General features: G+C 38.9%; 3 protein-coding genes and 1 long non-coding RNA gene across 9 annotated transcripts; 2 read left to right on the forward strand and 2 right to left on the reverse strand.

Moving 5' to 3' along the window:
• Nucleotides 1-6442: 6442 nt before the first annotated feature.
• Nucleotides 6443-57262, reverse strand: LOC131235473 (exocyst complex component EXO70A1-like). Its single transcript, XM_058232659.1, has 12 exons — nucleotides 56942-57262; nucleotides 56285-56380; nucleotides 51540-51742; nucleotides 49480-49740; nucleotides 38872-39010; nucleotides 38586-38798; nucleotides 37662-37867; nucleotides 17842-18042; nucleotides 17663-17762; nucleotides 17279-17376; nucleotides 17060-17206; nucleotides 6443-6969 (listed from the first exon to the last, which is right to left on the reverse strand). The coding sequence occupies exons 1-12, from the start codon at nucleotides 57086-57088 to the stop codon at nucleotides 6852-6854; spliced, it is 1929 nt and encodes a 642-aa protein (XP_058088642.1). The 5' UTR covers nucleotides 57089-57262; the 3' UTR covers nucleotides 6443-6851.
• Nucleotides 57263-58826: 1564 nt separating this feature from the next.
• On the forward strand, nucleotides 58827-143901 carry LOC131235547 (uncharacterized). Its single transcript, XR_009166203.1, has 3 exons — nucleotides 58827-58915; nucleotides 143531-143624; nucleotides 143861-143901. It is a non-coding gene; the product is annotated as an uncharacterized LOC131235547 (long non-coding RNA).
• A 7788-nt stretch (nucleotides 143902-151689) lies between these two features.
• LOC131234483 (two-component response regulator-like APRR3) lies at nucleotides 151690-202383 on the forward strand. 4 transcript variants are annotated; one of them, XM_058231397.1, is made up of 10 exons: nucleotides 151690-152019; nucleotides 170468-170629; nucleotides 186871-186948; nucleotides 192632-192762; nucleotides 192843-192998; nucleotides 196912-197086; nucleotides 197169-197613; nucleotides 200133-200994; nucleotides 201323-201466; nucleotides 201601-202383. In XM_058231397.1, the coding sequence occupies exons 1-9, from the start codon at nucleotides 151746-151748 to the stop codon at nucleotides 201434-201436; spliced, it is 2397 nt and encodes a 798-aa protein (XP_058087380.1). In that variant the 5' UTR covers nucleotides 151690-151745; the 3' UTR covers nucleotides 201437-201466; nucleotides 201601-202383. The 4 variants fall into 4 exon arrangements, 3 of the variants coding, with proteins under 3 accessions (XP_058087380.1, XP_058087379.1, XP_058087382.1); XR_009165723.1 differs by lacking the exon at nucleotides 201323-201466 and having other exon boundaries at nucleotides 151692-152019; nucleotides 201601-201774; nucleotides 201999-202383; XM_058231396.1 differs by lacking the exon at nucleotides 201323-201466 and having other exon boundaries at nucleotides 151692-152019.
• Nucleotides 202384-230734: 28351 nt separating this feature from the next.
• LOC131235403 (serine/threonine-protein kinase Nek5) lies at nucleotides 230735-257064 on the reverse strand. 3 transcript variants are annotated; one of them, XM_058232579.1, is made up of 15 exons: nucleotides 256305-257064; nucleotides 255868-256102; nucleotides 255700-255766; nucleotides 255558-255623; nucleotides 255439-255485; nucleotides 255275-255320; nucleotides 255109-255189; nucleotides 254975-255017; nucleotides 254838-254887; nucleotides 243627-243708; nucleotides 243482-243531; nucleotides 235887-235960; nucleotides 233768-233819; nucleotides 232979-233668; nucleotides 230735-232499 (listed from the first exon to the last, which is right to left on the reverse strand). In XM_058232579.1, the coding sequence occupies exons 2-15, from the start codon at nucleotides 255963-255965 to the stop codon at nucleotides 231030-231032; spliced, it is 2916 nt and encodes a 971-aa protein (XP_058088562.1). In that variant the 5' UTR covers nucleotides 255966-256102; nucleotides 256305-257064; the 3' UTR covers nucleotides 230735-231029. The 3 variants fall into 3 exon arrangements, with proteins under 3 accessions (XP_058088562.1, XP_058088563.1, XP_058088564.1); XM_058232580.1 differs by having other exon boundaries at nucleotides 255868-256186; XM_058232581.1 differs by lacking the exons at nucleotides 254838-254887; nucleotides 254975-255017; nucleotides 255109-255189; ... (4 more) ...; nucleotides 255868-256102; nucleotides 256305-257064 and adding an exon at nucleotides 244133-244198.
• Nucleotides 257065-288358: the final 31294 nt, after the last annotated feature.

A 288358-nucleotide genomic window follows, 5' to 3' on the forward strand; every position in this document is an offset into this window, starting at 1 on the left:
AATTTAGCTAAAGTATATTTCAATGGGTTATTACAACCATTTTGTTAAATTTCACATATGTACACTAATTTGGAATATTAAAACTGATTTGAGATATCACATATGTTCCTGTGAATATATTGAAAAATTCGAATGCATTCCAATTTCTCCTATTTTACTCCATTTAAACAGAATATTTAGATTTCAAATGCATTTCATTTAAAGCTCGTTTGACATATCTATTACAATCTAATAAAAGCTTTTCAAATAAGAGTTACTGTAATAAACTATTTTTATTATAGCTATCGTTTTAAAAAAGCTTATTTGATAAAATCAGGTAGTTTTAAATTTTTTTTTTTTTTTTTAAAAAAAAAAAAAAAAAAAGCTCTTATATGAAGTAAGCAAGTTTGGTGTTCAACTAAAAGTTTTTGCTAGGGGTAATTGATATCATGTTTAAATATTTCACCAACTTCACTATAAGATCAATTTAGACAATTGTTTTGGTGGATCTCATCATAGATTGACTGTGCCCCAATTGGTAAAAGAATGGATGGCTACAACCTTCATGTTTTAAGAAATTTAGGCCATCCATTATGTCAAATGTTGGATGCGGATCATCCATCATATGGAGCCCACCTTTAATGTAGATTATCCATCATATGAGCTAAACCTTCAATGTGGGTCATCTGTCATGCAAGGCTTGTCTTAAATGTGAACCATTCGTCATTAGGGGTTAACCTTTAACGTGGACCATCCATTATGTGGGGACCAGATGTAGTTCATCCATCACGTGGGGTCCACAATCAATGCTAATATCCTTGATGTGGGGCCCCTCAATGTCCACTACCCACCACGTGGATTCCATATTTGATGTGTCCAGGATGTGGGCCCCACCTTCAAAGTGGGTTGTCATCATGTGGGGCCCACTTTTGATGTCCACCATCCATCATTTGGGGCACCTTCTATGTGGATCATCCATCATGTTGGGCCACTTTATATATGGTTCATCCATCATGCAAGACCTTGGATGTGAACTGTCCATCATATGTGGCCCACACTGTCCATTATGTGGGCCACCTATATGTGGACTATTCATTATGTGGGGCTCCCCTTCAATACGGATGGTTCATCATATGGGCCCACCTTTGATGTCAATTATCCATCGTGTGGGCCCACCTTTGATGTGGACCATTCGTCAAGTGGGGCCCACTTAATGTGGATGGTCCATCATGCTAGGCCATACTTTAATGTGGGTCATCCATCATGGGGCCTACCTTTGATGTGATCCTTACATTATGTGGGCTCACCTTGATGTGGACCATTCATCATGTGGGGGGAACCTTCAATATGAGCCATTCATTATGCGGGCCCACCTTTGATATCCACCATCGATCATGTGGGTCCCACCTTTGCTATGGACCATCCATTATGTGGGTCCCACTTGATGTAGATAGTCCATCATGTGAGGCCACATTTTGATGTGGGCCATCTGTCATGTGGGACCCACCTTTGATATCAACCTTCTATCATGTGGTCCCACCTTCAATGTCCACCATCTATCATGTGGAGCCCAACCTTCAATATGAGTCGTTCATCACGTGGGCCCACCTTTTATGTCAACCTTCTATCATGTGATCCTGCATGCAAAGTCCAACATGCATTATGTGGTTCCCACCTTTAATGTGGGTCGTCCTTCATGTGGGGACACACTTTATTGTGGGCATCCATCAAGTGGGGCCCACCTTTGATGTGACCATGCATTATGTGAGCCCACTTTGATGTGGAGCATTCATCATGTGGAGCCTCACCTTCAATATGGGTTGCTCATGGTGTGGGTCCACCTTAGAGAGATTGTAAAGAGAAGAGATGAGGGTAAGATGAGAATTATTTAAAATGTTTAAGGACAAACTTATCAAAAAATTAACCAAAAATGTTTATCCGCTTAAGCCAAATAAACTCTAAAAGAAAAAGTGACCTCTCCATCACTTTTTTTTTAAAAGAATAAGTAAATAAGCTCTTTTTAATAAAGATGTCAAACGACTCTTTACCCTCATACTAACACAACTACATAAGGCATCTACTCTCAATACACCAGATCTGATAATAAGTGAACCGAGCGTACCTTTTAGGCAAGGGATCAAGATGATGGGGCCCACCTTATGGATGTCTTGGATCTGATGCCCATGTGCCACATTGTCATGTGGGGGAAGGAACTCAGATTTGATAGTGACCCCTCCGATGCGGGTGCGGATTGGACACTACTTCAAGGCGATCTTGTCAGGGGCTCTATGGGGCTCACCATGATATTTGTGTTTTATCCAAGCTGTTCATCCATTTTAAAAGATCATTTTAGGGCCTGAGCCTAAAAAGGAGGCATATATAAGGCTCGGGTGGACCACACCACAAGAAGCAGTGGTACAATAACCCCCATTGTTAAAACCTTCTTAGGGCCCACCTAAATGTTTATTTCCCATCCAACCTCACAAGGTCACATAGGCCTAGATGAAGGGAAAACATAAGCATCAGCTTGATCCAAAACTTCTGTGGCACTCGAGAGGTTTTCAACGGTAGGCATTCAATCCCCACAGTTTCCTGTGGTGTGGTCCACTTGAGCATTTAATCTGAATGGTTTTTAGGCTCACTATTTAAAATGATTTTTCAAAATAGATGGACGGCGTGGATAAAACACATACATCATGGTGGGTCCCACAGAGCCCTTGACTAGATCGCCCGTCTCTAAGTAGGTCATGGTGGGGTTAGTAGCCAATCCCCACCACTCCATGCTCGAAAAGTTCTATGGGCCCTACCATGATGTATGTGTTTTATCCACCAAGATGTATGTTTTATCCACGTCGTCTATCCATTTCGCTAGCTCATTTTTAGGGCATGAGCTTGAAAATGAGGTAGATCCAAATCTAAGGTTGACCATACCCATGGTGATTGAATGCCCACCATTAAAAAATTTGTGCGGATAACAAAAGTTTTGGATCAAGCCAATACTTGTGCTTTCCCTTCATCCATGTTTACATGACCTAATCAACAGGTTGGATGGAAAATAAGCATTATAGTAGGTTGTACAAAGTTTTTAATGTCGAGCATTCAATCACCATTGTTTCATGTGAGGTGGCCCACCTGATTTGAATCTACCTCATTTTTGGGCCAATGCCCTAAAATGAGCTGGAAAAATGGATGGATGGCATGGATAAAACACATATATAATTGTGGACCCATAAAGCTTTTCCAGCACTTAAGGGGTCACTATCAAATCCTGAGTCCCAGGGAGGGCTGCAAATGGTTGTTCAATACATACACTTGATTTTGAATCTGCCTCATTGTTTTGCTTGTGCCGTAAAATGAGATAGAAAAATGGATGGACAATGTAGATGATATATATATATATCATGGTGGGACCTATAGAGCTTTTCCAACACCGAAGGGGTCGTTATTGGACCTGAGTCTTGGGAGAGGCCTATAGAGGATTGTTCAGTACATACACGGGCCCAACATGTGTATAGGGCAACCCATGCATGTGTCAACTTGCTCAGGGTGTGGGTGTCCCACCTTGACTTAGGTGTGACCTTTTCCTTTTTCTTTTTCTTTATCTTATCTTCTCTGACTCAAGATGTGAGCAATTGTCCTTGGCTCGTGATGAAGGTTTCTTTTCTTTTCTTTTTTCTTTTTTCTTTTTCTTTTTTCTTTTTGGGGATTACCCTCAATTCTTTTTATATACGAAACATTTAGGCTAAAAGATTATGCTAACCTACTAATCAGATGGTTCACAATTTATGAAACAAATGAATGCATAATTTCACAAGTGATACATGTATCCGTTAGTTCCTTAGCCAAGAAATCATTAGTGTGCATTGTACACAATAACTGGCTTAAATGTTTACTTACATAAACTCTAGTACATGGCCATGATCTGTGGCCAAAAGCTTTCCATGTGGGAGGCCTTTGGGTGAAGGTCGATCCATGACTAAACTACAATCCATAAACTACAATTACTGAATCATCGTCTTACATGTGCAACCCAAATCCAAGCATGTGATGCTTATCCTTTAGCACATGTTAAGATGCTTTTGACATTTTTGCTCATTAGGTACAAATTCTTATTAATATATAACATAGCATATTTTTGGCATTTTTTGCACCTACAATTAGTTTTAACAGGTGGGAGATCTTTAGATATTCAAAGGATATGGGAAGACATTGTAATTAAAAGTTGTTATATTTTAGAACTAAAAAATGTAACTATTGTTGGCCGAAAGTTTAAATTTCACCCATAAAAAAAATATGCAACAGGTTAGCCAATTCTTTATAGAGAAGGTTTTAATGGGTTAGGCTTGGATCAGGCACAATGAAAACTTTGAATAGAGCTAGCCTGAACAATACAAAATCCACACCTAAGCTCAACCCCTTGGTAGCCTTACTCTCTCATCTTCTTTGTGTGTAGCATACCCCGATGGTACTGCTAAGTAACCATGTAATAAAGTATGTGTGGGGGCATCATGATAATTGTATGAAATTCACTATGTACATCTATCATGTCACCTTATGCTAAAATGTCAACCCCCAAACGAGGCAAATCTAAACTTGAGTAGGCTATGATATCGGAAAAAAAGTGTGATGTGATGCCTATCATTGAATTTGTAATGTGTACATGCACTCTTTTGTTTCATGTCTCTTTTCTTTCTCTCTCTCCATGTACATCATACATGTCTTACCCTTTAATTCCTATTAATGAATGTCATGGATTTGAATGCTTCAGATAATGATTTTTTAACTCGACGCTAGGGGCAACACATTTAATCTTAAGTTAAGCTACAACTTGCCTGAGTTAGGGGGCGACTCATCCAAGTGTCATTGTGGAGGGCATATTTTAAAGGGGTGACTTATATAGAAAATCGGATCGAATTTTGATGAGTCTGAGTCAATTCAAATGAGTCGACAATTTATGCTTTCGATGTGATAATTACTTATAATCCCCAAAATGTGAAGTGTCTTGACTCACTTATTCTTCATGAGTGGACTGCATAATTTATTATATAGATAGTGTATATTTCTACAACACTAGTGGTAGACAAGGAATGACTTAAAATTCCACCTTACAAGGAGATCCTAAATATCCCATGTTTAGCTTTTTTCTATGGGTTGTTGTATTCTTCACTTAGCATATATATTGTAATCAACCTACCCTGTAAATATATCTTAGGTGATATAAGGTTCTACTCAAAACGATTTTATAAATTTTCATGTTAAAGTCGAAAGTCTATCTTAGTGGTTAAGGTACTTTGGTTCATGTACTTCAAAACATTTCAAATTCAAGTTTTAACCACATTTTTAAAAAATAAATCTTAATTTTAACTCATTATTCAAATTTTCATTGAGCATGTTTTTATTAGTTAAATGTTAATAGAATCTTGGGTTGAAGCTAATAACTCAATGGTTGATAGGACATGTTTCAACATTGAGGTCATGAGTTCAAGCCCAAATTCCTAGCTACCTATCACTATTATAGTAACTATCCATCCCATGAATCGTATGCATGGAATCTAACATATAGTATATCATTTCATGACATTCAAAATATGCAATGATAGCACATGGCATACAACCATTTATTGAGAAGTTAGAACATGTAATAATAACACACATGACATGCAACCATTTGTTAAGAAGGCATAATGTTATATGTTAAAGGATCATGCACATAACACATCTAGTACGCATGCATAATACCATAGTTTGACATGCGTTTTAAGAAGAATGCATCTCATTCATCAAGAGGCGTAAACATAACATGTTTGCTTGTGATCCAATTCCACTCATGGTATCGAATCCACATCTTGCATTCAAGACATACAACTAGAATGCTTTTAAACAATGAACCCATATGCCCATGTATGTGATATGTTTTGGTACAACATAAAATCTATGTACACATTAAATGAAACATGTCACACATGTATGCATATGAGGTAGAGTGTTTTGATCATTAAAAACTTAAATAAGATTATTCGTGGCTAATTTAACTTCATGGGCGTGTTCGAGATGGTCTAAGGTCAAATTAAACTAAATCCATCTTAAGGTTTAAACCATAATTTACTAATTATATATATTTTAATAAATTCACATCAATGAAAATTAAAATGTCAAAGATATATTTGATCACACCAAATTTTATGAATTATCACTCAAATTTTATACTAAATTAGGCTCACGAATCATAAAATTGCATGATATTTAGTGCAACCAAATGTACCTCAAATTAAAAGATATATGAAAATAATCATGGATTTTTTAAAGATAGTAAACTCTTTTATTACCTTCTAAAGGGCACATGTTCCAAAAATTACAAAGGGGGACCTACCTCGAGCCAAGAAAAGAAGAAAAGAAGAGGAAAAAGAAAACCTATGTGCTAGGTCAGGGAGAAGCCCATACCCTGAGCCAAGGAAACAAACTATCCTCACCCTTGGTAAAGGAAGAGTAAATAATGATGATTTTTACATCAATAACTACTATTTTGATACTCAATCCCTATGCATATACATTATTAGTGGTAAAAAAAAAATCATTCATTTTATTGATAAGAATAAATGGCTGAAGAGGAAAACTCAGAAAGACTTGTGGGATTTCAAATTTCACTGAGAGTCTTACATAATCCAAGGCTCCATCATAGGAAACTTTTCGTGTTTTAAAAAGAATTCTCTAAAAAAATAGAAGAAAAATAAGGGAGAGATGCCTGCAAGTATTATAAGAAATGGGGATATAACAACACCTGCGTATTAGTCATCAATATAAATGAATTAGAAATGAGTAATTATTCCACATAGGTGTACTTACAAACTCAACACGATCGGTGAAACTTCCGCCTACCGCTTTGCTTCATTCCAGATCTTTCCCTCAAAGAACTCGCCCAACATTCTATCCAGATCCTCTGGAACGTATTTGATGTACTTCTGAGGATTCTTCCCATTCTCGATCATAGGCCTAAACCGAATGCAAGCCCTCATTTAGAATCATAATACAAAAGAGAAATTGGATAACAAAACATTTATGGCTAGTGATAAATGTTAGAAGCTACTGGGAACTTGGGATAAATTTACATGCATAGGTGAATCAAGTTATGAATATTCATATTAAAATCGACAAAAATGATCGAATTATTATACTATTTCTATTATTCATAACGAGGAAGTTCAATCGAGAAAAATAATAATCATTATAACGTTTCCTAGTATTTATAATGAGGAAGAAGTTCTACCATAATTAAATTCACTTCAAATCTAACTTAGCCCTCACTTTGAATTATTAGGGCTTATTTAATGGACACTTAAACATGAGTTTAGCTCATTTTAATTAATTATATTATGTATACAAGATCATACTTCTTTATGATAAGGATTAAAAATAATCTTAATACCAATAATCATGTTTTCTTTTAATTTTTTAGACAAATTAAAAGTTAATAAATCTTCTCTTAATCTATTGTGCTCTTCATGTTGTTTGTCTAAAAGTAAATGTTTTCCTTTTCCTCTAAATACTTATTGTACTTGTGCGCATTTTGAGATAGTGTATATTGATATTTGAGGGCCATCCCCTGTTTTATTCATGTCTGGCATGTAGTATTATATATTATTTATAGACGATTTCATGAGACATACTTAGATATATTTCATGTACTCCAAGTCTTAGGTCTTTTATTTTGTGAATAATTGTACACTATGGTAGCCATACAGTTCAAGAAAATTGATTAAGGTTCTTCGCTCAGATTCCAGAAAAGAATACATCTCTTTAGAATTTGAAGCTTATCTAAGGGATCATGGGATTATTCATCAAAACATATGTCTATATATTCCTCAGTAAAATGGTCTCACTGAATATAAAAATCAACATATTATCGAGACGAGCAACACTTTAATGGTGGACACCTTTGTCCTTATAACTTCTTAGTAGAGGTAATATTACACTTTATCTATCTCATAAATCGTATACTGACCAAAATTCTTGAAAATACTTGTCCTTGTTTTGTTCTCTTTAGTTCACTTCCTCCTCACTCATTATTCACATTTTTTCTGTGTTTGTTATGTTAATCTTACTTCACATAAACGAAATAAAATATCTCCAAGGTCTGTCCACTATATATATCTTGGTTTTGAAGATATCCAAAAAGGATATCGTTGTTATGAACTTAATGCTCATTATATTTATATTTCAAGAAATGTTGTCTTCTTAGAACATGTTCCATTTCATGCTCCACTCTCACCGGCTTCAATTAATAATTTTATTCATTCTGCAAGACTTAGTTTCCAAATTTACCCTCTACTTCACATGTGACTCCAGCTCCTTTGTAGATTTCTCAATGATGAGAGAGAGAGAGAGAGACCTTTCTCGCCTCATCACCCTTCCATTGCTCAGCTTATAGTCGGTCCTTCTATCCTCGAGGCACGTCATTCTACTCAAGCACCATACTTCTAAACCGAATCATTTGTCCCATATTTTTTGGTCGTGACAGCCTATTTCTATACCTACGTCATATTTTCAGGCTTCTACACAATAATATCGGAGGGACACAATGCAGATGAGTTATAGGCACTAATAAATAATCAGACATGGAATCTTGTTCCTCGCTCACCTATCCAATAGGTGATTGATAGTAAATGGGTGTATTACATCAAGCTCAAATAGAATAGATCTCTTAACCAGTATAAGGCTCGTCTTTTGGCCCAAGGCTATGAGTAGAAGTATGGTATTGACTACAAGGAGACCTTTTTCACGGTAGCTAAGATGAAGATTGTCTGTATGCTTCTTACAATTGTTATAACTCGTGGTTGGTGTAAGGCCCATGTCCTAGTCCGTACCATTCCGCCAACTCTTACGATTCTCTCCATCGAATTTCGACAATCCGCGACCTATAGTCGATATTTACACGCCACCCTAAGTCACATCCTGTAGATCTAAGTCGACTCGACCTGAAACTTGTACCATTGCGACCACACCATCGCCGTGGTTCCATTGCCGCGACGTGCGCATCGATGCGATATCTAGGTTAGGAGTTATGAGCCTACATTTATTTTGAAGAAACGCCGCGCATTGCGAATCCCTAGAGAATCTCTACCCAAACATCATATCAATCAATCAAGTGCAAATCAAGTACACATCCCATCACAATCCATACCCAACCCATCCCTCTCTTACACAAGCCTTCCCAAAGTCAGCTCTCTCTCTCTCTCTCTCTCTCTCTCTCTCTCTCTCTCTCCACCCATCCCTTTCTTACATCACCCATCCCTTTCTTACACCACACCATCCCTCTCTCCCATCAATCATTCCATCCCATCCCACTTCCCTACCCACTCTAAGCAATTCAAGGAGAGCAACCATCCAAGCATTTCCAAGAGGAGAGCCTAGTGTTTCTCACTTCCTACCCCCTAAACTCTCATCCTAGCCCTTCAATCTTCATCATCATCTATCAAAATTAAAGCCAAAGAGCTTAGCATCCCAAGGAACGAAGAAGAAGTGTAATCGATTGTTGATCTAGGATTTCTACCATGGACTTGAGGATCTGAGGGCCCACATTCGATGGGACCCATTTGATGTATGCATTGTAAGAAAGGGAGGGCCCATAGTAGCGGGGTCCCTCCCCTCCATCACGTTTCTCCCTCTCTCTTTCTCTCTCTTTCATTTTTATGGTGATGATGAGGTGTGTGGTCCACCTAATGTGTTCAGCAAAATCCAGGCTGTCCAGATTTTTTTCTGGGCATCCAGTTGGTGGAGCCCACCTTGCTGTCCATTACTGGACAGGTCTGAATGAAGGAAACCACAAATATTAGCTTTTTCCTAAAGCTGGTGGGTCCCACACGTGTGGACCCACCACATGCATGCATTCTATATCGGGGTCGTCCATCTGCTGGACGGCCAGCAGCTTGCTGCTGCAGTTGACGTCAACAAGTTCTGTGGGTTGATCACGATATATGTGTTATGTCCATACCGTCCATCCATTGGTAGATGTGTGGGGCCCACCCCACATGTGCTGCATGTATGAGATGGGACCCACCTTGATGTACATATTTTTTATCTGCACCGTCCATTTGATTGGGACGGTGCTGTGGGACACCACCATAATGCATGTGCTTTACAGCGACACCATCCACCTATTTTCTCTGGTGTGGGACCCACCCCACACATGTTACACGTGTGGGGGTGGGGCCCAACAGATGTATGCATTGTATATGCATCGTCCATTCCTGGACGGTGACAGGTGTAGGGCCAACCGTGATGTATGGGTCTTATCCACGCCATCCATTTGCTGGACAGGTGGGGCCCACCTTGAAGTATGCATTATTTATCCAATCATCCATTTGTTTGCTGGATGGGCGGGGCTCACCTTGTGATGTGTTGTATATTCACACCGTCCATCCACGTGGCCCCCATGTGATGTACGTGTTTGATCTAAGCTGTCCATCTGATGAGGCCCATTTGAAATGTGCAGGGCCCACCTCAATGTGATGTATATGTGACCCATTTGGTAAGGCCCGATGTGATGTATGAGGCCCATATGATGAGGCCTAATGTGTTGTATATGAGGCCCATATGATGAGGCCCGATGTGATGCATAAAAGGCCCATATGAAGAGACCCGATGTGTTGTATATGAGGCCCATATGATGAGGCCTGATGTGATGTATATATGGCCCATGTGATAAGGCCCATTACGAGGTATATGTAGCCCATGAGTGAGGCCCAATGTGATGTATATGTGGTCCATGAGTGAGGCCCATCATGATGTATATTAGGCCCTTTGTGTGAGATCCATTATATTATGTATGAGGCCCTTACGTGAGGCCATGGGCCCACTAAATGTTTGACTCTATGTGGGCCACTCCTTGGAAGCAATGATGGTTAAATGTCCACATTGTGACCTTCTCATAGGCCTTTGTTAGGCCCATTCTCATCCTTCTCTACGTGGGTTGACTCAAATCTTTGGGCTCCATTGATATGTGCATGACCCATCTATTCATATCGGGCTAACCCAAGATGTTGGACCCCCATTGGTTGCTTATTGGATTATTTCTTTTTAATCTTGGAGTCCATCTAGGACTCGTTTAGGCCCCTAAGGCATCTAGCGAGCCATATGATGGTATGGTGAAGGAAGCCCATTCCGGATCCTTAGGATCATAGGTAGGCCACCTAGGCCCAACCTTGATTTGAGAGAGTTCATCCTCACCGTAGACGAAGGGATCTGTGCTATCAGAATTGGTATATCCATAGTTGTGGACTGACCCTCATGTTACGGGTCTGCTGCCCGTCTATAGACCCTGCCTTGTATATATAGGCCGATTATCGATGCCGACTATATGTAGGTGATAGCATAGCATCATGATACATGCTCATATGCATCATCTGCATGCTTGTTACGAGGAGTGACTGATCATAGCATTATGCCATTGGGCAAGTTGTTTATGGGACTCCCTGATAGCTGGAGTTACCCTATATGAGCGCGCAGTATGCATAGGATTGCTGCATGACTGGATAGTATGATTCATGCATCTCACATTTGTGTGATATGATTTTTGTACATCCTAGCGACATCAGGGCTATAGCCTCCATAGGCTTATCATAAATGGTAGGATTAAACACTGAAAATACTGTACTAGCATCAGGGCGCCATAAATGTCCTTGAGTAAAAATTTCTAAACCCGATGGTACTAGAGGATGACTCCAACGTCAAGACCGAGTGCATACATAAGCACACGAGGTCCATATACCAATAGGTCAAGTCTCCTATTGTGTCGTAGTTGGTTGGAAGGGGGTGTGGCCTTCTCTGCCCGAGGGTAGGGGCATAACTAGGCTGAGTTTGACCAGCTCATAAATAGGTCCACTATCGACGTGGCGGATAAATATTGGTAGATGGATAGTGAGATCTCTTCCACTTGCATGGTTGCGCGTCCAGTGGGCGGCGATGTGGTGTAGAGTGTACTAAACCCCGATTATATATATATATATATATATATATATATATATATATATATTTCAAAGATTAGCTGTATTGATATAAGGATTCAGATGAGATTTGGTATGCTTGATTTGCACCTCGTATATGACATTGGCCCTGTAGGCCTTGCATCGCATAGCCTTGATATGGCCGATAGCATTCATGCCTTGCGTGGCTGTTAGCATTCATAGACTTGCCAGTATGTTTTCGCATTACTCTAATATTGTATCCTGAGCACTCTTATATTGCTCACACACTTATACCACCCTCTAAGCTTTCTATAAGCTTATATACGATTGATGCATGTAGGTGATGTTAGGCCGTAGTTGAGCAGGAGCAGGAGCGTGCTGCAGAGCTTCTGGAGTTTTGTTATTATTATCATTATATTTCCCTTTATGCGCATTGTACTTAAAGTTTTTTTTATCATAGTGATTTTGTGATGACGTTCTGGTTATTGTTCATGGGTTATGCTTGTGGTTATGCTGAAACAAATTTATATTAAAAATCTTCCTTGTATGATCCCAAGATCAGAACCTGGTATATGGGTACTAGGAGCCGAGAATGGGGTACTACGGAGGCTGTCGGCGCCAGATTCAATGATCGAGAATTTTGTGAGCTCGATTTTCGAGTTTGGGGTGTGACAGTTGGGCTATTCGCTAAATGGACGTCAAGAATGCTTTTCTTCATGGAGATTTATAAAAAACCAGTACATGGCTCTACCCCCTGGTTTCAAGATGGATTAGAAAATTTTGGTAACTTTGAAAAGCATTATATGGCCTAAAACATGTCCCTCGTGCCTGGTTTCAACAATTCCATGAGATTGTGTGTAGTGCAAGATTTTGGCAAAATGGTCATGATCCCTCATTCATACAATCTTCATTACGTGGTATTGTGTTCTTGTTTGTTTATATTGATGATTTACTTTTCAAGATAGTGACACAATTAAAATCACAGAGCTTCAACAAGTTTTTCAGCTATCCTTCCACATGAAAGATCTAGGCCATCTTACATAGTTCCTTAAATTGGAAGTTCCTCATACCAATCGAGGTATACTTGTTAGCCAATAAAAATAAACTCGAGATCTCTTCAACCTAGCATATCTTTTTGATCAACGAACCATCAAGACATCTTTTAGATCTCTTAAAGCAACGTACTTTATTCTGTCGACTTGTTGAAAGTCTTGTTTACTTGATGATGACCAGACCCAATATCACCTATGTTGTACAAGTTGTTAGTGTTAGTACCTTAGTTTGTCAATGACATTGCTAGTATGTCTTGAGTTGGTTAAGCCCCCATTGGAAGACATCAGAAGACCGAAGTCGTGAAGACATGTAACACCAAAGCCTGAAGATAGGTAAATTGAGCTGCCATAGTGAAACTAACCCTAGGCCTCTTTAGTTCCAAAATAACCTACCTCTAAATGATCTATTCTCCCATAGAAAAATCATTGTTTGATCATCACAAGCCTTAGTCTTAAAATGAACATATTTAGCTAAGCTTGTAGAGGTTCAGATCTTATGAGAATCAAAAATCACAATCAACAACAATTTTAAAACTATCAATCGAATTGACAGTTCATCAATTCGAGTCGATGGAATCAACAAGTCTTGTCAATTTGATCAACGGTCCAATCAAGAATGACCAAAAATGTCTAGTGAGCTAACTGCTTAATTATGGAATTTATCGATCAAATCAAAGATGTGCTCGATCGAATCAAAACTAGCCATTATAAATCCATTGGAGCTTTTTCTCTATAAAAATGCCATTAAGATCATTGCAAGATTAATGGTTTTTGGTGATTTAGAAGTCCTAGTGTATCTCACTCCTTCCCCTTACTCCTAGGCTATCACCTAAAGAGATTTTATGATATTCCTTGTGATTTATCACTCTAATGAGCCATTTCAAACTCCATTTGAAAATAAACATGGTATCTTACATTCTCTAGATATTAGACATCGATCCTATAGATAAATTCTCATGTTTATCGTCCTCCAAAATGTCCATCTAGGTGAATCCTCAATTGAAACTAACTATCCTATTAGTTGTATGAGATTCCACTACCATTCTATTACCTTGGCATCCTTATAGGAAGATCATTTCAAGGTAGCTGATCATTGGAGATAAAGAAGATCCACATCAAAGATTGGGGGAGCAAAAGAGAACGCGCATAAAGATTGATCGAGCACTTTAAGAATGCACTATCAACAAGGCTTATCCAAAATGTGTAAGGGGTCATTTTGATAGAAGTAAATGAAGGTAAATGGAGTGAATTGGGAGTAAATGGTATGTTAAGTGTGTTTGGATAAAAGTAAATGTATTTAAATGAAATGAAATGGAAGTGAATGGGCTTGTAAATGAAATCCTTCCTACGAGAGAGGATTTGGAAGTAAATGGGGTGAAATGCATTTTTGAGCTCCCTTAGAGAGTCAGCGCAACTAAATGAAGGTGGCATTATGTATATGTCCACCATACACATGACATGCTATTGATGCTCCAAAACTATTCAAATACCGGCTACATCACTAAAATTACACCATAAAAATGATCTAAACCGTCTAATGGTTTTCCATTTAAATGGACGTTTAAAAGCATTGACAAGTTGCTTGTTTGTGATCCTTATATTTAGCCCCATCCAAGGCTTATGATTTTTTTTGGCTAAATTATATATTTCAATGGGTTTATTACAATCAATCTATTAAATATCACATATGTACACTAATTAGAGATATTAAAGTTGATTTAGGATATCACATACATTACTGTAAATATATTAAAAAAATTTAATACATTCCAAATCCTCCCATTTAGTCCTATCCAAATAAAATATTTGGATTTTAAATGCACTTCATTTACTCCCATCCAAACACATGCTGAGTAAGCCATTTACTCTCAATTCATTTACCTCCAATTCCATTTTCCATTTATCTCCATTCACAAGTTCCCAAACAGGCCTTAAGGTTTTAATTAGAGTCCATCGAGTTTGAAACCTAAACTCAAATAGTAGGACCATCTTTGGCGAGAGTGTACGTAGATTACTTCTTGTGTAGGAATAATCGAAGGTTATTAGTGAGCCTATAGAACATGGATGTATATGTGTAGGTCATTGTGTAGGACCGCCACCAACATGGGTGTGTACATGTAAGTCCTTGTGTAGGGCTGCCTCCAGTGGGAGTGTACGTATGTCCTTGTGTAGGACTGCATTGGTTCTTGGTTAGCCTATAGAAAACCTTGTAAGTGAGTGTGTATGTGTGGGTTTATGGTGAACTTATTGAAAACCATTGTAAAGGTTAATGATGAACCTATAGAAAACCACTAAGATGGTAAAATCCAATACACTTGAGTTGAGTGCATCAGCCGAAAGTGGAGTAGGCATTTAGCCGAACCACTATACATCTTTGTGTTTCTGATTGTTTATATTGATGTAATTATATTTATGCTTGTGAATTATTTATTTATATGAATGTATGAAATAAATTGTATGTTAGGTATTTAGATTAGAGCACACATAATTGGTATTTTCCCATCTTTCATCATAGATTCTTTGTAAATTTAGTTGTATCTTTTATAGTCTATGTTCTAGGACTCATTTAATTGAATTAAATTGGTAAATCATTTTTAGTGGTTTTTATTCACCCCCTCTAGAACTTAGCCATACTTCTAATCTCCACAAGATTTTGTATATCATGGCATTGTGTTAGATAATTGCATGATTTTAGTTAGTCGGTTCATTGTTGAACCCCACACCTCGCATATGACTACTATCTTACAAATTATCTGTTACTTAAGAGGTACATTAAACCAATCCTTATTCTTCTTATCTACATCTTCCCTTGAGTTGGTTGCCGATGTAAATGCTGATTGGGTCGGTTATGCTGTCACCAGTTGATCTATCATTGGGTATTATATGTTTCTTGGTACTTCTCTTCTGTCTTTGAAGTATAAGTAATCCATAGTCTCCAAGTCTAGTATAGAGGCTAACTATCAAGCTAAGTCTTCCGCCTCTAGTGATATCATTTTGTTATAAGGCTTCCTTTCAAAATTTGAAATTTGTATTACTACTCTGACTTCGCTTCATGTAGACAATACTAATGTTATCCATATTGCTTCTAATCCTATCTTTCATGAACGGACAAAACATATTAAGGTTGGTTGTCACTTCATTTGAGAAAAGTTTTAGTATAGCATTATTTCTTTTCCTTACGTGGCTTCTTAGGATCAAATTGCACATATTTTCATGAAGAGTAATGGCTACCATACATTCTTTCCTCATTCATAAACTATTATTGGTTGATCGCCCACATCAATTTAAGGGGGGTGGTGATAGCTACAGATGGATTATTTTCATCTGTAAATGATCATCGATAAGTGTAGTCTTTATTATCTTACATGTATATCTATTATTTTCTTGTATATACATTTTATTCCTTTATTTAAACCCATTTTGAGGTAGGAAAAATCTCTGAATTGCCATGTTATCACAGATATGGGTTGTGGTGACCATAAAAACTACACGGATTGAGTGTGGATTATATCTTCCCACCACAATGGAAGACAGATTTGGGATAGTAATAGAGATTATAATGTAAAGAAAAATAGGTCTAATGATGGTAGAATAAGAGCAAGAAACTAGTTAGATGGTATGAATAGGCAATAAAGATAGACCCGATGATTAGAGAAGATGAGAGGCTTGATTAACAGTCTAATCAAACATAGGTTCTAATAGCATGTTGAGGTTTTAGGAACTTCAATTTTATAGAGAATTAGTGTGTATTATTTTGTTGAGAATAACTAAAAATATATAAAAGGGATATGAAATTTGTAAAGATCTACTTGTATCCACCCAAATCCATCATTATACTTACCTAAAGTGCATACAATAATACTTTAACAATAAGCAATAATTGTGTATACAATATATAATTTTACATACTTCATTAAATAAATGTATGTGCATTTATAAGCATCTCTTAACTATTGAGTCTCTAAGGATTCCCTGCTTGAAACCATGAATTCATGTGCAACCCTTAAATGCTTGATCTAATTTAAATAGGAATTAAAAATAAAATATTGTCGATTAGAAGTGACATACGCAAAACGTCTGATGAAAGATCTGTATGCAGGCAAGAGAACTTCAGCAACTGCCAGCCTTAAAGACTCTCTCAACTCAGTGTCAGGAACTGTCCATTGAGACTGTCTTTGATGGAGCTCTTCAAATTGTATGTTAAATGTCTTGAACCTGATGAAAAAATACCACTCAGTTTTTATCATAAAATAAAGAGAAAAATATCATAAATTTTATTCTTGTAACCTGTCTTTCACCATTGCTCTTGAAATTCCACTTGTATTTCCTGGATCGCCTCCACCACCAGATGAACCCATACCTTGAACAGAAAGACATTGTAGAATCTGCAGTTAAAATACCAATATATTAACATAGATAAGAAAATGTCCATTCTAATGAATGATAATTATTTAGCTTAATAGATCATTAGGTTTATCTGATAAAAGAGTACTAGCATTCCATGATGGGCCCCACAACGTCAACAGATTAGGTCACAAAATGTGGGTTGCCTATACCTCTATGGGTCATGAAAATAAATGTTGTCTCAATTAAGCATAATACATTAACTCACTAGTAATAGCATATTATCATGTGGTAAAGGCTATATCAAGTCTAGTTGATAGAATGAACCTTTGCCCAAGCAACCCTTTTATACTGATTTGCATGTTGTTGCACAATCCTTCGATGTCTCTGTACCCAGTCATCGCCTAATAAATCATTTGCTTCTGACCTGACGATAATATAGAGGAAAGTTAATGGTACAACTATCCCAACATATTCACATTCACCCATGCCTAATGCATACGTACTTGCGCACAGATCTGACCATATAGTGTATGTTATTCATGAGAAATAGTTGAGTCAGAGCAGCATCTTTGTATTGCTTAGATTTTCCATCCAGGTTAGTTTGAAGAGCTTGCATTATCCGTATGGTCAAAGTTGCCAATTGGGAATTTGGTTCTCCTTCACAATTGAACTCTTGTAAAAGTTGTTTCAATGTTGATTGGTAGCTGTACATATTTAATACATAACTATGTCAGATGAATATGTTTACATAATTCATGTCATACCAAAGGAATGTCTAGTGCCAATGAGCATATTTACATAAATCTGAATAAAGAAGTTAACTTTAATGGTGCACATGACAAATAAAATTTCAAGCTTAAAGAAATAACTGGAGGAAAGTGGGAAATTTTTGATAAATACATGTATACAAAATTTAAGGCCAAAATATACCAACTTGACTAATGGAATGTGAAAGTTGTAAATTTTAATAGTAACAAACATTATCCAAACATAACATGAAACAATACAAAATATCAACAAAAGAAAACTAATAAATTATCATTAACATCTTTCTTTACTTTCTCAAATATTAAAGAAAGCTTATGAAAATAGTAAGTATATTTTTATGATAAAGAGAATCCATTTTTAAAACTAAAATGCTGGTTTCTTGATTGTAACGTGCCTATATCTCACAACTAAAAGAGAGATCACTAGTTCTCAGTATCCACCTCTTTTTAGATGTCGATTTAAAAATCAAAACTCTAATCTTTAACAAAAATAAAAAATAAAAAATGGCACAAGTATAATTTCAAATTAGTAAAAAATTTACTTGCATTAATTAAATTATTTTATATTATTCAAAATTATGAATTGGTTTATTAGACTAGTTTGTAGTTCAATTCATATAATTAGATGGATAAATGATATATTAAAGAATCACTTAATGAACCAATTATATTTAACAAGTGAATTAATAAAATTAGAAATGATAAACCAATAGCTAAAATATTTGACTTGGTCAGAAAAAACAAGCCATCATAATCTCATTTAAGATAAACATGTTAGTAAATAAAATATAATTATATAATTTGTGACAAATTTGTAGATTTCAAATGACCTTTTGCCTTTAATTAATTTTGTCAATCCAAGCTTTGGTGTCTTTTGAAGGGTAATGGGAGAATTATTGGGAAACTTCATCTTCTCGAATCCTCTTAAAAGATGAGGTAAAATGTGAGAAGTTCTTTCCTTTTTCATTTTCCATTGAAAATATCTAGTTAACTTTAGAAATCAGGAAATATGAAAATTTTAAAGTCAGAATATTAAATCTCAAGTTGATGATTGTTAGTAAGAGTTAGACCTAGCAATAACAAAAATGGTATTCAGTCTATATGGAAAGAAGTGTTAGTTTATTAGAGTAACTGGTACTAAAACTTAAGAGTCAAAATGAAATGACGATGATCATATTGAAATGAGGAGTTCACCAATACTTAAATGTAATATAGACTCAATTTCTGGAGAACTATTGACCAATATGGAAAAAAAAAAAAAAAAACTGATATATTACGGTGTAAATTATTAATAATTGATCATCCACTCTATTTGCAAATAAAGTAAAATACTAAAAATATTAAAAAATAGGGTTTGTGCTCACAAATAAAGAAATCATCAACTAATAATACCCTGAGAATATAAATGATCAATTTGATGAGGCATTTAGGAAATATGGTGTATCTTTAATATTTTATTGTTACCATACCTTCATGAAATGGTAATTGTTAATGCAAAAATCTAGATCACCCTCCACCGAGCTCTGCGTGCTCGGAGCGAACCCTAGTCTTGTACAAATAAAAGACAAAGGAGACCCTGGCTAGAGTAGGGGACCCTCTGATGCTAAAGTTAAGCTAGGAAACGGGGTCTTAGTTGTGTAGAGTAAGGTGAGAGTACCAGATATTGCGTACATGTTCCTGTAGAAATGATTCATATTTATACATGAGGGTTGTCTTGAACGTGTCCGATAATCTCGGCACGGTAATTGTCATTACGTGAGAACTACGCACGTGCAGTCGTCGGAAGTTACCCAGAGATTGTGCACAGAGCATTACTCCTGTCGTGCATTATTGGGTTGTTTATTAATATTGCTGTCATTGACCAGGTTCCAGTCCGAGCCGACCTCATGGCTAGGATCTTGCTCGACCACCCAAGCCCACGGATAAGCAGATCGTTGACACGCTAAGTAGAGAGGTTCGGGTCAGAGGTAGGATGAACGGGTGCACAATGGTTACTATTCTTCGAGCTTTCGTGAGAGCTCTTGCAAAGGACAGATTGACTCGGACGTATTGTCACCGCTCCGAGGTTCTGCTCATAGAAGGTGTGAAGACTTCTTCCCAGTCTTAGGTCTGCGTCGTAGCTCTACAAGAGCCCTCGGGTCGGACGCTCACATCAGGTCTGAAGCTTATCAGTTTGAGGCCTTGCTCTTTGGTGCCAGAGTTAGCCTCGATGCGGCTCGGTTCGAATTTACTGATAACAGAAGCCCCCTACTCTCTAAGTCTGAGCTCGGACTCAAAGAGTAATAGACTTGGGGAAATGAACCTCCGCTCTCCATGTAATGATGGGCTAGGGTGAAGCGTTGCCATGATGATCTTCGAGACCCGTGCCCTGCACAAAGGTAGTCGTTTCCTCTACTCTGGCCACTAGGTATCGCACATGTGGCTAGAGATGTCGAGACGCTTCCGCTGAGTGAATTGGGTGATGCTACATGGATTTTGAAAAGTGAAGATGCGTCGACGCATTGAATGCTGACTACGCATAGGTCGGAGCGATGTTTAGTTGCACGTATCGCGAATGCCACGTTTACAATTGGGCTCGGATCCGAGCCACTTTAGCTTCAGAGACAGTTGTTTGTCATGATTATAGGCGGCAGCCTCCGGCTATAAAAATCTCGAGTTTCTTCTATTTGGCCCCTCCTGCATTCTAATTTTCCTGAGATTTCTTGATCTCTGCTTTCCTTCCCGAGACAACTTGCTGCCGGAAAAGGGTTTCCGACGGTCACGAAGAGAATTCTGCTTGGAGAAGTCTACCGAAAAGGAAGATTTTCACTGGAGGAAATTGCCCAGAGCCTTGTAAGTCTTCCACTACTTTACTACAATTTTTTCTTTCACCATGTTGAACAACTTGGACGAGGTTCGTGAGGTCAAAAATGAGTTTGAGCCAAAGAGCACAGACTCTGAGCGTAAGAGCTCGGAGGGTCCTCTCGAAGCCGTCATGCTCTACCCTTTGCCCAAGAAGAGCACTGGTGCAAAGTCCAAGGGCAAGCTAAGGGGTCGAGGAGGGTACCTAGAGATCCTATAGGGAGGGCATTGGCCAAGCCTTTGGGAGGCCTATCTGAAGCTGAAGTTTCGGGGGGCTCAATTCTGGTTGAGTCCCAGATGGCTAGTCTCCACACAGAGTTACAAATCCCAGACTTTATGCACATTAGGGCCCTCTCTACCCTTGATGCACCTGGAGACCCTTCTGATAGGGAAGTAACAATCTTCGACTGTGCCCTCCAACGCAGACTTCAGTTCTCAATCCATCCCTTTATGCACGTGTTGATGGCATGACTGAGGTTAGCTCCAAGTCAGCTCGTCCTGAACGCATGGCGCATCCTGGTACCATACTTCATTATTTTGCGAAAGTTGAAGAGCCAGGAGCTGTCGTCGGATGAGTTCCTAGCCATATACCAGGACAAGCACGACAAAGCCGAGTCATGCTGGTACTACTTCTCAGCCAGGGCCCAGTACACCTCGAGCCTCATCGCCAAGCTCCCTTCTTCGAACAAAGATTAAAAGGAGAAATGGTTCTAGGCTTCGGGAAAGTGGGAAGCCCTAACATCCGAGCTCGGCCTGCGGGTAAAGTACCCACCAAGTTTGCCACCCCAGGTAGACTTGTGTAGATTTGACCTTTCCTCTTATTTTCTTTGCTCTCTACTCATTTTTTTATTCTAACATCTATTCTTGCTTGTAGATTATCTAAGGGGCTCGCCAGAACTGTCCTCCCCCCTCCAAGCTCAAATAGCTAGGGTTCGACTGCTCAGCGAGGATCATCACACCTGGCATTACATCATCAGCCCGAATAACCTCATTTTGTCCGATTTCTGTAGATTTAGACCCCTCCCCATCGCCTTGGGTAAGCCTTGCAACTTCACATTTTGTGCTTAATTTTCCTGAGTAGACAACTGACTCATTTTTATTGATCAGGAATGGCTGAGGCGTCGGGTTCGAAGAGGAAAAGGGGGCCCTCCTCTTGACGTCATCATGGTGTCGGTGCCAGAGTCCCGGGTCAAGATTTTGGCCCAGAAGAAGAAGGCTGCTACTCCTGTGATTGAGTCCACCACAGCAGAGCTAACTGCGGCCGAGTCCACTACGCCCGAGGCCGAGGCTCAGGCCTTGGCTGCTAGTGGCATCGGCCGTGTTGTGAGCCCAGTCCCTTCTGCGAGACAGGAGCTCATAACTAGCCACCAGATGTCGTTGCTGAAGGGCTGGACGACCAAGCACGTGCCCGAGGTGATCGTCGTCCGAACCATGACCCGACTGCCTGAGTCGATAATAAATGACTTCACATCGTGTTGCTACATGGTAAGTCCTTTCGCTTCATTCACTTTACTTGTAACTTTCTAATTGTTAATCTAACTTCTTAGGCCTATGTTTTCAAGTGCTACTAACGCTCGTCCAAATATGAGAGACGACGATGACTCGGCTGGAGAGGGAGAAGGCCTAACTGGAGGAGAGCCTGAAGGCCTCTGCTGAGGAGGTCGAGAATCTGAAGGTCCGACTGGGAGAGGGCCACCTGAGGGAGCTGGGCTCCGGGGGGAGATCAATGAGCTGTAGGCTCGTGCTGACTTGGCTAAGTCTAACCTGGAAGCTCGAGGGTGGACAATGCTCGGTTGGTTACCGAGCTTGAGGCTGTTAGGTGCGAAGCTGCTGAAGGTCTCACCAAGTAGCGCTCGGAACTTAAGGCCTTGACTACTTCCCAGGTTGTCACGGCTGTGGAAGAATTCAAATCTTCCAAGGAGCGAGCCTATGAGCTAGAGAAGGTTTACAACTTTGCCTATAACACCGCTTACAAAGAGTGCTTAAACGACATCCGAGACACTTATCCTGAGTTGGACTTTGATGTCTTGGCAATGGATGAAGCTGAGGACTCTCCAAAGCCAGGGACGGAGGACCCCCTAGCAAAAACTGAAGCTGAGAAGGCCCCTGAAGCTGAGACCCCAGTTGATCTGACCTCGGGCTGACCTCTCTTATTCCCCCTCTATTTTTTGTAATGAAAAAGTTGTAATCACATTTCAATCTTAATGAAATTCATCTTTCATCTCAATGCGTGAATGTTTGCTTTTTTATGTTGTTGCTAATCGAATTTGTTGAGTGATGAGCTGACCTCTTCTCTAAGGGGTCGGTTCGTTGAAGGATTCCATTTCTGCACTTGAGAAATGACCCTTCGCAGCACGCTTGCTTGTTTAGTAGACCGTTGTCAAATGACGAGCTGACCCCTTCTTTAAGGGATCGGTTCGTCGAAGGAGTTCATCTCTGCACATGAGAGATGACCCTTCGTAGCATACTCAGATAGCGAGGTAACTATATAGTAGGCCGAGTAGAAGAGCAGGCGATCTTTTATTAGGATCCAAAATGGCTAGTAGATCTGATCCGTACATAGCTACATAGCTTTCCCCCTCAGGGATAGTAGATTTTTAAATGCTCAACATTCTAGGAGTGAGGCAACAGATGTCCCTCCAAGTCTTCTAGACGGTAGGACCCTGGCTTAGCCGAGCTGACTAGCCGATAGGGTCCCTCCCAATTCGGCCCAAGGGAACCTACTCCAGGCTCTGTAGTGTTCTGGAAGACGTAGCGAAGGACTAGATCTCCTCATTGAAACCGTCTAGTCTTGACTCTAGAGTTGTAGAACCGAGCAACCTGTTGATGCCGAGCCACGACTCAGAGTTTGACAGTGTCACGTACTTCTTCAAGTAGATCCGGGCTTGTCACAATCTGGTTGGCATTCTGCTCTTCTTAATAGATCCTTACTCGCACGGTGGGGAATCCTATCTCGATTGGGACGACAACCTCTGAGCCGTAAGATAATGAAAAAGGGGTTTCCCTCATGGATGACTAAGTCATGATCCTGTAGGACTAGAGAACGAATGGGAGCTTGTCGGCCCAGTTACCTTTAGCTTTCTCCAGCTTCGTCTTGAGGTGATGCTTGATGACCTTGTTCACAGCTTCTACCTGTCCATTGGACTGCAGATGACGAAGCGATGAGTATGATGGCAATGCCAAGCCCCCGGCACATGCCTCGGAACCTGTTGTTGTCGAACTGTCTCTCATTATCGGACACGATGGTGCGCAGGATTTTGAACTGACAAATGATATTCTTCCACACAAAATCTATCACCTTCTATTCGGTAATCTTCGCCACCGGCTCGGCCTCAGCCCATTTGGTGAAGTAGTCAACGACCACAATCACGAACTTGGTCTGCCCCTTTCTCGGAGGCAGAGGCCCGATGATGTCAACCCTCCACTGGGCAAACAGCCACAACCTGCTCATGGGGGTCAGCTCTTCTGCTGGCTGCCTTGGAACGGTAGTAAATCTTTGGCATTTGTCGCATCTCTGGACAAAGCTCTTGGAATCTTCTCGGATCGTTGGCCAGAAGTACCCTTAACGAAGTATCTGAGCTAAGGCACAGCTCCCGAAATGATTTCCTCAGATTCCTTCGGGGATTTCTTGGATCACATAATCTGCTTCGTCAGGTTGGAGACACCTGAGGTATGGCTAGGAGTCTGTACATCCAAGATCACATACCGTGCTACTCTGATCTTCAAACATCGAGCCTCCAATTTGTCTTGGGGGACTTCGCCGTTGGTAAGGTACTTGATGATCGAATCCATCTAGCTTGGAGTTGCCTGTACTGGGTTGATCATCTCATGGTCGGCTCAGTCGATGCTCGAATTATCTAAGAATTCTACTGGGACAATCCTCACGATCTTTCCCTTGGTAGTTGAGGCCAGCTTTGCAAGGGCATCGGCCCAAGAGTTTTCAGCTCTTGAGATCTGGCTGATGGCGCATTCTTTGAATCTTCCCGTCAGTTTCTAGGCCTCGGTCGAATAGGCTATCAACCTTGTTTCCTTGGTGTCATATTCTGTTGATATATGATTCACGACGAGCTGAGAGTCGCACCGCACGTCGAGGAGTTGAACTCCCAGACTAGCTGCTAATCTGAGTCCGGCCAATAGAGCTTCATACTCCGCCTCGTTGTTAGATGCCTTGAAACCGAGCCTGATTGTGTACTGGATAGTGGTCGAGTCAGTTGTGACCAGGACGATCCCCATCCCGGCTCGTTTCGAATTAGACGACCTGTCCACAAAGAGCGTCCATTTGCTACATCCCTCTTCTGTCTCTGCACTTTCGAGAAGTGTTGGGGGAGCAAGAGGGACTGTCTCGGGACAGGTCAAGATCTCTGGCCCTGTATCTCCGATCTCGCAACTCGGAGTTGTGAACTCTGCTATAAAGTCAGCGACCACTTGACCCTTGATCATAATCCTTAGTCAATAATGAATATTGAACTCTCCGAGTTCCACCGCCCACTTGGTTAGACACCTACATACTTCTGGCTTCTAGAGGACCTGTCAAAGAGGTGAATCCATGAGGATGATGATTGAATGCACCTGGAAGTACGGGCACAGCCTCCGAGCAGAGACGACTAGGCTTAGAGCCAATTTCTCCATGCTTGGGTATCTGGTCTCGGCCGGGACCATTGCCTTGTTATTGTAGTAAACAGGGTGCTGCTTGCCTTCCACCTCTTGAATGAGTGCTGAGCTGACTGCCAAGGTTGAAACCGCTAAGTAGTGAAACAGAGGCTCTCCCTCCTTGGGCTTGGACAGCAAAGGTGGTGACCTCAAGTACTGCTTCAACTATTGAAAAGCTTACTCACAGTCTGAGGTCCACTCCGGTTTCTTATGACCCTTCAACTGCTGGAAGAAGGGGAGACATCTATCAGTGACTCTGGATATGAACCGCCCGAGCGCAACAACTCTTCCGGTTAGGCACTGGATTTCTTTTATCGTCTGAGGCGAGCTCATGTCGAGCAAAGCTTTAATCTTGTTGGGGTTTGCCTCAATGCCCCTCTGACTGACCTGAAATCTAAGGAACTTTCTTAAGCCCACACCAAAGGCATACTTGGCGGGGTTCAGCTTCATGCGATATTCTCAGAGGATCGAGAACGTTTCTCCGAGGTCTGTGGTGTGGTCAGAGGCTTTGATACTCTTGACGAGCATGTCGTCAACATAGACCTCCATGGTCCAACTAATCTGTCAGGCGAACATCTAGTCCACTAACCTTTAATATGTTGCCCCAGCATTCTTCAGGCCAAAGGACATTACCCAGTAACAATAGAGTCCCTTGTCCATGACGAAAGTCATCTTCTGCTTGTTTGGGGGGTACATTACTATCTGGTTGTAACCAGAGTACACGTCCAGGAAGGTGAGGAGCTCCTACCCGGCCATGCTGTCGACTAGCTGGTCGATTCAAGGTAAAGGGAAGCTGTCCTTGGGACAAGCTTTGTTCAGATCCGAGTAGTCAACACGGACCTGCCACTTTTCATTAATTTTTCTCACGAGGACCACATTAGCAATCCAATCCGGGTAGTGGATTTCCTCAATGAAACTAACACTGAGGAACTTCGACAGCTCGTTGGCTATGGATGCGTATCTTTCGGGCTTGAAAGCCCTCCTCTTTTGCTTCACTGGTTTGTGCTCTGGGTCCACATTCAGCTTGTGAACCATGATCTCTGGAGGAATACCCGTCATGTCTTGGTGCGACCATGCAAAGATGTCCTTGTGCTGTCAAAGGAAGGTCAACATCTGAGCTTGCTGCTCGAAATTTAGCGACGACCCGAGCTGAACTGTTCTACTCAGATCGGCATCCTCGAGCAGGACAGTCATAAGATCTTCGATGGACGAGTCCTTTGTAGGATTATCTTCCGTGAGGTCAAGTACATTTATTGTGAGGGCCTGCTTTGCAGAGCCCTTTCTTACTGCTACCGAGTAGCACCTTTGTGCCTTGCGCTGGTCTCCTAGGATATATCTGATCCCTCCATCGGCAGGGAACTTCATCATCAGATGATAGGTAGATACAACCACCCTCATGGCGTTAAGGGATGGCCGGCCTATGATGACATTGTGTGTTGATGGTACATTCACCACTAGAAAGTCCACTAGCAGAGTCACCTGATTCTGCCCTTCTCCAGCTGTAACTGGGAGGGAAATAGCGCCCTTGGAGATCAACTTATCTCCAGTAAATCCATGCAACGGAGTCTTCACGGGTCGGAGGTGCGACCTATCTATCCCCATCTTGTCGAACACCTTGAAGTAAAGTATATCGGTCGAGCTTCCAGTGTCGACCAGGATGCGATAGACCTTCTGGTTAGCTATCGTCATTGCGATCACCAGTGCATCATCATGGGGATGCTAGATTCCCCATGTGTCGTCCTCCGTAAACGTAAGGCTATAAGGGTTTACTCGAAGCTCTTTCCTCGGCCTTTTGGCCAAGTAGATGTAGTGTTTGGGGTCGGTGCTCCTATAGTGGGCTTTATGAGCCCAATTTAAATCCCTACCATCGAATGTGTAAGGCTCATATCTTAGACCGTACCGTTCCTTAGACTTCCACAATCCTCCACGTTGAATTTCGGCAACCCGTGATCTATAATCAGAATTTGTGCGAGACCTTAAGTCGCATCCCGTAGATCTGAGTCGACTCAACCTGAGACTTATACCATTATGACCGCGTCGTCACCGTGGTTCCAATGCCGTGACTTGCGCACCGATGCGATACCCAGGCCAAGAGTTATGGGCCCGTGTACATTTTGAGGAAACGCCGCACGTTGTGAATTCCGAGAGAATCTCTACCCAATTCATCACATCAATCAATCAATCACAAGTCAAGTACAACTCATACCTAGCCCATCCCTCTCTTACCAACAAGGCATGACAACCATCCCTCTCTCACCCAAAAGTCAACCAAGCCCGTACCCTCCATGTCATTCTTCTTACACACCCATCCCTCTCTCCTTACATCTCCCATCCTTCACTCCATCTCATTCCATTCTCTATCATTTTTCCTAGCAACCAAGAGAGAGAATAAGGACAGAAAAGACAAAGAACCTAAGATCAAGGCCCACTTCCTACCACTAAATCTCACCATCCAACCCTTCAATCTTCATCATCCTCCATCAAAGAAGAAACCAAGGAGCTAAGTCATAGAACCAAGAAGAAGTGGAATCGGTGGGTGTTTTGTAGGAGTGGAATTATATTTTGATGATGGGCCAAGTGGGGCCTACCGATCGATGGTATGATCTCACTTTGGACCCCAGGTGTGGCCGATGGCCCCACCATGATTCATATGTTCATCCCATGATGGGGCCATTCTCCACGGACCCCATCATGATGTTTATTTTCCTAGTGTGAAAAGGTCATCTAGACCTTGCATTTTTTATGGAAAAGGGATCTCCACCATTGATTTTGATTGGTGGGCCCACATGTATTGGGACCCACTTGATGTATGTTTTAAATGAAAGGGAGGGCTCATAGTGGCGGAGCCCTCCATCGCACGTTTCTCTCTCTCTCTCTCTCTCTCTCTCTCTCTCTCTCTCTCCCTGGTTTGATGGCCCACCATTGATATTGCATGATGATCCACGCCATCCAACCAAGTGGGACGCACCCACTGTCCAACTGGGGCCCACTTTGTTATTCACCTTGCTGCTCGTTTGGGCATGCCCTGTTGGAAGGGAAAACACAAATAGCAGCTTGATCCAAACACGTGTGGCCCACCCACGTGAGACACCATGATGCATGTGATTTATCCACACTGTTCAGCCTCCTAGATAGTGTGACCCACCTCAATGTATGTATCTTACATCCATACCGTCCGTCTAGTGCACCTGGACATTGGAGAAGGATAGTAATATAATATATATATATATATATATATAGTGGGTGGGCCACACCACGTGGACCCACATGATATATGTATTACTTTCACCATCGTCCAGCAATGGACGGTGGGGCCACTGATGTATGTGTTTGTCCTCACCGTCCATCTGGACGGTGGGATACACCAGGATGTACGTGTTTCATCCGTGTCATCCAGTTAATGGACGTGGGACCCATCTCCCCTTATGTGTTGTATCTAAACCATATATGTGTGGGTCACACCAGCTACACAGCTGCTGTATTGACATTAACAAGTTCTGTGAGTCTATTCATGAGGTATGTTTTATATCCAAACTGTCCATCCTCAGGCCGTGGGACTACCTAATGATGTGTTGTATATCTAGGCCGTCCACCTTAGGCCGTGGGACCACCGTGATGCATGTGATTTATCTGCACCATCCAGCTTGTTGGATGGTGGAAAACCACCATGAAATATGTGTTGTATACACACTGTCCACCGTGATGTGTGTGTTGTACATCCATGTAGTCCATGTTCATTTGGTGGGGCCTATTTGGGATGTGCAGGCCCACCTGCTAGTTGTGCAGGGTCCACCTGTTGTGTGGCCCATATGACGTATATTAGGCCCATATGAGAGGCCCATTGTAATGTATATTTGGCCCGTGTGAGGGGCTCATTGTGATGTATATGCCGCCCATGTACGTGGCCCATTGTGACGTATATGCGGCCCATGTATGAGGCCCATTGTGATGTATATGTGGCCCATGTATGAGGCCCAATGTGATGCATGTGAGGCCCATTGTATGTGTGAGGCCCAATTGTGATGTGTGAGACTCACCATGATGTATGTGACACACACGCAACCCATCTGTCTTTCTAGATATTAGAGGGCTGAGGGCCCCACTGTGATTTCCGACTTCCAATCCCAAATGGACCGCACCTTAGACAATGGTGGTTAAATGTCCACTATTGTAATCTTTCCTAAGGCCCATTGTTAAGCCCATGTCCACCATTAACCTAGTGGGCTAACCCAAACCGTTGGGCCCCCACTTATGTTAGTGACACCCATTAGGCTAACCCAAACCTTGAGGCCCATCCTTTATTTAGTACATCATCACCCTTGCTGTAGTAGAAGAATATGTGGTATCATATTTGGTACATCCACTGTTGAAGCCTAACTCGAGTCGTGGGTTAGATCCACCGTCCTTGTAGGGGACCTCACCTTAGAATATATGATATGCTAGTACCTTGAATAGGTTATGATAGTCTAACATGGACCATTCCATAAAGACTTTTATATGTCTAGTGGGGCATAGTGTTCAGCCCCTACTCTTGTAAGTGACATAGCGGTTAAGGCCGATCCTCGCATGTTATATCTGATAATCATGCTAGTGTACTTAATCTAGTAGGACACACTGAGAACATGCTTAGTATAACATCATGATGCATGCCCATACGCATCATTTGTATACATGATATGAGGAATGATTGATCATAACATATGTTATGGGGTTGAGATGTTTATGGGACTCCCTGTGAGATGGAGTTGCCCCATTGATCGTGCGGTACGCGTAGGTTTAATGCATGACTAGATAATATGACTTATGCATCTCGCATCTCGTGTGACATGATCATTGTACACCCTAGCGACATCAGGGTCGTGGCCTCCACAGGCACATCATGAATGGTCGGATTTGGATACCGAAAATACTTAGTTCTAGCACTGTGTGCACATAAGATGTCCTTGGGTGAGAGTCCTAAAACCCTTTTGGTACCAAGAGATGCTCCAACGTCTAGACTGAGTGGATACATGAGCGCACGAGTGTCGAATACCAGTAGACCGCATCTCTCACTGTGTCATGGTTGGTTGGAAGGGGGTGTGGCCTTATCCTCCTGAGTGAGGAGGTTGTAAGATAGGCTGAGTTTAACCAGCTCACAAATGGGTCTGCTATTGACGAGCCGAGTAGATATTGGCAGACTACTAGTCAGGCCAATAGTGTGGTCTCTTCCACTCGTTGGGTTGTGCGGCTAGGGAGGCAGTAGTCAATGTGGAGTGTACTAGACCCTGGTGATATCCCAGAGGAAAACTATACTGATATATATACTTGATGAGGACTGGCATGTATGTTTTGCATCTTGCATATGACATTGGCCATGTAGGCCTTACATCGCATAGCCTTGGTATGACCGATAGCATTCGTGCCTTGCATCGCATAGCCTTAGTATAGCCGATAGCATTTATGCCTTGCATCGCATAGCCTTGGTATGGCTGATAACATTCATGGACTTGCCAGCATATTTTGCATTACTCTGATATCGTATACTTGGCATATACCTTGCGCACACACTTACACCACCCTCTAAGCTTTCTACAAGTTTATGCATGACCGTTGCATGCAAGTGACGCTAGGATGCAGCAGAAGCATTGAGGCAGAGCGTGCAGCTGAGATTTTGGAGTTCTGATATCTATATTTGTATTTCCCTTTTCGTATTGTACTTAAATGTTTCATTATAGTGGATATGTGGTAGTGTTGTTTTGTGACTTGGTTATGCTTGTGGTTATGCTCCATTACAAAAAAAAAAATCATATTGAAAATCCTCCTTTTAGGATCTTAGGATCGAAATTTAGCATATGGGTGCTAGGACCCGAGAATGGGGCATTACGGAGGCTGTTGGTGCTAGATTCGGCGATAAGGAATTCTGTGAGCTCGGTTTTCGAGTTTGGGGCGTGACAGAACGGGCCACCATAGATTGTTCGGATCTCCGTGGCCTCGTCTGCGGCTTTGCTGGGCTGGTCATCCTTCTAAATCTGCCTCACTTCTTTCACGTATTAACGTAGATGACCCTTGCGAATGAGGGTCTCGATCTCCTCCTTTAAGTCGACGCAGTCACTAGTGTTGTGGCCGTGGTCACGATGGAAGCGACAGTATTTGCATTTGTCTCACTCGCCTACCACTGTCTTCATGCAACTCGGCCAATGCAGTAACCTCTGATCCCAGATGTCCAGCAAGATCTACTTTGGAGACGTGTTTAAAGGAGTGTACGAGCTGAACTTGCTCTCTGACCTCCTACTTAGCCTCCTGTCCCAGGAGGCATTGTCATTTGACCTCCTTTTGTCTACATACTGCACCGTTTCATCCCTCAGCCTCTTCACTTTAGATGAGGACTCAGAGGTCTGGTTGCTCTTGCGTGAGCAGAAGAACTCGACATTAGTATATTTTTTTAGCGCGGCTGATAAGTTCACCAATGGTTAGCGGAGGATTTTTCCCTATCGAGAACAGGAATCTCCCTTCCTTGAGTCCGCTAATCATTACGGACAATGCCACCTTGTCGGAGTAGTCGTCTACTTGCAGAGCCTCTTCATTGAAATGGGAGATGTAGTCTTTCAACGATTCCCCGCTCCTCTGTTTGAGGGTAAGCAAGTGGGTCGACAGCTTCCGACTCTTCTTGCTAACGATAAACTGGGTCAGGAATGACCTACTGAGCTCGGCAAAGGTGCTGAACGACCTTGGCTTGAGTTGTCGGTATCAATTCCTTGTGGCCCCAGTTAGAGTTATTAAGAAGGCTCGACACATTATCGCTTCCGAGGCGGATTGAATCTGCATCCATGATTGGTAAGATTCCACGTGCTCTGTGGGGTCACCAGACCCCGACTACTGAGCGATGGGGGGCATCCTGAACTTCGGAGGTATTTCTACACTCATGACCTCGCTAGTGAAGGGAGGTTCAGTTTCTTCCATCATCGCTTCCACTGCGGTCAAAGCCGAATTCTGTCGGTTCCGTTGCAGAGTCTTAATCTGATTTCGGAGCTCATCCAACTGAGCTTCCCACGGGTTCCGATTTTCCACCGCAGTTTCCACTTCAACCTCAGGCGTTCTGCCCCTTCTTCTCCTCTCCAGCTCGTGGCGGAGGTCAGTCGGGGCTACCGCTGATCATTGATATGTAGGTCGGCTCTACATGTCGTGTAGGATCCGGGGCTCAAGCAGACAGGTTCTGGGATGCCTTGGCATGGGTGCTTATGAGCAGTGGCTCTTCTTCAGCTACCGGGGCCATCTCTTCTGGGTTGAGAGGCACCTGTTGTTCCTTCATTCGAATGACCTCGTCCCTCAGCATCTGCACTTCATTCTGTAAGGCCCTGTATTTACCTCATCGGCTTCGAGTTCGTTGAGACGGCCTAGTCAGAGCCGACTCGGTATGCAGTAGTGAAGACGAATGATGTTGCCCACTTGGCTCAGGCTCCGCGGCCATTATTGGGAGCATTTTCTTCTTTCCTCTTTCCATTTTTTATAAAACTTGTCCTTTTGTTCTCTTCCCATAGACGGCGCCAAAACATCAATGTAAAAATCTGGATCACCCTCCACCGAGCTCTACGTGCTTGGAGCAAACCCTAGTCCTACACAAATAGAAGACAAAGGAGACCCTGGCTAGAGTAGGGGAGCCTCCGATACCAAAGTCAAGCTAGGAAACGGGGTCTCAGTAGTGTAGAGTAAGGTGAGAGTACCAGATATTGCGTACCTGTTCCTCTAGAAATGATTCATACTTATACCTGAGGGTCATCTTGAACATGTCCGATAATCTCGGCACGGTAATTGCCACTACGCGAGAACTACACGCGTGCAGTCGTCGGTAGTTACCCGGAGATCGTGTCCAAAGCATTACTCATGTTGTGCGTTACTGGGCTGTCTATTAATGTTGTCGTCGATCAGGTTCCTGTCCGAGCCGACCTCGTGGCTGAGATCTTGCTCAAGCACCCGAGCCCATGGATAAGCTGATCATTGACACGCTAAGTAAAGAGGTTCGGGTTGGATGTAGGATGAACGAGTGCACGATGGCTACTATTATTCGAGCTTTCGTGAGAACTATTGCAAAGGACAGATAGGCGTGGACGTATTGTCACCGCTCCGAGGTTCTGCTCATAGAAGGTGCGAAGACTTCTTTCCAGTCCCAGGTCGGCGTCGTAGCTCTACACGAGCCCTCGGATGCTCACCTCAGGTCTGAAGCTTATCAGTCCGAGGCATTGCTCTTTGGTGCCAGAATTAGCCTCGATGCGGCTCGGTTCGGATTTACCCATAACAATAACCATAAAACAAATGATGACATGGAGATTTATAAAAGTATATCTTTTAAAAAGGCTTGAAAAGATTTTTGAACAATGAATAGTAAAAAATTGAAAAGAGATTTAAATGTTCTAAAAGATACTAAGCCAATATTTGAAATTTTTATAATTTAAGATGGGTGGACAAGTACTAAAATGAATGGATTGATAAAAATCATTATTATAAGAGTCAAGGTGTAATTTTTTTGTATGTTAAGAATTATGATGAAATGGAGAATATAGGAGTTTACTTTGCATATCTACTATTTAACTTAATTGAAAGTGGTTCCTTGCATAAAACTTCACCGATCGTTTTTACTTATTTATCCTTTTGGATCCTTGATAGGAAAATATAAGTAGATCACATAAAAGATTTATTTATTTCTTTGAAAGCTTAGACATACAAAATTTTATACTTGGGTCGATAATCATAGAGGAATGATTGTTAACCGTAATTGCTCCTTATGACATAATCAAGCACTAGAGTTTCTACACTTCATATTATATGCATGACTCTTCATTAAGAAGATCAAAGAATATGACATTCCTTGAGTTTGCTCTCCAGCTTCCTGTCCCAATGATCTCAAGGCCATGTCAGTGGAGTGGTCGAAAAGCTTTAGTAAAGGGAGATAAATGAAACTATTTAAGAAAAATGATGTCTCTAGCTTTACTCGTTGTGTAATATCTATGTCAAGGGCACATTTTGGGAGGCAGTTCATATGTTATATTTTGGAATCATTTGATATATTTAAAATATTGTTAGACATATTTTTAAATTAAGATGATGGTTGTGCCCTAATTATTTGTTTTTAACATTTATTGTATGTCTAGAGTGGTTGGTCATACCCAACTTAAAGCAAGATGTGATTTTACAAAGAGTATAAAAGAAGCGCCCTATAAGCCTATAAGACAGTGTTGAGGTTGAGGTTGAATTTTATTTATCTCTTCTGAAGCTTGACATCTTATTCAGGCTAGTATGCCTCCTCCATAGGGTGAAGGATTACTCAAACTTCTTGGTTGCATGATCATATCCGGCTCCTCTCGGGTAAAAGGTGCTGATTAAGTGAGTTGAGATCATTGGGCCAAGTAGGCTCCCCATTCACCATTTCCCTTCTTATAGATTCGTCGGCTTACTAGAGATGAGGAAAAAATGCCTGCTTCAGTCCAAGACCATACCAAGTAGACCCAACTTCAAGCAAGCTCCCCTTATAAAGCTATTCTTACTGAACTATATTCCCTGCTAGCTAGAGTGGCTTAGAAAGATAAAGGAGTACAAGGTTTGTTTGAAAATGAATGCATTACTGATTTTCTGGCAACTAGTAATACAACTACTCTTTAAAAATACTCAAACTGAACTAGTTGAAGCTAATGTCCTGCTTTCCTTACTGTCAAAGGAAAAAAGAAAAGGTGGTTATTGCTTCAGGTGGAGGGAAGGAAGGATTCAATCTAGCTAGAGGTTTCCTTACGGCTACATTGTGACCAACGAAAGCGCTAAAACAAAGCTACCCCAAAGCCCAATCCCTCTTCATGTTTCTAGAGGGGTGGGTTGGCTGTTCATGACGGGAGGCACCATCACTATTACCATTATCTGTCTTGAAGATTGAAGTTTGAAGGTCGGCTTGAGTTCATGAAGAAATTACAAATTCAAGGTTGAGATCTGTCACATATTAAAGGTAGAATGTTAAAGGTAGTTTCCCATAGTGTGGCTTGGAATGTTGTGTGTGGAGCACGAGTGTTACTTGTGTTTGTACTTATCTTCACGTCTTCTAATTCTAGGTATGAGGTGCTTGCAAAAGGCCATAAAAAGACTTTTTCAACCTACACACAAGCTTTGTTAATCTCTTCTTGACTCTTTTTTTTTTTGGTTAGCTTGTTTGTACACCACACTGTCAGCTCACACATCATTGTTAGCCACCCCCACTAGGTAATCATTACCAAGACCTCAGTGTTGAAACGAGGTATCTTTCACTCAGTCTACCACTTGACCTATGGATCAGGGTGTATCTCTTCTTGACTCCTTGGGATCGCTTTATGTAGAATTCTTCATTCAAATCACCATTGAGAAAAACACTCTTCACATCCATCTGATGCATTGGAAAATTCTTCTTTACAGCCACAACCATCATAGTCTTGATAGCGGTGAACCTAGCTACAAGAGTAAAAAAAAAAAAAAAATCTCATCATTTTCAATCCCTTTTCTTTGTGCGACTACCGACCTAGCCCTGCCAACTCACACTTTACCAAGATCTTCAGTTTCTATTCCAAAGCCAATAATGGGAAACCTTATACTAAATGAATTTGAGGAACTTTCTATTGAATGACAGATGGTTCTGCATAGATAAGGAAGAAGAAAGGAATTATGTACCATTTCTTTTCGATACTGATTGAAACTACGTTTGCTTCCTATCTTTTTGGAAGCTCTAGGTTCGGGATTTGAGTTTTTCTTTAAGTTTAGCTTAAGTTTATAGTTTCCTTCTCCACTTGCTGCTTCCTAGATCATCATACCTTGGATTCCCAAACCATGTTTGATTGCATCTAGATGGAATAGGTCCTGGCTAGGATTATTACTATATAATTTTGTAAGATATGATTTCATTAAAAATAACTATTAAACCTATTTTGTAGGACATGCAAACTCTGATAATGAATTAAAGCAATAAAAGAGTGAACGAAAGAAAAATGGACTAATAAAATCGAGCAATTAAGAGTGAACAAAAAATTAATGGAAGCCTACCTTAAGCAACTCAATTTATTTAAAAAATAAAAATTGTGACTCCTAAACTCCTAATTTAAAAACAAACTAAGTTAATTAGATAACTTTATATGTAAGACTTTATTGTCAAAAGAATTTCTTTGTCTGTTTGCGATGTTATCTTTTTCCTTATGAATATATTAGCTATCAAAGGGGAAAAATACTTTTTCAATGTTTAGAAAATACCAAGATTTAACATTTACAATATATAATGAGTATTATAGACTTATTACCAACTTTAATTATTGCCAATAAATAATTATTATAGTAGCGCCACTTCATTTAGTAACATATAAAAACTTCACAAGTTTAGTTACATATATTTAAATCATATCGTACAAAATAGTCACTATAATTATAAATAAAATATTAATGCATAAATACATTCTTTCAAAGTCATTTACACCTGCAAGGAAAAAAAAAAAAGAGAGACTATAAGCCACTTTCTACCAAATACTCTTATTCAGTTGCATATAGATCTTAATATCTCTACATGCCAATGCCTAGGAACATCTGAGCATCCATCAAGTGTACCACACCGTATAGCTTCTTAGAGCCATGTTTCTTATACATTTATTTGTTAAGTAAACTCCTAATGAGTGAAATGTCCCAATTCTTAAGCTAGGGCATCCAACATAGTAGGCGTGCTGCGAATGGCATGAATTTTGTAATTGTGCTATGTGGGCAAATGTGCTAACATTATTGTAAAAGGTCTGAGATTTAGAAGCATGTAAAGTTACCAAGCTTATATAGATTTTTGATTGGCTACATTAAGATATAAATAAGAGAGAAATAATAAAAGAAATACTCTTACACATGAGAATGATGACCAACCAAAATCAAATTATTCATCTTAATGTCACAACTATTTGTCGGGTGAGTGACAATATTAATTAGATTATAAGAAAGGTAAAACCAAAAGTAAAGAAAGAATATTGGAAAACTTGTAAAATAAGGTTGCAAACCACTATTTAAAAGAATTGCTAATTTTTTTAAAAAAAATGATGGCATTCACTTACTCAAACAAAAATTTCACATAGTTAATTACATAACTAGTGAGAGGATGAACGGTTCCATCTTGGACAGCAGTTTTAGTAGCATCTTTTTCAACCGCTTCTTCAAAATTGCCAAATGTTTCTTCTGCACTCTGGGCCAGTCGCTTTGACAAAAGCACTGCAGATTCTCTCATTTCGGTACAAACTCTGCCTTCAAAAATAGATTCTATCTGCTCGAAATATTAATTTAGGTGATAGATAAATTTGTCTATGGTCAATTAATGAGTAAAGCAATATATAGAAAATTCAACAAATAAGCATCATTTCTTGAAATAATGGATTAACATAAAAGCTTCATATATTATAATAGAAATTGACATTAATTAATAAAAGCCACATCCTATATCCCTGGTTCTCTAAATATAAGTTATCCTAAATACATCGCGCGAGATGACTCCTTATTTAAACTTGTAACCAGTGGAAGTACAAAATAGAGTAGAGCATATCCCACACTCTAAAAAAGAAATAACTTATGTTGAATGTTCAACAACTTGATTTAAAAGTCCACTTGAATGAGCCAAGTATATAACTTGGCCGAATTAAAAGTCAATTTCCATTATTTTACTAAAACATTATGAATATCGATGTATTTCAGAAAGAAAAGCTATCAAACGTAGTGTTTTAAGGTTACAAATACTTCTTATTGTTTGAAAATTGACTCTTTAACATTTTTATAGAAGTTGCACTCCAAATCAAACATCTAGTTTACTAGTGGAATCAAATTTTTATTTTTTAAGATTTATTGTAAATTTTTTTTATATTTATATTTTATGTTTCATTCATCCAAGTGCCCATTGCTTACAAGGCATTCTTCCAAAAGGATTAAAAATCATACAAATAGCTTTCCATGTTACCAAATTAATAGTATAAATGGAAATTTGATCATACCTCTGGCAGAAGTTCACGCATTATTTCATACATGTCTAAAAGTACAAATAACTTTTCTGGTGACCTCTTGCTTTTGGCAATAGCCTCTCCAAAACTAAGGAGCATAGCCATACTGTTTGAAGTTACTTCAGCAAAACATTGATCTTTGATAGTATTAATACCTTCAAAAATGTGATCACAAACTTTGCGTTCTGCCGCAAATAGCAATTTGACCTGTTTCAAGCATAATCAAACAATTGAAAAAAAAGAAATATATCTTGATAGTTGAGTTCATACAAATCCTTACAGCAATCCGCATGAAGTGAATCCAATTTCCAATTTTAGCTTCCAAAACTTCCCATGGCATCTTTTGCACATCATCTTTAGTAAGCTTTTCTACACCCAATTTTCGAAGGCTTTGTTCCAAAATAGAAGCACGGATGTCTCTAAGCAAAGAAAGAAGCTAATTATAAATTTTTTTTGGACAATAAGCATTTATGATTGCCACGAACATTTCTAAGCCATTTGAAGTGGAAAAATGGGTTTATAAAGCAATACAGATGCATGAAAGCACTAGTGCATAGTTAAATAACCTCACAATTACAAATGAACAAATAACTAGCATAAAAATGTTCTCTACCTACATAAATACAGACCATTAATGTTCTCTAAATAACAATTCTAGATAATGGCTTGAGTCATCAAAGTGATTACCAAGGCCAAGAGAATTGAAATTATTACTAAAAAGTTTTAAAAATATATATAGATATAATTTCTACATCTTATACAATAATTCAAGTGGAAAAATATTAATATGTTATATCATTTGACTCATGAAAATGAGGAGAGAATTCTAACATAGATCATATGATAGCGAATGATAATTTTGAGTCCTTACATCCATAGGTGACAATCCTAATAGAACTAATCAAGACTATTGAGGGAACAAGTCCGACGCCGAACCCATCAGACTCGTGATATGAGCTTATCCATTCCAACTCATCCATATCTTCCCGTTTCTGTATTCCAACTTATCTGTATCTTCTTCTTCTCCATGTTTTTATTTTTATTTCTCCTCCATTCTAGCATAAATATGGGCTATGTGTGGCTCAAAAGAAATATAATATATCTTTTCCAAATCGTGTCCTGTAATATGGTATCAAAGCGGGCTGTTCCCGAGGAGACGTGAGTTCCGCCGGTGCAGCACCACCATCTCTGTCAGCCACTGCATCACTACCACCTTCTTCTCCACCGCCGCATCACCATTGAAACCGGCAACCTAATCTTCACATACCAAATTCGGGCATCACAAGCAGATCCCTATCTTCTTCTCTATGCCTTTGAACAGGGCGACACCACCATGGCTTAAATGGCAAGATCTGAGCCTCAACTAGCAGCAATAACACAGGCCACTCGAACTGCTGTTGTTCTTAAGTATCTGGCAGCAGAGGTTTCAGAGCTCACTGGAAATGCTGCAAGAGACAACAAGAAGACTCGCTATTAGAAATGACAATGAGCTTGGGAAGTTGCTGGCTGGTGTGACTATTGCTCATGGTGGTGTTCTTCTCAACATCCATTCAGTTCTTCTTCGCAAGAAATTTGATAAAGCTAAGGATAGTACTAGAGCAACCAAATCCCCAAAGAAGGCTTGAATCAGATGATCTGAATCTATTACTCTTTTTTATTCGGCATATATTTGTCTTTATGAGATTCAAAAAAATGGTGGATTTTGCATTTTGAAAAAAAAAAAAGGAGAGAAAAGAAAAGAAAAGAAAAATATATATATTTTGGTTCTCCTCTACCTTGGTATTTCTCCATGGCATCGTTAAAGGACTCTGACGATATTTTGTCTTCTCATGATGTGGATCTCAGATAGTCTGAAAATCCAAGTCTAAAGATCACATCCTCTCGTCTCACAGGGCCCAATTTTCTCTAGTGGCAATAGCCTGTCTACATCTTTATTAGCGGCAAGCGGAAACTTGGCCACATCATTGGGACCCTTCCTTGTCCAGTCAATGGAGATTCCAAGAAAGCAGAGTGAGAATCTGATGATATGATTGTTATGTCATGGTTATGGAACTCCATGGCCGATAATGTCTGGAGTGGCCTTCTTTTCTTAAAGACGGCAAAAGAAATATGGGACACGGTCCATGAACTCTATAGCGATGCGCACAACATGTCATATATCTTTCAATTAGAGAAGGAGATTGCCTCTCTCTAACAGAATGACGAGAGCCTCACAGAGTACTATGCTAAACTCCAGAGTTTATGGGAGGAGCTTGCCTATCATGATGAGGAAGATACCTATTATTCTCGAGATGTAATTCTTATCAAGAAACGACATGAGCTACGCTGGATCTTCAAGTTCTTAGATGGCCTTAATAATGACTATGAGACACTTCGACAACAAATCATTCACAATGCTAAGACGATGACCTTGAATTAAGTTTATGCTCAACTTCCAAGAGAAGAAAAATGAAAGTAGGTTATGATTCAACCTGCCTCAATCATGCACAGGCTGATGGTCCTTTTTTTTTATGATCACGGCCGTGGTCGTGGAACTCGAGGCCATGGTCGTGGTTCTCTTTTTTGCACTCATTGCAAACATTCTAACCATATGGTGGACAATTACTGGATCAAACATGGTAGACATCCCATGCGGGGAGGCTTCACTTATGGACGTGGTCATTCGTCAGGTGGCTAACGGGCCAATTTGCCTGCTACTGAATCTGAAGAGACACCGTCTACTTCCTCCACTACTATGGTCTAGATTTCACAAGAAGAATATGAGAACCTGATCGCCCAGAAGGCTGGCCTCTCGGTCTCAAAATCCATGGCTACCTCCAGTTCCCTGAGGTTAGGTACATCCACTCCTGCCTCCTCCTCTTCCCAGCCCTTAGTCATAGACACCGGGGCCACAAATCATATGACTGGTATGTCTCACATTTTTTTATCTTTTCATTCCAATTCGATTTTAGGATCATTAAATGTTAACTAACGGAAACCTTACTCCCATTGCGGGGTGAGGAACTGTTCCTCTAACCTCTACTGTCTCCCTTCACAAGACCCTTCTTGTACCGGGTCTTGACTCCAATTTGCATTCCATTAGTACACTCACCAAACAATTTAACTGTACTGCCATTTTTCTTCCATCTCACTATATGTTTCAAGATCTCAGGATGCAGAAGATGATTGATGGTGGGCGTGAATGTGCTGGTCTTTACCGATTCGATGTTGATGTTCAACTTATAACTGCAGCCCATCTTCTCTCAGTCACTCAAGAGGATTTTTATCAATGTCACTGTTGATATAGTCATCCCGCCTTTTCCATTTTACACAATTTATTTCCTGTTTTAGCTTCCCACAAAGATGTTAAGACCTTTCATTGTGGTACTTGTGCTTTATCCAAGCAGAAACGTGTTTCATTTCCTTTAGTCTTGAATAAAGACTCTGGTTCTATGTTTTATGTCATTCAATCTGATGTTTGAGGACCTGCTCCTATTCCCTCCTCCATGAGATTTTGGTATTTTGTGTCTTTTATGGATTGTACTACCAAGGTGACATAGATTTATCTTCTTAAAAATAAAAGTGAAATATTTGAAACTTTTAGATCTTTTCATGTTTGGTTGATTAATCAGTTTAATACAAAAGTCAAGGTCCTTCATTGTGATAATGGTGGCGAATACATTTCCACTATTTTTCTTTCCTACCTTCGTCAGCACGGCATCAAGTCGAACACCACGTATGCTTCCACTCCTCAACGGAATGGGATGGCAGAAAGAAAAAACTAACAATTATTGAATATCACTCGTTGCCTCCTCACTGAGATGCATGTTCCCAAACGCTATTGGAGAGATGCAATTCTCACTGTATGCTACTTGGCTAATCGACTGCCTCATTCTACTTTGAACTTTCAGACTCCGATTTCATTGTTTAAGAAAGTTCACCATGTCACTGATATTCCTCTTCGCGTTTTCAGCTGCACTGCTTATGTGCATGACTTCTCTCCCTCTCGAACAAAGTTATCAGATAGATCCATCTCTTGCATGTTTGTTGGGTATTCACCTACCCAAAAAGGTTATAAATTTGTGGATCCTCATACTGGTCATCACTATATCACTCTAGATGCGACATTTTTTAAGTCTCTCAGTTTTTTTTCTCCGAAGAATTCATCTCCTCTTATCCCCACACGTTACTCCTATCCCTTTGCTAGACTCACTGACCCCTACCTCACCTCCTCCACCATCACCATAGAAAAGGGCGAGCCAACATATCATTGCCTCCACCATCATCAGGTGCTCCTAGGTCTACTCCTGACTCGGATCTTTATGCTTCTCTAGGGAAAGGTATTAGTCCTTGCACGTTTCATCCTATTCAGCATTTCATTTTTTATCAATCATTATATCCATCCTACAAAACTTTTCTTGCTAATGTTGATTCTATCTCTATTCCTACATAAGTGGATGTGGCATTGACACATCTTCACTGGAAGCATGCTATGCTTGAGGAGATGAATGCCTTACCAAAAATAAATAAATTCAAACATGGGAGCTTGTTGATTTACCGGCCGAAAAACATGTTATGGGTTGTAACTAAGTTTACACTGTCATAAACCTAATGGTACCATTGATTGGTATAAAGCACACTTTGTTGCAAAAGGCTTCACATAGACTTATGACATCGATTACATAGAGACTTTTGCCCCAATTACAAAAAATGAATTCTATTCGGGTTCTCTTATCTATGGCTGCAAATTTGGATTAACCACTGCATCAACTTGATGTCAAGAATGTTTTTTTACATGGTGACCTTCATGAAGAAGTGTATACATCCTTACCTCCTGGGTTTCGTCATAAGGGGGAAGAACATAAAGTTTGTAACCTTCACAAGTCCATCTATGGCCTCAAGCAGTCACCACGGGCATGGTTCAACAAATTCACTCATGCCATGCGGACTGCCCACTTTCACCAGTGTACCTCCAATCATTCCGTTTTTTGAAAGCGCACCACCAATGGACTCAGAGTGGTCTCAGTCTACGTTGATGACATCATTGTAATGGATAATGATTTTATTACTATATTTGACATTCAATCACATCTTGTTAGTACCTTTGAGGTAAAAGATTTGAGCTCCTTGCATTATTTTCTCGGCATTAAGATTGCTCATTCTCGTTATGGTATTTCCTTATGTCAGAGGAAATATACACTGGACTTACTCAATGAGACATGCATGCTGGGCTATAAACCTATTGCTACTCCTCTTGAGGTCAATCATCAGCTCACTTCTCTCCATGGTGAGTCTCTCTCTGATCCTGGTCCTCATCAATGACTCATTGGCCGACTTATTTACCTGACTATTACCAGACCCGATATCTCTCATCCTGTGAGTGTGCTTAATCAGTTTATGCACTTACCACGGGCTGCCCATTTGCATGCTGCCTATCGTGTTCTTTGTTATCTCAAAGGCTTTCCTGGTAAGAGCCTTCTTTATTCCAAACATGGACACTTGTCTATTTCCACTTTTCTAATGCAGATTGAGCCGGTGCCAAAGATGACCAGAAATCTACAACTGGTTACTGCTCGTTTGTGAGAGGAAATTTGGTTACTTGAAAAAGTAAGAAGCAACCAATTGTTGCTTGATCCAGTGCTGAGGCTGAATACAGGGCTATGGCCCATACTACTTGTGAGTTACTTTGGCTAAAGAAATTCCTGACCGAGCTTGGCTTCTCTCCATCTATACCTATGCAGATGATGCATGATAATCAGGCTGCCATTCACATTTCTACCAATCCGGTCTTCCATGAGCGCACAAAGAATATTAAGGTGAATTGTCATTTTATTAGAGAGAAAATTAAGTCTCATGAAATTGTAACTCCACATATTCGCACTGGAGACCAACTGGCAGATGTTTTCACTAAACCTCTTTCACATGACTAGCATGACGCAATCACTTCCAAGCTTGGCCTTTCGAATGTCTTCAGACCGAGCTTGAGGGGGAGTGTTGAGGGAATGAGTCCGACGCTAAACCCGTCGGACTCATGATATGAGCTTATACATTCCAGCTCATCTATATCTTCCCTTTTTTGTATTCTGGCTCATCCGTATCTTCCTGTTTCTGTATTTCAGCTCATTTGTATCTTATTCTTCTGCATGTTTTTATTTTTATTTCTCTTCCATTTTAGCATAAATATGGGTTGTGTGCGGCTCAAAAGAAATACAAAATATCTTTTCCAAATTGTGTCCAGTAACAAAGACATCATCCATATTGTTAATCAGGCTCGGGAGAAAGGGAGGGGGTGAAAATGCCATATAAATAGGTATTTGGGTTATAGAGTTAAATCCATTAGCATGTTTTTGTGATTTTATATGCTTTATGGTATGATTAAAGTTGATTTATAGTTTTTTCTCATGAAGCCAATCAATATATTAATAAAAGATTTAAGGAGTTTATTAAGCTAAGTTATTAAGAATTTTCTTTAAAAGCATGTTTTTTTTTTTTTTTTTTTATAAATGCAGTGTCATTGGTTTAATGCTTTATCATATTGGATAACTTAATGAGAAAACTCTATAATATGTGGATATTTTTCACTGTTATGTAAATTTTTATATGGGTGCAATATTTAAACCAAGGTTTAAAAGTATGGTACTCCTATGAACTAAAGACAACTATAATTGACATTATCAAAATTTACATCCAAGCAAAGAATTAGATTTAATGTTCTTTGGTTAATTCTTGTAGAAGAACCACTCTATACCTCCTTAATGCAATTATATAAACATTATATGCCTTCGAGTTGAAGGATCACTCCTACTAGTAAAACCTTCAATGTAGTTTTGAAGTCCATCTAACCCCTATTGCAACATGAAAGAGGCTTGATATTTTAAACTCAAACAATAACATGGACAAAGTGTTTTAAGAAGTTTGTAGTTAGCTTGAAGATATTACATTTAATGTTTTAAAGTTTCTTTAATTCCCAATCAATTTTTAAATTATCAATTATAGCAAATATATATATATATATATAATCTATAGGAAAATAAAATAAAAATAGAAAAAAACTAATGACCGAGTTGTTGTTAGGTGTGCATGCCTTAGAAAGCCAATAGATCTTATTTAATGGAATTGGTCATTAGTAACTCATTTCGATGAATAGAGTGAAGTCATTAATGACTTTATTAATTATGTATGGAAACTTGGACACATTATGTTTAGTTGGTTAATATAGATCCCTTTATAGAATCTATATAGTAAGTCTTTGGGGAAAAGAATTAAGTAGACACAACTATCATTATAACTAAGAAAGAGTTGTGTTAACAATCATTTTTAAGTACCCAAAATTTCATAACCACTCTATCCATTTCAGCTACCTAAGATTAGTTTCTGGCTATCTTATGTGAAGAAAACTAAATACGAGTTGGGATGAATTAATCTCTACCATAAAGCATCTAACTGCCTATGCCCTTCACTATAATCAAGTGCAATTTTTGTCTGCATCGGATGGATTGCATCATATTACGTATTAAGAGGCCCGTTATGCTTGGTATGATTAATTGATCATGCACTAGCTTGGGCTTATCCTTGCATTGAGGTTGCAGAGGACTTTGTGGTCTCATTATAATGTCTTTTGACATACTTTTTGATGCCACAAAATTAGTTGAAATGGGTATGATTGGATTCATGGATCGAGATTAAGTTGAAGCCCGATGCATTTCAACATGGGATCCACTAGTGGCTCAAGACTTGGTTTATTGTGTATTTTATCTATTAAATATTTCATTGGGCTACAAATAGTTGACCAAAATCTCATGTATTACCTTCAATTTCAATCATTAGATCTTTTGAATTTATTGTTAAAATGTTTTAATTAAATTCGATGGAAATCTAATTGTCATATCTTCTTATGGTTGACCTCTTCTTCTTGCATGGAACTTTGTAGTAAGGGCGGATGCTACTAATAGTGAAAGGATTTGTGTTCATTTGGGTATATGGGATAAGCATGATTATGGACTTTTGATGCTGTAGAGCAATTGAAGTTCATAAGAATTAGGAGTACTATAATATATTCATATTGTATTCCTTAATTTCCTGCTATATAGAATTATATCCCTATGGAGAATAGGTACAAGAGTCACATGCCCTCTTTTCTTTCCTCAACTTGGAAGTCCCATGCAGAAAGAAACAAGAGAAAATGGGACAAAAAGAAGAGAGAGAAGAGTGATCTCCTCCCTTTCATCTTGATAATCATTAGTGTAGTCCACCCTTTCGACAAATCTCAATTTCTATTCTTCTACCACAAGCCTATAGTGTGGTAAGATGAGGACTCTCTTTATCTGGTCATTAGAAATAGATCAAGGTGAGACTATCATTGAAGGAATAGCATCAAATCATCCAATTTTTGGAGAAGTAAAGATATGATCATAACCATTTGTTTCAATTCATTTCTATAAACTTGATAATATGTGAGCTAGGGGTTAAATTTTAGATTTTTAAAATTTACACTTTTGCATTTCAAAAATCCATCAATCATAGAGTAAATTTCGTATTATATACATCTGAATGTCATGTGAGCTAAAAATCATAGTGCTTTGTGACACTAGTATTCCTAACACCATCATTAACCCAACAAATCATGCATTTCTCTTTTTTCTTATCAAATGAATAAAAGAAAAAACACATTCACCACTAATTTTGTCATTGAATGGTACACTATAATTCAAGTTCAATTACAAAATCTTATAGAATGCATATTGAATTAGAAAAACTCTTATAAAGAAGCTAAATAAATTGTCCAAAGTCTATACTTCACCAAAAATTATGTCTAATGGAAATCAATGGATAAGAATTTCATCATAATCAATTGAGGGGATTCAAATTCTTAGCATCTTGCATACAAGGCCTAGTTCCCACTACTTGATGGCATATTCATGCAGCAATCCAGGCCACCTTTTGATTGTATTGAATATCCTGCATATTACAATTTAGAGGAATTTGACCATTTCTCATAGAAAAGAGACAAACTCTTTTATGGCATTGCTTATAAGCAAAGGAAATGGAAATTAGCCAGCTATGTGCACTCTCACTGGAGCATTTGGCTATACTTGCACATCACATATGCCAATGTCGCCTCTGTGTGTGAGATTTTAAGTCACTCAAGAGGTTGGTCCCACATGTAGATGACTTCGTTGAAAAAGTAGGCCAGTCTACTCATTAGGTGGGTCATCCATGTACAAAATAAATTAATAGGCAATGATGAATGAAAAGCTAATCTTGATGCTGCACACAATTTATTGAATATCACTATCGGTATCACGAACTTGGGATAACACTGGTAGTATATGAAATTGTAGGTAATGATGATATATCGCTAATATATTGCCAATGTATCGCTAATGTGGCACAATTTTTTTTTACTTTATAAATTCTAGATGTCGCTTATACCGGTGTATCAATATGGCTAGAAATTTATTAATTAAAATTTTTCATTTCAAAATTTTCTTTATGGGTGCATGGTTGTATGATGAAATGCATGTATGTGTGCACACACATGCACACATCATGGATAGATGGATGTATGCATGCATGCATGAATGGATAGATGGATGTGTGTATGCATGCATGCATGCATCCATGGATGGATCACGCATGTGTTTATATGTACATGTGTATATATGTATATAGGCATGTATGCAAGCATAGATGGTTAAATGGATGGATGGATGGATGGATGGATGGATCATGCAGGCGCATTTGTATGTATTTATATGCATGCATGGTTTGATGGATAGATGATCGATCCACCATTTTTTTTCATATTTCCCAATATTCTCTTTAGTCAACAATACATGCTTTTAGGTACCCATCAAAGGGAACTTATTATACATGCACCTTTTTTGCTATTATTTGATTCATAAATATGTAAACATGTGTATTTTAACATTTACTAAGGTATCATTGAAAATTTCTTCATGTTTTTCCAATATTTTCCTGAGTCACATTACATGCTTTTAAGCCCCTATTAAAGGAGAACTTGTTACCAACTATTTATTTTCAAATATACAAATGTGTATTTTAGCATCTCTTAATATTTCATTAAGAGTTTTCATCAATTTTCCCATAATACCTGATGTTTTCCTTAGTCAGTGATACATTTTCAAATATCAACAATAATATAAATACATGTTTCTATATCCTCGGCCAATGATACATGTAATGATACTGATACCATGAGCAAGGGTTGCACAACACATAAGAGGCTAGAAGTTATTCCTAGCATTGCACGCACAAGATGGGTTGGAAGCTATCCATTGAGTGCATGTCAACTTATTCTCCGACCGGTTGGATGTAAGGCAGGTAGCCCACCCAACTTGGCTTTGGGCCCAGCTTGGACCTCCTAACTTGGACCAGCTGATTTTTGGGTTGGGCTTGGGCTCAAGTCATTTTAGCCAGACCCATCCCAACCAAGTCTTGCCCAACAGATTATATATAGCCTATAAATATGCCATTCTGATCCATGATTAGACAACCCATCTATCTTGAATGTAGAAGGTTGGTCTCATTCCTTTAAAATGTCTATTTCTTTGTACATGCATGGCCCACTGGATCAATAGATGGATTGGAAATTTTCAAATGGGAAATAGGAATTTTATCATTTTTGGCCAGGTCAGGCCCATTCTGGGTTTGGGCCGGACTAACCTGGAGCAACACAAACACAGCCCATTGCCACCCTAGTTGAATGTGATCATCTCTCTTGACAAATGGTAAAAAAATCAATGTTTGTATATGTGTGGCCCACAAAAATAAGACCAGCTATAGATTCTTTGCTCAAGCCATCTGCATTGTGGATCCCACCTAATGAGTGGCTTGGATCTCTCAAAAGTGATCTAATTCAAGTATTCCCAATGCAAAAGTTGTTTACCTGTAATTTTTTAAACACTGATGTTGATGGCCAGCTTGAACCATTTGTTGGGCTAAATCATGTAGCATGGGTAGAATCCGAGGTGGAATGAGAGTTGGAGTAGTGTAAACAGCAGTTTCTAAACCTTTGCCATGATGCTCGGAATGAGTGGTGGAAGATGGATTCCGTCCACCTGACTCTCCTTGATGGCCCGGTGATCCCACCGACGGTCGTAGATTGTGGGGAAGGCAGTCGTAAAGGCGATCGGGCTCCACAGGTTTGCTAAAATCAAATAGAATCAGAGATTACTTCAATATTCATAATATTTTGGATCACTCATCTTCAACATGTTTCACCCCTTTGGGCCCACACATAGAGGGACGCGGTTTGGCTAGTGACTCTGCCACCAGCCACGTGGCTAGTGGTCGGTGCTATGTGGACCCTACCATGATGTATGTGTTTAATCCATGCCGTCCATCCATTTTGAAAGATAATTTTAGGGTTTTATCCCAAAAAAAAGAGGTGGATCTAAGTCTCAGGTGGACCGCACCATGGGAAAATAGTAGTGATTGAATGTAAACCATTAAAAACCTCCTAGGGCCCACTGTAATGGTTATCTGACATCTAAGCTGTTGATTAGGTCATACAGACTTAGATGAAAGGGAAAAAATATATCAGTTTGATCCAAAACTTTTGTGGCCCCAAGAATTTTTTAATGGTTGGCGTTCAATCAATACTGTGCGGTCCACTTGAGATTTGGATCAACCTCATTTTGGGGCTCATATCATGAAATGATATGGAAAAATGATTAGACGGCATGGATGAAACACATACATCATGGCGGGGCCCACAGAGAACCGACCACTAGCCATTGGCTAGTGGCAGGGTGAGGAGCCAATCCGTTTCCCACGTGGAGATGGTTTGATCATTGAAATAGTCAATCTTGTCGGTGCAATTGCAATCATGCTTTAAAAATTATCATGATCTTCTAATAATTAACTGTCAAATCGAGTTGGATCGAGTGTTTGAGCCAGATAGGCATAGATGGAAGCGGATTGGCTGGTGTACCACACAGCACCAATATGGCTGATGTGTTGACGTCACTAAGTTATATGGATCCCATCATGAGGTATGTGTTATATCCAAACCGTCCGTTCATTTTGCAGGCTAGTCTTAAGGCTTGAGCCAAAAAATACGACAGATCCAAATATCAAGTGGACCACACTACGAAACGTAGTGGGAGATTGAACGTCCATCATTGAAACTATTTTGGAGGTCACAGAAGTTTTGGATCAATACAATATTTGTTTTTCCTCTCCCCGTATATGAGTGACCTTATGAACAGATTGGATGGAAAATAAACGTTTTGATGGGCCCTACAAATGTTTTAATGGTGAGAATTATTGTCCCCACTGCTATTTGTGATGTGGTCTACTTGAGCTTTGGATATGACTCATTTCTAGGCTCCTGATCTAAAATAATCTCACCAAATGAGTTAACGGGGTGGATATAATAAATACATCATTGTGTGGCCCATGTAACTTCAATCTCCTTTGAACTGTTCGTTCCAAGATAGAAGAGTATCAGCGCTCCTCTTAGCACAACACATACCCACACCAGCCATATTGGTGGTGTGTGGTACACCAGCCAAAATGCTTCCGGCATAGGTTGAATAAGCTCTTGAGTTTTCAATCTATGATAGAGAGTAAATAACATGACGGTTCCCATATTGCTATGTGAGGAGGTGAATTGTATGCAAAAATTCCTCATGTGACCTAAGAAAAACCGTCTTATGCATTCGTCAGATGTGAGACCTATAGTTAAAAATAAAAAATAAAAAAAATCTCAATGTGTCAACGGTTTTTATCTTCTGCTCTCACATTTGACAAGTATACATGATAATTTTTCATGAGCCATGTAAGGTGGTTATAGGTAATTCGCACATCCGCTATTTAGGCCGAACAATGGATAGAACGGATGTCACGCAGAGATCATCTTTGTTTCATGATTTTATGTATGGATCAGATATATAATGGCTAATAAAGTGGGCCCCACAGAGCTTGAGATCCATGGAAACAAACCTGTAAGAGACTAATAAGTGCTTAAACTCGTCTTCTAGCTTGAGTATAGCCTTAGCAAGCAAACCATTGGCATGATTGAGGACTCCTTCATTGGTCTTAAAGCTTTTGGAGCCAAAGAAACGAACGTTATCTCTCAGCTGATCAACTGCCACTAGATAGCTTTCCAGGTCTTCATGCGGCCCTCTCAGTATCTTTTCTTCTGCCTACATGGTTCAGAGGGTATTCTTTACATTAGCTCATGCCTTCATTTGTTTTCTAGACCGTCTATTTTTCATGGTGGGGTCCACCTTATGCACATGTTAAACATCCTACACGCGCTACATTGTCATGCGTGCCATGGAAGTCCATGAGGCTATGAAAGGGGCTTCACCCCTACAATCAAGCTTTTAAATTGGTGTCTTATCGTAGACCGCTAACAAGGTTCCTATTGTGAGATACTAGTATGTATCTTTCATGTGTGATACTAGTATACATGTGCTCAATATGTACTTATCATATTTATAGGTAGGTAGAGAGAGAGAGAGGGGAGAGAAATGCACTCTTGGAAATTGGTTTTCATGAGAATTTTTTAAGAATTCATCATGACATGATGATGTGGGCATAAAATTCTTGAAACTCTAAGGCCCAAAAGTTATCCTGATCCTAAAATTTGATGGATCATAGCAAAGTGAGAAGGAATTCCCACCCTTGATTTTCATCAAGGCTTACTAAGTTACAAAACAATATGATTTTTTTTCCAATCTTTTATTTAAGTTAGATGAATAACCCAAATAGCCAATATTGCATATACACATCACATCACATCACGTGAGATGAGTTCTCAAAAGTTCTCCTAAGAACTTGTAAGAACCAGTTCTTAGGAGAGCATATCTCTCTCTAATATGGAAAAGGTACTACGAGGTGGACCTCATGAGAAGCTTTTCACGAGGCCAAAGCTCCGTGGGCCCACCATGATGTGTGATGGATATGCACCCTATTAATCAGATGCACCATTCCACTATAAGCCACGGGCCTAAAAATTGCCACACCATAGATAACAGTTGAGAGTGGATATCCACCCATTGAAATCTTCATAATTATTTATAGGCCCACTAAGATATGGTTTAGAAATCTAGCCCATCCATTTTGTGTGTCCCACTTGGAGGAGGGTCACACGAAAGTATCTAAAACTCAGGTAGGCCCCAACAAGTGCTTTTAGATGTTTCATTAATGATTTTTTAATGTTTCAAATGGTGCTTTTCACTTGAGTTCCGAATATAACTGATTCAGAGAGGACCCACTAAAACACCAAGCTCCCGGGGAGTGGACCTTATAGTATCATTTCTCATACACACAATAAGGAGCCCCTGTGCTTAATATCTGTAGATAGCTTTTTTTTCTTTTTCTTTCTTCCTTATTTTCGTGCAAAAAACCAAAAAGAAAAAAAGAGCCTGTGGTTGGCCCTGACGTACGGAGAACCGTTAATTTCTAGCCATTCATTCATTGTATATGCTGTGGCTCACCTGAGGTGTGAGATGGCAAGATTTCATGCCAAAAGATCAAAGTACGGCCAGACATTAGACAGGTGACTGCATTATGGATGTGTGGTTCCACAAGCATCTGGAATTAGCAAATATCATTCTTTAAATAGGAATAAAATCAGCATTTGACATGTTAACCTAGATAGGGTTTCTTGTTGTATAAAGGAGGGAGATTTTATTAAAAAATCTTTATAAAAATCAGGCCATGAAAATGAGACACCCAGTGAGAACGTGGAGTCCTTTGTGTGGTGGTTTGTGATTTTCCATAATGTGCACCCACTTAATGGTTGGATCAACTTGATTTTTGGATCATCTCATTTTAAAGATGGGACAATCTTGCTGAATGGGAGAGATGTCGTACAAGAACCATGTTGGCCCCACAAGCCAACAGAAGCCTGGCCCTACAAATGCAAGTTTGCCTGACTGCTTGTTCGCATAATCCAGAAGAAAACAATTTGTGATGGACGCGGATTGCGTTGGGACCCAACACCACGTAACTGCGTGGTGTCAGAATTTTGTGGGGTTTATTGCGGTGTATGCGTTTCATCCACACCGTCCATCCATTTTTCCAGCCCATTTTAGTACACGAAACCAAAATTGAAGAATATATAAAACTTAAGTCGACCACACCACGGGAAACAATGGGGATTGCAATCCTACCATTGAAAAGTTCTTGGGAGCCAAAGAAGTTTTGGATCTAGCTGATATTTATGTTTTCCCTTTATCCAGGGTCTGTGTGACCGCATGAACAGGTTGGATGACGAATAAACATCACTGTGGGCCCTAGGAAGGTTTCAATGGTGACAGTCATTATCCGAACTTTTTCTTGTAGTGTGGTCCATTTAAGCTTTGGGTATTCGTAAGTTATGGCCTCATGGCAAAAAAATGAGCTGCCAAACATATGGACGGCGTGGATAAAACCACCACAGGGTACTGCAACCACGCAGCTAGGTGTTGTTGGGTCTACAGAAATCAAATAATTGAGAAATGATCCCGTGCACTCAAGAGTACTGTTAAGTTATAGGGCTTCTAGTTGTATTAGGAGACATTGACAATCCAATTGAACAATCCGTACCGTCTATTAGTTGAGTCTACATTACATAATTCAAAGGTGAAATAACACGGATCGAGTGATCTGATCCATCGATTGGTTGGGCTTCTTCTCAGCATCAATCCATCTTCCAAGCCATGGATGGAAAGGTTACCATGTTCTAATAAAATTCTAATAAAAGTGATCTTTAGAACCGTCAGAAATCCATGATGGACCAGCATATAAATGTGTCAGATGACTCAGATTGTTGGCTACGCCATTCTTTTCATAAATGATCTTGACCCTTTAATTTTTCAATAGATGGTATTTTGAAATTGGTGTGATTTTTATATGGTAACCCGTGAAATGTAGCCTGGACGTAATGGACAGCCCAGATCGGTCGGACGCGGATTTCCTGCGAAAGACTTTCGCAGGAAGTTCCTGCGCTGGGAACCAAGGTGGGGCTCACTGTGATGTTTGTGAGAAATCCTACCCGTCCATCCATTTTTTGAGTTTATTTTAAGACATGATGCCAAAAATGAACTGTTTCCAGAGCTCAAGTGGACCGAAAACTTGATAATTAAATGTCCACAGTTGAAATATTCGTGGTTCACAGAAGTTTTGAACAATGTTAATATTTGTGATTTCGGTTCATCCCAGTAGGAATGAAGTTATTAACGGTATGGATAGCATGTAAACATCACTGTCGAACCCAGGTGGATTTCAACGGTAGGAATTTTCCTAACCACATTTTCCTTTAGCATGAACCACTTGAGATTTAGATATGGCTCATTTTTGGCATAATGTCCTGAATTGAGCTCACAAAACTAATGGAAGGGGAGGATTTCTCACAAACATCACAGTGGGCCCCATCTGAGACCCCAGCGCAGGAACTTCCTGCGAAAGGCTTTCGCAGGGAATCCGCGTCCAGATCGGTCAGCCGGACCATCCACGTGTACCCACATGCAACTAACAAGCAGCATTACTATGGAAGGGGATTTCCTGAGAAAGCCTTTCGCAGGAAGTTCCTGCGAAAGGATGCTAGGTGGGGCCCACCGAAATGTTTTTGAGAAATCCACTCCGTCCATCGGTTTTATGAGATCAGTTTATGATGTGCGACCAAAAATGAAGTGTATCCAACACTCACGTGGGCCATACAAGAGGAAAAAGTGGGCATTCAGTGAGCACCGTTGAAGCATTTTTATGGCCATAAAAGTTTTTATTAGGCTATAATTTTGGTGTTTTCCCTTCATCCCATTGGGAATGACCTTGTAAAAGGTCTGGATATCATATAAACATCAAGGTGGAGCCCAGTAAGGTTTTAACGGTAGAAATTTCTTTACCCAAATTTTCCTCTCGTGTGACCTACTTGAGTGTTGTATCCATCTCATTTTTAGTAAAACGTGCTAAAACGTGCTCGAAAAACGGATGGACGGAATGGATTTATAACGTACATTGCAGTGGGCCCCACCCAGCATCCTTGCGCAGGAAAGCCTTTCGCAGTAAATCCGCGTCCCGTTACTATGGAAGCGAACTGCCTGGCTACTCGGCCATCAGGATATGGCGGGATTTTATTGGATGTGGATTTGCAGGATCCGGGCCCATTTTGATATATGTTTTCATAGCCATGCCGTCCATATATTTTATGAGCTCATTTTAAGCTATGATTCCAAAATATGAAGCGGATCAAAATCTCAGGTGAACCACGCCACAGGAGGATAATGACACCCACGGTTGAAACCTTCCTATGGCCCACTGTGATGTTTATTTACCACCAAACCTATTTATAAGGTCAAACAGGCATGGACGAAGGGAAAGCAAATATCAGCTTGATTTAAAACTTTTGTGGCCTTACGAAGTTTTAATGGTAGGCATTCATTGGCCACTGTTTCCTGTAGTGTGGTCCACCTGATCTTTCTATCTCCTTCATTTTTGAGCTTATCTTCTAAAATACTCTAGAAAAACAGAGGGACGGCAGGGATATACAATATATGTACATCGAGGTGGATCCCACGGTCATGGCCTGACCCACCTGGGTGTCCGCAGACGAATACGCATTTTCGTATTAGAGTCAGGTTACCATGAATCAGAGTCAGGTTTGTTCCACTTTAAGGTTACAATTTCTGAGCGCAAGCGTATCAAGCGTCATAGGCTGCCAGAGTATCAAATAACTCCATGATGGAAAAATGACAAACCTCTCGTGAGACGTCGAAATGGCCCAAAATAACGCCAGCCGCCTTCAGCGTCTTATCGATATTCTCATGCGCTCTCCGAATGGAATGTGTTCTTACCTAAAATCAATACAAAAGATCGTTAAACAAGAGAGAGAGAGAGAGAGAGAGAGAGAGAGAGAGAGAGATAATAATAATAATAATAATAATAATAAACAATCTAAACCGTTGGATCAAGTGATCGGGCGTCCAGTAATAATTTCATGGAATCCAAGCCGTCCATTAGATGCGTCACCTCAACAAACCTCCAGCCTCCAAAATACAGCCGGATCCAAAACTCAAGTGAGCTAGCACATGGAACATGTTGATTAGGAACTCCGAGAGTGTGGCGCCTACCGTGCTGTGTGTATAGAATCCAGGCCGTTCATAACGTTCATCTAGGCCAGATGAAGGGTCATGCCAAAAATCTGGCTGTTTTACCACTCAGCTGTTACCCTGTGAAATTTAAGCTTGTTCCTTTTAATATGGCCCACTATAGTTTTAGATCCGGCCGAATTTTGGGTCGTAGTCTTTTGAGGTGATGCATCTGATGGACGGTTTGGATGGTGTGAATACTTCACATGGCCCCCACATATGGCACGCCATGTGAGCTGATTGTATGTATGTGATTGGGGTACAGACCTGGGTGGGCCGCATCACGGCTTCGAGGGCGGAGAGGCGATGATCAAAGGAGCCGAGGATGGTGACCATGCTGTCGGTGATGGTCTGGCTCTTCTGGAGGGACTCCCTCATGAAGGCCGCTCTCTCTGCTAGGGTTTGCACGCCCATTTTCCCTATTCTCTCAAGGGGTGCGCATTACGCCATTACTGATTTGCTGGTGGATTCTCAAGAGAAATGAGAGTCGAGAGGTCTTGGATAGATGGATTTTACAGGCATCGGTCCTGATCTCTCGGACGCGGATTATGCGGTGTGGTGATGTGTTGGGTGCTGTGGGACCCACCTTGATGTATATGTTTTATATCCACGCCGTCCATCCGATTTTTCAGATCATTTTAGGTCATGAACCGAAAAATGAAGCTGATAAAAATCTCAAGTGGACCACACCAAATGAAACAGTAGGGATAATGACATCCACCGTTGAAACCTTCCTAGGGCCGACCGTGATGTTTATTTTCTATCTAACCTGTTGATAAAGTCACGCAGTCCGGATGAATGGAAAGCACAAATATCAGCTTGATCCAAAACTTTTGTGGCCCCAAGAAGTTTTTAATGGTGTCCGTTCAATCACCACTGTTTCCTGTGGTGTGGTCCACTTGAGCTTCGGATCTGCTTCAATTTTCGGTTTCATATCTAAATTGAGATGGTAAACCGGATAGATGGCGTGTATAAAAAAAAATTTATCACGGTGGACCCCTCAGCGATCAATACATCACCGCTGTGGTGGCGTGGGCAGAACCACCTGAGGGAGCGGATTAGGTGCGGCCCCTACCTTACCAAAGATGGTACGGCCCTGGCCGTGAGGCCCATCTTTGATGTTTGTATTCTAAATCCATGCCGTCCATCCATTTTTCAGATCATTTTAAGGCGTGATCCGAAAAATGAAGCATATCCAAATCTCCGATAGACCATGCTATGGGATTCAGTGGTAAATGAATGCCCCACCATTAAAAACTTCCTAGGACCAACCATAATTTTTATTATCCATCTAACCTGTTTATAAGATCATAAAAACCTGAATAAAGAGAAAAACACAAATATCAGATTGATCCAGAACTCTTGTGGCCAACAAGAAATTTTTAATGGTCAATCACCATTGTTTCCTATTGTGTAGTCCATCTGTTTCCATCTTTTTTCTCTCTACTAAAATCATCAAAAGAAACGGATGGACGGCGTGGATGTGGAATACATACATCAAGATAGGCCCCATAGTAAAAGACACACCAACTAGAATACGGTCGGGGCTGCACCTAATCATCTACCACCACGCGATCTGCGTCCCGACTTCTATGGGCCTGGAAAAGGTCAGCTGAAGGACGTTACTTTTTCTATTTCAAAACAGAGGTGCGCTATAGCGGTAGAGGTACAGCGCAGATGTGGGGGCCACGTGATGGATGTATTAAACACAACCTATCCATCAGATCAGATGAGTAGAGGCTTATTACCTTAAAGCCTGAAAATTAGGATGATCACTGAATCAGGTGGGCCACAAGATGGGGTACAAGTTGGGAGGGAACGTCCACCCTTGATTTGAATGGAGGACCCACCATGTTTTGTGTATATTGAATCCTGACCCATTCAACTACCCTGGATGAAGGATCAGACCAAAAATCAAGATGTTTTTCAATTCAGGTGGGCACCCGTGAAATTCAAGGTGGGTATCCTCTCTTAGATTGTTCCCTGCGTTGTGGCCCACCTAAATGCTGGACCAGGATAAAGTTTGGGAAACGGAATAATATGAGGTGATATGTCTGATGGAGAGGTTGGATGGCCTGAATACATCAGTAGGACCCATATACGCTCCTAGATAAATAAGCTCACGGGTTGTTCCAAGGAATTAGAGAAGGGCCATTTTGCAGCGTGGATAGAGGGATTCAAAAGTATTTGGAATCAGGAGTCATCTGGCAGCATCCCTCCTTGTTTTGCTCATTGTTAAAGGTTAGGAAGTTGCACCTGAAACATAGGTCGCCTTAGGCATTGTTAAAGGTTAGAAAGTTGCGCCTGTAACATAGGTGGCCTTAGGCTACCGTTGTCTATGGTATACATGACTAGCTGATGATATCTCAAAATAATTTAATTATCAACTGCATTACTAAAATTAATTCAATAATTACAATGTGTTGATTAGTTGCTTAATTTTAATCCTATACTTACAGCCTATTTAAGGCTTAGAATTTCATCATTTTTTTTTTTATAGCAATGTATATATTTCAATATCACAATCATTGTGTCAAACATCACATATTTACTTTGATTTAGGATATGAAAGTTGATTTGGTAATTAAATTCAAATTCTTTAAATGCTGGAGTAACAGGGATCTCACTCACATGTGTAACGCCCTGGAATATGTGACTTTTTTAGGCCTTTTATTCGTATGGTTTTGTGGTTTGACTCGCAGTGTTAGATATTTAATTTGGAGTTACCATTAACTCAAATTTTTTTTAGTTGGATAGATCTTGTAAAATCTTAAAAAATCAGAGAATCCAAGAATTTTTACTATGAGATGCCATCTAATTTGCGACCTATGATTCTAAGTAAGAGATCATGGTGACAGAAAAAAGAAAAAGAAAAAGGATTAGACACTTTCTTTGCTCATACTAATGCACATTATCTACTTTGTGTAAATTATATGTAGAATTACAAAGGACCATGCTATGCATCGGGTATGAAGATCCGATAACTGAATTAAAGGCATACCTGATTGAGAAGCCATTGCTGTAGGAGATAGCCGAGATTTTTCACACCTTACACCTTTAGAGAAGCACTGGGATAAGATTGGAGGCTTTAATCGTATGTACAGTTAGGGACTCAGCCCTGTTTATATGCCTTAGAGGGTTAATTAGTTTGAAACTCATCAAAACACCTCTCCCAAAGGCTCCATACGAATTTGGTAATTGTAGTCCAATTAGAATACTGTATGTGTGACACAGTTGTAGTGCAGCACCCCTTACACGATTTTTAAATGTATCATATCTGAGTGGCGTCCACTGGTATTCCCGATCACATTATTCAACCCTTAGGGCAATCTAGATCGTTGATCAATAAGGCCCGCTTTATGGAATTCTTACATTCTCTCATTTGGGCCACATTAATCAATCTCAATGATTAATCTTTGAAAAACATATTTTAATTTGAATGACTAACTAATATAATTGTTGGATAATACGGGCAATGCTATTACAATATGGTCCATCAAGACCTCTAGTATCGGATCACGGTAGTCATCACAACATTTAATATAAGTGAAGTAAGACTAAACATAGTCACAAATACTACCAATGTTAATGACATAAATTAGGAACTAGGAAGTGTGATATAAGGATTACTGTAACACCCCGACTTTTCAGGACCCGAGTACACGACCCGTTTCCCAAAAACCCGAGTGTTAACCTTAGAGGATGGTCAAATTCAATATATAATATTTTTCTTTTCAATTATCAGAATAAGCAGATGAGCGTAAAATGGACAAATCATAAATAATGAAAAATTTCATTTACGTTTAGAATGTACAAGAAGTTGCCCATAATAACTTATACAAACCATTGTCTCTGAATTTAAACAAGTACAAGATTTACATTATTTAATACATGAAGGATAACAAAAAACATATAAATATAAGTCACAAGATCACGCAACTCCTCCAGGCAAATACAGTTATGCATCCCTGACGATCGCACCCTGCTCCTCATCAAGTCTAACCATGCATATCACTACCTGTATGGTTGTATATTTGATAGATGAGTGGCCAACTTAGTGTAAATTCCCCTCAAGATTACACACTGCCGCATTTGGTAAGAAATAGTATAAAACATCCAGATAACCTAAACAGAGTAAATGCAATATAAAACACCACCGCATTAGGTAAGAAAATTAGGATGATTACTGAATTAGGTAGGCCACAAGATGGGGTACAAGTTGGGAGGGAACGGCCACCCTTGATTTGAATGGAGGACCCACCTTGTTTTGTGTATATTGAATCTAGGCTGTTCTGACCCATTCAACTACCCTGGATGAAGGGTCAGACCAAAAATCAAGATGTTTTTCAATTCAGGTGGGCACCTGTGAAAATCAAGGTGGGTATTCTCTCTTAGATTGTTCCCTGCATTGTGGCCCACCTAAGTGTTGGACCAGGATAAAGTTTGGGAAACAGAATGATATGAGGTGATATGTCTGATTGAGAGCTTGGATGGCCTGAATACATCACTGGGACCCATATATGCTCGTAGATAAATTAGCTCATGGGTCGTTTCAAGGAATTGGAGTAGGGTCATTTTGCAGCGTGGATAGAGGAATTCAAAAGTATTTGGAATCCAGTGGTCATCTGGCGGCATCCCTCCTTGTTATGCTCATTGTTAAAGGTTAGAAAGTTGCACGTGTAACATAGGTCGCCTTAGGCTACCGATATCCATGGTATACATGACTAGCTGATGATATCTCAAAATAATTTAATTATTAACTGCATTACTAAAATTAATTCAATAATTACAATGTGTTGATTAGTTGCTTAATTTTAATCATATACTTATGGCCTATTTGAGGCTTAGAATTTCATCATTTTTTTTATAGCAATGTATATATTTCAATATCACAATCATTGTGTCAAACATCACATATCTACTTTGATTTAGGATATGAAAGTTGATTTGGTAATTAAATTCAAATTCTTTGAATGCTGGAGTTACAGGGATCTCACTCACATGTGACTTTGTTAGGCTTTTATTCGTATGGTTTTGTGGTTTAACTTGCAGTGTCAGATATTTAATTTGGAGTTACCGTTAACTCAAAATTTTTTAGTTGGATAGATCTTGTAAAATCTTAAAAAATCAGAGAATCCAAAATCTTTTTATTGTGAGATGCCATTTGATTTGCCACCTAAGATTTTAAGTAAGGGATCATGGTGACGGGAAAAAAAAGAAGGGTTATACACTTTCTCTGCTCGTACTAATGCACATTATTTACTTTGTGTAAATTGTATGTAGAATTGCAAAGGACCATGCTATGCATCGGGTATGAAGATCCGATAACTAAATTAAAGGCGTACCTGATTGAGAAGCCATAGCCGTAGGAAATAGCCGAGATTTTTCACACCTTACTCCTTTAGAGAAGCACTGGGATAAGATTAGAGGATTCAGTCGTATGTACAATTAAGGACCCAGCCCTGTTTATATAGCTTAGAGGGTTAATTAGTTTGGAACCCATCGAAACACCTCTCCCGAAGGCTCCACACAAATTTGATAATCGTAGTCCAACTATAACATTGTATGTGTGACACAGTTGTAGTGTACCACCCCTTACACGATTTTTAAATGTATCATATCTGAGTGGCGTCCACTGGCATTCCCAATCACATTATCCAACCCTTAGGGCAATCTAGAATATTGATCAATAAGGCCCGCTTTATGAAATTCTTGCATTCTCTCATTTGGGCCACATTAATCAATCTCAATGATTAATCTTTGAAAAACATGTTTTAATTTGAATAATTAACCAATATAATTGTTGGATAATACGGGCAATGTTATTACAATCTGGTCCATCAAGACCTTTAGTATCGGATCACGATTGTCATCACAACATTTAATATAAGCGAAGAAAGACTAAGCATAGTCACAAATACTACCAATCTTAATGACATAAATCAAGAACTAGAAAGTGTGATATAAGGATTACACACGTAGTGTGATTATATGTGTCTATTCTTAAGAGGTCCTGGAGCTTTTAAAAGTATCCAACGAGACATGTCTTTAGTTCTGCTTACTCAAAACAAATTGCGCATATATAGAGAGAAACAGAAATTAACTTTATATCAGAATTATTAAAACTTTATTAATGAGATCTCTTCAATGCATATGAAAATAAAATACTCTCAACTCCTAACTGAATACATCTGTGGGATCAATGATTCTCATGAATGTTACATGCTCTTAAAATGACGTAATAGGAAGCCATTTAGTGAGCAGATCCGCAATCATCTGCTTAGTGCCGATGAATTCTGCATACACTAGATGATCTGAACTCTTTCGTTCACAATAAGATACTTGATGTTGATATACCTCGACCCTCATAAATGCTTATTGTTACTAGAGAATGAAATCGTAGCTGAATTATCGCAAAAGATTCTTAATAGTTTTATAATATGTTTTAGTACCCGCAAACCTAAGAAAAATATTGTAACCACAATGCATGATTAGATGCCTCGTGACAAGCAATGAACTCAGTTTCCATGGTGGATAAGGTTATGGTTGACTATTTCACGTTTTTCCAAGACATAATCCCACCAACCATCATAAAGATGTAGCCTGAGGTGGACTTCTTTATATTAACGCAGCCAGCATATCTACGTTTGAGTATCCAACCAACTCTAAGTGATAAGATCTTTTGTATGTGAGTTTGAAGTCATTTTTTCTTTACAGGTAGAACAACACCTTCTTTACAATTATCTAATGTTGCATCCCTGAATTAGATAGATATCTACTCAACATTCAAACTACAAAAAAAAATATCCGGTTGCGTGCAGACTTGAGCATACATGATGCTCCCTATTATTGACGCGTAGAAAAAATTCTTCATTCGATTATTTCCAAATCATTCTTAGGACACTAGAACTAGCCGAATTTATCACTCTTTACAATGAGTGATTGTCTAGGAGCATAATTTTGCATGTCATACCTTTTAAGTACCCTATCAATATAGGCTCTTTATGACAAGTTAAGAAGTCCGCATAATCTGCCACGACGTATCTTAATGCCGATAACATAAGAGGCGTCACCAAGGTCCTTCATCTCAAACATTTGAGATAGGAATTTCTTGGTATCACTCAACATCCTGATGTCACTGCTAACTAACAAAATGTCATCAACATACAAAACCAATATATATGGCAAACCTAATCCCACTGATTTTAACGTAGATGCATTCATCTACAGTATTTTCTACAAAACCATATGAGAAAATCACTTCATGAAACTTCAGATAACACTATCGTGATGCATATTTTAACCCACAAATAGATTTCTTTAGTTTACAAACCATAAGTTTTGAGCCATCAGTTACAAAACCTTTAGATTACAACATATATATACGTTTTTGTTTAGATCTTCATTAAGAAACGTAGTCTTTACATCCATTTGATATAACTCCAAATCCATATGAGCCACAAGAGCCATTATGATCCTGAATGAGTCTTTCTTAGATACTAATGAGAATGTCTACTTAAAATTAATGCCTTCATGTTGGTTAAAACCCTTGACAATAAGCCTGACTTTATATCTTTCTACATCACCTTTAGAGTCCCGTTTGGTTTTGAACACCCATTTACAACTAATCGACTTTATTTCTTAGGGTAGCTCAATAAGATCTCATACCTTGTTATTCTTCATGTATTTCAACTCATCCTTCATGGCATCAATCCAATAAGAAGGGTTGGCACTTTATTTGGTCTGTGTAAAGAATTCAGGATCCTTTTCCACCCCCATGTTAAACTCGTGCTCATGCAAATATATAATATAATCATGTCGATTAACAAGCCTCCTCTCTCTTTCAGATATTCTCAATTGTTCATCCTTTTGAGTATGATTTTGATTTTCTTCATCAGTATAAGAGATTTATCGTGGTGATCTGCAGTGATTACAAGCTCAACTGTAGAATTCATACCAACGAGGTCTGGAATGACCGCAATGGAAATCGCAGTCATTTATTCCTCAAATATAAAATCACTAATGTTTGTACTCCCACTATTTTCAGTATCCTCAATGAATCTGGCATTCTCAGTCTCAATAATCCTGATAGAGTGGGAAGGACAGTAGAACCGATAATATTTTGACTTTTCTAGGTATCCTATAAATAAACAACTTATGATTCTGGGATCAATTTTCTTTCATGCGGGTTATAAACTTTAGCCTCAATAGGACATCTCAAAACATGTAGATATCAGATACTTGGTTTTCTCCCATTCCACAACTCAAAAGAAGTTTTACTTACTACTTTGTTGGGGATCATGTTAAGGATATGAATTGCAGTTTTGATTGCATCACCCCACAAAGATTTTGACAATGTCAAATTGCTTAATATTATGCACCATATTTGTAAGGGTGTGATTGCATCTTTCAGCCACACCATTATGTACTAAGGTCATAGGCATGTTGTACTAGGCGACAATGCCACAATCTTATAGTTATCTTGCGAAGGGTCTTAGATTGCGGCATGATTCGTCATATCTGTCATAGTATTCACCACCATTGTCAGACCTGACAACCTTAATCTTCTTATCGAGTTGATTTTTAACTTCAGCCTTATGGATTTTAAAAATATCTGGGGCATTTAATTTTTCATTGATAAGATAAATACACCCAAAACGAAAGTAGTCATCCATAAAAGTGATAAAATATTTATCCCCATTCCAAGATGCTATAGGGAATGAACCACAAATGTTTGTGTGTATTACCTCAAAGCGTCTTATACTCTTTGTTGTACCCTTCTTTTTTAGTTATGGCCTGTTTGCCCCTAGTACAATCAACACACATTTTATAGTTAGAGAAGTCTAGAGAATGAAGAATCCATTCTCGCACCAGCCTATCCAATCTCTCACGAGAGATATGACATAATTACTTATGCCACAACATGGAGAAATTTCACTCTAGTCTTCGCTTAGATCCTAGTTTATTTACATGCCGGGTATTTACATTATAGATGTGTGAGGCATTCAAGTCTAGTTGGTATAGGTTATTCACCATAGAGCTAGTACCAACTTTAATTAAATCGAAGTAAATACTCAATCTTTTATTCTCGAATTGAAAAGAATAACTTAATTTATCCAAATGAGAAATAGATATCAAATTACACTTTATAAAAGGCACACGAAATGTATCTACTAGATTCAATAAATAACTTAACACCCTAACCTAAGCCTGCAAACTCCGACTGCCTCCACGTCAACTTTAACGACATTGCCTACATATACTGAATGTTTTGCATCAGTTAGTGACCTACTTTGTAACAAGTCCTGAAGAGAAATACATATGTGAATAGTTGTTCTCGAATATATCCAACGAGAATTTACCGATACATCAGTTAAATTGGATTCAAAACAGACTATAATAGAATCATAACCCTTCTTTACAAGTCACTGCTTGTACTTTATGCAATCTTTCTTTTGATGGCCCGACTTCTTATAGAACAAGCAATTATTTTTTTAGCCCGCTTATTGCTCAATACATTCCCAAGTTGATTTTTAAGATTTCCAACCGGAGGATCTAAGGATTTCGTATTAGAACTTTGTTTCCTTTTTCTCTTTCCATTATGTCAATGTCAATGTCTATGTCTATGTCCATGTCCTAAGGTTACTAGATTAATATTTTATACCTTGGTTAGTGTCTTGATTCTATCCTCCTCTTGGACACACTGAGAAATTAGTTCGTCCAGCGTCCATTTATCTTTTAGAGTACTATAGTTTACTAAGAACGTACTGTATTGAGGAAGTAAGTTGTTCGCAACCAAGTGAACCAATTGGTCATCTTTAATTTACAGGCTCAAAGAGCGGATCTTAGAAACCACTTCAATCTTCTCTATAATATATTCACAATTGTTTTCTTTTCAATCATAGGACGAACAGGTTAATTTATTCAGTAAGAAACCCGCTTCACCCTTATCTAATTTCTTGAATTGATTTCTCATTTCGATCAAAAAACTTTGGCCTTATCTATATTAGGCATGGCACCCCTCATTATCTCAGAAATCAAGTGCTTTATGGTTTTGAGACACATACTATTAGATCCGTACCATGTCTTATAATGATTAACCTCTGACTCAGTAGCATTTTCTGATGATTTAGAGATTCTAGGTAATCCAATGCAATGTCTAATTGCAAGCAACATAAGACAATTTGTATAGACTCTTTCCATTGAACATAATTTAAGCTAGTTAAGGCAGAAACTTGATGCACTTGAGTTGGAATTGTAACAGATTAAAATACATTCACATTAGCAGATTGTTTATATAAAATAATTTATGAATAAAACTAAATATCAGGCAAAATTTATCAATTCAATTGATTGGAACTTTTAATTGAACTGCCTAGAATGAACATGGCCTAATCCGGCGCCGACAGCCTCCGTAGAACCCCATTCTCGGCTCCCAGCGCCCATTCGCCAGGTTCCGATCCTGAGATGCTACAAGGAGAATTTTCAACATCAGTTTGATTCGTAATAAGCATAGCCAAAGGCATAACCCACAAACAACAACCAAAAACTCCATCACATTTCCACTATGATTAAAAACTTTACAAGTACAATGAGCATAAAGGGAAATACAATGATAATAGACCAAAAGCTCCAAAAAAGATCTGCTACGTGCTCAAGCCTCAGCGTTGCTGCGATTCAACGTCACCTGCACGCAACGGTCGTGCATAAGCTTATAGAAAGCTTAGAGGGTGGTGAAAGTGTATGCTCAAGGTGGTAATGCAGTATCAGAGTAATGCGGAACATGCTTGTCACGCCCCAAACTCGAAAAATGGGCTCACAAAATTCTCGATTGCCGAATCCGGTGCCGACAGCCTCCGTAGCACCCCATTCTCGGCTCCTAGCGCCCATACGCCAGATTCCGATCCTGGGATCCTACAAGGAGAATTTTTAGTATGATTTTTTTGTAATGGAGCATAACCACAAGCATAACCAAGTCACAAAACAACAACACCACATATCCACTATATCAAAAACTTTAAGTACAATGCGTATGAAAGGGAAATACAATATAATGAAAGTAACAGAAACTCCAGAAGCTCAGCTGCACGCTCCAAGCTCAACGCTGCTGCAACCTAACACCACCTGCACGCATCTATCGTGCATAAGCTTATAAAAAGCTTAGAGGGTGGTGAAAGTGTGTGTAAGACGAGTGCCAAGTGTATAATATCAGAGTAATGCGGAAATATGCGGTAAGTCAATGAATGCTATCAGCTATATCAAAGCTATGTGATGCAAGGCATGAATGTTATCGGCCATACCAAGGCCATGCGATGCAAGGCCTATGTAGTCAAATGTCATATGCGAGATGCAAAGCAAGCGTGCTAGTACTCATCATATCAATACAGTTCCTCTCTGGATATCACCGGGGTCTAATACACCTCACACTGACTGTCTCCTCCCTAGTTGCACAGTCAAGCGAGTGAAAAAGACCACACTATCCGCCTGACCAGTAGTCTGCCAATACCTACCCGGCTCGTCGATAGCGGACTCATTTGCGAGCTGGTCAAACTCAGCCTAGCTTATAGCCCCCTCACTCGGGCGGATAAGGTCACACCCCCTTCCAACCGACCACGACACAGTGGGAGATGCGGCCTACTGGTATTCGGCACTCGGGCGCTCGTGTATCCACTCAGTTTAGACGTTGGAGCATCTCCTGGTACCAAAAAGGTTCTGAGACTTTCACCCAAGGACATCCTAAGTGCCCACAGTGCTAGAACCAAGCATTTTCGGTATCCGATACGGCCATCCACGATGTGTCTGTGGAGCCACGGCCCTGATGTCGCTAGGCCGTGCAGTGATCAAGTCACACATATGCGAGATGCATGAGTCACACCGTGTAATCATGCAGCAATCCTGCACGTACCACGCGATCATGTGGGGCACTCCGTCTCATAAGGAGTCCCGTAAATGTCTCAGCCCAACGGCTTATACTATGATCAAACATTCCTCATCTCAAGCATACATATGATGCGTATGGGCATGAATCATGGAAGTGCACTAAGCATGTTATAAAGTAATGAACTATCAACAAGTATGGGCCTATCAATGGGCCTTAAGGAGAGTTACAATGCGGACATTTAACCAACATTGTACTTACAATGTGGACGTCAAACAAACATTGCTCCCAAGGCATGGCCCGCCATAAAATATCATTACACAAACCATAGAGAATCACACATTGCAATGGACCTATATACATCTCATTGGGCCTCGACCCATAGTCCTCAGATACATCAAATGGGCCGCCTCATAAGGGCCTTATATAAATCAAGTGGGCCGCATCAATGGGCCTTATATACATTGCAATGGGCCATGTCCCATGGGCCTTTGAAAACATCACAATGGGCCTTGTAACATGGGCCTTATGCATGCCAAATGGGCCTAATCATATGGGGCCTTATACATACCAAATGGGCTTAATCATATGGGCCTTATGCATACCAAATGGGCCTAATCATATGGGCCCTAGATATATACCAAGGTGAGCCTTAATGGACGGCCATAAGTAAATCAAGATGGGCCCCAAACATATGCCAAGGTGGGGTCCATTTGAACTACAGATCTATCTCTTTTTTTTTGTCTCAAGCCTTAAAAGGGGCTTTCAAAATGATTGGACAGCTTGGATGCAGCACATGCATCATGGTGGGGGTCCACATGAAGGCTTACCATCAGGTATATTAAAAATATAATATATATAATATATATACAATGTAATATATATATATATACACACACACACACACGCACGCACACACACGGAGCAGCTACAGGGGTGGGTCCCACCGTCCAGGGTGGACGGTGCAGATACAACATATAGACCATGGTGGGTGCCACCGTCCAGCATCAGTGGACGGTGCCCATGAAACACATACATCCCTGTGGGCTCCAACCGTCCACTGCCTGTGGACGGTACCAATAAAACACATGCATCATTGTGGGTCCCACGTGGGGCCCAGTATAATGTTTGTTTTCCATCCAACCCGTTGATAAGGTCACAGTGACCTGAATGAAAGGGAAAAACAAATTTAAGCTTGATCCAAAACTTCTGTGGACCCAAGAAAGGTTTCAATGGTAGTGTTCAATTCACACTGTTTCCTATAATGTGGGCCACCTGAGCGTCAGATCGGCCGGATCTTCGGCGGGAGCCCACTTCAAGCAGGGGCCCACCTAATGAAAGGATTGGATGACAAATATACACCATGGTGGGGCCCACGGCTAGGGCTATGGGTCTGCTCTCGTCCGCCCGCCAGCAGCAGGCGCTGCCTGCGTCTCTGACAGCAGCAGCGTCTGCTGCATGTATATTTTATTTTTTTATTTTTGAAAACACGAAATGTCGTGGTTTTTCGTGTATGGGGCCCGTATTAATGGAATCTAACTTTGCCATTGGGTCCCATGGTTTAATACAAGCCAAACAAGCCCAATATTGAATATGTTTTGATGAATAAAAACAGCAGTTGATTTTTCAACGGTAACCATCACAATTTCTCATGCTATGGCCCACCAGATACTCGGATCAGCTTCGTTTTTTTGTCCAACGCCTAAAATAAACTCGAGAATAGAATGGACGGCATGGATTGAACACTTACATCAAGGTGGGGCCTACATGAATGGCACACCCAATAAGCTTTGGAAAAGCTATTATTTGTGTTTTCAATTAACGTCTAGGGACGTCCCTGGATGTCTAGACATAACACCTGCATTGGGGTGGGCCCTGATTAGGCGGGCCATCACATGGTGGGGTGGTGTGGATCACATACACATGCAAGATGGGCCTCACTCACAAATGGATTGGGTCCAAACCATGCTTCATGGTAGGGTCCATTCGGGTGGGCCATATGGCCATTCCATCATACATAAAATACATACATAACAAGAGAGGGAGAGAGAGAGAAAGAGAGTGGGACACGTGTGATGGAGGGACCCCGGCACTATGGGCCCTCCGTTTCAAGCATCCAATCGTACATCAAGTGGGTCCCATTGCATGTGGGCCTATTAAATTGAAAATCAACGGTGGAGATCCTTTCTCCACCAAAATAGACGGTCTAGATGACCCTATGCATGCAAAGAAGATAAACATCATGATGGGGTCCATGGAGAATGGCCCCATCATGGAATGATCATGAGCATCAAGGTGGGCCATCGGCCACACCTAGTGGTCCAAAGTGAGATCCATGCCATTGATTCGGTAGGCCTCACTTTGTCCATCATAAAACATGAAAAATCTAGTCTAATAAGCACCCACCAGTCGATCTTCTCAGTCCGTTGGAATGTCGGTCTCCTTGAGCTTCACTTTAACGGTGGAAGATGGGAAATGAAAGGCTAGGATGGAGGGTTTGGGATGGGAAAGTGGGCCACCAAAATCACATTTCTCTCACATGGAGAAGCTTGGACGTGAGCTCACTTGTTGCTTGGAATTGAGTTGAGAAATGAGAGAGAGAGAGAGAGGGAGATGGGATGTAAAGAGAGAGAGTGATGGATGTGAGTGATGGGTGAGGTGATGTGTACTTGACTAGCATGGGTGTGTAAGAGAGAGGGTGAGAAAGGGTTGACTTTGGAGAGAGAAAGCATGGGTTGCTTTGTACTTGACATGAGGTGATGGATGGGATTGATTGATGGGATTGATTTGACATATTGTAGAGATTCTCTTGGGATTGCAAATGAGCGGCGTTTCGTCGAAATAAACGCTGGCTCACATCTTCCTGCCAGGGTATCAGATCGGAACGAGATACGCGGCGTTGGAACCGCGACGACGGTGCTGTCGCAATGGTACAAGTCTCGAATTAAGCTAACTCAAATCTACAACATACGACTTAGGGTCGATCGCAACGTCGATTATACGTCACAGGTTGCCGAAATTCGACAGGAAGGATCGCAGGACTTGATGGAACAGTACGAACTAGGATATGGGTCTTACAATGCTGATGAATGCCAAGAATACCATTAGCCGTAGCAAGGCCATGCGGTGCAAAGGATGATGATGTCGGCCCTACTAAGGCCATGCAATGCGAAATGCAACTCAAGCATACAAATCCTGATCTAAGTCCACATCAATACAGCTCAAAAATCTGGGATATCACCGGGGTCTAGTACACTTCAAGCCAGATTGCTGCCCCATCGCGCGTAATAAGGTGAGTGAAAAAGACCTCACTATCCGCCTGCCAAAATTGGGCTCGGCTTGTCAATAGCGGACCCATTCCTCGAGCTGTTCAGACTCAGCCTAGCATTGCCCCCTACTCTCTGGCGGGTAAGGCCGCACCCCCTTCCAACCAACCACGACACAGTGGAAAGCACAACCGTCTGGTAATCGGCACTCAGCGCTCATGCACCCCCTCGGTCTAGACGTTGGAGCAACCTCTTGGTACCATAAGGGTTTAGGGACTTTCACCCAGTGATATCTATCGCACCCCATGTAGAACAGTATTTTCGGTATCTAATCCTGCCAACCACGATACGTGTGTGGAGGCTATGGCCCTGATGTCGCTAGGGCGTACAGTAACCATATCACACAATACGAATGCATAAATCACACTATCCAATCATGCAGCAATCCTGCGCGTATCGTGCGCTCATGTAGGGCAACACCCCCTGTATGGGAGCCCCTAAACAATCTGCCCAAAGGTATATGCTATGATCAGTCATTTCTCATATCAAGCATGCGTATGATGCATATGATCATGAATCATAGAACTAAATATGTTATATAGGATGGATGATATTCATAACGAAGATAGGCCTAGACGGCCTACACATCACAAGCATGGGCCCTAGGGGAAGTCATAATGCGGACATTTAACCAACACTATACTTGCAATGGGGACATCAAACCGCCATTGCTCCCAAGGTATAGCCCGTCATAAACATCATTACATAAATCATTTTGGGATTGCACATTGCAATGGACCTTAGGTATATCCCATTGGGCCTTCAATACATCAAATGGGCCGTATCATATGGGCCTCATATTCATCAAGTGAGCCACATCAATGGGCCGCACCAATGGGCCTTATGTACATTGCAATGGGCCATAACCCGTGGGCTTTAGAATGCATCAAATGGGCCTAACCTTATGGACCTTATGTGTATCAAATGGGCCACACCAATGGGGCCCCAAATGCACATCAAATGGGCCTCAGCCCATAGGCCCCAATACATCTTAATGGGCCTTAAAACCATAGGCCCCTAATACCTCAAATGGGCCTCGACCCATGGGCCTTACATACATATCAAAGTGGGCCTCAACCATCGATAAGTTATATATAATATAATATATATAATATATATATATATATACAATACATACAATATTATATAATATTATATATATGTACATATATATATATATATATACACACACACGCACACACCCACACACGCACGCTTCACACACGCACGCAATCCACGGGCCCACGAATTACAAACATCACAGTGGGCTCCACCGTCCAGGCAGACGGTGGAAATGGAACACATACATCCTTGTGGGCTCCATGTGGGGCCCACCATAATGTTTTCTTTCCATCCAACCCGTTGGTAAGGTCAAGTAGATCTAGATGGAGGGTGGGAACAAATTTCACCCTGATCCAAAACTTCTGTGGCCCCCAAAAGGGATTTCAAAGGTAGAGGTTCAATCCCACTGTTTCCTACGGTGTGGGCCACCTGAGTCTTGGATCAGGCTGATTTTTGGGGTGGACCCACGTCAGGTAGTGGCCCACCCTATGAACGGATTAGATGATAGATAAACATCAAGGTGGGGCCCACGGCTACAGCCGTGCTTAGCTTTCCGGTCGCCTGTCCGCTGGACGCTGTGCGCAGGCAGCGCCTGCTGCCGTCTGACACAGCAGCAATAGCTGCTGTGTTTGTATTTTTTTATTTCAATTATGCTGTGGTTTTTGCAGGTGGGGTCCACATCTAAACAATCTACTCCGTCCAACGGCCTTCCATGGCTCCAGACACGCGAAACAAGCCCAATATTGGGCCTGTTTCAGTGTATAGAAACAACAGGGAATAATTCAATGGTAAACCCGTTGTTTGTCATGCCATGGCCCGCCTGAAAGTCTGATTGGTCCCATCTTTCGGCTCAACGCCTAAAACAAGCTTGGGAAAGGAATGGACAGCATGGATTTAATACATACATCAAGGTGGGACCCATATGTGTGGGCCACCCATATCCTTTGAAATAAGATGATATTTGTGATTTCCAACAAACGTCCAGCGTCCAGGGACGCTGGATGGTCTGGCCATGCAAGTGGGCCTGCTCAAGTGGGCCACCAATGATGGGTAGTGTGGGTACTACACACATGAAGTGGGTCCCACATAGGTGACTTAGACAAAATGCAAACTTCATAGTGGGGTCCATTCAAGTGGGCCACACAACCTCATTATCATCACAAAACTAAAATAAAATAAAAAGGAGAGAGATAGAGAGTGAGACCCGCGTGATGGAGGGACCCCGGCACTATGGGCCCTCCCTTGCACTAAATCATACATCAAGTGGGTCTCATTACATGTGGGCCCATTAAATTAAAATCCAACGGTGGAGATCCCTTCTCCACTAAATTAGACGGTCTAGATGATCCTAAATATGCAAGAAAATAAACATCATGATGGGGTCCATGGAGAATGGTCCCATCATGGAATGATCATGATGATCCAAGTGGGCCATTGGCCACATCTTAGGGTCGAAAGTGAGATCCAAACCATTGATCGGTTGGCCTCACTTGGCCCATCTTAAAAACATCAAAAACTACCCTATCAAGGCACCCACTGCTTGATATTCTTGCTCCCTTGGCTTCCTTAGCTCCTTGTGCTTCTCTTTGATGGAGGAAGATGAGAAATGGATGGTTGAGATGGGAGATCTAGGGATGGAAAGGTGGGCCACACATGTAGCTTGGGAGATATGGGGAGAGGCTCATACGTATGAAATTTTCTTTTGCTTGGGAAAGTTTGAAAATGAGAGAGAGACTTGTAAGGGAGAGAGAGAGAGAGGGAGTGATGGGTGATGGAGTGATGGATGGGAGAGAGGGATGGGAGTGTAAGAGGTTTTTTGACTTTTTGGGCAAAAGTTGTAAGAAAAGCATAGGTTTGTAAGATCTTTTTGACTTTTAGGGCTTGCTTGGGAATGGGTGAAAGGTGATGTGTACTTGACATGATGAGATTGATGGGTTGATTGATTGATGTGACACCTTGTAGAGATTCCCTCAGAATTCGCACGCGCGGCGTTTTCCTCGCACCGAACGCTGGCCCACATCTCCCAACCAGGGTATCGCCTCGGCGCGCGAGTCGCGGCATCGGAACCGCGGCGACGACGCGGTCGCTAAGGTACAAGTCCTGGGTTGAGTCGACTCGGGTTGACGGCATGAGAATCAGGGTCGCGCGCAAATACTGATTAAGGGTCGAAGGTTGCCGAAATTCGACCGGGAAGACCGCGAAAGCCTATGAAATGGTACGGTCTAGGATACGGGGCTTACACTTGAGTTGGAATTGTAACAAATTAAAAATATATTCATATTAGCAGATTGTTTATATAAAATAATTTATGAATAAAACTAAATATCAGGTAAAATTTATCAATTCAATTGATTGGAACTTTTAATTGAACTGCCTAAAATGAACATGGGGCCAACCATTCAATCCTAGCGAGAATCGGTCACACCATCATCACTCCTCTTGTGGGAAGCAGTCATAACATACAAGTGATTCTCCTGAATATGAAACTAAGCGATGCCGATTATGCAAATCTAAAACACTCAACACCTACGAGTAAGATAAGCCTTTCAGCTTTACATTACTAACACCATTTACTCCACCCCGTTCACGCCCTTGCTAAATAGTGATCATTTGTATTTTTATCATTGTTTGAATTGGACATAAACGCAACTGCATGCAATACATTAATTGAATCCTAATATTACAAGTCTAGATTTGTAAAAAATCTTCACTGATTGAGGTCACTATGGTGGCTAGTATAACTAAATCTAATCACATGAATTTAGACAAAGGATTGCAATTTTAATCATGCCCTTAACGGATTACCAATTAAATAGTCCGATTTGGCCCAAAAGGTGGTTGGTATTGATTGTTGGAAAAAAATGAGAAACAAATGGTTATGTATCACTTTCCTTATTCTAATAATCCATGCCAATTGCTTTAGATGTGTAATGAGCCCAAACGGGTCCTAATCAGAACTAATATCTATATGATTTGCACATCAGTAATGAGCGTTCCAATTCCAGGTGTGAACTTCACAAGATAGGTGGTATAGATAGAACGTTTTAGTCTGATACAAATGGACTGACGTACACTCCCATCAGAGGCTCCAGCAAGAGACTTTAGTTGGTTTTGTATAGGCTAACCAACAACCACTGTCTTAGTCCAAAGACTTATGTTCACTCTAGCCGAAGGCTCCCACAAAGACTGACATATAAATATTCGTGCCCAGTGGCCTACACAATGACTTGATTTATTACACAAGAGTCAAGGTCCTAAACAAGAACTTAGTCAATTTTAGGTTATAAACTCTTACCCTCAATCCTACACAAGGAATGAGAGTTTACTGACTCTTACACTTAATAACTTGTTGAATTGAGCCCCTTTCATAGCGTCATTTCAGGTTGCTTGATTGATGCTCTACCGTGCTTTAATTAGCTCATTTTTGCTCTCTCCGATCATGATGTTGATGCTTTGTAAAGGCTACTGTTCCAAGATCAAACACCTTACATGTAGTGATCTTTTGACGTGATCAAGGTAATGGGAGGTTAGTTGAATTTCCTACAACTAATGAAAAGTTATATTTTCCAGGGAATTTATCTAAAAATGGGTCTTCTAGAGGATTTAGATAATGGTATACCTATAGAGGTTGAGTCTCATCTCTAGAAAATTGAAGACTTCAAGTACATCTTTAAGGTAGAGGTTAGAATCCACATTAGAGTGTTAATCTCAAGGAAGATGACTTAAAACTCTTTGCTTTAGATGCTTGGGATGAGGGATATGAACATAGATTTACCTAAGCTTCTATTGCACTAAAAACCCATATTAATGCCCAAGAACCGAATGCCCTTTATAAGAAGTTCGAGTTCCGACAGTCAAAAAATGGGCAGACAACAGTTCTGTCAATGCTATCAAAAGGTCTTCGATGCCATCGAAGGATACTTCGATACCATCAAGAAAATTAAATATATGATATATTTCTTACTAGACATATTTAAATTACATTTGAATGACATCGAGTGGTCTTCGATGCCATCGAAGGAGACTTTGATGCCATCGAGAAAATCAGATGAAACGTGAATTTCTAGCTAGACATATCTGACTTCCCTTCAATGTCATCAAGGGGATCTTTGATGCCATGGTATGCTCGATGGGATTAAGCACCACTTGAAGTCTACTGTTTTGGGTGTATGTTTTCACAACATCTTTGCACCTCTTCTAGCTTTACTTATCATATTCTAATTAGGTTCCTAAGGCTAATGGATAATCAACAAGGTTTACCTATTAAAACAATATCATCTAAAGGTTCAAAGGTTGTTTTGGGTCAAGGGTTAGGCTCACCAAGGCATCTCATTTACATGTTCTTTGCTCCTTGATGCTCTTGTATTCTTCTGTGTTCAGTATTCAGCTTCCAAAGGCTTAACCAACTACATGACACAAAGACTCACGTGATTGACAAACAAGATGCACAAATCAGTGCACTAACAGTGGACGAGATTGTTCAGTTGTTGCTTCCAACTCTATGTGTTGATCAGCGGGGGCTACATGTTGCCTTTCCAGTAATCTCATGATACAGTCGATGTTTATGGTCAGAGCTCATACCTAGTTTTTTAGGGAGACAAGCCGGCTTCCTTAGTTTTGGAATTTTTGTGCATCACCGTTGATGGTGGCTGAGAACGGGAAGCCGACTATGAAGCGTGGGGACTCTCATGATGCTCCTCTTGCATAAGCTCAGCTGTACTGAGTGCCCTTCTGTTCTTATTGGCCATTGGGGTAGGAGAGGTGAAGGATGGCTGGCCGTATTAATGTTGAGGGGAACTTAATGGCTTCTTATCTTTCCCACAGACGTCGCCAAAATATTGTTACTTGCATTTAGATGGACAAGAGTTGCACCTGCAGGCATACGAATACCTGCACTAGTAGTGTGTAAAGGACGGCGGGGGCACTGGTTATGGTTGGGGACCCTCCGATGCCTAAGTCAGGCGAGTCGAATTAAAGTAACAATGTGACTTGAGTTAGGGTTTTGGTGCTTACCTTCCTCCACTAGTTGTAGGTGTATTTATAGTGTGCTTAGGCGACTCCTAAACTTATATATCTTAGTGGGATACGTTAGACTTGCATACCTTGGTGGGATATGCTAAATATGTTGAAGGGTTCTTATTTGAATGGGGATCTATTTCCAAAAGTATCGCCGAGCCTTCGATCAGCATTATCTTCGCCTAAAATCTTGCCAAATATTTCCTTTCCTGGTATGAGGTGTGATTTTCTCTGGATATCCCGCCTCTCAGGTCGAGATCAATCTAATCAGCTCAGGAGGAGAGTCTTGTTGTTGAGCTCTGATCTTAAGTAGTTCAGCACGGTGTCGATCCTTCGAGGTCGGCTCATCTCACAGTTGATGCCTTGATAGATTAATGAGTTCATTCAGGTATTCTTATTTCGCACGACTCCAAGATACCCCTTTTATGATCGGTTGCATATGTCATACAGCAGGCCGGTTCAGTTTTCTCATAACATCTTAGATTGGTGGAAGACTGGAGATCATGAGGGAATATACCCTACACTATCGTTGATGGATCGAGATATTTTATCAATTCCAATTACAACATTGGCATAAGAGTCTGCGTTTAGCATTAGTAGTAGGGTGGTGAACAAGCATAAAATCTCTCTTATACCTAAAATAATTGAAGTACTTGTATACAAGATTGGTTGTGTCCGATTTGGAGTGGTAGTTCATTTAATGAAAAGAATGATGAAGAGGACGAGACCGAGGGTCTAGACGAGAATACATCTTTATTTATTTAAATGTGGTTTTTAATTTTTAGCACATCTTAATCTTTTTAGTTGTTATAATTCATATTTTGTTCTGTAAGACTTTAATTTATATTATTTTTGGAGTGACTTGACAATGACATTTGAATTTTGAATTTACTATAATTTAATTCTTATAAATTATGTTGGCTTCATGACTTCGCCTAAAAAAGTAATTCTCTTAGATGTCGGTTAGTGGCGCTTCTCATATGAACCATATTAATAATTTATTAATGAATGATGACTGGGTTTAAGGTTTTGTAGTAAGAAACATTCTCATGTTGTTACTTGTTAACTTGTAATAACTTGTTATGCACTGCCACTACACCTACCTTGGTTCTAACAATCTTGATTTATCATTTTAATGATTTTATTATGATTCTTAAAATAGTATTAAAAAAATTCATAAGACTCGACTTGACTTGACTCAAATAGCTCCATCGACCCAACTCGATCCTAGCTCGACTCGGCTCGAACTAGCAAGCTAAAGGGTTGAGCTCGAAGATCAAGTCAAGTATAGCTCAAGCTTAGGTCATGGTGGGGTCGAGTCAAGCCGAGCTTGGCCTTGTTGAGTTAATAAGCTAATCATCTTAACCTTCCATAACTCAAAGTTATTTTTGCCTAAGTACTTTTCAATATCATACTTAGGATTTTCCATTAATAGTAATCCTTCAGATTTAAGCTTGCGCCTCAACGTTAGCTCTGATACCACTTGTTGGGGGACCGCAGAAGCATACAAAGATGAATCTAGGAGAGTGATCCAATAGCACCAAGCAAGCACAAAAAGAACACAACGATTTAATGCGGAAAAACCCTTTCGGGAAAAAACCATGGCACAAAGCGACAGATGATCACTATGAAAGCAGAAATTACAAAGTAAAGAGCTTACCTGATTCGAATAACCTCGAATCTCACCCTTGCTACACCCTTTGAAACCCTTGGATGATTTAAAAACCTTAGAATGCACTCTCAATCAAGCTAAGAAGGAATCTCAAACGAAATCAGAAACAAATCTCGTAAAATCGCAACTTTGCTTAATTTTGTGTCGAATGATTTGATGGTATCAAACACACTTTGATGTCATCAAAACTTATCATTCGATGGCATCGAACTAACACCTAAACTGTTTGGAGACAAAATTGAAAATTTTGATTTTCTCTGATTGCATTGAGTTTTGTTTGATGGCATCAAACAAACCTTTGATGTCATCAAACACATACCGATGGTATCGATAAGACACCCAGTTAGTATAGCGACCAACTGGAGAAAATCTAGAAAATCTCGATGGGATTGAGCATTGTTTGATGCCATCGAAGGTGACATTGAACAGTTTGTCGATGGCATCGACAGGCTCTGTATTTGACTCGATTTAAGACATCAAATACAACATATACAAGGAAGGAATTTACTTCTACATATATGGAAAATCTAAATACATGAAAGAGAATGATGCGCTATCACATGCAACATCCAATCCATTCAATTGGTTGGCCCCATCATAATAACTTAGGCAAAAATCAGCCAAATCCACTCATTGAATGGGCCACACTTGTTTTTATGCTATTTATCAATGGCTAGAACTTATTTTCTATGGTGTGGCCCACCTTGTGAGTATATGGAATTGATTTCTGCATTAGATGATCCTCATTTCGTAGTTCGTTAGTTTAGAGAAAATTTGCTATAATGAAATATATGCAATCAACACACTAAACATTTATCTACACTACATAAAAAGAGTTTTTCTGTTTTGTTTGCATCATAAAGAAATTTCATTTTTCATGAATTTTACTAGGAGCAAGAATCCCAAAAACAACAAACTATTCTTGAGCCTAGATCAAATTACAAAGCTTGGTACAGGTTTTATGTACGTCAATGTATATCTGAGCATGTTTAGTGCATCTAAGAATAACTAAGGCCATCTGAGATGAGTCTATGTGCGTCTAAGTATATTGCACTTAACATGAACTTAAACCAGGCATACCAAAACTCTTCAGCAGCCTACAAAAATCAAACTAAATGATGCTTATGACTCAACCATTAATCGAAGCTCAGCAAAATGTGAAGCTAACACACGTACAACTTATACAATTGAAGAAGCCTCAAGCAAAATTTAGATACTTCACAAATTAAGCTCAGACAATGTTGTTGATGTCTCAAATCTTTTTAGCAACAGGGTCTATCAATGCCATCGATAGACCATTCAATGTCATCGATAACCACTCGATGACATCGTGAAAATTCAGAATTTTTCATGTTGGTTGTTAGACACTTTAGGCATCCTAATCGATGCCATCAACAGGCCGTTCAATGCCATCGAAGTACCATTGAAAAAATTCAGAAAATCCATGTTTAGTTGCTGAAACATTTTGGTGTGTAGTTCGATGATATCGACAGTCTATCGATGCCATCAAAGTGTCATCAAAGGTGCTATCGAACGATCGCACAGGGTTACGTAGAATTGCGTAAGTGCGTGATTTGTTTCCTATTTCGATTGTGATTCTCCTAGAAGTTATATATGTGGGTGTAATCCGAAATAGGGTATATCTAATAGCTTTCTAATTCATTCGAAAGGGTTTCAAGGGCTTGTAAGGGCATATTCGAGGCTTGTTTAAATCAGTTAATCTCTATCTCTTGTAATTTCTACTTTCATAGTACATATATGTTGCTTTGTGCCGTGATTTTTTTCTAAAAGGATTTTTCCTCATTAAATTCAAAGTGTTTGTGATTGGAATTGATTGTACGATTGGAATATTTTGCTTTATTCATCTCTGTGTGCTTTCTCAAGTCCCCAATAAACAATTAACTAGAGAGCCTAACTTGGATGGAGGTTGTGAAGCCAATATGCAGACTGACCTGATGTATGATCTCACATACAAGAAAACAATCCTATTCAAGCTTTGATGCTATGATCCATCCCCAGGAAGAGAAAACAGATTATCCACACTGTAGACAATGATAATCTTAGAGAAGATGCAAAGAATCCCAACCTCTAACAAAGACCCGAATTGCACCCAAAATCCCACTAAACAAGCCAGTTGTTGCTACTACTGAAAGCACCGACAGGGCTACAACAAAGCTAATCTACCACTCCACACCGCTAGGTTGGAACAAGTAACACTGAACCCGCTTATAAGAATTTGAATTAGCGCATAAACCCAGGAGCTTGGAACGCCTTCTAATTTATAGCACAAATCCAAAATCGATGAAATTGTTGCATCAGAGAACAAACCTAGGAGCACATCACTGTTACAAAAGCCAAAAAAAAAATGAGGATTTAGGGCTAGAACTGATGTAGAGCAGGTCGCAAACACTTTCATGGTAGAGATGGACCAGAGAAGGGTCGATCGGAGGCAGAAGCGATCCAGACCGTTAGAACCTTAAATCAGTCGCATCTCCCAAACCCGGATGAGTTTTTTGACAAATTATATATGATTTTGGGGTATGAGGAATTACTTAAGCCAACCAACCTGCTATGTGTGGTTTCCCACGCCGGACTTGCAAGATTCCATCAGATTGACGGTCAAAAGTCTCGTTTAGTTTTGTTTTTAATATAAATATTAAGTTTTAGTTCGATTATAACTTTTGATCATTTGAGTTGTAGAAGTCGCGCCCAACATGAAGGGTTTAGAAAAGTTAGGAGAATAACATGGTTCGGCCAAATTGGACACTTGCTATTTTTGGCCGAAAAGCCTAGTAAAAATAGAGGTCATCTATAAATAGTAAGTCATGTTTTTAGGGTGTTTGAGTTGGAGTAAGTCTAAAACTCCGTCCTAGATTTCAGTTCCTTATTTAAAGAGTTATACTTTCTTTTCTTTTTTCTTTTTTTTTCTTTTTTTTAATTTTATTTATTTATATATATATATATATATATATATATATATATATATATATATATATATATATATATCATTGATCAAGTTATTTTGAATTTCTTAGGAATTATTCATACTTTTACCCCTCATGGTTTCGAGGAAGCTCTATGAGGAATCCAGAGAGCTCCGTGGATTCAAGTAGTCATCCCCTAAGGAAGACGGTGATCAACCTCATCACGTCGCTTTCTGCGCCAAGAACTGATTCGGCTATAGCTGCTGGTACTGAAGCAGAAACAGAGCCAGCTAAAGGACCGTTGATGAACAAATGGGCTGCCGAAGACGATGGGTTATTGCTAAAGATGCTGACAGACTCTGTTGCCATGTCTGTTGAACACACTTCGGTGCTTGCAGTAAACTTAATGTAAAAAGCTTTGTATTGCATTCAGACTCATTATTTTTTTCTCATGGCTGGATAATCTATACCAAGATCAATGAACTTGATGGACTCAAGCACAACCATAAAAGACAAAATAAAAAAACAAAGCCGCGTAAATTAATAAAGAATCCTCAAATACCCAAAACTCCATATGGAAAAATAAAGAACAGAAATTAAAACAAAACAAATCCCAAGAAAATTACTTCAAACCACAACTTCTAATCATCATCACAAAACCCATTAAAGAAAGAAACGATAAGCAAGGGTTGTTTCACAAAGTTACCCTTTTATGCTGCTTGTAGACTATCCCAATTAATTGAAATAAGGCTTAAGATGATGCCTTTAAGGCAGCATAATCTAAATGAAGACCTACGATTTAGTCGGTTTCATTTTAGTCACCGGCATGTCATGTATGCAATTTCTAAGTGACCACATAACAACAATCACTCCACCAGAATATTAAGGTTTCTATTTTAAAAGAGCCATTCAATAATTCACTTGAAATCTTTAAATACAATTTAAACAAATCCAATGAGAGCTTTTACAAAGAGAGATGGCATAATTCAAAATCAAACCCCTCTATGACTCTTCAATGTCTTTCTTCAGCTTACACTGGAAAATTGAATTTTAAAAAAGAAAACAGAGATAGAGATGAAAAATAAAAGAATAGAGAAGGAGAAAGAAAAAGAAGAGGTCCCAAGATAAATGAGAAAAAGGCCATATGTCATTTTCGCCTCTGAAATGACTGTTACAATCCCAATAGCCTCCTTCCTTTGATCTGAAACCTCCTCCCCACCCATTCCTGAACAGTAGCGGTGGTGGCATTGTTCATGCTAAAGGGGCAATGCTGAAATCCACTGCCATTAGATTCTTCATCAGCAGTAATTTGAGTAGGCTCCACAACAGTACATTAGGCTCCTCAGAAACAGCAGGGATGTTTAAATCAGGAAGATTACGTTATCCGGTGTTCATTTTCAAGCACAAGCCAACCCATGATGCTGCTACTTCATGGGACAATGTGGGCGAATGATGAAAAGATGGATCGACAATTCACAATGTGGACACCTGATGACTGGCCAGATTCAGAAGTTGTTGATGCTCCAAAGCAGGGGAGGATTCCTGTTTTTGCAAAAGATGGAAAGTCGAATTAAGCAAGTGCCGATTACTAGAAATCTAACAAAAAAAAAAAATAAATTTAAAAAAAACAGTGGATGATGTTACATAAGAAACTAGACAAAAACCCAAGGGGGGGAAAAAAAATAGCAACCGATTGTTCCCTACAGCCAGGTCTCGCCATCGACAGTGGATATCTATAAAAACTACCCAAATGGAATATGTTAACACTTGTTCATTAACTCTTTTGCTTTGAATGCAAATATCTCAACCATTTCTTTGTAGGCCATTAATCAAATGTTTAAGATCTAACAATCTTGAAGACTTTCAAGGCAGTCACCCTCATATGTGCATATCGGCAAATCACGAACTATTCTACAAGAAGATGTGGAGATTTATCCTAGCAAAATTCCCACAAAAGAACTGAAAATATTGTTGGATCATCTCTCCACATTACACGTGACAGAGTGATCTATAAATCAGGTCCATCAAACTAATGACCCAACCTCCATCACTGTTTTAAAAATCCCACCTATTATACGACTATCCTACAATACAACTGTCCATCTGATTATGGACCTTCAAAGAGACCATTGGTCTGCTGATTCCACCCAAAAGTAAGGCGAAAATGTCATTTTCTATATTCCAAGCTCTCAAATTTGGGAGCTTAGAAAATAAAAGGAGAGATTGACATTTTCTTTGAAAGTTATATTCTAAGCAAGCATTTGGGGAGGAAATTTTAATAGGGGTTGGGATGGCTGCTGAAATTTTTTAGCACTTTTTCCTTATAACAAAAACACGTTCAAGTAAAAGCTGTCCACCGAAAATTGAACTCCCAATAAGAGGAAAATGTCATTTTCTTGAAAAGCATTTTTCCTCCAAATACTTTCCAAGCTCTCAAATTTTAGAGCCTGAAAAATTAAGGACGGGAAAGTAACACTTTCTAAAAAAGTTATTTTTCAAGAAAGCACTTGGTGAGAAAAAAAATTTAAAGAAAAGGGGGAACTTGGGAACTTTTTATAAGATTTTTTATATGAAAACACATTCCTAGAAAATGTTGTCCACCAGAAAATGAAGTCCCAATCAGAGGAAAAAATGTCATTTTCAGGAAAAGCATTTTCCTCCCAAATACATTCCAAGCTCCCATACAGGTCATAAATGATCGCCATTTTCTCGGGATGGACCCTCCAAAGTCTGCTCACATAAAGGGATGGACCATTGAAGGTGGCCACATGTGATAGACGGCCTAAATCTGATCTGACCTTTTAGTATAATCATTATGGACCATCTATTCTCCAAGCCGTCGATCAGATGGCTAGGATCATTTGACAAGGAATTTATGACGAGATGGTCCTTCACAGGTGAGCCACACATAGTAGATGGTCTAGAACAATGATTGGACCCTTCTTAGTAGATAGATATCGACCATCCATTCTCCAAACCATTGATCAAATGGTTATATTCAACCAGTCAAAGTACTTTTTGGCAGGTGTAGACCATCAAAGACGGGCACACATGATGGATGGTTCAGATCATTGATTGGAACTTTTGTATTATAGTTAATACGGAAGTGCACTCTCATGCCATTGATCAGAAGGTTAGGATCATCTAGTCAAAGCGATTTATGACAGAAGGGCTCGGGCCATCAAAGGTGTGCTGCACATCACAGACGATTTAAATCAATGATCATATCTTTTATTGAATAATCAATATGGTCCATCCATTCTCCTAACCAGTGAGCAAGATGGTTAGAATTATCTAGTTAAAGTGATTTTTAACGGATGGGCCATCAAAGGTGGACCACACACAATGTACGATCCAAATCAAGGACTGTACCTTTTTCTAGAATAACCAAAACCATTTATCAGAGGGATAGGGTCATAAAATCAAAGTTATTCTTAAAGAAAAATAAGAAAAAACCAAGAAGAAAATCTCACATGTTGTGGATTTTCTTGTTCTGCTTTCACCTCAGCTATCATGTCATTTCCTTCATCTCTTCTTAACTGAAAAGCCACAAAAAAAAATTATATTAAACACCCTGAATTTTCAATAGAAAAATAAACAACAAAATAACCATATAAAGAAGAAAATAATCATTAAAATAAATAAATCAAAGTGCCCTAAAACATCAAAAGCATTAGGCCTAGCAATGAGTCAGGTTCGGTCTGGACCGAGGTTAGCCAAAGCCTAACCCATTTAATAGATGGTTCAAGAAATGTGGCCCTATCCCAACATGCTTCATAGTGACCCACTTCCAATCCACTTAAAACTTCTAAGACCGACCTAACCTGACCTATTTAATTGCAATACGGTCAGGCTCAACTGACCCACCTAACCAAAAACATACACTGCCTTGCTCCTCTCATATCAAGCTTATTGTTTTAATGTGGATAAGCTCACCAGTACACGGTCATACGAATTGGATTTTTCATGACGGTCACATACTTCATCTATAGGCTTGGTGGAGAGCTTTTGTATGACACTTGCATGTTTCGTCTCATTTACATACTCCAAGAAGAGTAATCACACATGTATGTTATTATTATTATTTTTTTTTTTACACCCGAACACACACCCCACACACTCAGGCTAGTGGAATTCCACCACCTATGGGTATTTGAACCTTTGACCAGGCGTTGAAACTCCTTAGAGTCTAGGAGCAAGAGTAAGGACCCGCACATGTATGTTAGTATAACTTGATTCGGGCTATGAGTTGGGTCGTATTGGGTCATTTGGCCTGGCACTGATTCAATATATAGCCTGATTGAGCTGCGTTGGCCTAAACCCGGGCTCGGCCCATAAATCAAACTGGTTACTTTTTTCACCTGTCCCCAACTGAAAACCTGACCCAGCCTGAACTGGCTTAAAATCAACACATGGATAGAACCAACACATTACCACCACTGAAAATCAACATCATCGTCATGTAACCTTATGTCAAATAATTGGGGTAGGGATATGAATCTTTTTTCTTCATTCAAAACAAGCTAAAGAGGGAAACCGACTAGAATCCACTTGATAAAAACACAAGAAAAGAAAAACCCAGAAATCAAACCAGGAATTATGAAGCAAAAAGCACGAATGGATATAAATTCGAGACAAAAAAAAAAAAAAAAAACAGAGCAAAAGAAGGAAGCCGAATCAAATCCACATGGTAAAAACATCAGAAGAGCAATTTCCAGAAATCAAAGGAGGAATTACGAAGTGAAAAGTGTGAATCGAAATCGATGCAAAGAAGAAGAAAAATAGAATTGTTCGGCCTACCTTCTTCTTCTTGGGAGCTCTCTTTTGAGAGGGCTTCTTCTGCAAAGAATCAGAGGTGCTTGGTAACAAGGAAAGAGTGGTGGAAGGACTTGATGGGATTTGGGGTTTTTCTCCATTGCTTGGAGGACGACAATGTCGCTTCTTTCTTCCACCCCTATTGGCGGAAGATAGAGATTGGGGTGCGGAAGGGCGAGGTTGGGCGGCGGAAACGCAACCTCTGACAGCAAAGCTTTTGGAGTAAATGATTGTTTGACATGGTATCAAAGCAAAAGGTCCTATGTTCAAATCTTGAGAGCAGCAAATATGCCTCGCTAATATATATTATTCTCCCACGGGTGGTTAGGAAAATCAGGTCCAGCCCAGGGACTGGGAAATTAAGCCTGGCCTATTTATGGTGTGTCCCACCACCTTCGTCAATATGTCTGACATCTTAAGCTTTTGGAGTAAATGTTTGTTTGACAGTTGGTTATGTCTTTCAACAGTTTCCTGGAATTTGAGGAAGATTTCAGCCACCTCCACTTCTCCTCCAGCCAAGGAAAACGAAGAGAAGCAGCTGTCCACCTTCTCTTTTCCCTTTGAAGAACTGCAGCAATTCTCCATCTTCTCTTTTCCCTTTGAAGAGCTGAAGCAATTCTCCACCTCTTTTCGAAGAAATCCACCACCTGTTTTTCCTTCGAAGAGCTTCCTTCCATTTTCAAAGAGAGAGAGAGAGAGAGAGAGAGAGAGAGAGAGAGAGAGAAATTTCTGTACATATAAGAGACCGAGAAAGAAGAAGCCGAGGAGTTCGAGGAAGAGCAGGAGGAGAACGAATTAACTGTTATGGTTTGAGGGTGATATATGGTACACTCGGATTGCGTATGAAGCTTGATACGCAGGCACTCCTAAATTGACACGTGTAATATATTTATTAAAATAAAACAGATTAGATTCAAATTTTCAACATGATATTGGTTAAATAATCCTAACCTCTGATTCGTGGACACTTGTTCGTGGAAACAGAACCGTTCGATTTTTTCATTATTAACCGTCCAATAAATGTTCACGATTTCCTTTATATAGGAAATCTAATTAGCTTAATTTTGGGTTTTCATATATGTATAATAATGGATTTCATAATTTGGATGGTTTAACCTCACTAAATCTTATGCTACGTGTGCAATTTTGAAGTGCCTGTGTATCATCCATCACTCTCTGCCAGAGTATCAGAAGTTTTTTCCTATGCACTTTCTATTTTTGTATCAGTTTTAAATTTGAGTTTGTCTCGGACGTAGAATTGCCAAAATATTTCGACCACTGGGGCCCACATTGTTAAATATTATAATGATCGGAAATGTCCATTTGTGGAATAAATTCTCTATAATCTATTAGAAATAAAATTTTATAATTTAGTGAACGATTGCAAATATTTATATGTGTAAATGGATATAGACCGTTGAAAGACCCCTTTCTTCAATGGCTTACTTTCGCCTATAAAAAATTAAATGTGAAGATATTTTGTTTAAAATGGTCCATCTATTATATTTCTGAGAAAATATGCCGTTCAAATCGTTGGACCATTTCTCCATCTGGCCCCACCGATGCGACACATAGTGGAAACTTAATCGCGATGTACGCAAAGCGAATTTGACTTTCCTGCAGTTGCGTGAGGCCAGCCTCGTTCGCCATGCGCGGCAGTTTACAGGTTACAGTTCTCATGTTGCATCGGGTTAGTATATAGACCGATCCAGGATATCGACGGTCCACAGCATACTTTGAGGTTACCGTACAAAAATCACATTAAGCTGAGTCGTTGTAGGGCCCACTTCATCATATATGGTATATCCACTCGGTCCATCCGTTTTTACCGCCCATTTTAGGACACGGCTCCAAAAATTAAGCATATAAAAATCTCAGGTGGAACATACCACAAGGAACGGTGATGATTGACTGCTCACCGTTAAAAACTTCCCAAGGCCCACTCTAAATAGACCGGTAAAGTTTGCTTGCCATCTAATCCGTTGATAAGTGAATTAAAACTGGATGAAGGGAAAATACAAAAATTAGCTTAATCCAAAACTTTGTAACCTAAAAAAGCTTTTAATAGTCATTCACCACGTTTTCCAGCGATGAGGTCCACCAGAGATTTGCATATGCTGAAGATTTGGGATAACTTCCCTGGATGAGCTGAAAAAACGGATGGTGCATAAGAAGCAAATTCATTGAGGTGGGCCCCACACGGTAAGATTAACACCCACCGAATTGTTGCCCCAGGTAACCGCTCCCACAATTTTGACCACTGATTAATAGCTTATAGGATGAATGGCTATGATTGCTTATAGTAGGCAATGAATCATTTCCTTTGTACTAATCGTTCCATGTTTTACCGACATCCAGTCCACTCTTTATTTGTAGACCCTGGACACTGATTTTATCCCTGGGTGTTTGGCGCATGGTAATGGTATTCCGAAGGATGAAGTGGGATGGGATTCATAAAATGTAATTATTACATATCTCAGTGATCCCGGATCGGTTACCCTGGATAAGCTTAATTTCATGCTATGTTTGTAATATTCACTCTTTTGACTTGTTGTACCTTAAATAGATATACATACCATTATATAAAACTATTGAGAATAATACATATATGTTATATCCAAACTGTTCTATTGTTTTGTAACCTCATTTTAAGACATGGGACTAAAAATAAGGTAGATCCAAAACTTACGTGATCCCAAAGAAGTTTTCAACGATAGATGTTTAATCCCCATTGCTTTTTGTGGTGGGGTCCACTTGAGCTTTAGATCAATCTGATTTTTGGCCCATGCTCTAAAATGATCTCGAAAAAAGGGTGGACGGTATGGATATAGCACACACATCATGGTGGGACTTACACAACTTCCTAATGTTGAGTAGAATTGGCACGAGACCAAATACAAATCCAACTCATCTAATTCCGAGCTTTTCCATTCACCCTGAGTGGAATTGGCACCATGCGCCAAACCCCCGAGTCCAAAGCTACCGTATATAAAAAAAACCTATTTGAGCCACCGTTAGAAACCTTCTACACTATATATGGGACCCATCATATTTTAATATTCCATCTAATCCATTCAGAACAAGCATCCAACGGGGGTTAATGGACAATAGAAAACTAAGGCCGTCACAAAACTCAAATAAGTTGCAACGACTCATATTCAGAGGATTTAGGCATGATTTTACACGGTCTGGCCCACATGATCTTTGGATAACGTTTAATTTTGTCATCTAACGGTAATAATAGATGTTTTTAGATGATGGACAGATTAAATTTTATTTAAAAATAAATTTAGGCCATACATGTAGATTTGTGCGTTGAAATTGTATTGGAAGCTTTGGTACTAGAATGCATTTATTACAGATGTTCTGTATTTGGAAAGTAGAGGCCCATTAATCTACAAACACTGGTAGAGAAAACATCAAAGGAAGCGGATTGGGTTAATAACTTCCCATGGCCCACTGCAAACAGATCCGTAATATTTGTTTGCCATCCAACACATTGATAAGGTCAACTACATCTAGATGAAGGGAAAATACCAAGATTAGCATAATTCAAAACTTTTGTGACTTAAAAAAGTTTTTAACGGTAGTTTACTGCTTTTTCCAGCGGTGTGGTCCACAAGAGATTTGGATATCCTAAAGCTTTAGGATAACCTCCTTAGATGAGCTGAAAAAACGGATGGACGGCCTGCATATGAATCAAATTCATTGAGGTGGCCCCACACGGTAAGATCACCCACTGAGCTGTTGCCCAGCTAACATCCAAGCTGATGTTTGGGCGGTGGGATTAGAAGGGATTAGGTGGGATGGGATTCAAAAAACAAAATTATTACCTGGCAGGGATTGTCCCCTGTTGGCTGTTGCCATGAGATAAGATTAATGCGCTGCTTTGTTGATAATATGGTGGTACATTGAATGGATATACCTACCATCATTTGAAATTATTAAGATCAACACACATGTCTTATATCTAAACTGTTCATTTGTTTTGTAACCTCATTTTATGGCATGGGCCTAAAAATGATGTAGATCCAAAATTTATGTGGCCCCAAAGAAGTTTTCAACGGTAAGTATTCAATCCCCGTTGCTTTCTATGGTGGGGTCCACTTGAGCATTAGATTCACCTGATTTTTTGGCTCATGCTCTAAAATAATCTTGATAAATGGGTGGACGGTGTGAATATAGCCCAAACATCATGGTGGGACCTACAACAACTCACTAACATTGAGTGAAGTTGGCATGGGACCAATGCAATTATATTTAATGTAAGTCTCAGCTTTTCCATTCTTTCCAAACATGGAGTGGAATTGGCACGGGACCAGATGAATCCCATCCCACCGAATCCCTTCTAATCCCACCGCCCAAACAGACCCTTGAGTTTTTAACCAGTGATTCATAGCTTATAAAATGGATGGCTATGATTGCTTATAGTGCTCAGGCAACGTATCATTTCCTTCATACAAATCGTCATGTGGGATCCACGATGATGTTTTACTGACATCTAATCCATTCGCTATTTGTAGACCATGAACACTGATTTTATCCATGGAGGCTAAAGCTACGGTTTAAATTTAAATAAATAAATAAAAACCCTATTTGAACCCCCATAAAAAACCTTCTACACTATATGTGGGACCCATCATATTTTAATATTACATCTAATCCATACAGAAGATGCGTCCGAAGGGGAATAATAAACAAAAGAGAAGGGGATTAATAAACAATAGAAAACTAAGGCTATTACAAAACTCAAATAAGTTGCAACGACTCATATTTAGAGGATTTAGGCATGATTTTACACTGTGTGGCCCACATGAATTTTGAATAACATTTATTTTTGTGATCCAAGGGTAATAAATATAATTTTTAGATGATGGATGGATTGAATTTTATTTAAAAATGAATTTAGGCCATACATGTAGATTTGTCTGTTGAGATTGTCTTGGAAGCTTTGGTACCGAATAATTTCTATTCATTGCATTTATTATAGATGTTTGTGTTTTATCCACACCGTTTAACCATTTTGGCGGATCATTTAGATTATGTTCCCAGAAATGAGGAGAACCAAGGCTCATGTATATCACACAACATGAAGCAGACGTCATAATGATGCCCATCGTTGAATCTTTTGTAGGCCCATCTAACCTATTCATAAGGCCACATAGACCAAGATGAAGGGAAAACATAAATATTAGCTTGATCCAAAATTTATACGGCTCTTAAGAAGTTTTTAATGGTGTGTAGTCCACTTGAGCCTTGGATCCATCTTATTTTTGGGCTGCACACTAAAATGATCTGCCAAAATGGATAAACATAGTGGATATAACCCAAGCATCATGGTGGGCCCCATGGAGCCCTGCCTAGACTTACTTACGTCCATGCCAGAGCAGGACGCCATCAACTTCCAACATCGGACAACCAATTACATGTAGAGCCCCTGTGCGTATGTCATCGAATCCATGCATTATGCTCACCAAACATGAAAATGGATGCCCAACCAACTAGGAGATCTAATTTTAAGGTGGGCCACCAAATGAATAATGATGTTTTCTGGAACACGGGTTGGCCGGTGACCTCTACATCAGCCGGGTAGCTGTAGAAAAGCGTTGTGAGCCCATCTTGATTTATGTGTTTTATATGTTCTATTCATCCACTTTGCCAGCTCATTTTAGAGCATCAACCCAAAAAAGAAGCAATCCAAAACTCAAGTAGACCACACGACAGTAAATAAGGGGGAAAATCACTTCCACGGTTGAGACCATCCTAAGCCCCATCATGATGATTTGCCAACCAACCCATTCATAAGGTCACAGACTGGGATAAAAGGCAAACATGAACATCAGTTGACCCAAAACTCCATTGACTCGTAAGAAGTTTTCAACGGTAGGCATTCAATCCCCATGATTCTGGTGATGTGAACCACTTAACATTTAAATCTGCCTCATTTTTTGTCTTATGCCCTCGAATAAGATGACAGATCAACTCACCTGATAAAGTAGTATTAGAATATTTGGTTGAATCAAATAAATTATTTAAAATTGAAAATCCAAAAGAAAATAAATTTTGAGATATATTACTTATAGAGTGAGTCGACGCATGACGTGAGTCATTCGGCTTGAAATTGAATTTGCTTCCCTTAGACAGTAGTGTAATAGGTTTCTAGAGCAATTGACCCTCAAGATACAACGACTATAACCCTTGTCTCGGTGATGCACTCACTGTATGCGAGCTCAAATCACTTCCAGTGTAACCCAAAATTACTGAGTTAACTCGGTAATAAACTTAGCAACCAAAACTCATAAAAAAGAAAATGAACAAAGAGAGTAGAAAGATTTTTCGTGATTTTTAAAAATAAAATGGAAGTTCTTATATAGACTCTGAAGTGGTGTATTAAGCACCATTTCGAAAAGGTTTGTTCCGTTGGATTTAAACCCAATAAGTGCAACCAACCGACCAGTCACATCTTTCTTTTTCAAAGCAAAAGAGTGCAAGTGTGAGTACACTCTCGCATAAATAAAGTCTTATAAGTAACCCCCTCCCCCCCACACACACACACCCACCCTCGGCCCAGCTCGATGCACACACGCACACGAACATGGACTCGGACTCAGCTCGGCTTCGCGCACGTATGCATGTATGATCAATGGCATAGATTAGAGCTCTTAGCATAGCCCCCATAAGACCAAATTCACATACCCTTGAATGAGGCTCAAGTCCCAAGGCCAAAGACATATCTTATATACAAGAAAACTTTCTTGGGTAAATTGATGTGAGATTAAACCCACAACTCAAAAGCAATAAAAATTTCAACTTTGGAGGGAAACCAAAATATTTGAAATGTCTTTTTTTTTTTTGTTAAATATAAATTTTAAAACAAAATACAACATTCCCCCACATGTTTCAAAAAAAAAATCCATTTGGTTAACACGTAATAGTTGTACAATGGCACCGGCGTCACCATAGACTTCAACCGACATTAGAGTAAGTAAGATAAGTTTACATGAATCAGGTGACATTCTACTCTTAAACCTGAATATTTTTAATGTGAATTGCAAGTACACTTTACTCACACAACTCTTCATCTGCAAGTGATTTTGTGGTTCAATACTTTTCAGTCATACACCATTACCTGAATTTCATGAGTATCTAGAGAATTAACTTGTATTCTCATAAGAAGCGGCATCCACCTCCACACCCATAATGGTGAATTTCATCAATTATATACAATAAATGTATACACTACCCAATATATTCCTATAGATCCATTAAAAGTTTTAAAAAAATACATCTTTTTGTGTTGTTGATCACACTGCTACACCATAGAAGGGGCCCATCTATATCAGTGCAATCATTTCCCTCGTATCTTATTATTTACTAATTAAACCTATCTCATGGAATTTTCACTTATATAGGCTGGGTTGCTGACGTGGACAACTCATATTTTAGGCTTAGCCCCATTCCCTTTGATGTATCATTGAGTAATCTTTTAGATAGTTTTTTGGTCAGAGGATCTATCAAAGTCTTTTCTGACCTCATAAAGTCAATAGATATGACTCCATCACGCAATATGTATTTCTCTATGTTATGTCTAACTTTAATATGTCTTCCATTTTCATTATATATTTTACTTTTTGCTTTTATTATAACTGTTAACAATCATAATGAATAGACACGACCGATGTGAGCTTTGGCCACAACGATATATCAGGCAAGAGATTTCTAGTTACTCAACTTTTGATCTAGCCTTTTCTAAGACAATAAACTTAGATTCCATAGTTGACTGAGCAATACAATTTTGAGCGATACAATTTTGCTTGGCAGACTTCCAAGAGACCGCTCCTCCACCTAGAGTGAAAGCATCCGCTAGTATATTTTGTTTCATCTGAATTAGTGATATAGTTAGCATCATTATATCATTTTAATATAATAAGATAACTATAATAATGTAAACCATAAGTTATACCTACTTTTAGGTATATCAAAATCCAAAACAAGGCATTATAATATTCTTTTCTAAGGTTATGTATATATTTACTTACCCTTCCTACTGTAAAAGCCATGTTTGGTGTAGTGCAGTTTGTCAGATAAATGAGGCTACCAACTATCCTAGAATATTCTAATTGAAACATAACACTACATGTATTTTTCATGAGAGTCACACCATAATCATAAGGTGTTTTGACAGGTAAACAGTCAAAATGGTTAAACGTTCTCAATAGTTTCTCAATATAATGAGATTGTGATAATAGAAGACCACCATCTTTCTTGTTTACTTCAGTACCTATGATCACACTAGCCTCGTAAGTCTTTCATGTTAAATTTAGATGATAAGAATTTCTTAGTCGTAATAACTAATTTAATATTAGTTCAAAAAATAAGCATGTCATTAATATAAAAACAGATACTAACACTATCATTTTCAAAGAATTTATTATATATATATCCATTTGCATCATTTATATGATAATCATTTGATTTCAAAACACCATCGAATTTGGCATGCCATTGTTTAGGAGTCTATTTTATACCATATAATAACTTAATTAATTTATACAATTTATTTTATTTACCTAATATCTTATAACCCTCAGGTTACTCCATATATATTTCTTTTTCTAAGTTTCCATTTAGGAAAACCATTTTAACATTTATCTGGTGTACCATCAGTATATATATGGAAGCTATTACTATTAAGACCCGGATAGTTGTATTCCTATTTACAATATGTATCAAAATAATATATTTATTTCTTTTGTTCAAAGACTTTTTCTACTAACATAGCCTTAAACGTATCAATAGTTCCATCTGATTTTAGTTTCTTTCTAAACACATATTTATAACTTATTGATTTATTTCTAAGTGGTAGGTATATAAGTTCCTAAGTATTATTAAATATAACAGATTATAACTCATCATTTATTGTTTCCTTTTAAAATGTTGCATCTGGAGAGTTAATTGTCTATATATAGGTTATAGGATTATCTTATACTTAGAAAGTGAAAAAAATTTCTCATAAATTAGTTCTAATTCTACTACTTTTTCTTATTTTTATCTCTTCTACTACCTACTTGTAAATACCTCTACTAGTAGATGTGATATCTGATATACCAACTTCCTCTATTATGATAGACTTGGATTTAATAGGAAATACGTTCTTAAAGAACTCTGCATCCCTAGCTTCTATAATTGTGTTAAGATTTAAAATATTATCATTAGTCTTTAGAACTAAAAATCTATATGTTGTACTATTTCGTGCGTATCTTATAAATACATAGTCATTTGTTTTAGAACCTAGTTTTCTTTTCTTAATTTCAGGCAATCCTACTTTGGTAACCCCCACATTTTAAGATTTTTATAACTAGGAACATGGTTCTTCTAAAGTTCATATGGTGTTTGTTCAAAAAACTTATAAGTAATCATATTTAGAATATAACAAGCCAATAGAATTGCTTGATAAGGTTGGGCTGGGCTCGATCAGGATAGCTTAGGGGCCTTCTTTTCGGCGGTTTTCTTTGTTTTGTGCAGTTTTTTAGTTTTTTATTTCCATTGCTTACCGCCATGATAAGCTGTCCCAGTGTTTTTTGTGTCATGGGATAGCTCAAATGTAAATTTAGCTGATTTGTGAATGGAAATAGAAGTTTTGTTATTAAAATAAAAAAAAATTTTAAAAAAAACGATAGAGTTGTTTCTCCCTACATATTTGAGGGTATGCCTAATTGCTTAACATAACATTCAACATCCTCTTAAGAGTTTTATTCTTACGCGATGTTATCCCATTATGTTCTTGTGTGTAAGGAGCTATAGTTTCTCAAACCATCCCATTCTTTTTACATAATTCTCTAAATTGAGAAGATTCACTCTCCTCATCTATCTATTATAAGTCTTTTAATCTTTATATTTAACTAATTTTCAACCTCAATTTTATATTTAGAGAAATCTTTTAAAACTTCATCTTTATTCCTTAACTGAAAAACTTTAGTAAACTTAGAGTAGTTATCTATAAAAATTATGTAATATTTTTTTTTCACTTCTAGATTTATGATTTCAAAAATCACGTAGGTTACTGTATATCAATTCTAATAGAACAGAGGATCGTTATATTCATTTAAAGGGTTTTCCAATGAATTTTGATTCTATGCACGTTTCACATTTATCGAAATCTTCATTTGATATATTAGGTAATAAATATTACCTTTTCATTTTCTTGAAAGATACTACATGCATATGACCTAATTTATTATGCCATAGATAAAAGAATTTAATGATATAAACATAATTGGATGTCCTATTTTTATTATTATTATCATTGGATGCATTTTCATATATCTATTATAAGTCTTTTATTCTTTATATTTAACTAATTTTCAACCTCAGTTTTATATTTAGAGAAATCTTTTAAAACTTCATCTTTATTCCTTAACAGATAGACTCTGAAACGAGAGTAGTTATCTATAAAAATTATGTAATATCTTTTTTCACTTTTATATCTATGATTTCTAAAATCACGTAGGTCACTGTATATCAATTCTAATAGAATAGAAGATCGTTATATTCGTTTAAAGGGTTTTTTAATGAATTTTGATTCTATGCACGTTTCACATTTATCGAAATCTTCATTTGATATATTAGGTAATAAACATTACCTTTTCATTTTCTTGAAAGATACTACATGCATATGACCTAATTTATTATGCCATCGATAAAAGAATTTAATGATATAAATATAATTGAATGTCCTATTATTATTATTATTATCATTGGATACATTTTCAATGAATAAACCATCACTACAATATCCTTTACTAATAAAAGTTTAATTCTTATTCATTAAAAGCTTGTCTGAATCAAATATTAACTTAACACTATAGCCTTATTGAGGAGAGAATTAAAAACCAAGTTTATTCTAATGTTAGGTACATGTAGGATATCACTTAACATTAAAAGCTTCTCAAAAGTGAGTTTCAGAAGTACTTTTCATTTATGTATAATTGGAGATATTCTAGCATTATCCATGAATACTTACTTGTAATCTCCTGATACTTGGTATGAGGTAAACATACTACACACGTGTCGAGTTGTACTAATGTCTAGCATCCACTCCAAGTTGTTTATAAGAAAGACTTCTGATACCACAACTACTGTCATGTTAAACTCATTATCTATTTCTATAAGATTAGCAAGAGCTTATGTTTGATTTTCTTAAGCCTATAAATTTTAATGTGATATTCAGGCTTTCCATAGTTATAGCAGTTTTTTTTTTTTTTTTGTATTGATTGTTTGCATTCTTCTTTGTAAGCCTGCATTCATTGACATATTGTTCAAGCTTGTCACAGTTATTACATCTTTCATTTTTCTTCTAATTATTTTCCTAACTTGATCCCACCAGATTCGCCTTTAAATCTATCTCATTTGTATTTTTATTTTGGTCCATGTTTCTATTGGCCTTTATTTGTATGTGTATTGTTGTAAATTCCAATGAGATACTATTTTTTTTATATTTTATTTTATTCTTATATTCTTTTTAGGAAGGCAGTAGCTTTTTTAGCAGCGCGCATAACAAAAACACTTCATTCAACTTAATTCATTCTGACGATAGTTTATGAACTAGATTTTAAAAATCGTGAATCTAATTTGTGATAGGTTTATCATCCGTCATTTCATAGTAAAGAAAATTAGTGATTAAATATTTCTCAGCGCGTACATCTTCCAAACCGTACTTCTTTTTTGAAGCAATCTATATTTCTTTAACAAATTTATATGAAGCATGCACATCATATAATTTGTTGGTTAAAGAGTTTATATAATTTTTATAATTATTTTAATTAGTTACTTCAGTTTGATTTGTTGGATTTATAATAAATTATTCAGACAATATGTATGAAACTTTAAGAGTGGTAAGTGCAAATATAAGTTTATGTTTCCATCATTTAAAGTGTTGTCCAGCGAACAGTTCAATTTTGGCTAACTTGGTGGAAGTATTAATTGTTACGATAGCCATAGTTTATTGAATTCAACAAATTCGATTTCAAGATTGTTGGAATATTTGGTTGAATTAAATACACTATTTAAAATCAAAAACTAAAAAAAAAAAAAATAATAATAATATAGAAAACTTATAGAGTTGAGTCGAAGCGTGACATGAGTCACATGACTTAAAATCCAATTTTCTCCCCTTGGACAGTGTTTCAAGTGTAATAAATTTTCAAAGTAATCGACCTCCAGACTACAATGATTATGACCCGGTCCTAGTAGTGCACTCACTGTGCGCAAGCTTAAACCACTTGCAGTTTAACCCAAAAGCGTTGAGTTAACTCAACGATGAACTCAACAACCAAAACTCATAAAACATAAAAGGAACAGAGAGAGCAGAAAGATTTTTCATAGTTTTTTTAAAACAGAACGGAAGTTCTTATATATACTCAAAAGTTGTGCATTAAGCATCCTTCCAAAAGGGTTTGGTCCACTGGATTTATACCCAATAGATACATCCAACTGACTGGTCATATCTCTCAAGTTTAAAATGAAAAGGCACAAGTGCGAGTATACTCTCGCACAAATAAAGTTCCACGAGTACCCATACACATATACACCCGTGCGAGTACACCCATGCCCGCACCTAAATATGGACTCAGACTCAACTTGGTGCACGTGCGCGTGTATGGTAATGTTATAGATTAGATCTATTAGCATATACCTCCTCCCCCCAAGACCAAATTCAAACGCTCCCTGAATGGATCTTAAGCCCCAAGGCAGAAAAACTTATCTTATATACAAGAAAACTTTCTTGGGTAAATTTAATCTTGGATTAAACCCACAACTTAAAAGAAACTAAAATTTCAAATTTGAAGGGAAATTAAAGTATTTAAATTTTTCTTATTTTTAATATAAATTTTGAAACAAAATACAACATCCAGGTCCTCTTGCTTGGCCAAGAAATAATGGAGTCTAGCGAGCAGCTTCGGTGGATCCTTACATCTATGTTGTCCATCCATTTTTTCCAGCTCGTTTTATGGCATAATCCAAGAAATGAAGTAGATCAAAATATGAGGTGGACCATACCATAGGAAACAATGGTGACTAACTATTAAAAATTTCTTGCAGGCCACAAAAAATTTAAATCAAGCTAATGTTTGTGTGGTAGCTTCATCGATGGATGCAAATAAACATTCTGGTGGCACCAAGAGTTTTTTAATGGTACATAATCAATAAATATTGTTTTCTGTTTTGTGGTCCATCTGATATTTTGATCTACTTCATTTTTTGGAATCATGTTTTATAATGAGATGGAAAATGGATGGACAGTGTGGATGTAAGGAACATGAATCATGGTGGCCCCATGACCAAACATCTACCCACCTCCGCTAGAGTCTAGCGAGGATGTCATTACCTTACAAGGAGCAGATTAGGTGTTTTAAGTAACATGAATCAAGGTGCTAATCCCGATAGGACGCCATTTTATTGGTGAGAATAGGCCGTAAGTACATTACCTGCTATGTAGAGTTTGTGGGGTCCATTGTAATATATGTCTTATCAATTCCATCCATCTTTTTTACAACCTTATTCTAGGGTGTAACCTCAAAATTGAAGCATATCTAAAGCTCAAGTGGACCACACCATAGAAAAGAGTGTAGAATTAATACCTACTGTTGAAAACTTCTTGTGGGCATAAAAGTTTTGGATCAAGCTAATATTTTTATTTTCCCTTCATTCATGTCTATGTGACCTTACGAACAGGTTGGATGATAAATAAATATCATTGTGAAATATTTAAAATTTTCTTGTTTTTTTAATATAAAATTTTAAACAAAATACAACATCTAAGTCCTTCTAGCTGACCAAGAAATATTGGAGTCTAGTAGGCAACTTTGGTGGATCCTTAACTATGGAGCCCACTGTGATGTATTTTCCTTACATCCATGTTGTCCATCAGTTTTTTTTCTACCTCATTTTATAGCATAATCTAATAAATGAAGTAAATCAAAATATGAGGTGGGCCGTGCCATAGTAAACAATGGTGACTAACTATTAAAAATTTCTTACCATAAAAAAATTAAGTCAAGTTGATGTTTGTGTAGTAGCTTCATCGATAGATGCAAATAAATATTCCAGTGGCACTAAGAGGTTTTTAATGGTAAATATTCAATAAACATTATTTTTTGTTTTGTGGTCCAGCTGATATTTTGATATACTTCATTTTTGGAATCATGCTTTATAATGAGCTGGAAAATGGATGGATGGATGGTGTGGATGTAAGGAACATGAATCATAGTGGCCCCACGGCCAAGCATCCACCCACCTTCGCTAGAGTCTAGTGGGGATGTCATAACCTTACGTGGAGTGGATTAGTGTTTTTCAAGTAACATGAAACAATGTACTAATCTAGATACAATGCCATTTTATTGGTGAGAACAGGTGGTAAGCACATTACCTGCTGTGTAAAAGTCTGTGGGGTCTACTATGATGTATATGTCTTATCAATTCCATCCATCTTTTTTACAAGCTTATTCCAAGGCATAACCTCAAAATCAAAGCATTTCTAAAGCTCAAGAGAACAACACCATAGAAAAGAGTGTAGATTTAACACATACTGTTGGAAACTTCTCGCGGGCATAGAAGTTTTGGATTAAGATGATATTTTTACTTTCCCTTCATCTATGTCCGTGTGACCTTACGAACAAGTTGGATGACAAATAAATATCATTACAAAATATTTAAAATTCTCTTGTTTTTTAAATATAAATTTTAAAACAAAATACAGAATCTTAGTTGACCAAGAAATAATGGAGCCTAGCAGGCAATTTCAGTATGTCCTTAACTGTGGAGCCCACTGTGATGTATTTTCCTTACATCCATGATGTCCATCCATTTTTTTCCAGCTCATTTTATAGTATAATCCAATAAATGAAGTAGATAACAAATCTAAGGTGGACCATACCATAGGAAGCAATATTGACTGACCATTAAAAATTTCCTGCAGGCCACAAAAAAATTAAATCAAGTTAATGTTTGTATGATAGCTTCATCGGTGGATATAAATAAACATTCTAGTGGCACTAAGAGTTTTTTAATGGTACATATTTAATAAACATTGTTTTCTGTTTTGATATTTTTAATCCACTTTTTTTTTTTGGAATCATGGTTTATAATGAGCTGGAAAATGGATGGATGGTGTGGATGTAAGGAACATGAATCATGGTGGCCCCACGGCCAAGCATCCACCTACCTCTGTTAGAGCCTAGCGAGGATGTTATACCCTACGGGGAGTGGATCAGGTGTTTCCCAAGTAACACGAAACAATGTGACAATCCCGATACAAGCGCCATTTTATTAGTGAAAATAGCTAGTAAGCACATTGCCTGCTTTGTAAAGGTATGTAGGGTCCACTGTGATGTATATGTCTTATCCATTCCATCCATATTTTTTATAAGCTGATTATAGAGCATAACCTCAAAATTGAAGCATATCTAAAGCTCAAGTGGACCACACCATGGGAAAGAGTGCAAATTTAATACCTACCACTGAAAACTTCTTGCGGGCATATAAGTTTTGGATCAAGCTAATATTTTTATTTTCCCTTCATCCATGTCCGTGTAACCTGACGAACTGGTTAGATGACAAATAAATATCATTGTGGGCCATGGGAAAGTTTCAACAGTAATTATCTCCATTGTTTCTTTTGGGGTGGTCCACTTGAGCTTTGGACGTGATTCAATCTTAACACCAGGCTAAAAATGATCTGGAAAAATAAATGGACGGTGAATATAAGATACATACATGGTGGACCCCACCAAGTTTACTCAACATGCAATCTACTTCCGGTTCGGTGGAGAATTATGTCTAACCTTGGAAGGGACAATCTCCAGGGATGGCAAAGCTTAAGGGATGGCAGAGATTCCGTCCATTGAGTCCCATATAGCCAAGGTATCAAATTTATGTAACATCCCAACCACCTAAAAGGTTTTTCTCACTTTTATTTCTGCCTATACAAAATTCACAGTTATCCGTTAGTCAGCTGGCAACATCTCTACAATGAGTCAATCACGGAAGGTAGTGTATTCCTACGATTTGTATCATTGTGTCTTACCTGATGAATGGATTGGCCTTCTTTCTTTCGAAAATGATCTTCAATGTGCACCCAACGCTTCAGGCGGTTCGGATTTAGAATGGACATGGAATGATGGACCACTCACTCAGTCAATGTTTTCTTGACCATCCATTGCGATGGATGTTACTGCCATCAGCTAACTCTGACTCAAATAGCTTAAGAAGCATGAATTGTCCGAATGAATGTTACTGGGTGTTTCCCTTACCATGGGGCCTATCCTGATGTATTTTCTGTATATCCATGCCGTCCATCAGTTTATCCAACTCATTTTAAGACATTGTTTTAAAAATGATGCAGATATAGATTGTAAGCAGACTACACCATAGGAAACAATGGTCATTGAACACTCACCATTAAAATTTTCATAGGACCCACCATATTTATTAATGGGAAAAAATAAATATTAGCTTGATCAAAAACTCATATTCCCCAAGAAGCTTTTGATGGTAGGCATTCAAATCCCTATGGTGTTGTCCACTTAAGATTTGGATTTGGTTCATTTTGTAACTAGGCCCTAAAATGAGCTGGAAAATAAAAACTTATGAAAAGTGTGGATATACAATACATATATAAAGGTGGGCCCCGTGGTCACAACACTAATGTGTTACACAGGCAATTAATTAGGTGGGGTCCGACCTCACCTAAGATGGTGTAGCCCTCGGCATGGGACCTACCTTGATTTGTGTATTCTATTTCACACTGTCCATCCACATCTCCATATCATCTAAGGCATAATCCCAAAAACTAAGCCGATCTAAATCTTCGGTGAAACATTCCATAGGAAACAATAGTGATTGACCATTACAAATTACTTGTGAGCCACAAAAGTTTTGGATCAAGCTGATATTTGTACTTTCCCTTCATCCATGTTTGTGAGACCTTGTCAACAAGTTGGATGGCGGATAAACATTACCATGCGCCTATTAGGCTCAAGGATGAAGCCTTAGACACATTTAAATATTTTAAGGTTGAAATAGAGAATCAACTTAATTATAAGATAAAAATCTTAGTAGTGATAGGGTATATATATTGTGCCTTAGCATTTAGCGGCTTTTATGAATCCCAATGAATTACACATTATTATACTGCCTCTTCTAATCCTCAGAAAGATAAAGTTGTTGAGAGAAAAAGCAAGACCTTGATAAATCTTGTTATAATAACATACTCAGTTCTTTAGATCCACCTCACAATTTATGGGGAGAAGCCATCCTTACTACAACATATGTTCTAAATCGAATTCCTTTTAGTAAGTCATATAAAATTCCATATGAATTATGGAAAGGCAAGACCCCTAACTTAAACTATTAGGACTTAGAGATGTTTATCTAATGTGAGATTAGTTTACCCCAAAAGATATAAGTCAGGAGATAAAACCGTTATCTGTGTATTTGTTAGATATGCACTTAATAGTAAAGCTTATAGGTTTCTAACTTTAGATGATTCTTCTATCGTAAAGTTTTAAGATGTTAACTTCTTTGAAAATACGTTTCCTTAAGTTCGTTATTGACATTTTAGGGATGATTCAGATCCTATTTAGTGATCTAACCTTATGTATAACCTTGATCAATTTCCTTCAATCATTGGCTAATGGGCTATGGGCCTACTACGCTTCTGTTGTGCCACTTTGATCAGATGGACGTATACAACAACTTGACTAAGCCGGATTTATAACATTCTACCCCCCTCCAACTTGACTAAGCTGAATTTATAACGTTCTACCCCCCTCCAACTTGACTAAGATGGATTTATAACATTCTAACCCCCTTAAAAATATATCTACCCTCAAGGCTCAATAATTTATATCTCAATCCGTACGTCAGAACGGGTTGCAATTTGGTACCTAAATTTCTGACTATCTGGTGCCCATTTGAAGTAATTTCTTGGGCCTAAACCCCTATGTTATATTAAGATTGTCTTAGGGATAATTTTGGTGGGTGCCCGACCCTTCATGATTCTGAATATAGTTTTTAGGTTCTATCAGTTGCCTCAGGAATTATTAGGGATTCCCAAGAGGTGAGGTAACAAATTCTCGATTTTCAATGGTTGGCTAACATGGAAGGACGACTGTAGTGGGTCTGAGCTTGATACATAGATCTTCTACCTGGCTAGTACAGATGGTTCATTATATCATATCCTAACCCTGGTGAAATTCAGTCTTCTGCTCGATAAAGCATTGAGTCCATTGATAACAACTAGAATTTAAAATTTGATTCAAACCTAGCATAGTCAGTCATTTACGTTCGTTTGCATAACCAGTCATCTAATTTTTTGCCAAAATCCAAAGTTTATGCTCTTACGCTGGATGATTTCCATTTCCAATATAAGCAATTCTTCTGGCACTAATGGTCAAAAGTTGTCTACTTAAAATTGAGTCACATGAACTTGAATTTTTAGGGCATGTTTGATTTTCCAATTCCCAGGGAAATGCCCCGTAAATGGTAATAAATATTTCCCCCCTTAGTTGCCGCACTCTTCACCATAATTGATTTGACGGCTTACTTTTTGGGTGTAAAAACGGCAAATATTGTGAAATATTTGTGGGTCCCACTGTGATGCATATCATATATCTACACTGTTCATCCATTATGTCAGATGAATTTATAATATAAGCCAAAAAATGAGGCATATCCAAAGCTCAAGTGGACCACGCCATAGAAAAATGTGAATCAAATACTTATCGTTAAAAACTTCCTAAGGCCATTGTTTCTTTTGGTATGGGCCAGTTGAGCATTGGATCAACCTCATTTTTCTTCTCATATCTCAAAATGTTGTGATAAAATGGATGGACGGAACAAATATGTCATATACATCAAGATGGGGTCCTAAAATGGCCGCTACTACTTTTGAACCGGTTTCCAAGAATGAAATTCCCATGAATATCCAAACAGGTGAAACGGTAATAATAAGCCATTTCCAAGGTATTTACCATTTCCCGGGGAAACAATAAAAATCAAACAGGCCCTTATGCTCTTGAGCACCTCACACATGACAATACCGATTAAAGCAGTCCCAGGATTCAAATTTATAAATTTAAGTTTAAAAGTATTATAAAATTAGGAATTTGATCCTCTTATTCATCATTTATAAGTTTAAGTTCAACATCATCCAACAATAGGGGATTTAAATCCTAAAGTTTAGTTTATAGGTTGCTAATTTCAAAACATAGCAAACTAGGGAATTTGGTAGTGGGATTCATTGTCCCTAATTTATTGGATTTCCTACGCTGTTAGACTTTCCCAAATCCAGGAGTACCTCTTCCAAGTCCAAAACTCTAAATGTCCCAATATCCAATCATTATGGCTTGTATGATCCTTGTTCCAAAGGTCCTGGTTATCTTAGTACTTCGCTTTGATACTAACTTGTAACGCCCTTAAAATCAACACCCGAGTACAGAGACCCCGGTCCCGAGTTCCCGGGTGTGAACCAAATAAGAATGCACATGTGACCTCATTCAAATTCACATTTATTCTACACACGAATAATCAGACTAGCATAATTCAATTTAGCATATTTGAAGTAAGGTAGAGGTAACAAAAATCTATAAATATAGGGCTAAGAGTCAAAAATACAATTCTAATAGTGGTGATCGCCTAAAATAAAGATTATACAAGTCACAATGAACATACAAAAAATATTTACGCATAAAGCATGCTCGATTGGGGGCTCTAACATATACATGCACAAAATTAATTAAAAGCAAAATCTTCCAACTTTGCCTGACACTCCCAAAGCATCACGACAAAAGTGCAAACTAACCCAAACCTATCCGTCGAAGGCCTCGATAGCACCTGCAACACCAACCATAAAACATTATCTCAGATGGGAGTGAATAGTTAACTCAGTGGTTTCATTAGTTCTAAGTTACACATGATATCGACTCAATCAGCGCAGTTAATGATAAACAAGAAATTAAACGTTTCTTAAATAATCTTGTTAAATGTACAAATGAGATTATGGAATGATGCATCTGCCTTACAATCCAACACTCCTTCACAAGTGACTTTAGCGCCTATTTTGTGAATGGCAACACTCCCTCATTATGCGACTCTAACGCCAAATTACAATATCTTATTCTAGTGCAATGTGATTGATGTGCATGATTAGTCAAGTGATTATTAATTTCAATTCATACAACAGATTGGCGAAGCTAGGATACTAACATTATATCACTAGTACTTATTCAGATCACGTGGCTCATTGTGGCACATAGCGGCTCCTCACTTGTGTCCCTTTATCTAAATTTAGGTATTACCCATTTATCTCACAAATCAGGAATTCTAAAGGTAAGGCCTGATACCTAAAGGTATGAGAATCAATCTGGTATGAGTCGTCACCCAAACATCGAGTATGATTACTCAGTTCTGAGGTGCGGGCTTATCACATAAAATCAAATTAACATAAAGGAAATGACTCATCACACAATTTCATTCACACCTGGGTCGTTCGAACGATACTCTTGCACGGAACCATCGGCTAGGTAATTTAACTGAGGTCATTCGAACAATGATATATCACTTCCATTAGTGCTCGTTGGTCACTACGGGGAGACTCGTCACCCTAGTATAAGTTAACAGCTCGGACAGGGTGTTCCATACCACCATGCTCGGCTTATGAGTCTTTGTGGGATCGTATTATACTAACGGTTGTAAATGGACTCATCTATTGGGAATAGGGTATCTTAGATTCAATTTGGTCTATCACACATTATAAACATACATGATTAATTGGCCAATGGACTAATTTAATTAACCTGGGAGAACCCCAACACAACCGGCATTGGGTGAAAACATCTCGTGTAGTCCAGCTACTATCAGTTGTACATGTTCAACCAAGTCAATTGAACAAGACTAAGGTGGCTGCCCTAGCTCAGGCCACCTCTTTAGTTCATGTGGTTAGCCAACCGATCTAACAGCTTAGCAATCCCAAGTATAGTTATGGACTATATACTACATCATGTAATTATAGCATAGATTCCACTATACAACTACTTAGGCATTTCATTAAACACATGGGCATCCATAGGGTACTACATTTACTAAAGCATTAAATCAAACATGTAAGTATACATAAAGTAATACAATCACTTAAACATTAAATCAAGCATGTAAGCATCGACAAAGTAACACATTCAACTACTTAGACATTTCATCAAACATTTGAACATCCATATCTAACTAATAATATATATTATAGAAAAAGCAAAATGTGAAAATATTAACATGCACAAATTCATCTACAAGCAACTAATCATTGACTGAGACCATCAAGGGTCAATAAAAGATAACCTAGAGATAATGGTCCACGCATTTAAGAATGAATCTCCGATTTTAAGGTTCTATGGTTTGAGATTTTGGGGGAAAATGATTCCTACACCAATTTCGAAGTGACTAGGTGAGATTTATGCAATTCCACTTTAAAAAACCTAGGTTGGAAAGTATGGTTCGTTTATTACCTCTTAATCGCAAGTGGGATGGATTTAGTGGAGGAGAACGGTCGAGGCTAGGGTTTAATCCAAGGAAATCTATCAAGAACACTCCAATATCTCTCTCCTTCTCTCTTTCTCTCTTTCTCTCTAGGAAAAACTTCATATGGGGAGAGGGGGTGCCCAAATGAGGGCCTTATATAATGTTAAAAGTGGTGTAGATGGCCATAAGGGCTAGGTTTTCATTACACTAATTCATATGGAAGGGTGTGTTACGCCCCAAACTCAGAAACTGGGCTCACAAAATTCCCGATCCCCAAATTCGGTGCTGACAGCCTCCGTAGTACCCTATTCTCCGCTCCTAACGTCCATACGCCAGATTCCAATCCTGGGATGCTACAAGGAGGATTTTTTTATACATTTAACTCATAATAAGCATAACCACAAGCATACCCAAATCACAAAGGCAACATCATCATCACATATCCACTAATATAAACCTTTGAATACAATACTGAAAGGGAAATACATATATCAAAGTCAAAGCTCCAAAAGACCGCTACACGCTCCATGCTCGATGTTGTTGCAACCTAATGCCACCTGCATACATCTATCATGTATAAGCTTATAGAAAGCTTAGAGGGTGGTGTAAGTGTGTGCACAAGGTAAGTGTCAGGTTTTCAACGCAATGTCATAGTCATACAATACCGAATATACTAGTAATCCATAAATCATACCATATTGGAATAAGAAAAAATATTGACAAGATCATGAATTATCAGGGTAAACAGAAATACTAATAAAATCATGACAAGATCATAAATCATACGATAACAAAGTAAACGAAAATACAAACAATTCCATAAGTCAATCAATATCAGAATACGCAATATAGAACAGCTATGCAAATGAGGAGTCGTAAAGAGTCAGGTATCAGATGCCGAGGATGCGATGCAATATGCAATTCCTAATAAGTCCATGAATAGCATCAGTCGTATCTAGACCATATAATGCAGAAACACAGTAACCCAAAATGTCATATACCATGAATATAATGCAATATGTGGTGCAAATGGAACGATCATGCTGGAGTGTGAAGTCGAGATGATAGTACGTAGTATCGCAGGCTATGGGGTCCATCACAAGGGACTTCTATCCAAACCAGCCTCATACCTAAATTTTGATATTCAGACTCAATGTGGTAAACTCCTGATCTCAGGTTAGTCGCACGCCCTAACCGAAATCCTAGCCATTGTGAAGGCACACGTAACAAATAGTTGCGCACCACTAACTTGAGTGGATAATGAATGAATGAATGCATGAATGAGTATGCAACTCGTGCTCACTAAATCCACATATCAGTACATTTCATCTCTAGGATCATCATCGAGGTTTAGTACACTCCAAATAGCATTGTCGCTCTCCTAGCCGCACAGTCCAAGTGAGCGTAAGAAACCTCACTATCCACCTGGCCAATAGTCTGCCAATACCTATCCGGCATGTCGATAGTGGACCTATTCATGAGCCAGTCAAACTCAGCCTAGTATTGCCCCCTACCCTCGGGCAGGTAAGGCCATACCCCCTCCCAACCGACCACAACACAGTGGGAGACGCGACCTCCTGTATTCGGCACTCGGGCACTCATGTATTCACTCGGTCTCGACGTTGGGGTGTCTCCTGGCCACAGAGGTTTACAGATTTTTTTCCAGGGACATCTATGACGCCCGTATGCTAGAACCAAACATTTTCGGTGTCCCATTTGGCCATTCACGATATGCCTGTGGAGGCTATGGCCCTGATGTCGCTAGGGCGTACAGTAATCATAATGCGAGATGTATGAGTCATACAATCCAGTCATGCATCAATCCTGCGCATACCGCGTGTTCATGTGAGATAACTTCCACCTATAAGGGAGTCTCATAACAACATGCTCAATGACATATGCAATGATCAACCACATCTCATAACAAACATGCAAATGATGCTTATGGTCATGTATCATGATGCTATGCAGTCACATACTCATAATCGGTATCAATAACCGGCATCGACAATCGACCTCGACAATGTGGACATGCAACCAACATTGCCCTCATGGCATGGCCCTCATAGAGCCTAACATACAGTGGACCCATGGCCCCACACGAGGGCCAGTTATACAACACCATGGGCCTCACTCAAGAACTTAATACACATCACGATGGGCTTTTCACATGGGCCTAACATACATCACAATGGGCCTCAAACACGGGCCGCATATACATCATATAGGTCTCGACAATCGACCTCGACAATTGAAATCGGCCTCGACAATCGAAATAGGCCTCAATAATCGAAATCGACACTCGGAATCGGCCTCGATACTCGTTCTCGATAATCGGAATCGGCCTATACAATTAGCCTCGACAAATCGAAATCGGCCTCGATACTTGGCCTCGACAATCGGAATTAGTAAACCGGTTACGTTAATCAGAATCGACAATTGATCATGACAATCGGGATCGATCGATAATCAAAATCGGCAAATCGGTCACGTTGATCAGAATCGGCAATCGGTCATGACAATCGGAATCTATCGATAATCAGAATCGGTAAATCGGTCACATCGATCAGAATCGGCAATTAGTCATGACAATTGAAATCGATCGATAATCAGAATCGACAAATCGGTCACATCGATCGGAATCGGCAATCGGTCATGACAATCGGAATCGATCGATAATTAAACTCAACAAATCGGTCATGTCAATTGGAATCGACAATCAACCACGACAATTGAAATTGATTGATAATCAGAATCGGTAAATTGATCTCGTCAATTAGAATCGGCAATCGGTCATGACAATCGGAATCGACCTCAATGATCGATTGGTCAAGGCTTAAGGGAAGGTCACAATGTGGACATTAAACCGCCATTGCCCATCAACGTGGACATTTAACCAACATTGCTCCCAAGGAGTGGCCTACATAGGGCCGAACATACAGTGGGCACGTGACCTCATACAAGGGTCTAATATACAGCGCAATGGGCCTCACTCATGGGCCAAATACTCATCACAGTGGGCCTCAGCATATGGACCATGATTACATCACATCGGGCCTCACATACAACACAACGGGCCACATACATGGATCTCATATACATCAAATGGGCCACACTATATGGGCCTCACATACATCAAATGGGCCGCATCACATGGTCCGCACCAATGGGCCAATATACACTAAGTGGGCCGCATTGTATGGACCGCACTAATGGGCCAATATATCAAGTGGGTCGTATCAATGGGCCGCACCTACGGGCCTCATATACATCGAATGGACCACGTCAATGGGCCTAATACCTCATAATGGGCCATAACCCATGGGCTACACCTACATCTCATGGGCCGCATGTCATGGGCCTTATACTTCACATCGGGCCTCATCATATGGACCTATATACATATCAAGTGGGCCTCATACCCAAGCGTCATGTTCATCAAAGTAGGCCACCTCTCTTGGGCCTCGAATACATTACAATGAGCCTCGCCCATGGGCCTCGATAAGCAACAGGCGGGCCCCATCATATGGGCCTCAAATATACCACAGGTGGGTTGCGTCAATGGGCCACACCAATGAGCCTTATATGCAACAAGTGGGCCGCATCAATGGGCCGCACTAATGGGCCGAATACACATCAAGTGGGCCGCATCAATGGGCCGACATGCATCAAATGGGCCACATCATATGGGCCACACCAATGGGCCCATATACATCAAATGGGCCGCATCAATGGGCATAATACTTTCTAAAAAATGAATCATATCGAAAGATCATATGAACCACACCCTAAATAGCGACGGAGATGATGATTGAAAAATCATCTCGACCATACCACAAGTAGCAGTGGTGATTATGTTTTCCATTGTTAAGAATTTAGAAGGCCCACCATAGCGTTTATCTTTCATCCAATCTGTTCATAAGGTCACAAAGACCTAAATTAAGTGGTGAAACAAATTTTACATTGATCTAGAACTTCTGCACTCCCAAAAAGGGTTTCAATGGTAGGCGTTCAATCCTCACTATTTTTGACAGTCCACATGATACTAGATCTGTTTTATTTTTCTTCCCAAGCCCTTAGACGAGCTGATCAAATGGATGGACGATTTGGACGATTCACATACACCAGGGTGGGGTGCACATATATGGACGGTGTGAATAAAGCATGCGCAGCATGTGGGATCCATGCTAATGGACGTTGTGAATAAAACCCACAAAACTAGCGCTGATACAGCAGCCCTGGACTGCTCGCCCAGTAGATGGATGGTCTAGGTCACCAGATGTCACGCCCCAAACCCGGGGACGGACAGCTTCCGTGATGCCCCGAATTCGGCACTCGACTTCCATACACCAAGTCCCGAGTTCGGCGCACCACAAGGAAGATTTTTGACCGAATTTTTTTTTTTTTTATACATAGTAATACCTGAGCATGAAGACCCATGATCAAACTACCAAGCAACTCTCTTCATCATAAGTCCCGATGGTTATAAGTATAATGCTTTACAAAATATACGCAACGTCAACATGTTAACTTCTTTGAAAATACGTTTCCTTAAGTTCGTTATTGACATTTTAGGGATGATTCAGATCCTATTTAGTGATCTAACCTTATGTATAACCTTGATCAATTTCCTTCAATCATTGGCTAATGGGCTATGGGCCTACTACGCTTCTGTTGTGCCACTTTGATCAGATGGACGTATACAACAACTTGACTAAGCCGGATTTATAACATTCTACCCCCCTCCAACTTGACTAAGCTGAATTTATAACGTTCTACCCCCCTCCAACTTGACTAAGATGGATTTATAACATTCTAACCCCCTTAAAAATATATCTACCCTCAAGGCTCAATAATTTATATCTCAATCCGTACGTCAGAACGGGTTGCAATTTGGTACCTAAATTTCTGACTATCTGGTGCCCATTTGAAGTAATTTCTTGGGCCTAAACCCCTATGTTATATTAAGATTGTCTTAGGGATAATTTTGGTGGGTGCCCGACCCTTCATGATTCTGAATATAGTTTTTAGGTTCTATCAGTTGCCTCAGGAATTATTAGGGATTCCCAAGAGGTGAGGTAACAAATTCTCGATTTTCAATGGTTGGCTAACATGGAAGGACGACTGTAGTGGGTCTGAGCTTGATACATAGATCTTCTACCTGGCTAGTACAGATGGTTCATTATATCATATCCTAACCCTGGTGAAATTCAGTCTTCTGCTCGATAAAGCATTGAGTCCATTGATAACAACTAGAATTTAAAATTTGATTCAAACCTAGCATAGTCAGTCATTTACGTTCGTTTGCATAACCAGTCATCTAATTTTTTGCCAAAATCCAAAGTTTATGCTCTTACGCTGGATGATTTCCATTTCCAATATAAGCAATTCTTCTGGCACTAATGGTCAAAAGTTGTCTACTTAAAATTGAGTCACATGAACTTGAATTTTTAGGGCATGTTTGATTTTCCAATTCGCAGGAATATACCCCGTGAACGGTAATAAATATTTCCCTCCTTAGTTGACGCTCTTCCCCATAATTGATTTGACGGTTTACTTTTTGGCTGTAAAAACGGCAAATATTGTGAAATATTGTGAAATATTTGTGGGTCCCACTGTGACGCATATCATATATCTACACCGTTCATCCATTATGTAAGATGAATTTATAATATAAGCCAAAAAATGAGGCATATCTAAAGCTCAAGTGGACCACGTCATAGAAAAATATGAATCAAATACTTATCATTAAAAACTTCCTAAGGCCATTGTTTCTTTTGGTATGGGCCAGTTGAGCATTGGATCAACCTCATTTTTCTTCTCATATCTCAAAATGTTGTGATAAAATGGATGGACGGAACAAATATGTCATATACATCAAGATGGGGTCCTAAAATGGCCGCTACTACTTTTGAACCGGTTTCCAAGAATGAAATTCCCATGAATATCCAAACAGGTGAAACGGTAATAATAAGCCATTTCCAAGGTATTTACCATTTCCCGGGGAAACAATAAAAATCAAACAGGCCCTTATGCTCTTGAGCACCTCACACATGACAATACTGATTAAAGCAGTCCCAGGATTCAAATTTATAAATTTAAGTTTAAAAGTATTATAAAATTAGGAATTTGATCCTCTTATTCATCATTTATAAGTTTAAGTTCAACATCATCCAACAATAGGGGATTTAAATCCTAAAGTTTAGTTTATAGGTTGCTAATTTCAAAACATAGCAAACTAGGGAATTTGGTAGTGGGATTCATTGTCCCTAATTTATTGGATTTCCTACGCTGTTAGACTTTCCCAAATCCAGGAGTACCTCTTCCAAGTCCAAAACTCTAAATGTCCCAATATCCAATCATTATGGCTTGTATGATCCTTGTTCCAAAGGTCCTGGTTATCTTAGTACTTCGCTTTGATACTAACTTGTAACGCCCTTAAAATCAACACCCGAGTACAGAGACCCCGGTCCCGAGTTCCCGGGTGTGAACCAAATAAGAATGCACATGTGACCTCATTCAAATTCACATTTATTCTACACACGAATAATCAGACTAGCATAATTCAATTTAGCATATTTGAAGTAAGGTAGAGGTAACAAAAATCTATAAATATAGGGCTAAGAGTCAAAAATACAATTCTAATAGTGGTGATCGCCTAAAATAAAGATTATACAAGTCACAATGAACATACAAAAAATATTTACGCATAAAGCATGCTCGATTGGGGGCTCTAACATATACATGCACAAAATTAATTAAAAGCAAAATCTTCCAACTTTGCCTGACACTCCCAAAGCATCACGACAAAAGTGCAAACTAACCCAAACCTATCCGTCGAAGGCCTCGATAGCACCTGCAACACCAACCATAAAACATTATCTCAGATGGGAGTGAATAGTTAACTCAGTGGTTTCATTAGTTCTAAGTTACACATGATATCGACTCAATCAGCGCAGTTAATGATAAACAAGAAATTAAACGTTTCTTAAATAATCTTGTTAAATGTACAAATGAGATTATGGAATGATGCATCTGCCTTACAATCCAACACTCCTTCACAAGTGACTTTAGCGCCTATTTTGTGAATGGCAACACTCCCTCATTATGCGACTCTAACGCCAAATTACAATATCTTATTCTAGTGCAATGTGATTGATGTGCATGATTAGTCAAGTGATTATTAATTTCAATTCATACAACAGATTGGCGAAGCTAGGATACTAACATTATATCACTAGTACTTATTCAGATCACGTGGCTCATTGTGGCACATAGCGGCTCCTCACTTGTGTCCCTTTATCTAAATTTAGGTATTACCCATTTATCTCACAAATCAGGAATTCTAAAGGTAAGGCCTGATACCTAAAGGTATGAGAATCAATCTGGTATGAGTCGTCACCCAAACATCGAGTATGATTACTCAGTTCTGAGGTGCGGGCTTATCACATAAAATCAAATTAACATAAAGGAAATGACTCATCACACAATTTCATTCACACCTGGGTCGTTCGAACGATACTCTTGCACGGAACCATCGGCTAGGTAATTTAACTGAGGTCATTCGAACAATGATATATCACTTCCATTAGTGCTCGTTGGTCACTACGGGGAGACTCGTCACCCTAGTATAAGTTAACAGCTCGGACAGGGTGTTCCATACCACCATGCTCGGCTTATGAGTCTTTGTGGGATCGTATTATACTAACGGTTGTAAATGGACTCATCTATTGGGAATAGGGTATCTTAGATTCAATTTGGTCTATCACACATTATAAACATACATGATTAATTGGCCAATGGACTAATTTAATTAACCTGGGAGAACCCCAACACAACCGGCATTGGGTGAAAACATCTCGTGTAGTCCAGCTACTATCAGTTGTACATGTTCAACCAAGTCAATTGAACAAGACTAAGGTGGCTGCCCTAGCTCAGGCCACCTCTTTAGTTCATGTGGTTAGCCAACCGATCTAACAGCTTAGCAATCCCAAGTATAGTTATGGACTATATACTACATCATGTAATTATAGCATAGATTCCACTATACAACTACTTAGGCATTTCATTAAACACATGGGCATCCATAGGGTACTACATTTACTAAAGCATTAAATCAAACATGTAAGTATACATAAAGTAATACAATCACTTAAACATTAAATCAAGCATGTAAGCATCGACAAAGTAACACATTCAACTACTTAGACATTTCATCAAACATGTGAACATCCATATCTAACTAATAATATATATTATAGAAAAAGCAAAATGTGAAAATATTAACATGCACAAATTCATCTACAAGCAACTAATCATTGACTGAGACCATCAAGGGTCAATAAAAGATAACCTAGAGATAATGGTCCACGCATTTAAGAATGAATCTCCGATTTTAAGGTTCTATGGTTTGAGATTTTGGGGGAAAATGATTCCTACACCAATTTCGAAGTGACTAGGTGAGATTTATGCAATTCCACTTTAAAAAACCTAGGTTGGAAAGTATGGTTCGTTTATTACCTCTTAATCGCGAGTGGGATGGATTTAGTGGAGGAGAACGGTCGAGGCTAGGGTTTAATCCAAGGAAATCTATCAAGAACACTCCAATATCTCTCTCCTTCTCTCTTTCTCTCTTTCTCTCTAGGAAAAACTTCATATGGGGAGAGGGGGTGCCCAAATGAGGGCCTTATATAATGTTAAAAGTGGTGTAGATGGCCATAAGGGCTAGGTTTTCATTACACTAATTCATATGGAAGGGTGTGTTACGCCCCAAACTCGGAAACCGGGCTCACAAAATTTCCGATCGCCGAATCCGGTGCTGACAGCCTCCTCAGTACCCCATTCTCGGCTCCTAGCGTTCATACGCCAGATTCCGATCCTGGGATGCTACAAGGAGGATTTTTTTTTGTACATTTAACTCATAATAAGCATAACCACAAGCATACCCAAATCACAAAGGCAACATCATCATCACATATCCACTAATATAAACATTTGAATACAATGCTGAAAGGGAAATACATAAATCAAAAATCAAGCTCCAGAAGACCACTGCACGCTCCTAGCTCAACACTGCTGCAACCTAACATCACCTGCACACATCTATTGTGTATAAGCTTATAGAAAGCTTAGAGGGTGGTGTAAGTGTGTGCACAAGGTAAGTGTCAGGTTTTCAACGCAATGTCATAGTCATACAATACCGAATATACTAGTAATCCATAAATCATACCATATTGGAATAAGAAAAAATATTGACAAGATCATGAATTATCAGGGTAAACAGAAATACTAATAAAATCATGACAAGATCATAAATCATACGATAACAAAGTAAACGAAAATACAAACAATTCCATAAGTCAATCAATATCAGAATACGCAATATAGAACAGCTATGCAAATGAGGAGTCGTAAAGAGTCAGGTATCAGATGCCGAGGATGCGATGCAATATACAATTCCTGATGAGTCCATGAATAGCATCAGTCGTATCTAGACCATATAATGCAGAAACACAGTAACCCAAAATGTCATATGCCATAAATGTAATGCAATATGCGGTGTAAATGGAACGATCATGCTGGAGTGTGAAGTCGAGATGATAGTACGTAGTATCGCATGCTATGGGGTCCATCACAAGGGACTTCTATCCAAACCAGTCTCATACCTAAATTTGGATAGTCAGACTCGATGTGGTAAACTCCTGATCTCAGGTTAGTCGTGCACCCCAACTGAAATCCTGGCCATTGCGAAGGCACACGTAACAAATAGTTGCGTACCACTAACTCGAGTGGATAGTGAATGAATGAATGCATGAATGAGTATGCAACTCCTGCTCACTAAATCCACATATCAATATAGTTCATCTTTGGGATCATCATCGAGGTTTAGTACACTCCAAATAGCATTGTCGCTCTCCTAGCCGCACAGTCCAAGTGAGCGTAAGAAACCTCACTATCCACCTGGCCAATAGTCTGCCAATACCTATCCGGCATGTCGATAGTGGACCTATTCATGAGCCGGTCAAACTCAGCCTAGTATTGCCCCCTACCCTCGGGCAGGTAAGGCCATACCCCCTCCCAACCGACCACAACACAGTGGGAGACGCGACCTCCTGTATTCGGCACTCGGGCACTCATGTATTCACTCGGTCTCGACGTTGGGGTGTCTCCTGGCCACAGAGGTTTACAGATTTTTTTCCAGGGACATCTATGACGCCCGTATGCTAGAACCAAACATTTTCAGTGTCCCATTTGGCCATTCACGATATGCCTGTGGAGGCTATGGCCCTGATGTCGCTAGGGCGTACAGTAATCATAATGCGAGATGTATGAGTCATACAATCCAGTCATGCATCAATCCTGCGCATACCGCGTGTTCATGTGAGATAACTTCCACCTATAAGGGAGTCTCATAACAACATGCTCAATGACATATGCAATGATCAACCACATCTCATAACAAACATGCAAATGATGCTTATGGTCATGTATCATGATGCTATGCAGTCACATACTCATAATCGGTATCAATAACCGGCATCGACAATCGACCTCGACAATGTGGACATGCAACCAACATTGCCCTCATGGCATGGCCCTCATAGAGCCTAACATACAGTGGACCCATGGCCCCACACGAGGGCCAGTTATACAACACCATGGGCCTCACTCAAGAACTTAATACACATCACGATGGGCTTTTCACATGGGCCTAACATACATCACAATGGGCCTCAAACACGGGCCGCATATACATCATATAGGTCTCGACAATCGACCTCGACAATTGAAATCGGCCTCGACAATCGAAATAGGCCTCAATAATCGAAATCGACACTCGGAATCGGCCTCGATACTCGTTCTCGATAATCGGAATCGGCCTATACAATTAGCCTCGACAAATCGAAATCGGCCTCGATACTTGGCCTCGACAATCGGAATTAGTAAACCGGTTACGTTAATCAGAATCGACAATTGATCATGACAATCGGGATCGATCGATAATCAAAATCGGCAAATCGGTCACGTTGATCAGAATCGGCAATCGGTCATGACAATCGGAATCTATCGATAATCAGAATCGGTAAATCGGTCACATCGATCAGAATCGGCAATTAGTCATGACAATTGAAATCGATCGATAATCAGAATCGACAAATCGGTCACATCGATCGGAATCGGCAATCGGTCATGACAATCGGAATCGATCGATAATTAAACTCAGCAAATCGGTCATGTCAATTGGAATCGACAATCAACCACGACAATTGAAATTGATTGATAATCAGAATCGGTAAATTGATCTCGTCAATTAGAATCGGCAATCGGTCATGACAATCGGAATCGACCTCAATGATCGATTGGTCAAGGCTTAAGGGAAGGTCACAATGTGGACATTAAACCGCCATTGCCCATCAACGTGGACATTTAACCAACATTGCTCCCAAGGAGTGGCCTACATAGGGCCGAACATACAGTGGGCACGTGACCTCATACAAGGGTCTAATATACAGCGCAATGGGCCTCACTCATGGGCCAAATACTCATCACAGTGGGCCTCAGCATATGGACCATGATTACATCACATCGGGCCTCACATACATCACAACGGGCCACATACATGGATCTCATATACATCAAATGGGCCACACTATATGGGCCTCACATACATCAAATGGGCCGCATCACATGGTCCGCACCAATGGGCCAATATACACTAAGTGGGCCGCATTGTATGGACCGCACTAATGGGCCAATATATCAAGTGGGTCGTATCAATGGGCCGCACCTACGGGCCTCATATACATCGAATGGACCACGTCAATGGGCCTAATACCTCATAATGGGCCATAACCCATGGGCTACACCTACATCTCATGGGCCGCATGTCATGGGCCTTATACTTCACATCGGGCCTCATCATATGGACCTATATACATATCAAGTGGGCCTCATACCCAAGCGTCATGTTCATCAAAGTAGGCCACCTCTCTTGGGCCTCGAATACATTACAATGAGCCTCGCCCATGGGCCTCGATAAGCAACAGGCGGGCCCCATCATATGGGCCTCAAATATACCACAGGTGGGTTGCGTCAATGGGCCACACCAATGAGCCTTATATGCAACAAGTGGGCCGCATCAATGGGCCGCACTAATGGGCCGAATACACATCAAGTGGGCCGCATCAATGGGCCGACATGCATCAAATGGGCCACATCATATGGGCCACACCAATGGGCCCATATACATCAAATGGGCCGCATCAATGGGCATAATACTTTCTAAAAAATGAATCATATCGAAAGATCATATGAACCACACCCTAAATAGCGACGGAGATGATGATTGAAAAATCATCTCGACCATACCACAAGTAGCAGTGGTGATTATGTTTTCCATTGTTAAGAATTTAGAAGGCCCACCATAGCGTTTATCTTTCATCCAATCTGTTCATAAGGTCACAAAGACCTAAATTAAGTGGTGAAACAAATTTTACATTGATCTAGAACTTCTGCACTCCCAAAAAGGGTTTCAATGGTAGGCGTTCAATCCTCACTATTTTTGACAGTCCACATGATACTAGATCTGTTTTATTTTTCTTCCCAAGCCCTTAGACGAGCTGATCAAATGGATGGACGATTTGGACGATTCACATACACCAGGGTGGGGTGCACATATATGGACGGTGTGAATAAAGCATGCGCAGCATGTGGGATCCATGCTAATGGACGTTGTGAATAAAACCCACAAAACTAGCGCTGATACAGCAGCCCTGGACTGCTCGCCCAGTAGATGGATGGTCTAGGTCACCAGATGTCACGCCCCAAACCCGGGGACGGACAGCTTCCGTGATGCCCCGAATTCGGCACTCGACTTCCATACACCAAGTCCCGAGTTCGGCGCACCACAAGGAAGATTTTTGACCGATTTTTTTTTTTTTTTATACATAGTAATACCTGAGCATGAAGACCCATGATCAAACTACCAAGCAACTCTCTTCATCATAAGTCCCGATGGTTATAAGTATAATGCTTTACAAAATATACGCAACGTCAACATTGCCAAATCGAAGAATAAATGCAATGCATCGAGAAAGCTAAGTCTTCCAAGCTACTCCAACCCTGAAAAAAAATGAGAAATAGGAGGCTTAGGCCAAAAAGCCTAGTGAGTACACACGTGTGTGCAGTGTGTCCTACAAGCAGGCAAGATCAATGTACTACAAGGAAATCATACCATAGCCATAACCATATTACATGCATCCGTAATCACGTCATCATCATCATATTGTCATGCCGTAATTATACAATATCGAAAATACTGACAAGTCCATGAGTCATACAATATCAGAGTACGCAATATAAATAACCATGTAAATGAGGAGTTACAAAGAGTCAAATATCAGATGTCGAGGATACAACACAATATGTGGTGCGAATGAAATGACTATGCTGGAGTGAAGTCGGGATGGTGGTACGTAGTATCGCAGACTATGGGGTCCATCACAAGGGACTTCTATCCAAACTACTCCCATACCTAATTTGGATAGTCAGACTCAATGTGGTAAACTCCTGATCTCAGGTTAGTCGCGCGCCCCAACCGAAATCCTGGCCATTGCGAAGGTACACACAACAGATAGTTGCGCACCACCAGCCCGAGTGAATAGTAAATGAATGAATGAATGAGTATGCAACTCCTGCTCAACAAGTCCACATATCAGTATTGTTCATCTCTGAGATCATCACTGGGGTTTAGTACACTCCAAATGGCACCGCTTCTCTCCCAGTCGCATAGTCCAAGTGAGCATAAGAAACCTCACTATCCATCTGGCCAATAGTCTGTCAATACTTATCCAGCACGTCGATAGCGGACCCATTCACGAGCTAGTCAAACTCAGCCTAGTAATGCCCCCTACCCTCGGGCGGGTAAGGCCACACCCCCTCCCAACCGACCACGACACAGTGGGAGACGCGGCCTCCTGGTATTCGGCACTCGGGCGCTCATGTATCCACTCGGTCTCGACGTTGGGGCGTCTCCTGGCCTCGGAGGTTTAGGGATTTTCACCCAGGGACATCTATGGCGCCCGTATGCTAGAACCAAATATTTTCGGTGTCCCATCTGGCCATCCACGATATGCCTGTGGAGGCTACGGCCCTGATGTTGCTAGGGCACACAATGCAAGATGCATGAGTCATACAATACAGTCATGCATCAATCCTGCGCATACCGTGCACTCATGTGAGATAACCTCCGCCTATCAGGGAGTCTCATAACAATCTGCCCAACGACATATGCAATGGTCAACCACATCTCATAACAAACATGCAGATGATGCGTATGGGCATGTATGATGATGTTATGTTGTCACATACTCATAATCAGTATCAATAATCGGCCTCAACAATCGGCTTCGACAATGTGGACATTTAACCAACATTGCCCCTAAGGAATGGCCCATATAAACATCAATACATACATCATGGTGAAATCACACATCACATTGGTCCTCAGATACATCGCTTTGGGTCTCACACAAGGGCCGCACATTCATCGCATTGGGCCTCACTCATGGGCCATGAATACACCACATCAGGCTGTACGACCCATGGGCTTCAAATACTCAAGAGGTGAGCCCTACACATGGGCCTCAAATACATCACAATGAGCCACAACCCATGGGCCTAAAATATATCTCAATTAGCCACGCCCATGAGTCTCAATTACATCACATTGGGCTTCGCTCATGGGCCTCGAATACATTGCAAGTGGCCTCAAATCTATTTCACAGGTAGACCACATACCTGGGCCTAATACACATCACTATGGGCCGCATCACATGGGCCGAAAATACATCACAATGAGCTTCATCATATGGACCGGAAATATATCTCAATGGGCCTTACCCATAGGCCACGAATACATGGCTACACCAATTATGATAAGTCCTATACTACAACCACTTCGCACGTCACATAGATAATGATTCATATTCGGTGTCACCTGGTTAAGGGCCGAGAGCCACATTTCATCATACCATTTATAGTTTAAAGATCACATTGTATAAAAATCCAGGATCTTGATAGCATTAGCTTGGGTAATATAACCCTAAATCATATTCGGTTTAGTGTACAACTTGGTCATGTGTGATTCAAGTGGTGGTATCTATGTCGATAAGTACAAATCTACATTGTTGAATGGTCATCAATGCCACTTGATTTCATACGGTTAGGTGGCCTTGTACTTATTTCACATTCATACAATTAGATGACTATGTATACTACATGTACTCCACCATTGCCTATGATTAGGTGGCTATACATACATCAAATACCCACATGATCAATGGGCCAAACAGGTAATATCACACCCTCACACCACTAGAGTTTATATATTTGTTATAATTAAACATGTTTTTAAGAGTTTAAACACAAGTATCATGATCTTATTACTTGGGGCCGCACTCTAACAAAAGTGCCAAGTGATCAAGGGATGTCCACAATCAGCCCATTTAAAGGATTAATCATCATTACTTCAAAAATTACCATACCAGTTCATCATACATTCCACACATGAAAATTACAAACTCTTATCGAAGAGGCCCAATGGTTAGCCCAAACAAGGCTATCACTGATGGGTCCACATGGCGTTCACTCAAAATGGGCCTTAACATTCTTGGGCTCACATATCAATGAAATTCATAATGGATCCTATGCAGTAGAGTCCATGGGGATTTCCCATGAGGTTGAGTTGTGTGTGACCCACCTACTACTTAGGTCTGCTTTGATTATTTTAGTTCAAGTCCTAAAATGATATGAGGAAGTGGATGGTCTGCATGGATTAAATAGATACACCATGGTGGCCTTAGGTTGGATTCAATAGTTAAGTCCTTATTCTCACAGCCTTGTATTGTATGGTCAAATTCAGGTTGGATTGACTGTTCTGTGGGATAATGGCTTAAAGGAAACCCGGTATATGGGTCGATATCTAATACATCGTCAGGATGGCTCATAATGAATTTTCAATGATGAGAGTTTAATTTGCATTATTTCAGAACGTACGACTATCTAATCATTGGATGGGCCTAAGTCTTGGTAATATATCTTCAAAAGAGTTGATAAAATAGATAAACGATGAGGATCTTAAACATAAATCATGCCATAACCATGGTGGATTAAGTGGCATAACACCTACATCAAAGTGGGTCATACCACACACAAGTTGAGAGGGTTACCCTCCATTAAATATTCATAATTATTTGTTGGGCCCACAGAGATGTGGTTCATAAATCCAGCCCATCCATTATGTGTGTCCCACTTGGTTGAGGGGTCAGACCAAGTTTCAGATACATCCAAATTTCAGGTGGACCTAACACGTGATTTTACATGCTCGAGCTTCGAGTTGTACGAATGGTTCAAGGAGATCAAAGTTACATGTGTGCTACAGGAATGTATTTATTATACCTACACCGTTTCTATTTTTATTTTTTTGTATTATTTTTTTTTTTTTTTTTTTTTTTTTGAGATCATTTTATAGCCCATCCAAAAATGAATCATATCCGAATATTATCTGGACCTCACCACAAACAGTAGTAGTGGAGATAATGATTTCACCATTAAACAATTTACAGGGCCCACCATACCGCTTATTTTCCATCCAATCTGTTCATAAGGTTACAAAGACCTGAATTAAGGGGAAAACAAATTTCATACTGCTCCAAAATTTCTGACCCGAAAAGGGTTCCAATGGTTTACGTTCAATCCCTACCACTTTTGTAGTGTGGCCCACTTGATAGTTAGATCTATCTTATTTTTTTCTTCTCAAGCCTTAAGACAAACTTGCCAAATGGATGGACGGTTTGGATATAACACATACCTCATGATCAGATTGATCCAAATCTCTTTTTTTTTGTAAGTATTATTATATATATATATATATATTTTTATGGTGTGGGCCGCCTGAGTTCTGTGTACGGCTGAAATTTGGGGGGTGACCCATTTTTAAATGGGACCCGTGCTGATGTTCGACATACATCAAGGTGGGGCCTATGGTGGGGCTCACTTCTTTCCAGCGTCAATTGAGACGCTGATTGCTGCAGCAACAGCGTCATTGCTGTTGCAATTTTTTATTTTTTTTATTTTTTTTATTTTTTTTATTTTTTTTATTTTTTTGAATTTCATATTTAGGGCCCATAACAAGACGATCTAGCCCGTCTATTACGTGTGTCCCACTAAGTTAAGGGGTCATTCCAAGTTTCGATTACATCAAAATTTCAGGTGGGGCCCAGCAAGTGCTTTTATATGTTTTAGCCATGATTACACATTATTTTAGATGGTGTGGGCCACCTAGGTTCTTTGTATGGTTAATTTTTGGCGTGACCCATTTTCAAGAGGGGACCCATCAAATTCACGGCGCTGATGTTTGACATACATCAAGCTAAGGCCTGTGGTGGGGCCACCTCTTTCCAACGTCAAAAGAGACGCTGCATGCTGCAGCGTCAACGTTGTTTTGTTTTGTTTTTTTTTTTTGTTTTTTTTTTTTTGTTTCTCATATATGGGGCCCACAACAAGACGATCTAGTCCATCTGTTATGTGTGTCCCACATGGTGGAGCGTCCAATCCAAGTTTCAAATGCATCCAAATTTCAGGTGGGGCCCAGCAAGTGCTTTTATATGCTTTAGCCATGTCTACACATTAGTTTAGATGGTGTGGGCCACCTAAGATTTGGATTATCTTCATTTTTCAGCTCCATGGCTAAAATGAGCTAAGAAATTAAATGGACAACGTGGATTAAATACATACATCACGTGTGGGGCCCGTTGGGGACCCACAACCCCTGCCCCTTTAAATCAAATGGCTGGAAGTGTCTCTCTCTTTTTTTTTATACGTGTAAGTGTGTGTGAGTTTGGCCAGCCCAATGGGCCAATGGATGGGTGATTTGGATGCCATGCAAACATTTTGGTGGGGCTCACTATCAATGGGTCCCACATGAACTCTATAATAAATTAATTTTATATGTTTTCTCCTATGCATCCCCACCATTAATAGCATCATCATCATTAGTGCAATTATCTTCACCATCAATCATACTATCTTCATCATCCACACCATTAATCACATCATCATTAACATCATCTCTACCATACATAAACACAACAAAATAAAATAAGAATGAGTAGGGTGGGTGTACTCACCTTGATGAATTAGATGGATGGTTGAGATGAAATTAATGGTTGAGATGGATGGAAGGGATGTGATTGATGGCCCACCAAGATCAATCCTCTCTCTCTCTCTCTCTAATTGTAGAAAAATGGTGAAAGGCTAAGGGGTGGAAGTGTATTTATAGAGAAATGGATAAACTTTTGGTTAAGTTAGGCTAATGTGATTAATATTAGCTTAGGCTATAATTTTGATAATTAACTCATGATTTGTAATTAATGGTGGATTAAAGAAGCATGGGATGGCATGGTTTGATGATGTCATACATGAGGTGTGGCATGGAGAGATGTTGACTTTGGGGAGCATATGAGAGATGGGAGGTATGGGTATGTGACATCACACACATGGGTAGAGATTCTCTCACCCATGTGTGGCATGTACATGTGTGCTTGACATGTGTTGTGCACATGTGTGGAATAAAATACATGGTGCCATGCGCACATGATACACTTATTATTCTTCACGGCGTATCTCACTAACGGAGTATCATACCGACGCACGGGTGGTACCTCCACGATCGCGGCGACGGGGCGGTCGATATGAGATAGGTTTCAAGGTCTTGGGGTTCCGGTCAGTTGAGTGTGTACTATGAATGATCAATCCATGTCTAGCTAAGGGCTTCAATCATCATAAGCATGAAAAACAGTACCAAATAGACCAGGTGTTACACCAGACCCATTTCACTTTCTGACGTCATCAACTGGACCACCATCCCTTTGGACGGTGTGGATATAACACTACCTTATGGTGGCCCCCACAGAGCTTGCTGACGTTAATCCAACAACGTATTGGTGCTGGATGTACCGTGTAGATAAACACGTATATCATGGTAGGGCCCCATCGGTGATGGACGGTGAGATATAACACATTCCTCATGATGCAGACCCATGGAACTTGTGACGTCTAGCAGTGGGGCCACTGCTGAACGGTTTGGATGCAAATACATGGGGGTGCATCCAGCACATCCCACGTACTAGAATGTATACGCACAACAGGTGGGTCCCATGCTGCTCAAACAGATGGACAGCTTGGATGAAACGTACATCACAGTGGTCCCACGTGGGTGGGGGCCACACGTGCATAGAATGGACGGTCTAGATTTAAAATATACCCATTAAAGGGGACTCACATAAATTGCTGACGTCACAAACAACAACAAAATGGCTAGTGTGAGGTACTCCAACCAATCAGCATCAATCGTCCATGGATTGGACGGTGTGGATGCTATCAAACCAAGGTGGCTCCACATGTTGTCATTATGTGAGGCATACCAGCCAATCTACACACGTGTGAGGCATACTAGCCAATCTACACACGTGTGAGGTGTATAGCCAATCCACACATACGTGAGGCGTACAGAACACATGCACTTGGTGGTTCCACCATCCCATCCCCTGGACGGACGGTCTGGATTTTAATATATGCATACAAGGTGGGCCCCATGTGTATGGTCCACCAGCTGGAATATCCAGCGGATATTTGTATTTCTCCTTCATCCAGAGTCAGCTCAAGGACGGCAGTGAGGTGTTGCTGTAGGGCGGCCAGCAGAGTGGCCCTGCATGGCGGACGGGCGGACGTGATACATATATCCAGGTGGGGTCTAGCCGGGTGGGCCACACGCATCATCATCACCATAGAAAAATATATGACAGATAGAGAGAAAGAGAGATCGGTGAGGTAGAGGGAGGGACCCCGCCACTAAGGGCCCTCCCTATACAATACATATATCGAGATGGGTCCCACCACAATGGGTCCTTAAACCATCATAATCACACAACTCAAACCTTAGAAAAACACCCACCTTTCTTGCTTCTTCTTAGATCAATGGCACGCTAAACTCCTCGGCTACCACTTTAATAGAGGATGATGGTGATTGGACGGTGGAGATGGAAGATAGGGAGGTGGACCACACCAAGCTCCCCTCTCTTAGAAATAGCTTGGACGTCTCTCATGATGGGGTTGCTTGGGAGAATGGAGAGAGAGAATGAGAGAGAGGAGTGGTGATGGATGGGGTGATGGGATGAGGGAGCATGGTGCATGTTGACTTTTGAGTGAAAAAGGTATGGGTGTCATGCCTTGTTGGTGAAAATGGGATGGCTAGGTAAGGTTGTGTACTTAGACTTGATTAATGGATTGATGTGATGTTTAGGGTAGAGATTCTCTTAAAAATTACAACGCGCGGTATTTTCCTCGAACTGAATGCAGGCCCACATCTCTTGGCCCGGGTATCGCTTCGGCGCGTGAGATGCGGCATCGGAACCGCGGCGACGGCACGGTCGCTGTGGTACAAGTCTCGGATTGAGTTGACTCAGATAAAAGGGATACGACTCAGGGTCGCGCACAAACGCCGATAACAGATCGCGGGTCGTCAGAATTCAACTGGGAGGACCGCAGAAGCCTACAGAATAGTATGGGTTAGGATACGGGTCTTACAGGGTGTTTCTAAACTTTAGGGCCCACTATAGGGTATATGGGTTGATATACACCATAGGATGGTTGGCCCCATTGATGATATACATATAGATATGATCGGCCTGCCATTTGGATGCATTAATCAGCGAGTATGATTAGAAGTCAGTTCGATGGTCACCGACTATCGATCGAGCCCATGACTATATGAATTTACGTAAGACATTACTCTAGGTTATTGTCCTAAATTTGGTAGCGATCTAATGGCTAGAAAGCCATAACTTGGGCAAATACCAAACGTAGACAATTAACTTAAGTTCTTGATTAATTGCAGGAATATTTGCATAACTCATGCACTGACCTTGTGAGTCCAAGTTGAGCGATTCGAGGCGCGATCTCAGCTCGATGTCTTATGATGGATCTCAAGCTCGCTAAAACAAACGTCTTTCTATAGTCTCAGGTTTAGTGGCCCACTAATGAGTGGTATAAAGCTTATTCGAATAATCAAGGCATTTCTGTAATGAATTGGGTAGCGAGATTTTTTGTACACAATGATTATGGTTTGGGTTAGTTAGTTCATAGTATGGCCTATTTGTAATGAGCGAAAACAGTGATTCAATCGGACTGATCCTGTATCCCAGGATTGACCTCCTAATCTGACGAAGGTGTAGTTAGATTTATTGCTTTCATAGGATTTACGATTAGGATAGTTTGATTTCAATTTGTTTAGTCTTCGTGCTAACCCATTTACATGTTAAGAACTTTGGAAAAGCATCAATTCTCCTTCTTCTACTATTATCTTCCTATCATTTTTCATTTCTTTTCGTTGTCTCATATGCATTGCATGCTCATATCTTTTACATTAAGGACAATGTAGGTTTTAGGTTAGCGGTGTGGATTAAGTAAACTAATCAGTGTTTTCTTAGTTTTGAGAAAAAATTGTGAAAATTTTCAATTTTTCGAGGTAAAAACATGTTTGGGAAATGATCATTTGTGGAATTAAGAATGCTTTGAGTATGATGATAAGATAAGATATTGAATTTAAAATTGTTGGAGTTTGATCAACTTAGTAAGACTATTGCTTAAGTTCCTTCATTTAATCAATTAAGAGGAAGTTTATGGGTATTCGAGCATATCCCGAAACAATTGAGAATCTTTTACGTAACTCAGTTACGGTTTCCTTTTCTAATAACAATAAGCATTCATCAAGGTCGAAGTATATTAACATCAAGTATCTTATTGTGAAGGAAATAATTCAGAATTGTCTAGTGTCCTTGGAAATCATAGACACTAAGCAGATGATTGCACATCCGCTTACTAAAAGGCTCCCTATCACGTTATTTCAGGAGCATGTAACATCCATGGGAGTCATTGACCCCGCAGATGTATTTGTTAATGGGAGTTATGCATGTTTTATTTTCATATACATTGAAGATATCTTATTTGTAAAGTTTTGATGATTTTAGTATAAATTTAATTTCTACTTCTCTTATGCATACGCAATTCATTTTGAAAAAAAATGAAATTATAGTAATGTTTTATTGGAAACATGTGAAAGCTCCTGAACATCTTAAGGATAAGCAAATATCATCACACTACGTGTGTAATCATTATACCACACTTCTTAGTTCCTGATTTATGTTGTTAAGAGTATTAGTATTTGTGACTGTGCTTAATCTCACTTCTCTAAGACTAAATGTTGTGATGACTTCCACAATCCTATACTAGTATCCTTGATGGACCAAATTGTAAAAGCATTGCCCGTACTATCCAACAATTACATTGGTTAACCATTCGGTTATTTTCTTCAATGCTAAAAACATGTCTTCAAAATATATATTTTTAAAAAATAATCATTTACATTGATTGACATGGCCCAAATGGGAGAATGTAAAAATTCTATAAGGTGGGCCTTATTGATCAATGGTTTGGATCTCTCTAATTGTTGAATAGTGTGATCGGGTGTACCGGTGGACCCCATTAAGTTGTGATTCATCTAAGATCATCTAAGGGGTAGTGCACTGCAATTGCGTCACATGTACATATTCTAGTTAGAGTAGGATTGGCAAAATTATGTGGAGCCTATATGGAGAGGAGTTTTGATGGGTTTCAAACTCCTCAACCCTCTTAATTATGTAAGCAAGGTTGAGTCCCCAAACCTACATACGACTTAAGCTCTTATTCCTATCCCAGTACTTCTCTAAAGAGTGTAAGGTGTGGAAGACTATGACATCAAGCCTACAGCGATGGCATCCCAATTTGATATGTCATTTTATTCAATTTATTTGATCTTCACACTCAATGCATAGCACGGTCCTTTACAATTCTGCATTTTTCTTTACATTAGCTCAATTCGAACTCGACTTGTGTTCAGTTCTAAATACTATTGGATTAGGCACCGCGGTCTTTTCTTAGCAAGTATGCTCATGGGTGTGAAATTGAGGGTTTTCTTTGCGGTACACATGAACATGGCTTGTTTGTGCAAGATCCAGACCATTTATCCCATGGGTCTCATTTTGATCCAGGCCGAAAACCAGGAGAATCCGCTCTTTGACAAGGCCACATATTAGCGACAAAGATAGATAGTTAGGGAATGTGAATTATTTGATATAGGCAATGTATGTTACTTGATATGCATGCACTCAAAAATTGTAGATGGGCATATCTTAACTCAAAGTAAATCGACTAAATTGTGGAACCCAATTAGGCCAAATCACAATCCGAACAATCCTAACCTTTGAATTGTAGACACTTGTTTGTCCAAAAAGGGCTGGTTTTTTTTTCATGTTTGTCCCTCTCAAGAGGGCGGATTGTGTGCTGAGTAAATTCTGTGGAGCCCACAAGTGATGTATATGTCTTATCCGCGCTGTCCTTCCATTTTTGAAATCGGACTACGTACTGAGTTACTCAGCACGCTTTTGTCATACTGAGTAAACTCAGTTGGGCCTACTGTGAATGTGTGTGGCTTATCCACATCGTCCATCCATTTTTCTAGCTCATTTGAGCGGTTGAGTGGAAAGTTGAAGTATTCCCAAAGCTCAAGTGGACCACACCACAGGAAACAGTGGGAATAATGACTTCCGCCGTTGAAATCTTGATAGGGCCCACAGTGATGTTTATTTGTCATCAAACATGTTCATAAGATCACATAGACATGGATAAAGGGAAAACATAAATAACATATTGATCCAAAACTTTTGTGGGCCTCAAGAAATTTTCGACAGTAGAATTTCAATTCACACTGTTTCCTGTGGTGAGGTCCACTTGAGATTTGGATATAATTCGTTTTTGGGCTAAAGCCCTACAATTATGAATTTCAATTCACACTGTTTCCTATGGTAAGGTCCACTTAAGATTTGGATATACTTCATTTTTGGGCTAAAGCCCTAAAATTATCTGATAAAATGGATGGACAAAGTGGATAATATATGTAAAATCATGGTGGACCCCACGGAGTTTGCTCAGTACGCAATCCACGTCCTCCATTTTTTTAGATCATTTCAGGGCATGAGCCCAAACTTGAAGCATATCCAAATCTCAAGTGGACCACACCACAGGAAACAGGACAATGACATCCACCGTTAAAACCTTCCTAAGGTCCACAGTGATGATGTTCATAAGATCAAACAGACATGGATGAAGATAAAATTACAAATATCAGCTTCATCCAAAAATTATGTGGTCCCTAAGAAGTTTTCAACGGTAAGCAAGTGTTCAATGCACAATCACATTCCCAGTCACGGGTGGCATGTGTGCAGCCCCAGGCCATTAATCACTAGGCCCCACCGTATGTACAGTGGACCAAAATAGGATGGTTCATTGGATGGGAGACAACTACACAAGATATCTACACTTAGGTTTTGCAGGCGGGCTCCAACGTTCGTTTGATCATTTCCACTAATAATCCCCCTCCTTGGCTGACAGAGGAAAGGACATGAGGTCGAGCATTGCCTTCCTCAGGAGTAACTGTTCCGTATTCTTGGAACTTGGACTCCTCGCAAAGAAACCTCGAATCCACGAGAAAAAGAAAATAGAAATAATTCTAAAACATTTGAAATAATTTTATGAAAGAAATTACAACTCTTTAAATAAGGCTCTGAACCTTAGGGAGAAGTTTCGGAAGTAAACTACAACTAAAACTCCTATAAATTGTGACTTACTATTTATAAACTGTCATGATTTCCACTAGACCTCATTGTTTTTTTACCAAAGTTAGTAATTGTCTTATTTGGCTTCACCATGTTGTTCTCTTAATTATTCGAAGTACCTTTCATAGTGAATGCAGCATCTAAAGCCTAACAGAGGAGTTACACTTAAACAAAAACTTACTATAAATAGTAAAAAAACAAAATTAAAATAAGAATTCAACCGTCGATTTGATGATATTTCACAAATTCGGCGTGGGCAACCCTGCATGGTCCCATCCTACCCCAAAATCATATATGGTACGTTTGATGGCTCATTCCGATTTGCGAGATATGTCTGTTTTAAGTTCTGATGATCCAAATTGCCTTCATCTCTGATCGAGCCTTTTCTGGTCCATCTTGGCCATGAAATTATCCACAACCTGCTCTACATCATTGGTGGACCACACCTTTAAAAAAAATAAAAATCCTGGTTTGGAATATCCTAGCCACTAAATCCTAGGCTCTATCAATTGTATGTGGACCTTGTTGCATTCTACTCTGAGCGTCTATTTGCATGCCACGTGCCAACTACTTGAAAGGCTAGGATGGTCCTGACAACAATAGTCTTGGGCCATGGTTCCTCCACACCAGGGACTAACATTACGGTGTTATGGATCATTGAGTATGCATTTGGTTGCACCAAATATCACGAAATTTCATGATATTTTGTGCAAGCAAACAACCTTCAAATTTCAATTTATTGTTTCCATGTTAAACATTTGTAATCCATTCGTTGGACTGATCGAGTGGGCCACATGCAAGAAGAAACATGGTTCTCACTTTACCCAAAACTTAGACAAGCCAACTCGACGCGGTGAGATTTTAAGATAATTCATTAGAAAACTTAATTACTTCCTGAGCATGACTCAGTGCTGACACGTGAAGACTTGTTGAGTTAATTAACCCTAACTCAGTCAAATCGTCACAATTGTTAGATCTTTCATTTTTCTTATCTTGTAATACTTACATTAAATGCCTAACTCTTTTTAAATAATCTTTATTGTTCATAATATTTTTATGGTTTTTCTACATCCTCTAAACTTTTTAAATCGCACACAAGGTGAGGTAGTCTATCTAAACCATTAATTCATTCACTACTAAGAGTAAGCCATAGAATCACACATATTAGATGATCCTAACCTTTAGAAAGGGAGATTTGTTACAACCATCCATTATTTATAATCCATAAATCTCATGGTTAGAATAATCAAATCAAAATATTACTTTATAATCATAAGAAATAAAAAATCCGGATCTATCTGCTAGCTAATACATGTTTTAAGATGATAATTTTACCTATTTTGTTTCTTCAGTCAATTTTGACTACTATTTTGATACTATTAATTGGAAGCTAAAGATTACCCTATTGGTATGATTTTTTAACCATAGCTTGCTCCTAATTTTATGAACAAATGAATGGTTAAGATCGACAATATGTCACTATATGTGACCTTTAAAGGTTTGGTGACTTTAATAATGTACCTTGAAAAAACCTTAACAAAACCCTATTTTAATTTATAATAATCAATTATCAAGACTAGTAGGGTCGGTCTTTGAGTCAACCCGAACCAAATATATATCGAGTCGAGTTGAGATTTTGAGTTTTTAAACTATGTAAAGAAATAGATATGTAACAAAAAAATAAAAAAATAAAATGAAACCAATGTTGGGGATTTGTGTTGCGGAATCACACAGATCTAGATCTATGATAGCAATCCAATAATGCCAAGCAATCACAAGAGAACACAAAGATTTAACATGGAAAACCCTTATGGGAAAAAACCATGGCACAAAGCAACAACAATCAACTATAAAAAAAATTACAAAGAGAGAGGACTTACCCGATTCGAACAATCTCAAATCTCACCATTGCTACACTCTTTAGAAATTCTAAAACCCTTTTAGGAACCCTTGGAATAACTTTAGAAAGCCTTAGCCTACTCTAGAATAGCCCTAGGGACCCCTATTTATAGTTTAGGAAACTCCACCTAGTTTGGAAAATTCTGAAAACTGCATCAAATTTACACAGTCCGTGTGTGGGCTGCATAACCCTCGACTAGTCAAGCCAGGGCCTCGACTGGTCGAAGGACCCCTTCGACTGGTCGAGCCTGACCCTCGACTAGTCGAGCAACCTAGATACCCAAAAAGCTATGCTCGCTGGACTTCGAGTCGAGCGGGCCTCGACCGGTCGAGCAGCGTAGTGAAAAAGAAGATTTAAGACATCATTTTGCAACAATCTCCACCATGTGTTCAATCTTTAACCATGTAGCTTCTTGACCTCTTCTCTTATCTCTGCATTACATCATAGCTTCTCGTGCACACTCTGTCCTTCCTTTATGCCATCACCAAGCCTAGAGAAGTTGCATAGAACTTGAACTTTTCTGCAGGAACATTCTAGGTGAGCATGAATGCCGGATCAGAATCCACGTGCCCAACCACCTTTGCTCATGTCTTCTCAAAAGGAAAGACATAGTCTTCTTATCATCTCACCGCTACCCAATATTACTTGTCCGGGTATTCGCTCACTACATTGATAGCCTGTGAAATAACTGGTTTAATCCAGACCATGGCATGCACTACCAACTACATTCGAATAAGGCTCATGAGATATATCTTACCTTTCATCATCTATTTTAGGACATGTCTTGAGGAAAACTCGAGGAGAGACATGTAGGAAATGCTCTCCGGTTTTGCCTGGTTCATCACATACTTAATCAATACCTACCCAAGGTATTCTGCCTGTGATTACTGAAACCTACTCCTCTTCCAATCTCAATGCTGAGAACCATCTTTGCAGCCCCCGATCCTTCATCCTGAATATCCCACTTAACCGGGTCTTCAGTACATTGATTTCAAACATGTCATAATTGGTGATCTGCATGTCATCAACATACAATTCCTAACTCACCATGAAGGAATCAAACTACTTGCTTAAGCGACAGGTTGTACCACGACCTCCTGCAAAGTCTTTTTCTCAGCCCCTTTAACTTCGAACCGCTCTGGTTGCTTCATGTAAATCTGATCTTCCAATTTCCCATACAGAAGTGCAAACTCCACATCCATCCTTCCAGCTTAAGATCACATTGGCCAACCAGTGCCAATCATAGATCTAATAGACACCTGCTATATCATCGGCGCAAATATCTCTAAGAAGCTGATCCCTTCTCTCTGAGCATAACCATTCGCTACCAACCTCGCTCTATATATATGTTGTATCCTCATGAAGATCCACATGCATCCAACCGCTCTCTGGCCCACTGGAAGATCCACCAGCTCTCATGTGTTGATCTAGTACAACGAGTCCATTACATCGCCCATAATCACCTTCTACTTCTCAACACCAAGCTCACCTAGAGCCATCTAAATAGAAGATGAATCCCTTGCAATATTGGAGTTGTCCATATACTTCTCGATATCTTGCGATTATGCCATGTGATTTTTCTTACAGGTGGCTACTCCCCCTGCTCTATATCTATGTCCATGCGTCTCAGCCTTCCTGCCTTTTCCGCTCATGTGGCCATGCCTAACATGCCACACACGTGCAGAGGTGGAATCCGTTACATCCATTGTAGCTCCACCTTTTTACCTTTTGAAGTGCTCCCGACCAAGTCATTGCACTTTCATGATTACCCATTCTCCCTTAGATACTTTAAGAGCACCATCAATACTTGTGAACTTGCAGCCCATTGCCTCAAGTACACCAAGAGAAATCAGATTCTTCTTCATGTCGGGAACATGTCTGACATCAGTCAAGGTACGCTCCACCCCATCAACCATCTTGATGCACACCAAACCAACAACCATAACATTACAGGCACATCATTGCCCATAAATACATGTCCACCATCGCACTCCCTGTATTTAGTGAACCAACTCCGATGAGGAATCATGTGAAACGATGCCCCTGTGTTTAGAATCCACTCATCCTTATGATCATCGTATGACCGTCTGATCATACACACAGACAAAACATCACTATCACATCCACTCGATCCATCTGATGTGGCAGAATTGGCTTCCCTGTATGAAGCCTTAGAATTTTCTCTCTTAGATTTAGGACTTGTACAATCCTTCTTCACATGTCCTTCCATCCCACAGTTCTAGCACTTTACATTTCCCTTGCCCATGCCCTTGGATTTAGATCTAAAACTTGTACTTTGTTTAGAATTTCCCCCGTAAGCAATGCATCAAAAGATATCCTCATGTCGCCGTTAAGCTTTCTCATAGCCTTCCCTTGAAAGGCTGAGATAAATGTGTCGACACTCAGGGTTTTATTCATGATGCACATTGTGTCCTTGAATGCCTCATAAGACGCTGGAAGAGAATTTAGCAACATACATGCTTATTCTTCATTTTTCATCACTTCCTCCATATCGAGTAATTTACAAACCAATTTATTAAAGTTGTTGACGTGAGCTTCCAAATCTCCACCCTCTGCCATCTTGAAGTTATACCACTGCCGCTTCAAGTGTAGGCAATTTTCAGAGGATTTTTTTGCATAAATATTCTCTAACTTCACCTATAACTTAGCCGCAATTTTTTTCTTCATGACATTATAGAGAACCTCATCTGTGAGATATAAATGGATCGATAATAAAGCCTTCTTATCAAAAGTATTTCATTCATCATCAGTCATAGTAGACTTTCGCTCCTCAAGAGCACCATCTTCGCCTTACTTGATTAAGGAACTGATCATCTTGATCTTCCATAACTCAAAATTATTTTCCCTAAGTACTTCTCAATCCCATACCAAGTGCTTCCCATTGATGTTAATCTCTCAAATTTAGATCTGTGCCCCAACGAGTTCTCTGATACCACTTGTTAGGGATTTGTGCTGTGGAATCACACAGATCTAATTCTAGGATAACAATCTAATAATGTCAAGCAATCATAAGAGAACACAAAGATTTAACGTGAAAAACCCTTGCAGGAAAAAACCACGGCACAAAGCGACAGAAATCCACTATGAAAAAAATTACAAAGAGAGAGGACTTACTCGATTCAAACAATCTCGAATCTCTCCCTTGCTACACCCTTTAGAAATCCTAAAACCCTTTTAGGAACCTTTAGAATAACTTTAGAAAGCCTTAGCCTACCCTATAATAGCCCTAGGGACTCCTATTTATAGTTTATGAAATTTCACTTACGCATCTAGTTTGAAAATTTTCGGAAACCGCATCAAATTTACGTAGTCCGCACGTGAGCTGCGTAATCCTCGACTAGTCGAGCAGCCTAAATACCCAAAAAACTATGCTCACTGGACTTCGAGTCAAGTGGGCCTCGACCGATCAAGCAGGCCTCTCGACTGGTCGAGTAGCGCAGTGAAAAACAAGATTTAAGACATCCTTTTGCAACAACCAATGGTCCATGCAAAATCCATGTTTTGCCAAATTGATGATGAAACACAACCGTAGGATACCTATGGAATTCATAAACACACATGAAGTCGGGCCAAGTTGGTTGGGCTCGGCCAAGGGTAAAATGACCAGAGCACATCTCAGCCCTAATCCCTCTTTTTTTCTTCTTCTTCTTCTTTTTTTTTTTTTTAAAGGTTAGGTTGTTAGTACACACCCATGTCAGTACACACACTCCATGTTAGCCACCCCCGCTAGGGATCGATACCAGAGCACATCTCAGCCCTAATCCCTTAAGCATTGAGCTTGACCCTATAGGATCGATCCTATAAGGAAATTATTTAAGTAATCAAAGGTTTGAATATAAGGTTTATTTGATTAAACTCATCTCTATTTAAAGATTGTCTTGAAAGTGTGCATGTATGTCCAAGGGGAATTTTATTTTATTTTTAGAATCATGTAGAAATGTCTTAAAACCATTATAATGGTGGTCCACTCAATGGTTGGACCGGGCAAATAGGTAAAGCCTTGCCATTCATCATTGGACTAGGTCCAGTCCGACCTGGTTATCAGGCCTTGGCTCGGTCCTTTTTCTTTTTTTCTTTTTTTACACGCCCTAACTTCGAGACCGAGTGGATACATGAGCGCCCGAGTACCGAATACCAGGAGGCCGCATCCCCCACTGTATCGTGGTCGGTTGGGAGGGGGTGTGGCCTTACCCGCCCAAGCGTAAGGGGCATTACTAGGCTAAGTTTGACCAGCTCGTGAATGGGTCCGTTATCGACGGTTGAATATGTATTGACAGACTATTGGCCGGACGGATAGTGAGGTCTCTTATACGCTCCTATGCTGCTAGGAGAGAGACAGTGCCATTTGGAGTGTACTAAACCCCGGTGATGATCCCAGAGATGAACTGTACTGATTTGTGGATTTAGTGAGCAGGAGTTGCATACTCATTCATGCATTCATTCATTCACTATCCACTCGGGTTGGTGGTGCACAACTATTTGTTACGTGTGCCTTCGCAATGGCCAGGATTTCGGTTGGGGCGCGCGACTAACCTGAGATCAGGAGTTTACCACATTGAGTCTGACTATCCAAATTTAGGTATGGGACTGGTTTGGATAGAAGTCCCTTGTGATGGACCCCATAGCCTGCGATACTACGTACTATCATCCCGACTTCACACTTCAGCATGATCATTCCATTCGCACCGCATATTGCATTACATCCGCGGCATATGGCATTTTGTGTTAATTGTGTTTGTGCATTTATATAGTTTAGAGACGGCATCTGATATTTGACCCTTCATAACTTCTCATTTGCACAGTTGATTCGTATTACGTATTCTAATATTGTATGACTTATGGACTTGTCGATAGTTCTGCTTATTCTGTTATCTTATGATTCGTGGCATTGTCAGCATTTTTATTTACTCTGATAATTCATGATCTTGTCAGTATTCCTGCTTATTTTGACATTGTACGATTTATGGATTACCAGTATTTTCGGTATTGTATAACAATGACATTGTATTGAATACTTGGTACTTACCTTGTGCACATACTTACACCACCCTCTAAGCTTTCTATAAGCTTATGCACGATAGATGCGTGCAGATGATGATAGGTTGCAGCAGTGTTGAGCTTGGAGCGTGCAGCGGTCTTCTGGAGCTTGACTTTCGATTTACGTATTTCCCTTTCAGTATTGTATTCAAATGTTTATATTAGTGGATATGTGATGATGATGTTGTCTTTGTGAATTGGGTAATCTTATGTTTATTATTATTACTATATAAATGTAAATTGCAAAAAAAAAATCCTCCTTGTAGGATCCTAGGATCGAAATCTAACATATGAATGTTAGGAGCCGAGAACGGGGTACTACGAAGGCTGTCGGTACTGGATTCGGCGATCGGGATTCCCGTGAATTCGATTTCTGGGTTTGGGACGTGACAGAAGTTGGTATCAGAGCAGAACGTGGGAATACCTGAGGATAACTTCACATATCACTTACGCATCTAGTTTGAAAATTTTCGGAAACCGCATCAAATTTACGTAGTCCGCACGTGAGCTGCGTAATCCTCGACTAGTCGAGCAGCCTAAATACCCAAAAAACTATGCTCACTGGACTTCGAGTCAAGTGGGCCTCGACCGATCAAGCAGGCCTCTCGACTGGTCGAGTAGCGCAGTGAAAAACAAGATTTAAGACATCCTTTTGCAACAACCAATGGTCCATGCAAAATCCATGTTTTGCCAAATTGATGATGAAACACAACCGTAGGATACCTATGGAATTCATAAACACACATGAAGTCGGGCCAAGTTGGTTGGGCTCGGCCAAGGGTAAAATGACCAGAGCACATCTCAGCCCTAATCCCTCTTTTTTTCTTCTTCTTCTTCTTTTTTTTTTTTTTAAAGGTTAGGTTGTTAGTACACACCCATGTCAGTACACACACTCCATGTTAGCCACCCCCGCTAGGGATCGATACCAGAGCACATCTCAGCCCTAATCCCTTAAGCATTGAGCTTGACCCTATAGGATCGATCCTATAAGGAAATTATTTAAGTAATCAAAGGTTTGAATATAAGGTTTATTTGATTAAACTCATCTCTATTTAAAGATTGTCTTGAAAGTGTGCATGTATGTCCAAGGGGAATTTTATTTTATTTTTAGAATCATGTAGAAATGTCTTAAAACCATTATAATGGTGGTCCACTCAATGGTTGGACCGGGCAAATAGGTAAAGCCTTGCCATTCATCATTGGACTAGGTCCAGTCCGACCTGGTTATCAGGCCTTGGCTCGGTCCTTTTTCTTTTTTTCTTTTTTTACACGCACACACACTCACGCCGTAGTGGGATTTCCCCACCTATGGATACTCGAACCCTTGACTGGGCATTGAAACTCCTGAGAGTCTACCACCAGAGCAAGAGTAAGGATCCAGCCTTGGCTCAGTCCTTGGGCCTAGTCACTTAGACCATTTCCATCCTTAATTTTATATGCCATCCTTGAGCCCAAGCCAAAATTTTAATTTCAAATCCAAGTTCGTTGGATTTAATTAATAGAGTTATATTGGTTTTTTTCAACCATAAAAAAGAGCTTTATATTATGATACTACTTCAAGTTAGATGTAGACTTTTTCAATTAATGGATTCAATCACCTCCACCTTTTTCTCTACACATCATACCCCTTGAAGATGCATTGTAGTACACCTTAACAAGATTAACCCATAATTGCTCTATGAGAAATATGTAAATCAAGATTGTAGTAATTAATCGATCATGAAGCTGAATTCTCCATGCATGTGGCCCAAAAATGACATTGCACATTTTATGCATGCATCATGCTCTAGCATGCTTCCCTAGATGATGATTTTTTCTTCAATTTTTTTCTCACTGAATTATATCCTACAAGACAAGTTAGCTATGCATCCTATTTTCTTGCAAACGCATAAAATATAAATGGTGTCATTATTAATTTAAATCTTTCATCATGTGAATCTCACATCTTTAATTGCCCATCCCATCATACATTTAGAAATAGAAAATGTCAATTTTTAAGTGTTGCAATCGATAGCCATTTAAATTGTTGAGATTTTCAATGCCCATCATCCTACAAATGTTGGAATTATGAGCAGGCAGTAGAACACCTAGGAATTCAAATTTTCCCAATTCAAATCATCTCTAAATCAAATAGACTAGGTAGTGCATTACATTGCGCACCTACCTAGCTAGGCTAGTATTGTAGATTGTAGATTTGGAGCTAGGTTGATAAGTATCCTGGACTGGCGCTCAAATCTTTTGTGTTAGACTTTATCAATAGTTTGTTAGCATTAGCTCTTAAGGTGGGCTGCATGCAATAGACGTCTACAGATGGTAGACCGGATGATATGGAGAGTTTTCTAGAGCATTCAAAAGGAGCCCAATTTTGTGTTATTTTAGAGTTATTATAGTTTGATTATAGAGCACATGAGGCTATGGATCCAACCAAAACGAGATGCAGTAGCTAAACATGTTTTTCAGACTCTTATATAGACAACCAATTTATTATAAGTTCGCAACCTTACCTATAACCATGAGTTTTCCCAAAATTGTATAGGAGATTTTATCAATAGTGTATTGTGTATTAGAATTCGCTCTTGAAGTGGGCTACATGCATTACACATCTATATATGGTAGATGTGGACGATATGGATAGATCGCTTGAGCATTCGGAAGGAGCCCATACGGATCTGTTCATACAATGTTTTATAGGGCTTTGGTATACCCATCTCTCAAGTCATGTGGTGAGAGCTATGAAGATGACTTCTTTGCATAAAGTGTAGATAGGTTTTGGGAAGTTTAGTATTATTTAGAACTTGTAAGAAAATATATGAAATGTAAGTCTTGGTCCCCTCTCTTCTCACATTTTCCAACAATATGTATTAGTTATGACTATTGTGTGGTGTGAGGAGTGGAAGATAAAGGCATCATTCATCATCTTACACCTAAATCAAGCAAGCTCCATTGATGGTGGATTCTGGTACACACTTTGTTTCGTTTCTTCTATGGCATATGTATCCAAGGAAATTCAAAGGTTTACATAGTTACCAATGACAACTTCATTAGACTGGATCCTTTGTTCCAATGTCATATGGGAGAAAAATCGACAAGTTCCACTTCTATATTTTCTTGCAATTGATGAGCTGATCTCCTTAAGTTTAATATTTTAGACTTTATCCTACATCTTAAATGTCTCTGGATGATGCTGATGGACAGCAGGCACGTGCGGCGAGCGTGAGGATAAAGAGAATAGCAAAAGAAGGAAGAAGAAAAAGAAACAATGGAGGAGAGAGGAAGAGAGAAACAATGATCTAATCCACCTTTTATTAAGACAAACCGTGTCTGATGCGTGTAAAAGGATAAGGGGCCCATGCCTATTTATACATGGGCTGGGACCAATGCTCAGTTCGGCTCATGTCAATTCAAACCCATAATCTTTTAGATCACATGGGGTCTGCTATTTCGTGTCATTCATTTGTCTGTAGGAAATTCTATCAGCCTGCTTTACTTGGTTTGCAATTAGAGAAAGAATATCTCAAACATCCAATAATGGTAATGTATACTCTCTCTATGTAGCGTATGCCTTGGTATTGTGTCCCACCACCGCATACGTTTGGTAATGGGCAGACACGCTCCACAAGGAAAAAAAAAAACGAAGGGAAATTTACCAAAAAATAAGAAAATGGAGGAGAAGAAGAAAACAGCTACTTTAATCTAGAATTTAGATTCCGTTACTTTTTAAAAAAGGTTTTCAATAAATTATCTGAGTAATTTAAGTAATTATATTTGGATTACCTTTAGATTTCCCAACGAAAGTTGGGTCGCCCGTGCAAAGGAATCCATGGCTTGAGTGGCCCCATCGTAATGTTTATGTGAAATCCACCTTGGCAACCAGGTGCATCACCTTGTGTTGGGCCGAACGTGTAAAAGTCATTGATCTCATTCGTCATTCAAGTGGACCAGACGATTAGAATAGTTTATAGGGCAACCCTCACCTTCCAAACTATTTCATTTCGTGAGGCCCACCTAAATCATTGATAGGCCTAACGTTTGAACCCTAAACCTAAAATTTGGTGTGACATTCAATGGATGGAGTGGATTTCATATAATTGTTGCCATGTGCTTTATAAAAAAGCAAGGGTGGACATCCATCTCTTAATTGTTACTTTTGGTGTAGCACACCTGAATCACAAGCCAACTTGAGTATTTTACTTAGCCTAAAATAGGATTACATATCTAATGATAAGAGGGAATCTCACATACACATCACAAGTGGACCTGTAAAAAACCAAGAGTAGGTGCCCTTAAAATTCTCTCTAAAGCTTCGTTTTTTAAATAAATGCGAGAGGGCACGCCATCCTTGATTTATTATTTTTTTCTTCTGTTTTTTTTGTCAATTATAATGTGTATGTGAGATCCACTCTAACCATTAAATGCTTAATCCCACATTAGTCTCAAGGCCATAAAATCCGGCTAACCCATGATTCAGGTGGGCCACATCAAAGAAAACATTTGGGAGAGAGACATCCACCCTTGATTTTATAGGGCCCACCATGATGATTATAAGAAATCCATTTCAACAATTATATGTCGCACCAAATTTTATATTTAAAGCACATAAATTAGGCCCATCCATGATTCAGGTGGGTCACATAAAGGGAAACCATTTAGAGTGTGAGGATTGCCTTATACACTGCTTTTAATTGTGTAGTATGCCTGAATCACGAATAGGTCTAATTTTTGGGCCTTGGCCTAACATGGGGTGACAGATGTGAACATTAGGGTGGCATTCACATAAATATCACAATAGGGCCTACTCTTGCCCATGCACCTTTGCTGGCATGAGTAACTTCAACCTTTTAATGGAATTGCACTCTAATGATAATTGTTAGGGGAGAATGAAGCAAATCTTAAATTTGAATTAAATAAGTGAAAGATAAACACAATAAACATGTATAGGAATACACAATTTTTTATGTAAAAATTCATTGTGAAAAAAAACTACGACACAAAGCAACAACAAAATCTATAATGAATAATGAATTATAAGAGATAGAATAACTTACGGATGAAAAACCCTTTAAAAAATCATAACCTTCCTTCAAAACCCTTTTAGAAATATTTAAGCTATTTCCTTGTTACCCTAATCTTATATTACACCCATCTTTATAGTAAAACATTTGGAATAGGAAATTAATTGTGCAATTACGCAAAAATTGCGCTTATCGTCAATCTAAGCATCAATTCGTCGACATTGATCAGGCAATCATCGATCGAACTAACAACCTCACATGTTCAGTGCTCAAAAGTGTCTAGATAGTTTACAAGTATTTTCTAAATTCTATAGATCGATTAACTTGATAGTTCGATCAATCGAGACCATTCAAAATTGTCTAGAGACTAAACTGTAAAATCCAGGACTCACTCGATTGATCGACCAAGCTGATCGATCAATCAATCCCCTATTTTCTGCATAGATTGAAGACACCAAACAATAAAAAATACTTAATTATTACTTAAGTAGGTAGCCCATTGAAAACCTTAAAAAAGTATAGGAATGTCAAATCTATAATAAGTAGGTAGGGTTTTTTTTTTTTTTTTAAATAAAATTTTCAAAAAAGGAATAACAAACATGCTTATAATGTTGGATATCCAAATTGACCCGATTTGTATTCTTTGCAAGTGGCGTGATGAATCAGTTAATCATCTCTTCTTTAGTTGCAAGTTATAGATGGAATTTGGGAGAATAACATTTGGTATATGGATTTTTGTTGTTAACTCCAACGTGGATAATATTGATTTCATTGTCCAATCATTGCATAAATGCAGCATTCATCTATTCTTATACCATGATCTAGCCTTCTTAGGTACCTAAGTCATTACATAATAGTATTGGATGGATATGATACAATCCTATGACAATCTTTGTTGGTTTGTTTGTATTTTTATTTTATTTTTTAAAATTAAACAATTTAAAGTTGCTATAAAGTTGTAAAGATAAGGAGTTTTCCATATTGGCAACCCACCTTTTTGGATATAGACAGAAAACCTCTTGCTTTTAAACTATTTGCCGTTAGATTGCAAAGGCACGTGAATACGTGGGGTCCACATGAATGAAGATAAGGCGTGGTATGCGTGAACGTTCCTAATTGCATGGACATCTCTTTTGAACTAACATCCACTGATTATGTGGCAGTGATAGATCTAGATTGTCAAAATCACACCAATCATATGTATCTAGCTACGAATTTGGCTGATGAGCACGTGCACTTGATATTTTTCTACCTTAAATGTTTTTTTTAGGCCACCCAACAGACGGACAAAATTGATGTATCAGTGTTGTACTTGGTTTGGTGCTCATTTACGCTAATATCATGATTCAGACAGACTCAGATATCAACGTACAAGAGAGAACCAACCTCGGTGTTGTTTTGAGGTGGCAAAGTTCCGTGGGGCCCAAATTTCTTGTGCACATTGAGTGACCACTTTGAGCTCCAAATCTACCTCATTTTTGGGTGCATGCCTCAAAATAAGTTGGAAATACAAATGAACAGGGTGAATTTTTCACAAACATCAAGGTGATAAAAAAAAAAAACCAGCCAGATTTAGGTGGCCGCCACAATCAGTGTCCATCGATGGCAAGTAAGAGGTTTGATGGACATTTAAGTCCATAGGAGGAGGGTCCTCAATCTAGGTGGGGCCACCTTGATGTATGTAACAAATACAATCCATCCATCTATTTTGCTATTTCATTTTAGGGCATGGATCCAGAAATGAGGCCGATCTAAAGATCAAGTGGGCCAAATAAACATAAAAATTAAAAATTAAACACCCATCGCAAAAATATTAGTCAAGCCACAAGATAATTTCTTTTACGAATCCACTCCATCTATCCGTTTTTCGGCTCATTTTATGGATTGTGCCTAAACATGAGGGCGATACCAAGCTCCAGTGGGCCACATGACAGATTAAGTCTAGAGGTTGATCGACCATAGTGGGGCCCACAATGATGTTTGTGACCAATCCACTCTGTCCATCTGTTATGCCACCTCATTTTAGTGCATGAAACTGTCCGCGACCCACTCTACATCAGTCACATAAACATGAAATAGTGGGGATTAAAAGCTCCCTGTTAAAACACTTGTTGAGCTAATTTTATGCCATGACCTAAAAGTCGATGGCCAATACCAAGCTCTAGTGGGCCAAGTGATAGGAAACAGTGGGAATTTAACGTCCGTCCACCATTGAAGAATCTTGGGGCCAATATAAGTCCCACTTTGCACTTTGGATATTGCGCATTTTAATCCCCACTATTTCATGTTCCATAAATAGTTCCATTAATACAAAAATACACAAATCTATTTGTATAGTAAACTAACAGCAAGTGGTTTAATCTCTAATGGTGAAAATTATGAGGGGTTCTTAGAAATGGTTTAAAAGTGAGAAGTTTTCAAGTCCACAGCCCAAAAGGCAAGCGGCCATATAGAAAAAGCCCAAAAAAGTATATATAAGGGTTCAAAGTATTTTTTATTTTTACATGTATTTAATGATATAATAGGCTGTTCTTTGATAAGAATGTTATTAGTGAAGTAGTATCAACTTTACCTTTGAAAATCGATTAACTAAGCTCTTATTAAACATAAATGAAGCATAATTTGGTGGATTAAGGCATGTTAGATATAAACACACTAAAAATATGAAAAATGAAAAGAAAATAATTATCTACGCAGTCTTCAAATATTTCACAAAATAGCTCTTCTACTTGCATTCACCTAAAAATTTGTATTTTGATGATTTGATCTCGTTTAAAATTAATTTCTAAGCTTCTTTATTAGTTGAATTGAAGAAAGAAGTGGAAGAACTAAATAAAATTGAAAATAAAAATTTTCAAAATGGGCTGTGATGTATCAACTCTGCAATGGTACGGATACCGGCTATATATAAGCTGATACAATCCATCTTTTTTTACACAATGGACCGACTCATCCATATATCCGGTAATGGGGTAGCCATTTCTTTATACATTAGTGGATATTTAAAATGTTTCAAGACACAAATCAAATGGCTACATTGTAGGAACCATTTATAAGTCATTACTGCCAATGAAACTTTCGGTCCATACGTTTATGTCGTGACCACAATAATATAATAATGTGTAAAGGTGAGGCTAGTTGGATACCCTTGACGTTTGAATCCCTATCCTTTCTTTTCATTAAAAAAGAAAACGCCAAATGGTAAATCATGCCAGCTGGACCACACTCGCTAGCTTCAACGAGGACGCGGATTTCCAAAGTTCCTGCACAAGGTTCTGTGTTGGGCCACGTAGATGTTTGTGAGAAATCCAACCCTTCTATCCGTTTTTTAAGATCATTTTATGTTGTTATATTAAAATGAGGAGGATTCAAAACTCAAGTGAGCTACACAAGAGGAAACAGTAGAGATTTAGTGACCACCTTTGAAACATTTATATGTCCATAAAAGTTTTGTAACAGTCTAATTTTTTGATTTCTTCACTTTATCTGGGTGAAAATAATCTTATAAATGGTTTAGATGGCATATAAACATCAAGATGGAGCCTACGAAGGTTTCAACGATAGGCATTCTTTTCCCCACTGTTTTATCACCTATGGCCCACTTGAGTTTTCCTCACTTTTGGTAACATGTCTTGAAATGACGTCAAAAAATGGATGTGCAAGTTTGATTTCTCACAAACATCATGATGGGCCTACCTAGAATCCTTGCGCAGGAACTTTTTAGGAAATCCTTTTGCAGCAAATCCATGTCCCTTAGGGCCTGTTTGGCCAGGCAGATCCTACGGTATTAGGAGGGATGGGATCGGCAATATCTTGGGATACAGGTGATGAGCCAAACAGATCCAGTGAACTTGTCCCGGGATATGAGCAATCCCATGGATCTTAAGACAATCCACTGACATCACCATCATTACGTTAAAATTGATCCTATCACTTGGTTGGATGGATTGGAAGGTAAAATCCTGGGATATATACCGCGTGCCAAACAGACCCAATGAACTTGTCCCCGGGATATAAGCAATCCTATGGATCTTTAAGACAATCCACTTACGCCACCATCATTACCTTAAAATTGATCCCATCCCTCCTAATACCATGGGATCTACCCGGCCAAACAGGCCCTTAGACAACTCCAACTGCATTTTTGGTACGCATGCATGCTAATCTACATTGTCTAAATCAAGGGTCTCTATGTGGATGGATCAAAGGTCCTTAAATCCAAGTGATTGGATAATCTGAACCGCACAATTAATGATCATCAAACACAAGAGCGGATTAGTCGAGACCCCGGCCTCACCCAATACGGTGCAGCCCTTACAGTGGGGCCCACCTTGATGTATGTATTATGTATCCACGCCATTCATCCGTTTTTCCAGATCATTTTAGGGCTTTCTTCAAAAAATGAAATAGATTCAATTATCAGGTGGACCATACCATAAGAAATAGTGGTGAACGACCATTAATGGCCACAAAAGTTTTGGATCAAGCTGATATTTATTTTTTACCTTTTATTTATGCTTATGTGACCTTATCAACAGTATGGATGGTAAATAAACACTACGTAAACGTTAAGTTACGCCCTAAGAAATTTTAAATGGTAGGACGGTCAATCACCACTGTTTTTACGGTATATTCCCTAAAATGACCTGGGAAAACGGATGGACGGCGTAGATACATAATACATACATCAAGGTGGACCCCACGGTAAGGGCCGCACCCTCTTGGTGAGGCCGGGGTCTCACCTAATCCACTCTCATCAAACTCACGGTTCAAAGTTCCCACATTCGAGTTTAACAGGTGAAATCAGACTGTTTGGATCTTACCGTTAGCGTGATTTTCTGCAGAAGATCCATCCACTGCTGGCCCTGCAATTTGGACGGTTCAAAATTGGCTGGATTTGTGACACGTGTACATCAGGATTAGCTGCTGACCTGATTAAAGTCCCGCAAGCGATGTACCATTTCCCGTCCAAAGATTAAAAAAAAGGAAAAAGAGAGGAAATACTTTCTCAAGCGAAACAACCTAACTTTCGTGAAATCCATGCCGTCCAACAGGTACACCACCCATTTTCTAACCTTTCTTCCAAAAATCAGGCTGATTCAACAATCAGGTGGGCCTCCGGAAAAAGTTCACCCAACATGCCCCCATTTAAGTTTTACGATACTGTGATTTTTAGATAATTGTTTCACGCTGATTAGGCACATCAGATGAATGGATCGGATGGCATATAAACAGTACCGTGGGCCCTATAGAAACCTAACGGTGGGCGTTCGATATCAGCTGTTCCTTATGTTGTGGCTTACCTGAGTTTTTATTTTAATAATCTATAGTTCGATGGTTAATAGGAGGCAGTCTACATGATGGACGGTGTGGATCTAACGAAGGTTCCACCCACATCGCTTTCAGTTTGCCAATATAATCCCACTAGATACCTACCGCGACGTACGTTAGCGCGGTTCTAAGTGAACTTTCACATACAACAGTTTACCCACACGTGCCACTCGTGTAGAACATCAGAGCCATTCCAGTGGCTTTCCACAGTAGTAAACTCATATGACGTAATACACTGACCAATTCAGTGACTGGTTGCGCCACATCGGTATATGAGATGGACCAGAGGCTATCCATTGATTTCAACGCTGTTAGGCATTCTGATAAGAAGATAATCCTAGTTTTAGTTCAACATGACTTTTACGGTAGAATCCACCCTGTAGACGGTTCAGATTTCTAAGGAAAGGGATACGTGTGAGGAAAAGGAAGCGTTGGATGTTAAGTGGTCACAGAACGTTGCACGTGAACATGTCTGGGGAAGAAAATATCTATGAGGGAGTGGGCGAGAGAAAGCCAGGTAGGCGAGCCGCCGTGCCGTCGCAGCGAGGCTTTTGATCTCTCCGTGATGACGTGGCAGATACTATCGCATGGAAGATATTTCTCAATAGTCGGTGGCCACACATCTGGCACTCGTGGCATCACCACCCTTCGTCACACCTCCCAAAAATCTCTCTCTCTCTGTCCGTCTCTCTCTTCTCTCTCTCTCTCTCTCTCTCTCTCCGTTGTGAGCTCGTACGATGGAGCGCACGATATGGGAGGATGGGAATGAAGGCGCATCGAACCCCGTGTCCGTCTCCCGTACGCGGATGGAGCGCAGGATAAGAGGGGGCGACAGCGCCTCGGCGAGGAATCGGGGCGAGTCGAGCGGCGGGACGGGTGAGGAAGGAGGGGAGAAGATGATCCGATGGGAGCGCTTCCTTCCTCGGCGATGCCTGAGGGTCTTGCTCGTCGAGTGCGACGACTCCACTCGCCACATCGTCGCCGCTCTCCTCAGAAAATGCAGCTATCAAGGTCTTCTTCTCGTCAACTCCCTCTCTCTCTCTCTCTCTCTCTCTCTCTCTCTCTCTCTGTATCTGATGGACTTCATTTCTTCGAAATTTCTCTATTTTTTTCTTTTTTTTCGCGTATGCGATTGAGAATTCATTTTCGAGAAAACAGAGCACCGGCTTTTCAAATCGGTTGAGATGATGCAAAATGGTCCATCTATGGGGAGTTATTTGATACTCTGGCTGCTATGATGCTTGATATGCGGGCGCTTAATATTTGCTCAGGATTAACTGACTAAATTGTGGAAGCTACTGTTGCATTCTAAAGATCGAATTGATCGAGCAATCTTAGCTTCTGATTTGTGGGAACTTGTTTACTAAGTTAAGTGCATTGAATGTTTTCATTTTTAACCGTCCAATAAATTTCAGGCAATCCAATAGTTAGCTAATCAAATAACAGTAAATTTTGGTTTATGATGCATCTAAAATGGTTACAATACTTTGGACGGTTTAGGTTGAATAATTTTTATACCATGTGTGCAATTTCTGACTGCCGGCGTGTGGTCCTTCACGCTCTGCCAGAGCAGGGAAGTATTTCTGTTGATCTATAAACTGGGCAATTGGAAACAGAGCATATGTTAAGGGAGTTTTAATACTCTGCCAGAGTATGGCGTTTGATATGCAGGCACTCAAATGGTACATGTGACATGTATTTTCTCAAAATTGAACTGGCTAAATTGTGGAACTCGCCGTTGCGAAGTTACATTTAAAAGATCGAGTTGGTTGAACAATCATAACCTCTGATTCATGGGAACTTGTTTTTTGAATTAAGACAATTGGATATTTTTGAGGGTAATTTGGTAGTGACTTCACGTCCTATATCTAAGTTCGTCTCATATGTAACCTTGTCCCTTTCCTATTATTTTTTCTTGTCTTCAGTTTCTTTTGCTTCTTTGCCTTTAAGATCTCCGATCTAAAGTGGTGTGAGGCTATGATATAAGAGATGAGGGTATTGACAAAAAATGACATGTGGAAACTGGTAGACTTACCGAAAGGAAATGAGCCAGTATGTTTACAAATGGGTCTTGACGGACAAGGTAGATGAATCCATTTAAAGATATAAAGCTAGACTTGTTGCTAAGGGGTACACTCAGATATATGGAGTTGACTACAAGAAAACATTTGCTCCTGTAGCTAGGATGAACTCCATGCAGGTCTCTTTGTCCCTTGTAGCGAATTTTTCTTGGCCGCTATGTTAGTTACATGTGAAGAATGCATTTCTCCATGGAGATTTGAAGGAGGAAGTGTATATGGCTCATCCACTTGGTTTCAGGCTCCCCAACAGTAAAAGAATGGTTAGCTAGTTAAGAAAATCTATTTATAGTCTCAAAGAATCTTCTAGGGCTTAGTTTGAGAAGTTTAGTCAGGCAATGAAGAGAATTAGTTATTCTTAAGAATCACACCGATCATACTCCCTTTGTAAAGTAACGGAGGGAGTTGATGGCAACTTTGATTGTTTATGTGGATGATATTATGACCGCAGTTAATGGTTTCCAGGAAATCAAAGACTTGAGGAAATTTTTGGTGTGAGAATTTGAGATTAAGGATCTAGAAAATTTGAATTATTTTTTGGGTATAGAGATGGCTCGATCAAAGAAAGGTATATTTATCTCATAGAGGAAGTACACCTTAGATATTTTGAAGGACATTGGCAAGTTAGGTTCTCTACCCGTGGACTCTCCTATTAATGTTAATCATAAGTTGAGTCAGAGTGAGGAGTTTTTACCTGATTAAGAGATGTATTAAAGATTGGTTGGCTGATTACTTTATCTCTCACTCAACTTGATATATCATATGTAGTGAGTGTGGTGAGTCTGTTTATACAAGCACGATGAGTTCCACACCTAGAGGTTGTTAAAAGAATCATGGGGTATTAAAGACATTTCCTACAAATGTCTGCTTATTTGTGAATCATGGTCATCTCCACGAAGAAGCTTATATTGATGTAGATAATCAAAGGTCGACTATAGGATATTGTACTCTTGTGGGACGAACCGTAGTTATATGGAGAAGTAAGAAACATACTATAGACTGTAGTATCTAAGTTTAGCACATAAGCAGAGTACAGGGTCATGGCTCATGGTCTCTAGGACCATCACTCATGGTTTAGGAGAGTTACTTTGGGGGAAAATTCTGTTACAAGATTTGGAAAATCACAACGAATTCTCCTATGAAGTTGTTTTGTGACAGCAAGGCAACCATCAGCATTGCACGAAATTTAGTTCAACATGACCATACCAAGCACATTGAACTTGACGAGCACTTCATCTGTGACTGTGAGCAAGTTATCTCTCAGGAACTTCTCTTACCTTTATAACAACTGAGAACCCGCTTGTTGACATGCTCACCAGGGGAGTTGTTAAGACAAAGTTAGCATATATTCTTAGCAAGCTTGGCATGATGGACATTTACGCCTAGCTTGAGGGGGAGTGTTGAGATATAGTTTATAAGGGCATCTTTCTAATAAAAGGAATGTTAGGGGCTTATTTGTAATTTTGTTATAAGTTTTTTTTTTTTAAAAAAAGCATAGAATGAGAATAGGGCAGCCGCCCTAACTTTTCCTTTTCTCTTTTCATTATTCTCCTCTCTCTCTCTCTCTCTCTCTCTCTCTCTCTCTCTCTCTCTCCTTTTTCTTCTTCTTCTTCTTCTCCTCTTCCAATCTTCCAGTCCTAGCGCCTACCTTCATCTTCAACTATGAGAAAGTTGTAAGATTGAAGAAAATGCTAGACAAAGGGTGGAAAAGTACAAAACTACTATTTACAAAAATAAAGGAGACATGTAGAGTTACACTAACTATTGAGGGATTAAACTTATGAGTCATTGTATGAAACCACTACTTCTCAAAAAAAAAAAAAAAAAAACCCACTACTTCTTTGTTTCTTTTTCTTCATGCGATGTGAAGACTTGTTCTGTGCGATTTGGAATGAAGATCGGTGCAATGTATATCTTCAGTGATGGGAGTGCGAGGCTTCCAGTTATCCACCTTTGAATCTTCCTTCTTCGTTTGAGGTATTTTGTTGAAATCTCTACTTTTCTTCACCCCAAGCCATTTAAAACCCTTCCAAACACCTTCCTTTCTTCCCTATAACCCCTTTCCATCCAGTGTTCGAAATATCGGTATCGCACAATGTATCGCACCCTTGGGATACAGATACGTATCGGTTATCGCACGGGATATATCGTTTGTATCGCATAGTTTATCGCACTTTTTGGGAAACATGGGGAAACATTAGCAAAATGGTTGAATTTTTTTATGAAACTTTGGGGATTATTTAAAAAGACCTTAATGCACACTTTTAAATCATAAAATATCAAAAAAGAAGTGCACATAATAAATTTCCTTTGTATAAGGTACTAAGTTATGTGTTATCTGATTAAACTAAGGTAAATATATTTAAATATGATGCATACCATTTATAAATGTATAAAGATATGTATGAAAATGAGTCACATCCAAACATCAATTGGAATTCATTTTAACATGTCATTTTAGGGCATGGGCCGAAAAATAAGGTAGATCTAAATCTGAGGTGGACCAAAACACAAAAAATAGTGTTCATTGAATGATTACCATTGAACTATTTTGGGCCTATAATTTTTTTGGATAAAGCTAATATTTATGTTTTCCCATCCAGGTTTGTCAAACCTCATGGATAGATTGGATGGCAAATAAACATTACGGTGGGCCCTAAAAAGCTTCAATGGTGGACATCATTGCCACCACATTTTCTTGTAGTATGGTACACTTGATCATTCATCTATCTTCTTTTTGGGCGCATGCCTTAAAATTACTTATGAAAATGGATAGAGGGTGTGGATTGGCTGGTGTACCATACAAAGTATGGGCATGTGTTGTGCCAAGATGGGACGCAGATTTCCTACTAAATCCTTTCGCAGGAGTGGGGCACACCGTGATGTTTGTGAGAAATCTACTCCATCCATCAGTTTTGTGAGATTATTTTAAGACTTGGAATTGAGTAGGATCCAAGACTCAAGTAGGTCGCAATAAAGAAAAAGGTGGGTAGGGAAATTCCTACCGTTGAAACCTTCCTGGGTCGACAGTGATGTTTACATTCCATCCATACCGTTCATTACGTCATCACTACTGGGATGAATTGAATACCCAAATATTAGACTGATTCAAAACCTGTGGCCCCACGAATATTTCAATTGTGGACCTTCAATCCTCACGTTTTCGGCCTACTTTAGTCTTGGATCCGGCTCATTTTTGGCCCTTTGTCGTAAAATGTGTTCAAAAAACGGATGTACGGAGTGGATTTCTCACAAACATCATGGTGGACCCTACCTAAGTTTTCAGTGCATGAACTTCATGCGAAGCCCAACGTCCACGAAATCAGATTGCGTACTAAGTCACTCTGCGCTTTTATCATACTGAGTAAACTCAGTTGGACCCACTGTGAATGTACGTGGCTTATCCACACCGTCCATCCACTTTTACTACTAATTTTAGGGGTTTATACCAAAATTGAAGTAAATCCAAAGCTCAAGTGGACCATTACACAGGAAACAGTGTGCAATAATGATTTCCACCGTTGAAACCTTCCTAGGTCCAAAGTAATTTTTATTTGTCATCCAACCTGTTCATAAGATGACAAAGTCATGGATGAAGAGAAACCACAAACATCAGATTGATCCAAAACTTCTTTGGCCTCCAAAAAATTTTCAATGGTAGAGGTTCAATCAAAATATTTCCTGTGGTGTGGTCCAGTTGAGATTTTAATTTGCTTCATTTTGGGATCAAGCCATAAAATTATCTTTTAACATGGATTAGTGGAGTGGATAAAATAAAAAAATAACAGTGGACCCCACACAGTTTACTCAGTACGCTAGGGGTACTGAGTTACTCAGTACGCAATCCGCTTCCGTAGTCCGCGTTGTACAAACAATTCAAAGGAGATCAGAGTTACATGGCCCCACCAATAATGTATTTATTATATCCACACCGTTCATCCATTTGGAGAGATCATTTGAGATCACGAATCCAAAAATGAGTGACATTCAAACCTCAATTGGACCACACCACAAATTGCAGTGAGGACTGATTCTCACCGTTATAACATTCGTAGGGTCCACCAAAACGTTTTTTTTCCATCCAATCTATTCATGAGGTCACAAAGACCTTGATGAATAGGAAAAACAAATATCATACGATCCAAAACTTTTGCAACCCCAAAGGGGTTTCAATGGTGGACGTTCAATATCCCACAACTTTTTTCCAGTGTGGTCCACTTGATATTTGGATCTGTCTTATTTTTCGGATAAAGCCTTACGAGGATCTCGCCAAATGGACGAACGGTTTGGATATAATATATACCTCATGATGGGACCCACATAACTTGGTGACGTCAACACGTCGGTGACGTGCGATGCACTAGCCCGTCCGCTTCTCCTGCATAAGGGCTTGGGGCCCTTTTTTTTCGAAGCAAAGAGGGTTCCGGCGTCTGGAACCCTAAAATCTCTCCCAAATGCCGATTATTTCGACGATTTCGGCGGATTTTGCGGCCAAATCGCTCCAAATCAGAGGCTTCGATTCAAATGGCCCATCAAACACAGCTTCCGATCAGGCGATCTTCTTTACAGGTACCGAAATTTACCGTTAAAAGTTTTTCTTTTTTCTTTTCTTTTTTTTTTTTCATTTTTTTCGGATAATGATGCTCTCCCAGGTGCGATATCGACGATAATATCGGCCGATATCTGAAATTTTGGATTTTCGGTATCTTCCGGGGGTTATCGGAGGAGTTTCGTCTCGCTAGGGCCCGGTACCGATAATATCGGCCGATATATCGGCCGATAGTATCGATATTTCGAACACTGTTTCCATCAAACCCCTTTACTGCGGGTTAAACCCTACCTGTCTGAGCCCCACACGTGTGACCGTACGGCCAAATGTACGAGGCCTATGGCTAGTCCGTACATCCCACTCTTCTTTCCCCCTTTGCATATTTGATCCTTCCTTCCAAACCCTATCATCCCTTTCCAAAACCCTAACCCTAACCCTAAAACCACAAATCTCCCAATTTTCCTAAATTTCCAAACCCAAGATCTCCAAATCCTTCAAATACCATAAAATCCCTAATTTTCCTTCATCCAAAACCCTAATTCCCATCTGATAATACCTAAATCCTATAATCCTTTCATCAAATTCCCTAATTTAGCCATAACTTCATCCTTTTACCCACACTTCCCTAACCCTAGCTTCACCCACACCCAAATCTAGTAAACCCTAGGTAGTATTAGACATTCCCCTTTATAATAGACCTAACTCTATGCTATTTGAATGTCTCTACATCCATCAGATCCTAGTTTTACATGTTTAATAATCATGTAGGACGATACTAGACAATTTAGGCTTAAACTATGCATGCTTTCCTCCTAGAATCTTGATATCTGTGGTGATGTTAGTAGGCTTTGTGATTTTCATCAATTAATTTAATTTTGCTGATTGATCTCACTTATGATTTGATTTCATGCATCGGTCTTGCATCAAGGAGTCTCAAGACGATATTGTATGTGAGAACAGTAATAAATGTGAGGACTATAAGTGGAGAGACAAATGAGTTTCCAGTTATTGTAGGCTTACACCAGGGTTCAACATTGAGCCCATATCTTTTTGTATTGGTTATGGATAGGCTAAGGAGGAAGAGATGCCATGGTGTAAGTTATTTTCAAATGACATAGTTTGATTGATGAGATGAGGGGGTAAACACAAAGCTAGAACTATGGAGGGATGCTCCATATTTAAAGGTTTTAAACTCAATCAGACTAAAATAAAGTATATGGAATGTAATTTTAGTAACAACAGGAGTGGAAATGGGGAATTAGTTATGATTGCTGATCAGGAAGTACCCCAAAATTGTTGATAATTCACGAGATCAAGAGATTAAGAAGGATGTTTCTCATAGATTAGAGCTGGGTTAATGAAGTAGATATTTTCCCTTGGAGTTTTATGTCATCGCTGATCCCAATCCAACCGAAGGGGAGATTTTATAGGATAGCTATAAGATTAATCATGCTTTATAAGAAAAATGTTGACCAGTCAAGGAACAACATGTTATAGGATGCTGAAATGTGGATGTTGAGATGAATAAGTGGCAAGACGAGGAATGATAGAATTTGAAATTAATGCATTCGAGGGAATTTATTAGTAGCACTAGTACCAATAGGTAATAAGATGAGGGAAAGTAACTTTGATTGTTTGGCCACGAGGTGGGGAGATATGACAGTGGGGGAATATTTCATTGCCATGAGAAAGAAATGGGAGGAGTTAGACCATTGTCAAACTCTAGCTCTTATCTGAGAAAATAAGGAGGTAGACCAACAACCTAGGATCTTTGAATTCCTTGTTGGGCTTCATTCTGACTATGAGCCATTTAGATTCTTGGGAAGGATAGCCTACCTTCCCTTAAATTTGTGTATAATACTGTTTGAGGAGAAACAAGCAGAAGCTGCTGCTATTACCTTGAGCTAGTGTTCGTAGTATCACCGAGGATATGGAAACGTGTATTGATATCACTAATAATATTGTTGAAACCCAAAAACGTATCGATCATTGAGGGAAACATGGAGAAAAAGGTGAAATATTTCAGTGAAACTTCGGGAGATGCTAAAAGGCACATGTTTACATATTTGTGAATCAAAATATTGAAAAAAAAAAAAAGAATTTACATAATAAGTCTCCTTTTAATAGGGACCTAAACCATGGGCTAATGGAGGTACTATCTCAGGCAATGTTGTCAAATAGCATATGCGATCCTGTGCGATTGCATATGTGTGTGCGCATATGCGATCGCATAATCGCATATGCGGTTGCATATTTTTTAATTTTTTTCGCATTTTTTCAAAAAATTTTAAAAAAATCAGAAAAATCAGAAAAAATTCAAAAAAATCAAAATAAATTATTATATGTCATTGGGACATGAAATACATTTAATTTAAGTAAAAAAAAAAATAAAACCAACCAATTACATACATATGAATTATGATAATGATACATTTACAAATTACAATATAGTTAACTTCTTAAATCTTAACAATTAACATTTTACATTTAACAATAACAAATATCAAATATCAAATATCCATATTCAACATTCAACACTACATGTATATGATACAATACATAATATATCAAGTTATCAATATCAAGTTATCAAGTATCAACAACATCAACATCAACACACTTAGACTTATGACTTATGAGACAAGCATTAAACAAAATTAAGAAATGTATTTATTATTTTATTTATCTAATCAATAATCATTAATCATATACATTGATCTAGCATCCATTGTGGCACATCACCGCCAGGTCCACCACCACCACCACCACCACCATCATCATCATTCGAGTCATCTCCTTCTTCCACATATACTTCTTCTTCCGTTTCTTTATCATTTGTACGTACTAGTACTTCATCAACATCCAATGGTGGATTATCTTCAGCTTAATCATCATTATCACCTTCTCCTTCTTCAATCTCCTCAATATCATCAACAGGTTGACGGCTACTACTCACCCCCCGGCTCCCCCCCGTCCTTCGCCTTCGAGTGGTACTACTACCTTCACCAAGTGTCGATCCATATGCAGCATCTTCAACTTGTGTCCATTTCAACTCCTCTCCAGCAAATACCGGGTCCTGTCTCTACGAGCCACTCGTTATCTGCATCTAACTCGTCTAAGCAGATAGGGTCAAAGAAACTGGGCTTTTCTTTCCTATTTTGTAATTGTTCTCGTAATTTTTTATTGTATTGAACGAAAATCAAGTCGTTGAGCTTTTTTTGCTCAAGGCGTTTCCTTTTCTTGGTATGAATCTGCAAGAAAGAAAGCGCATTTGGCATTAGCTATTTAGGTAATTAATTTAGCTTAGAGCCTTAGGCCACTAAAAAATTAAAGTTTACAAAAAAACAAAACAATTACTAAACAGTCTAAACTTACCACCTTGAACATGCTCCAATTGCGCTCGCAACCACTGGCAGAACACGTGAGTCCAAGAATCTTCATAGCTAGCTTCTTTAGAGCTGGATCCTTCCTGTTCGGGTCCACTCCATAGGCAACCCACCAGTTAGCTGAGAAAAACAGTTTAAGTATAGGTTAGAGTCTTAGTCTCTTAGAGACACTTTGTAGAAAACCTTTTTGTAAGAGTTCAGTACACAGTTGACAGTACACTAACATTCATTTATAGAAGTACTTACTGGGTAATGTCATTGTCCGATGTCGTAGTACGATATCCCTTAAGAATATCCCTTCACTTTTTGTGTAGAAGTCCAGCAAAGTTGAGATCTTGTCCTGTTCTCCTCTATCTGGAATCATTCTTTCCAAGACATGAATAAATCCAACCATATGCATAGTTAGTGCTTCTGTTAGATCAGCAGAAGTGAATAAACAGGCTGGGTTAAGGATGTAAGCAGCCGAATACAATGGGGATGACATTTGACTTCCCCATCTTTTATCTATAATATCTAAAATTGGCCTGTAATCACGGTCTCTATAGTTAAAATAGTCCATGATCTTATTTTTCGCCCTTTCCATCGCATCATATATGTAGTCCATTGCGGGCTTCTCATCCCCATCCACCAATCGCAACACAGTGACTAAGGGCTCGGATGGTTTTAGCGCCTTTACCACTTGAGTCCAAAAACTTTGAGAAAGAATTGTTTGTTGAACCCGTTTCCCTTTAGCCTTCTTTGACCAAGGCCCACTTGTAAAATCGGCTGACACTACAAAGCTTCGAAGTTCTGATTTCTTTGCATGTAGCATTTGTAGTGTTAAAAAGGCTGTAGCGAAACGGGTGACTGCTAGATGTAGCAAATTACCCCCAATGTATTTTCTCATTCGACTGAGAAGAAGGGCGTATTTGTACATAAAGACCATGATTCTTCTAGCCTTTGCAATCACATTTATAAATAATCTACCTAGATCTTCTAACATAAGATCAATACAATGGGCTGCACAGGGGGCCCAAAATAAACGACGCCTCTTCTCCATTAGAAGACGACCGGCCGTTACATACAAGGCTGCGTTATCTGTAATTACTTGTACAACGTAGTCCTCACCTATTTCTTCAACTACACTATCTAGTAAGTTGAACAAATATTCTCCTGTGTGTGAATGGCCCGACACATCCACTGACTTCAAGAACATTGTCCCAGCTGGACAATTTACCAAAAAGTTAATGAGAGACCCACTGGATCTATCGGTCCATCCATCGGCCATTAGTGAACAACCATATATTTTCCATGATTTCCTATATTCAGTTATGAAGGATTGTGTATATTCAACTTCAATTTTTAGGCATGTCTCCCTAATTTCATGATATGAAGGAGGTTTAAGCACAGGTCCAAATTGACCTATAGCCTCAATCATTACTTTGAAGCTTTTCGATTTAACGGCGTTGAAAGCAACGCCGGTTTGGTAAAACCACTTAGCAATATATTGAATTGTGGTTTTCTTATCTTTTTGTTTATACCGGTTCTCTAAAGTTGTTCGAGTCGGCCCTTTCCCTCTACTCCTTTGGTCGACCACATCCTCGGAGTATGGTCTACACCATCTATCCATGGGCCTATGCCCTCGGGCTCTTTTCGATGGTTGTACTTGTGGTCTAGACCGGCCTGTCGAAGTAGGGGGAGTGGGACTAGCTTCATCTACATTAACTACATTTATATCTTCATATGCATCTTGTTCCATATATTCCTCCTGACGTAGGGCACTATCGTATTTCTTTCTTGATTGTTTTTCCATATACTCTACAATCTCCCTTCGGATTTCTGGAGTAATTTTGTCGCATGCTTTTGCATTTGACCTCAGTAAATGTGCAAGATATTGCTTGTGCCTTGCAATGCCACCGGAACTCACATATCCACATAACTCACATACTATGTGAGTCATTTTCGGTAGCACTACGGTAGTGCTCATACTTCCAACCCGGGTCATTCGACTTGGGCTTCAAAGAGGAAGATTGGGAAGAAGACATTATGATGGTGGTGTGTGTATTAGCACTAAAAAGTAACTAGCTAGCTCTAACTAGAAACTAGAAAGTAAACTACAAATAAAAAGAAAACTAAAGTAAGAGACTAAGAAGAAGAACTAAGAAGTAAGAAAGAAGTAAATCTAAGAGAGTAAGTAAGAGTAAAGACTAAAGAGCCTAAAGAGATGGGACTTGGGGGAGAGAGAGAGAGAGAGAGTTACATTGACACACACTTACACTTCTAGAAACTAGAAAGGGAGAAGAAGAGGGAGAGAGAGTTGAGTTACACACTTACACTTGTAGAAAGGGAGAAGAAGAGGGAAAAGAAAATGAGAAAAAGAGAGAGTTGAGTTACACTTGTAGAGAGAGAGAGAGAGAGAGAGAGAGAGAGAGAGAGATTTATACACAAATAAAATTAAAATTAAAAATCTAAAAGAGGTTTCCAACTTCCAACTTTCAACTTCCAAATTCTTGTCTAAGTTGTCTACTAGTCTTCTCTTCACCTTTGCCCCTTCACTTGAGTATTGATCGATTCTTGATTCTTGAATTCTTGTTGTAACTTGTAAGATGTAACTTGTCACTTGTAAGTTGTAAGTTGTAACAACTAACAACTAACAACTAACAAAGTAACAAATCAATTAACAAAAAAAAAAAAAAGATAGAAAGAAGTTGTTAGAATTAGAAACTTAGAAGTTAGAACTTAAAAAACTTAGTGGATGGAGATTGGAGAGAAGTGAGGAGTCTCTTGACTCTTGAATATGGATGGTATGATGTATCATGTATCTTGGATTCTTGATTCTTGATTCTTGTACCCTTCCTTGATTCTTGAAAGTTGAAAGAAAAGAAAAGAAATATGGAAATGAAATATGGATGGAGAGTGGATGTAGAAGGTAGATTGTATTGTAGAGTGCTTGGAAATTGGAATTAGAAATATGTAAGAGAGGATGTAGCAAGAGAAATAGAGAATAGAGAGAGAGTTTGAGCTTTTTTTTGCATGTAGGAATGCTTAGAATGCATATTTATAGAGAAAAAAAAATCCGGATTAAAAAAAAGGGTCAGAAATCTGACCGTTGGCCATTACGCGATCGCATATGCAGTATGCGATCGCATACGTCGCATATGTGCAGGGATCGCATATGCGATCGCCCCTTAAATATGCGATTGCATATTCGCATATGCGATCGCACATGACAACACCGATCTCAGGTAATTCCAAACTTCCTGTACTTATCCTCCATGAGTTGTATAAGTATGCCAAGACATGGGTATTGTGTAATGGTAACCGATTGTGGTTGCGTAGGGTCCGTAGGAAATAGGTTGACTCCAACCTCAACTTCTGGAAAGAACTTACTCCAATCATAAGATGGGAATCCTGAATATCCCCCTTCTTATCCATAACCATGAGTGTTTACCTACAATTATCCATATTCATAGTTGGATGACGGTGACCGAGTGTTTTAGCCATAGCCATACCCGTAGTACCTTCCATGCGCATGAAGTAGGACGGAAGTGGAGTTCCCTTGCTCCGAACTAATATCCATCCATGACAAGCTTTGTGCAAGAGACTTGTCATCGTGTGTAATCTTTTTCCTCCTACCATTGTGACGTCGGAAATATTGGTTGGGCTCCCTTGCTCTCTGCAAGGATGATGGACGAGATCCAAGGTTTTTATCTTGAGTGGCATGGTCGAAGTGAGCTTCTTTAGTGAATTGGCTAGTAGATCACTAACTTTGACCCGTCATGTAAGCCCCATCGCTGTTGCCTTCCCTTTCGCTTCCACCTCTACCCCCATCGTTGTCATTGCCATTCATGCCGAATTGACCTCCATCCTAGCTGTCACCACCGCCATCACCCTAATCATTGTTGTAATTATTCCTGCTGCTATTGCCGGATGGGAATAGAATCTCATTGTCATCATCGCTCAATATGACCGGATGTCATGGAGTATGCTGTGATGATAGCTTGTGATCCTCATTAGGACGTATCAGGTTCCTTATCAAAGTGTTGAAGGAGTCGGCCTAAGTCTTCTACTCGTCCATGACCTGGTCGATGTCAATACCCAGAAGCGTTGCTCCTTTGGCTATTAATGGAGCAGGGCCTTCGTCAGCATCATCTAAATTAGTTGATTTGATCTACTCATAAAGTTGGTCTTTAGCATTGTTAGTAAGATGTGCCTATGTGCCTATTGATATCAAGTCTAGCAATATGGCTCCATGTCGCGCTTTGCCTATAGTTGCCTTTCTTTTAGCTTCATATTGTAGGGACAACATACGAGATTTTGCAGCTTCTCATGACGTCTGTTCCTCTTGTTTATGTCAATGACTGACTATGTGCTTCAATTCCTCTCGTAGGGTGAGTTGTAGCGAGGGAATGTTGACTTCATACATTGTCCACCACTTGTCTGTCGATCCATCAGAAGCACATCTTAATTTAAATGGGGAATGCAGTAGGTCTATCATAAACTATATTATTTGAATACTGGAATGAATAAATATCCTCACATGGCATCATCGCATCCCTCAATGCTCCTGCAACTACATTGAGAATGCGTCCTTAACATCTTGAAAAATCAGTAGCTGTCTAGCACAATTCACGATTATTAATTACCCATCAAATAGTAGACTATAAGAAATTAAAAGACTCAACTTATTATTACCTCATTTTTAAATTATGTTTTTCTTGTCGACTTGGGGAATAGTCTCTCGTAAACTTGATGGACGGCCATCTTGAGATCTTCCTCCCAAAGCCGACATTTGTAGTGGAACTTCAGTTGAAGTAATATGCTGAAACTCAAATAATATTTATCAACAACATTAACATAGAAACAAAGGTAGTACTTAATCAACAATTGAGAGATAAACGACATTAAATGTAAGAAACTTACCATCCTGGTGAAAATGCTTAAGGGTCGTGGTCCATCTAAATGTCCAGCACCCATTTATGCAAATTTGGGGATGCAGTCCTTGTCACTTCTTTCATCAACGCATAAGCTTGTACATGAACCTCATCGATGGTTACATTTCATTATCTACAGCCTTTAGCACCTTGTAAATTGGATGTAGGACGCTAACCAAATTACAACTCTATTCCAAAATCCATCACTTTGCACACAATCTCAAAATACTAGCTGGAATATGCCAAAGGCAACGATGGGCGCAATCTTCTCGTTATCGTACATATCTGTCTACCTGGAGCTTGAAAAGCATATCCAACGTTGCTCGAAAAATGAAGGAGATAGTCCCGCACCCTCATGGCCACCCCAAAATTTCTGTCCAGTCACTGGATCCCGAAAGACAATGATAAGGAAAGGTGACACTGCAATTAAGTTATTTGTAAGACTACTCACAAGCAATAAATTAATGACAACTTAGGCGCATGAAGAAGAGGACAATGACATTGATTGAGAAACATTAATGGTTCTCATTCTTTCATCTTGAGTGTAGGAACCATCAGTAATTTTGATTGAAAATGAGAAGTGAGAAACTAAGAGTTCATACAAGTCATGTGATCTAAGGTGTTGGAATCAATGATCCAACACAGACTCGTATAGGATGTAGACATTAAATGTGCAGATGCATATATACCTGACTAGCTAGACCTAGCCTGATGGGATGTGGATGCACCCTCGAGCATAGCAAGGGACGATGAAAGTCAGCAATTTCTTGTGCCGGAATTGCCAATACCACTTGAAGAGATTAGATCATGAGGCTCATCATTCACCCCTTTATCAAGTCTGTAGCCTTAGTGGTCGATCAACTAAGTCCCAACTCCCAAGATGTTTCTTTCGTATGCCCACAATTAGTGCAGTAAAGCTAGTCCTTCTTCTCATTCCAAAGGTTTCCACGGCCACATCCAAGTGACTCTACAAGATTTTCCACAATCATAACCAGATTCACCACAGCCCCACTGGTATCCACCTGACCGTCCAGCATGATCAAGCCGCCCTTAAAAGTATCCACTATCTCCTTTGTCTTGACCACCACACACTCTACTATCCAAGCTTTCGATGGCAGGTCACTCGAGAGTGCTAGTGTTTGTGTAGAACATAAACTTTCAGTGACTTTCTTTTCTCATCAAGTAATGAGAAGACAATCGCATGTGAAAGGACTCGTTGAGATTCTAAGTACGAATAGTCTCATACTCAGGATTAATCCCCACAAGAAGAACAAATATTCATTGCTCATTTCCAATTTTACATTCCTTATCATGGTTCGACATATCACCCAAACCATGGATGACATGATGATATGAATTTGCACGCCTACACGTCAAAGCCCTCTGAAATTTGGCAGAAACGTTCTTGTCTCGGTTGATTTGGTCGACTCACCCTCTATGAGCCAAACGGGCGAGTTGCAACCTAGTTGACTCGTTTCCTTTAAATGCAAAGGAAGATGGGTTCTCTCATATTTTTCTTGTTTGCAATTCTCCTTCCCAGAAAAATTTAGATATATGGTTTTCCACCCCTCTGAGATCGTTTTCATCCTTTTGGGGTTTTTGAAAATCATTAAAAAATGATGTATTTTTGTGTAATAATTTATACAATTTTTGTTACTAATCTTGTATATTGCTTTCATCTTTTTAGATTCATCACTCTTTGAAATCATAAATGTTTGCAAGCATTTCTTTGAAAATTGTAGACAACCTGTAAATAGGGGTGTACACGAGTCGATCCGAGTCGAATTGGGTTCAACCCGGCCCGGCTCGGTCACCAACCACCCCCAGCCCGAACTCGGCCCGGGCCGGTCACCGGGCCAACATGGCCAGCCCGAACCCGGCCCGGTCAGCAATCGGGCGAGTTCGGGCTAGTTTCAAACCTTACAGCAAGTTCATGGGAAGGGCTTTGGCAGGTAATCCGCGTCCCATTACAAGGCCCTCGATCAATGGTTTAGATAGTTGAACTATAGACTCCACAAAAAATCTAACTAGTCAGGACATTATAATTCCTTTTTGTATTTGGATGAATCTAGGCCATTGAAGTTGTACGTCTGTGAGGTGGATGAGTCACTGTCACTTCAAAGATGGGCGGTGAACTATCGCAGAAGGGTAAAGGGGAAAGGGACGGGTAGGGTTTTGAAATACACATACACACACACACACACACACACACACACCACTTGACCGAGTCGGGCCAGGTCGAGTTGGGTTTCGGGCCGGGTCGGGCCGAACTGGGACCTATCCGAACTCGGCCCGAACTCAGTTTCAGGCTGAAGAAAATGGCCTGTCCCGACCTGAACTCAGTTCCGGGTCGGGCCGAGTCGAGCTTTTTCGGGCCGAGTCGAGCGAGTTGACCGGGCTAGCCCGATTCGTGTACAGCCCTACTTGTAAACTAAAAAAAAAGAAGATAAAAATGATTTTTTTTTTTCTTCTAGGGATTTCTTTTGTAGATCAGTCGTTAAGGTTATAGTAGTAGGTCCACTAATTTTTAGTGGATTTACTATTTGTTTTTAAAATATTAAATTATTAAAATTCAAGTTGTTAAGGTCATAAGGTACTGGAATCGCTGGTGATGATACAAGAGACTGAAAGTGATTCGGAAACCATTATCTTTATCACAACATGGCCATATCAGCCTGTGGTGACTCAACTCTAGCCGCATTCCTGTGTGTCATATAATAGTCTCCTAAAGGTTTCTCCTCCTATCAAAAATTTCCAATTTCCCACGTCAACTGAAATACCTTGGCCGCATTGTTTTCTCCAAATATGAAGCCACAAAGGAGTCCCAAATTTCCTGGTTGATTCACAATACATGAATAATTTGCTTATTTAAGGTTTCATGGATTGAAGCCATCAAGACATTACTATCATATTATCTCGTCCCAATTAGAATGGGCAGGACCATCCAATGCAGGTTCCACAACCGTCCTGTCTAAATAACCCGGTCTCTTGCAAGTCCTTTCTTTCACATGTAGGAAACTGGGGTTCCTTGTTAGCTGTTTATTATGATAAAGACTACTATTAATTCTCTTTATCCAGGTTGTACCAACTGATGGGGCCATCTTATTAAAGATGGGTGCCCAAAGGGGGAAAGTATAACATAGTTCAAATCACTCATAATACGTGAGTTGAATTACTTCTTGTTAGTCTCTTTTTTGAAAACAATGTTGACTTCATTTCTTGGTGGTTCGGTAAATTTGGTTTTTAAATTTCATCTACCTGCATAAGGGCCTGTTTGGTACGTGGGCTTCGGTTGGTTTAGGTGGGATGGAATTGTATTTGGTCCCATTCAAATTACATCTAGTGTTTGGAGATGACAGGAAGGATTGGGATTATGTGGGATGAAATTGCATTTGGTTCCATGTGGGATTTCTAGTGGATTTTGAAATCCACTACATCTGTGGGCCCCACATTGATGCATGTGTTTTATCCACGCCGTCCATTCATTTGCACCCTTTACATGTGAAATTTGAGGTATATATGTGTATAAGTGACCGACATCAGTTGTGTATTTGGTCTGTTGATTATGATTCCATGGTCCGCCAAACTTGGGTTTCACTTAGGGCATGTTTGATTTTCTCAGGTAAATGTAAATGCAATGGAAATGGGTAATAATTATTTCCCTGGTAATTACCTTCATCATTACCTATGTTGATTTGACTCTTGCTTTTTTCAACGCAAAAATTGAGGAGGCTGCCAAATATTAGGGGGGCCCACCATGATGTATGTGGATTATCCACACTGTCCATCCATCATGCCAACTGAATTTAGGAAAGAAGCTAAAAAATGAGGTAGATTCAAAGTTCAAGTGGACCACACCACAGTAAAAATGTAATTGAACACTTACCGTTAAAAACTTCTTGGGGCCACTGTTTACTTTGCTGTGGGACACTTGAATGTTGGATTTTTCTCATTTTTCGGCTCATGCCTCAAAATGTTAGGGTAAAACGGATGGACGATGCAGATATGTCATATATATGATGGTGGGGCCCACAAATTTATGCAGTCATTTTGGACCCTTTTTCAAAGCAGGAATTCCCCGGCATTTTCAAACAGGTGAAATTGTAATAACGGGGTATTTAAAGGGTATTTACCCTGCATTTGGAAAATCAAACAGGCCCTTAATGCAGTGTCTTTCTCAAACGAAGAATTTGATCCTAGACGTGGGAATTGGATGGTCAAAATACCATTGTATTTCCAGACATGCAATCATTGTGTTAATTCCATCTAATGCAATTCCATACCATTTAATCCCATGGAGAAGTTTTGGGTTCATGCAGTGAATTGTGTCGATAAAGTGTTGGCCTGAACAGAGATGATTTTTCTTTTCAGGTTATTTGATTTATAGGTTTATAATGACTTTTTTTTTTATTATTTTTTATTATCATGATGGCTTTTTTTGTTCGATTGAGCAATTGCATTCAGGATATCTTGATGGTGAACATGCTATTCTCTTCTTATTAATCTACTGTCCTTGTCTTGTTTTGTGAGCAGTAGCTGCAGTTGCGGATGGACTTAAAGCTTGGGAGTTCCTAAAGGAGAAACACTACAATGTTGATCTAGTTTTAACAGAAGTAGCAACGCCTTCACTCTCTGGGATCGGTCTTCTTTCCAAGATAGTGAACAATGACATTTGCAAACATATTCCAGTTATCAGTAAGTAATATTAATATCATAATGTGCGTGTGTGTGTGTATGTTTTTGTGCGTGTGCATGCATGCGCATGAGTATGCCCGTGTGCATGCGTGTGTAAGTTTAGCATCCATTGTGCATCTAATTCCATCTTGTAAATGTTATCTACTCGACAATCCTTTGATCAGTGCACTTTTGGTGATGGAACTGGCATCCAATTAGTCGACTGCCTCATGGAGAATCTAAAGTCAAGATTGCAACCATTTTCCATCACCTATTTTGTATTGTCAAGAAAGGTCCATAACAAAGTTTATATATCAAATTGTTAGAAACTGCCAATCAATGCTTTTTTACCATTGATAATCACTGATATGGCATATCTGGGTAATTTGTATGAATCAACATCTTCACCTATCTTATTAGTTATAGGGTTAATACCAATACCTAAATGCTACTTGATGAGAATTGGATCCAGTAACCTGTATACATGGATACCTAAATACATACAAATCATCATCATTTAAGCCTTATTCTGATTAATTGGGTTCAGCAGTTGGCTACATGAATCCCATTCCACCATTCCACTCTATCAAGGGCCATACCTTCAGTTAGACCATAGGCCATTAAAGTCTTTTCTTGCAGCTTCCATTCACATCCTTTTGGGCCTTCCCCTTCCCTTTTAGAGACTTCAACCCGGTCCCACTCCTCCTAACAAGCAAGGTTCTTGATCTCCATTGCACATGACCAAACCATCTAAGTTGATTTTTCCTCATCTTTTTACATATTGGTTCTACTCCTAAGTTCCCTCAAACGCATTCACTTCTAATTTTATCCTTCCTCGTCTTGCCACTCACCCATCTCAACATCCTCACTTCAACTACACTCATCCTATGAACATGTTCTTCCTTAACTGCCCAACAATCTGTCCCATAACGCATGGCATGTCTTATACCTATCCTATAAAATTTACATTTCAGTTCGAGTGGTACACAAAGATCACGTAAAACTCCTGAGGCACATCTCCATTTTTCCCACCTAGTTTGAATTTTATGGGCAACATCCTTCTCAATCTCCCACTCCCATGAATTATTGACCCAAGTTATTGAAAGTGGTCATTTTGGGAAACTTCTTGGTCACTAATTGTAACTAATTCCTCATTTTCACTCCTATTGGTACTAAAATTGCAATCCATATACTGTTCGGAATATATCTTGATCAACAATCTCTCTGTTTGGAATTCCTTGCCTTAGTCCATCTATATCGTCCCATAATTGTCTCTTGATTCTATACTCTAACATTGGTTCTCTCTCTCTCTCTCCTAACAAAAGTTTTATTAATAGAATCCTATCACTTACTCTCCTGACATCTACAACTTTATTCTTTAAATCTTTACCTAGTACTATCCTACCTCATTTTTATTATTGTCCTGTCCTATATTCCAAAGTTTATAATCATCAATTTTTCTGGTTTTGGCCCTTTCTTATTTGGTCTCCTGAACGCAAGCTATGTTAACACTCCATCTCATTGCATCTACCAACTCCATACTCTTACCTGCCAATGTGCCTATATATCATGTAGCAAAACGAATCTTATTCTTTTGGACTAATTTATTTACCTGTGCATGTCCAAAATGGCGCAAGAACCCTTGCATCATAGCAACTGGACATTGTTAAGGTGTGTCGCTTCCAGGGAATGCCCTAGCCAACTCTTGCTCATTTCTCACTACACCCGGATTCCGATGCAACACATTGCTTACAGGGTATGCCCTAGCATGAGTTTGGAATGCCATATTGTTTGGATTCACAATGAAGTCATGGCATAAGTTTGATGCTGGCAGCCAACCTGATGTAACCCTGCTTTATTTGGGCTAGGGACTAGCAGTGAGAGCATGAAACTCCCACATGTGTAATGTAATAGACTATTGCATAGGTTGATTACGATCAATCACAATCTAATAGTCTATTACATAAGTTGATTATAATAAATGAGTTGATAACAATCAACGAGTTTCCTACATGCATACACATATATGTGCAAAATGATGGGACAAGTCTATGCTGGAGTTATCATGCATGCATGCATACATACAAACGTGTATCCTTGTTGTCTATGGGCCCTTGGTCATGGAGTAGTTGAGAACCAACCTAGATTAACTCTACAATTGGGCTATATGGGGCTTTTGTGAAGCAGAAATCCAATATAGAAAGAAAAAAAAGAAGAGATTTCTGCTTTTATCAGAAGCTTCTTATTCCAAGTGGGACAAGGAGATCATCAATCTCCCAAGGAACCCATATCCACAATTGAAGATTTTTTTTTGAAAGTTCACGATTGAAGATATATCCCTGCTAATATTCAGAATATTGGTGATTTATCGATATTATTGCCGATATTATCATTATGCCAGGTCAGTGACACTGAAATTGTTGGCAATAAGTTTCCAAATATCACCGATATATTTTTGTTAATAATATCAGCGATATTATCGATATTAGTGATATTTGCAAAGGATCCCTTCTAAAAGTTCCCTGTTGTCGGAGACACCATCAATGATATGGGATATATATATATATTTGAAAATTTGTTCCTTTAGGTGATTTCGACCACTCCTGGTTTTTATTGAATCAAAGTTTATATTTGAGGAAAAATCTTGACTCGAAATAAAGACAGGCCAAAACCCAAAGTGGAACAAGGAGATCATCAATCTCTCAAGGAACCCATATCCACTGTTGAAGATTTGTCCCTGCCAATGTTCATAATATCGGCGATTTATTGATAATATCACCGATATTACCATTATGCCAAGTTAGAGATACAAAAACTGTTGACAGTTAAAAAGTTTCAAATTATCACCGATATTATTTTATAATATCAGTGATATTTGGCGATTTTATCGACATTGGTGATATTTTGTGAAGAATCCCGTATAAAAGTTCCCTATTATCGGCGACACCATCAATGATATCCTTGATACCATCAATAAATTTTCTTGATACCAGGAAAACATCCACAAATAGTCGAAATTGACAAACCATTGGGAAAATTCTAAAGACCCAAAAACCTCCATTCTTTTGGGATTTTTTTTTTTTTTGAATATTTGTTCCTTAGATGATTTCAACCACTCTTGGTTTTTATTGAATCAAGGTTTGGATTTGAGAAAAATCTCGACTTGAAACGAAGACGGGCCAAAAACTCAAAGGTGATGAAAAATTCTCATGTTAGCATGGACTGCAATAGAAATCCATGTCCATGCACTATTCTCATATACGGACAGATTTGTGGCGAATTTTTTTTACTGAAAAATGGGGGGAATTGGTGAAATCCTAATTTATCTATTTTATGTATTGAAAATATGTGTTTTTTGCTGTTAACTAATATGGAAATCTTATGAATTAATGAGTGTTGACCAACCTATTGATCCGCTACAAATTTTATATATTTATTTTACACCTTTTTTTTTTTGCCTTCAAAAATGAACAACACATGGTCAAGCCTCTATAAAGTTCAAACTTATTATGTATAGTTGTCTTTTATAATATTTTGATTCCTACATGTGTAAACATCAAGGTATTCCGTATCGGTAATGGTGGCCGTAACGGTCACCACCATTACCGATATGGGTGTCGTCCATAAAGGCTGATATGGGGGCATAATGGCCATTACGACTCCCGTAATGGTTGAAAATTTTCTTTTGCCCAAAAAATTCTAGAAAAATATCTAGAAAATTAAGAATAATATAAATATGTCAAATATATATATATATATATATATATATATATATATTCATTTTTTTAAACATGTTTATGGTAGTGTAACGGTCCGCTCTTTGGTGAGAGTGCCGTATCGGGTTGTCTAGTAAATTGTTTAATATGATTATGTCTCTAATATTTATATGTCACAATCAAGCATTAGAACTAGAAATTTAAAAATAAAATTTAAAAAAAGGCATAAATATTGGTTTTTCAATTTTTTGAAAAAGGCCCTCGGATATTCTATTTGCTCAAATTACTTCAATCCACAGTTTTATTCTTAAAAGCTATAGTAAGAGTGGTCTAAATCTGTTGTAAAATGATATAGGAGAGTTTTTGGAATGAGAAAAGTGAAAAAGAGGAGAAAAGTGAATTTAAATAGAAAAAAAAGGCCCTCAGAGATTCTATTTGCTCAAATTACTTCAATCCATAGCTTTAATCTTAAAAGCTATAGTAAAGAGTGGTCTAAATTTGTTGTAAAATGATAGAGGAGAGTTTTTGGAATGAGAAAAGTGAAAAAGAGGAGAAAAGTGAATTTAAATAGAAAAAAAAAAAGTGATTGTTTTCGACCATTACGGGAGTAATGGTCATTATGCCCTGTAATGGCCTTTACGGCCATCGTAACGGATGATATGGTCTAAAAAAACTAACTACCCCTTTTCACCCCCATATCGCGTAACAGTCATGGCCGTTCCCTATACGTATCGGCCTTTATAGGTGTATCGTAACAGATACGGAATACCTTGGTAAACATGTCTTTTAAAATCTCCTAAAGTGTCATTGCAACGTTCCACCTTTTACCCAATGTTTCCCTTAAACAGTTATGTTTTCTCAAGTATCGGTGATACCGATTCATGTTTTCATATCCTTGATCATTGATACATGTAATGATACCAATACTCTAAACACTAGTCTCTGCATATGCATAGACACGCACACACACATACATGTTTTCATATCCTCGATCATTGATACATGTAACGATGCCAATACTCTGAACACAAGTCTCTGCACATGCATAGATACACACACATATACATATTCAAGGCTTTTAAACTTGATGTATAGTTAATGTTGCATGTATCAACCCATGGGATACGAAAACATGTATTGATATTATTGATATGATCGCAAATAATAGGAATTTATCTGATGTGGGGGCATCTTGGTGCGGACATCCAAGGATTCTCTATATCTCCACATTGGGGTGGGGCGGCCCATGAGGTGGGATATGTGAGATGCAAAATGGCCATGTGGTGGGGCCCACTGTGGGACCATGTGATTCGGGGACCCGTGGGAAGCGGGGGTTGCCCAAGGGGAGGTCTTCCCTGAGTTTGCCTAGGAGAGCCTCCATATAGGGATAAACCGGTCCTTCCCTATCAGCTTTGGAATTTTTAGTGCATTAGTCGGTTGTTCACTATGATGCATTGGGAAAAATTTTTTAAATGGTGGAATTTTTCAATGGTACGTTAGGAAATGTTCAACCACGCATGATTACACGCATATGAATCAAAATATTACAAAAAAAGCAAGTATACATAATAAGTTCCATTGTAAGGGGGCCTAAACCGTATGATGTCGGATAGAAGCAATGCAATTATATCTGAAATGAGTTCATATCACTCAAACAAGTGTGGCCAATCCGTAGATTGGCCAAGACTCAACATATAAATTTACCACACTCAAGCACTCATGAACATATTTTTAAAAATAAACAAATACTTTTTTCTTTATTAATTTTTAATTATTTAATTTTTCTAAAAAAGGAAAGAGTGGCCATTTCCTAGATCAAACCACTCATTAACCTATATATTTAGTTTTTTTACCACGCTTAACAAGTTTTTTTAAAATAATTAGATTTTCTATATTTTTCTTAATTTTTAATTATTTTAAAAATAATTTGTTTTCAGAAAAAGGAAGAGTATGGCTAATCCTTAGATCAAGCAACACTCATCAACATATAAATTGCCACACTTGCATGACAATTCTAAGGGATAAATATGGACAAAATTAGAATTTTCCCAATTTCCTTCATTTTTCAATTTTCGTGGCTCCAAATCTGATATTTTTTCATCAAATCCATATCAATGTATTAAGATCATGCATAGACATTAATTTCTATTAGAATACATGCTAATATTAAAAATATATATATATACTTTTTCACAAAATTTTCTCACCTTTGAGTTTCGACCCATTTCCAGTCTCAAGTCGTGATTTTCTCCTCCAAATTTGTGTTTTTATTTAAAATAAAAGCACCCTAGGGAAGATATCCCCCCAAGTAAATTAATAAAAAAATGAAAATAAAAATTCACAAAAATTATCACATGTAATGTAACAATGATAATACGTACTTATATCAAAAGGAACCATTCAATATCTCACAATATTTTAAACATCGTGATATACTGGCGATGTTATCTATAATATCCGGGGTAACTTGTAAACTATGTTATTACCCCCATATATCGTGTCGCTGAGGTGCGATACCGATAATATTGGTTGATATTGTCCGATAATATCAGTGATCTTTTGATTACTTCAAACAAATATTTGTCTGTTTGTGTATTATGTACACATTAAGCCTATTATGTGTATGTACATATTTACACACAAATACTGGATCATTTTCCATGTGTATGTATTTTTGTGTATATATATATGCATGTAATCTATATGTATGATTGTGTATATATGTATGTATGTATGTTTTGAATAGAATGTTTTATGTATAAAGTAATGCCCAAAAACCTTGAAATTAACGTGCTATGGCCCATTAGAGTTTTGGAATGGGTTGTTGTGCCCCTTCATCCTAGTGGGGCACCTCTAATGAATCGTTAGATGGCATATAAACACTACAATGGCTCACTAACTGGAAGGTTTTGATGGGCGGGTGTCCCCTCCCAGTTGTTCTTTACATTATGGCCCTCTTGAGTTTGGAATGGGTCTAATTTTTATCTCCAAGACGAAAATGGCACACCTAATGGTCAGAGAGGATGTCATATGCATATGTCATGGTAAGCCCCATTTTGCTCTACCCTACTCTTAAGTGACGGTAGTGTTGACATTATGTGATTGTAACTACATTTACAAATACATATGCATGCGCACTTGTCAAATACACGATCATTGCATGTTTGAGTCATTAAATTATCGAATATTTTTCAATATAATTAATCTAGATAATCCATTTTCTAGCCATTGATTAGATGGTGAGAATTACCTAATCAAAGTGATTCTCGAGAATCAAAGTGATTCTTGAGAGTTGAAAAAAGCATATTGGCATGCCAAATCATGTGGGCTCAATAACGAGTTGGTGCCTTATGTAAAATAAGCTTATTATGCAACTTTGTTTTGGATCTATCATAATCTAGGGCATGCATCCACTCCCTCCATCATGCGAACTCCCTTGTGTTCTCCACGAAGCCCAAAAAGCAATTCAACCAAAACTTAAGTGGCTCACTCCCAATGTTTTCTATGTGGGTATCGATAGATGTATCACATCCTTGGGATACGGAAGCATATCAGTTATCGCGTGGGGAATATTGGATGTTTTGCGCAATGTTTCGTTGTTTTTGGGAAGCATTGGGAAATTGGTTGATTTTTTCAATGAAACTTTAGGGGATGTTAAACAAGACATCAATACATACTTAGAAATCCAAAGATCATAAAATCAAGTGCATGTAATAGGTTCCGTTTAATGCACGGTGCTTTCGAAATAAGAGTTCTTCGGTTCACAGGGTGATTAGCGTAGTTTTGGAGCTTGTTAAGGGATGAGCCCCTAATGCTGTAGCAGCCACGACTGGTGCTTTTCTTGTTTGTCTAGCTCGGTTTTGCATTGTATTCTTTTCTTGTCTTTCGGCAGGCTTCTTAATAAAATTTTGTAATCTCTGAAAAAATAGATTTTTTTTATATAAGGTCCTAAACTATGTGTTGTTTGACAGAAGTGATGCACCTATATTCAAAATCAATTCATATCATTTATAAATTCAAGAAGACATGTATGGAGATACAAGCAATACATAAAATATAAAAAATAAAAATAAAATAAAAATAAAGAAGAAGAAAAAGAAGTAGAAAACTAGAAATATACCTGTGATGTGTGGTTGTGCCTCAAACCTACATAAAGTTGTGCAGTGGCTCAAAAATATCATTTCCATCTTGATGAGGCTAGACATTGTATTGTTCCTCTATAAACCGACAATATTGTGCCTATGTCATAGTAGAATGATACCAGTGAAGACATTTTCTAGCATGGCGTTGGTACACATCCTATGTAAATTGGGTGAGTATGCCTATTTGTGGGTACTGTGTAATCGTCACCATTTGTGGCTGATATGGATCTACTACTAGATATGGGTGGTACATCTGAAACTTCTGAATGCATCTACCATAGCTATATTGTGGATATCCCTGCTCATATGCGGAGCATACTCCTGCCTGTAGTCGAAAAAAGTGTGCCATAATTGTTGGAGTTGCTCGTCGCATATGCATGGGGTCCATGGTTACCATATGATCCATATGCATACTATATTTGTTGCATAAAACTAAAGCTACCTTGTCCGCCATCGACATCCATGGGGCCCATGCTCTGTGCAAGGAGTCCTCTGCACCACTCAACTATTGCTTCTTCTTACAACAATGACGAGTGTAAGTGATACATGACACATGATTTGATGCTAGTATGCAATGTGGAGATTATGAAAGAGTCCATAAGATAATTCAATTAACAAAAGATAACCCACGATGTAATTAAGAGTAAACAATAGGAAATAAAATCTTATTTAACCTAAATCACATGCCCAAATGCTAAGAAATCACATAAATCAATTAAAGTTAGGCCCGATAGAAGGATAGAACTTCCAATTTATCATAGACACATTCCACACTAAAGGGACTAACTTGTAGGTTCTATGATTACGGTTAGGAAGGGGAAAGTTTGAAATTAAGGTTCATGGGAATTGGGGATTTTGGAATTAGAATTTTTAGAAATTGAAAAAAATAGGAAATTGGGGATTTAGGGCTTAGGGTAGGGTTAGGGATGGGGAATCAAGGAGTTTTGATGGGGGAAGGAAAAATTAAGCGATTGAGGGGCTGTCCATATGGTCAGCTTATGGGCTCGCACGCGTGGGTCGTTGGCTAGGGTTTTAAGGTCCTCAATGGTTGTGTTCGGTTGGGGTTGAAGTTGGATGATGAAAAGTTGAAGAAAAAGATGATTTGGATGGTTTTAGATAGGAAGGGAAAAAGAGTTTTTGAGAAAATACCTCTTTTTTGGATTGAAAAGAAGAGAAAAGGAAGATGATAGATGGAAGCTTCGCAACTACGTTGAATGGGGAATGGAATCACACCACACCCAAGCTACAAGTCACATAGAACATTCTTTAAATCATATGAAGAGCACTTTTTTTTTATATATATATACAAAATAATGGCATTAGGGCTTCACACACACCCCCTTTTCTCTTTTATAGTCTCAGAAAAGACCTTTTACTAAAGGGCATTCTCAGATAAGATTTTCAACATAAAGGCGCTTAATAAATTAAAAGTTGTTCCTGAGTCCCTAATCTTAACACAAATATAAGCTATACAAAAAATAATGAAGCTTGTAAACAATTTAAATAACTAAACTATTTCGTGGCCCATGGGGGTCTACGATCAAGATGTCCGATGATGATGATCCAACGGTCCAATGTGTCGATCAAGCTCCTATATTTAGCTGACGTGCATCTTTCTAATGTGAGGTCTTCAAAGGTGCACAAACATGCGCGTGGGGCTTCAATGTGGCTAGGAATGTGAATTGGGCCAAGTGGGCCCCGTGTAATGGTCATCTAGCCATAAGCATATTGGCTTAGCCCTCCTACGGTATGGTGTTCCAGTGTCTTCATCAATTTCCCCCCGGTTGAGGAGATTTTGCCTCTGGCGAAATAAAGATGTGGTGATGCTCGAGGAGATCTGAGTCCTGTCGTTGAGGCTCTTCCTCTGTAATGCACATGCTGTCTGACTTTGGTCTGCCCTTCCACTTGACAAGGTACTCCTGGTAACCTCCATGTCATGTGGAAATTGCTTTTTCATGTAAGATATCCTCCATCTCCTCTCTTCTCGTAGGTATGGATGGTACGGGTCGTAAAGGTTGAGAAGATAGGTCAGGTGATGGCCATGGGTTATGGGACAGGTGAGGGGCATCATTATCAAAGTTCATGTGAGGGTTGGGGAAAGATCCATAAAACGACACAAGATCTTCCACATTAAATGTGGAACTGATATCCATGTTAAGTAGAAGATCTATCAAGTAAGCATTCAGACCCAGTCTTTTCAAGATTTTATACGGTCCAACTCTACTGGCTTGTAATTTTGTTATGGTTGCTTGTGGAAACCTTTTTAGACGTATTCTAATTGTGACTTCGTTACTCACAACAAACTCTTTAAACCTATGGTGAGAGTCAGCAATCATTTTGTATGTTTCATTACTTATATTGATTCTTTTTTCTAATATCCACATGCAAGTCATGTATTTGTCGTGTAGATGCATGTGTAGACTCTGAAGGCATATGGAACAGGGACGTGAATATGCAATCTATAGGGGTCTTAGGCTCATCTACTTTTCTTTCCCGATCCACTTCCTCCCCGAAGCTCATTTGATCGTGACGAAGGTTTGGTAAAATCAACGCGTGAATGTCCCGCACGGGTGTAAGCTCAACCAGTATATCCTTTGAAATAACAACACTAGACTCCTTCAATACCAGACTCACCTCAGGTGATAACCCTACACTATCATCGAGTGTAACCTCGAGTGACATCCCCATAATAACCTTAGGTGTGACCTCACTTGCCACGTGGGCATACAATATCAAATCAGTTTTAGTTTCTCTTTCAGACTCTTTGGCATTAACTATAGGAAGAGACTCAAGATGGAGTTTCGTCGCATCTTTAGGACCACGTTTCTTGACATCCTCTTTCTTTTCCACGGTGCTTTTGGGTGGGAGAGGCTTCAAGACAATCATTTTGCCTTCATACAAAAACGAATACACATTCGAGCGACCGAATAATGTTGCTTCCCTGTCATACAACCAATGCCTGCCCAAAATGATGTGGCCTATATCCATAGGCAAAATATCACACCACAACATCTGTATAAGAATAAAACTGAATGGGAATAGGACAACGCTGAGAAACCGGAATCGAAGACGTATCAACCCAGGAGACTCGATAGGGCTGAGGGTGAAGAACGACTAGCATACCTAAGCGGTCCATGATGCTAGCAAAGGCCACATTAATGCAAATGCCACTATCAATGATCACCTTTCAGTTTTTGCCACCGCACTTGGCAAAAGTGTGGAAAATTGAATTCTTATGCCAATCATCACTTTTTACAATTTCGCTTAAGGTGCGGCTAGTAATTGCAAATGACACAGTCTCAACTCCATAAATTTGATCCCCGGCTTGTGATTGGACATCTTCCTCAATGTCAGGGTTCGCCTGAAGGGAGGCTTCAAGCTGATTGACACACGCATTAGTCGTGGTCAATCGAGTCGGTGGTCCTATTGTGCGCTTTAATGGTCGTCAAATGGTTGTTGATAGCATTAATGGCCTCAACAATCTGTTATAGATTTATAATGGGATGCAGGCCAAAACCAAGTCTAGAACGAGTGCACATACACAAGGTAACTCTTGGGGGAAAACCTAGATCGTAGGGTAATGTTATGACAAAGACAAAACCAGCCTAGAGATTAAATTAGACACACTAGAGACACTAATCTGAAAATTCAGCAAGCTGTTAACCTGAAATACTATCCCAAAAATTCAGTAGAATGGCAATCTGAGAGTACCAAGCTGAAAATTCATCAAGAGTGTAATATGAAAATTATGAATTGAAAAATTCGGCAATAGTATAAGTGGAAAACGCTACCTGAAAATTCAGCAATGGGACACTCCAAACTAGGAACAAAAATCAACAATACGATCCTAGATTCTATATGCAATGTATGCTCTAATAACCCTAGATGTAAGTTCTACCGTAGATGTGACTCTAACCTATGTGCAACACAAAAATCCTATGCTGAACTTATGGCTTTGATACCAAATTTGATGCAAGACACGTGATTTAATGCTAGCGTGCAATGTGGAGATTATGAAAGAGTCCATAAAGTAATTCAATTAACAAAAGATGTTAATCCACCATGTAGTTAAGAGTAAACAATAGGAAATAAAATCTTATTTAACCTAAATCCCATGCCTGCATGCTTAGAAATCATATAAATCAATTAAAACTAGGCCCGATGGAATGATGGAACTTCCAATTTAGAACAGACACGTTCCACACTAAAGGGACTGACTTGTAGGTTCTATAATGAGGGTTAGGAAGGGGAAAATCTGAAAATTGAAAGATTAGGGTTCATGAGAATTGGAGATTTTAGAATTAGAATTTTTATAAATATGGAAAAATAGGAAATTGGGGATCTAGGGTTTAGGGTGGCGTTAGGGATGGGGAATCAAGGAGTTTGGATGGGGGAAGCAAGGGGAAATTAAAGGGTTGAGAAGTTGTCCGTGTGGTCATCTGATGTAAGACAACCACTTGCTCTAAAAGCTTGAAATGTTAGAGTATGGCGAATTAATCCTTTTATCTCATAGCCCAGGCCCCACATCTCATGGGTTTGGACCTTGGCCAAACCCCCCTCGTGAGCCCCAAATCACATGGGCCGTCCACACCGAGTGTGTCCCCGCATCCCACGGGCTACCCCACTCGAGTCCGGTGTGAAATGCGCATTAATCACCCCCGGTGAGGAGTCTCGAACACGAGACCTCCCCTGTGGGCCCTAAATCACATGGGTCACCCACCCCGAGTGTGTCCTCACATCCCACAGGCTACCCCACTCGAGCCCGGTGTGAAAATGCCCCTGCATTATCATCCTAGGGGCTCGCACGTGTGGGTCGTTGGCTAGGGTTTTTGGGTCCTTAATGGTTGGGTTCAATTGGGGTTAAAAGTTGGATAATGAAAAATTGAAGAAAAAGATAACTTGGATGGTTTTGGATATGAAGAGAAAAAAAGACGAAGTTTTTGGGAAAATACCTCTTTTTGGATTTAAAGGAAGAGAGAAGGAACATATATGGAAGCCTCGCACCTGCGTTGAATGGGAAATGGAATCACACCACACTCAAGCTTCAAATCATATGGAGTATTCTTCAAATCACATGAAGAAGAGAAAACACATAGCTAATTTTTATTTTATTTTTTCAAAATAATGGCATTAGGGCTTCCCAAATCACATGGGCCGCCCACACCGAATGTGTCCCGCATCCCACGGGCTACCCCACTCGAGCTCGGTGTGAAATGTGCATTAATCACCCTCAGTGAGGAGTGTCTAACACGAGACCTCCCCTGTGGGCCTCAAATCACATGGGTCACCCACCCCGAGTGTGTCCCCGCATCCCACGAGTTACCCCACTCAAGCCCGGTGTGAAAATGCCCCTGCATTATCATCCGAGGGGTTCGCACGTGTGGGTCATTGGCTAGGGTTTTTGGGTCCTCAATGGTTGGGTTTAATTGGGGTTAAAGTTAGATAATGAAAAATTGAAGAAAGAGATAATTTGGATGGTTTGGATATGAAGAGAAAAAAAGCGGCGAATGGGCTAAAGAGACCTTTAATTTTGACCCAAATTGGATCTGACTTTGAATCGGAGACTGAGTCTCGCTTCCATCACGTACATTAGATTCACCCCTCCCCCCATCCCCAATACAATCATCATCACCACCACCAGGCTCGTTACCTCCATCACTCTTCGTATCGTTGTCGGTGTTGGATACTAAGTGGCCCCCATGTGTCCCATGAGATAGTGACTGCTAACAACCTTCCACAATCCTCGCTAATAGGTTGAAAGCTTCGAGGGAGATCTAGCCTCATCTACATGAGCGTCAACGTCAACACCCTATGACGTTGCCTCATCTGCTATATGTGGCTCTGGTCGGCCATTTACTTGATCTAGGTCATTTGACTTAGAACACTTGTTAAGTGGGTCCTTTGTATCTCCTTCGTGCTATGCATGATGACTAATCATCATTAAGTCCCACAATCCTCTGTTTCTCTTCTAACTTTTGCATGTAGCAGCCTCTCTCATAGCGTCATATTGTAATGGTAGTAAATTAGCTTTCAAAGCCTCTCATAACCCATCTAAGAGAATGTGCTCCAATTTCTCTCACAAGGTGATGAGGAAATCGTCTATTCGAGCACAAGTATAGCCGGTCGCTATAATGTCTTGTAGACTCATTCTCTCCCGTACATGGCCCACCATTTGCTTGCGACATTAATCATTTTTTTCGTTAGTTCCATGTGTAATTTTAAATCATGAAAATTAACTTTTAAGCTTTAACTAATGTAACAATTCACATAGAATCATCATCTGCCTCGACGATCTTGCAGCCTTGCACCTAAACATACCTTCAACATTGTGGAAGGGGACAATATGTTGATGTCATTTAACATTAATGGTGAGTATAAAGCGTTGGTTTCCTCATTCCCAAAATTGGTTTCCTCGGTGAGTTGGGGAATAATTTCTCATATACATTATGTAGTGCTTTCTTTAAGATGTTATCCTTGTTAAATCCATGGTTGTAGTGGTAATTGGGATTCAGGAAGTATGATGAAACCTAACACAATGCATATTCACAGATTAGTACAAGAGAAGAACCATACAAATGCATGCTATGAAAACAACTAATAAAGTATTGAAACATATGGAAAATTAAATTATCTAATTACTTACTACCGTTGTGAAGTAAGTGCTCGAGAGTTCTTTTCTAGTGATCATCAATTTTTTTGTGTGCCCGTTCATATGAGTAGTGGGCTTTAACCCTTATAACATCTTGACTTGTACAACGAGTCCGTTGATATGTCTTGTTATCCATTGTTCTTAGTACTGTATATATGAGCTTTAAAATACCCACAAGACCTTATACATGGTTCTAGAAGGAGATGCTTAAAACAAGCTCCTTGATCCTCCATGTTGTTTTTCTTTTACTCTGATTCTACTCGGAATACTCACTAGAGCTGAAGAGCTCTCTCAGCCCCTGCTTGTGTTTTAGGAGGCTGCCCTAGGTGGTAAAATTTAAGGCAAACTGTGTCGCCGCAAGTCACACTAGATCCCTACCACACCTCTCGCACATCTCAGCTAATAGCCAGGTGTAGTTGTAGATGAAATTTATAATTACTCGGGAATCTGCAATCACACTCTTCACTGAAGACCTATACCCTATTAGCTCAAGCATCATATCTATGTAATGGGCTACGCATGGTGTCCACTACAAGTATTTCTTCATTAACTCATTTCCAGCCTTTACAAATGCACTTCCATTTTCTGTGACAAGCGGCATAATGTTCTTTCTCGCAACTTATTTCATTATATTTGCCATTAGCTCATAGATGTAACTTGAGTTTTTAATCTAATTACTGGCATCAATGGACTGCAAAAATATGGTCCTTCCCCTACAATAGACTATGAAATTTATGATGGACATACTCGTTGGTCCCGTCCACCTATCACGCGTCAATGTGACCCCATACATCTCTTGTGATGACCTCAACTCGTTAGCATAATGACCACATCTTAGCGAACTCGTCATCTAAGATGCATCGTCATCAAGGTATTCTGTAATGGTAATGGTAGCCGAGCGGCCACTATCGTTACTTCTATGATGCGGGTTGTTCCCTTTTTCTTTTTTTTCAATTAAAAAAACTTGAAATACCTGTATCGACCCCGTAGTGGACCGTTACGGGGCCATCACAACCTTTATGGCAGGGTGCAACAAACCGTTATAGGTTATTTTTTCCGTAACAGCTATTACGACTGATGAGGGCATCCGAGCACCTACACGAGTTTATCAAAGGAGGAGGAGAGCTAAGGCCCCAACTCCAGTTTCATTATGGTTGGAAGATCATTATATGGGGCCCAGTGGATCCAATTTGAGTTCTTAACCACGTTAAAGACCCCATATGCACGGTTGTGTATTTTTTAAGATCTCACACTGGGAAGATGCATGTGGGCTGCTTATTTGGAATTGATTAATACATCTTTGGACGTCATCCAGCTTGACCTGGACCACATCTAGACGTTGCAAACATTAGACCAGGTCGTTAGATATCTTGAAGACATCAATTTGGTGGTCCGGACCGTTAGATATGTTAGGAAACTCGGGTTTAAGTGTATGGATGCTCTAGTCTGCACATCCGAGTTATGGACACGTTGGACCACATTTATCCAGGCTGTTGATCACGTGTGGACATACCTGTTGCACGTTGGAGATCAGCCTTGTGCCGTGTGGCATATCTTTATTTCTATTTTATTTTTCAGTTTTATTTTAGGTTATTAGAGATTTATATTTTGATCTTGACCGTTAATAGATTCAGATGGTCAAGAATAGTTCTAGACTTAGGTTTGATTAGGTTTCTTATATATACTTGTTTGAGACTTGAGACCTGAAATCATGGACACATTGAATGAAATTTCTTCGCATTGCTTCTTTTTTAGCAAGAAAACTTCCTGTGAATGGAATTTGGTGTGAAGCCATTGGAGTGATTCTAAGCCATCTTTCTTATTCCTATCAAGGTATTTCTTTCTTTTCTCTCTCAAACCCCCCTTTTCCATTGAATATTTTTTCTCTTCTTTTTCAAACCCTAACTACATCATCATCAACTCAACTCATCACCGACCAAACCAACCCAACTCCTCTGCACCATCCATATGACTGTACAGATGTGCCCGTACACTGCATGGACATGTTCGTACAATGCCCGTATAACTAAACGACCTCCCCCCTCATTGATCCTTTCTCTTCTTCTCTATTTTATAAAACCCTAACCCTGACCCTAGCCTTTTATAAAACCTTAAATTTTCAATTTCTCGACTTCCAAACCCAAATTATAATCCATTCAAACCCTAGCAAAGTGTAAGTAAATCCTCAAATCTAGAACAAATCCTATGCTAGATGGAAATTCTACCTTTCCTCGGGCCATGTCCGATCAATTACCTTAAAGATCTATTTTATGATATTGTGATGTGATGTAGAACTTGAGCTTAATTGAATATTTGATTTCTCTAAATTTGTGATTGATTGGCTTTATTTTATGCTTTGAGTTACATTGGTTAATTAATTTATTTGCATCATCCTAGTTTGGGCCATTCGTCCTGCATCAACGACCGTTATGACCTCGTAACATGTAACAGTTGCCACCGTTACCTTTATGTAATGGCCTTTAGGACCCCTTAATGGTCATTATGGTACACCATGAATTCGTCATACTTCAAAAATGATGAGGTTGATGAGGAATGCAGAAGGCTAGATCTCCACTTGATGAGGAATGCTGAAGGCAGCCAATAACAGTCATTATCTCATGGGACACGTGGTGGCTACACTCCATACGACACCAACAACAATACAAAAGGCTATTTTGGTAACAGGCCTATTGATGATGGCGATGACAACGAGGACAACGATAGTGATGTATGCAACAAGAGTGAGACTCGACCTTCTAGTTAGAGTCAAACCTAGTATGGGAGTCTGAGCCCTCTTAGCTTGTTCACTGGGGAGAGGGATTTTTTACCACATCATCCAGGACGAAAATCATGGTTCTCGTCCTCGTATCCATCTTTTTCTAAAATAAGCCTTGCACATCATTGTTGTAAGAAGAAACAACACCTGAGTGGTGTAGAGGACTTACTTAGCACAAAGCATGGGGCCTATGGGCATTGATGTGATGGGCAGGGTAGCTATAGTTTTGTATCACAAATCCAGTATGAATATGGATCATATCGTTATGGGTAAATGCATTCAGGAGTTTCAGATATACCCATCTTGTGGAAGTATATGTATATGTGTGTGTGTTTATTATATACCTAGCGTAGTACTATAACTTTTCCCTTCAAGTAATATATGTGTAGGTGTTTGTGTTGGTCTTTAGAACTAACACAACACAATCATCTCTCTCCCTCTCTTTTCTTCCTCTCTCCTTTCATCTCCAAATTTCTTTTATTTTATATTTCTACTTAGTATCAGAGTGTCTGATCTGGGACCTGACCGCAACCCGCGGTAGTGGGGGCCACTGCTGACATCGTCCATACGCACGGATGACGTCAACAGTGTACGACCACGAAGTCTTTTTGAAGTAGAAGTTTGGGATCTGGTAAATCGGGAGTTCAGAGGAATAATGACTGTTTTTCAGCAAAAATGAAGAAAAAATCGGAAAAATCCAGATTTCAGTCCTTCTGTTGTGATGCTTTTCTAGAGTTTTGACCAGTTCTTCTTTGAGGGGTAAGTGTGATTGATCAAGAGCAATCACCAAGAACAAGATTAATGAAGTTTCGTCGAGGTTTGCAAATACTACGATGTCCTTTGTGAGAGATGGGTATCGTAGTCTCTTATTTTGTGGATTTTGTTGCTAGATTTTTCTTTCTTCTTCATGATCTGATGTTGTGGGCTGCAAATGACTTGTAAAATCATGTGGGTGGTGATTGCAATGTTGATACTCTCATCACGGTGCTTAGAAAATTCAGTGCACACAAGGTGTTTGATGAAATGCTTCGCCCAACTTTGCATGGGGGCTGTTTACAAATGGTGGCTCTTCCTTTCACAATTCATCTTCTCTTCCTTTCTTAGGCCTGTTTATGGTGTGAGTGTCCCTCTACCATGTTGTTTGTTGTGAGTGTAGTTGCACGTGATGCACCCTTACCTTGTATTTGTTCTCTTGAGTGTTGCATGTGATACACATTCATATTTGTGAGAGAATGTTATTGGCTCGATTGTTGACGATTTTCTTATAGCGGTGTACTTGAAGAGAAGATTCTACGGATGAAGGAAGTGCAAGCTTAAGTCTATATCTTGCCATGTTGTATTTGAGGGGGAGCAATGTTCCATGCACATTATTACTATTTACTTTATATGTATTCCAAGCTGAGCATGATCAATATACATGCTTCAGCTTGAGGGGAGTGTAGAAGTATATGTATGTGTGTGTGCGTGTGTGCATGTGTACGTTTATTGTATACCCAACGGAGTATTGTAACTTTTCCCTTCAAATAACATATATATTGGTGTTTGTGTTGGTCTTTAGAACTAACACAACACAACCATTTCTTCCTCTCCCTCTCTTCTTCCTCTCTCCTTTCATCTTCAGATTTCTTTTATTTTACTCATCCTATATCCAATTGTAGATCCCATCAAATGGTGATGATTATGGTATCCACAGATGGGTGTATTGATTCGGTTAAGAGGGGATGAGTATCAACGTTATGTCAAAGAATATCTTCACTGGTATCATTCTACTATGACCTGGGCACAATATTGTTAGTTTGTGGAGAAGTAGAACTATGGCTAGTCCCATCAAGATGGAGATTGATTGTGAGCCACTACGTTACTCCGTATGGGTCTGAGGCACCGCCACACATATCACAAATATATTTCTAGTTTTCTACTTCTTCTTTTGCTTTTGAATGTATTGCTTGTTTTTTCATACATGTTTTCTTAGATTTATAAATAATATGAATTGATTTTGAATACAATTGCATCACTTCTATTAGACAATGCATAGTTTAGGACCCTATATAAAAGAAACCTATTATATCCACTTGTTTTTTGTTATCTTTGATTTCTAAGTGTATATTGATGTCTTTTTTAACATCCCCAAAAGTTTTATTCACAAAAATTGACTAATTTCCCAATGTTTCCCAAAAACAACGTAACATTACAAAATACATCCAATAACTCCATTATGTTTCCATTTTCCAAGGGCACGATACACCCGTTGATACTGATATGGAAGACATTGGGTGCCTAGTCATCTTGGTGGGGCTCATCTTATGAATTGGAAGGCATATATAAAATACAATGGATACCAAACATAGTATGGAATGTTTTAATGGTGGGCAATCTCATCCCAATTGTTCCTTGTGGTGTGATTGGCATGTGTTTTGGATCGACCTAATTTTTAAGGTAAGGAGCGAAATTTAAGGGCCTCATCTAATGGATGGAGTGGATGTGGGCCCTACATCATGATGGACATGGACCCAAAAATATAGTTATAGAAAAAGCTTATTCGATAGAAGTAGTAGAGGAACTAGCCTCCACCAAACATTCCCTAAGATACAAGTTGGTGGGAGGGATGAGGCAATGGAGTTGGAAGAATTGGAATATGGTAGAGCCATCTCTCCATAGAACATGTACCAAGGTGATGAATTGATGCAATCCACTAAGGAATTAAACAATGGTTATGTAATGGCTATAACGAGCGTTATGTAATGGTAATGGTTGTTACATTTACACGTTACAGGCCCATAATAGACATAATAGGAAAAAAAAATGGCCTGTAACGGGGCAAAAACAGGTAAAAGAAAAGAAGAATAAGAAGAAAAGAAAGGCTATAATGGCCATTACCTATATCATAACAGTAACGGCAATGGCCGTTGCGGTCACCATTACTATTATGGAATACTAATGCGGAGGCATTTTTACACTGGGCTCGAGAGGGGTGGCCTGTGGGATGCAAGGGCACACTTGGGTTGGGTGGCCTATGAAACCCATGGATTTGAGGCCTACAAGGAGGGTTCGACTGAGGACCTAACCCATAGATTTGGGGCCTGGGCTATGAGGCAAAGGGATTAATTTTCCATGCTCTATCAGTTTGAGCTTTTAGAGCAAGTGGTTAATTGTCCTTCATCAAATTAGTATCAGAGCGGGAAGTCTTGTCTTCGAGACTCCTCACCAGGGGTGATTAATGCGAGGGCATTTTTACATTGGGCTCGAGTGGGGTGGCTGTGGGATGCAGTGGCACACTCGAGATGGGCAACTAGTGGAACCCATGGATTTGGAGCCCGTGTGAGGCATGTGGCTCATGTGAGGCGGAACCCATGGATTTGGGGCCTGGGCTATGAGATAAAGGGATTAATTCACCATGCTTTATCAGTTCAAGCTTTTAGAGCAAGCGGTTAATTGTCTTGCATCAAATACCTTGCGATCCACCCATATATTGACACTAGTTCCTATAGCTTACTTCTTAAAAACAAAACCCATGAGACAATCCTATTCATTACTTTTTCTATAGTTTATCACAGTGCATATGTGATCATTAACTGGTTTTGTTTCTCACTATCACTTTAATGGCCGCATATCAGATGGATAGATCATCTAATAGGTGCGATTTTTCAAATAAACCATCCATGTTAGGGCTCTGTATATATGGGCAGATCCGATTTGCACATCACCATGCATGTGTACTACAGAGAGATGGCTCTACCTTATTCTAGTTGTTCTGGCTCCATCATATCGTCTCCAGTCAAGGGAAGAGGTAAGTTCCTTTGCAAGCCAGGAGAATAAGTTTATTCTACAATTGATTCTCGTTCTACAGGTGCTGAATGTTGGGCCATCGTGGTATTTTTACGGCATCCAACCTGTCCAATGAGGTTGCCCCACAGTGAAAGTTGGATCCCCAAAACTCTGGCTGTTCCAACCATCATGTCGGCCACCACAAGAATTTGGACGTTAGATGGTTGTCCATTGCTTTCTATGCTGTGGCCCACCTACTGAATTTTGGAGCATCACAGTGCGGCTCACATAATTCACAGATTAGATTTCAAATTGACAATGCGATGGGCCCCACCATAGAAAACAATTTGTAACTATCTAAAAACCTCCATATTCACATGGTGGCCTACATGATGGTTTTATCCAACTGATTTTAGGGGCATCCAACTTCATGTTTGGGCTACCCTGTTGGACTGGATGCCATGCATACACTCCAATGGGCCCACACACCACACAGCACTTGTAGAGGAACCTACCTCACCATGGTAGAATTCCATTGATTAGAGGTGAATACTCTTTCTGAAGTTATGCTTTTAGCCCTAACATAGCAAGCAGAAACAGAATACAATGATAAGAATGGGGGAAATTTTGGAACTATAGAAGTCTTTAAAAAAAATAGGTGATTTTAAAATAGCAAATTGTGAAATAATTTTTTTTCTTGCATTTGTTGTATAGATATATGTATGAATGTGCGTGCACGCACACACTTTTATAGATACATGCAGACGCATGTGCGCACATGCACATATGGGCAGCTCTGTATCCCACAAATAGTGCTGGTACTGCCACATGGGTACCATGTGGGCATTCCTCTATGTATGTATTTATGTACGTATGTACTATCTATCTGTCTAGCTATAAATGTAATATTGAGAAAGCCCTATTATGATCCATTGATGGCTGATGGCTTTACTTCTATACTTTTGTGTTGAACAGTGATGTCTTCGCATGATTCCATTGGTATAGTATTCAAATGCATGTTGAAGGGTGCAGTGGACTTTCTAGTGAAGCCGGTCAGGAAGAATGAATTGCGAAATTTGTGGCAACATGTTTGGAGAAAGTATTGTGTAAGTTCTTTTTCTCTAGAAATCAACTTCATCTCCGACTTGAAATTTCAGTTTGGAACTTGATAATACCCTTCTTGCAGTCCAGTCGTTGCGGGAATGGATATATAAATGAAAATCCAGACCAGGAAAAATATGAGGCTATGTCCAACAACAATGCTGACAGCAATCATGCAAGCGCAAATGCTGGAGACAAATCAAGGATGAGGAATAGCTATGAGAAAGAAAGTGATACTCAGGTATCTTAGTAGGCTCCTAATATTTGGTTTTGATGTCTAGGATAGCTGTTTATTATTATTATTTCTGTTGTGCCGATTGCAATACATGCAGAAGGACCTGTTTGGTAGTTCCCGGATATGAGGATTGGTTCTGCTTTTTCATTACAGCCAATCTGAATTGCCTTTGAGATGGCGTATAAATGGATGCTGCATTAGACAAGATCCATTTTCCCACTTCTTCTGCGCCAAAATAAAATCTTGTCCACTCTTACCCTGCTTGCAATTTGAAGTGCATCCCATCTGCTGCAAATTGGCAAATTTCAAGAGCAATAACATAACATTAGTGTTCAGAGCATCTGTATTTTTACGTATATCAATGACTGGGAATAAAATCACATGTATCGATATCAAGTGATATCATCCGCTGATATTTGGAAAAATATTGCTGACTTTGGTTAACATTTGGAAATCATTTGGAAAAAGGTGGATGTTTCAGACTCTCAGTAGAACTTTATTAGATATTAAAAGACATGTTTACACAAATATGAATTAAAATTTTGCATAAAAGAACTATACTAATAAGTTTCCGTTTTACAGGGGCCTAAACCATATGCTATTGGGGGAACAAAAAAGCAATGCAATTATAGCCAAAATGAGTTCATATCATTCAAATACCATATAATGGAAGTAATAAACATGGGCAATACATCCACAAACTAAAGAGAATGAAGAAACATACCTTTGCCTCAAACCCACAAGGAGTTATGAGGCAACTCGAAGTTGTCATCTCTGACCCCACTCCCCATTACATACATACATGATACATCCATGCATCCATCCATACGTTCATGCATGATACATCCATGCATCCACCCACCCATCCATACACATTGTTTAAAGTATCCCCGATATTATTTGTATCTCTAGCTTTTGCGATACTGATAACACCGGAAGTATTAGAAATTCCAAGTATTGGCGTTGTATTGCTAAGTATAGCCATTGTATCGGTATCGACAATTTATCACTAATATTTTTTATTGTGCAAATTCTAGGTGTCGCTTGTATTGCCAATGTTTTGCCAATATTTTCAATTGTGTAAATTTCAGGTCTCCCTTGTATTGCCAATATATCGGCGATATTTCGATAATGTCGCAATGTATCAATATTGCCAAAATTTTGTTTATGAAAAAAAAATCATTTCAAATTTTTTTTTTTATGGGCACATGGTCGTATGCAGTGTTCAACTTGTTGACGATAGTTGATAATATCAATAATATCACAAAATTATTGTTATCATAACATGGGCGATATCAAGACCACAATCTTTCGTTTCGTTTCCAGTTGTCGACAATTTTTCGGCGAAATATCGTGTGTTGTCAATATTCTGAAGTATCGATGGATGTTTGGATGAATAGATGAGATGGTTGGATGAATAGATGAAATAGTTGGATGGATGGATGGGATGGACTGATTCATTATGACAACACATGCTTTTAAACCCCCGTTAAATGAAAACTTATTATGTATGCATTCTTTTTGCAATTTTTTGATTCCTAAATATGCAAATATGTGTATTTTAGCATCTCCTAAAGTTTCACTGAAAATTTTCACCATTTTCTACATGTTTACCCACATTTACAGTTGTCGGCGATATTGATATTGTTTACATATCCCTGGCCAACAAAACTTGTAATGATACCAAATTTACCGATACTTGGAACACTTTCCATGCATACATACATCATACATCCATGTGTCCATCTATCCATCCGTCGCATACATAGATACATACATTGCACACATGGTACACCCATATATGCATAACTCATCCATCCACACATACATGCATATATAATTAGGAAAGAACATAACTATTTTTTTTTTTTTAAAGAATAAACAGATTTTTCTTTTTTTCTTTTTGTAATTTTTTAAATCATTCAATGATATCTCTTGGATCAACAATAATATTGACAATAGCACCAATATAGGTAAATATTTGTTCTCACGGGTCAGCAATATATCGGCAATATTTTGGTGATACAGGCAATATTATCTGATGATACCAGTAATATTGCCAATATTATCAATAATATTAGCGATATTTGAAACATTGATAACATGCTGACTGCCTTCTTCTAGAACTACAAAGAACAATGAAATATGTATGCGAAAGACAAAAGCAATCTATGTGATGAGATGCATCGTTGCTTAAATCCAAACCAAAGTTGGTTGGTTGGTTGGTTGGATTACAGATCTCTCTGGTACATGGTACAGGAATTGATACATGGGGTGTTACTTCCCTCTATGGTACACTAGGGCAGATGGATTGCTCCAGTGCATGCACTAAGTATATGCAGTATAAATTTATATACGAATCATCTTGCAATATAAAAGGGTATTTTACAAATGACTACCTAATTATGCAATTTACATTCTGGTACCTTTTTCAAAGAGGTTTTCAAACAGCTACCTCATTAATCAATATTATTATCATTCCACGACCTTTTTGTTGCCATTCCACTACCTTCCATTACGGGCAATTGGGTTGGAGTGCAAGCAAATGGGTTGGTTGCTTGGGTGGGCTCTACTGTAATGTTTATGTAAAATCCATCTGGACCACGAAGTGCTTCACCTCAAGTTAAGCCAAGGGCCCAAAAATCACCCCCATTTGTGATTTAGGTGGACCACATGATTGGAAACACTGTACAGGGGGGGGCTGACTTTTAGGCCTCAGGCCTAAATTTGTGTGGTATCTGATGGTTGGAGTGGATTTCATATAATCATCACGGTGGGCCTTGTGAAAATCAATAGCGGACATCTTTCTCCCAGCTGTTTTTGTCAATGTGAACCACTTGAACCACAAGGCAGCTTGCTTTTTTTAGTGTAGGCCTAAACTAGGATTATGCATCTTAATGGTTGGAGTAGATCTTTCATTAACATCATGGTGAGCTCTTCCAAAAATCAAGTCCTCGCTTTCCTCTCCAACCATACAGAGTATTCAGAGAAAGAAGGGAACTGCAAGGGTGCTACTCTTGATTTTGATGGGGCCCACCGTGATGTTTATTTTAGATCCACTCTGACCAGGTGGGGCCACACCAAAGAAAATAATTAGAAGAGAGATGTCCACGATTTTTACAGGGCCCACCACGATAATTATATGAAATCCACTCTAATTACCACTCCAATAATTAGATTCCAAACAAACATTTAGGCCTATGTCCCACAAATCATACCCATCCATGATTCATGTGGGCCACACTAATGGAAAGGGTTTGGAGGCGAGTCTTGCTCTATACACTGTTTCCAATCATGTAGGTCCATCTGAATCATAGATGGAGCTGATTTTGGGCTCTCGGCCTAACATGGCGTGACTCACCTGGTGGTGGGGTGGATTTTACATAAACATCACGATGGGGCCCACCTGAGCCAACCACTCGCTCTCATAGCGGCTGTGACAGAAGGTAGTGGAATGATAATTATATGGATTAATGAGGTAGCTTTTTGAAAAAAGATACCAGATTGTAAATTCCATATTAATTAGGTAGTTATTTGTAAAATTTCCAATATAAAATGATGAATGCTATTATTATAGATCCCCATGGATAGTATTATGTTATATGCGTGCTACTGCATAAATCAAATTATAAATTTCTAAGTTTTAAATATAAAGTTACTTTACAACTTAATCAATACTAAGAGCATATAAACTTCATTCTGGGATTTTTTATTTTTTATTTTAAAAAAAAAGCACTCCTGAACACGATTGACCTGTAATCCAGAAACATAGGGGTTTTGCGATTCAGGTAACTTCAATCTAAGCTACTAACATTTAACTGTCTTTGAAGGAATTCGATAGTTTATGTCGTAATATGTTGTTGCCTCAAGGCATGCATGCGTTTGGTTTCTTAGTCACATTATATTACTGTTTGCACAGAGCTCATGTAGTAAACCAGAGGCAGTAAATGAAAGTGAGCAACCGAGACAGGAGCCTGTTCAAACTGAAAATAGAAGTTTCTCAAGGGAAATTGAGTCAAAGTTAGATAAGTATGATGCTGATGTAGCACAGATGGCACCAACACCATCAATGCAAGAGGATGAAGAAGCAAAGGGTAGTGATTGGCTTGTTAGTACTTTGTCATGTAACCTTCTTGTATGGTCCATAAATATTGCAATGCAATCTTTATTTTGCAGATAAATTGATGGGGTTGGAAATTAAAGTAACGCTAATACAAGCAGCTGCATCAACCGAGAAAATTCAAGAGGAGAATGGTTTTAATGATAGAATTTCATGTAGAGAGGACCAGGGCTCACTAAGGTCCAAAGAGGATTTCAATATCCATCCCGACCCTTCTAATCAAAGTAATGTACCAAATGAACCTTCAAGACAGATCATCGACTTCATCGGGACAATTGCAACTGGTCAATGCAGTTACACAGTCTTGGGAGACAATGGTTGCCGAGAAGATGTTTTATGTGAAGCTACAGAATTCTCAAGTGTAAAGGAAAGTGTGTCTAATTTTGGTTCATCGCCACTTTGGGAACTTTCTTTAAGAAGACCACAGATCAATAGCTTGGGTGATCATGCCTTTCAGGAAAGGCATGTCTTACGTCACTCTGATGCTTCTGCATTTTCAAGGTGAGGTTATTGAATTTGAAATATTTAACCTTCAAAATCTACACTTTAACTAACTGGAGACCTTAAGTCGGTTGTCCTACGTTCTTTATGACTATGGATCATTTAAATTGTATTTCTTTAGTTGAAAATAAAGCTTGTGGTATGCTTGTATCATAAGTGTATCGACGATATTTCAATAATATCACCAACGTAGTGATATCATCAAAATTTTGTTTATTAGAAGAAAAAAAATTATTTCAATTTTTTTTTTCATGGGCACATGGTTTTATGTAGTGTTCAATTTGTCATTGATAATATTGATAATATCTCGGTATTATCGATATCGCAACATGCGCGATATTGATGATTTCTTGGTGAAATATCACGTGTTGTTGATATTTTGCAATATCGAGGATGTTTGGATGGAAGGTTTGATGATTAAATAGGCTAGATGGGATGGTTGGACTGATTTCTTACAATAGCACATGCTTTTAAGGCCCCATTAAATGGAAACTTTTTATGTATGCATTATTTTTGCGATTTTTTTATTTCTAAATATGCAAATATGTATGTTTTAACATCTCTTGAAGTTTCTCTGAAAATTCCACTGTTTTTCCCATGTTTCCCCACATTTCTGGTCATCGGCGATATTATTGGCGATATCAATATTGTTTCCGTATCCCTGACCAACGAAACTTGTAGCGATACCGATACTTCGAACACTGGTTGCGGCAAACCATGCTTACATTAATCTATCCTTCCATCAATGCATGCATACACTAATACATCCCTCACCATGCATACAGACACTAATACAAACATCCATCCATGCACACATGCATACAAACATCCATCCATGCATGCATGCATACATATATGATCCATCCATCCATGGATGCATGCATTGATACATACATACATTCCTACATGTTGATCCATCTATCCGTCCATCGATATATACATCCATCCATCCATCATGCATACATGATACACTAATACATCCATCCATGCATGCATACAAACATCCCTCTATCCATGTATACATGCATGATCCATCCATCCCCGCATACATACATACATAAATGCATGATCCATCATCCATCCATTTAAGCACACATACATGTCATGCATGCATGGTACATGCATCCATCTGCACATAAATACATCATACATCTATCCATCCATTAATATATATATATAATGATTTTTTTTATAGACAAATAGATTTTTTATTTTCAAAAAATTTTAAATCTTTGAGAAAACAAAACTTTTTTCAAGATTGGAGACATCATTCATCAATCAAAAAAAAAAGTAATATGTAATTTCCACATGAAACAACATTTTTGTCCCAAATAAAACAAAATTTTAATTCGTTTTCATAATTTTAAATAATTAAATAATTCCTAAAAGTCGAAAAGTTTGGTTGAATCATTAGATCGGCCAATTCTCATTAACATACTAAATTTCAATCTTCAATTACTAATTTTAGGGGAGAAATTGAAGGAAAATAGGATTTCCTCAAATTCCCCCAATTTCCACTCCCAAATGTTGACATTTTCAACTTAAATCCATGTCAATGCATAAGAATCATACATAGATATGGATGAGAGAATCATTCATAGACATGGATTTGAGTTGAAATCGATGCTAAAATTTTAAGGGAAAAATAAATAAAATGGTATTTTAAAAAAATTTCTCATCGTCAAAGTTCCGGCCCACTTCCACTCTCGTTCTCTTGAATCTCATCCAAATCCAAGCTTCAAACCAAAAACAAATTTCTCAAAAAAAAAAAAAAACCCTCAAAAATAGGCATCTTCCTCTCTTTCTTTTTTTTTGGATTTCACCCCCCCCAATTTTACACTTTTTTTCTTGAAGCACTTCCTGTATCAGCAATAATATCACACGTATCTCTGACACTCTAGAGATTTGCAATGATGACATTTATGATAAAAACGATATATCAATATATTGGCGATGTGCATGAAAATATCAGCAATACGTGAAAATCCTGTAGTTTCCAGGAGTTGTTGTATCCACGTTGGCGATACCCGATAATATCGGCAATGTTATTGATAATATCGCTGATATTTTGAACAGCGATTACACCACCTCGAAACAATTATCTTTTTGTGGGATAATGTGTATGTGTGTTATTGATAATATCACCAACATTTTGAACAATGATTACACCACCTCAAAACAATTATCTTTTGTGGGCTAATGCGTGTGTCCTTTTTAGGCTAGTTCCGGGGATGATAACCTCTCCAATGCATGAAAGGGATTAACATATTGTTTTCTTGTGGTTCACAACCCAATATTGGTTATTTTGTAGAAAGTGGTATATGATTCTGTTCATATAAAAGGGATTAACACTGCTCAAGCATCCTTCTTGTTTGGCATAAAAAGTTCCCATTATTATTTTTCTTTCCCCCTCCCCATCTTTTCTCTATTGAAATGTGGTATGTCCAATGTTATGATGATGGTGGTTGAACTATGCTATGACCAAGTATAAAGTGCTGTTTCGTGTATACTATCTGCAGGTACGGTAAGACAAGAAGTCATTCTTGTCCTAAATCAGGATCTTCTCCTGCTAGTTTATGCATCAGAACCAAGGAATGCAGTGTAAATTGTCACCCACAAGCTGGTAGCAATGACATTGGTGCTGCTGGCAAAAACGTTCCTTTCTTTGATAAAGAGAAGAATGGAAGTGGAGGTGAAGCTCTGATGTATTGTAAGCCATTGTCTGGTAGCAACAACGAAGATGTGGACCCTTTTATCTCCAGTCATTCAAAGGAGGATGCCTGTGTTGGTCAGTCATCCACTGAGAAGTTTCTCTCTCACTCTCAACTTGGGGCTTTTCCGCTGCCAATTCCTGTTGACTCAATACCTTTCCAAAGCTTTTGTACGGGCTATGGTGCCATACTGCAACCCATCTTCTATCCCAACCCTTCAATGCCAGTTCATGGTTCAGCTGCAGTTCAAAAAGTAAAAGAGGCATTTCCTTATGATCAATCTGGTCATACTGGCATTCATCTATCTAATAATCTCCAATACATCAATTGTCAGCAATCCGACCAAAATTGTGTTCCCCATCAATCAAAGCAAGGAATGGTAAATCATAGGGTTGATATGGAGACGATGGATGCTATAGTTGTGTTGCAAGTTACTGAGGAAGTAGACCAAACTGCTGGCTGCAGCAAGAGTATTCACAAAGGCAGTGGAAGCAACGGTAGTAATGAAGACACGAATGCAGTCATGATTGCAGGAGCTGCTCTCGAGAGTGGAAATGAAGATGGGTTTCAAAGCTGCAGTGGCCAAGGGTCGGACCGTGACCATGCTCGACGTGAGGCTGCATTGATTAAATTTCGCTTGAAAAGGAAAGATAGATGCTTTGAGAAGAAGGTAACATGTGGGCCATGCACTTTCTTGATTATGCACCTGTCCTTAACCGTGACAGACTAGCTCCATATGATTTCTAGCTTGTTCAAAAAGGTTGAGAAATGTGAGGGATTCATTCATTTTGGTACCATTTCAAGGGACTCGCAGCCCACACATGCCAAAAGTGGCACAGGTGTGAAAACCCATGTGCACTCATCAGGAGGGCTGAAGCCCTGGTACAAAAATCTGTCTGGTCTACTCATTTTTCAGGTCATACGTGTAAAGCTGAATGCGGGCGTTTGCTCAATCTCATTTAACCAACCGTTTCTTTTATTCACATACTGCCCACCAGAAAAGTGGACACATCTCATTTTTAAGACAGTATCTGCACAACTGGGCCTGCTTGATGATGGCTACAATCTTGCGTACGTGGCTCATTGCCACCTGCAAGCTGCAAGCCCCTTGAAATGGGACTCACCTCAGTTCCCATGTATTGGTAAGATTGGTTGAACATTTCCATTTTCGGTCATTGCATCTGATGCCTTGTTACCATCTATTTAACCATCACACCCTAATATCAAAGAGAGAATCCATTATCCTTTCTAACTTCTCAACACTATTGCTTGACAGGTTAGATATCATAGTAGGAAAAAGCTCGCAGAGCAACGACCGCGATTGAAAGGGCAGTTTGTTCGCCAAGCAGTTGTTGACGGCTCTACAACAGCCACGGAAACAGATGATTGAGATTGGTCAGTTACCCAGTTTTAATCTTGTCTGCCTGGTAGCTGGGGTAGAAAGGCCAAGGTAAGGGGCAGGACCTTCAATATTTTGACGGGCATTTTATCTTCTCTGCAGCTGCGTCAAGAGCTTGTAGGCTGTCATGTCTTTTATCCAATGATATTGTGTATTTATGGTGAATGTTTTCGTGTGAAATGCATCATGGTATATGAATTACAATGATAGCCATCAAAATCACAGCTTCACTACATCTCTAGTCCATCCATTTCTGACACGCTGTTGCTGGACAGGAACAAAATTGAGAGTTCTGGCATGTGCATTTTGGGAGTCGACTAATACAGGCAATCTAAGTTGGATTCAACTTGTAACACTAGATGGGTAGTTCATTTTGTTTCTTCATACGTGCATGTGCAAGTGTTCATGCGGACAGGTTGGTGTTACTGGGCTTTGTGGTGGGAGAAACTGAGACATCATGAACATAGACATCAAGGTGGGGTCCTGTGTTCTAGTCTTCGTGATAAGTTCTTTTCATGCATTAACTGAAGCTTACATCCAGCTGTCAAAGGAGAGGTATGTTGTGTCCGGTCTCTTCTAAAGATTTGCGAAATCTCTCAATTTTAATTGATACTAATGAGAATTTGCTGATTTTTAAAATGACCAAAGAACCTTGGAACATGCTAGAGCCCTTTTTTTATTTTTATCTAAGCCCTTCGGACAACCATCCACTTTTCATTTCAGAGCAGTTACTGAATCCGAAGGAATTTTAATCCTTTTCCAAGACTTGGGCAGCTGATTAGTAGAGGAATCTTACTGAAATCTGCTTTTATATATATATATATATATATATATATATATAGACACACACACACACACACACACACACACAGAGAGAGAGAGAGAGAGAGTTGACTATTGAGTGATGATTTGCTGCTGTTGAAATGAGTGGGCACAGATGGCTGTGCATTCAAGGTTTTGTTTTAGTTAATTCGAATCGAACAATTAGATGCTCATATATTGTATTCTCTTGTTGTTTAGGAAATAAGGCATGAGTTATGTTGATGTATAATTGTAGATGTGTTGAGGTTGTGTTTTTTTCTTTTCTTTCTTTTCTTTTCTTTTCAAGTAATATTTGTAGTTGAATTGCTTGTGCAAGATAAGATGCTTGAGGATAGCTTCTGTTGTTGCCAAGAAGAATTGCAGGGTTACATTCTCTATAATTTCTGTACCGTTATTTTTACATATTTGGGACCCCTTTTTTTTTTTGTGGGCAACTGCAAAAGCAAGTCTCCAAGAATGGGAAATCTTGACCCATCAATTAGTGGCCTACAAATAGATGGTTTGAGAAGATAGAGTGAAATGATCAAATATTCAATGATAAATGATAAAATTGCATCCTCTCGGTTTGAGATCCATCCACAGGACTTGTAGAAGTGCGAAGTCTCAGGCTTTCTTTGAAACTAGTTCCAGCCTTCCACAACGGCACAGACTAAAAAAAATGGGAGGATCCCATGCTGCCCCCAGCATCCCAGCAAATGTATATCATGTCTTGTAGCTTATGCTATCAGACAGCATGGACTACAGATGCATAAGGGGAAGAACACATTTGGGCCTGTTTGGACGGGGACAACAGTGTTTGTGTTTTGGTCAAAAGTAACTTATTTTGTGTGTTTGGACTGCAGAAGACCATTCACAAATGCTGTTTGGCACAATCGGCCTTTCTTTAAGCTAATTCTTATTCATGTAAAACACATTCTTCTGCTTTCAAAATGTTTTTTTTTTTTTTTTTTGAAATTTTAAAAAAATAATAATAATAAAATTCTCTTTCCATCTTCAGAGATTTGTAACCCTGTTACGTATAGATGAATGTAAAACATGAAAAAGAATGGGCTGATACTTGACTACAAAATCAATGATCAGGACCATGTTGAGATGTGATTATTGAATCATAGCTAATTTATGGTGGAAATGAGAAGTGGGTTTTAGCAATCATCAAGGGACCACACATGCCCCAGATGACATTAGCTAAAACACTTTTAAAAAAGTCTCAGTTTTATCTTACAAGCTAAAATCAGTGGTGGGTCATCCTTGCATGTGAAGTCTTGTATGGCTATCTAGACCATCAAACATCTGGGCCAGAGCTTCTCTCAAAAGTCACACCAATCTACCAATCTTGACCATCTACCTGGTTATAAAATATCGCTGCTGCTTCAAATTCAAAGGGGAAAACGCATGATAGCTGCCATCTGTTTGGTGTAACTTTTTGGCTTATGATCCACCTACAACCGGGCCAGCGATTTGGATGGTCAAGGTCACAATCAGATGGCTATAGTGTAATTTTAAGGTTGTGTTTCATCCACACTTCTGCTATCAATTTGGACGGTCTGGATTGTTGTTCAACTATATCATGTGACCCGCTGTTCCTAAAAATAGGTCTGTTGCACAAAATAGAGGTGCGCTGGGCCGGGTTGGTTTCAGGCCTGGTTTTTCAACTAGTAAGTTCTAAGCAGTGGCTTACATTCATGTAATCCTGACCGTCCAAAATGTAGAGCCATATATGTATGGAAGATCAACCAATAAATTTTGAACTATCTAATTGATGGTTGTAAGTGGGTCAGTTAAAAGAGATGGTCAGAATTCCAAATTCAACCAGCAAAATCAGATGGCTGTGAACAGTACCCACCAGTGTTTTTCAGGTTATGCTCCATCCATGCTTGCATGCGCATGTATGGTGGATATGTCACCACTATTCTCAAAATGGTGTGGTGGTCTCTCTCCTTAGCTCATCGTGCAGAATATCCAAATTATGCAAAAGGTGGGCCACCCCCATCATAACTAGCTGATATGAAAATCAGATCGATCCAGCCACTGAGCTGGACACAACATCAAGATCAATGGAAATCCAACGGTATGGCTCAAGGTATTAGAACCCAAGGTTATGGAAATCTCAACCCAACCCCTCTTACTGATGGATGAATAAAGCAACAAATGAGCCTGAGCCCATTGGGCCAAGGCACCATAGGCCCCACTCTCCCTCAAGCTGGAAAATAAATATCACACATGCCTAACTTGAACACAATACCAGGCCAAATTATAGGATGAAGCCACCTTAATAATAACACCATCTAACTAGTTCTTGAAAGGAACGTAAGCGAGAGAAAGAAGAACGACGATGAGCTTTTCTGGAATGAAGTGACAGTCTATCTTGATATGTTTAATACATTCATAAAATACTGGGTTCAAGGCAATGTAGATAACAACTCAAATGATCATAGAAGAAAATAATCAAGTTAAAAACTTCAATACCAGGATCCAAAAGAAAATATCTAAGCTAGAGAACTTCACATGTATCCCATCCCATGGACTGATATTTCTCGTGCAGAAGAACGAGCAACAATAGTCTACTTCTTACTCTTCCAAGAAACAAAATTACTACCAACAAAAGTACAATATTAAAAGGCGAGTGGCAATTATTTGATGATCTAACTCAACCAATATCAGATACACACTTATATGAAGATGCACGCGATCTAAGAAAAGAATTCCCTTGTCGACCTATGACTTCCAAGTAGCATAGAATATGATAAACTGCTTTGAGGTGATGAGAACAAAAGTCTGCATGAACTGGTTGATCAGATCAACTGCCTGAGCAATTTCTAACCTTGTCATAGATAGGTATACCAGTTTCCCAACCAAACGTTACTATTGTCTTAGTCTGAAAGGGGAGGAGTTCTTAGAGTAAAGACAATGATCTCATGAAGAAGATAAAGTGTATAACAAAATCCTAATGAGCAACATTAATCTATACCTTTCTGGAACAGATAAATTAAGCTTTGGTTTATGAAGGTTCTAAATTGGGTCCAGTAAAAGTAGGGCTGAAAGTTGGGCGGGTTCAACCCGACTGACCTGTGACCGACCCAACATTGGGTTGGGCTTGGGCAGGATGTATCGGGTCCCATCTCAAGCTTGGGCTATACAAACACAAACCTGATAAAACACTCTGGTTGAGGTATCGGGTTGCCCGACCCAACCCGAACCCAATCAATAGATAAGTTACTTATAAATTATTTGTGTCAATGGCACACTAGTGATGTTGGGTCTCATTTGTCTATGTCGTTTCCAATGACTCAACCTAACAAGATATGCCGGATTTCTCTCTCCCAAATAGATTGCGTGCCATGCTACATGACTTTTAAAGGAGTAGTTGTCCTATACTTTAGCTTGTTTTTTTAAAGAAAAAATGAAGTTCTTTACGAGGAATAATCACATATATAATTAATAAAATCACAGATACAAAAAATAAGTCTTATATTGAAATATAATAAACAAATGTAATAACGAAAATATTAGCACGTATACACCCAACCAACTTGATCAACCCGACTGAGCCCGCTTGGGTTGAGTTGGGTTGGGTTGGGTTAGGGTTGAGGTATAGGAACCTTGGGTTGGGTTAGGGTTGAGCACCAACTTGACCCAACCCGTCCGCTAAGTAAAAGTGTAGTCTCATTGGGCAATAATATTTCTTAATTAGATGTGTCTCCTAGAATAGGAAGAGTTGTTTGAACCACGTCATTATCAACTTTATATATATATATATATATATATATATATATATATATATATATATATATATATATATATATATATATATATATAATATTTTTATAAACAAATCCATCTCCCGTGAGAAAAAAAGCATCTATAACCCTTTTGAGTGGATGAATAATCCAAGAAGATATAGTTAATGATCTAAGGTTTATTTATCGGAACAATTCCTTTGAACGTGAATAAAGTATATACATATCCAAAAGCCTTAAATGAGATATTACACAAGGGCAGATCAAGTTGTAAAATGTTTAGTGGGTAAAAGTGTGGGAGTGGGCATTCCATTAACCATATAAGTAGTAGTAAGAAACAGTGTTTTATGAATGGACGATATCGACTGATATATTTCACTATATATCTTGTATCCTACCTGCGCAATACAAAACACACAAGTAGAGGGATATATCCCACATGATCTGATGAGCATTTTCGATTTTCAATATCTTTTTTCTATAAATTATGTTAAAAAATTATTATCAAATTGTTATAAATTCATGATTTTTCATATTTTGCAAAGAAAATCATGGAATGAGAGCTTCGATTTCGAGATTTAGAAAAGATTGGCCAAGTTGCGAAAATTTGAAAAAAATCAAAAATTTCCGATTTCTCATAAATCGGTTGCAATCTGTGTTCAAACATAAAAATCAAAACACGTATGTAACCTACTCTAGTGATTCTTCTTTTGCTTTTGAATGAATTGTTTGTCTTCTTACATTTATAAATTATATGAATAGACTTTGAATATACTTGCATCAATTCACTTACACAACCCATAGATTAGGACCCCAAATAAAGAAAACATATTATGTGCACTTGTTTTTTGTAATGGTTTGATTTATAAGTGTGTATTGATGTCTTTTTTGAAAACTTCAACCAATTTTCTAATGTTCTCCCATGCTTCCAACAACAGCGATACATTACACGATACAACCGATATATCTCATGCAATAACTGATACATATTCGTATCCCTAGAGTGCGATACGTAACACAATGCAAGGAACACTGGTTCCAACCATTATTGCATGGATTATTTATGAAAGATGTTAATTATTTATGCTTGGTCACCCTATTAATTACATGGACATAACATTTGGAAGACGTTACTTATAACACAATTCACTTAAAATATGACTAGTGCGTGTACTCTATAGCATTATTTAATTGAAAGATTTTGACCATTTGTTGAATTAATTTTCAATTAATTCAAAAAATGTTGAACAATAACAAGAATTTTTCTCTTCTTTTTCATAAGATATAGCCATGTAACCCATCTTTGATCCTATATTTATTGGTGAGTATTACTTTGAAGTGAATGCCAGCTTAACCAATACTAGTATTTATGTTACTAGTGTCAAATAGAAATCTCAATAAGGAGAAAAAATAACAATACCCTAATAATGAGAAAGTGGGGATAGGAGCCCACACATTAGAATGAATTACTTCAAAAGAAGTACTTGACTTGGATGCATTACTAGAATATAAGGTTCGAGAAAGGTTAGAAAATTTATAAATTTTAAATATATGAGAAAACTTATTTGGAAGTAAAAAAGACAAAATGACTTTATGGGCGCATTGTTCAAGCTTGTAAACTAGAGATATACAGGCTTTTTTTTTATCCTAGACTTAGCTGCTGACATAGTAAGAGATCCGCTCACATCTGTATAGTCCCAGAGCCTAAAATCCACCACTACTTTTCCTTCTGGTACGCAGATTCTGTATAACAAAGTGAAGAGGAAAGAAAGCAATGCAACAATCCATTCATTTAGTAAGAACATCGACAAATGTGTAATGACTTAGGATTTCGGTGCATAAGTGTACATGTGCATGTATGTACACTTAAATTCATTGAAGCACACATGCATAGGTCCATCCATGCATCCATGCATCCATGCATCCATCATTCTATGAAACTTGTGACTATTGATATGCATTGTCTATCTAATTAGGTTGAACATTAATTTATGTGATTGTTAATTATGTGATTTATGTGTGTGTGTACATATATACTTGTACTCTCATCACTAATGCCTACAAAACCAATTGTCCATTCATAAATTCATCCAATCTTAACTGTTTTTTTTTTTTTTTGTTAGCTTATTAGTTTGTCAGTACACACTCCACTGTTAGCCACCCCCACTAGTATTGAAACGAGGTTTCTTCACTCAATCTACCACTTGAGCTATGGATCAGGGTGTCAATCTTAGCTGTTGAACATGCATTAAACTCAACCAGCCTTCCACTTGTCTATCCATGTGCACGGTCATGGTATATTTCTCTAACCATCAATTTAAACTTTTCATTTGATGAACTATATGGCAGATTTATAAAACAAAAAAATAAATAAATAAATAAAAAACAAAAAAAATCCACTTCGTACCTATTTATTAGTAAAAGCGACCATACGTTAACCTAGTTACGTGATTACACTCATAAACATCTAATTATCTCAATCATATCTCACCACCTAACCATATATCCCACTTGTATCCTCCAATTGAGTCACCCAATTATCAAAGTAAACTGTGAAATTGCAGTTTTTGTGCCACAATGCGTCTAAGTGTAGAGGTATGGCAGAGCTAGAGAATGTAGGCAAAGTCCTAGAGGGGGTGATTAGTACCAATTAAAAATTATACCTATTAAAAACAACAATGCCTAACTTAAAATAATTTACCAATTAAACTAAGTCAATGTAACTCTAAGGCTTTCAAGCCATTAAAGGATCCAATCACATAGACTACACATGATATGCAAATAAGCAACTAGTCTATAGCATAGTATGTGTATGTGGGATATGATACCTATCAATCATAAACAATTATCTAATCTTGCATTCATAATTAAGCATTCAAACACATAAGCATAATTAAATAATTGCACAAATGACAATCTCAAACACAATCATGTATATTGGTTCGACTACATGCCTACTCCACTCTCGGCGAACGCACTCTCTTCTAGAGTATATCAGATTTCACTATCAGAGGTTTTAAATCAGGTTTGCCTCAAATCTTTACAACCCTATACAAGGACTCTAAAGTTTATGCCCTACACAAGAACAATGGTCTTACACAAACACCTAAGAGTTTATGTCCTACACAAAAGCAATGGTCTTACACAAGCACCCAATAATTTAGGCCACACAAGCCAAGGTCCTACATAAGAACCTGAGTTTATGTCCTACACAAGGACAAGGGTTTTACACAAGCACTCGAATCATTAGGACACAGAGGCCAAGGTCCTACGCAAGAACCTAAGGGTTTATACCACACAGGTCAAAGTCCTACCTAAGAACTTAAGGGTTTAAGCCACATAGGCCAAGGTCCTACCCAAGAACCTAAGGATTTATGCCACATAGGCCAAGGTCCTACACAATAACCTAAATCGAGTTTGGTTAAGCAAACTCTAGCACTCCAACCTACACAAGAAAGGAGTGCTACTTTTGAACTCTAAAAATGACAACTCACTTGTCTGATTGAGCCCTGATTAACGCGCCTCTTGGGTTGTTTGATCTCCACTCTCTTGTGCTTCGATCAGCTACCCAATGCTCCCCCGATCACGTTGTTACTGCTTCGCCATGACTTCAGCTTCATGATCAATCATTTTGCTATAGATGCTCCAACGAGATGTCTAAGGTGATAGGAGTGGGTTGACTCTCCTATAATTAATGAGTAGTTGGTTTCCTTAGGGATTTTACTAGATGGGTCTCCTAGAAGATCTGGACAATGATTTACCAAGATACTTTAAGAAATGGAGGAGTTCAAGTACATCTCTAATTGTGAGGTTGGAATCCCCATTAGAGTTGAAATCTCAAGGGAGATTGCTTGAAACTCATATGAATAAAGGCATAAGGTGAGGGATTTTCTTATGGGATCACCTTACCTCTGGTTGCTCCAAAAATCTATCCTAAAGCCTAAGAACCGAATTCCCTTTATAAAAAGTTCGATCTCCAACAGTTAAAAAACGGGCAGATTGTGGTCCTATCGATGCCATCGAAGGGTCTTCGATGCCATCGAGGATTCCTTCGATGCCATTGAAGGTTTCCCCGATGCCATCGAGATTTTCAGCTAAAACTCGTGTTTGCTTACTGGACAATTCTAAATTCATTTCGATTGCATCAATGCGATCTTCGATTGCATCGAAAATCACATTTCGATGCCATCGAGAGAATTAGAGAAAAAATCCAAAAACCTTGCTAGACATTTCAGGATCTCAATCGATGCCATCGAGGTGACTTCAATGTCATCGAAACATAAGTTATGATACCATCGAGAATTCCAGCCATAAATCCAGTTTGGTTGTTGGACATTCCTGACTCTCTATCGATGCCATCGGCCAAGTCTTCGATGTCATCGAAAGTTGTTCGATGCCATCAAACATGGCTTGGAATCTGCTAGTTTGAGCTATTTTTAATACAACAGATTCTCACATCTTCTAGCATTCTTTATCATGTTTTTCTTGGTCTCCTAAGGCTAACGGATGATCAAATTTATATTTCTACTTGGGATAAGATCATCTAGAGGTTATAGGGTTGTTTTGGTTAAGGGTAAGGGTCACCAAGGCATCTCTTTTACCTGTTCATGCTCCTTGATGCTTCTGCTCTGCTTGTGTCTTCAATCTTCACTTTCCAAAGGTTCAACCAACTACTTGACACAACAACTCACGTGATTGACAAACAATAGTATAAAAATGAGTGCAGTAACAAACTATCCATTTCATAGCTTATAAAGCATAATCTAAATCCACTAGTTAGTATCCAAATGGAACCCTCGTGCATGTCACGTGGATCGGAAAAGAGGGAGCCATTGAAATTCTATTGTCAGTCAACCATCAAAGATCATAGGTCGATATTAGACTCATTATGTAAAGCTTGTCAAGTAGTGGGTCATAGTCAAGTTCTACCCCAATCTAATGGTCCGAGTATAAAATACACCCGATTAAACATTGAAAGATAAAAAGGAAGAAGGCATGAAGCATCCGGACCTTGTACAATAAGATGGTGTAAAAGTAATAATGAAAAAAAAAAACGGAGAAGTATAGATAAGTGTTGCTCGTGCACCCATTTCATTTATATATAGTCATTCATCCTTTGATCTCATCAACTATTACAACCATTCATCATCAAAGGCAATTCAACTTAACTTATTTTTCCAACTACCCTTCAATCTAACCCATTTATTCATCGGCCCATTGTTGAGGGTCAAATATTGCATATTATCCCCCATTTATATCTTGGTTTTATGAACATGATAATGCTTAATGTTTATTTTACCCACGTTTGTATTGCAAGATAAATTTAAGAGCTTGGATTGAAAAGGGTGCTAAAAGCATAGATTTGATGCTCAAGAATCACCAAGGCAAGGGATAGATCTTAAGAGACTAAGATTGAAGAATTCACATGCCAAAGATTCAAGAAAACCATGTGAGGAATGAAGAGAATCAAGTATTTGAAGTGAAAAAAAGGAATCCTGAAATTGTCGTGAAAATAAATATATTTTCAAAATTGTCCTGAAGAAGCATATTCTGAAACTTTGGGTCATTCTGTGAAATTACGTAAAGCTATGTAAATTTGAGGCGGTTTCTAGAGTTTTTCAACTAAGTGCGAAAGTTGGAGTTCCACAACTATAAGGGCGTGTTTGATTTTCTAGTTAATTGGTAAATGCCTAGTAAATTGGTAATGATTATTTCCCTACACATTTCTCCGTGCTTGATTTGACATTCTACTTTTTTACACAAAAATCAAGAAAGGTGCAAAATATTTGTGGGTCCCACCGTGATGTGTGTCGCTTCTCCACACCGTTCATCCATTATGTCAACTAAATTTATGGCATGAGCTAAAAAATGAGGCATATCCAAAGCTTAGGTGGACCACGCCACAGGAAAAAGGGAATCGAACACTTACCGTTAAAATTTTTTTGAGCCACTATTTCTTTTGGTGTAAGCCACTTGAGTGCTGGATCTTCCTCAATTTGTGGCTCATATCTCAAAATTCTGTTGTAAAACAGATGGACGGAACGGATATATCATATACATTACTATGTGGTTCAAAAATTAAAACTATCTCTTTTGCACCGGTTTGAAATGTACAAATTCCTATGAATTTTCAAACGCTGTGAAACGGTAATAATTACCATTTCCACGGTATTTACGTTTGCTTTGAAAAAATAAGCAAGCCCTAAATAGGACTCCCTAGGATATTCCTAGACATCTTTTAGGGTTTAAGGAGTGGAGCAAAAGGGTGGAGAAGCCGTCGTCAAGAGTTTTTTTTCTTCTTCCTTAGTTGTTTTTATGTTTTTCTTAAGAGACTTTGGTCAAATCATGTCTATGGTTAGTTAAGCCTCTTAACTAAGGCTAAGAGGTGAAGCTTATAGTATGATAGGATATTTCTATTGCTTTAATTCATGTTTATGTTAAACTTCATGGATTCTAATTTGATATTTAAGAAACACTTTCAATTTTTAATGGTTTATTGTGACTCAAATTACAATAGATCTGTGATAGCTTTGAGTATGTTCTTTTCATGTATTGAGATTGTGAAATTACAATAGATCTGTGATAGCTTTGAGTTGTTCATCATCGTCCCATGGGCGGTTGGGTGATGGAATCCTATCTAATCTTCCTAATTCTCTTATGTTTGGTTGTGGGATTGGTAATCATGTTGCTTGCCTTATCTCCTAGGCATGGTTTTGTGATGGAATCACTTCCAGTTCTCACACCTCTCATGCATTGAGAATTAGGTCAATGGAAGTTCAGATTTTGTTTTATTGATATATCTTCCAATTGGATGTGATAGGACTCCAATTCTAATCATGTTATTTGAATCAAGCAAGAGAGCTCCCTGATCACTACAAGTGGATTCTTGGCACCCTAATTCTCACCTTTAAATTCTTAATTTTAATTACTTTATTCACAATTACTCTCTTAAATACTTCAGAATTAGTTTCACATCTTCTTTTAGTTCTACTTCTAGTTAATTTCAGAAACATACAAGTTTCGGTCCCTATGGATTCGACCTCGGTCTTATCGAGATTATTACTACATCGCAACCCTACACTTAGGGTTGTGGACAAGTTTTTGGCGCCGTTGCCGGGAACTGACAATTACATTTTCTGAATTTAATTAGTCCTAGAATTAGGTTAAGATTATGATTTATTTACTTTCTATTTTTAAGTTAGGCTTTCTCTTAATTTGTTTATAGAAACTAATTTTTCTTTCTATTTATTTAGAAAGTTTCCTAATTTGTTTTTAGAAACTAACTTTTCTTTCTATTTCTCTATTTAAAAACTTTCTTAATTTATTTTTAGAAACTAACTTAGCTTTCTATTTCTAAGTTTAGGAGCTTTCCTTTTTCATTTTTAAAAACTAGGTTGCTTTTTTAGAAACTTTCCTAATTTGTTTTAAAAAACCTTCCTTTTTCGTTTTCTAATCTAGGTTGCTTTTTTAAAAACTTTTCTAATTTATTTTTAGAAACTTTCCTTTTTCGTTTTTAAAAACTAAGTTGCTTTTTTAGAAACTTTCCTAATTTGTTTTTAGAAACATTCCTAATTTGTTTTTAAAAACTTTTCTTTTTCATTTTTAGAAACTAGGTTGCTTTTTTAGAAACTTTCCTAATTTGTTTTTAAAAACTTTCCTTTCTCGTTTTTAGAAACTAGGTTGTTTTTTTTAGAAACTTTCTTTTTTAGTTTTAGACACTAACTCATCTTTCTATTTTTATTTTTAGAAACTTTCTTATTTTTATTTTTAGAAACTAATTCACTTTCATTTTTCTTTTGCAGGATCCTAACATAAAAACTTCTAATTTGGTAACTTCTTTTTAATTCTCTCTTTTTCTATTTCTAGATTTCTTATTGTTGTAGAATGTTTTCTTTTATTCTCTTTTAGGATTAGATTTAGAGTTAAGGTTTTACCATGCAAGAGTGGGAACGTCAGTATACTGAGATAGCTAAGAGATATTGGGAAGGGATGTATGATGATTATGATAGGAAATAACCTGTCTCAAAATTTTTCTGAAAATACCATCGAGAACCAACCGAAATACAACGCTCCACTGGTTAAGAAGTCTGTTGAGGGTCAAATATTACATATTAGACCCCAATTATTACCTGATTTTATGTACAAGATAATGTTTAACCCTCTATTTTAATCGCGTTTGTGCTGGAAGGTGAATTTTGGAGCCTGGACTGAAGAGGGTACTAAAAGCATGGATTTAACGCTCTGAAGTCACTAAGGCAAGGGACAGACCCCAGGAGACCAAGATCGAGGAATTTACATGCCAGAGATTTTAGAAAATCAAGTCATTCACGTTAAAGAGGCCTGAAAAGCATCCTGAATGTAAGATCACAGGGTTCCCACCATCCGTTTGGATCGAAACTTTATATATAGCCTAAGGACCATAAATTAACCGTACATGTCAAATTTTAACCATTGGATCACTGTGGAAGTGGCCCAACGGACAGATCAGCCACCAAAATCTTGATTTGAGGCCCACCTGATCTCTGGATATGCCTCAATTTCGGTCTCAACCCCTTAAATTAGATGAGAAAAGGGATGAACGGAACAGATTCCTCATATACATCACAGTTGACCCCACATGGGGTTGAGCGTGCACATTGCACGCTCACGAGCGCAACACTGGATCAATCAACATTCTTTGACCGACCCCCGCCCGTCTCTTTCCACTCCGTCTCGTGCTAGGAGATGGCTTCCAATGCTTTCCGACACTGCGATGCCTAGTGGATCCCACTCATCGTCCGAATCACTAATCTGGACCATCCATTGTGTCCAGAGGGTGGCCAAGACCCTGGCCATTCTTTCTTTTTGGTCCCTTGTGCACATATACACGTGGAATGCCAGAAAACGCAGGATGGATGGCGAATTAACTTTATACAGTAGACCGCACCAAAACTTGACCAAAACCACTCCTTTTCGACTGAAATTTTGCTAGGAATCCAATGAACATGGTGGATTTCGCTGACAACACCACTATGGAGCCCACCGAACACGTCAGCGCAAGATTTTCACAGGTAACGCATGTCCGGGAAAACCGGACGTTGCGAGGAGTTGTGGGCCACTATTTGTGGTCGGATGGGTGATCTAAACCGTTCAGAACCTTCATAGGGGATTTTTATCCCAACCATGGAGTCCAAATTGATTTCTTGGACGTCTATTAGCGGAGAACTTGGTTCAAATGCAAATTGGTGTGTTTCTTGCGTCCTTGCTGCGTAAACACGAATTCCACCGACCTCCAGCCCTCTAAACTGCCCCTAATGCCTATATAAAGGAGAGGAGAAGAGAGAGAGAGAGAGAGAGAGAGAGAGAGAGAGAGAGAGAGACTATCATCTGGGATCTTGGTTACACGTGAAGAAAAGAGAGGACAAGGGAGAGAGGCTGGCCAACTCCTTCCTTATCGGTTTTTTTTTCTTCTTTATTTGTTTATCATATTGTTTAGAGATATTAGCCTCATCATGTCTATGTCTGGCTAAGCCTCTTAGCTAGGGCTAAGAGGCGAAGCTTGTAGTGAGATGGGAGACTTTCCTTTATGCCTTTTGATTTAATTTTAATTTATGAACTCTATTTAATTCTAGTTTTTTTATATGGAATGTATTTAGTTTTTAATGGTTTGTTGTGACTTAAATTACAATGGATCTGTGATATCTTCTGGTATTTTTCATGCATGTATGAAGGTTATGATCATAGGAACCTTGTTGTTCACCATCGTCTCATGGGCATGGATGGATGATGGAATCCTTCCCTATGTCATAACTGTCTCAGATTGGATGTGGATTAGTTAGATCTGTTGTTTGCTTTGTCTAATGGGCATGGCCTTGTGATGGAATCAAGTCTAATTCTCATACCTCTTATCCATTGATAACTAGATCAAAGGAAGTTCAGATTTGATTTTTAAGGTTATATCAAGCATAAATCTTCCTGATTTCTACAAGTGGATCCTTGGCACCCTAGTTTTTCACTTTTGAATTTCACAGGTCTTAGTTTAATATTTCACCATTACTCTCTTAAAAACCTCTAATTTAGATTTCATGTTCTCTTAGTTCTAGTTCGAGTTATTTTCAAATTACGTACAAGGTTCAGTCCCTGTGGATTCAACCTCAGTCTTACCAAGATTATTACTATATCACAACCCTATACTTGGGGTGTGTCCTTACGCGATCATAGGCAGGAAAATAATTACATCCCACAGATTAAGAAAACGGTACATGATTGTTGGGGTTATCATAATTATGGGAGTGAGAACTATTATCACTTATCAAATAAGAATAAAACAATGAGAGATTATATTATGGGTGATAATATATACCAACAACCATCAGACTCTCCCACCTATGACCCGTACGACTATGATTAGTGGAAACATCAAATTGGAGAGATGAACCGACAATTAATTATAGTGACTATTCTCTTGGATCCCCTACCTTTGAAATCCAACCAGAAACGATCCAAGAGGATTCATATTTGAATTTCACGGATTATCAAGAACAGTTTAACTAACTTGTCGCATGCATAATGAAATCATTGGAAGCGATTGAATTGCGCCTCGATAAGGTTGAAGAGGCTAAGTTATCATAATCTCAACCCAATCTAAAAACACAATGCGAGGAAAGTAATCGTAACTCGCTTGTGGAGAGTACTAAAATTGAGAATGAAGAGTTAAATTATGTTAACGAGAATACGACTCAATTTTTCAAACAGTCGATCTCAATGACTGTCCAAAGTAATGATCAAGAGACATGGGTGTCTTTCAAATATAATGATACTGACACGCTCCAGTCATATGACACACTTGACTTTAATGAGGAGGAAGAGGCTAGTTTATTCAAGCCTCAACTCAACCTAGGAAAACAATGTGAAGAAAGTGATCTCATCCCACTTGTGAACTGTACTGAATTGGAACATGATTAGTATTGGGATGAGAATCATGAGTTTACAGCCCAAGATTCACTGGAATCGATTTCAATTATGGTTCAGGAAAGTGATCATGAGATACAAGACATTGTTGACCATAATGATCTACTCCACCCATCTGACACATTTGATTTACATGTGGAGGAAGAGTCTCTTCCAAGTAAACCGCATGACTCTTTTGAGGCATGTGTAGACCACTCCCCTGATTTAGATTATAATATGATTAGGGAGATGGACAAGTTACCCGAGATGACTCTATAATTTGAAACCACTCAGTTAAGGCCACCATCTAAGCCGTCAACACTTGACGATGTAATGCCTCTACTGAGTAATAACAATGAATAGAGTCTTCACATAAATATGCCTACTGATTCACAATCTGTCTATGCAGGGCAGGGTGAGATGTATCCGGTGACAATTGATTCTCACCAAGGTGAAGAGCAAGAGATCATGTTTCCCTCTATTCTAAAAGAAGACAGGAATCATTGGGCATATCATCACAGACCTCAATGTGAAAAATGAGCCTCTCTCAACTGACTATCTCAACTCTCTGAAAGATCGCTTGGTATATTTTGCAGATTCAAATGATCTCATGATAAAAGAAATAATGGATGCCTTGCAAAACAATACATCGGTGGTTATTACTGATCGAGAGAACCCTTATTCTGAAGCCCCTCCTTCCACAGATCTTAAATGTTTACCATTAAGGGAGGAGGAGCTGAAAGTTGAACCGAACTCTGAAACTTTGGAATATGTTGAGACCACATCACCTACTAAGAATTTCTCTGAATTTTATCTACTTGTAGTATCTGATTCACCATGTTGCGCTAACTCTAAAACTTTCTCTATCTCAGGTGAATCATATGTACTTTAATTTGGACACCTCGGGAGATTAAAAAGAAACTTTATGTTGAGGTTCACAAATTTCTCTGAAAATTCATGCTTCAGGATATCTAAGCCTATTGTAAAAGGAGCTTTTGGATGATCTTGTTGAGAAACCTATTGAGAATTTTATCAAGATATTAGTTGGAGGAGGAATCATGCGGCATGATTAAGTAACTTTCCCCTGTTTTCCTAGTTAGGTTTACTACTTTTCGCTATTTAAGATAGTTTGCTTTCAACTGTTTTAGGATAGTTTGCTTATTATTTGTTCGAGTCTTTTGTACTAACCCATCTTCGTACTAAGATCATTGACAAAACCTTAAAATTCCTTCTTCAGGTATTATCTTTTCATCACTTCCATTTTTTATTTTTTTTTGTCTCTCTTGCATTACATGTTTATTTCTTTTACATTGAGAACAATGTAGATTTTAGGTTGGGAATGGGGGATTAGGTTACCTAATCAGTTGTTCTCCTAGTCTTTAAGCAAAAATTGCAGAAAAAAATGTGCAGAAAATTGAAATTTTTTTTAAATGTTGATGATTTATATCCCTTGGATTCAGTTACTTGGAGATTTCAAAGTTAAGTTCGAGTTATTAATCCATGAGTAGAAGTTTTAAACATTAATCGAGTCATGATTTCACATGCCACATCTAGCAATCGTATTAAAGCTTCAGTCAACATTGAATTGTTAACTTGGCTTTAGCATGAAAGGAACTCACTTGGAAAATTTGTCCATCATGTTTAAAATAATAATAATAATAATTCTCAGCTAAAAAACAGTTGTTGTCAAAAATGATTACCTATTAAAGATTTTTAAAAAGGTCGACATAGCGTGAAAGTCATCGATGGAAAAATAAAAACCTGGAGGAATAAAAGAGAACCAAAAGATGAACTGTAAGGTAAATTTCAATTTAGGTTTTGGTTGTCCTGAATGCTCATTCAATTATCAATGTTATCATGAAAGTGACGAATTGAACCTTTGATTGTGATGAGTCTAGACTTTATTATATACTCATGGAACTCAATGTTTGGAATTGTTCTAATTGGAGAATTAATATTGTGAACTTGATTATAAAACTTATCGAGTGCTAGAGTTTAGGAGAAGGTAATGCATAACATTAACGTATTTAGAATTCTATTATATGGATTAATTTTTTTAAACCACTTGAGCTTATAGAAATTATCATGTGGTTCTCAAAATATTTTTCGCATACTTTGCTCGGGACTACCAAAATGCTGGTTGGGGATTGTATTGAGGGTTAAATATTGCATATTATCCCCCATTTATATCTTGGTTTTATGAACATGATAGTGCTTAATGTTCTATTTTACCCATGTTTGTGTTACAAGGTGAATTTAAGAGCTTAGATTGAAAAAGATGCTAAAATCATGAATTTGCTCAAGAATCACTAAGGAAAGGAATGGATCTTAAGAGACCAAGATTAAAGAATTCACATGCTAAAGATCCAAGAAAACCAAGTGAGGAATAAAGAGAATCAAATATTTGAAGTGAAGAAAAGGAATCTTGAAATTGTTCTGAAAACAAACATATTCCTGAAATTGTCCTAAAGAAGCATATTTTGAAACGATGAGTCATTCTGTGAAATTACGCAAAGTGAAGTCTATTTTGAAAAACTGCATAAATTTGAGGCATGTTTCAGAGTTTTCTAATTAAGTGCGAAAGTTAGAGTTCCACAACTATAAATAGGACTCCTTAGGATATTCCTAGGCATCTTCTAGGGTTTAAGGAGTGGAGTAAAAGCGTGGAGAAACCGTCGCCAAGAGTTTTTCTTCTTCTTCCTTAGTTGTTTTTATGTTTTTCTTAAGAGACTTTGATCTAATCATGTCTATGGTTAGCTAAGCCTCTTAGATAGGGCTAAAAGGTGAAGCTTGTAACATGATGGGATGTTTCTATTGCTTTGATTCATGTTTATATTGAACTCCATGGATTTGATATTTAAGAAATACTTTCAGTTTTTAATGGTTTGTTGCGACTCAAATTACAGTAGATCTGCGATAACTTTGAGTATGTTCTTTTCATGTATTGAAATTATGAAATTAGGCAATCATGTCGTTCACCATCGTCCCATGGGCATGATTGGGTGATGAAATCCTGCCTAATCTTCCCAATTCTCTTATGTTTGGTTGTGGGATTGGTAAATCATGTTGTTTGCCTTGTCTCATGGGCATGGTTTTGTGATGGAATCACTTTCAGTTCTCACACCTCTCATTTATTGAGAATTAGATTAATGGAAATTCATATTTGATTTTATTGATATATCTTCCAATTAGATATGATAGGACTCCAATTCCAATTGTATTACTTGAATCAAGCAAGAGGACTCCCTGATCAATACAAGTGGATCCTTAGCACCCTAGTTCCCACCTTTAAATTCTTAGTTTTAATTACTTTATTCACAATTACTCTCTCAAATACTTCAGAATTAGTTTCACATCCTCTTCTAGTTTTACTTCTAGTTAATTTCAGAAACGTACAAGTTTCGGTCCCTATGGATTCGACCTCAATTTTACTGAGATTATTACTACATCGTGACCCTATACTTGGGGTTGTGAACACCCACCTAAGCTATTCATGTTTCATTCATCTATGTAAACCAAGTCTTCATTCTAAATCACTCATTCACCTCATTCATTCATGCATGTTTGTGTGCATCACACCTTATATGAATGTGATACACACAGGTACACCAATTAAGCACCACATGAGTGCGTGTGTTCATTTACGACATACACATGTGCACACTTATCAAACCAAGAAAATGGATGTGGAAGTACATATCCCTTATTTTCCTCTAGCTCAAAACGATTTCTCTTATTATTTCCTTTATAAAAAAAAAAAAAAAAACAGTGTGTGGTCCACTTAAGTCTTAGACCTTCTTCATTTTTAGACACACTCTGCATCTTAATTTGACAAATTAAGGTGATGGGATAGATTTTTAAGCAAACGTTATAGTGGACCATTAATTTTAATTGTTAAAATAATAATAAATAAAATATTTACAAGAAACATCATACGTTAGCGCGTGATGAGGAGAGTTTCTCTCACATTTCTTTATCACTTCCGTCTTTTTCTTACAATGCGCTATTCATGGTGGATTCCCGGATCCACCACATCTTCATCCTATTATGGTAGGGCCCAAACCAACGATCTAGACCATCCATTAGACTATCCTACCAAATCAACGACCTCTTATATAAAAATATATATAACATACATATTTTTTGTCAACCCATTACTACCGAGACTCTCCTTCCACGCTCATTCTTTACATCTCCACAAGAGTAATGGCAAAGTGAATACGACAACTCCAAAGAAAAAAAAATCGCAGAGAGAGAGTAATGGGTCCCGTTTGTCAAGCCGTGTTTGAATCAATTCAGCAAACCTGGTGGGTGATTCTACCTCATATATGAAAATTTTAGATGATTTTATTTATTTATATTTTATTATAAAAATTTAATATATAATTAATTTAAAATAACAAATTCCTTAGAATTATTAATAAATTATTGCTAAAATTTGTTATGTAAATTTATGGTTTCAAGTTGCTGGAAATTATAGACTCTTTTGAATTGAAATCTTTTACCATCAATAATATAAAACCCACCTTAAATTTTTGGATTTGATAATTAATTGAAATTCTTTTATGTTTAACTTGAAATTAATCCACAAATTTCTAGAGAAAACAAACTTAATGTTATAAATTAATTAACTTAAATATAAATTGTCAGAAAATTTGATGTAGATAAATTAAATTACTAGCATATATCATCTTGAAAATTTTAAAATTTTAATTTGATATATTGATTAAAATCTCAAAATAATTAATTCAATAAAATTAACATATACAAAATATAGATCCATAACTTTATATTAGTAGATTTATTAATTTAAATTAATAATTATTTTAAGATGTTTTATTAAATTATATGTTTATATTATAATTTAATTTGTAGTTACTATTTATAAGATTAATAGTAATTGCAATCACTTGGAATACGAATTTAATTCAAATATTAATAATTAAGTCTATTTAAAATTAATTAAATGAAATTAAGATGATTTCTGAAATTGTTAAGAATTATAGAATTTGGTGTTTAGTAATTAATCTAAACTTTACTATATATGGTTAATTAATTATTTAAGTGAGAATTTTTATATTATTTCAAATTTTAAAAAATAATTAGTTTTATCAATATATAAAAATATAAAAAGATAATCACAAATTAAAAGCTCAAATGAAATTTTCAGCAAAGTCAATGGGCTTTTGCATAAATTTTCACACTATTACGAAACACAGCATGTACCATCGAAAAATCCCAATTTACTATCTGTTACAGTAAACAGTTTGGATTTTTCAGACAAATTCAAGGACTGAATTTTAACAACATTAAATTTTTACAAATTTTTTATAAAACCTGTATTATTGTAGGGAAATATGATTTATTAAATCATTTCATTGCTGATTTTGAATTCATTCATAACATACATGCATTTTTATTTATTATGTAATTATGGAAAAAAAAAAAAAAAGGAAAGAGAATGGTAAAAGCAAGTAGGGGGATCATGTCCCTTGGGTGAAAGACTATAAAGTAAGTAGAGCAATCGTGTCCCTTGGGTGAAAGACCCTAAAACATGTTGGATCTTTCAGAGTCTCTTTTATGTACACCGTATCAGTACAATTGTATGCCCGGACATATGTCAGAGGAACAACTAGATCAGTAATCTAACTAGCTAACATATAAACGAGTCCCTCACCACGAGGTACTAATTCGTGAGCGTTAATGTAACATGACCATTTTCTTGTGTACGATGTTGTCGGAGATAATAGTTATTAATTTTGTTATTTATGGAATTCATGAAAATGTAGTATTCAAAACATCTTTACGATTTCAGCATTTCATCCATCTTATCTTTAAGATTCAACATCCTGATTCATGTTTATATATATATATATATATATATTATTCATTTGTTATAAATTTAGAAATTTCATATTTGAGTTGGATATAATCTCACAAGTTGTTATACTTATACCCAAAATAACAGTGCTTTAGGGCATAAGATTTTAGTTAAGAGCAAAATGGAATGAAGATCTAATCATCAATTTACTTATCTTTTATTTGTACCGATGGAAAAACAAATGTATAACAAGAATTTTGAAGTAGGTTTAGGCTGTAATAGTTAAAGATTGTATGTGATGAATGTTGTTTATTGTAATGAGTTTTTAATTAAGTGTGGTTGGAAATACTTAATATTAAATCATGACCTGGGTTTCGGAGTCAGGTCTGGCTAACTCGAGTACCGAATTTTAGGGCGTGACAGGTTAGTATCAGAGTTTAGGGATTGGATTTTATTGAAGACCTTATGTGTGGGCTACACTAGAGTTTATGTGTGAGTCTTAGGTTACCCAATAATAGTCTTTGTTAATGTACTTAAATAGGGATCGTAGTGGAATTAATCAAATGTAGTCATTGAACTTAGAAGTGGTTTGTAGATAATCTGAAACTAGGCCTTGTTTGCATGCTTATAGTTACATTGAAGATGGGGTGTACCATCATGATAATAAAAAATTTGTTGCTTGCACTATTACTGCTTGGTTTCTTGATATATTGCATAACTGTTGGTCTTGGTTGTGATGTTATTTATACTTTAACTGTAGTTTTGTTACAATGTTCCTTTTTATACTGCCTAGTAATGCAAGCTAAGGCATATCAGAGTATGCATGTGAAGTGTGGTTGCTAGCGTAATCAAATCTCAAAAATGAGATTCTTGTGAGGTGGGTAAATTGTAATAAACCGGAATTATGTAGGCAGTTTTTTTTTTTTTTTTTTGGGTTAGCTTGTTAGTACACACCCATGTCAATACACACACTCCATGTTAGTCACCCCTACTAGGGATCGATACTAAGACCTCAAGTGTTGAAACGAGGTATCTCCACTCAGTCTGCCAGTAGAGCTATGGATCTGGGTGTAAATTATATAGGCAATTTCTCACACTTATAAGCACAAAAACTAACGACATGTGGAACATATTATAAACTAAGCACATCATTAATCCAGAGGAGGAATATCCTCACCCGTTCTCGTGGTGGATGTGTTTGAGTTTCAATGAAAAAAATTCTTGTGAGGGTAGTAGAATTTATGACACAGGATTTAGGTGCATAAGTGTACACGTGCATGCATGTGCACTTGCATTCATTGAAGCACACATGCATAGGTCCATGCATACATGCATCCATCATTTTATGAAACTTATGACTATTGATATGCATTATCTATCTAATTAGGGTGACTTATGTGATTGTTAATTATGTAATTTCTGTGTGTGTGTGTGTACTTATATACTTACACTCTCATTATTGATGCCTATAAAACTAATCGTCCATTCATAAATTCATCCAATCTTAACTGTTGAACATGCATTAAATGCACCCAGCCTTCCACTTATCGATCCATGTGCACGGTCATGGTATATTTTTCTAATCATCAATCTAAACTTTTCATTCGACGAACCATCTCGTAGGTACACACACACACACACACACACACACACGGAAACACTGACCTGCGAACCAGTTCGTACCTGTTACATACGAACTTTTTGGAGAACCCATCATATGTGATGTGGATCCAAAATCTGAACCGTTCATGTGAAGCAGCACCTCGTGAAACCCCCTGGGACCAAGTTTTACTTTGATCTAAAACTTTGATGGGCCATGAAAAATGAAAACAGTTTCCTCCCTTGATTTGCATTTCTCTTTGCTATGGCCCACCAGAATTTTTGATCAGTGTGAAAATTTGTCACAGGGCTTTCATGGGATTCCACATCACATGGACTGTTCAGATTAGACACCCATGACACGTGTGCAAAGGTGCGCACGTGCGTAGGTGCGTGGGGGAGCATGACTCTATATATATATATATATATATATATATATATATATAAACAAAAAAAAAACCCCCCACTTTGTACCTATTTATTAGTGAAAGTAACTGTATTACACTCCTAAACATCTGATTATCCTAACCATATCTCACCATTTAACCGTATATCCCACTTGTATCCTCCAATTAAGTCACCCAACTATCAAAGTAAACTGTCCATTTCATAGCTTATAAAGTGTAATCTAAATTCACTAGTTAGTATCCAAATGGACCCCTCGTACATGTCACGTAAGATCGAGAGAGAGGGAGCCATTGAAATTCTATTTTCGATCCATCATCAAGGATCATAGGTCGATATTAAACTTATTATATAGAGCTTATCTAGTGGGTCATTCTACCCCAATCTAATGGTCCGAGTATAAAATACACCTGATTAAACATTGAAAGATAAAAAGGAAGAAGGCATGAAGCGTCTGGACCTTGTACAGTAAGATGGTGTAAACGTAAATTTTTTCTTTAAAAAAAAATGAAACTGAGAAGTATAGATGAGTGTTGTTCATGCACCCATTTCATTCATATCTAGCCATCCATCCTTCAATCCCATCAATTATCTCAACCATTCATCATCAAAGGCAATTCAATAAAACTTATTTCCCCAACCACCCTTCAATCCAACCTATTTATTCATCCACCCATCTAAGCTATTCATATGTCTCAATCATCTATCCAAACCAAGTCTTCATTCTAAAGCATTCATTCATGCATGCTTGTGTGCATCACACCTTATATAAATGTGTCACACAGGTACACTAGTTAAGCACACATGAGTGTGTGTTCATGTACAACATATGCATGTGCGCACTTATCAAACCAAGAGAATGGATGTGGGAGTTCATATCCCTTATTTTCCTCCAACTCAAAATGGTTTCTCTTATTAGTTTCTTAAAAAATTAAGAAAATTTAAAAAAAAAAAAAAAAAGAATTAAGAAATGAATGGTCACCCTACCCAATTTCTCCCAGCGTGTGGCCCACTTAAGTCTTAGACCTTACTCATTTTTGGACCCATACCCTTTCTTAATCTGACAAATCAAGGTGATGGGCTACATTTTTAAGCAAACATCATAGTAGGCCATTGATTTTAATTGTTAAAAACAATAATAAATAAAACATTTATAGGAAACATCGCACGTTAGCGCGTGATGAAGAGAGTTTTTCTCCCATTTCTCTATCACTTAACGTCTTTTTTTCACAATGCGCTATTCGTGGTGGATTCTCAGATCCACCACATCTTCATCCTATTACGGCGGGGCCCAAATCAACAATCTGGACCATCCATTGGACTGCCCTACCAAATCAACCACCCCTTATATAAAATATATATATATATATATATAACATACATGTTTTCTGTCAACCCATTACTATCGAGACTCTCCTTCCACTCTCCTTCACATCTTCACAACAATACTGGTGGAGTGAATACGACAACTCAAAATAATAATAACAAATAGCGTGGAGAGATAGCAATGGGACCGTCTATTAAACTGTTTTTGAATCAATTCAGCCAACCTCGTGGGTGATTCTACATCATATTTGAAATTTCTAGATGCTTTTATTTATTTAAATTTTGTTATAAAAATTTAATATATAATTAAGTTAAAATAGTAAATTCATAAGAATTATTAATAAATTATTGCTGAAATTTCTTACGTAAATCTACGGTTTCAAGTTGCTGGAAATTATAAACTCTTTTTAATTGAAATGCTTTACCATCAATAATATAAAACCTACCTTAAATTTATGGATTTGTTAATTAATTGAAATTCATTTATGTTTAACTTCAAATTAATCCACAAATTTCTAGAGATAAAAAAAAAAAACCTTAATGTTAAAAATTAATCTACTTAAATACAAATTGTAAGAAAATTTGATGTATATAAATTAAATCAGTAGTATAAATCGCCTTGAAATTTTTAATTTAATGTATTGGTTAAAATCTCAAAATAATTAATTCAATAAATTTAACATATACAAAATATAGATACAGGACTTTAGATTAGTTAATTTATTAACTTAAATCAAGAATTATTTTAAGACATTTTATTAAATTATAAGTTTTAGTAAGTTTATATTATAATTTAGTTTGTAGTTACTATTTTTGAGATTAATAGTAATTACACTCACTTGGAATACGAATTTAATTCAAATATTAATAATTAAATCTATTTAAATTTAATTAAATGAAATTAAGATGATTTCTGAAATTGTTGAGAATTATAGAATTTGGTGTTTAGCGATTAATCTAAACTTTAGTATATATAATTAATTTATTATTTAAGTGAAAATTTTAATATTATTTCAAAATTTAGAAAATAATTAGTTCTATCAATATATAAAATAAAATAAAATAAAATTCTTAAATCACAAATTCAAAACTCAAATAAATTTTTCAGTAAAGTTAATAGGCTTTGGTATAAATTTCCACATTATTACGAAACATGACTTGTACCCTCAGAAAATTCAAATTTACTGTCTATTATAGTAAACAGTCCAGTTTTTCAAACAATTTCAGGGACTGAATTTTAACAACATTGAATTTCTGCAAAATTTTTTATAAAACCTGCATTATTGTAGGGAAATATGATTTATTGAATCATTTCATTACTGATTTTGAATTCATTCATGACATACATGCATTTCTATTTATTATGGAATTATGAGGGAAAAAAAAAAGGAAAGAGAATGGTGAAAGCAAGTAGGGCGATCGTGTTTATTAAGTGAAAGACTATAAAGCTAATAAGTAGGGCAATCATGTCCCTTGGGTGAAAGACCCTAGAACCTTTTAGATCTTTCAGAGTCTCATTTGTGTATAGCGTGTGAGTACAATTGTATGCGCGGACATACGTTATAGATACAACTGGAGCAGTAGTCTGACCAGCTAATGTATAAACGAGTCCCTCACCATGAGGTACCGGTGCATGGGCGTTAATGCAACGTGGCCATTTACCTGTGTACAGTGTTCTCAGAGATTATGGTTATTAATTTTGTTATTTATAGAATTCATAAAAATGTAGCATTCAGAATATCTTTACGATTCCAGCATTTCATCCATCTCATTTTTAAGATTCAACATTTTGATTTATGTTTTGAATATATATATATATATATATATATAATTTCATTATTTATTCATTTGTTATAAATTTAAAATTTTCATATTTGATTGGATATAATCTCACAAGCTGTTGTGCTCATACCCCATACCCAAAATAACAGTATTTCAGGGCATTCGAGTTTAGTCAAGGGCAAAGCAGAGTGAAAATCCAATCATCAATTCACTTATCTTTTATTTGTACCGATGACAAAACAAATATATAACAAGAATTTAGAAGTGGGTTTATACTGTAATAGTTAAAGATTGTATTTGATAAATATTATTTATTGTAATGAGTTTTTAATTAAGTGTAGTAGTGAATGTTTAATATTAAATCATGACCTGGGATTCAAAGTCGGATCTAGCCAACTCAGGTACCAAATTTTGGCGCATGACAAATGACAGACAACCTAAAAATGAAAGAACATATAAGACCGGGGAAATTAGCTTATATGGTCCCTTTTTCAGAAATCTCGGAATTGGACCCATCTGCTAGAGTTATCAACGAGGATAAGATAAAAATGATAGTAAGTTACCTTGTTGACTGATCATGTGATCAGTTGCCCTAGAGAATGAGACAAGGAATGGGATGCATGATAAGAAGAAATAACAAGTGAACCCTTGAGAGGATGTAGCAACGGCGGTGACAGTCGTAAAGAGAAGAATAATATTCCTCCATGGACTAGTCTCCTTGCTACGTTGTGAGATAACACGTGATGCAGTTGAAAATTCCCAGATGGGTTATGACGCTGTCCCATGACTCTTTTGTAGTCTCGCTTTTGAGACTAAGCCCAATACTAATTCGAGTTTGCAAGGAGTGAATCAACAAAGTCATCTTAATAAGGCTCGTTTGGTACGTGATATAGCCCAACCTGTTTCTTCCCGAGATGAGCGGTAGTAATGACGGCAGCCAGTGGGGCTCCACGAAGACAGCCACAAGACACTAACAACAGAAGAGGCCACAGGCAGTGGCGATGTCAGAAGATGAGGCCGCAGGCAGTGATGGTGGTGGTGGTGGAGAGAGAGAGAGAGAGAGGCTTTAACATAACTCGGATAGGAGTTAAAAGGATTAAGATCTTGAGCAACCCATGAGTAGGGATAAGCTAGTAAATAAATAAATAAATAACAAAGACCAGCTTATTTCAGAAGAAGGTAGTCAATGATATAACCCTCCATAGATTTACCTATATAAGCCGTTGCTAAAGTTGCAAAAATAAAGAGTTTGAATCCGGATTGTGAATTATCCGACTATGGAAATTAGACATGGAAATCTCTAGCAAAACCCTCTTATTTACAGATAAATAGAGCGAGAAATTGGCCTAAACAGGCCCAATTCCTAACAACACCACCCTTTGCAGGGATTGAAGATTCTAAACTAGTGACATATTATCGGCTAATGTCTGGCTGCATCAGAACTTACGAAACAGCTGCTGTATCTGATCATTTCTCTACATCTGCAAGCTCCCTGCCATCATCATCTTAAAATTTTCTAAATAAATCACAAAATGCACCATGTAATTATTTTTTTCTTAACCTCCAATACACTATTGTTAGATGGATTTCAGGACAACCGTTGATGTCCTACTTTACTGCTGCAGATCAGATGACTAGCACTGCCCCAATCAAGGATTTTTTTTTTTTATTTTTATTTTCAGCAATGGCCTATCCCCAGTTGGGCCAACCATATTAGAATTCAGATCAATGGGCATATATGATCATTAAGAAAAGGAGAAGGAAAACCATACACCCATGGTTCTAAGACCCAGAGACTCAGACCAATTCATTCAGCCCTGAATCGAGGCATAAATCGGCCAAGTTGGTGGCTGAATTGGTCCGACTCACCTGCACGGAACCAAATCAGGTACCACCAAATCCAATCGACACAGAGGAGTCTTAAAACAATGCATATACCACCTTATTAGAGTTTTTGACGCTTACCACCCACCTTTTCTGCTTTTTGCTATATGCAAAATAACCCACTCCCTTTTAAAAATTGCCAAATAACTCCTAACCATATATATATATATATATATATATATATAACACTCATAAAACAACACCCTTAGATTTGACCATTAAAAGCCACTATTGACCATATGAAATGATGCTTTTACCCTTGACTTGATAAAGACATGAAATTCTCACTTTGCCCTTATGTAAACCATGTTAAGTTGGCGACAATGTTTGAACAGCTTGATCCACCATTCGATGGTTTAGATCAAATGCCCTGGCTGGTCCACCATTAGAACATGGCATAATAAGTGGTTTGGATCTTGCCCAAAATGAAATTTTCTCTCTTCTTTGCCAAGTCAAGGAGAAAAGTGTCATTGTATGCAGTCAGCTATCCTCTTTAATGGTCAACTCTTGATGGAAAGTAACGATGGCGTTTGATGGACATATGAAAAATGAGAGGGTTTATTTGACAACACTGGACAAGGTGTGTGGTTTTTGGTGTATGACAAAAAGGGTGGTATATGTCAAAAACTCACATTTATACCTGCTGAAAGCTGCCATTTGGGAGGGATGCGACACTACAAATCTAGTAATTCCAGTTGAAGATGCATTGGAGCAAAAATTCAGATTTATTCAGTACACAGTACATTCCCCTATATACAACATACGAAGTCTATTACACTAGAAAGAATACAAGAAAAAGAAAAGAAAAGGAAAAAAAAAAAAAAACACAAAGAATCTGGAAGACAATGGAAAGATGGGTTTTGGTTTGTTCAGAAATTCAAATGGAACTTTGAATCTTTGAATAGGAGAACAAAAAATCCAACGTAAAACAAACACAATGAAAACTCAGAAGAAACACCGACTTACCACAGAAAGAGGAGGTGGGTCTTTCTGTTTCCCCCTCACGAAGACCGCCCTGCATCCTCCACCATCATTCCTTTGAGGCTCTTCGCCAACCAGATGGCCGTCTCTCGTGGGGACACCTTGTCCTTCCCAAAGGGCTTCAAAACAACAGAGAGCTCTTCCAATCTGCTCTGCTGCAAGAGATCCGCAGACAGCTCAAGTAGCCCCTCCAGCGCCTCCGCCCTCTGCCTAAAAGATTTCACATCCAGCACCTCCTGCACTAGGGCGTCCTCTTCCTTCAAACCAAGGTTAGCTGCCTCAGGACCGCTGGACCTCACGGCTTCCAAGAAATCAAGTTTTGGGGCCGGAGGTGCTGGGTTCCTCGTATCCACCTCTTTGACGCCGACATTCTCTGAAAAATTCGATTTCGTGGTCGCAACCTCGGAGCAACTCGATGGTTTCAGAGCGGCAGCTGGTGCTGTGTTTCTCATATCCACCTCCTCCCTAACCACATTGAGTAGCCTCCCAACATCCATATTCTGGACACCCATTTCCATGGTTTCCATCACCGGCTGCTCACTACCGACTCGGAAGCTGCTGTGCCGAATGACGTGTATGACGTCATCAAATGCAGGGGGTAGATGGGTAGCTGCCGCCTTCTCAACAGCCGGACTAGGTGGTGTAGGTCCCTTCTCCTGGGCCAAGCTCTTTTGGGTAGCTGACACTGCAGTAGGGATGGTAGTGTCCGTTATGGACGACAGGAATTCTCTTACAGTGAACTTGTCATCACTGCCAGGTGTGGATGCACGGCTTAGATTAGTCCTGCGAACGGTGAAATCATCTTTACAAAGAAATCCCTTTTCGGAGCATGGGACTGGTGGCTCTAGAGCTGGGCTTGAGCTAACTTCATCATTACTCAGATCACCATCATGAGGAACCGCATTCACCAAGGAGTCCTCAACTGAGCACGATACAGATCTATCAAGATGTGCATGGCTTTCCTCCAGGAGATTCTCAGGCTGGGCAGGGTGTCTACGTGAAGCACTCGAGCAAGTCGGCAGATCAGGTTCTGAGTTCTCAGTGCACATGAGCCTTTCATGATGATTTGGTATTGGATGTACTGAACATGGGGCAGTGATCTCCTCCTTTGGAGTAGAACACCCAAAGCCTTGGAACAGCTTTGGCAATGCTTTTGAATTGTTTGAATCCATCTGGGCCTTTTTAAAAGGCTCTGCAGGAATCTCTTTCAACTCTTGGCTTCCATTGCTGGTCGAGTTCGGAGTCTTCTTGCGCTCTTGGATAGTCTCACTTGGAGCAGGCTTGATGCCATTGGTAACGGGGGTCGCAATGTCAAGTCCTGCAGCTTTCATCTGCACCGGAAATGAAGATCGCCTTGCACTATTGGAAGGTGGAGGCCGTTGCCTCGGCTTAACAGAAACTACATCTTCAGTAACTTGTTTGATAGGACCGGAAGGTGGAGTCCCATCATGTCTAGGTTTGGTCTTCGGTGAGGGCTCCAATGCAGGTAACTGGAACAAAAAATAATAATAATAATAATGAAATGTAGATGAGAAATAGCAAGCAAGAACCATTTAACATGAGGAATGTATAGCGAATGTATGGTTTCTTGAGGCACAAGACACCATGCATGTGGAGCCCATGGCATGGTGATCCAGACTACTGTGATAAGATAAGGCCCTACCACGGATGGAGGGGATGCCCCAGATGTCCCATGAATTAGAGGGTCCTAACTCTTCGATCTCTGGACTGCAAATTTATGGTCCATGTTCAATGAAAAATAGGCAAAAGATTTAAAGGTGAGGATCTTCCAGTATGCGAGACTTTCAGGACATCCCCAATCCATGGTGAGGCGCATCAGAGCCATTGGCCCACATGTACAGACTGTAGGATGACCATGAACACCCCACATTTACTCTCTCATGCCAATATATATTTTCCAAACTCCAATAAATTAAGAGTGACAGAAATCAAGATTCAGACTCCTTACCAGATGCTTCAATGACTGGGAGCCCTGCATTCGTTTCACAGAATCACCATTTGCCTTGGCAGGTACAACAGCAGGAGTCTCTGCATTAGACCTGATGCCGGCAGACACAGTGCTACTGGGTTTGGGCACCTTCGGCAATGACTCTGTGTTGGCCTTTTGGCTGGAAATACCACCAGCCTTTACACGAGTGCCTCTCACAGGGGAGCTGTTTTCTCTAACTTTCCCTTCTTCTTTCAGAGCTATCAGTATATTCTTAATAATTTTAGGTTGTTTCGGTTCACTTCTGGGCCTCTGGTCACCACCAAGTAGTGATCTTATTGCATCTTGCTCATCGCTCCCAACAGTTGCGACAACAGAGACATGTTCGTCGTCCGGCAGGCATTCGTCTGCTGCCGGCAACTGAATACAGCTATTATCACATTCAACTCCATCATCGGTTGAAGCCATATCTGTGTCAGTAGCCTTGTGATCACAGTCAAATACATGGGCCAAAGTGTTTTTCTCACTAGAGTGCAAACTCTCCTTGTCACTGCTGGAAATGCTGCTGTTTTGGCTTTCTGACATCTTCTTATGACCATTTCGTGCAGTGGAGCTGATGGGCTTCTCTGGCAAATGGGCTATGGAATCAGGGGACATACGGTATTGATCGACATACGGTTGTAAATAAGGATGCCTTAAAATTTCAGCAGCCTGGTCAAGCAAGCATCCAGATCAGTACATGAAGTTGTGGAGGAGGAAGATGAAAAACTAACAAAAACTTCACTAAGAGATCTTAAGGAGAAGGCTTACGCTCGGTCGATGCTCAGGGTTCTTTCTCAGCATGCTCTTAATAAGTGTTTTTCTACATGGTAAGATATTTATTCCATCAGATTTATTCCATCCACTACCAACTGTGAAATTACAGCATGAAAATTTCGAACTGAACTGTTTACTCTGATTACATAGGTATGCAAACAGATCAAGCCCACCAGTCACTTACTGAGCAATTATTAGAATACATTTATAGGCTTATACTTAACTCCTTGAAACCAAGTCAAGGATTATGGATGAGGCCTAGTAGTTCCCTTGGAGTAAGATTTCCGAGGTTATACTCCCTTTCTGGAAGGAATACTCTTGTGGCAGGTGTGAAGCAGATGGGATATGGCGGCACATAGACCGGTCAGTTATTTGGTACCTTTCAGAAGGTTCACCACTAAACATTCAAAATGTACTCCCGGACGTCCAAGTGTGGCATACCAAGGTAACCATTACGGTGACAGCTTTTTATAGGACAGCATCAGCAAACAAGATTCGTACTCTCTGCCATCTTCAGCACACAAATTTTGCTCTTCCAAGCAGTTGATTGTGTTGGAGAGAAGTGGAAGGCAGAAAAAGAGACGCAACTATTTCTTTCTGTTGTTGATTTTTTTTTTTTTTTTTTTCCTTCAGATTTAGTGAAAGACCTTATGAAGGGATTGTCAAGGGATCCTCCCAATACAAGGTTCGATCTTCTGGGTATGCTCCAACTAGAAATTTTGTCAGTATTTGGAAAAGGCACAATGGCAGAATCATCAGGAAAACCACTGCATTAATGAATGTGACTAAGCATCAGATAATTTTCATTTTATGAAGTGGGGATCTGGAAAATACCAGCTTGAGATCTGATATTGTTCATTGTGCTGCATCAAGGATCAGATAAAGTTTCATTTTATTTATTGGGAACTCCAGGCTGAGTTCAAAGGAGTCCGAATGTCAGATTTTAGTAGTTTGAATGAAGTTTTGGCGGATGTTTTTAAGGTCCTGAAAATTATGAGGGATGGAGTCTGCCTAAATATAGATGATTGCTCAAATGGTATTCTGGGTGACTCAGTTAATGGTGGGGTTGTTAGGGACAGAGTTGTTGGTAACATAGTTTCTTGCAGGTCACATTGTGACTGGCGACACAAAATATGTGGAGTCGAGAGCCATTGAAGAGGAATTGAAGTCATTCCTCAATACAGGGTTCCTCACACCTGTTCTTTGCAGGTCACAATGTGACTGGCAACTCAACATACGTGGAGTTGAGGAGCCATTGAAGAGGAATTGAAGTTGTTCCTCAATACAGGGTTCGTCACACCTGTTCTGGGAAAAAAAAAAAAAAAGAAACGTAGGGGCATTTAATGGCCATAACGGGCAAATACAGGGCATATATGTTTCCTTCTAAAAAAAGATAGAGAGACCGTTACAGGGCTGTAACAGGCATCACGGCCTGTATTGTAACAGCCATAAGGCTGGCCGTTGTGCCCACTGTTACCATTATTGAATAACCCCCCTGTGCTTTTTTATAATTGTAAACACCTTCCTTTCTGGTTTGGATTATTGCAACCCCCAGATTCCCCCAGTCTATTAGCACCAACATCTCTGAGAAATCGATCAGTTTACCCATATCTCATAGGTAACTAGATGTAGACACGTGGCCTACCATAGTACGTGTATGTCATCCAATCCGTTCAACGTGATCACACCACCATGAAAATGGTAAGCCCCAAAAATCAGGCTGATCCACCCATCAGATGGCCCACCACAAATTTAGAGTTTTTTGGTTTGGTGTTGCCCACCCAATGATTGGATTAGCCTGATTTTTTGGGCATCCGATATGGACCCTGTTAGATGGGTTGGATACCATTTATAAATAATGGCACCCACATGGGTAAAACGAACTCTTAAGATGAGGTTTCTCTCGTTATTTGGTGCAGATTCCAGAGGGGAGGCACTCACGATAATCCAAACCAGAGAGGTTATTTAAAATTATCCCCAAAAAAGGTGTAGCAGTACTATAAAAAACAGCAAAGATTCAAGGGCAATGTACTCTTCCATGTTATTAAATTTGATCCATCGAATCTAAAAATAGTCTGTATGCAATGGAGGTAGTGGCACAATATATACTTACAAGGACGAGGAATAGCATGCTGGAAGAGGACCAATGGAGGAACGATTTATCTTACTTATTAGTCCAGCCATATCCTGAAATCAGATGTAAAGAACTAATAACTAAGCATTCAGGAAAATTTAAACGGTGAAGCAAAGCTCAAGATTTCCTATGATTATTATTTATTATTTATTTATTTATTTATTTTTGAAGGATAACAGGAATTTTATTAAAGGCGTACTCAAAACAGCGAAGCAGGAAAAGAATACAAGGAAAACAAAGACCACTGGCCCTGCTAAAAAGCAGGCTGATTACAACTAAGATTTCCTATCATTATGGCCCCCTTGGAGATTAGTAAAATGCATTCAACTTGGTAGAAAAGCAAATAAATTTGGTTACAGTATTAAGCGCTTCAAAATAAGTTAGACAAGGGCAGGCATGAATGTGCTACAAGCCAAATAAATGAGGAAATCCATTGACAGAATAATAGATGCAGCTTATTTCAAGTTCCACAGATTTCCCTCCCTCCCTCCCACTCGACAAACGAGGAAATCGCAGCTTATTTTAAGTTCAACAGATCTGAGAACCTTCTCTTGTATCTGCCAGAAAATCATTCAGTGCCACAACCAAGGTTTAGTTGAGCAACTTGTTAAAACTAAGAAGACTGAATTCGGCCTTCAATTTGTGTTACCATCATTCCATCATCCACTCACATATGCTTTTTTACAAGTTTGCTTTAGATGAGAATTGAATAAGTTTGTGTCATGTCATGTCATACAATGCAGGAGGATGTACGGGCCTGATATCAAAATGAATTCCTTTCACTCCTAACAGTGTTGGGGCCATGAGAAGTCCCTATCTAGTCAGTGTTCTCCAAATTTCATCAAGGCAGTCACATGTTGTATAGAACATGCAAGAAAAAGTGAACCATGCCACAAGTCCAGAATCTCCAGATAGTCCATCATCAACCATCCCCTTAAAATACAAATAAATGACTTAAATGCAACTTGAGGCAACACAAATTTGCTCAACAACGTCAAGTCAATTGTCAATCTAAATTTCAGACTCCAAAATCCTTTGTGCAATTCATCTCAAAGAACCCATCGGGAAAGGATTCCATCGCCAAAATCTGTAAGTTGGAGAAGGATCCACTTTCCACTCCCAAATCTAAACACAATGTGAAAAATGAAATTATTGAATGTAAAATCCATCCTTTCTGGAAACAAGAACGCAAGCTGCCACACCAAGCATGCCTAAGGATGTTGGAGTCATCAGGTCCATACATGCCCATCCTCAACCTGCTCCCCAGCCAAAATTTTCTGAAATTATTGAAGATATACATTCATCCTTTCCAAAAATAAAAATAGCAACCACCACATAGAGCACACCCAAGGGAGAGCATCTGAAGAAATCAAGTCTCATGTGCATATCCTCAACCATCTGCACAATATAAATTGTCTAAAACACCTCTTGAGGTGGCAAGAACTAAATGCTCTACTACCATTTAATTGTGTCTCCAATTTTTGGGTTCTAGACCCAACCCATGCCACTTTATATTCAGCAATCATCCACATTGCAACTGGAACTGCAGCCAACTTGAAGTTGGTGAAACATTAGGTCAAAGGCATGTTCCATTCATAATCTCAAAACTGATCCAACCAATGAAAATAGTTGAATACATTATCCATCGTTTCAAATATGCCAACTAGCAACTGCAAAAGGACAAAAGTCCTAGAGATCTCCAGGGTTTAGTCCATTTAGGCTACTTTCTACAAACTTATGTTAGTAATTGGTATTACAGTAAAAGAAGAGAAAAACGATGGATTGCAACTTGTTGAGGACTCAAAACACAAAGTCAATAACCTTCACTGACGTTGATGACTAAGGGAACTCGGGGAGAGAACTCAGTCACGAAGACCAATAGCAGGATATTGTCTCCTTTCAAAGATACCACGTATCACAAAGTAGCAAAAGCAGAAGTATTTCAATATCAAGTGCAAAAGATTTTTTTTAAAAAAGTAATGTAGGGGCATTTTCACACCAGGCTCAAGTAGGGTGGCTTGTGGGATGCAAGGGCACGCTCGGGGTGGGTGGCCCATGTGAGGCGGGCCCCACCCATGTGAAGTGGGGCCCACGAGAGGGGTTCGACTGAGGTCCTAACCCATAGGATGTGGGGCCTGGGCTATGAGATAAAGGGATTAATTCGTCATGCTCTATCAATTCGAGCTTTTAAAGCAAGTGGCTAATTGTCTTGCATCAAATTGGTATCAAAGTGGGAGGTCTCATGTTCAAGACTACTCACCGGGGGGGATTAATGCAGGGGCATTTTCACACCGGGCTCGAGTGGGGTGGCCCCTGGGATGCAGGGGCACACTTGGGGTGGGCGGCTCATGTGAGGCAGGTGACTCATGTGAGGCAGGCCCCACCCGTGTGAGACAGGTGGCTTGTGTGAGGCAGTACCCTTGTGATCTGGGGCCCACGAGGGGGGTTCAACCGAGGTCCTAACCCATGGGATGTGGGGCCTGGGCTTATGAGATAAAGGGATTAATTCGCCATGCCCTATCAATTCGAGCTTTTAGAGCAAGTGGCTAATTGTCCTGCATCAAAAAGTTTTTCATTGCTTGGCTTAAAGAAATAACCCAGATCTTCAACATCATCAGCCAACACAAATGTAGCTAACCAAAATAAACCAGCTTCAATCCAAGTGTAATATGGAAGACATGAAGTTGAAGCAAGCCAGATGAAGCATCTGTTGTTTGCTGAAACAAGACTAATCAAAGGGAAACAAAAATCCTGGAGCAAGATCTCAATGAACATAATCTATATCTCAGCTCAAGGGGAAATGCTAAACAAATAAGTTTTTCATTATTTCATTTGTATTGTTGATTCATAAGCATGTCAAGGAGGTAATCAGGAATTTGATGTTATCTAGGCCGGTGACCATACTCAATGGTAATCCTAAATCCAATGGTGTGCATTGTTTTCTGGCTTAGGCATTATGACTTCCATTCACCAAACCTCGCATTGAATTTGAAGCGATACAGTAATGGTTTAAACCAGATGTATGGTACCCAGAACCCCATGGAGATAGCCAGCATACAAAAAATACAGCTTTTACACTTAATTTTCAAATATCCATCAGAAGCACGAGTCATCATTATCATTATCTAAGCCTTATCCCAACTAATTGGAGTAGGCTACATGAATCCTGTTCCGCTCAAGAATGTCATGTTGTCCAGATTACTCTAGAATGTCATGTTGTCCAGATTTGTGATGGAAGTTATGGCAAAAGTTTGATGCCAGCTGCCAACCTAACACAACCCCCCTCCTTTATCTGGGCTTGGGACTGGCACTGAAAGCACAGAATTCCAACAGGCACAATGTAATAGACTATTACATAGGTTGATTACGATCAAGTGCTATCTAATAGTCTATTACATAGCTTGATTAAAATCAGCGAGTTGATTACAAGAAAATCATTCTCCTCATGGAACAAGCCCCCCAGACAAATTTCCTCAACTTGAAATTCAATCCAGTGTCTGCTCAAGAGCTGGCTGCCGGGTTATAGCCTCAGATGTGGGTAGGCATTAGTTGATCGGTGTTGTGGTTGCTCACTTGTTTGTGTTTTGATTTCAGGTTTGCTTCCTCCTGTGTTCTTTGCAGTTTTCTTCTCTTTTAATGGAAATCGATTGCCCAAAAAAAAAAAAAAAAATCCAGTGTAAATCATTGCTGAGAAGTATGGGCACAACCGTACAAATGAGCATGCCGGGGTTTGGTGCTAATAACCAGGCTTAAGATTGGCCAAGATATGTTATGGGCTAAAGAGGTGTCATAGGGCAGTCCTTGACCACATTTTTTTCAGTTAAGGTCCTTGACCACATGTGCAGGCTTGGACCCAGATTTGGTCCATCAATTGAATATAGGACAGGCCTAAGCCCATCAACAGCCTGAGCCCAGCCTGCCACAGAATAAAGGATAACATATAATACTAAAAACATAATATCAAGAGATTGAAGAGTAAGTTATTTGGATCAAGTAGGACATTTTGGTTATGTATGATGGGTATGTTTGTCTTTTCCTTCTCTCTAAATATTTTGTCAGCTTATTTTGGGAATAATGCAACTGAAGGTCATGAAGTGTAGTGGAAATAGAGGTCATCTGCTTAATATCTTGTGTGACAAGGTTTGGGTCGAGCTTCTGCAGTTTTGTGATGCAATCTGAGCAAGAACTGGAGCTGTTGAATACTTAGCATAAGCCATTGTTCTTGGGCACATTACCGAAGGATGGTTCAGGTCCAATCTAAACAAACATTGGACTTTTGCTCATTGCGGAAGCAGAAGGAAAAATAAATAAAATGATTCAGAAATCAGACATTTGAGATTTAAATACTCTGAAAATCATCCAAAATGGAAGCTCCTGAATATTGAATCCTTTGAAGGTCAACAATTGCTGTATTTTCTACTTGAAGGTCTATTTTTACAAGGCCACCGTGCCCATCCATCAGGCATGATCATGTTAGATGTGATTTTGCAATGTCGGGCATGATCATGTTGGCCTGTAAGTCTGTTCAGTAAACATGTCTCAGTGGGCTCCCTAATTTCTCTGTGGCCAACTGATTGAGCATGAAGTTTCCATTTTTTGGTCAAATGCTGGTACATTTGTATGCCCTGTTGCCAGCTTGACTGTGCTTACTACCTAATATAAGTGATCATCAGGCTTGTGTGTGTGTCTTGTGCTTAGTAGTGTGCCCATCCTAAACCCTCCTTTGCTTGCCCTCTTGCACGAGCATGTAACAACTATGCTCAGTAGTGTGCTTGTCCTAGACCCTCCTTTGCTTGCCCTCTTGCATGAGCATGTAACAACTATCAGTAGTGTGCCCATTCTTTGTTCACAGTGCCAGTATACGGGCAAAAACAGCTTCCCACTTAATTTTCAAATATGCCAAGGGTTTTGTACTAAGTGGGACTATGTTGGCATAAGAGTGTTGTCACTGTGAGCCTCTCCCATGGCTGGTTCCAGAGCCTAGGTAAACAAGGAAGTTTGATGTCCAATGGGCAGTCGAGGGACCATGTTGGCATCAGTGTTGTCACTGTGAGCCTCTTCTAGGTAAACAAGTTTGATGTCCAATGGGGAGTTGATCATAAAACTTTTACGATCTACACCATCAAAAGCTGACACCAATTTGCTTGGAGAAAGGCTAAGATGATGATGATTTTTATGTCAGGGAGGGATACAATACCTGTACATCATGTCAAGAGTATTGAGGTGTCAATTCATGGAAAAACACTTTCCTGGTCTGAAATAAATGTATGGAACTCAAGAATAGCCTGTATGAGATTCACATCTCAGAAAAAGGTTTCACACTAGTTCCAAACTTCAGTTGGGGCAAAAAAAAAAGAAGAAGAAGAAGAAATAATTGAGGGGGCGGAAAGAAACGGCAAAAATCTACTCAAGACAGTAATTGTTAATCCCTGACTGTCATAGATTCTACGAGGACAACACCTATGAAAGAATAAATTTCAACAAAAGAAGAGTTTACCAGGTAGCAAACATTATTACTCGCTTTTGATTTTCATCAGCTCAAACTGAAATTGATGTCCCTCCAAATGTTATGAGATAGGATGACACCTAGAAGCTCCAAAAAGATGCATTAAAGGTGCGGCTTCAATAAATGCATAGAACTCAAGTATAGCCCATACGAGATTCACATCTCAGTAAAAAGGTATCACTACTTCCAAACTTCAGTTGGGGGGAAAAATAATAATAATAATAATAATAATTGAGTGGGTGGAATAAATGGCAAAAATCTCCTCAAGACAGTAATTGTTAATCCCTGACCATCGTAGATTCTACAAGGACCACCTATGAAAGAATATATTTCAACATAAGAAGAGTTTACCAAGTAGCATTATAATTGCTTTTTATTTTCATCAGCTCAAACTGAAATTGATGTCCCTCCAAATGTTTTGAGACAGGATGACATCTTGAAGCTCAAAAAAGATGCAGTAAAGCCGCGACTTGAAGGACTTCAATTCGCTTCAATGCCTTATTCAGTGTTCGAAATATCAGTATCATGTTACATATCGCATCCTTGGGATACAAATATGTATCAGTTATCGCACCGTATATATCATTTGTATCGGGTAATTTATCACACTTTTTTGGGAAACATTAGGAAAATGGTTGAATTTTTCAATGAAACTTCAGGGATTGTTTAAAAAAAAAAACTTAATACACGCTTTTAAATAATAACATCTCAAAAACGAAGTGCACATAATAGGTTTTCTTTGTATAGAGTCGTAAGCTATGCGCTATCTAACTGAACTAATGCAAATATATTCAAATTGAATGCATAACATTTAGAGTGTATGTGATGATCATTTCATCAAACACTCCTAAACACTTCAAAATTAGTCTCAATTGGCAGCTGGTTGAAGGGCAATTTCGAAAATAATAATAATAATATTTTAATTTTTTTTTAATTTTTAATAAAATAATGATTTTTATTTTCTAAAAATTGACGAGGACTTAAACTAATTAGTAGATCAACCCTCATACATGCTTGATTTCATGTTTGTAGTGCAACATTGCAAGCAATTTGGGAGAATTGGGAAAATTTTGAATTTTCCCCAAATCGGGACCACCTAAACTCAAATTTTGAAATTAGAGTGTGTACGTGATGATCGTTTCATCAAATATTTCGAAATTAGTCCCAATTGACAGCTGGATGAAGGAAAATTTCAAAAATTAAATTAAATTAAAAATGAAGAACCAATACATACCAAAATCAAAGCTCCAACTCTATGATTTTTCATGCAAAAAATGAAGAATCAATGGATTTATAACCATTTGACACTGATTTAACATAATTTCCAAAAAAAAAAGAGATTGAAAATTGAAGATGCTCAACGGATCGAACATGTGAGATATATCGGCACTACCTATGCATTTCATATCGCACAGGTGAGATACAAGATGTATCATGGGATATGATGGCCGAGATTGTCGATATTTAAAACATTGACCTTATTATTTCCTTCAATAAATGATGCAACTGAAATCCCAAAATCAATTCATCCAATTTTTTAAAGAGAACCAAATTAGCATGTATGGCCCAACCTGACATGGAAAATGTTATCTGGTTTAGGTTGATTCACTGGTTTCCGCAACCCCTTTTCTGTTTCATTTAATAACAGTGCACAGCTTGTTCTTTCTATGGTTCAGTCCAAACTCCATACATGAATTTTGAGGTTGAATATGTTATCCACTTATCTTTTTGCTTATAGTTTAGAAAATATGTGCCAACCTTTTCTTAACTTCAGAACAGATTTCTACTTATTCTATTGTTTGAGTAACAACATTGGCATACCATCATGCTCCACACTTATGGATATGCATTTTTATAGAAGACAGAATGTGGTAAACTTAAACTCTGATATTTCAACATTTAATACTACTCATCTTGTCATTTCTAAGCCTGTCTAAATTATCAAGATAGACATTCTGATCAAAGACTTAGACAACACGGGTGAAACTTGGGTATTAGAGCATTAATGTTCTATTATTTCATTCAAACTGCAAGAAATAGTGTGTAAAATGAATGGTGGAAATCTTACAAAAGCTTTAAATGCAGGGCGGTGGGCAGCCATCTCATACATACAGCAACCTGCTCAACCATAAGCAAATTGAAGCAAGAATGATGACATATATATAGAAATACGCAGCCCATACTGGGGAGGAAAATCCACAAAGACATCATACCTAGAGACCAAATATCTGATTTGAAGCCATAGGGAATATCAGCGAGCAATTCTGGACACATGTAATTGGGTGTTCCAACTACCTGGAGCATTGAAGACAACAGAATCAGTGTTGTTATCTCAGCACAAATTATCACAAATACTGCAAATGATTTTATTTTATTTTTTTGAATAGCTACTGCAAATTAATCAAATAAAATGGGTGGTCCCAGAAGAGGAACTCATGCTTCAAACATCAAAGATAAGATAGAATCAATTTTATTTTTTTTATTTAAAAAAAAAAAAAAAAAAAAAAGGTAAACAGCTTCCTTCACCTCCCTACAATCCCAACTATTTGATTTTCTCATGACTAGACTAAACAATATTTCCAATATAGATAAATTACAATATCAGAACCATGGAAACAGCCAACTAAAGGAACAACATGCAAAATAGCCATGTGGATGCAAATTTCCAACTCCAGCACAAACCAATAGCTCCAAAAACAAAATGCTTAGTGATAATCACCTTAAGGAAACAGATTTCACTTTTCATCAGTGTTTTCCAAAGCAGACCAGACAATCAGACCGATCTGGACCAGAACTGGCCATTAAAATGGGCCAGATCACGATAAACCTGGGTAAATTAAGTGGATAACTGTTTTGTTAAGAAAACTACAAAAACACCAGTCAGAGCTAAAACGGTGACTTCTTCTAAAAAATTGAACATCCTCACCACCATTAATAAGCATATTACCTAATGTAGGACCGATGCATGAACCAAATAACATGTGAGATCAACTAGCAGTATCAAGACAATTAACAAAAAAAAAAAAACACAAAAATAATCATTATGAATACCATGAAAACCAAAATAACATCATGCATAATCCTAGCTTAAGTTACCAACATCACCATGCAAGCTTATTAAATAAAAGGAAACTAGGATCTAATGGATGTAGGGACATCCAATTAGCATAGGGTATCGTCTATTTCAAAGTAGAAGGCCTAATACAACCTAGGGTAAAATTAGGGTTTTAGAAAATTAAGAAAATCTAGGTAAGTTGGGGATTTCTAGATTTAGGGTAGGGTTTTGGTAGAGAGGAAATGGGGTTTTGATTTAAGGGTGAAAGGAAGCCAAAAAGGATAAGGTGTGGCCGTACGACCAACCCAGAAGGTTCAAAAGTGTGGCCGTACGGTCACACATGTGGCGTGGGGTGGATGGGTTAGGTCTCTTGGGGTTTGGGATTGTAGATATGTAAAGGAAAGATGGGTTTAGGAGAAGATGAAGGCTTAGGATGGAGAATCGAATAACTTGAAGAAAATACCTTGATGAATGGGAAAAGAGATGATGATGTGGGAATAGATGGAGAACTCACACCTCCATTGATGAAGATTAACCTCACACCAATCTCTCTTCCAAATTACATGGAAGTATCTTCAAATCTCATGAAAATGGAAAAAAAAAAAAAAATAATAATAATAATAAGAAGAAGAAGAAAGCAAGAGCTTTTCTCTTCTTTTTTAATCACAAAATCCAATGAGGGAAAGGGTCACACACCCACCCTCTTTTATAGCTCCAAGAAAGTTCAAAAATTATAATAAAACCCTGTTTTGTGAATTTTAACGAAAATAGCCCTAGTCTAACTAAAATCAACTAAAAACACTTCGAATGGGGTCCAAACATAACATAAACAAAACTAAATCCTATAAGCTGATAAAATCTAAGAAAAACTAGTGTAAACGCTCCACGAACAATGGCCCGATCATGTGATCCAATAGCCAGAATGTCACGTCCCTCCAATCCAACAGACTAGATCACTCCATAAAGCAACCCATGTGCATCTTCCCAGTGTGGAATCTTTCAAATGCTCGCACATGCACATGGGGTCTTCAACACGATCACAGGTACTCACCTAGCCACAAGAAAATCGGTGTGACCCACCTCCTCTGATACGTAGGCAAGGGTGCACGTGAAGTGATGTCCTCATCATTACCTCTTAATTACTTCTAATTATAATCTTTTACTCAGTAAATTTCCAAGCAAAACGGTCCAAAGAGGATCTGATCAGTTGGACCAGCACTTGGAGTACTGAACAGCCCATAGAGAGTTGGGGCATTGGTCGACATGAGTTTGTCCTAAGAGTGGTGTATGTACATTGTTACAATTGATTTATTTTCATACATATTACTAAACAAATAACAGCAGAGTATTGGCATCTCTCTTGTTCTTCCCTTATTTTTCATATTACAACTTGGTATTCAATTCGGAGCAGTAACTTGAGATCTTGAATTCATGAGCATGTTTTGACACGATCAAATTGGATCATCATCAATTGAGAGCTTCAAAACTATATAAAGATTATCAGGTTGTGAACCAGAACAATGATTGTACATCAGCCATGGGTAGAGCATTATCCTTCCATGAAGATTATGCTTTCATTTCTCAGAAATTCTTGTGGTCATCTGAGGTCCATTTTGAATATTAAAAATCAGTTCTTTTTTCCCTCAGATCAGTGAGAATTTTTGGGGTTTCATTGGGTCAAAAATCTGTTGTGAGATCATTTTTTTAGCAAGAAATCACATGGAAGTGACTTCGCTTTGATCCTTTATTGACTCGATATGCTGCATTGATTTCTTTCAGGCTTGTTTATTACTAAGATCACCCTTTATGCCTCTTTCCACTAGCAAAATTCAATTCATCCAAGTTTGTGTCTTTTTGTTAATAATGTTGGAAGTTATCATATGCGCAAGTTATAATTCACAAAAATGGGGAAAAGAAAAGACACCCTTTGTGGGTGTGCTTGAATCTTCTTTTACTGCTCATTGAAAGATTGGCCTAGGGTTTGGCTTCCAACTATAATTTGGATGTGATATTTTCATTTTGGGTTCAATTCCCTTTTCGAAGGAGCATATTATTCATCAGATCGAGAAATGAGGAGAATGAATTAATTATGTTAACTATTGTAGCGATCAGAATCTATATAGGAGCACCTATGGGTGATCTTAATTACCTTTGGCTTGAAGTTGAGAACACACAGTTATGGCATGGCTTTTGAATACAATGTCACATGCTATCAGTCTAACTGTTTATATTTTCTCAAACACTAAAGAAATATTGGACAATGTTCATCAGATGCATGCACAGAAAACAGAATGAGAAGATGTGACAGTTGCATCAGGAAATATTGCAACATCAAGAGGGGATTAGGTGCTTCAGCGAGTATTATGATTCTCTAGGAGATATGTCAGAGGAGCACCATCACTATCAGCCTGTTGTAGATCCTTGCACTGAGGATGCAGAGGAGCAACTGAAAAGAATGAAAGAGTCCAGGCCATTCAAGTTACTTGCAGGACCTGCTCCAAAGTACGACTCAATTCGAGTACTGATTCTTGGTCATGAGACTCTCCTTTGACCATCGTGTACGCTCTTACTGCAATGAAGACTGTGTCGTAGGGCATTCGAGTACGCCCTACTGCAATGAAAACATTGTCGTTGAGCAGTCAATGTTTCCCACAACTATTATTTCGGAGCAATCAGCTTTGCCTTTGGGTCAAAGCTACAAGAAGGAAAAGATAGTGGCCCCAATATGACTCGAGGAAATGGTACTGATGAGAAATTAAAGCAAGTAAATCATACCAAAGATAAATGTTACAACCTTCATTCATCCATGGCATTCCTCCTCTCATTCACCACAGTCCTCTCATATAATAGGTTACTCATCCGCAAGTTTAAATTTTTTTATTACCAGAGGCAATGTTGTTGTTTTTCTTTTTTTCTTTTTTTTTTTTTTTTTTGAGCGATTAGAAACAAATTTTATTGAAAAACCAAAGCCAGAATATACAAAGAGGGAAAACTAAACAACGACCCAAGAATTAATATAGCTCAGCCCAATTGGCTGGATATCGAGCTACGATCTTCGCAGCCACTGCCCATTCTATTACATGAGATTTCGCTGCATTAAACACATCCTCCACTCGACCCAAGTGGTTTCTGAACGTTCTGTTATTCCTTTCCAGCCATAAGAACCATAAACCCACCACCAACACAAGCCGCCACACTTCATGGCCCAAATTCCCGATGAACCCTTCATGCCACATAAAGAAGAATTGAACGATAGATTTTGGCAGAGCCCACATGATGCCAAAGAGGTTGTAGAACTAATGCCACACATGACTCGCAAAAGCGAATGAATAAATAGGTCGTTCATTGATTCCTCATTCTGAAAGCAGATAATGAACATTTCGGAGGATTATATGCCTTTTCCTGAGATTATCAATCATCATAACCTTACTGCACCCGACTAACCAAGCAAAAGCCACCACCTTTGAAGGCACACCATAACACCACCACTGAAGCAACGGGCTTATCCCGCTACTTATATCATCTCCCTCCAAAAACTTATAGAGGGATCTAACCGAAAATCTCCCGGATCTCTCTTTGCGCCACACCAACGAATCTACTTTTGATATCACCAGCCTAATCTTGTCAAGAAAGGATAATAAAGCCACTAGCTCATCGACCTCTTCTTCATTTAAATTCCTTCTACAAGGCAAGAACCCTATGCAAACTTCCCCTAGAATCGAGAAACACCTAGCCACTACTATCCCCTCCTCCAGAGCAACCGAAGACAAGCTTGGAAATACCTCCTCCACCCATATGTCTTCCCAAAACTTAATTTTCAGCCCATTCCCTATATAGAAACCAACACCTTCCCACACCTTGTTCCTAATTTGAGCTACCGCTTTCCACACCGAGGAAGCCCTATACAACGATGAAGACCAAGTCCACCAACCCCCTTCATCCACCCCATACTTCCTACCCACCACTTCCCTCCATAAGGAATCCTCTTCTACCCTAAATCTCGACACCCATTTTCCCATCCAAGCATCATTAATTGTAGCCAAACTTCTCAAGCCCGTGCCACCTTGGTGCCGTGGCTTACAAACTTCCTCCCACTTCGTAAGATGAAACTTGTGTTTTTTTTCCACTCCCTTCCATAGGAAATCTCTCCCTTCCATACAAAACCACTTCCTCCTTAGATAGCCCCACCCCCAACAGTTCACTCTTTGTGATATTTATTCTGAGCCCCCACACTACTCCAAAACATATGACAATCAAGTGCAAATTCTCCACCAAATCTTCATCGGCCTTACAAAGTAAAAGCGTATCATTCGTATACTAAAGGTGAGACAGCTGAAAGTCGGAGTTATCTATAGCAAAACCCCTGATCAACTTCTCCTTCACCCCTTTTACAATCATCCTACTCAACGCTTCCAACACCACCACAAACATATAAGGGGATAATGGGTCTCCCTATTGCAGACCTCTAGAAGAGGAGAAGTAGTTGTTTGGCAAGCCCATTCACTAAGACTGAAAAGTTTGCCAAAGCCACACGCACGGACCCAAGCCCACCATCTCTCTCCACATCCCAACCGACGAAGCATGTAATCGAGAAAATCCCAATCAACATGGTCGTACGCCTTTTGAACATTCAGCTTACACAACACCCCCTTCTCCTTTCTCCTGTGACAAGTATCGATACTTTCATTCGCCTCCAAAACGCTATCCGCAATCTACCTTCCTGCTCCAAATGCTCCCTGGAACTTTGATTTGACTCCCCCAATTGCTTCTTTGAATCTCGATGCTAGAATCTTGACAAGGATTTTATACGGCCCACCAACGAGGCTTATAGGCCTATAGTCCGATAAGCTTTATGCATCTTCCTTCTTTGGAACCAAAGCAATAACCATGGCTCCAAGCTTTGGGGATAGCGAACCTGAAACATAAAATTCATAAATAAAGCTAATTGCATCCTTTTTTTACATCCTCCCAAAACTTCCAATAGAACAAAATCGGAAACCCATCCGGATCCCCCTCCCCCAAAAAAAAAAAGCCTTTATGATTTCTTCTTCCGAAAAAAGGCTCATTCTAAGCCTTACACCACCTCCCAAGGAATTGAATCAAAATACAGATCATCTAACTTCGGCCGGATCCAAGCTTCCTTTTTTTTTAAGGTTTTTGTAGAAGTTAATTATTGCCGCACACACATTAGCCTTCCCTTCTATCCTTCGTCTCTCTACCATAACTGCCTTAATTTTGTTTACTCAAGCCCTCGCGCTAGTTGCGTTATGGAAGAACTTAGTATTTTTGTCACCTTCTTTAAGCCATATAGCCCTCAATCGTTACCTTCATTTGATCCTGTCCTCCCTCAGCCTGGCGTAGTACTTAGCCGAATGGGCTTCCTCCATGCTCTATCTTCCTCTGATAACTCCCCGTTCTCTTCCTTCAAGTTTAGATTCTGAATTGTATTCAAAATGGCCGCCGATTCGTCTTCTCAAACACCAAGGACTTCCTTTTTCCACACATTAATCTTGCCTTTTAGAAGTTTCAACTTCTAAAATAAGTTAAACCTACTCCCTCTCTATTCGAGAAAGATGTCCACCACTCTCCAATTAAGGACGAGAATCCATCCACTTCTAACCAAGAGAGCTCAAATCTAAATGGCCTTGGACCCCAGTCCTCTTTGTCCAACTCCAACAAAATTGGACAATGATCGGATATAAGTTTCAGCAATCCCCTTTGAAACACGAGCGGAAACTTATCAAGCAATTCTGACAAGAGAAGAAACTTATCTAGCTTTAATTAAATTGGATTAGCCTGCCCATTTGACCACATGAACTTCACCACCCCCATCAGCAAATTGATCAACTCATTTTTTTATATCCACCTTGAAAAATCTCACATACTCCAATTAATCCTGCCCCCATTCGATTTTTGTCTCCTCCCACACACCAAAGATATGCCCATTTATTGCCCCATTCATCCGGCTCCTCCCAAAACATCTGCCTGAGATTGGGTTTGTTTGGGCTGTAAACCACCATCAACGACCATTTGAACCCTGACGAGATATCTATGAACAACAACGATAATGAAAATTGCCCCTTTAATCGTCCACACTTCAAAATTGAGTATTCCATATTACGAGCATATCCCCTAACGAACCGGCTACATCTAGCACTTCCCATTCCTCATTGTGGCCACCCCACAATGAGTCTACCAACTTTTTGTCGATCTCCTATAACTTAGTTTCTTGAAAAGCTGCAATTTACACTTTGTATTTTTTGCAAAGGTCCCTAATTTGAAGTCTTTTGTGGGAGCATCCTAGCCTGCACACATTCCAACAAACTATCTTCATGAGAAAACACACTAACCCCACTTCCTTAACAGAGAATCCTACAAAAGTAGACCTTGTTCGGTTCCTTTCCCGCTTTCGAACCCACAACTTTTGTATCCAACTACAAAAGTATCTAATCTTGTCAACCCCAATCTTCCACCCACTCAAACAACGCTACGTAATCTTCCAGGTTATCCCCGAAAGTCACACCCACCATTCGAGCTATCTCTCTAGCCACTTTCTTCACCCTTCTCATTCCATGTGCCATAGTCACCTTTTCTTTTTTACCTTTCGCCCTCCTCTTGTCATTGCCCAACTTTCCCTCTATTGTCTTCAGCGTCAAAACCACTTTTTTCGAGGCCCCCTTTTTCTCTGATCACAACCAACGAGCTAACTTCTTGCACTTTGTTTGGAAGAAACACCATAGGATTGCTACTGCATTGAAGAATCCCATTCTCACAGGAATCTTCCAGCTCGCTTACCTCTCACACCGCTAAGAGCTCTGGGCATGAGTCTATTTTGATTTTCAAGCGCCATCTAACGAGAACTTGTCATCTACATGGAGTTCGCCTAAGGTGAATTAACGTTCTCTTCGATCGGGTCTATAGGGATCGCTACAAAATCGTCACTGATCTAATCGAGGTCCCACTGTGCGAAGCCTGATTTCTGTCGTTGAACCTAACCACTGAACCCTGGCTTTCATGTTGAGTCTGTCGAAAGCGTCATGGGAAGCCAAAGGGGATTAAACCCCATTCCCACACACGTGTGGCTTTTTAAGTAGAGTCCCACGTGACCCAGAAGCATCGCATGTGCAAGTTCAAGCGTTTCGGCCACACAGTTGTCACTAGCTTTACACGTTTGAGAAGATATGATAGTTAAACTGCTATTTAGTTGACATCTAGCCACCTCTCTCTCTCTCTCTTCCTCATTTAGAGCTTGCCTACCTGTCACCTAGGGAGCGAAGCTCTGTTCCCTCTCATAAATACCTCCTAACAAGGCCCCCTTTCTTATTCCACGAACGCCGTGCATCTATTGATTACCTTCGCAAAACCGTGCTCTCTCATCTCCCTCATCAGGAAATGGACACGCAGCAGGCGCTTTCTCCGATATTCTGCAGGAACTCCGATCGCGTGCTCCTTCATCTCCACCTCCCTCTTTTGCCATAATACATTGATTCAATCTTCCCACCGACAATTCGAGAGTCCCCTGTTCTCGTGTGATTCTTACCACCATCTCCTAGCTTACTCAAATACGAACCCTCTCTGGAAGATTGAAAATCTTCCTCCTAACCTTTATTCTGGCGAACCGAATCATTTCACGATTCAAGTTTCGCTCATCTATTTCCACCACTGACCCCATGCACTCTCCCACCAAAAGCATTATTTCTTCAATCCATAGCTCAAGAGTGAGATCCCTAATCTTCACCCAACATTCCTCCCAACCAAAAGCCAACCAGTCCCCCCAACGCAAAGCCCCTTCGACTATCTCATCAGAATGACTGTTGCATAAGCTAATGAAGTTCTCCATCTCTTGTTTGGAGCAGAAAGAGATATATACCACCTCCTCGGACAGCTTTTTCACCACCGTATCCTTCGGATCGACCCCGCGATTGTCGCTCATCCATCCAACGATCGCTTCCTCTTCTACACCCACTTTGTTCACCACCACACAACAATCTTCAAACGATTGAAGGGATTCCTCTATCACCTTTTCTTCAATGCAAACCACCAAGCATCCTTCTGAGTTTCCTTCCAAACAACCTTCTGCTGCAGATTGTCAAATTTAGAGTTTGAAACAGCCTCCTTGTATGATTTCGTATGCCCCTGGCCCTGAGCACTCAGCCCCACTATCGCTACTCTGTGTATCGCCTCCGTATTTATTATAACTCCTTTGTCTATCACTATTTTCTCTTTCCATACCTTTCCTTGTTCTTTAACTCCACGCCGTATTTTGCCTTCTTTACTCCCAATTGCTTCCCCCTGAATTTCTACCCATGTAGCTTCTACTCCACTTTACTACCATAGGCAATGTTCCTACTCAAGATGCTCCTGAGAGTCAACCATTGTCAATTTCTGGTGAAATGGTTTAGATACCAAGGGACAAATTTGATGATCTTAAGCTGAGACTTTTATCTAGAGCTCATTGCCATCCTAAGGACAAGGTTGCTTAGATTGCTCTTCTCACAGTGCCTTCAAATCAATTAGGTATCCCTGCCATTGCTTACTGTATTTCCTCGTCGTCGTCGTCATCTATCTTTCAATGGATCATTGATTATGGGGCTTCTGACAATATGACAGGTAATGGTATTATTTTTTTCCTCACCCCTTACATGTTCTAAGAAGGATGTGAGATTCCCTAATGGATCGGAGATAAACTTTTGGAGTGGCTCCCCCTTTACCTATTCTACATTAGGGTTGTCAACGGGTGTACCCAGACCAGTGGGTACCAAATGAACCCAACCCAATTTTAATGGATCCGTGTTCAATTTCTCAGACCAATTCAGAAATTGGGTCAAGTTCAGGTCCACCATTTGGACCCAATTAAAAACAGGTCTAATTGGGTTCGAGTTGAGCCATGTCTAGCCTAGGTCAGGTCCAATTAATTTCACTAGCAATACTGTATATTTTACTATAGATTAATTATTATATCAACAAAATAAGGTTTGTCAAGCCAAAACACCAAGCATGTGTCAAACTCACACACGTTGCGTGGTCCAATCCATCCATTCAAGAGGACCCAGCTATGTGAATGCCCTTATGGACGTGTGCTTGACCCAAACCTAACTTGAACCCAAGGTCTAAAGACCCTATGGGTACCCAAACCGAATCAAATCTAGGTCTGGGTCATCAAAAACAAAATCTGAACAGGCAAGACCCAAACTGACACAGGACAACTAACCACTTGCTCTAAAAGCTCGAACTGATAGAGCGTGGCGAATCAATCCCTTTATCTCATAGAATAGGCTCCACTTCACATGGGCTAGGCCCTCAGCCAAACTCCCCTTGTGGGCCCACTTCACATGGGTCTCGCCTCACACGAGCCACTCGCTTCACACTGGCCGCCCACCCCGAGTGTGCCCCCGCTTCACACAGGCCACCCCACTCGAGACAGGTGTGAAAATGCCCCTGCATTACAAACCCAATTAGACCTGGTCTGGAAATCATAGGAATTCCCAAATCCAATTAGACTAAGTCTGGGAATTAGACCCAAATCTAAACTATAAAGTTACTTTTTTCCTTCTTATAGTTATCTTTGAGGACTTGGAAACAAGGAAGATGATTACTAGAGGATATGAATCGAGTGGCTTTTACTTATTCAACGACAATTTCATCAGCTCCTCTACTAATATTTTTACTAGTTATTCTACATACGGTAGCAATAAAGAGAGTGCTTTCCTATGGCCTTCGTGCCTTGGCCATACTTCATTGCCAAAGTTACAGTTGTTACTTCATAATATCTTTCAGTCCATAGATATCATTCAGGGATTTACAATGTGAAACTTCTCAGCTTTCTGGACATTGTAGAGTTATCTATCCTTTCTGTGGTGATAAAAGATCCTTTACCTTTTCATATTCTGCACTCTGACATATGGGGTTGGTTTTAGGTAAGTTGTTTTCTTATAGATGACTACTCTAGGACTGCAATGGTTGTACTTCATGAAACAGCAGGATGGAAGTTTCCCTCATCTTTGAAGTGTTTCATAATACGGTTAAACAATGTGGTATTGATGTTAGAGCTTAGTGGAGGTAATCACAAATTGATCATTTCTCTCTATTAAACCGGTTATCCAAGTTCAATTCAACAGCACGTCCAGAAAAAATCTGGTGCTATACAGCCATATATTCTGAGACACAAACCCTAAGCAGCACAACAGAATTCGACGAGTCCATTATCCCCTCACATACCAATGTACAATCAGCTTGTTATCCAAGTTCAAGCTTGATATCAGCTTGATATCTTCCATCTCTCTTACAACACTCATGACAAGAAAGTGAAAGATTGGAACTGTGAATTTAAGACCCAATAGATAAAAATAAGCAGGAAAGAAAAACATACAGAAGAAGCCAAATCATCTGCTTTTAGTGTTTTCGCAAGCCCAAAGTCTCCTGCACGCGACCAGAAACTTATGAGAACAATCGCAGTAAACGAAATACACCGGTCAATCTTTCAGATGCATAGAGCTCATCATTTACCAAGGCGAACGTCCTGGTCCTTAGTGAGAAATATATTGGAACACTGCCAAGTAGATAGGAAAGAAAAATCACTCCACATTCTTTCAAAGTTGCATACAAAATTTCAATGAAAAAACTTCTTATATTTCACGAACCTTGAGGTCTCGATGCAAGACGTAATTTGAATGCAAATACTCGACGGCCAGTAATAATTGCGTGAACCACTTGCAGAGTTTCTGAGCACCACTATCAGTTAGTCAACAAGACAAATGGAAACTTTAAAAGCACTATTCATAACTGATCAAGATAATGACTATGTACCTCCTCTGGGAAAAATGCCCCATTCGTCCTCTTCATCAACTCAGCCCTATTATTAGAAATTAAAATTGGAAAAAAAAAAAAAAAAAAGGCTATAAATGGTAAACTACAATTTGCAAAAAGGCACAATCATCAAGACCAAGCTTCTGATTTTCAATATCACTCACATGTCTCCGCCTTCACAGTACCCAGTGACAATACAAACATAGCAGCCCTACACAACAGCGATCTCTAGTTCAGGAACCAACTGGACGGAAAAGAAATCACAGGTGAACTGTTTCCTCACCTTCTCTACCCAGGCTTCCTTGAATTCGACAATAAAAGGATGTTGGATCCGTGCAATGAGGGCCATCTACATCAGAATTTCCAAAATGTAAGTAAAATCCAGAACCGCCTAAATAGATAAGATCAGCATACGTTTAATCTACCTCTTGATGAGCAGACCTACGGCACCGATCTGTCTGGCGTGCGAGCCGGATCTTCTTCAAAACATACCTGAAATAGGAAAGATCAAAAGCAACCGAAAATGAAATCGAAACTGGCAAAAGAATCCCAATATAACAACATAAAATTAGAGACATTAAGAGAGAGACTACTTCTTCTTCTCCAACTTGTGGTTCACAAGGATCGCAGCTCCAAATGCACCCCGTCCGATCTGCTCCATTATCTCATACTGATCCATTCGCGACTCCATGACAAACACTGATCCACAGCAGCGGAAAGAAAGAAAAAGAAACGAATTCCTTACAGCCCACTGCAGCCAATCCTCCGCAACACCTCTACGTCATTTCAATAGTGAATAAGTCACCGATTTTTCACCTTCCACAGCTCCTGCACAGCATTTTCCCTATCAAGGTCCAAGATCTCCTCCCAAACGAGTCAAAATTCACCAAATCGACACAAATTTCTCTATTTCTGCTGGAAATTTCTCCAATTTCGAGTAAAAATATGGTAGGATCCGAGACTCCCGAATCGGAATCTGTAATTATTTTCCCAAAAAAAAAAAAAGAAGAAGAAGAAGAAGAAAACAGACCGATTTCACTCCGGAATTTTCCTTCCGTTGCTCCGACACAGCATTTTCCCGAACAAGGCCTGAGATCTCCTCCCAGACGAATTCAAAATCCCAGATAGACTCAGATTTCTCTACTTCCGCCAGAAATTTCTCTAATTTCGAATAGAAATGCAGTAGGATCTGAGGCTCCCGAATCAGAATCTGTAATTATTTTCCGCAAAAACAAAAACCCGAAAAAAGAATTCCACCGAACCGCAGCTCCAACGCAGCATTCTCCAACCAGGGCCCAAGATCTCCTCCCAGACGAGTCCAAAATCCCCAGATCGACTCTGATTTCTCTACTTCAGCTGGAAATTTCTCCACGTCCGAGTAGAAATGCAGAAGGACCTGAAGCTCCCGAATCGGAATCTTTTATTGATTTTCCGCACAAAAAGAAAACAATTTGACACCAGAATTCATCTCCTGCCAATTTTCCCGATCAAACCCCAATATCTCCTCCCAAATTAATCGAAACTCCACAGATCCACTCGAATTTCTCTACTTCTGCCGGAAATTTCTCCAGTTTCGAGGAGAAATGCAGCAGGATATAAAGCTCCGGAATCGGAATCTATGATTGATCTTCCACAACGTCTTCATAAATACAAGAAGAAGAGAAAATGAGTAGATTTTTCTCTTTCTTCTTCTACGTTTCTCTGGTTTTTATACTTCGAGTTGTCGGAGAAGTCGTTTTTACTGGCCTTTTTTTTTTTTTTTTTTCCTTCTCCTCTTTTGGGGCTTCTGTTGGAAGATGGTAAGAGATTTATATATGCCTATGCTAATCAGTGGTGAGGGTTTGAAGCTAACCATGGTTGGGTCAGATATAGAGAGAGTGTGATGGGACGTCAGAGGTTCGTTTGCTGCTCTCTCCCCACTCCCTTTGAAAGAGCAGATTTTAATGGGACTGGATTTCTCTGCAACATCTTCTTTATACGCCGTACGTAAAAATCCAGCTCTATGTGGCCTACCATCTCTTATATTTAAAATCCGATCCGTTAATCAGGTTCTATTTCATATTTTCGATCCATGAAGGAAAAATCAGGTAGATCTGTGACTTATTTATGACACAATAAGTGGAACAATGGAGATGGGATTCCAACCATGGGTTTTTGTACGGGCCACCATGGGGTTTATGTTTCATCAAACTTTTTAATCTGGTTTAAATCAGTAGGAATAATCTAATATACAAAATAAACCATGGTGGAAAACTCAGCTGGGCCACACCATAAGAACTTAACGGTTTTTTAGAAGCAATTTAATTTTTTTTCTATTGATTTGACCTATATAAGATTTTAATCGACCTCATATTAGATATTTACGGTTCAAATAATGTTTTTTATCTGATGGACGGAGTGGATTTTATATATACAACATGGGGAAACCGTAAAGCTTGGGTCTTTTAGATTCCGCGAAAAACAGGTTTTTTTAATGGAGCTTGGACTCATGGGCATCAGGCCTTGCTTCGTAATACGCCGACAGTGCCAGCTGGACTTTATCGTCGCCCTCCTACTTCATATGAGGATATCCGTTTGGCCCTTGACCTGAAACCCTTTCCAAGTCCGCGCAGAGAGATCGAAGGACTGGGATTGCGTACTGAGGAGCGTCCTCAGTAAACTTTTGGAGGCCCATCTGATTTATAAGATCAGCTCAGAGCATAGTCCAAAATTAAAGCATATCCAAAGCGCAAGTAAACCACGCTACACAGCAGTGGGATAATGGTGTCCACAGTTATACCTTTAATGGGCTTAAAGTGATAGGGTGATGTTTATTTATCAACTTTGCTTCAATTTTCGGCTCACACCTAAAATGAGTTGGTAAAATGGATGGACAAAATAGATGAGTCACATACATCAAAATGAGGTATGACCAAGTTTATCTAAACATTATCCATGCATGGTGAAAAATTGTTGGTGAGTTATTCATTTATGATTATGTTGCAGTTCAATAGATACAAGATTACATGTGTTAACAAATAGTTTGTATTTGGTTAAATGTGTGCAATTAAGTTAGTGTTGGGCATGTCAGAGCCCTACTTAACTCAAATTCAATTAAATGCTTGCAACCCTAGGCATGAAATCATCGATAGAATTAAAGCTATGACGGTTCATCTAATTGCTCAACTACCAATATTATAACAATTAGACAATTTAGAAAGAAATAGTTAATCCTTCAAAATGAGATTGTTTTACTTTTAGTTAAAGACTTTTCTTCCAACATTGATTGCGAGCATTAGATTTCTCAATAATACAATGATAAATTAAAAAATTAAAAATTAAAGTTAATTGTTTATTTTATTAATTTATGATAAAGTTTAGTATAATCAATGAGAACATAAATATAAATGAAGAATAAATAAAAGATAAATACATGTAATCTCTTATATGGACAAACAATCAAAGCGAATGGTTAGCAAAATGTGATTGGTGTGATCTTCCAAATATAAACTTAGTTGATTGGAATCCAACAAGGTAAGTCATGGATATTTACACTACTCCTAAGCATGCTACAGCCACATCATTAGACAACAACGATCTAAGTTACACTAAACTTCAGACGTTCTGTAGTGAGGTTGGACAAAAATGGAGAAACTAAGGTTAAAACTAAGATATGATGACGTTGGGCTGTGAGAGGTCGTGTGTGATGGCTCAGTTGGTGCCCTGACCCCTTCGTCGAGTGTTCCTTATATAAACGTAGTAGCTTTACGTAAGATTCTTACATCTTAAAATGCGTTTTTTATGAAACTTCAATAAGTAATGCTTATAAAGAGACTTGCTTTGATGAGACTCTGCTTCATATATTTAGGTTTTCCTTTTAAAGTTGATGTACATCACATATGATATGACTGTCATACCTTTTGGACCGTTCGATTCGACTATAATTGCCAAGGTATAAATAGACTATATGTTATGGTCACTCAAGGCGCAAAATCAATCATTTCAAAGTACATATTTCAATAAGCTTAATACAATCATTTCATCGAATATCACATACGTGCATTAATTTAGATATTAAAACTAATTTAGTAATAAAATCCAAATTCTTATAAACATACTATAGAGCTTCAATCATTCTATGTTTGAATTCCAAGGTCTCCTCCATATTACAAGCGGCCAAACACACTTGAAGATTCATAATCACCTTGATTTATGATTTGAATTCATATGCATTCCAATAAAAGCTCCAAAATGAACCTTAATGGTAGATCCACATATTTACATTATTGAGACATTGGATATCTTTCAATCTCAGTTGTCCATCTATTGGGACCTACATGATATGATTTAAATAGTGGCCTTGAAATCAACTACCCAAAAGAAAGCACTTGATAGCCAACATTAAATGTTGAGAGAGATAAATAATGACTAAAGCTTTTTTTTTATAGGTATGATTTTCAATACCTCGGCCATTCATAACAAAGCCAAATAGTTAGACAGCCCACGTGCTATGTAGAGAGAAAGCTCTACCATGTACTCATTATTCGGCCTCTATCTTATCATCTTCAGCTTCTATTACGGATAGGACACTTAAGTAATTTCAACAAACAAAGCTTTTTTGTGGGTGACTTTTGATAGAATAGTGTAAGTTTTGCATCATTTAAATAATGATGGTGATTTTTCGAGCGTAATATGCACTTCTTTTAAGGGATGCCGGTTGTGTGGTGAACTTGCTTCCCGGATGGATGCATATTAACTACATCTTGCCAGGATTCCACGAGGCTTATTGTGATGTATGTGTTTTATCCACACCATCCATCCATTTTTCCAACTCATTTTAGGTAATGAGCCCAAAATCGAAGCATATCTAAAGAGCTCAAGTGGACCACACCATATGAAACATAAGGAATAATAGTGTTGCCGATGTAACCTTTATATGCCCACAATGATGTTTATCAGTTTGATGTAAGTCTAGGAAGTTTTCAAGAGCTGGCATTCAATCTCCACTGTTTCCTATGGTGTAATCCACTTTAGTTTTGAATATGCTTCAATTTTAGGACGCTACTTAGTTGTGACCCTGAACTAGGAAAGTAGGTGGGACCTTGACCGTGGGGCCCACCTTGATTTATGCATTGTATATCCACATTGTTCATTCATTTTATCGGCTTATTTTTTTTAATTAGCATGGTCTTAAAAATAAAAGAAATACAAATTTCAAGTGGAACACACCATAGGAAACAGTGGTAATTAACCTTTAAAAGCATTTGTGAGCCACAAAAGTCTGTGATGAAAATGATATTTGTGTTTCCATTCATCTAGGTCTGTGTGACCTTATCAACATGTTGGAAGACAAATAAACATTATGGTGGACCCTTGGGAAGTTTTTAATGGCGGGCGTAAAATGACCACTTTTTCACGTAGTGTGGACCGCTGGACTTGTATCTACTTCATTTTTAGGATCATGAAAATGGGGATATATAATGCATGGATCTTGGTAGGCTCTATAATCTCACTGGTTTCTTGGTTGCAACTAAGGCATATCCTCAATTCTAAGCTCATGCCTTAAAATGAGCTGAAAAACCGATAAACAACATGGATAAAATACATACATCTAAGCCCCATGGAGTCCTAACACCACCTAACTATATGGTGTTGGGTCACTGTGCAATCCACATCCACCAAGGATGTCCATAGGGCTGTACATGAACCGGGTTAGCTTTGTTAGCTCGCTCGACTCGACTCGACTTGAAAAAGCTTGATTCGACCTGGTTTGAAATTGAGTTCAAGCCGAGTCGAGTTGATTTTTTGAGCTCGAAAAAATTTTAAACCGAGTTCGAGCTTGCCTGAGCTCGACTTGACTCAGATCGAACCCGACTTGAATTAAACTCCGATTGAACCAATTCGGTGCTCGGTTACTCTGATATTGATGTTGCTCACCAAGTGTTTGATGAAATGGCTCGAGAAAGTGTTGGCTGGTGGCAGGGAAGGTATGTTTCCTCAAACAAATACACTTTTTTCTTGATTTTAATGTTGCCTACAAGGTGTTTAATGAAATACCTGTAAAATATCTGCTGGTATTTTACATACAGTGAGAATTTAAAAGTACAATCTACATGTTTGTAAAAATGTTGTACAGGCGAACTCGGCTCGATCTTGACTCGATCTGGCCCAAGCTACTGACCAAACCAAGCCAAGCTGGCCAATCAAGATCGAGGACTGAGTCGAGCCGAATTCAAGTTGAGGTCAGCTAAGGGCCGAGAGGAGTCAAGTTATGCCAAGCTCAACTCAAATTGACTCATGTACACCTCTTGATGTCCATGGCGACCCGGCGTGGTAGAATTTTATTAGGTAACCTTCCTACCAGGGACATCTCCGTGGTGGCCGAATGTGAAGGAATTCACTTTGCCGAGAGGGTCTCAGTTGAGTACGTACGTAAAACATATATTGCGAGGGCTCCGTACCAGCATGTAGCCCGGTATAATTCCCCAAGTCCAATAACCGTGGAGGTCTACGGTGGCAGGGTCATCGCTCAATGTGCGTTCTGTTTTGCTGTAATAATTAATTATTGATTTGATTTTTCCTAATTCAAACCACTCACTATTTTACTTTTATTCATCCATTTTGATAGTAGTAAATGGATGGTTAGGATTAATTTTGGATATATCACGATGGGTCCAGAGTCTGGATGGTCTGGATGGTTGTACGTCATCTTCTTTTCTTTTTTTTTTTTAACAGGACAGTTGTAAATCAGAGCTAGAGATTGAGTCACCACTACCTGTGCAACGTTGCACGACTAACACCCACCTGACCTAATCTAGCACGGTCCGTTGTCAATACATGTGCGCTCTATTCGGGTTGTGGAAGTGGGGCCCATGGTTTAGAAATTCAGACTGTTAATACAACAAAAACAGTGGATAGAGGATGTCTGGAAAATCTCTGAGGTTCAAATATCTTAAACATATCATTTTGGTCTTTTTAGTTGAATTTGGACCGTCCTTTTCTTTATTATGTACTTCTCAGCTACTAAAAAGAGTTTAGCTTGTCTCATCCATCAGATTTTTAGGGCCTGTTTGGCTGGGCAGACTGGATGGGATTAGATTGTATTATAAGGGTTTGGAAGGAGCAGTACCGAGATAGGCCGGGCGTTGCCAGCAATCCACTGACATCACCATCATTACCTTGAAATCCAGCACATTCCTCCTAATCCCATCAATTTTGCCTGGGACATCTTTGGGTGGACGGATTGGAAGGGATTGGCCGGGCGTAGTCCTGGGATTGGCCAGGTGGGCCAAACATAATCAGTGGTAGATTCTCTGGATATAAGATCTTAAAATGGAGGAGATCTTTGGGACATGGGTTGTCCATGGTGGGTCCCACAAGATCATCATTCTGGATCATCAAAGCATGGCCAAAAACCACAGCCCCAGCTCGTACAAACTGATAACCGTATGATATGGTACAATCCGTCAAATGGGACCATTATCCCTGCCACGGCCTAGCCATGGTAGCACTTGGGTCCCTGAATTTGTCCCAAGGGCCATGCCGGAGCTTAAAATCTGATTGGGTGTTTGGGCTAGGACCAATGATGAATGGTCCAGTTCAATAGTTGAGTAGGTCACTCTTGTACAAAAGAATGGATGGTTGAAGATACTTGTGAGTTATTTACTTGATGTATATGTGTAGTTTAAATGCATGCTTTGATGGGTGGTCATATTTTTATAAATTAAAAATAAATAAATAATGCAATTTATTGTAAAAAAAATTGTTGTAAGCAAAACAAAAAAATTCTTAGAATTAGACTATTTAAACTTTTGATAATGTTACTCATTGCCTTATCGGCGCCTTGATAGGATCTATGAAGCCTAGTCAGAAGTAGTGTATTATTTAATTATTTATTCAACTAGCACTTTCATAGGTTGAGCTCTGCGCTGAACTTATTGGGGTTGTAGGGGGTCTATGGGGTGTGACCCCAATTCAAAGAGCTATTTTGTAATTTCACATGAATTTTTCAGGTAAACTTTGATTTATTTGAGGTAATATATATTCAGTTTTTTTTTCCTTAAGTATATTGGATTGACATGAAAACGCAGATTGTAAGGCCCGTATCTTAGCCCGTACCATTCCGTATGCCTTCGCGGTCCCTTCGGTCAAATCCCGGCGACCCACAATCTGTTATTGGCGTTTGCGCATGATCCTGAGTCGTGTCCCATATATCAGTGTCGGCTCGACTCGAGACTTTTATCCTAGCGACCGTGCCATTGGCGAGGTTCCGATGCCGTGTCTCGCGCGTCGAGGTGGTACATGGGCCAGGAGATGTGGACCCGCATTCGGTTTACGAAAAATGCCGCGCGTTGTAAATATCAAGGGAATTTCTACGACACGTCACATCAATCTATCAATCAAGTACAAGCAACCCAACCTATCCCTCTCTTACACAACCTTACCTAAAGTTAACTTTCTCTTACAACCAAGTACACATCCATCACTCATCACCCATCTCTCAACCATCACACCCCATCACTCACCCATCCCTCTCTCTTACAAGCTCTCTCTCTCTCATCTCTCTCTCATTCTCCCAAGCAACCCAAACACCCAACATCCATGGCTTCCATGGAGAAGCTAGGTGTGGCCCACTCCTTACCACCCAATCCAACCCTTCAAAACTGATCTCAACCATTGGATCGACCCCCTTGGAGCTCTAGAAGCTATAGGTGGAAGGAAGAATGAAGAAATTCAAGGTGGGTGAGTCTATTTGTTGATTTTGATGATTTGAGGGCCCGCATATGGTGGGACCCATCTTGATGTATGCATTGGATAGAGAGGGGCCCATAATGGCGGGGCCCCTTCGCTACTCTGATTTCTCTCTCTCTCTCTCTCTCTCTCTCTCTCTCTCTCTCTCTTTCTCTCTCTCCCTTTTTGATGTCGTGTGGCCCACCTAATGCGTGTGTTGTATCCATGCCATCCATCACGGTGGAGCCCACTTTGGTGTATGTGAGAAATCTCCACCGTCCAACAAATCTGGACGGTGAGCCATGTACTTGTTGAATTCAAGCCGTCCTTCCTGGACAGGCCCTAGATGAAGGGAGAAAACAAATATCAGCTTCTTCCAAGCTGGTGGGTCCCACACGTGTGGACCCACCTGCCACGTGGGGCCCCTCTGTGATGTATGTGCCATTTGCACCGTCCATATGGACGGTGCTGTGCAGGGATCACTGTGATGTATCTGTATGCCATTGTCCACCCTTTTGGCTCATGTGGGGCCCACCCCACACGTGATGTACATGTGGGATGGGACCCACCTTGATATATGTATCCTATATCCCAACCGTCCTCCATATGTGGGACGTGGGGGGGCCCTAATGTAGGTGTTTAATCACCACCATCTACCAATGGACGGTGGGATCCACACCATGATATATATGTTTCATCCACCCATCCATTTGACGGTGGACCCATATGATGCACCTGCTCTCATTCACGCCATCCATCTGTGGCCCCACACGCAGCTGCTGTTGCTATGACGTCAGCAAGACTGTGGGTCCCGTATGATGTTTGGGTTAGATCCAAACCGTCCATCTATGTGGACCCCACCATCTTCTTAGTGGTTGTATTGACGACAACAAGTTCAGAGGGCCCCACCATGGCATATGTTAATCCAGGTCGTCCATCTAGACGGTGGGCCAGCAGTCATTGCTGCTATCTATCAACGCCAGCAAGTTATGTGGGGCGCACCTTTAATGTATCTGTTTGATCCACACCGTCCATCTAGACAAGTGGTGTGGGATGCCACCATGATATTTGTGTTTCATTCATGCAAATCGTTCATCTGCAGGCCCACCTGTAGCGTGCAGGGCCACACCTTGATGTATTTATCCTATATCCACTCCGTCCAGCCGTGGACCGCACTTGCTGCACGTGTGAGATCCACCATGATCTATGTATTTCATCCACAATGTCCAATGCTTGAACAGGTGCTGATCGTGCTGGAAATGGATGGACGGTGTTGTGGACCACCATAATGTATGTCTTGGTCCACACCATCCATCTGTGTGGGCCCATGATGTAGGTGTATTGTACACGCTGTCCAGCAGTTGGACAGTTGTTAATCTGCATGAACAATGTTTAGACGATGTTGATTTGCATGGATAATTTTGGGGCTTGCTGTGATGTGTGTGCAGTCCACACCGTCAAAGTGGGACAGTGTCGGGCCCACATGATGGATGTGTTTTAAGTCATACCATCCATCTGATTTCTGGATGGGTGGGGGCCCACCTAGATGTATGTATTTTGTATTCACACCGTCCATTCACATGCCCCCCACGTGATGTATGTGTTTTATCCAAGTTGTCCATTGATGGGCCCATTTGGAATGAGCAGAGCCCAACCCATTGAGATGTATTTGAGGCCCAAGTAAGAGGCCCACTATGCATGTGATGTGGCCCACTTGATGTATACGAGGCCCATTGATACGGCCAACTTGATGTATATAAGCCCATTGGTGCGGCCCAGGTGCAGGGCCCACCTGTTGTGTATTTGAGGCTTGTGTGATGAGGCCCATGTGATGTATTTGAGGCCCAGGTACAGGGCCCACCTGTTGTGTATTTGAGGCCCACATGATGCGGCCCCACTTGATGTTTATGAGGCCCATTAATGTAGCCCATTGACGCAACCCACTTGATGTGTATGAGGCCCATTAGTGCGACCCATTGATGCAACCCACTTGATGTGTATGAGGCCCATTAGTATGGCCCATTGATGTAACCCGCTTGATGTGTATGAGGCCCATGTGCAGGGCCCACCTATGATGTATATTAGGCCCATGTGTAGGGCCCACCTATTGTGTATTTGAAGCCCATGGGTTGTGGCCCATTGTGATGTATTTGAGGCCCATGGGCAAGACCTGATGTGATGTGTTTATGACCCATATGGTAAGGCCCAACGTGATGCATATGGGGCCCTTGAGTGAGGCTCATGGTGATGTATATAGGTCCTTGTGTGAGGCCATGAGCCCACTATATGTCTGGCCTTATGTGGGCCACTGCTTGGGAGCGATGTTGGTTAAATGTCCACATTGATGGACAATGATGGTTAAATGTCCACATTGTGACCTTCCCTTAGGCTGATTATGAAGGCCGATTCCGATTGTCGAGGCTGATTTAGATTGTTAAGGTCGATTATTGAGGCCAATTCCGATTGTTAAGGCCGACTCCGATTATCGAGGCCAATTCAGATTATCGAGGCCGATTCCAATTATCGAGGTCGACTCCGATTATCGAGACCGATTCTGATTGTCAAGGCCGATTCCAATTGTTGAGGCCGATTCTGATTATTGAGGCCGATTTTGATTATCGAGGCCGATTCCGATTGTTGAGGTCGATCCTGATTGTCGAGGCCGATTGTTGAGGCCGATCCTGATTATTGAGGTCAATTCCGATTATTGAGGCTGAATATCGAGGTCGATTCTGATTATCGAGGCCGATTCCCATTGTTGAGGCTGACAATTCCGATTGCCGAGGCCGATTCCGATTGCTGAGGCCGATTGTTGAGGCCGATTCTGATTATTGAGGCCGATTTTGATTATCGAGGCCGATCCTGATTATCGAGGACGATTTCGATTGTCGAGGCTGATTGTTGAGGCCAATCCTAATTATCGAGGTCGATTCTGATTATCGAGGTCGATTCCAATTATCAAGACCGATTCCGATTGTTGAGGCCGATTGTATAAGCCGATTCCGATTGTCGAGGCCGATTTCGATTGTCGAGGCCGATTGTTGAGGCCTAATGTGATGTATATACGGTCCGTATTTGAGATCCATTGTGATGTGTATTCAGCCCGTGTTTAAGGCCCAATGTAATGTATATGAGGCCTATGTGATGAGGCACATTGTGGTGCATTTGAGGGTAAGACAATGGAACTCATTGTGATGTATATTAGGCCCATGTGAGAGGCCCATCGTGATGTGTATTAAGATCTTGAGTAAGGCCCATGGTGTTGTATATTAGGTCCTTATGTAATGTCATGGGTCCACTATATGTTAGGCTCTATGTGGGCCATTCCTTGGGGGCAATGTTGGTTAAATGTCTACATTGTCGAGGCCGATTGTTAATGCCAGTTATTGATACCGATTATGAGTATGAGATAGCATAGCATCATGATATATGCCCATACATATCATCTGCATGTTTATTATGAGATGTGATTGACCATTGCATATGCCATAGTATAGATGGTTTATGGGACTCCCTGATAGGTAGAGTTATCCCACACGAGTGCATGGTATGCGTAGGATTGATGCATGATTGGACTACATGACTCATGCATCTTATATTGTATGATTGTGATTAGTGTACACTCTAGCGACATAAGGGCTGTGACTTCCACAGGCATGTCATAGATGGCCAGATGGGACACCAAAAATGTTTGGTTGGAGCATTTGGGCACTGTGAATGTCCGTGGGTGAAAGTCCTTAAGGGCCCGTTTGGCCGGGCAGATTGGAAGGGATTGGGTAGCATTGGAAGGGATTGGAAGTTAAATCCCGGGATTGGCTAAGCGTGCCAAACAGACTGGGTGATCTGATCTCAGGACATAGCAATCCCATGGATCTTAAGACAGTCCACTGACAACACGATCATTACCTTTAGATCCCATCCAATCCACCCTAATCCATTCAAATTTGCCTTGGACGTGTTTGGTTCGAGCGATCGGAAGGGATGGCAAGGTTTAATCCCGGGATTGGCCAAGCATGCCAAATAGACTCGATATAGCAATCCCGAAATATAGCAATCCCATGGATCTTAAGACAATCCACTGACAACACCATCATTACCTTGAAATCCATGACATCCACCCTAATACCATTTAATCCCTTCCAATCCATCTGGCCAAACAGGCCCTAAACCTCCGAGGCCATGAGACGCACCAACGTCTAGACCGAGCGGATACATGAACGCCTGAGTGCCGAATACCAGTAGGTCACGTTTTCCACTGTGTCGTGGTCGGTTGAGAGGGGGTGTGGCCTTATCCACCTTAGGGAGGGGGCTGTAAGCTAGGCTGAATTTGACTCGCTCCCAAATGGGTCCGCTATCGACGAGCCGGGTATGCATTGGTATACTACTGGCAGGTGAGTAGTGAGGTCTTTTTCACTCGCTGGGCTACGCGGCTGGCTGGGGTGGTAGCCATCTTGGAGTGTACTAGACCCCGGTAATGATCCCAAAGATGTACGGTACTGACATGTGGACTTATTGAGTAGGAGTTGCATACTCATTCATTCATTTACTATCTACTTGGGCTGGTGGTGTGCAGCTAATTATTGTGTATCTTCGTAATGGTAAGGATTTCGGTTGAGGCGCGCGACTAACTTGAGATCAGGAGTCTACTACATTGAGTCTGGTTATCCAAATTTAGGTATGAGACAAGTTTGGATAGAAGTCCCTTGTGATGGACCCCATAGCCTGCGATACTACGTATTATCCTCCCGACTTCACACTCTAGCTTGGTCATTTCATTCGCATCGCATATTGTATTACATCCACAGACATATGACATTTTGGGTTGCTATGTTTCTGCACTTATATGACCTAGACGGACTTAGTAGGATTTATATATTGCATTGTATCCTCGGCATCTGATATTTGGCTCTCTTCGACTCCTTATTTGTATAGCTGATTTGTATTGCATACTCTGATATTGTATGACTCATGGACTTGACAGTATTTCTGCTTACTATGATATTGTATAGTTCGTGGACTTATCAGTATCTCCATTTTCTTTGATATTACATTCTGAGCACACATATACTGCTCACACACTTACATCACAATCTAAGCTTTTTATAAGCTTATGCACGATAGATGCGTACAAGTGATGTTAGGTTGCAGCGGCGTTGAGCTTGGAGCATGTAGCTGTCTTCCGGAGCTTTGATTTTATTTTGACATATGTATGTCCCTTTCAACATTGTATTTAAAGTTTATATTAGTAAATATGTGATGATGATGTTGCCTTTGTGATTTGGGTAAACTTGTGGTTATGCTTATTATGAGTTAAATGTACATCGAGACCAAAAAAATCCTCCTTGTAGGATCCCAGGATCAGAATATGACGTATGAATACTGAGAGTCGAGAATGGGGTACTACGGAGGCTGTCGACACCGGATTCGGCGATCGGGAATTTTGTGAGCTGGTTTTCGAGTTTGAGGCGTGACACAGACTAATCTAAAGGGAACCATTTAAATTTCTATATTATGGTTTACATTTTTTCTACTTACTTTTAATTTCAATAGTATCGTGCTTATTGTTAAGAATAGATCTTTGAAAAGGCCTAGCTATATGTCCTAGAGGGGGGGGGGGGGGGTGAATAGGACAATTCCAAATAAAACTTATAACAACGGAATTAAAAAGAATATGATAGCCAAAATAAATCACAATGCAAGAAAGTAAAATAACCTCAAAATTCAGATCTTGAGAGGTTGATACAAATGTTGTTCTAAGGACAATCTTACACCAAAAACCAGAGTTTATGGTAGGACAACCTTATTTCTAGAAAGATCTTTATATCAAATCTCAAACCGAAGAGGAATACAGAAATAAATACAAACTGAATTAAAATAAATTGTAATCACAAATGTATTATTCTAGGGACAGTCATACACCATAAAAATGGCAGGGCAACCTTGCTGGAACAACTTTTAAAGGAAATTGAATATCAAGCTGATAAAGGAATAGCAGAAAATAAATTCTAAACTATTACAAAATTCTCACAATGCTTGAATTAAATGATTACAACATTCACCACCATACATACATCCCATAAAAGAATAATTAAAGATCAGAAGTATAAATCATTCAACCACAACACAAGGGATTATAGTGGTTCGCCTGTGTGTTCACCAACTGTTAAACAACAGCCACACAGAACGCTACTCCACTCCTAATATCCTCACACAGGGGATATTAGCGTTCACTAACAAAATAAGTTTTTCCAGGTTCACCCAAAACCTTTACAATTGTGTCTTTGTCTGTGGGCTTACACAATTAAAAAATCGCACTTCTGAGTTTTCTTGGCTCTCCTCAGATAACCAATACAACAAGATTTTTCTGGCAAATCTTGAAAGAAACCAAAAACAGAAAGGAATTTACAATTAAATATAAAATACCTGATTATCTCCCTCGTTGTAGCAGCTCGGTAGAACCAAATCAGAGTAGATGATTGAATGTCCAAGTTCAATGTCTAGTACTCAATTATAATGGTTCTAATTCTAATAGATTTTAAATTAAACCAAATAGGGCTTGCCTTAATTGATTTTGATTCCAAAGAAAGGGAATAACAATTCCTCTTATCAAATTAGATTGGAATAGCAGAAACAAAATCAATTAAATAAAGCTAAGGAAAGAGAATATTAAATAAGCACACTTAGCTTAGATGGAGCACAGAATTATCTCTCAGAAGTTCGACGAAGATTGGCTTGAATGGATTAATCAATTCGATGATTTCTTCTGAGATTCGTGCACTATTTATAGGTGAGCAGATCGCGTCTTCGATTGGTCTAGGGAGCTCTTCGACTAGTTGAAGCAACAACAGATATTTGAAAAATCAGGAGCGATAAGCTTTGACTGTTCTACGACTGGTCGAAGGTCTCCTTCGACTGGTCGTAGGTCACCTTCGACTGGTCGAAGGTTTCCTTTGACTGGTCGAAGAACCTGAAAAACATCGCTAGATTTTGAATCGAAGATTTTCGACTGGTCGAAGATGCAGTCGACATCGCTCTTCGATCGGTCGAGCAGTTCTGGACTAGTCGAAGCTAATGATTTTATCCGAAATTTGTAACAAACTCACGACTGATCGAGGAATTTCTTAGACTGGTCGAAGCAACTCTAGGACTAGTCGAAGAAGGCCTAGGACTAGTCGAAGAACAGACCAAACTTATGTAAAATAAACATTCGATTTATGTATCCAAAGTGACCTACTTCTAAGGTCAACCTAAGGTCAGTCAAACCTCAACCATGAAGTAAGGACATTGAAACATTAGGAACTAGTGACCTTGAAGTATGAGCCTTGAAGTCTTGATGTAGTTCAATCTTGAAATCTTGATGTAGCTCAATCTTGAAAGTGTCTTGAGTTCTTTACAAACTGCCTTGTACTCTTTTTGAAGTCTTGCAACTTGAGTCTTGTCTTGTGAGCAGTTCTTGTATTCAAGATTGATCCTTGTACTTGTGAGCTTTGCTTGTTGTGAGCTTAGCTTGTTCATGAATGTTGATCCTTGAGAGAGCTTCACTTATACAAGTTATATATAACAGTGATTTTGGCACCACAAATTTGACAACAGAGAGGGATATAAACTATAGCACTTACAATCTCCCCCTTTGTCAAATTAGTGACAAAACACATAACCAAGATAAACATAAAGTAAAACAACTGGTTAAAGAGTTATGAACAAGGTCATATAAACTGGCTTACCTGCAAATCAATATTCAATATTCAATATTCAAAATCAATATTCAATATTCAATATTCAACATTCAACCAGTTTCATTCAACTAGTTCAAACATACTCCCAGTTTCATTCAACTAGTTCAAACATACTCCCCCTGAGTAACATAACCAATGCTACTCCTCTCATAATCACATCGTTAAGAACAAACCATTCTCTCCCTTTTTGTACAATATGACAAAGGAAACAACAATAAAGGAGAACTAAATAAAGGGATATATGAGAGTAAACATGAGGAGTTATGAGAGTATAGTAAAACAGAGATAGAGATACTCAGCATAGCTTCACATAGAATAAATATCCAGCATAAAACATAGATAGTATCCAACTCAAAATCAGTCAACCAAGTGCTAAGTTATAAAGTTATTACAGACCAGAAGTCTCATATAAACTAGTCAGAACCAGAACCAGATGACGGAGTAGGAATAGAGGGATCAAGTTGGTGCATGCCTTTGTTCAATCGCCTAAGATATTTGCGCATGTACTTGAATTGTAAATTATGAGCAACAGACATGTTTTCCATCTTTACATTTATATTCTCAACTTTATCCTCTAATGCACTAAGACGAGCATCAACATCAGATGGTTCGAAATCTGGATCATTTGTTGAGTCAGAATCTAGTTCCTCAAAAATGTCATCCATATTAATGTCATCACCAGCTTCTTCATGACCACCACCACCACCACCACCACCTTGTTCAGGAAGTAGATCCAGCTTCATCTTATTGATATTAGTATTGTTGAAGATCAGATGATGGATTGGTGCCTCATCAACCGGCATATCGACTAACATATGTGTAGCCAATACAGTCATTAAATAGGCAAAAGGAATGTCACTATGACCAGGATGGAGTCTAAACTGAAGAATGAAATGACAAATTAAGGATGGTAAACAAATCTGAGTACCATTGGAAATAGCATGGATAACACGAACCATAAACGAAGTCAAGTCAGTTTTATTACCCGAACCAGGATACAGATTAGACACAAAGATTTTGTGGAGAATTCTGTACTTGGGTAACAAATACCTTGTGGGAAGCGCATTCCCTTTTTATGTCCATTGAACATCCATATTGCACAAGTCTCTAGTGAGCATGCGTTTTTCAGACATTGAGGGTTTATCAGTTAAGTTATGGATAGGAATACCCTCATCATTCACAGGAATGTCCATAAGGGCTGAAATTAAATGACGATCAATGTCAAAAGGCCCTTCTCTAGTAGATATTTTAAAAGTTAAATTATCCTGTGAGAAAGCACTAATACATGTAAACATGGATTGGGTAATAGACCAGTATGCAAGCCCACCCCAATGTAATAAGTTAACCCAACCTACAGCTTCAAGCATAGGAAGGATGTCAAAAGGTGCAATATGATTAACATCAACAGGATGTTCAACAATAACATAGAATCCTGTTTAATTTCATAATCACTTAGCATTCGTTGCATCCAAACAAGCTGTGTACATGCATTACCAGCTGCGATATACTCAGCTTCAGCTGCTGAAAGTGATATAGAATTTTGTTTCTTACTAAACCAGGAAACTAGACAATTTCCAATGTAAAAACAACCACCACTGGTTGATTTTCTATCATCTAGATTACCAGCCTAGTCAGCATCCGAGTACCCAGCTAATTGGGATACCAGAGACCGAGATTTACAGTACTTGCGACATATCTAATAATTCGCTTGACAGCAATCAAGTGAGATTCTTTTAGATCAGATTGATATCTTGCACAAATACCAACACTTAGAGAAATATCAGGTCTACTAGCAGTTAAATATAACAAACCACCAATCATACTCCGATAAAGTTTTGAGTTAACATTTTTACCATTAGAGTCTTTTGAGAGTTTCAAGGTAGTACTCATAGGAGTATCGAAATTCTTACAATTCTCAAATCCAAATCTCTTGATTAGATTCAAAGCATACTTAGATTGAGAAATGAATATTCCTTCAGGTTGTTGCTTTACTTACAATCCAAGGAAATAAGTCAATTCCCCAACCATGCTCATTTCGAACTGTGATTTCATCAAATCTGCAAACTCAGTAGTCAAGTCAGTACAAGTTGATCCATAAATGATATCATCAACATAAATCTGCACCATTAAGAATGATCATTATATTTTTTAACAAACAGAGTTTTATCAACAGATCCCATTTGAAAATTATGACTTAAAAGAAATTTTGTTAGTTTCTCATACCATGCCCTAGGTGCTTATTTTAATCCATAGAGTGCCTTTTTAAGCCGATATACATAATCAGTATTTTTGGAATCTTCAAAACCCAGTGGCTGTTCAACATAGACTTCTTCATGTAAATCGCCATTTAGAAAAGCACTTTTCACATCCATCTGATAGATCTTTATCTTTCTAAAAATGCAATGGATATAAATATCCCGTGAGGCACTTTTTATCTGGTGCAAAAGTTTCATCGAAATCAATCCCTTCAATTTGAGTATAACCTTGTACCACTAGTCTAGCCTTGTTTCTAATTATATTTCCACACTCGTCAGACTTATTTTTGAAAATCCATTTTGTTCCAATGATGTGTTTATCTTTAGGTCTTGGTACGAGATACCAAACATCATTTCTTATGAATTGGTTGAGTTCTTCTTGCATCGCAACAATCCAGTTCTCATCAGCAAGAGCTTCTTTTACGTTAGATGGTTCTATTTGGGATGTAAAACATACATAATTACATATATCCTCAAGTTGTCTACGGGTGCGAACACCGGTGAGAGGGTTTCCAAGAATTTGTGTGGTTGGATGATCTTTAACAGTCCTCAACTCAGAATCAGTCTGATTCGATGAAATATCGGGTTTATCAATGATTAGTACTTCATCATTATCTGAATTAGAAATTGGCGTGTTTAAGTGATCATCAATGACAACATTAATGGATTCTTGAATCACACCAGTCCTTTTGCTCAGAACCCTATAAGCTTGACTGTTTAAGGAATATCCTAGAAAAATACCTTCATCACTCTTCGTATCGAATTTTTCCAAATTTTCACGATCACGTAAAATATAGCACTTGCTGCCAAAAACTCGAAAGTATTTAACAGTAGGCTTTTTATTGAACCACAATTCGTAAGCCATTTTATTATTATCTTTGCTAGTGTAGACTCGGTTAATAATATAGCAAGCTGTGTTGACTGCTTCAGCCCAAAGATTTTTAGAGAGCTTCATGCTATTCAACATGACATTAGCCATTTCTTGAAGCACCCTATTCTTTCTTTCAACAATTCCATTTTGTTGTGGAGTTTTGGGAGCAGAAAATTCATGTAATATTCCTTGGTCGGTACAGAACTTCTCAAAATTGTTATTCTCAAATTCAGATCCATGATCACTACGAATTTTACTGATTTGAGAAGATTTTTCAGTTTGAATCCTTTTGAAAACTTTTCTTACTTCTTCAAGGGTTTCAGATTTATCCCTTAAGAAGATTACCCAAGTGAATCTGGTAAAGTCATCAGCTATTACTAGGATATACTTTTTCCCACCACGACTTTCTGTTCTGGTAGGTCCTATCAAATCCATGTGGAAAAGTTCGAGTGGTCTTGATGTGGTATTTGAATTCACCTTTTCTTGTGAGTTCTTTGTTTGTTTGCCTATCTGGCACTCACCACATATTTTATCTAATTTCTGAAGTTTGGGTAAACCTCTTATAAGTTCTCGTTTGCTCAATCTATATAAATTTTGATAATGTACATGTCCAAGACGTTTGTCCATAAATCAGTCTCGTCTGTATGGACCATGTAACATGTTTGATTAGATGAGCTGGATTCGCTAATAATATAGCAATTTTCAGACGTTCTACGTCCAGTTAATATTACAGAACCCTTATTGTTTAGTATCTCACAGCTTTGATTAGAAAACCAAACATTATGGTTATTATTACATATTTGAGATATACTAAGCTAGTTATGTTTTAAGCCTTCAACATATAAAATATTTTTAAACACAGGAAGATTAAAAAGTTGAACCGTACCTTGGCCTATAATCTTGCAGTTGCTACCATCACCAAATGTGATTGAACCATCAGTCATATCTTTCAAATCCGTGAATAAAGCTTTGTCACCTGTCATATGCCTGGAGCATCCACTGTCTAGGTACCACTTTGAATGACTTGTTGCTTTGAAAGCAGTGTGAGCAACCAAGCAGATAACTTTAGGAACCCATTTCATAACTGTTTTGGGTTTAGGAACATAGTTGGTCTTCTTTTGTGTATATTTGTAGGAATGACCTATAGAGTTAGATTTTAAGAGCTCCTTGAGTAAATCAACTATCTTTTCAGCTAGTGGATTTCGTTTCTGATTAAAGTTGACATGACTGCTTCTAGGTTTTTGAAAAGTTTTTGAATTTTTAGAAAAATCTTGATAAGTACTTTTCCCTTTTGAGTTTGAGGACTCTCCTTTAACAAACATAGGAGGAGTATACTTTTGTTTAAGAGGTAGATTTTTATCATAGCCCAACCCGGATCGATCGCCACATTTTCTTGATCCGGATAATAGTTTTTCTAACTTTGGATCACCTTGGGCATATTTCCATGTGTCCTTTAGACTCAGAAGAGAAGATACTTCAGTTTTAAGTTTCTCAATTTCAGATTTTAAATTAATAATTAGGGAGTTTTTGAATTCCAAATCGCATTTTGATTTTTCAAAACAATCTGAAATTTGTGATTTTTCTAAGACAAGTGATTCAAAACATTTTTTGAGTTTAGAAAACTTTTCTTTTTGAAGTTTAAGTTTGACAGCAATTTTACAACTTTCCTTATATAGGGCATTGTAAGCGTCTTGAAGATCATCTTCATTTTCACATTCACTACTCAGATTTTCTTCACTTGTTGAGTTATTATCTGAAAATGTGAATTTGGCTAGAGTCATAAGAGCTTTAACCTCATTGCCCGACTCAGTTTCAGAATCTTCTGATTTAGGAGAAACTTTTAGAATCAGATGATTCATCCCATGTAGCCAACATACCCTTCTTATTGGGTTTGTCCCTTTTAGGACATCTATTTGCTAAGTGCCCATATTCTTGACAGTTGTAACATTGACTATCTTTCAAAGATTTTTAAGATTTGGGTCTAAACTTCTTTTTATCATTTGATTTTTGAAAATCAACCCTTTTCTTGCATTTGAAAATCTTGTAAAATTTCTTAGCTAAAAAAGCCATATCATCTTCTGAATCAGAATTTTCTTCTGAATTACATTTAGAAGATTTTAGTGCGATAGATTTACCTTTAGGAGCTTTAAAGTTTAACTCGTAGGTTTGTAGAGAACCAACTAGTTCTTCTACCCTCATATTATCTGTATCACGAAGTTCCTGGATCGCGGTTACTTTAGAATTGAACCGTTCAGGAAGTGAGCGTAATATTTTTGCACACACTTTACTTTCTGGGATTTTATCGCCAAGACCCCACATTGAGTTTACAATGTCATTCAATCCAGTGTAAAAGTCCATAAACATTTCATTTTCCTCCATATGAATTTCTTCAAATCTGGTTGTGAAGAGTTGGACTTTAGATTTTTTGACAATTGTAGTACCCTCGTGTGTCATTTCTAATATATCCCAAGCTTGCTTTGCAGTATCACAGGAAATGATTCTTTTGAACTCATTCGGTGATAGTGCGCAAGTAATTGCATTTAGTGCTTTAGCATTTGCACTACTCTCACTTTTCTGAAGAGTGGTCCATTGGTAATATGGTGTGACTTTCATAGATTTTGAACCATCAACCCCAGTAACTTCCATGATAGGAGGTTTCCATTCAGTTGCTGTGGCTTGCCACACACGCTCATCCATTGATTTGAGGAAGATCTTCATTCTGGCTTTCCAATAGGCATAGTTGGAGCCATCAAAGGGTGGAGGCCTAGTGACTGAAAGGCTATCAAAATTTGACATCTTAAATAGCTTAAATCGTTAGCTCAGGAATTACATCCAAGAATTAAAAAAGAGCTATTAGGCTCTGATACCACTTGAAAAGGCCTAGCTATATGTCCTAGAGGAGGGTGAATAGGACAATGCCAAATAAAACTTATAACAGCGGAATTAAAAAGAATATGATAGCCAAAATAAATCACAATGCAAGAAAGTAAAATAACCTCAAAATTCAGATCTTGAGAGGTTGATACAAATGTTGTTCTAAGGACAACCTTACACCAAAAACCAGAGTTTATGGTAGGACAACCTTATTTCTAGAAAGATCTTTATATCAAATCTCAAACCGAAGAGGAATACGAAATAAATACAAACCGAATTAAAATAAATTGTAATCACAAATGTATTGTTCTAGGGACTGACCATACACCATAAAAATGGCGGGTAACCTTTGTTGGAACAACTTTTAAAGGAAATTGAATATCAAGTGATAAAGGAATAATAGAAAATAAATTCTAAACTATTACAAAATTCTCACAATGCTTGAATTAAATGATTACAACATTCACCACCATACATACATCCCACAAAAGAATAATTAAAGATCAGATGTATAAATCATTCAACTACAACACAAGGGATTATAGTGGTTACTTTGTGTTCACTAACTGTTAAACAACTGCCACAACAAGCTACTCCACTCCTAATATCCTCACACAGGGATATTAGTGTTCACTAACAAAATAGATTTTCCCGGTTCACCCAAAACCTTTACAATTGTGTCTTTATCGTGGGCTTACACAATTAAAAACCCTACTTCGAGTTTTCTGGCTCTCCTCGGATAACCAATACAACAAGATTTTTGGCAAATCTTGAAAGAAACCAAAACAGAAAGAAATTTACAATTAAATGTAAAATACCTGATTATCTCCTTCGTTGTAGCCCGGTAGAACCAAATCAGAGTAGATGATTGAATGTCCAAGTTCAATGTCTAGCACTCAATTACAATGGTTCTAATTCTAATAGATTTTAAATTAAACCAAATAGGGCTTGCCTTAATTGATTTTGATTCCAAAGAAAGGGAATAACAATTCCTCTTATCAAATTAGATTGGAATAGAAACAAAATCAATTAAATAAAGCTAAGGAAAGAGAATATTAAATAAGCACACTTAGCTTAGATGGAGCACGAATTATCTCTCGAAGTTCGACGAAGATTGGCTTGAATGGATTAATCAATTCGATGATTTCTTCGAGATTCGTGCACTATTTATAGGTGAGCGGATCGCGTCTTCGACTCGTTAAGGAGCTCTTCGACTAGTCGAAGCAATATCAGATATTTGAAAAATCCGGCGCGATAAGCTTTCCGTTCTACGACGGGTCGAAGGTCTCCTTCGATCGTGAGGTCACCTTCGAGTCGAAGGTTTCCTTTGATCGTCAAGAACTCAAAAACATCATTGGATTTTGAGTTGAAGATTTTCGATCGTCGAAGATGCGATCGACATGTTGCTTCGATGGTCGAGCAGTTCTGGACTAGTCAAGCCTATGATTTTATCCGAAATTTGTAACAAACTCACGACTGATCGAGGAATTTCTTAGACTGGTCGAAGCAACTCTATGACTAGTCGAAGAAGGCCTAGGACTAGTCGAAGAACAGACCAAACTTATGTAAAATAAACATTCGATTTATGTATCCAAAGTGACCTACTTCTAAGGTCAACCTAAGGTCAGTCAAACCTCAACCATGAAGTAAGGACATTGAAACATTAGGAACTAGTGACCTTGAAGTATGAGCCTTGAAGTCTTGATGTAGTTCAATCTTGAAATCTTGATGTAGCTCAATCTTAAAAGTGTCTTGAGTTCTTTACAAACTACCTTGTACTCTTCTTGAAGTCTTGCAACTTGAGTCTTGTCTTGTGAGCAGTTCTTGCATTCAAGATTGATCCTTGTACTTGTGAGCTTTGCTTGTTGTGAGCTTAGCTTGTTCATGAATGTTGATCCTTGAGAGAGCTTCACTTATGCAAGTTATATATAACAGTGATTTTGGCACCACAAATTTGACAACAGAGAGGGATATAAACTATAGCACTTACAATCTTTCTCACTACAAGCCTTGGCCTATTGAGCTAGGGTGAAGGCCAAGGCCTTTTTAGCATGATTAGGACAAGGGCCAAGGCTGTCATACAAATTTTCATACCTCTTTTCTATGAACAATTACATGAGAAAGCGTGAATAGCATTTTTGAACATTGGATTAGAGAAAAACTTAACAAATATCTCGTCCTCTATTGAAATGAAAAATAACTAACTGTTCCAATTCAACAAATAAGTGTCCAAGAATGATGTGGAATTCCAACCTATCTACCATGGATTCCACAATTCAATTAGTTTTGATTTAAGTGAATACAAGTCACATGTATTGTTGGGGATTGCGCGGAAGCAAACCCAAATTCAATCAAACAAGACAAGATCAAACGTAAATCAAAACACAGAGAACACACAAACTTTACGTGGAAAAACCCTAATGGGAAAAAACCATGGCATAAAGCGACAAATAATTCAGTATGAAACAATATTACAAGAAATGATGAACTTATAATGATAAGAACCTAATTTTAATCTCCCAAAACCATAACTTTTCTTCTCTAGAACCCTTATGAACGTCTTAGAAAATCCTTAGTATGCCCCAATCCTGATTACCACACACACACACACACACACACACACACAATCACAATAGGAATAGAAACAAGCCACACACATATGGAGAACCACACACACCGTTGATCTAAGTGTTGATCAATCAACACTGATTGAGCACCATTCGATCGATCAAGCAGACAAAAGCTCAAGCGATTGAACTAGTTCAAAACTATCCAAAGAGTAAATAAGGATTTTTTCGAATATTGTCGATCGATCAACCAGATAATTCGATCGATTGAGCATGGTTTAAAACTGTCCAGTGAGTAATCTGTCTAATTTGTGGAGGTTAGATCGATCAAACAAGGCTGTTGATCGATCGATGTCTCTTGATTCTGCATAGATTGAAAACATTCAACAATCCCCACCATGGATTCAATCTTCATGCTCCATTGCTTCACCATGTCATTATCATCTCTAATCGATTTCCATTGTAACTTCATCATCGCTTCTTGTTCTCACTCCATCTTCATTAAGCCTTCGCCAAGTTTAAAGAAGTCACTCATAATTTGAACTTCTCTGTAGGAACCACTTTCATAAGCATGTCGTCCGAGTTTATGTTTATATGGATGTCTTCCTCAAGCACCCATAAGATAAAATGATGACGACTGGAAACTGAGTTTTAGCCAAATTAATCTTGCTTTTACTGTTACAATTAACTGGCACAACCTCCTAATGAAGCCCAAGTTGATTTATCATTCCTCTCAACCAAATACCTTTTTTGAACGCCTTTATCACCGCCATATACTCAGTTTTAGTTGTAGAAAGAGTCGTCATAAACTAAAGTTTTGACATCTAACTAATCGCACCACCCGTTAGAATAAACGTATAGCAGGAAGTTAATCTTCTATTATCTATATTACTTGTGTAACTGACATCCGTATATCTTATCAACTTATCCTCTAAATTTTTAAACGTTAAGATGAAGTAAGCATTTCACTGCCTCCCAGTGTTGCTTGTTGAGATTAGTCATGTATATGTTCACAACACCTACTATATGTTAAATATCACTTCAAACCATTCTAATTGATTCCTGTAAATCTGCTCTTCTAACTCCCCATGTAGAAAAATAGTATTTACATTCATCTATTTAAATTTTAGGTTGTATTAGGCAACCAACACTAATACAAATCTGATAGACACTTGACCACATACGTGAAAATCTCGTTGAAGTCGACACTTTGCTTTTGCACATACTCTTTTCGCGACCAATCTTGCCTTGTATGTATTCTACTTCTTCTTGTAAATCCAGTTATAATCGATTGATTTATGCCCAACTGGAAGCTCTACGAACTCACATGTCTCATTCTTATGCAGAAAGCTCATCTTATCATGTATGACTACCATCTACTTCTCAACATCTGGGTCAACCAATGCTTCTTAGAAGGTCGACAGATCGCTCTCATCTATAATGATGGTGAATGAAATATTTGAGTCATCTCTGTATTTGGCTGGTAATCTCTGGTAATCTGTGATCTCTCGATGGATTTTCTCTAAGAGTCGACTGATCCACTTGCTCTTATACATATGTTTGTGGCTCGACTTTAAATAGTATCTTACCCCTTTCGATTTTAACTTAAATCACTATTGATTTTTTTTCGGTTCCTTGCTTTCATCCTTATGGAACAAAGAATCCTCATCAAACCTGACCTCGCAGCTTAAAGTGATTTTTCGAGTGACCCGATCATACAATATGTACCCTTTTACGCCATCACCATAGCCTACAAAGGTAAATTTCTTTGCTCTTTAATTTAACTTATCTCTTCTAATTGGCGGTACATGAGAGTAAGCACTGCAACCAAATACATGCAATCCTAAGTAGTTAACTTCATCACCACTCCACACTTCTTTAGGAATTTTACAATCTATCGGCGTAGACAGTGATCTATTGACTAGATAACAAGTCATATTTATAGCCTCAGTCCATAACTCCCTGCTCAATCCAACATTACTTAACATGTTTCAGGCTCTCTCGAAGAGAGTTCGATTCATACGTTCTGTTGCATCATTCCGTTCAAGTGCATGTCTCATTGTATTTTGCCTTATAATCTCCTATCTTGATAAAATTGGTTGAATTCCTTATAAGTGAATTTACCTCTATTGTATGTCCTTAAAACCTTTGATTTCTACCATGTTTGCTTCTCAACCATTACCTTTCACACATTGAATGTGAAAAATACATCAGATTTATTTTTTAGAAAATAAACCCACACTTTCTTGGAGTAGTCGCTTATGAATGAGAGAAAAAATGATGACCCTTAGCGAAAACAATGGCGACAGACCCCATACATCTAAATGCACATACTCAAGCACTCTTTTACATACATACTTTCCAGTTTTAAAATTTAGCCGAAATTGTTTAACATATATACAATGCTCACATATATGAAAATTAATGCTTTTAAAAATAAGAATTAAGCTATAATCAGAAAGTACCTTTATACCACGCTCGCTCATATGGCCTAAACGCGCATGTCATAAACGGGCCGATGTAGACTCTGTTATAAATGTTGCAGCTTTACCTGATACAGTATTTTCGATCATCCAGTAAAGATTGTTATTTCATTATGCTTTCATCACCATGAGTAACTTTTTTGAAACTTTAAGGACCCAATCAAAATCAGTAAACTAACACCCAAGTGCCTCTAATAGCCTAAGAGAGATAAGATTCATCCTGAAGTTAGGAACATGTCTCGCATCCATCAGGATACACTCCACCCCATCAAACATCCTGATGCATACCGAATCGATTCTAAAAACCTTACAGGAAATATCATTGCCCATAAGCACTTTTCCACCATTGTACTCGCTATATTTGATGAACCAATCTCACTGAAAAGTCATGTGATATGAGGTCACCGTATTTAAAACCCACTCATTGCTGAGATACCTGGATTTGGATACAGTGAGAACATCACCACCATCTACTTCCTCACTGGATTCTACTATGTTGGCTTCCTTCTTCCTTTTGAGTTTTAGGATTTAGACAATCTTTTTTCATGTGTCTTGTCAAGCCACAATTCTAGCATTTCCTGTCATGCCACAATTCCAATATTTATGTCGCGAATTCCCCTTCTCTTATTCAGAATTCCTTCTTGTAGCAACAAACACATCTGTAGAGTTAACCTCGTGACTGTCTTTGCTTCTCAACTGCTTCTTATAAAGGATTAAGATGACAATTTCAACATCGATGGTATCCCTATCATAGATAAGAGTGTCTCGAGATTCTCATAAGACGATGGAAGCGAATTCAACATAATTTGGACTTGATCTTCCTCTTCGATCTTAACATCTGCATTCGTCAGTTTATAGAGAAATTCACTGAACGTGTTTATGTATTTGCTGATATTAGATCCATTTGTCATCTTGAAATTGTAAAATTATTTTTTAAGATATAGATAACTACCTATGAATTTCTTCATGTACAAACTATCAAGTTTTGCCCATACCCTTACGATGGTCTTTTAATCTAGGATATTATAGAGAACATTATCCACTAAACACAATTGGATCGAAGTTGTAGCCCTCTCATCAAGTTCATCATACTCTTCATCACTCATAAATGTAGGACGTTTCATCTTACCAAGGAGAGCGTGTTGCAATCCTTATTGAACTAAAAGGCCTCTCATCTTCACCTTCAATAGTTCAAAATTATTTCTATCGGTGAACTTTTTCATTTAGTACTTCATTTAGACCCTTTCATTGACATGTTTCAGGTTAGAACTCAAAACCCCAATGTTAGTTTTGATATCACTTGTTAGGGATCGTGCATCTATCAAATAAGACAAGATCAAATGCAAACCAAAACACAACACATAGAGAACACACAAATTTTACGTGAAAAACTTTCGTGGGAAAAAAATTAGGCACAAAGTGAAGAACAATCCACCATGAAACGATATTATAAGAGATAATGCACTTACAATGATGAGAATCCTCTTCGAGTCTCCCAAAACCCTAGCTTTGTTTCTTTAGAACCCTTAGGAACGTATTAAAAAACCCTTAGCATGCCTTAATCCTGATTACACCTGATATATATACTATTAAAACTGGAATAGAAAACAAATCGTCCACTTACGCAGAACCATGCATGCCGTCGATGTGAGTATCAATCGATCGATAATGATCGAGCACCCTTCGATTGATCGAGCAGACCAAAGCTTGAGCAATCGAACAAGTCCAAAACTATCCAGAGAGTAAATAAGGATTTTTTTCAAATATTATTGATTGATCGACCAGATGGTTTGATCGATCGAGCATGGTTCAGAACTATCCACTAAGGAATCTGTCTAATTCTGTGGAGGTTCGATCAATCGAATAAGACTGTTAATTGATCGATGTCCCCTAATTCTGCATAGATTGAAAACATCCATTTAACATGTATAACTTATTGGTGTCGGCACATCAATGTTTCACTCCACTAGAGTACTCAATAGTTTACCCACTTGAACTCATACAAGCAGGTCCATGGTTGAGAAAGTTAAACTGTCCAATTAGTAATTTTAAAGCATTCTTCATCCACCACGATACTAGTAAATCAATGGTTTATGTGGCACCTATTTTTGTACGTGATACATGGGTTTTTTTTTATTATAATACTTGAGGTTAGTGGTTCAGTATGTTGGATGTGATGGATGAGGAATGTGGACCCACCTTAATATAGCAACCATGGTGATATGTGGCACCATTAATATAACAATCATAGTGAAATGTGGACCCACATATAGATTATAAACAATGATTGAAGGCTCTGTGCATTCCAATAAATAGGCCCATTGAAATATAAAGGGCTTCATGAGATTAAAGAATCCCCTGAGCTTTAATTAATTTCTAAATAGGAAAGAAGTTTTCATCTGTGCTTGTTTGGATAGTGGTGATAGAAAAGTAGAAATTAAAATATCATGATTAACTAATGATAATTTTTTAAAATTTTCTTGAACATTATTGAAACATGGATTTTATTTCTATTGGGGTCTTGCTTGGATGATAAATGAAAATTTCACAAAATTTTCATAACACTTATGGTTATGATGGGGACATCACACGCACGCACACACACGCCCCCCCTATGCACATACGCACGAAGAAGGAGGGCCCCATTGTCGATCTAGATCGATGATGTCATCCAGGGATAGCCCCTATCTAGAAGACAAAGTTTTGGTTCCTTGGCGTGGGCTCGATGATCAAGTAAAGCCCATCATGGGGATCTCATGATCGGGGCCCACTAGTCAGATTGATTTCATATTTTAGGTTTTGCTTATTGTTATTATTTAGAATATCATGAATGCTTTAAATTTCTTTGTTTGGTTTTTATTTTAGTTTACTTCATCGCCAAGTAATAGGTTGCGCATATGGCGTGAATTTTGGAGTATACGATTTTCCTATAAATAAGTACCTCTTGTAGTTCTTTTAATTTTATTAAAGATTAATAAAAATTTTGTGTTTTTCTACTCTCTGAGTTGTAAAGCCTAATTGGTTGCGAACCCCTCCCTTCATTGAAGAGTTAACTACCGTGGTGCGAAGCCACATCTATCCCGATTTGCCCCCATCCATCGCCATTTCTATTACCCATCTTCTACCATCCCTTCTTCTCATCTCACCCTATTGATAAGGGTCAAATATTGCATATCAGACCCTAATTATTGCATGATTTTACGTACATGATAATGCTTAACGGAGTATTTTAATTATATTTTTGTTGCAGGATGAAATCAGGAGCGTTGATGGAAAAAGAGTATTACAAGCATGGATTTGACACTCCGAAGTCACCAGAGTAAGAGACGCACTCCAGAGAACTAAGACTGAAGAATTTACATGCCAGGGACCCGAGGAAATCAAGCCGTTCACGTTAAAAAGGCCCAAAAATGGTCCAAAATGCAAGATCACATGGTTTCCGCCATCCGATTGACTCAAAATTTCATACATGGCCTGGAGGACATAAATAAACCGTACATATTAAATTTTAACCATTGTATATCTCGAGAAGTGGGCCAACGGACACATCAACCCATTAATCTCCAATTTTAGGCCCAGCCCACCTACAATCTGGATATACTTCAAAGTTGACTTAGACGGTTTAAATAAGATGAGCAATAGGATGGACGGATTGGATTTCTCGACAGCATCACAGTGGACCCCACCTTGTGTGACATGTGCATAGTGCACATGTGCACTGCCCGTGCACCGAACGAACTAAGTCGGTGAGCAGCGCTGACCCGACTGCCTTCCTAAAAAAAATGGATGTTTCCGTTTTTGGCGGTGTAACGGACGGAAAGTCCGTTTTTACGGACCTCTGTGGGCCCCACCCATAGCACGTACGTCTAATCCAGACCGTTCATCGTGTATACGAATTCGAGAACTACAAAACCATGTTTACGTTTTGTGCCCATTCGTGCACACGTGTGAGATACAGAGGTCATAAGTGGACTATCCTATGACGTTCAAAATTGATTTTATTGTAATTTCTTCTATGGGTCGCGTCAATGGATGTTCAAAACCATCCATATCTAATCGAAATTTCGTCGTACATCCAATGGACGGCTTGGATTTCCCCGAAAACGCTTATGTGGGGCCCACCGAGCATCACAGCGCCGGATGGGCGAAGGCTTACGCACGTCGGCGAAAAACGGACTTTCGGGCGGTTGTGGCCCACCCTCGTCGATCAGATGGAAGATCTGATCCGTCCATCATATAGACCAGCCAAAAACGTCCCAGGGGACGTTGATTTTACTGATAAAGTGCAAAGAATGAGGGACTTATGCAGGTACAGAAGTTTACTGCGAAAAGGGCTTTTGCTACGCATATGACAGCTTTCCAAACCCAATTTTCTCCATTCCAGCCACTCCAGCGGCTATAAAAAGAGATGAAAAACGTAGACAAGAGGGGAGGAGAGCCAGGGAACAGATCCAGAGAAGAAAAAGAGAAGAAAAGAGAAGGAAAAGAGAAGAAAAGAGAAGAAAAAGAGAATAGAAAGAGAGAAGGATGTTTTCCTTTCATCAATGTTATTTTTCTTACTTTCTAATTGATCACATGGATAGCTAAATTCCTTAGCTAGGGCTGAAATGAAGCCTCCAACTTGAATGATCCTTGTTTGTTGATTTAATCTTAACTTGATTGATTTGTTTCTTTCTCTAGTGTACTTGACCGGAATATCCGTACTCCTCCATTCTAAGAGCTCAACCAAAGTCTAGTTATGGATGTTGTTTGGAATATTATTTTAGGTGCTTGTGTCTGACCATGAACAGGTTCCTATAGAGGAAGAAACAAGAATCTACATCTCTCCATGCCTGACCATGGATGGAAAGATGTGATCCATATGCTTTAAGGAATTATACATTCTGTGCCCGACCAAGGACATAGAGTGCACTTTATTTATTTTTGATATTAATCTAAATTAGGGAGAATCAACAGGGAAAACAAGGTTTATGATAATTAGAGGTGGATTCGAAAGTCCTAGTCTTCTCCTTGATTGAATTTTCCTTATTGCTCTCCGTTATTTTTTCATTGATTTTTGTTTAGTTTACTCAATTACTATCTCAAATATTTGTTGGATTAGTTAAGAAGAGTCCTTAATTTTGAATTGTGACAACCAGTCCTCGTGGTAACGATCTCGTAATACGTACCATATCTACATCTGATTCGTATACTTGCGAGTTTAAAATCATTTAAATTAGGTTGGTTTAAATAAAACATCAAGTTTTTGGCGCCGTTCGGTCCAATTGGATTTAGGATTCTCTCTTATCATAATTCATAGTCTTAGGTTTTTACTAACTTTAGGTTAAAGTTTTTTTTTAGAAACTAACCTATTTCCTGTTTTGTAAGGACCTGACATAAACTACTAATTTGGTAATCTCTTTCCAAATTTTCTATTTTTTTTTTTAATTTCTATTTTTAGAATTAGGGTTTTATTTTTTTTAGAAATTTTCTATTTCTAGGCTTTCTTTTTTTTAGAAATTTTCTTTTTTTTTTTTTTTAATTTTAGATTTTGATTCTTCTTTCAAGTAACTTTATATTTTCTAGTTTTAGAAATTTTTTCCCTTTTTA

Source organism: Magnolia sinica, chromosome 19 (genome assembly GCF_029962835.1).
Source record: "Magnolia sinica isolate HGM2019 chromosome 19, MsV1, whole genome shotgun sequence".
Classification (NCBI taxonomy): Eukaryota; Viridiplantae; Streptophyta; class Magnoliopsida; order Magnoliales; family Magnoliaceae; genus Magnolia; species Magnolia sinica.

Bases quoted from the DNA above. Each gene is read 5' to 3' on its own strand.
- LOC131235473 (XM_058232659.1), bottom strand. From the start codon at position 57,088: ATGGGCGTGCAAACCCTAGCAGAGAGAGCGGCCTTCATGAGGGAGTCC. The intron at 49,741-51,539 runs GTTTGTTTCCAT...ATTTGATTTTAG, and splicing joins CACTTATTAGTCTCTTACAG to CAAACCTGTGGAGCCCGATC. The intron at 17,207-17,278 runs GTTACAAGAATA...TTTTTTCATCAG, and splicing joins AGAGCAATGGTGAAAGACAG to GTTCAAGACATTTAACATAC.
- LOC131235403 (XM_058232579.1), bottom strand. From the start codon at position 255,965: ATGGAGTCGCGAATGGATCAGTATGAGATAATGGAGCAGATCGGACGG. The intron at 255,767-255,867 runs GTAGTCTCTCTC...TTCCTATTTCAG, and splicing joins CACAAGTTGGAGAAGAAGAA to GTATGTTTTGAAGAAGATCC. The intron at 235,961-243,481 runs GTAAGATTTCCA...ATCTGATTTCAG, and splicing joins GCCCTGCATTTAAAGCTTTT to GATATGGCTGGACTAATAAG.
- LOC131234483 (XM_058231397.1), top strand. From the start codon at position 151,746: ATGGAGCGCACGATATGGGAGGATGGGAATGAAGGCGCATCGAACCCC. The intron at 170,630-186,870 runs GTAAGTAATATT...CTTCTTTTTTAG, and splicing joins CAAACATATTCCAGTTATCA to CAAGAAAACTTCCTGTGAAT. The intron at 200,995-201,322 runs GTAACATGTGGG...ACTGCCCACCAG, and splicing joins ATAGATGCTTTGAGAAGAAG to AAAAGTGGACACATCTCATT.